Source organism: Tenrec ecaudatus, chromosome 16 (assembly GCF_050624435.1).
Source record: "Tenrec ecaudatus isolate mTenEca1 chromosome 16, mTenEca1.hap1, whole genome shotgun sequence".
NCBI lineage: Eukaryota > Metazoa > Chordata > Mammalia > Afrosoricida > Tenrecidae > Tenrec > Tenrec ecaudatus.
This window is the reverse complement of record NC_134545.1, coordinates 103,468,447-103,756,804: the sequence shown is the minus strand read 5'-3', so window position 1 is coordinate 103,756,804 and position 288,358 is coordinate 103,468,447. Positions and strand designations below refer to the sequence as shown.

At 49.2% G+C, this 288,358-nt stretch overlaps 1 protein-coding gene and 1 pseudogene across 1 annotated transcript; both read right to left on the bottom strand.

Moving 5' to 3' along the window:
• Positions 1–56,342: 56,342 nt before the first annotated feature.
• Positions 56,343–81,076, bottom strand: LOC142428687 (speedy protein A pseudogene; annotated as a pseudogene).
• Positions 81,077–82,418: 1,342 nt separating this feature from the next.
• Positions 82,419–190,911, bottom strand: PLPP4 (phospholipid phosphatase 4). The gene is made up of 8 exons (XM_075533473.1): positions 190,870–190,911; positions 189,311–189,768; positions 138,483–138,591; positions 127,238–127,328; positions 124,138–124,201; positions 122,298–122,422; positions 92,086–92,256; positions 82,419–82,618 (listed from the first exon to the last, which is right to left on the bottom strand). The coding sequence occupies exons 1-8, from the start codon at positions 190,909–190,911 to the stop codon at positions 82,419–82,421; spliced, it is 1,260 nt and encodes a 419-aa protein (XP_075389588.1).
• Positions 190,912–288,358: the final 97,447 nt, after the last annotated feature.

Here is a 288,358-nt window from a genome sequence, read left to right as displayed (position 1 = left end):
TTCAGTGTCAGAGACACACGGGGCCGGTCTACTCTGCTGGGCTCACTGAGTCTGAAGGGACTCAGCAGCAGGGAATCCAGTCTTCATGGGGCCGTGCCTCACTACCCCCTGCAGAGATTCAGCTTCACGGCACTTCACAAATGGAGCACGGTCACATAACGTGGGGCATCGTGGCCTCCCCAAATTGACACAGATTTTAGGGACACACCCTTAGATCCTTAGATCCAATCCGTGGTGCCAGGATGCCCAGGGCAGGGCTAGCGCTTCCCTGCAGGGCTTTTCCCAGGCCTGCAGGTGAGGCAGGATGCAGCGCTCAGATGACTTCTGGCTGCTGGCCCCAGAAGGCAAGGGATGCCGTAAACCACATGCTCAGTCACCATGCCACACCTCAGCTTTTAAAACTCACTTACTCACTCGGGAGCCCTCACGACTGAGGGAGGCGGCGCCCACTTCCTACCCACACCCCAGCTGGCCCTGTGTGCAAGGGAGATGGTGGTGGCAGGGAGAAGTTTTCCTAACCAAGCAGGGAGTGCTGGTGGTAGTGGTGGCCTTCCAGTTGATTCCAACTCATGGTGACCCACTGCTCCCAGGTGTTCAAGGTGGGACCTTTCAGAAGCAGATGCCCAAGAAGTGAGTCCCCTGAGGGTCCTCTGGGTAGGGTAGAACTGTCAACTTTTGAACTGATAGTTGATTACGTAAGTGTTTTCATCCCCAAGGGTCCAGGGGACCTTTCTCCATCAGCAGAGATGCAGGGGAGCAGGGGCACAGGATCCTGACCCACTGGGGGTGGACCCTCTGCAGGGCTTCGGCAGTCTCCGACCCTAGCCTGCCTCTTGCCTCTGCACTTCAAGTGCGGGCACTCTGGGCGTTTCTTAGTCTGGTTAAACAGATGTCTAAGAATACACTCTTCCTTTACCCCCAGAGGAAGGAATACATTCCAACACATTAGGCTTTGTGTTCCTAATAGCCACATGCTGGCACCTGGAAAGGCCATTCTCTGGGATATAGACAAGAAATAATTTTCCACCCCTGCGTCTCAGTGCAGCTCAGCAACAAAAGAAGACTAAAGGACTGACATACATGACAACCTGTCTGACTAAGGTCCTGACATACATGACAACCTGTCTGACTAAGGGCCTGACATATATGATAATCTGGGTGACTAAGGGCCTGACATACGTGACAATATGGGTGACTAAGGGACGGACATGTATGGCAACCTGGGTGACTAAGGGACTGACATACGTGACTACCTGGGTGAGTAAGGGACTGTCATACGTGACAACATGGGTGACTCCCTGAAGCATTACAGGTTGCAGGACAGAGGGGAGATAAGGAGACAATGCGCTCAGTGTGATTCCATTCCTAAGGCGGCCTGCACCAGTCAGAGTGAGTCGGTGGGGATACCAATCAGAAATTGGTTCCTCTTTGGGGGTGCAACTGACTGGAAAGGGGATTGGGGAGTGACATCATGGTGCAACCAATCACACTGCACCTCCTCTTGGGTGGTGCTTACACAGCTTCAGAAAAGTGTCAGCACTCACTGAACTGAAGCCCCGTGGCTGGTGCATCTTATTGTGTGTCTCCACTGACGGCCCCAGGGGTGCACGGGTTTAAGGCTTGTCTGCTAACCCCAAAGGTCAGTGGTTCAAACTCGCCGGCCAGTGACTGTTGGTGGCAATCCACTCCTATAACTATTGTAGCCACGGAATCCTCCTGGGGTGGCTCCGTGCTGGCCTTGAGGGTCCCTGTGAGCCGGGACGGATTTGACGACAATGGGTTTGGGGCTCGTTCTTAATCTCCATGGAAATGAATAAAGAAATAAAGTGATGTTGGGCCACACACTGCACGTGGGCGATTCAAACCCACCAGCTGCTCTGCCGGAGGACCTTGAGGCTGTCCATTCCCTTAAAGACTTGCAGCCTCAGAAACCCTCGAGAGCAGGAGTAGGGAGTCTTCTTTTCTGCCAAGAGCCATTGGGATATTCCCAACAGCCTGGCCATGTGAAATGATCAACTTAAAAATGAGCCTGCTCCCTTTGCTCAATCATGTCACTCACTCACCCCTAATGCAATGTCCAGATGGGCTTCTCTTTGAGGAGGTGTGCGGGTTAGCAGACAAGCCTTAAACCCCTGCCCCCCTGGGGCTCATCAGTGGAGACACACAGTAAGATGCACTAACCACGGGGCTTCAGTTCAGTGAGTGCTGACAGTTGTCTGAAGCTGTGTAAGCACCTCCCCAGAGGAGGTGCACTCTGCTTGTTTGCACCATGATGCCGCGGCCTCATAAGGCCTGCAGGGCCAGGTGTTCCCCAGCCCTGCTCGAGGGGTCGCTACAGGTCAGAGTCGACTCCATGGTATTGGGTTATTGGGTCACCTTTCCTAGGAACGATAGTACTCTCAATCAGCAGCTTTCTCAACAATGGCATTTGCAGCCTTTTAGGGTCACCAGGAACGTGGGAATGATAGGATGCTCTGTTTCCCCAGGTGGGATTCTGAAACTGCAGATGGGAGCTGCTGTGGGGAAGGCAGTGGACTCCCCAGGGGCACAGGCTGGGCTCACTTGAGGGCTGCTTTGCGTGTTGTGAGAAACACACGGGTGAGAGAAGGATCTCAAACACCATCTGTCTCTCACTATCCTGCAGACAAGCCCGGGAGAAGACCGCCTACCTCCTCACTGTCCCTGCCTGGCCCCTGCAGCTCAGAAGGGCTCTAGCCTAGTGGTCAGCCCAGGACTCCTGTCTGGGCCTATGTCCACAGCCCAGGCCCCTAATCACACCCAGGACTGTGACAGGAGGCTGCTGGAATGATAGCTGATACGTGAAGAAACTCAGCGAGTAACATTTGGTTTCCCCAAATACAACGGAACATGTTGTAATGTGATGAATCGGATGATCTGCTGTATAAATAGATATTCCCAGGTCCGTTGTCTTATGCCAGGTGTGCTGGTGTGGGCAAGGCTCGGGGAGAAAATGCCTCTGGCTCCCCATGTGTCTCCCCTTCGTGGGGCCAAGATGTAAATACATGTGTGAGCAGGGCAGCACAGCCACCTTGGCTGTGTCACCTTGTTTACAACTGTGACGAGGAGGAAGGGAGAGGGGGCCATTGTCACCTTTAAGGGTATCTTGTCACCCCCAGACCAGAGCTGTAAATGAGCAGGAAGATACTGAATGAGCTGGAAGTCCCTGCCAGAGAAAGCGACGTAACTGGGGGACCCTGGAGATCAGCTCCCCGGGTGAAGGAAGGAGAATGCCGTGACTGTCTCCCCTGAGGACAGGACAGTGGGGATGGGAAGGGGGGTGGGTGGGGGGTACACCCTGCCAGCTCTACCTGTCCTGTGATACTCAGCTCAAAAGGCACCCAAGTGGCTGATTCTGGGCAAGAAGTCAGCTCAGGTCTTGAGGATTCCCTGGGCATATGAACAGTGAACGTGCTTGACTGTGAGTCCAGAGGTTACGTGTTCGAGTCCATCCAGAGGCATCTCAGAAGAAAGACCAGGGGGGACTAATTCTGAAAACCAGACATTAAAAACCCTGTGGAGCACAGCGAGGTGTTGGCACACAGGGGAGGAGGCCATGCGTGGGCATCAACTTGGTGGTACCCGGGCTGATCTGCTCTTCGGGCCTGAGTAGCCAGCCTCTCACAGTGGCACCTACCGTGCAGCCCACGATACAGTTAGAGAGGGTGATGCCACACCCACTGAGCAGGCTGATCCTGAAGTGTCCACAAGGAGTGTGGCGATGTCATTTTTACCAGAGAACCAAGATTCAGGAAAGACATATTATCCTCACATGGGCAGGTGTGATTCTGTAATGCAAGATCCACTCTAACGAGCATATTTCCATTGCTGAAATGGCTTCACGTGTATGCATGCCTGATGTCAACAATCACACACGGCACAGAGAAACCCCCGTGTTCATTCCTAAGAGACTCGAGTCCCTCTGCATACAGGGTCTCAAGACTCCATCCATCATCCTTATTACGGACGGGAGCAGACACTGTAATTGGGAAGAAATCATGGAAGAATTTGTCAGAACAGAGAAGAGAAAGATGCGTTTCGAATGATCACATGCTAGAGATGAAGGATTTCTCTATAAGCAAAAGAGAGCCATTTGTGGTCATGTCTGTTTTCTGATAACTACATTTGCTTTTATAATATGCTTTGTTTATTCGCTTATAATGATAACATCAATTATGAAACAGGCATCAAAATGGATGAGCCATTCTAAAGCAGAATTGGTGAAAACGGATTTCTCTCTGTGGAGCAGGAGCAGAGTTTTACCTGGATGACTGAAACAGTGGAGCCGCTGATTCTCTGCTACCCGCGGACTGTTGCAGAACCCGGCAATGTCCTTTTTGTAGAAAACATGGCACATGGGAAAAACCTTTCTACCTCCCCATCCACTAACACGTGTCCCATCTGGTCAATCTCAATCTGACACAATGGCAGATGCCACTTTGGCTTTCCATCACTAATACCATCGCCACATTTTAAAAGAAGTTACACCGTGGTAGCTAGGACAGACACACATACACATACCAGGTGGCTTCAAAAAGTTTCTGGGAAGAAATCTATCTTTCAATCCCATTTTCCACACACTCCTTGAAGCCCCTTGTATATGTGAGCATGTATGTGCATATACATACATAGACACAGGCACATATATACCCATGGGCGCTCTCCTTGTTAGATGCTACTGAGTCCATTCCAGTTTATCCCAACCCTGTGTACCACGCAATAAACCCTGCCCAGTCCTGCAGCGTCCTCCCTGGCTTTCCTGTCTGAGCCCTCGGCTGCAGCCACTGTATCAATTCACAAGGACATGTATAGACAAACAACTACAAACCCATTGGCATGTGTGAGTGTATTCGTGGTGGGGGTGGCATCTGGCACAGGGAAGGAGAATCCAAGTCTTGGGCCAATGCCTACAGGCAGAGATCAGTTATAGTCCACTCTCCACCCTTCCTTACCACTGCCACCAGTCGTTCCTCCCATCACAATCCTTACTTCCCACAGAACACAGATGATACATTATGGGGTTTAATAGGAGCCCTGGTGGACCTAGTGGTTGCACATTGGGCTGCGATCTGAAAGGTCAACTGTTCAAAACCATCAGCCACTCCTTGGGAGAAAAAGGGACTTTCTGTGCCCATAAAGAGTCTCAGAAACTAACAGGGGGCAGTTCCATCCTGTCCCATTGGGTCACTATGAGTCGGCATCAACTCAATGGCCATGAGTTTAGGTTTTTGGAGATGGGGTGTCATAAAGAAGATAACCCACACACTGCTTTTGAATCATTTCTGACTCACAGTGACCCTGTACATGGCTTCTGAGGCTGCACACAGTGATGGGAGCAGACTCATCTTTCTACCATGCAGCTGCTGGTGGCTTTGAACTGTCAACCTTTCAGTTAGCAGTCTAACACTCACCTGGCAGCACCACCAGAGCACTGTGATGGAAGCTAACAAGGTTACATTTCAGAATCGGAAATTCTCAGGACACAGTTCTTAGGTCTGGACAGCCTCTTCCAAGCTTCTCTCTGGTCCTCAGCCTCTCAGCCACATGGCCCCTTGGCCACTGCCCTACTCAGGCAATGTTACAAAGTTTGCCGAGGGCTGCCAACAAGGCCCTAAAGGCATGCCACTCCAAAAGAAACCTTTTCCTGAAGGTGCTCAGCTCGCTCTCCGAAGTCCAGCAAACTTAGCTTCCCCATTTAAGTGCCTTAGCGCCGTGGTTCTCAACCTTCTAATGCCGTGACCCTTTCATACAGTGCCTCATGTGTGGTGACCCCAACCATAAAATTATTTTCATTGCTATTTCATAACTGTCATTTTGCTACTGTTAAGAATCATCATGTAACTATCTGATAGGCAGGATGTATTTTCATTGTTACAAATGGAACATCATTAAAGCACAGTGATTCATCACAAAACAATATGTAATTATATATTGTGAAAGATTTATTTCTAATGACAAATAAATGAAATTTTGTCTTGAAGCATGGTGTAGCATGGGTAATGGTCTTCATGCTGGGTACTCGTAGGTGGGTGTATCTGCATGTGGACAGACCCGCCTGGCGATGGATAGAGGAGTGGTGTCTCGGTTCCTAAGACCATTGGAAATACGTGTTTCTGATAGTCTTAGGTGACCCAGGTGAAAGGGCCCAAAGGGGTTGCGGCCCACAGGTTGAGAACTGCTGGCCTAGAGGCACCACTCTGAAGGTCAGCCTTCTGTCTAGAGGCTCTCAGCTTTACTGATGGACACTCTGGGCCTGGAAGCCACCACTGGGCCTTGCACTCTGACTCCTCCATCACTCCTCTGCTGCTTCTCTGGGGTCACAGCTTTCTGTCCCGCGTCAAGGAGATTCAGCTCCCAGGGATCTCAAGGCCCGGAGGAGGACAAATCTTTACTCCCAATTCTTCTTTCTTGAGGGTTGTGCTAATCGCCCTTCCGGTTCTGAGATGGCTCGCTTTAGACCTAGCAGGCTGGTGGCATGGCCGGAGTTCCAGGTTCTTCCAGCCACGATGAAACCTGCTAACCATCACTTCCAGAGGAATCAGATCCTCCCATCAGCACCTCCCCTGTCTTATTTTTCCCAGACCCATCAGACAAAGAGGAAATACACCTAACCTGCGTGGCCCCACCCAATCCTTTGGGGGCATTAGGAAGAGCGGCTAGAAGAGCCATCCAAGTCAACCGCTGCACTCGGCGGGGCAGGGAGGTGGGGCACCAAGATGCCCATGCTCAGTGTCCTCTCCTGCTATGTCTCGACTCTTCCTCAGTAGAAATATGCCAGGGTTGGGGCACTCTGGTTTTTAACCCCAGGCACTCTAGTTTTGTCTTTAAAATGAATCGTAAAAAAGGAAATGCAGGAAAAACGTAACACTTCCATATGAAAGAAGCATAAAATTCCCGACTACTCTATCACCCAACTGCATGGGTGTCTTAAGTATTTGAGAAGTGTTATTACCGCCTGAAGACAACCGATGATCACTTCGTGTGCGATGTCTCCCAGCAGTAATTGCAACCCCCCCAAAAAAAAGTCAAATAGTCTTTTATTATGACCCTGACTTGCAGGAGAGAGCGAATGTTGATGGCCAACTGCTTTCCTGAGCTGAAGTGGTGAAATCTAATTTTGCTGGTCTTAGGGGACAATTTACCAAGTGTGTGAGGACTGCAGAATGGAGAGTCTTTCGTGTTCCCCAAACTGATTAGTTTTGACTCTGCTCATGCTTCTGGCTCTAATGTCAAGGTTTGTACAGATAGACACACTCCGTGGGATTGCCCTTCCCTGGTAATGTTAAGAAAGGACACATTACATATTCGAGCCAACATTCCTTTGTGACTTTTTGGAGGGGCGTCCACAATCGGATAGAATATTAAGACAGATCTACAGGAGAAAGATTGTAGTGGGAAGCAGAGATCCATTAACTGGGAGATGGGGAATGAGCCGGAGCTAACTCCTTCTTCTGGCTGGCTTCCTATTCCGGCAGTCTGTCTCGATGCTTTGGCCTGAAGGAGCTTTCCTATCATTTAAACTCACCCTCGGTTCTCCGAACAGAGATAACCAATTTTACATCCTCTGTTTTGCAAGCACGGGGAAAGCGGCTCCGGATGGAAATGAAATGGATGTTTAGTCTAGGCAAACACATAATTACGCCGCTGGAAGCACCGCCATCCAGCAAGATCCGTTTGGGGAACTCGTGTTGGCAGCATCTCTTTTGAACCAAAGGCATTTCCAAGTGGAAGCAGGATGCAAGCTCAGAAATTTTAATGCAGGGATATATTTGGATTAAAATTATTTTCTCTCCAGCCTTTGAAAATAGGTCACTGCTGAGAACAGACCAGCAAACCCTCACCCCCGGAAAGTGATGCAAACAGACAGATTGGACACTTTGCCTTGATATTCTGTAGCCGGTTCCTTTGCTAAGAGCAGGAGAGGAAAAAGAAAACACATTCTACCCTGGATTTATCTGTAAGAAGACTGCTCCATTTGATTGTTACAGCCTTGGGGCCTTCAGGATCCTTTACATTTCTTCTGACCACCAGGAGAAACCCCTGCTCATGACAAGCCCTAATGGGCGGAAAGACAAGGCCTCGTGAAAGAGAAATAAAATTGGTTTCATCTGAAATTCATATGTGTTTGATGAAACCGACATTTGGATGAAAACCACAACCCAGACCATTATTTAGGGGACGGTGATTCTCTCTGAAAAACCAACTGAGCCTCTGACGGGCCAGAGGACTTTGCTGTCGACATTTCAGTGTTCTTATTTGACTCGGTGAAATACCAATGGTCACATTTTGTGCCTTTAACCGTCCTGCGTGCATTTTCAGGGGCAAAGGGCTTGTGTGTTCGTCTCTAGGTCATTAATGATACTGCTGCTGACTGGCTGGAGTTAGAAATCTCCCATTTTGCTAAATCTTGCTTTAGATTGTTGCTGATGAGAGTCTGGACGTTAAACCAGCATCAATGTTGAATGAAACCACCTCTCAGTATTTCAGCCGGGCACGTTTTTCTGGGATTCCTTCTCTGGAGACACCCCGCACCCAGCTCTTCATCTAGCATCCCATTTGACCTCTTTGGGTTAAACAAGGGGCCAGGGAGGGAAGATTGGCTCCATCCTGCTGCACTGACTCTAAGTTGGGCTCTGGTGCCCAAGCACAAAATACCAGGCGGTTGTCGGCTGGACTGAGGATGGAGAAGGGTGTGCAGTCTTCCCAGGACACCAGAAGGGGACACTGAGGATGGGGTTCTGGTACCTGCCTCCCAACAGCCCTCTGACCTGTGTTAAGGATGAAGCAAACAGTAGAGATTGAGGATGCCACCCACCCAGCCTTGTGGCCTGCCAGGAGCACTCTCTTGGTAGCTAGGGAGGCACAGACCAGGCTTGTCTCCGCCCTGTGTGGCCACTGCATCCCCCCAAAAGTGGCATCTCCTGGTGCTCTTTTGCTTGTCAGGGTGACAGGGAGGATGGCACCAGCACGGACCACAGAGGGTGCTGAAGAACCTAAGTGGTGGCAATCACATGTGCAAGAAGCGCTTTGGCACATAGCAACTTGTGTGTGTACATATGTGCATGTGCACATGTGAGTGCATGTGAGTGCACACTCATGTGGGTATGTGTGTGTGAAACATTCATCAACGTTTCAAGCAGCGGGCCAGCAAGTCATGGCTATTACGTACATTCTCTGCTCCTTTTTGGTGAACACGTAACAGGAACACAAAATACAGAATCAGACACAGCTGTCCCCTCAGGAGTCCGTGGTGACAGAGTGGCTGCCAACGCTATTCCAGTCTTCACACCATTTAGGGTAGGAGCCCTGGGGGCAGAGCGGGTTGCTAACCACAAGGCCGGCAGTTCAAAATCACAGCTGCTCCTCTGACACAGGATGAGGTTTCCTGATCCCATAAAGATGTGCAGTCTTGGAAACCCACGGGGGTTCCTGCCCGCCATTTAGGGCAGGGGTCCTCAAACTTTTTAAACAGGGGGTCAGGTCACTGTCCCTCAGACCCGTTGGAGGGCCAGACTATAGTTAAAAAAAAACTGTGAACAAATTCCTATGCACACTGCAAATATCTTATTTTGAAGTAAAAAAACAAATGGGGCAAAAACACCCAGCCGGCCGGATAAATGTCCTCGGTGGGCCGCATCAGGACGCCTGGTTGAGGGGCTAAGATTCAGACTCGCTTTCTGGTCTGTGTGTGACTTCTCTCACGTCTCCGCCCATTGTGTGTGTCCCCCCTGAAGACCTCGCCTGCCTTTCCCTCTATGTAACTCTGCTGCTGGCCTCAGCAGATCCACCCACGCCACCCTCACACCAGCTATCCACAGAGTCCTATAGGACTTAGGCTGCAGCCGCTGGCAGCACGTTGAGTAGGGGAGAGTCAACTTCACAGAGAGGCGGGCTGAGAGGCACAGAATAGCAGGGGTGCGGGGGGAAAGGGGCCTCCTTTGGGGTCGACAACCTGCTCTCACAGAGGAAGTCCAGTGTCAGATGGACTCTTTTTCTTTCAAAAATCATTTTATTGGGGGCTCTTATGACTTTTAGAATAACTCTTATCACAATCCACACATACATCAATTGTTATCAGTCACATTTGTACATGTGTTGCCATCATCATTTTCTTTTTTCCCTCCCTACCCCACCCTCAAACCCTTGTGAATCCTTGATACATTATAAATTATTGTTATTTGCTTCTCTTACATTGCCTGCTGTCTCCTTTCACTCACTTTTCTGTTCTTCATCCCCCTCATTGGGGGGAGGGGTATTTATAGGTTGATCATTGCGATCAGTTCCCTCTTTATCTCCCCCCACCCCCCCAACTCTGCCCTACCCTCATGGTATTGCTACTCCCAGTGGACATGCTCTGGTCTAGCCGGATTTGTAAGGTAGAACTGGGTCATGATAGTGGGGTGGAGGAAGCATTAAAGAACCAGACCAGTGTTATGTGTTTTGTCCGTGAGGTGGACTCTGTTCATCCCAGGCCAAAGTGACATACAGCAACCAAACAGCAAGTAGGCACCCAGGCCCTACCTCTTGTTATAAACAACCATTCCCCATGCTTGCTTTCTGCAGGACGGAAGCAGGCTGTAACCAGCCCATTTCCGGCCTGGTAACAAACCGGAATCATTCCCAACGTTTAGAGCTGGGGTCCCCGGAGTCCTCATTATTTCATACACAGAAACCTAAGCAGCCACCGAGCACGAACTGAGCAAAGAGGGGCGCGTAGGGAGTGAGGAGCTCTTATTAGGGGCCAAAGGCATTTGGAAGCTGGAACCCGCTATGTCCAGATCTCTTCTTGGGACTCAGGGACACGGCGGGTCCACAGACACTTCCTTTAGCCTCTGAGAAGCACTTGGGTCCAGGCGATAAGCCAGTAGTCCTCTCTCTACCGAGCTCCATCCTCAGTCACGTCACCGAGAGCCAGCCCAGGGAAAGGCGGTGATGAAGGCTTTCAACACGCCCCAGGGAGCCGGCTGCCCTGCCTGCCTGCTGAGATTTGCCTGATTAATTCCCTTTTTCTTTTCTTTTTAAATAAGTAAACCCAGTACATTAGCATCCCAGAGAGAAAGTGGACATCCCAGCTACAGAGGAATCTTAACGTTATGCAGAATAATTTTCTCAGCCTTATTTGAACAGAGAGCCTGGCGAGAGTTGCCTGCATGGAGAAAACACCCATTAGCACCCGGCTTCTAGAACATACAGAGGAGAAGGCCCAGCCTGAGGATGGGAGGGTTCAGTACATCTCTTATGTTTTGCTCAGGAGCTCCGGCCATGGATCCCTTTCCAGGCTGACCTACCGATCATTCACGCACAGGGACTCTGCGGACAACAGAATGAAATGCTGTCTGTGCAGATGACCAAGAGAAGGGGCCTGCCTTCATGAGGGTCAAAGGATTGTTTCATTGTGATGAGTGGGTTCGAACTCGCGGCAACTCCATGAGGGCTGAGTAGAATTGGGCCCTTTAGGGCTTTCTAGGCCTGACCTTTCAGAAGTAGATCACCAGGGCTGTCTTCAGAAATACCCCTGGGTGCGTCCGACCCAGTCTTGTGGCTGATCGTTAAGCATGTGACTGCTGGGCCCTCCAGGGACTCCTTGGTCAGCTGGCGAGGAACCCGAGCTCCATCTTCCACCTTTCTCTCCCTTTGCCATGTAACCGAATCAAGCCCCAGGTTCCCGGCATGAGGATAAGCACATCTTTGAGGGGAGGGGGAAGGGTCGTGGAGTAGGTGGGAGCGGGGGGATGAGTGGGCAGATGGAGGGAGAGTGGACAGCATGGGGAGATGCAGAATGGGGAGAAGTAAGGCTGGCTAACAGAACCAGTGTGTCTAATGACCCCAGCAGTGTTTGGTGGCTGCAAGGCAGCTTCGTGATGCTGCCAAGGCAAAGGCTTGAAAATGCTGCCAAAGGAAAGGAGCTCTGGTGGCAGAGTGGGTTACACCGTGAGCTACTAGCCACAAAGTCAGCAGTTCTCACCCACCATCTGCTCTGTAGGAGCACAGTGAGGCTGTCCACCCTGCTCAATTAGGTCTGTCATCTCAGAAACCCACCAGCAGCTCTGTTCTGTTCAGCAGGATCCTTATAAGTCAGCTTGCTAATACATCTCTCTGTAGCACATCTTCCTGTAGAGGGAGCGCAGAATTGCCTCGAGCGGAAAACCAGGTCATGGAAACACCTGCATGTCAAGTATGAGAGGCACGGGACATGAGATCCAGCATCCAGCCTGTTCCAAAGCCCAAAGGGAAGAAGGCCAGCAGGCATGCACTTGCAGCTTAGACGCCCCAAGTGACTCCCGGCTGGTGAGCAGAAGGAGCTCTGTCTTCAGGTGGAAAGAAGCCACAGCTATGAGATTATCAGGGGCTAACGGCTGGGCCCTCCTGTGTAAATCAGGCCCAGGGGTTTCTGTGGCTGATGAAGGAGGAAGAAGTAAAGGCAGTGAGGGGGGCGCACCAAAAACCCTAAGGGCACAGGGGCTGATGGAGACACAGGATACACTTGGTGCCCAGTGAGAGCCGAAAGTTAGCAGCTGACCAGCTAGCCAGGCCATCTGCTTGGTGCCTGTGCAGTAGTCAAGGGACCAGACCTGTTCTGTGAGCATCAACCGGGTCCTCTCATGTCTGTCCCCCACCCTCATCCCCTGTGATGAGTTATAAGAGAGCCACTTGGGTCCTCCACTGACCCATCACCACTTGTAGGGCCATCAACCAACCCAGCACTCTACCTGGGTCAGACCATCTTGTGCCTTGGGCTTGTGCTCTGACTCCAGAAGCTTTGCCTCTGCTCAAGCTGTTGCCAGCTGGCACAGTCCCACTTGTCCCATCTCTATCCTGCTCTGCTGAAACCCCAGCTCAGAGCGACCATCGAGCAGAGGAGAACTGCCCCCTCGGGTTTCCAAAGCTATAATCTTTGTGGAAGCCGACTGCTCCATCCCTCTCCCATGGCGAGTCCAAACTTGCTGACTTTGGGGTTGGCATCCAAACACTTAGCCAGCAGGGCTCCTAATGCATGACACGGCTGGGTACCAATTTCTAGAGTTTCTCTGCTCTCAAAGACCAGGCAAGGCTGAGACATTGGGGGGGGGGATGCTGCTGGAAGAGGAAGAGTCCTTGAGGAGAGCACAGGGTAAAAGCGTCTTGCATCCAGAATACCAGGGAGCTGAGGCCAATGCAAATGGTGCCAAGTTGAGATAGAATATGGGCAACTCCATGACATGCAGACAGTCCACCCAGAAGTCCTTACCTGCTGAAGGGACCACGAAGCAAATACTTCCTCCCCTAGTTAAATGGAGACACCCAAACTCTTCTGTGAATTTCCCCACGTGCCCAAGAACCAGCAGACACATTGCCAATGACATAATCTTAATTTCTAACATTCTGCTACTAGCATTTGATCTAAATGTATATATGCTACATGTCGCTGTAAGTACATGATGCAGCCTCTCCCAATGTCTCAGTAAAAGATGATGGGAAACACAGGAACAATCAGAACTCCTTATGCATACATCAAAAGCAAAAACAAAAGCCAGGCAGAGAATCTACCAAGCACCCAGGAGCATTATTCTGAGGCTGACAAGACTCAGACATTTTCTAAGACCGACAAGACTCCCAGATGTGAGTGGAGGCCACAGTCAGAGCCAGAACATGCTTGGCTGCATTCAATAGTGAAACCTGACAGTCTCAAAAAGAAAGAAACACACCCCTCTTCTCTCTTCTCTATGGTGTGTGCGCCCTGCTGCCCCACCCCTAGTCCAAGTTTCCTACAAGCACTGTCTGTGGGATGCTCCCTCGTGGTAGAAGTGTTGTGTGTGGTCTGTGCTGTCCAGTCTGGTAGCCACGTGTGGACATGGAGCTTTGGAAATGTCTGGGTATCGCATGTGAGCAACCCAAGTTTGAATTAAGTTTTAATTTGATTAATGTACATTTCATGTCTATCACCACACATGGCTCGTGGCTACTTACTGGTGTGTGCAAACTGATACCCACATCAGGATGCCCGTGTGCCTGATGACCATGGACATGAGGGGGAAAGTACAGCTAACGCATGGCGTCCTTCTGCTCAACAGAACAACTCTTGCCAAGTCCTGTGCCACCTCTCCCCTTATCCCGCTTCCTTCTTTGAACGGGATCCTTTTTGTTGGTCTACCCCAGGAGAATGTGATCTCTTTCCATACAGGGAATTGGTTTTATTCACTGCTCGCTTACCATTTCTATAGAAACAAACAGTAAATAAAGATCTATTTATTTACAAAGGAATCCCGAGGATGCTGCTAGGTAATTGTCTGCTAACCACCAGGTCGGCAGTTCAAATCCACCAGTCTCTTTTCAGGAGAAAGATGAGGTTATCTGCTCCCATGATGTCAGTGGGCTTGAGTTTGGTTTCTCTGTTCACATACAACTGACTCTTGAAGAGCTGGGGGGTGAGGATGGTGGGAGTTAGGGGAGCTGAGCTAAAAATGGTCTAAAAATTGGAGTATAATTTATAGTGAACTCTTCAATAACGTGAGTTTGAGCTGTGTGGGCCCACTTAGACTTTTTTTTTCCCCTGCTGTTAGGGTGAGCTCAAGTGTTACAAGTCTCTGCTGAAAATATCATGAGACCAATTGTCTCAGGGATCTTCCAGCTAAAGGGTGTCAGGGGGTGGAAGGGGAAGGGGCTAGCAGGGGCTATTGAGACAGACTGCCCACAGCCGATGGTTAGTGTCACAGGGTGGTCACTTGCTCCACTTGAGAATCAGGGAGAAACACCCACGTGTCTGAGGGTCTTCACCCACTCCATGACATGCTGTTCAAGGGTTAACTGTATATATTTGGTGGAGCGATGTGCTACTTAAGGTTTATTGTGCCAACCTGGCTGATAAACACATGCGGGATTAATTGAAGGGCAGTTTAATTGAAGGGCGGAGAGATAAATGGCTTGGCGAGCCTCACCCTTCCAGTTCTCTTGTCTCTTGCTCTCTGATGGCCAACCAGTGTGTGGCTGCCTTAGCTAGTTCTCTGCCTCAGCAGGCAAGGCTCACTTCCTGCAAGACATCCCTAAGGAGAAGCCGCATGAACTTACCCTGATGCAGCCCTGGGTGCTGGAGCAGCCATGTGGAGACCCCTGCCAGCCCTGAGATGCTTACACCGCCACTGGATTCAAAGAATTTCTACCCAGTGGCCTGTGATGCTCCTGCATTCAGCGTCATGTGTTTCGTGAGTCTGAAGAGGACTCTGTAGATCGGTGTTGGACATACAGGCTAAGTTGGACTTATGGGCTTGGGCTGAATGGTGGTGGGATGCTTTCTGAATGTACACTTACCCTTTTAAAAAAACAATTTTATTGGGGGCTCATATAACTCTTATCACAATCCATACATACATCCATTGTGTATACTTACCCTTAATATAAAACTCTCTCTTATACATATGAGTTCTGTGGATTTGTTTCCCTAGTCTACCCAGATGACTATAAGCAAAATGTTCCATTTCCCCATCACTCCTAATTTCTTCCAGAGCTTAAGTACTTAAGCCTTCTAAGCCTTTATAACAATTTAGTAGGCACTAAGATTTTATTCCTAGATAGTATGATTTCATTTCATTAACCCATGTGCAATTTCCTCTGCTGGTTCACTGAGGTCAGACTTTCCCATCAGTATGAGGTGGTGTGCTATCAAGTGGATTCAGGCTCACAGCATTCCCAGGCAACAGAGCTGAGCTGCCCCAACAGCCATCATTTTTATGGGGGCAGATCTTTCCCGGGGAGTCTCTGTCTGGGTTCACAACACCAGCACTCACTTAACAGCACTTAACCATATACACCACTGGGCTTCTTATTTTTCAACTCAAACTCACTGCCCTCAGTTGATTCTGACTCACAATGATCCTACAGGACCAAGTAGAAGCGCCCTCTGGGTTTCTGAAACAGGAACTCTTTATGGGGCTAGCAAGACTCATCTTTCTCCCAAGGAGCATCTGGTGGCATTGACCTGGAGGTTGGCAGCCCAACTTGAAACCCAGTATGCCACCTGGGCTCCTTCCTGTCTCACACTGCCTGCTAATAATCACTCCTTCTCCCTGCTATTTGTGATGCACCCTGTCATACCTTTGAAGAGCACATGGGAAAAATTCCATTTTTACACGAACATTTTTCAGTGCCCGCTGTGCCACGGGAGAAAGAGGAGGTGCCCTGCTCTCATAAAGATTTACAGCCTTGGAATCCCTCAGGGGCCATTCTATTCTGTCCTGTAGGGTCTCTATGAGTCAGAGCAACTGGATGGCAGTGAGCTAGTTGAGTTTGTATTTAAAGTCTTCCCCTTCCCTCCCCTCCCCGATGTCTTTTCCATTTCATTGCTCTGCTGGTTGATATCTTTACATCACAGCCACATTGTCTTCATTGTCATGCATTCCGAAGACATGCTACTAGCAGAGAGTGCGAGATGCAACCGCTTCATTTTACTTCTAAGAGTGAAACATAACAGTGTCTACTCAACGTGAAGAATCAAAAGGAGTCTGCATGATTCGCCATAGAGGGATGGAGAGCAAAGACACTCTCCTGCAGGGGGCTCATCCAAGGGCGCCACGCACGTCACAGGAGTGGCTAGAGCTCAAGGAACATCCACGACCGTGAACCACGAACACGCTGAAAACAAACACCACCTCCCAGGCTTGGATAGAACACTGCCTGAAAAATCATTCTCTCTTGGCCCACGCCCCTGCCGCCATGAGAGAGCCCTGAGATGTGCTAACACTTCATCTCTGAAGAATTTCTCATGGCTTGGACCAGTGGTTCTCAACCTGTGGGTCGCGACCCCTTTGGGGTCGAATGATTTCAACCCTTTCACAGGGGTCGCCCCATTCATAATAGTAGCAAAATGACAGTGATGAAGTAGCAACAAACATAATTTTATGGTTGGGGGGATGGTCAGCACAACATGAGGAACTGTATGAAAGAGTTGTGGCCTTTAGGAAGGCTGAGAACTGCTGACTTGGATGAATGTTTAAGACTGAATGCCAAGTGTGAAAATCCAGATCAAAAACTGAAAATGCAATACCAGGGTGGGGTTTCCAAGAGGCCTGTGGGAAAACTGCATGATCCCTTCATCCCCCACTTTCCACGAACTTTTTGAAGGCCCCTCATCTGAGTTCTGGTGTTTTTTAAAAAACTTGACCTGCTACAAAGGCTCACAGGGAAAGAGGACAAATCAGAAGGGTTTACAATGCAACCCAAATGTGTTTTTCCCTTCATTTTACTTTCCTGTTCTTTCCAAATATACTTCCATAAATCATCATATTTTCATAGTACTTGATTTACAACCACTTTGATTGGAACACTGCCCAGAAAACAATGATTGTTCTGAGATGTAGCATCGTCGTGGCCATGGCAGGAGAGTCACACTCCATGACATCAGCAGCCCGACTTCTCCTGACCATCAAATTCAAGGCAGCTTCCTCGGAAGAGTCAAAGCATGGAAGACTTACCCTGCTGATACCTTCAAGGGAAGAAGAGCTTCCCAGGCCAGTCCCAGACAGATGCCATTGGTCTCCGATGACTGGCAGCTGCCTGAGTCCTTTGACTTGCCCACAGACCTCTGCTTACCAAGTTCTTGCCTCCCAGCTTCCTTCAGAGGCAGACGCTCAGCCACACTCACCAGTCTTCTGTCTAACACGTGGCAAGTGGCTCCCAGGCAACTAGAGAGAGGGTTTAGAACTGCCCTGTCAGTGTTGCTGTCAGCCAATTCTGAGCCTTTGCCTAGCCCTCCACACAGAGGGTCCCTTGAAATGGTTAAGTTCTGGGCTGCCAATCGAATGGCTGGAGGTCCCAGGGTTCATTCTTTCATCTGCCTGGCACTGAACCCCGCAGACCTGGTGACCCACCACCCCTCCTGGGAACTTGCATGTTAGTGGGGGACTCAAATGGCAGCCAAGTAACAAGAAGAAAAGTTTAGGTTCAAAGTCATGGTTGGTGCTCCGAGGTCAAGTTCTTCTGAACTCTGAGCGTATGTGACGGTGGAAATCGATGGACAGTGGGGCGAGTGATCTGATCTAGAGTGGTGGGGAGACCATGACAGAGGGAAGAGGATCCAACTTAGAGTAGTCAGGAGGTCCCCTAGAGTGGGGAGGCATATCCAGCCAAGAGTGGACAGGATTCAATCAGGGTTGGGGGCTCTTACCTATGGCAGGGTTGGGGGAGGTCCAGTCTAGGAGGTCCAAGCTGAGAGTGGTGTCTGGTCTAGGGTGGGGGTTGGGAACAGGCTGAGGAAGGTTTCCCTGCAATCAGAGCTGAAGCAGGTGTCGAGGCACCTGATCAGGTGGGGAGGAAAGGATGCCCTGAAAGATGGAGCCCGTGGCCTGGGCTGAGGGAGGGGATGGTAATGGAGAAACAAGAAGTCCAACAATGTCGCTGGAAAGCAAATGGAGGTGTGGGGAGGGATGGGAGAAGTGGGCAGATAGGTGGGGGATGATTCAAGGGCACCATGCAGGGGTATAAGCCTTTGCATGACAGCAGTGGGTGTCAACCTCGATGTATACTGCAGCCACCTGGTAAGCTTGGAGAAATGCTTATTCCTGGGCACTTACCCCCAGACTCTCCAAACCCCCTGTCATCAAGGCATGCCGATTCACAGTGACCCTAAAGGACAGGATAGAATTGTCCCTGTGGGTTTCTGAGACTGTTTATGAGAGCAGAAAGTCCTGTGGTGGATTTGAACTGCTGACCTTGCAGTTAGCAGCCCAACGTGTAACCACTATGCCACCAGGGTTTCTTCACCAGTGATGCTGAGTTTAATGGGTACGGGGTGCTGCCTTGGCATAAGAATTTTCAAGAGTTCATGTGATTCTAATGTGAAGACAGGCATGAAAATGATGAACTCCATTTTCAGTGCATGTTTGGATCAGAGATCCATTTTTGAAAGGTCGGCTCAGTGGCTTTGTGGAGAATCGGGGAACAAGACAGGAGGGGAGCTCACGCAGGAGCCTGCAACAACCACCTCAGCTACTGCCATCATTCGCCATGGCGACTGGCACGGTTTTGTTTGCCTGTGACGGTTAGAAAATCTTGAAGGACACTTTTGTTTCTGTGTCTCGCCTTTTAGTTTTGAAACAATAAATCTAATCTTTTGATTTAAAACCTAAAGAAGTTGGTCTAGTGTCTGCTCAGTGGGACAAGGCAAAACAAGCTTTCTCTCTCCTACCTGACAACATGTCAGAAAAACAGAAGACAACGACATGGAGTGTGTCAGTCTGGGTAGACAAGAAAGAACTGTATACAAAAGAGTAATTGTATATTAAGAAAACATCCCAGCCCAGCCCAGATGAAGTCCATAAATCCAATATTAGCCCATACGTCTGATACCAGTCTGTAAATTCCTCTCTGGATTTTTACAACACATGCAATGATGCTGAGTACAGAAAGATCACAGGCCAGTGGGTGGAAAGTCTTATGGATCCAGTGGTGGTAGAAGCATCTGAGTGCTGGCATGGGTCTCCACATGGCTCCTCCAGCTCCAAGGCCCTGACTGCCATCAGCATAGCTCCATGTGGTGTGTCAGCAGGAATGTCTCACATGGAGAGAGTGTATCTGGCCTCCAGTGAGCTATTTATCTTCTTTGTCCTTGATGACCTCCAAATGAGGTCATTGAGCTGCGACCAGATTGACAGGCTTGACTCCACCCCTTCACTCTTAATATTCTCAAGTTGACACCAGATTATATAACTACCACACCTAATAAGGTCATCATTTTATACACTAAATTCCTAATAAACTATATCTCATACCATGGATCCTAGAGTATACTATAGAGTTTATTTCTTTTATAATTCACTGCTTTCTTGCTACATAGTGACTTTATTTCAATAAGTCACTTCAGCTGCCAAGAGAAAAATTGCTAAGAGAGAATATTATGCCAAATACAAAGTTCGGAATAAAAAAAAAAACTCCAATTGTTTCCCCAAATGACATTTAAATGATATGTATGAAAAGGCACTTAAACGTTTTTACTCTTGGCCTTGGGAAGAGGTGAGGTCAGCGTGTGAAATTCTGACTCTCAAATTGGTTCCTTGGGTCTTATTAATAGTGTTTCTTTTTAGAAAAAAAAAGTAAAGCTACAACAACTCTCCTCTATCACTTTCTTAAAGATTTCAAATTATTCCATTGGAAAATATGATTCAGCACAGAAACACAACACAGAAACACATGTTGTTGTGTGTGTCTTTTGTAAGTGTTGAAAAGTGATTGTCCTCTGCATCACCAGCGTCTGCTGAGCAGTTACTTCAGCCAGCAGGAAGGTAGTCAGTGTGTGTGTGTTCGTTGTTCTACTTAAACTCAGTGGAAGACAGGACTGAGAAGAGAGTGTATGTGCGCAAGATCTCAACATTCATACCTTAAGGAGTCTGGGAGGCCAGGGCTCCCAAGGAGGGAACCTTCATGTTCATGGGTTGGAGATGGGTCCCATTCACATTCTGCTGAGTAAAAATTATTCCCCTCATTGTCTCCCCGTAACAATGCCAAATTTAAGGTGCTGTTTGCAAACACATAGTTGCATACTATACTCTTGAAGGTCAACTGCTTGTAGGCTATCTGCCATCAAGAGCAATCAGACTCTATTGTTTGTCTGGCCCTAAGTAGGACCCGCTCCCTTCTGATAAGGATCATAGACAGTTCCCCTGGAGAAGAGCTCAAAGACACCTAAGCTCAAGCCAGCTCAGAGATGACCAAGGTTAGGCTGCTACCTTGACTCTAGAGTCTGCTCATCCTGTTACATATGTCTTCTGTCACATGTATCCCTCTAGATTCCTACTGCATGTATGCCCCTAGCTCATCCCTCTCGTTATGCATATGCTTATAATACAACCCCTTCCTGTTACGTATGAGCTTACCTTGGCTTGCTTGCCCGAGATTATATGAGTCAATAAAGGACAGTCTCATTCTGGTTCCAGCCATCATGGAAGAAGGTGATCCCTTGCATGCTTTATCTTGTCTGCTGTCTCTTTAATTACCCCTCAATTACACCACCACCCCTAGGACCTATTCTGTAGTGGGGAGGCTGGTCCCATACAAAACCCCATAACAACTCAAGAGAGGTATGAACGCTCTCTCTGTTTTATAAATGGAGGAGGAGGAGGAGTAAGCATTTACCCAAGATCACACCCATCAGAGTGGAGAAAACCCGGATTCCCATTCGGGAGGCCAGTCTCATTAGTCCAGGCTGCCTGGCTCCCAGTCATCTGTACCTTTGACTCCTACCCTCAAAAGTCAGTTGTTTATCTTAAAGAGTTTGGTGGTGCATTGGGTTAAGCATTGCACTGTTAGTCTCAGAGGTTCAGACCCATCAGGCACTCCTTGGAGGAAGCTGCTGCTGCCTGCTCCCGTCAAGACGTACAGTCTCAGAAACCCTAGAGAGGAGTTCTCCTCTGTCCCACACGGTCACCATGAGGTGGAACTGACTCCATGGCAGTGGGTTTGGTTTTCTGGTTTTGCTGTTGTTAGTTGTCTTTGAGTTAGCTCCAGCTCACGGCGACCTTATGTCGCACAACCAAGCAAAATGGTCCTGTGCCACCTTCATGATGTGTGGGGGTCGATTGTTCTGGCTACCGGGTCAATCCATTTCATGGAGGGGTTCCTTCGATGTTGATGGCTTCTCCTTGACTAACTACGATGTCCTTTTCCAGTGACTGAACTTTCTTGATGATGAGTCCAAAGGAAGCGAGACAAAGTTAAAGAGTGAGGGCCAACTTGCGTCAACATTCCTTTAATAAACGTTCATGTCTTAACACTTGTCTGTACCTGTGAGTTCCATCAGCACAGATGGTTAAGCACTCAATTTCAAGGGTAAGTAAAAAAAGTATTGCTACAGAGTCAAAGAAACGTCTATTGAGCAAAAATATCAAAATGTGAAGCCGTTGCTTCTTCACGTACCCTCCATCTATCGCGTATATTTCTGAGGTTGGTGTTCCATCTCTAGCTCCTCCACCAAAGAATTATGTGCTTTTCCAAAAGCATCACAATGGTAGTTTGGGTTTCCTTGAGGGACTCACAAGAAGTCTGAATGGGGAAAGATCGAGGCTGTAGGGTGAAGTTTTCCAAAGAAATTTTGTTCAACAGCCCTTGCTGATGTCAAGGAATGAGCAAGTATGTTGTTGAGATGGACAAACAAATCCCTGACACAACTTCCCTTGGCCTTTTCCTCATGAATGCAGGTTTCCCTTTTTCTTTTTGAAATTTTCTTCCTAATAAACCCCCATGATAGTCCTGTGTCCTTCAAGAAAAATCTATCAAGACAATTGTGGTAGTTACATAGTCTGGTGCCAACTCGAGACTATTAAGAGTGAAGGGATGGAGTTTAGTCTTTGGAGTTGATATGGAGATAAATAGCTCACTGGAGGCAGGACACACACACTTGGTTTTGTATTCCTGATGACAAGACACATGGAGCTACGTACGCCAGAGCCCGGAGCTGGAGAAGCCATGTGAAGACCCACGCCAGCGCTAAGATGCTTCTACTGACACTGGATCCACAAGACTTTCCACCCACTGGCCTGCAATCCTCCTGCGTTCACCGTCGTTGTATGTGCTGCATGAGTCTGAAGAAGAATTTATAGACTGGTATTGGACATATGGGTTAATATCAGACTTATGGGCTTGATCTGAACTGGGCTGGGATATTTTAATATATAATTATTCTTTGATATAACATTCTCTATTACACACATATGAGTGCCTCTGAATTTGTTTCTCTAGTTGACCAGGACTAACACAATGATCCCTTTGAAATACCCAAAACAAGACAAAACAAAAACAATTACCATGACTTTCTGAGCTGATTTTCCTGCCTTGCCTTGAATGGTTTTATAAAATCATTTTATTGGGGACTTGTACAGCTCTTATCACAATCCATGCATCCATCTATTGTGTCAAGGACATTTTTACATTTGTTCTTGTCTTGAATTTAACAGATCCAGCAGATCCCCTGAAAAGCCTGTTTTGATTGGACCTTTTTCGAAAACACTTTACTGAGTCTGAGACACGTACATGACTGAGAGAATTTGTCTGCAGTCACCCACTGATCACAGAGACAAGTTTAAACATATTTTGTTGGGAATAAGCTCATGCTTCATGTCTGCAGTGGAACTGAGGTAGCAATACTTTCTGAATTACCCTCCTATTATATAACTCCCTTTCTCTCCACGAGGACTGTCTTTGTTTGGTGGGAAAAACAGTGCTTTGTGCATCTTTGCTTTCTTATATCGCCTTGCACATTTTTTCTCTCCCCTTATGAGTCAATTAATGTTGTGATTCATTTAATTATATGTAAATCCAATATGCAACCAAACAATGAGAACATCAGCACATGGGTGAGTTAGTCAAGAAGACCAAAGACCATCCAGTGGCCAGTTCTTCTGGATCATGTTTGTGTAGATGGCGGGGCATCTCTGGAAAGTGAGGAACAGAGAGGCAGAGGGGTGAAGAGCAGAGACTTTGGGATCTAACTATATAATTCAAACTTAAATTTCAGCTTAGTCACTAACTCTGTGACCATGGGCCCCTGACAGACATCATAAAATATGTATGACAGTATAACCCCTAACTTGGGGGAGCATTGTGATTATTAAATGAGATGATATATGAAAACACCCTAGCATAATTCCTGGCTGAGTTATCTAAGTCACACGCACTTGAGTGGCAGTGATTGTTGTCATACCAAATAGCTGTATCACGCTTCATGGTTTGTCAAGAGCCTTCCTAAACAATTTCTCCTGAACACTGGGATATATGTGTATTGAACACGGCAACATGAGGGTCCAAGTCTGTTCCTGGACAGTATGTATGCATGATCCAAACCCCACAAAGCCTTCTCCGTGCACAAGGTAGGCTGAGAAAGCTCTCCTCTTTCGACAGATGCAAACAGGGAGGCAGAGGGGTACAATGAGGCCTGGCCATTTGTTTTGTCTGCTTTTCCTTTGACAGTTGAGTTATGTGCTGCTCCTGCCTCAGAAGACCCTCTCCTGGTGGTGAATTTGGGGGCCGTGTTATCTCCAAACCAGACACGCGGTGGCCTTCTTAAGTACATCCAGAGGCACGGCTCTTCATTCAGCTACATCCATCAGCTCTGATTTGTTTGATGTTAAATAAACCTGAAAAAATATTACCCAGTAGCAAACTAAGTGCTGCTTGATTCCCCAGTGCTTTTGCTATTAATGAGGAGATGTGAGTGCCAACTCGTAAAGACTGCCAATGTGTTATGTCGGTTTTTGTCAGGATTGGCACAAGAAAGAGAATGTGAAAGTTGATTGCTTAAGATCATCTATCCATTTCTTCTGGTGATTGGTTCTTAAGTCTCTTTTGGAAAAATACCCCCATCATCTTCTCCTCTCCACCGGCAGATGAATATTTATTTTATTTTCTTCCCTTCACAATCTTCTTTTGCATGATTTCTTTCATCGGTTTTGATTCTCAGAGCCCTTCCTTAGGTAGTAGATATTGTCCACAATTATATTCGATGTTAGCAAATGGTCCCTGGAGAGACTCAGAATTTACATTCATCTCTTTTAAAAAATATGTTGTCAATTAAAAATCAATAAAGGGGAGCAGTAGTGGTGCCGATGGATAAGCTAACCACAAAGTTGGGGGCTCATGCCGACAGCCGCTCTATCAGAGAAAGCTGGGCCTGTGTGCCCACTGCAAAGATTTACCCTCCCAAATCTCAAGGAGCTGTCCCACTCTATTGCTACGAATCAACAGAATCCACTTGACAGCAATGGGCGTACCAATCACCCCGCCACAAACCAATTGTAGTTGAATCCATCCCACTGTATAACAATCCCATGTCTTATGAGTACAATTATGCCATAGGATTTCTTGGCTTGGATGTTCTTCCCAGGAAAGCACTAGGTAGGTTCCATCAGCAGGTGAGATTGTTAGTCCAGGTAGACTAGAGAAACAAATCCATTGACATTCATATGTGTATAAGAGCTTTATATACAAGAGCAATTGAACATTGAAAAAACATCCCAGCCTGCTCCAGATCAAGTCCTTAAGTCTGATGTTAGCCCATATGTCTGATATCAATCTATGAAATCCTCTTCAGACTCATGAAACACATGCAATGATGCTGAATGCAGGAAGCTCATAGGCCAGTGGGTAGGAAGTCTTGTGGATCCAATGGTGTTATAAGCATCTCAGTGCTGGCAGAGGTCTCCACGTGGTTCCTTCAGCTCCCAGGGCTGCATTAGGGTAAATCCATGTGGCTACTCCTCAGAAATATCTGTCAGGGAGTGAGGGGAGGGGAGGGAGTGAGGGAGGGGGGGGAGAGAGAGAGAGAGAGAGAGAGAGAGAGAGAGAGAATGCCTATCCCCTTCAAGGAGGAATACAGGAATTCCCAGAATCCTCAGGAGAAGGCCATGCCTACACAGAGGCCTCGCTGGCTATGACAGATTAGATTCCACCCCTTTACTCTTAATCCCCTCAAGTGCCAATCTGACAGCAGATTATGTAAAGACCACAGTGAGTTCAAACAGCTGGAGTCCAAGTGGAGTTCAGACTCTCCGAGGCAGGGCTTTGCTCTTTTCTGAATACAGGTGATGACTCAGAGGCCTTGGTGAGGGTCAGATGAGGTCACATCTGTAGCCTTTTGGCATTGGCTGTCGGTGGGCAGATTCTTCACATCTTCAATCCCTTGCTTCTTTTGCTTCTGTAGAAATGAGTGGTGTCCCAGACGGCTGTACTCATTTGCCCACCAAATATACTCTTGTATAAGCCGAGTTTTACAGCACATTTTTAATGCAGTTTTTGTGGTAAAATCAGGTGCCTCGGCTAATATTCGGGTCAGCTTATACTCGAGTATATATGGTAATCTATGAACTACATCTCTGACATCCTTGAATCTGCCAAGAGCTGATGGAACTGGCAAGCCAAAGGCTCATTGAAACTCAACCGACCAACCAGCCACTCCCCAGGTCCTGGTCCTCTTAAACTCCACTGTTTGTTTTGTTTTGTTTGTGTGTGTAACTGTTGTGCCAGTATGGCCCCTTTGGCACACGCTCGGTATACAGTACGTAGTAATGTTCACATTGACGATAATAATTATTGCCATGTTATTTCCTCGCTCAGACTTCTTGAAACCCCTCCCTCAGCTCTGTGTGCCAGATTCAACCATAACACTTCAACTCAGCTGCCGGGCTTTCTATCCAGAGGCTCCCAAACTGATTTGGCCTGCTACCTCTGTCTAGAAAAAAAAAAAAATCCTCAGAGGTCCCTGGCAATGAAAAATGTTTGTACTGTGGCCCCCAGTCCAGGATAAAGTGTAGGTATCTGCTTTTGCATTCTCCGTGGGCTGTTCAGTGGCCCCAGGAGGGGGTAGAGTCCCCTTTGGGAAACCCTGTTCCAGTCCATCATCTCCACTGCTCCCCCTATCGTGCAGTTCACACAGAACACCCTGTGGCTGTCCCTTATCCACAGCCCCTTTCACCAACACTCCCTCGCTCTTTTAGCTCCTCTGTGAAGCATCCCCTTCTTCGGAATGGAGGCACGTGCCATTCCTAAGCAAAGCTCACATGGCATTACTCTTGTGTACTGCCGTCTGTCCATCCATAGGACTAGGCCGTCCCTGAGACCAAGGGCCATCTCTGTCCATCTTAGCACACCAGGTCCTGGACACATCTGTGCTGACGTCACTAACACCCCCGGTCGTCAGTGCCAGGATGTTATCACTGTCACCACCTGGAGCTCGGGCTCCCTGAAGCACGAGGTTCCTCTGACCCAGGTAAGTAGAGCAGGTCCTGGAGGACTTCGTGTCTCCAGGGCATCAGAGCAAAGCTCTCCAGCTCCTGAGGAAATCGCACGAGCCTGGGTCGTCCTGGGGCCCAGTCAACAAGCCGCATGAAGCCCTTGCTTGTGAGTCACGGAGGGCCCCAAAGCAAACCCAGAGGGCCTCACCCTATTTGCTCCTCAACAACCCTTCTTAAAGACACTTCCTTTTCAAACCAAACAGGATTGCCTGGTTGTAGAACCAGGTCTTCCAAAAGAAACGGTAAGAAAGGCAATTTCCAGATGTTTCCACTTGCCCATGGCTCAGTCACAGGCTGCAGAAAATCTGCCCCCACTTTTCAATGACAGCAGAAAGGACTGTCCTTCTGGAGACCCTGAGTCTGAGGGGTCTTCCCCTCACCCCCTCATGTCCCAGAGGGTCCCCCGCTGGAAAAGCTGAACTGGGCAGCGGTTCCTGTTTGTTGTTTTGTTATTCCTTGGTTGTTCTTAGAGAGTAATTTCCGCAACACATTCCATCTACATCTACATTTCAGCGATGTTGCCATTAAGCTTCATTAAGGTTCAGTAATGGAGGCAGTTTAGCGCTGAAACTAGGCCTGCTCTCCAGCAATCATCGTCATCTCCATGTATTACATTAGCAGGGTGGAGAGGACTCACCAGGCGGTCATTTGAGAAATGGCTCGTACATGCCTCTGGGAAGGCAAGCCTGAGTAAGTCTTCATAGGGATGAATTCATTCCAGGTCCTGGCCACACCTTTCTAGCACTTCCCAGAGACGCTGCCTTGTTAGCCCCACACGGGCCTGTGTGCGGAGCAAACCTGCCCCACTGGCTTTTTAACCAGCACTTAACCACTGCGTCACCCAGAGAGCCTGTTAATGATCTGACACATCTTTTTAATCTATTTTTTTATCACCATGTTATTACCATCTCTTTCTTTCTGGGGGGTTTGGTCCGTAGAGTGCTCCCCACCCCCACGCACGGGAGCTTGAGGGTTCCACTGCACAGTTTGGCCTGTTCCTCTATTCAAGGTAGTTCCTACAATTGGGCATTTGGGTCCAAAGATCAAATCCAGAGTCAGGAGCTTTCTTTGAGCCTCTTGGAGTATCCCTTCATCCGCTTACATTTGGGGACTGCTGGGGAGTACCTTATCCATGAGTATTTTTGTCAACACAGTCAGCTTTACAGTTAGTTCCCCCCCCCCCCGCCCCATCTATATGTGGCGAGTCAGGGAGATTGCAAGATTAGCCACCCTCTGCAGAGGGAGGGGCGGATCACAGGGTCCACACGTGTTCATGGCAAACTCATTGCTGGCCAACCGCGGAGGGAAGAATGGATGCTCTAGAGTAGCTCTGTGCAAGAGAACTTTCTGAGGAGGACGGGCGTGGCCTCATCTGCCCTGCCCAGTACTCACAAGCCATGTGTGGCGATTGAGCCCTTGAATGTGGTGAGTGAAAAAGAAAACAGAATTATCTCACCGCACTTAATTTGAGCTACATTTAAGGAGCCACGGGGAGTTGGCATTTCTTTATGGATGCCATCAAGTTCACTGGTCACATCATGTCCCCAGGTGACAGAGTAAGGCGCCCAGACGGGGTTTGGGCCGCAATCTTCCTGGGAGTCGACTGCCGCGTCTTTATCCCATGGAGTCCCTGGTGGATCCAAGCTGTCACTCTTCAGTTAGCAGCTGGCCCCTTCGTTGCTGAGCCACCGCTTTCTATGGCTTCCCTATTGGCTAATGCACATCGAAGGAGCTCTGAGCACTCTTATCCACCGAGCTGTCTCCCCGGGCTAAGCTGCGCTTATGAGTGGGACACATATCAAGCAGAATTCCTTACTTTCAGGAAGCTTACATTCTCTAGTAGGGACCGATTGGGAGAGAATTATAGTTGTAGATATAGTTATAGATAGAAACACAGTTGGTGTTTCTGTAGTACAGAGCTCCTGATGTCTTTGGCCGAATGCTCCCTGGTGCTCAGCGACACCTGGCAATAAGCAGGGAGAATTGCGACAACTAAGCCTTTTGAATCTCAGGATATGATTCAAAACAAGCTCTTACGGACCCCCAACTTAAAAATGGACATGCTGGGAAGTTTGCGAATCATTTTCACTCCTATAAGTCATATAAAAGCAGGCAATATGCCTGCTTTGTTCTCCCACATATAGTAGGTGCTCAATACATTTCTGTCACCTCAATGGATGGCTCCAGGAGTTAGAACTCATGAACCAAATCTAGCCTACCACCTTTTGTATGGCCTATGACCAAATAATGGCTGTTACATTTTTATATAGTTGAAAAATAAAGCAAAAGGATAATTCTTTATGATGTGTAAAAATTACACGAGATTCAATGTTCACTGTCCATAAATAAAGTGTTATGGAAATAAGGACTTTGAACCAGTTTGAATTGGCTTCATCCCGGGAGATGCAGCAAAATTAAAGCAGACTCCGCCACCCCTGTTTTAAAAAAATCTGAGTAAAGTGGAAGGATTACAGTCATGGGAAATTCATAGGTCCAAGCCTTGGAAAAGGAGCCTCGGCTGAGGGGTCAAGAGCCCTTTTAGGACCCTGATGCAGGAGATGAGACTTGGCCAAGATTGTGGCAAGCATTAGGCATTCAGAGTGGCGTGGTCAGCAGCCATCTTTGAGAACTCCATTGTTGTTTCTGACTCTGCCACTCCAGAGATGTGTTTGCTATGCAACACCCACGCTGCCTTTGCTAAGAGCAGGTGTCATTTCCCCCTTCCAGTTTGTGTTCTAGAACACCCACATTTCACAAATTTCAGTCTGTTCTGGTTTGGTTTCACTGGCTGCGATGAAACTAGGAGGAACCAATTCCAAGCCCTGGGTGGAACAGAAACCCTCCCGTTTACTTAGGGCTCTCCAGAGTTGTTTTCAGGAGCTCTGGTGACATAGTGGCTACTCGTTGGGACCCAAAAGGTCAGTAGTTCAAAACCACCAGCCGTTACTCGGGAGAAAGCCAGGGCTTTCTAGTCCTGTAAAGAGCTATAGCCTCAGATATCCTCAGGGGCAGTCCTGCTCTGCCTTTAGGGTTTCTAGGAGTTGGCATTGGCTTGATGACAATGAGTTTGGTTTGTTATTTATAGTTATTTCCATAGTTCACTGGATTGATGCTTACAACAGAGACTATTCTGCTTATAAAGCCTAAAGTATTGACTATTTGAACTTTTATAGAAAAAGTTTGCAGACCCCAGAAGTAGTCTGTAAGTGCCTGTTATACTTCAAGAAGAAGAAAGGGGGAAAAAAAACTTGTTTGTGTTTTACATTTTAGAAGTAATGGAACGCTTTAAGACATTCCCCCCTACCTATGGCCAGAGAAAATTGCATTCCACACCCAAATACACACAGTTGGGGCTCCAACAAACAAAGCACGGGCCTTAATGGAGTTATTAAAGATGCAGCAGAAGAAATAAAGTTCTCCACAGAAAGTCTTTTGAGCTCACAGGACGTAGAGGGAATGGATGCTGCGGCTCGTTATTCGGTTTTGCAACAATGCCTGGCGCGAAAGCCAGGATCCACGTCAAAGCCAGCAGCAGAGAAAAGGCCCACTTGTTGCTCCCAGGTTTGGGAAAGAGGAAGACAGTCAGCAGAAGACCGCCAGCTGGCCCGAGCATCTTCAGCAGACTCCAGAGAGTACCTTCTGATCGCTAGAGAATCTCCGCTGAAGAAAGGGAACGGGAGTCGTTTCATCGTCGGTAGCGCTCCGTTTCTATCTGGAGTCTTTCTTGCGGAGGGAAGGAAACCAGAACCCCATTCACAGCAGATGAACTCTTATCGAAAGTGTGAGCCCTTCCCAGCTGTTTCCTCACAGCAAAATCTAATGTGTTCAGTTTGGATACTGAGCGCCTTGTTAGGAAGGCTCTTTCACAAATAAAAGGAAGGGCTACATGAACACATCCCCGAGAATTACAGGCTGTCGTTGGAGCGAGAACAAGTCATCTCATAGCAAATGTCAAGTTGTGTCCTAAAATGGCACTAAAAGTTTCAAAGCTACATCAATAAAAATGATGGCAAATCATGAAATAGAGTCATTTACAACCCAAATCAAGACAGAAATGGGACCTTTGGCATTTGATTTTTTAAAAAAAACGATTACAGCATGGGGAGGGCCATATAATCTAATACTGCGAGTTGGCTGTACATCCAGAGACAGTACCAGGAGACTGCTTGAGACAAGATCTACAGCGGCACCACGTTTCCTGCCATAAAGTATGGTCAGGTGTCCCAGGAAGGCTGTTGACTTGCTCTTTTATTTTTATTTCCTTTGGACTTTAAGAACCCTGGCCCGATTCTGGGGTCGTCGAGTGGATTCCATATTACCGGGCTGTGACAGGACGGTGTGGAACTTCCCCTTGGGCTGTCCAAGACAGTCATCACCCCAGAGGCACCTCTGTCTCCCAAGGGGCAGCTTTCACCACTGTGGCCCCAGGGCCACTGCTCTGGACCGCAGCAGAGCTCTGTGAAGTGGCCCACAGTCTTCCCAGGAGAAGAATGGGGGTCTGGGCGCTAACAGGGCTTAAGCCAAAGGGGAGAGAAAAATAGAGAAGCCCGGTGAAGTCTCCCCCATGATGAATTTGCTGCAAACAATTGTCACAGTCAGATGGAGAAGGGTATTTGGCTTACTGAGAAGTGACACATCCACACAGGGATCATCGGGGACCTAGGAGAGGTAGCTGCCTGAGAGCAGTACTTCTGGCAGAGGTGTCCCTTATGAGAAAGCACATTTCATCCTCTGTGGGTTGGAGCTAGGTGGGGTTGGGGTAAATCTGGGATCTGCTTCTTACCAGCTATCCGATCCTGGGCAAGTAAAAAACCTCATCCATGACATTGGGATACTAATTGGATGTCTCTCTTGGTTTTTTTTTTTTAGCCCTGTGAGGAGTATGCTCCCAGATGCTTACCACTCTGTCTGTCACTCAACACACATGGGTGAGCCCCAACCGAGGTTGATGGCACAAGTCACCATCCTAACGAGGGTTGGACGCAATGTCGAGGATGAAGTTGTCCTGCCTGGAAAGTGGAGTCCCTGGGGTTGATATCCTCTCAGAGGTGTAGCGGATAAAACACCCGTTTTCATCAGGTTGATTTTGATTCATGGTGGCCCTCTGGGCTACAGAGACTAGAACTGCTCCGTCACTGAGGCAAGACACCTGGGTTTTCGTCTACGGAGCAAATGGGTGGACTCAAACCACCGATCTTTAGGTTAGTAGGTGAGGGCAAACTGGACTCTCTGTTTTCCATGTAATGAAACTGGTTTTCAGAGAAGAACAAAGCAGACTCTCATTCCCTGCTGAGAGTCTGGGCACATCCTCTTCAAGTAACAGCGATGTTTGGAGTGTCTGCTGCCATTTGCTCTCCTCTTTCTTCAAGGACCCGTAATGGGGGGGGGGGGTCCCTGTAGTCATGCTTGTGCCATCTCTCTCTGGCTACAGTCAACAAGAGCAGTGATGGCCCCCAACTCAATCTGGGCTGGCTGAACCTCTTCCAGGAGAAGCTGGACTTGTGCTTGGATGCCACCTGATAACTCATTTCACAACTTCCCAAACCAAATTACTTTATTTAAAAACAAATACTTATAGTAGACTATTTTCAGGGGTAAGAGGTTGGACAAGGGAATCTGCAATCAAGGGTTCTCTGCACCTCCTTGTGGGGTGCAGGGGAGTCAGTTCTGACTCACCACCACCCATAAGCACAGAATAAAGCACTACCTGGTTTAGCACCCAGCTTACACTCAGGGCTGAAGCTGAGCCCCACACTCTTGACGTAGGAAGCCCATAAGCTCAGTGCAGCCCGAGACTTTCTGTGGGGGATGAGAGGAAAGACGATGTGCTTGGTAAGAGTCATCAGAAAGCATCAAGTAATAGGCTGTGTAGAGCTAGACTGCCTAGTTCAGGGAAGGGGAGGAAGGAGTGCTCTCCGGAGAAGTGTTTTCTCTCGCTGGCACCAAGGTCCTTAGGGAGGGGGTTGGGAACAGCTCTTTGGAACAGCCGTGTCCCAGTTTTCCGCACACTCCCCTATGGGGCACTGGAAGATTATGAAATCATGGCTCCCTTTTTCATCTTCTTCTGGACACAAGTGGGGAAATCTTTTAAAGAAATGAGAAATAGAATGTTCATGTCAACCAAGAAATAGCATACTGTAATTATGAAGGTGACCTTGCTCCAAGAAGGCATGTGAGGAATTTGAATTGAAAACCTCAGAACAATTTCCAGGTTACATCCTCCAACCCAAACGCTGTGAAGAGAAGGGGAAGCAGGATAATCAGTGGGGTGGGGGGAAGGGTCACCTTTCTGTTACATTGTTGCTTCCACCCCCCCCCCCAAGGACCACCCATCCTCCTAAAGATCCCTAGTGGTACCGTGTGTTCAGTCCTGCAGGACCAGAGGGAGAAGGATGAGGCCGTCTGCGCTCAGAGAGATGTGCATGCTTGGAAACGCCGTGGAGCATTCTATGCTGTGTTTGGGGGTCACTTTGAGGTGGAATGGGCTCAAGAGCAGGGCGTGGAGGTATCCTTTCTCTTAATGAGTCACAGGACAGGTTCTGGATGTAGAGAAGTCTCTCTGTCTCTCAAACTTAGAGAACCAACCCTCTGATTTCTGTTCCCGCTTACAGACAAGCCAGACCCTACACCTCGATGGGCATGGGTGTTTTGCAATGCAGCATGACAGTCAAAGGTGCTGGGCCAGATGAGCCATCTCTGTGTCCCTTCTCTCTTCTCCTTGAGTTATGATGCAAGTTTCATATTTCTCACTCACCTTCAACTCTCTTGGGGGTGGGGTGACGTGTTGTTTGTTTGTACCAACACTATGACATAAAAGCACGATTTCATCACTGTCTTGATAGCTTAAGAGAAAGACCCCAAAGTGTCCCTTAGGAGAAAGCACATCATGTTCCCTGGTAAAGTTTGATACAAGTGGAACAGAAGGGTGGGGCCCAAGGCAGGCGAGCTCAGTCATCCACTGGATACCCATAAACCCCCTGAACTAGAAAGGACCCCATTCAGAGAAATATGCGGAATCCCCCATATCCAAGTGAAGACCATTCGAGTATAAAAGAGGCTGAGTGTAATTCAAGGTCAAATGACTCTCCATGAGCTGTTACATTCATCCCAAGGTTAAATCCACTTGGAAGATGTGTGTGGATTCAGGGAACTATAGGCTAATGAGATTTGCAGTGAAATGGTATTTAAATAGCTAAGAACTGTTCCCTACCTCACAACCTCATACCTCTTGTAATTGTCTCTGGAGACTCTTACAGCTACAATTAAGTGAGGATTGGGCTTAGTCATTACTGGAACAAATGCACATTAAAATCACAAAGAGGTACCACTACACAGCCATGTGAATGGCTAACATGACCAAGACTCATTATGTCACGTGTTGGTAAGGATACAGAGAGACCGGGAACCTTCCCTTCTGGTCTCAATTCAGCCACTATGTATTGAATGTCTCCTATGTGCAAGGTCCTTTGCCAGACACAACACAGAAGGCATGGCACGCTGAATGTGGATCTTTTCTTTAGCACAGATATGGAGCAAGAAGTAAGTGAAGGACAACCCTGGCTATGGGATAATGGAATGGAGAGCATCAACCAGATAGCTCCGATTCACTGGAGTCTCTGCTGAAAATACCCAGACACTCAGGCCCCTTCTCAGAGTTACCATTTGGGATATGGTGCACTGGTCAACTCTGAAAACAAAATGCAAACAAAAGCATGAGACATCAAAATTTAAAACCAATTGGATCATTGTTCCTCCTCAATACCCAATGTCATCATTTTACATGTTGTATTTCTCATGACTCGACTTTTCAGAGAGCCCCTTAAACAGCGGGACAGTCAATGTCTCCCTTGGGAAAACCACATACAGAAACTGGCAGGGTGAATGGTGAACAGGACCCTCCTCATATGCCACCATGCTAACCCCAGGACTCAGGTGGGCCTGACCCAATTCATGTTGTTTCAATCGCCTCAAGTGCATGTGAAATCCAGGCAAAGAACAAAGGACCCCATGAAGACCTGATGCCTTTGAGATATGACGCCATCGAAGAATCTTGAAAGTACCATGGACTGACAAGACGACAACAACACATGTGTCTTGGAAAAAGCGCAACCAGAAGGCTCCCTAGAAGCAAGGATGGCCAGACTTCACCTCATGTGCTTGGAACGTGTTATCAGGAGAGACCTGCCCCTGGAGAAGGAGGCCGCGAAAAGGGGGAAGACGGATTGACAGTGTGACTGCCACAACGGACTCAAACATACGAACAACTGTAAGGATGACAAGGACGGGGCAGTGTCCTATTGTGTTGTACTTAGGGTCACTCTGAGTCAGAGCCGACTCGATGGGACCTAAGACAACAGCAACATACCTCTGAGTCCCCGGGGCCAAGGAGCAAATGTCCATGGGGCCACTGCACCCAGATTCCGTTCCTCGGTGTCCAGGAACTTAAAGCAAAGCAGGGGATGCACTGTGGGAAATTCGGAGAAGCAGACACAGGTGCTACATTTTGTTTGACCTGCTGAAGGTACGTGGTGACCCTGCATGGAGTCTCTCAGCACCATTCTCCCAACAGCATGGGCTGCTTCTTGTCTCTGTGTCACGTGTAGGTCATTCTCCCACTATTTCAGACTAAACAAAAATAACGCTATTGCACATTCCACAGAGACTCCCCCAAACTCACTGCCATTGAGTTGATGCTGGCTCAGTAACCCTAATAGGATGGCCCCTGTGGAATTCTGAAGTTGTACATCTCTGTGGGAGCAGAAAGCCTCTTTTGTCTCCCACAAAGCATCTGGCAAGTTGGAAATGCTGCTCTTGGAGTTGGAGGCCCAACACGTGTAACCCCATACTCCACCCAGATTCCTTCTCATATACTACAGCGTAGAATAAACCCAACCTTCATACACACTGGGAAGCCAGGATGCTTTGTGTAACTCATATGAGCCTTATAGGACAGGGCAGAACGTCCCTGTAGGTTTCTGAGACTGTAGCTCTTTTTGTTTTGTTTTTCAAGTGTTTTTTAATCATTTTATTGGGGGCTCATACAACTCTTATCATAATCATTCATCCATCCATCCATCCATCCATTGTGTCAAGCACACTTGTACATGTGTTGCCCTCATCATTCTCAAAACATTTGCTTTCTAAGAAGAAAGCCTCATCTTTCTCCCTCAGAGTGGTTGGTCATTTCAAACTGCTGACCTTGCAGTTAGCAGCCCAGTTCATAATCACTATGGCTCCTTACGTTGTCTACCTGGCTTCAAATTGGATGTGCCACTTGGAATCGCTATAGAAAATGAAGGCACACAGGCCACCAGGAATATGCCAAGGAGAAGAGCAAGGAAGTCAACACCATCAGCATCCCCCTCCACCTAAACTCACGGCAGAATGAAGAGACCAAGAAGAGGTGACAGGGTTAGCACCAAAGAGTGACAATGACCTCCAAGAGTACAAACAGTTCCTCTTTGTGGATTTGAAACCACAATAAAATTGACAGGAAAGCGAGCTTGAGCCCAGATGTCCAACATCTCCCCCTCCATCTTTCCTCTTCCTCTCCGAGTGAAACGGCTGAAGACCAGGAAGAGGGGAGTCACTGGGGAAGATCTGGAGGGCCCAGAGGTCTCCCTCCTGCCACGGAGCATGCTGGGAAGCCCTCCGACGGCCCCACAATTCCTAGGTGGGGAAAAATAACTCCTCTGTGTAGCTCTCCTTCCTTGTAGCCTCTCATAAATTCTGGTAGTAAGTTCTGGTAGATGATGTATTGCTTGGGAGAACAAGAGGGGTGGAAATGCATGTACTTGCTTCATTCACAAGTTTTAGCCTTTGGTTTAGATGGAGAAACACAAGCTCCTGTCAATCCCAGGGAGAACTTCAGGTCATGTGAGCAACCCAGGGCCATCCAGGTGATTCCAACTCATAGCAACCACACAGTTGTTTCATTATGTTGTAGTAGGAGACACAAAGTCGGAACTGACACAACGGCGACTAAGCAACAACAACAACATCTTGACTCTACAGGACAGAGTAGAAATGAATAGAACCTTTTGGGCTTCCGAGAATGTAACTCTTTAAGGGAGCAGAAAGCCCCATCTATCTCCTGCCAAATCCCTGGTGCCCTAGAACTGCTCAGCTTGCAGTTAGTAGCTCCACAGGTGACCCGCTGGCCACCAAGGCTCCTGGGCCTGTGGACAAGGACCTTGTTCCTCAGGGGCAGGCTCAATACCTGCAGTCAACTCCAACCACCTACAGCCTGGCCTCAGGAGCCAGGACGCAGTCTTCACGTTCCTTAGATTCTGGGGCATCCAAGATGCATGGGGCCCGAAGCCCAAACCATTTTTAAACATTAAGAAAAAAGTACCAAAAAGTATGGCTCTCAAGTTTAAGCGGAACAGAGAAAGGAACAGCAGATTCCAAGGTTTATAGCTCTAGCAAATACCAAAAACGCTATCAACACCCAGAAAAATCGCACCATAATTTTATCAACAGACTGCTCGGTTTCTCTTAATTTTTTTCCTACCATTTTTTGGACTGTGTGCTCTCTGGTCTCCTCCTCCTCGGACACGATTTTGGACCTTTTCTGTAAAGCAAACAAAAAGTGCATTTGGCCTTGGCCCTCACATGATTGATCAACATTTGTCTTTGCAGTGATCGAGAATGGCGAGACCGTTCGACAGGCTATGGGCAAGGTCACAGGATTTGCAGGACGGAGGTTTGGCTCCCCTTCCTAGGGCTGCCCTAACACATTGCCGCAGACTCTGCTGACTAACAAAAGCAGACATGCGCGCTCTCGCTTCTAAAGCTCAGCATCAGAGTCTCATCCAGGCTGTGGTTTCCAGAGATATCTCTTTCTTCAGGGGCTGGAGGGCCCCCACCGCCACCCCCACCCTCACCCACGGGACCTCACTCACATGCTAGAGCCCAGGGGGTTGATTGGACCTTTTCTCTCTTTCAGGCTTTCAGCCTCCAAGGCAGAAGTCTACTGGTTCAAACCAGCTCCAGACTATTGGTGTAAATAAAGTTTTATTGGCACACAGTCGTCTGGTTGTTTTCACTACCAGGGCAGAGTTGAGTTGTCATTACTGAGACCATATGGTCTCCAAAGCCTAAGTGTTTACTCTCTAGCTCTTCAGGAGCACTGGTAAGTGCTCAGCTGTTCATCGAGAAGTCAGCGGTTCAAACCCTCTGGCTGCTCCCTGGGGAAAAGATGTGGCAGTCTGCTTCCATAAAGATTACAGTTTGGGAAACCCTCTAGGGTAGTTCTAGTCTGTCCTGCATTAGGCAGGGTTCTGTAGAGAACCGAGACCAGGACACCTATGATTTTATATATATAAGAGGATAAGTTTATACAGCAAGAAGGAATATAACCGCTAATTAACCCACAAAGTAATACAGAGGGTTCCGTTCAACTCACTTCTCTGGAAGTCCTTCAACTCTCCAGGGCTGCCCTATCCAAGGTCAAGGAAGCAGACAGCAGAGTCCTCCCTGGGGCAAGGCAAGCAGAGTCTGCCCACAGGCAACAAGCAGCAGGGAGTTTAGCGAAGAAGCGGATGGGATGTTGAATGCAAGGTGACAGAATCCATCCTCTCAAACTCAAGCGATATATGCGCCAGCAGCGTGGCCAAGCAGGTCTCAAAGGAGCCTCAAGCTCTAGCAATGAGTCACAGGCTGGCCTGGCCCACAGGTGATATAGCTCACAGGCTGAGGCCGAGAACTTAGTTACAGCAGCAGCAAAAACACTCCAGCATGCTCCGAACACCTGAGAGCAAGAGAGACAGAGGTGGGCCTTCAAGAGCCATTTATCTCTTTGCCCTCCAAACAAATTGCAACCTGATTAATCCCACATGTTCCTGTTGGCCAGGATGGCACAATAAACTTACCAATCACAGTCACTATGAGTTGGAATTGACTTGGCAGCAAGGGTTTTGCTTCATCTGGCCCTTCACAGGACAGTGTCGGCTGACCCCTGCTTACTCAAGTACAATCAAGATCTCCATCAACAATGTGTCCGGTGTTAACCCCACTATCTTGTTTGTCCTCATACCCTGCAAAAAGGAATCCTAGGTTCTGGGAGGTACCGTGACTCACCCAAGTTTCACAGGCCATGGATACACTCAAGTCCCTAGGACACAGTGATATATTTATTCATCACTCCACTGTGGCTGTGGGGTGGGAAAGGAGAAAGAATTCCTGGCCCATTCCACTCTGTCCCACAGGGTCACTATAAGTCTCAGTGGATTCGGTGGTCATGGGTTTGGGGGATGTAAGTCTCCGGTAGGAGAAGTCTCCTGTCTCCAGGCCTGGAGCATTCAAGGAAAGTTCCCTGCTGGCCACATGGACCTGCCCAGGGCTTGGTGCCTGCCTCCCTATGAGCAAGCATGATCGTTTGATTTAACAACTTTCAAGCTATTATCTAGCAGTGTTATTCAAGTGGCATGAGTTTGATCATAAGTGAAACTGAGCTGCTGGTGGGCTTGAACTACCAACCTTATAGTTAGAAGCCCAACGCCTTCAGAAGCTGAAGCAGAAAGCATTTTCACACCACTCCGCTGTCTGGGTGAGGGCTTTCCGACGGGAGCCTTTGTAATAGAGTGTGCCCCTGTCCTAATCTACAGTTCCCTTCTCAGCTCACAGTGCCATCTCCCTCCTTCCATTCTGCTCTTCCTCATCTCTGGCTGTTTGTCCCTCTTGGCTCTTGGGGTGACACCAGGGATCATCAAAGCATGTCCCTGCAGTCTTCCTTGCCAGCACAGCAGCAGAGGGTAGAGGAAACCAGAGAGTCGCCAGCAAGCCTGAATGCTGCATCCTAAGACCTGGAGCAAGTCACCTCACCTGTCCCTGTGAAGGAGGGGGGCAGTTAATGAAGGCTATCTCTATTACCCCTTTCAGCCTCTGACTCAAAGTAGAGAGATAGGAAAACATGGGGCTCCCCACACCTGTAAAGGGTTACAGCCTCAGAAACCCACAGGGGCAGTTCTACCCTGTCTTGCGGGGTTGTGACGAGTCAGAATCGACTAGCAAGTTGAGAGAGGGTCATAGGTAAATCCTTACCATGTAACAGTGCTTTGCCTTCATTCCCTAGCCTCTAGCAGCAATTCTCAACTTGTGGGTCATGACCCCTTTGGGGGTTGAGCGACCTTTTCACAGGAGTTGCCCGATCCATAGCAGTAGCAAAATGACAGTTGTGAAGTAGCGATGTAAATAAATTTATGGTTGGGGGGATCACCACAACATGAGGAACTGTATTAAAGGGTCACAGCATTAGGAAGGTTGAGAACCACTGGTCTGGAGCCTTCTGAATAACCTGGGGGTCCCCACCATAGAGCTCTAGGCAGACCCTCTCTCCCCCGCCCCCAGCTCCCACCCAACCTTCTGCTCCCTCTCCTGCTGCCCCCTAGCTTGGCCTGGGGCTCCAGCACTCTGTGTCCAGGAGCCAAGCTCGCGGCTTCGCTGTGACTGGGTGGGTGCCTGTGTACTAGCTGCTGGGCATCCATCACCCACCCTTCCTCAGAAAGGGGCGGCATGACAAGAGTCCCCGGGGAGTGCAGGGGAATGAGCCTGCTCTCATCACAGAGCCGATGAGACAAATCACAGGGCCCCACAAGGAAAGGCAGTGGAGAAGACCACACATGGAGGAACTAACTGTCCAATGGCTTCGTGCGTTCCCTTTGGATGCCTGAGGCTGACATGGCTGGTCACTCGGCACATGAGTTTTTGATAGGCAGTTCCTAATTCACAATCTAAAGTTGGAGCCTCCTATGGAAGCGAGTAAGGAGCCCACGTGGTCCAGTGGGGGAGGCGTTGGGCTGCTAACTACAAGGTTGGTAGTTCAAAGCCACCCACAGCTCCATGACAGAAAGATGAGGCACTCTGCTTCTGTAAAGGTTCACAGGCTTGGAAAACCTAAGGAGCAGGTCTGCCCTGTCCTAGAGGATCGCTGGGTGTCAGAATCGACTTGGCGGCGGTGGGTATGGGGTTTTATGGAAGTAAGTGGGCTGGCACCTGCCGGTGAGGTGGCACTCACTCACTGCCATTGAGCTGATGTTGACTCAGAGTGACCCAATGGGACAAGGTAGAACTGCCCCTGTGGGTTTCTGAGATTGTAGCTCATTACAGGAAGATGGCCCCATCCTCTATCTCAGAAGGGCTGGTAGTTTTGATCTCCTGACCTTGTGGTTAGCAGCTCAATGAGTAACTACTATGCTCCTTGTGAGGTTATACTATTCCTGCTAAGAACACAGGCACCATGGGATGTCTAGGCAGGGTCCCAGGCAGGCAATAGCAGTCAACTTCCCCTGACTCCCCTAGCAAGTGTGGGAAGTTCAGAGTGATCCAGGCCCCCACCTGATCCCCACGTTCTTCCCCCCCAAAAAAAATATGGGGTGATGGACAGTAGTGGTTCAGAGGTCGTGTTCTCCTTTCCATGCAGGAGATTCAGGTTGGATTCCCAACCAATGCACCCCCTGTGTAGCCATCATGGTCTGCGAGTGCAGGCTGGTGTATTACTATGATGCTGAATAGCTTTCAGGGGAGCTTACACACTATGAAGGACTAGGAAGTAGTCTATTAATGGAAATTATCCAATGTAATCCCTATGGGCCCCAATTGTTTGATCTGCACCACATCCTAGAGTTGCAAAGAGGGGTTCCCTCTGTTGCAGGTGGGACCTCATCAAAGGGGCTTCGACCCTCCAGCTCACTAACAGCTAAAAACCACAAATGGCATGTTCTCTCTTGCTTATTCCCCTTTCAGCTTCCTCCCTCCATCACTCACACTCACTCATAGGCATCGAGTCTGACTCGTGGCAACCCTACAGGAGAGAGTAGAATTGCCTCTGAGTTTCTCAGACTGTAAATTATCACAGGAGAAGAAAGCCTCATCTTTCTCCCACTCCCCCATACATAGCTTGGTTCCATCGCCTTCCTGAATGTCAGCTTCCCAAATAAAATACCAGCCCCAGAAGGAAATTATCTTCTGGTCCTCCAGTAACTCCTCAGCATCTCCCAGGGACTGTGGTCAGCATTAGAGACCGAGGTAAGAGTGGGGTGAATGAGTGGAGTGTCATTCATAAAGCACTGGTTTCTCCTCCCACTTTCATAAGGATGTCTCTGCCATCCCAAACTGTCGGCCACACAGCCTGCATCTCAGCTGCGTGGCCACATCTTCCTTTGCTTTAATTTCACATCCTTCCCAGCAGACATCCTTTCCTTGTTCCCCAAGCCAGCACACTCCTCGGACCTCCCTGGTTCACCCAGTGGCTACATCAAATGACTCTCATCCAAGATGGCATGAGGGACTGCCTCTCTGCTACTGACCACTGCCCCCCTGTTCTTGTGTCCTGGGCAATGTTTCCCTTTCTCAGCACCCCAAGAACACATGATCTAACTCAGAAACTCATCCCTTAGACTTGTCCACTCACAACTTGTTCCTAACCAGTCTGACTACTTCCCCACTCCAGTGGACGCATCTCCTCCAGATAAGCATCCTCAAAGTCTATGTCCAGTTGCTACTTCCCTAACCTAATGGAAAAAATCACCAGCCATTCACTTCCCTCTCTGAAACCTTGGCATTAAGGATCCTCCATGGTCCTCTCCATGCGGGATCAGGTTTAAAAGAAGGTTTATTAGCAACCTGTGGTATGCAGATGACACAACCTTGCTTCCTTGGGAGAAAGACTTGAATCACTTGCTGATGAAGATCAAAGATTGCATGTAGCCTTCAGTATGGATTACAACTCAATGTCAAGGAGACCAAAATCCTCACAACTGGACCAATAAGTAACATCCTGATAAATGTATAAAAGATTGATGTTGTCAAGGATTTTGTCTTGCTTGGATCCATAATCAATGCTCATGAAAGCAGTAGTCAAGAGGCCAAATGATGCATTCCATTGGGCAAATGTGCTGCACAAGACCTCTTTAGAGTGTTGTAAAGCCAGGAAGTTACTTTGAGGACTAAGTACACCTGATCCAAACCATGGTATTCTCAATGGCCTCATATGCATGGTAAAATTGGACATTGAATAAGGAAGACAAAGGAAGAATTGATGCATTTGAATTGCGGTGTTGGTGAGGAATATCGAAAGTGCCAGGAACTGACAAAAGGACAAACAAATCGGTCTTGGAAGAAGTGTGACCAGAGTGCTCCTTGGAGGCAAGGATGATGAGACGTTGTCTCACATATTTTGGACCTGTTGTCAGGGAGAGCCTTGCCTATGGAAAGACATCCTGCTTGGTAACGTGGAGGGGAAGTGATAAAGAGGAAGGTCCTGGATGAGATGCAGTGACATCCTGGCCACCACAATGGCCTCGCGTATAGGAACAATTGTGAGGATGGCACAGGACAGTCAGTGGTCCATAGGGTCACTGTGGGTTGGAAATGACTCAGAGGTATCTAACAACAACAGCGTGGTTCTTTCCAGAACATCTTGGCCAGTCTCACCTCCAATGATTCCCATGGAAGGACCTTCCATTAAGCTAGCCAGGTCTCCACAGAGTCTCACAGGGTCCCCTCTCTGGAGCCATGGCTGCCCCATACCCTGCCCCAAGGATCTCTCAACTCTGTACCTAACCTTCAAAGCCAGTCCAGACCCACCGTCTCCACAAAACACACCTTGACCAGCAGAACACATATTTCCCCCTCCTTCACCCGAATCCGACTCGCTTGTGCTGTTCACACCATTCACCTGCTCTTAGCACAGGTGCCCTTGGGTCACCAAGAATTTATTCACGTGTTTTGTCTTATCTTCCCAGCCAGCTTGTAAACTTCTTGGAGTAGAGTCCCTAGCTCGTGTGTTCTTCTGTTCCCTACAGCTGTGAAGCTCCCTGCTTCCCAAATTGGGACCTTGCACAGAGTAGCCACTCCATGAATACTGACAGGCTTTAAAGTCAGACACAATTGAGAGAAATGATAGTAATCAGAGGGTGCGTATTTGACGGATGGCATTTCCTTCAAAATAACAATGTTAAGCTGCTTGTCCTGCAATGAAACTGGAGATATTTGAACAGCACAATGATTACCTATTAGCTGTGACAAATCCAAGCTTATTCCACAGCTGCTAATTGACAAGAGAGAAAGAAGGAAAACCGTTAGAGAACCTATTAGATTCCAGCAATGAAAGTAGGTCATCTAGAAATCAATTTTAAGTCTCCATATTTTAATCATTTCTGCAATGACATGTTGGATTTGGACATAATGAAGTTCTCATATCATAACCACCATTGGAATTTTAAGTCAACACAAAGGTGAGATGCATTTTGTTATGATTCAAATGAACTGAAATGTACTCTCTCCAGAGTTCAAGAGAAGTCTCAAGTATTGTATTTGACCCTAAAAATCCTGATTTATCCCTCCCCTCAGTTTTTTTCCTGTTCCCAAACCAGGCTCATGCCTGATATCCTCATTCCTGGGGAAAGAGCAAGGATGTCACAACCAAACTATGGTGTGTTCAATATGCATGTGGAAACTGGACATTGAATAAAGATCAAAGAAGAATCAATGCAGTTGAATTGTGGTGCTGGTGAAGCATATTGAAAGTGCCATGGACTGCCAAAAGAATAAGTAAGTCTCTCCTTGAAAAAGTACAGCCAGAATGCTCCTTAGAGGCAAAGTTGGTGGGATTTCATCTCACATACTTTGGACGTGTGATCAGGAGAGACCAGTCCCTGGAGAAAGACATTATACTTAAAAAAAAAAAAGAAGAAGAAGAAGGCCCTTGACCAGATGGACGGACACAGTGGCTACAACAATAGGCTCCCTAAGAACAATCGTGACGATGGTGCAAGAGGAAGCAGTGTTTCCTTCTGTTGTCACCAGGTTGCTATGGGTCGGAACCGACTCGAAGTCACCCAAACATTTTAATCCAGACACACAGCACTACCATAACCTTTCAGTTAAGATCCAGGAAGATGTATGCTTAAAATACCAACCCCTCAATTGGGTGCTCAGTGATGCTCTTTGAAAGGAATTAGCTGTAATGGTCAGCATGACAAGGACCCATTTGTTCAAGGAGCAATAGGATGAATCGTACCAGACGCTGGCTTGCGCTGCCGAGTCTTCAAGCACACTGGAGCAGGGACCTCGCCAGCACGCTCATCCCTGTCGGAAACAAACGACTACATGCTGGTCTCTTCCATTGCCATTATTTACCGACAGACCCAATTAATGGCTCTAAAACCTTCATGAGAGAAGAATGACAAAAGGGGGCTATCCAATAATAAGAGGGGGCAGCAATTGTCTGATGTAACTATCCTGGGTTGGAGCAGGTATGAGTGAAGCTCATGAAGATTGTCGCTAGATCGGGTTTCTCAAGGCCCAAGTCACCGTTGACGCAGCCTCCTTTTCCTTGGCTTGCTTAGTGTCTCGAATGTGCATCCTGAAACTCACTGCTTCGTTGTTAGGTCTCCAGAAGGCAAACCCAGATGCCACGTTCTCTGGGATGAGCTGAGTGTGAATCAACATACAAGTCGATACATAACCTAACTGCCTCGGCTACCCTCAGTTCCCGCAACACTCTGGTCTCAGAGGAGATCTGTGGCGCTATGGATGATCCTGGGTCAAAAGTAATGGACTCACCTGTACAATAGAAATGATCAGATCCCACCGCAGGGCTATGTAATCAGAAAGACACTGGGGTAGTTAATTTATTGTGCCAACCTGGTCGATAAACACATGTGGGGCTAACTGAAGGGTAGAGGGATAAATGGCTCAGTGAACCTCACCTTTGTAGTTCTTGGGTCTTTTGCTTTGTGATGGTCAGACCAAGGTGCAGCTGCCTTAGCAGTTCCCAGCTTCAGCTTGAAACACTGACTTTCTGCAAGACATCCCCAAGGAGAAGTCACATGGACCTACCCCGATGCAACCCTGGGTGCTGGATCAGCTATGTGGAGACCCCTGCCAGCGCTGAGATGTTTACACACTCACTGACTCGGCTTTCCTCCTGCAGTCGGCGTCATTGCGTCTGTTTTGTGAGATGATGGAGGACTTTATGGATTGGTGTTGGACATATGGGTTAATGGGTTAATGTTGGACTTGTGGGCTTGAGCAGCACTGGGTTGGGATATTTTTCTTGATGCACACTTAACCTTTTATAAAACTCTCTCTTATACATGAGTTTCTGCAGATTTGTTTCTCCAAACTACCCAGACTCTTACAGACACCCAAGGTGCCGTGAAACCTACATGAAATTATTCACTGCCGATTACTTAGTAAGCATAGTTACGGCTGTGCTCACCTTGCTGACAGGCTCCTCTGCCCTGATCAGAGGGGCAAAGGGAAGTGGAGGAGGGAAATGTCAAGAAGAGACCTACCCTGTTAACATGGTCCCACAACACCTGCAGGTTTGGGGTTTGACCTTGCTAATAAAATATGACAACGGTGCTGTTGTTAGCTGCTCTGACTCCTAGGGGCGCTATTGACCACAGAGCCACGCTCCACCCGGTCCTGCGCCATCCTCCGATCCTTGTGTTTGAACCCATTGGTGCAGCCGGTGGGCCACCCCTTTCCTTTAGGGTCTTCCTCTTTTTTGATAGCCGTCCTGCTTTATGGAGCTCGATGTCCCTTTCAGGGACGGGCCTCTCCTGATAGCCTGGCCACAGCACAGGAGACAAAGCCCCACCATCCTCTCTTCCAAGGAGCATTCTGGATCTATTTCCTCCCAGAGATTTGTTCATTCCTTGACAGTCCAATGTACTTTCACGATTCTTCCCCACACTTCCAAGGCATCCATTTCCCCCTGACTTCCTTATTCATTGTGTAGCTTTCAGATGCAGATGAGACAATGGTAAATACCTGGGCTCAGGTCAGGTGCACCTTAGTCCTCAAAGTGACATCTTTGGTTTTTAACCCTTTAAGAGGTCGTGTGCAGCAGATTTGTCCAATGTCATTCATCACTTGATTTCTTGACTGCTGCTTCCACAAATCTTCTGCTTCCCGCCCATCACTTTGGGAGGAAAGAAAACTGCTCAATTGCTCTGGGAGAGGCGTGTGAAGAGGAGATGGCCTCCCATGCCTCGGGGCCTGGCCGTCCTGTGGGTCACACTGTTGACCGGATACCTCCAGGTTGTAGGTTGATGATACTGGTCTCTGGACCCACACATCCACACCGAAGGCCAAGCAGCACCCTGATCCATCACCGGCTGTCTCAAATACCCTTCAGCTGCCTGCAGGGCCATTTATCATGGACGGCCTTGGCAGGCACTTGGTGGAGCAGGTGAAGGATGAATGAGGAGGAAGACAAGCTCTCATAAAGGTGTCATCTTGCAGTCATGGTGTAATGAGATATAAGAACTGATGACTCACTACTGTAATGGTCAGGGGCTGTGTATCACTCAGCTCCTCCCTGGTCATCAGACACCCCGTCTTCAGGTTGGGGTGCACACCTCCTTGCTTCTTCGCTGTCCACAGGGAAAATTTGGCAGTTCAAGGTGTCCGGCTGCTAGCCAAAAGGTTGACTGTTCAAGTCCACCCAGAGACATCTCAGAGGACAGAACTGGGGGTCGACTTCTGAAAAAAATCAGTCACTGAAAAGTCAAGGGGGCACAGTTCTACTCTGACACCCACAGGGTTGCCAGCCGCTGGAGTCATCCAAAGGCCAGCTGGTTTGCTCCCAGCCCAGTGGATCTTTGCATAGGTCCTGGGGGGAATGGGTCAGCTGCCGCTCCCCCAGCAGATCCAGACTTTTGTTTCATAGGAGGGAAGGAGTGGGGCGGGGAGCTTGTGTTTTTTTTGAGCTTGGCCACCCATCACCCCCCCATACCTACCTTACCAAGAGGAAAGGGGGGTGGCTCTCTCCAGTCTCCTTCCCAGGTTTCTTTATCTATCTATCTATCTATCTATCTATCTATCTATCTATCTATCTATCTATCTATCTATCCCAAAACACTCTGGTTTGGGTGGACGTTGACAGAGAAAATTAGTTGCCATCTGGCAGTTGATAGGCACTTGGCTTTGTGTCATTGATCACCATCCCCACACATGGCAGCTTCTTGCCACACTGCTTGTCACTCCCTCTCCCATCCATCCTCCTTCCCCAACCCTTCCTGCCTTCTGAACTCTGTCCCTGGGCAAGTGCTGCCTTCCCGATCTGGTTGTTCTAAGGAGCGAGGTAACTCCTGGTGACTGCTCCGCCTATGGATCCGACTGTGCTTTGGCTGAAAGTTAAGCTGTGGGGGTGAGTTCAGCTCTACACTTAAATGCCGGTGGGGGAAGAGCTGGTCCAGTGAACATCCTCTGGAGCGAGGGTCCCCGATTACCCCCAGACAGATGCCTTAGCCCATGTTTGGCTTCTAATGATTCGTTCCCACAGTCCAGGCAGCTGCCTGTTTGTCTAGTGCCCTGACCTCTGTCTAAAGGACATGCCTGTGTGCTCTGTCTCCCTTGGCAGGCATGTCTCTTTAATTGGGTTTCCTTGGGTGCCCTGCAGGTTGTCCGCTGTTTTCTCATGTTAAGTGCCCCTTTCTATATTCCAACTGGAGACTGACTCTTGGGTTCCCAGGGTTAAAGGCATCTAAGGTTCAAAGTCTTGGGGTTCTGCCAGTCTCTAGCAGACTCGTAAGCCCTGTATTTCTGATGAATCTAATCTTGTTTTACAGTATTTTCCTCCTATCCTGCCCAGGACAGTCCATGCTGATCATGAGCAGAGTGGCCAGCTATGGTCTCAGGAGAGTGGGGGCTGGGATTCACATAGTCCATTCCAACTCACGACGACCCTGTGGGACAGGGTGGGCCTGGCCCTGTGGGTTTCTGAGAGTGGGACTCTTTACGGGAGTAGACAGCATCTTCTCTTTCCCAATGTCCCTTAGTGTTTGACCTCACTGCGTCCTTGAGTCTTTGACGTTCTTCACTCTGCCCTGCTCTGGACAGAGCCTCGGCTGTGAGCACTGTAAGAACAGAGGACCGGGTCATTTCTCCCTGGAACCTTGGCTGGTGGCTTCAAGTCACTGGCTGCTTAACAGCTGCACCTTCAGGCTTCCTGAAACAAGTGTGGAGACAACCTGATTTTCACATCACAATGAGAAGTTCCATTTAAGTAAAAATGTCGTCTTAATAATAAAGCACCAAATTGGCCCAAAGAAGGTCAACAACCCTTCAACTACCAATTAAATGTAAAGCCCAGACAAAGAGAGAGTAAAAATAACATTTTACCTAGTGCTCTTGGGGAGGGTGAGTATTCAAACATCAGGCTCATGTGTAGGTTAATTGATGGTTGCATTACAGCCTACAATCTAAGTAATAATTTTAAATTATTCTTGGGAAGCTGAACCTGCAATTTAGCAAGGGCTTCCCCTGAGCTTTCAAAGGAAATGGAGGGAAGGAACCATTGGCTGCAGGTTTTTTCTCGGGTTTCCCAAATGGGAACCCCACCTTCTTGCCAAAGAGGAAAGTCCTGCAGCAAACTGAGAGATGAAGTAAGAGACCAGGGCCTGAACACACTGTTCAGACCCATCTCACAACGTCACTAACCACTTGAACTTGGGCTGCCACTTCCTGGATCAGCACCGATTGTTATTGTCCTGAAGCCTACTCGTTATGGTGGCTAATATTCAGAATAGGGATCTCCAAACCTCAGAACCATGAATGTGTTCAGTCACAGTAGCTTTTGTCCTGTGTTTGATAGCAGCCCCGGCTTCTCCCTACTAGATGCCAGTGGCAGCCTTCCTCCATCCCATCTCCTGTGCCACCCAAAATGCCCTGGGGCAGAAACATCACCCTTGGTTGAGGACTGCCAAACCTAAACCAAGCTCACTGCTGTCAGGTCAATTCTGACTCATGGCAACCCTACAGGGCAGGGGAGAACTGCCCCTTCCAGTGGCCGAGGCTGTACATCTTTACTGGAGAAAATATCACCTTTCACCCAAGGAGTAGCTGGCGTCTTTGAACTGCTGACCTTGCTGTTAGGAACCCAATGGGTAATCCTCTACACCACCCATTTTGCACAACGGCGACCGATGAGTGTCCATTTGTTCTTGGAAGTTGCACACTATGCTGGCACTCGGAACACAAGGCTGCCGTGACTGGCTGGGCAGGTTGGTCATTGCACAAAGATGTCTGGCCAAAGCAGCAAGGTGTGGCTGCTTCCTGAACCAGGGTCCCAGAACAGGCGCTGCCTCTTTACGGCTCCCGTGAAAGTATCCTGCGGACCATGGAGTTCTGGAAGGGTTACCATGAGGCACTTAGGCTAGGAGGGGGACTACCAACAGGAAAGAATCCCTGGAACACCTTGGGGATGGGGACTGCCAGTGGGTGGAGAAAGGAAGCCCAGTACCGTTTTCAGGTATGTCTCCCTGGAGGCATAATGGTTATAAGTTGGGCTGCTAACTGAAAGGTCAGCAGCTCGAAACCACCAGTTGCTCCTCCGGAGAAAGACAGGACTTTCTACTCCTGTTTTTAGAGATGCCGTCTCGGAAACTCACAAGGGCGGTTTTACCCTGCCCTAAAGGGGTGCTATGAGTCAGCCAAGACTCCATGATGGTGAGTTTGGGTTCAGTTTGAACCCTGGTTATAAATGGAGCAGCTTAAAACCACCAATCGCTCCTGTCAAGATTTTCAGCCTTGGAAACCCACAGGGGCAGTTCTGTGTCCCATAGGGTCTCAACCCACAGGGGCAGTTCTTCTCTGTCCTCTAAGGTCACTATGGATGGAAATCAACTCGATGGCAGTGAGTTTTTGGAGGTGACAGAGGTAAACCCTCACAACAAGGAGGAATCGGGAGAAGGGATAGGACAGAACTCAGCAGACAGCACAGGAGATGTCTTCCCAGGGAGACTTCTTAAGAGGGTTTGAGCTCCAAAACCGCCATCTTTTCAGGGGCCATGGGGCCCAGCAACACCCCCACCCCACCCCCAGCAAGATTCCCTTCCTGCTCTCCTTCCCACTGAGCACTGGCTGGGAAGAAACTCACCGCACAGCCCAGGACTTACCCGCTGCCCTCTCCTGCTGCCAGCCTTAACAGAGGTCCCTGCAGGGTCTGACGCTGTACCAATCTCTAAGCCACCAACCACAGCTGAAATGAAATGGCATGCACTAATCCGTCAGCCGCACGTGGCTTGAGGGAGAATCATTCCACACACGTCCCCAGTGAGCCAGGGCACGTCCATCTGTGTAGAGATATCCCGGAGCACTACTCCGGCTGTGACTTCCACAGCGGGGACCTTGGGATTAGTCATTAGGAGCAGCCGTGACAATGGTGTGGAGACATAGTCGATAGGCTAAGCGTCACTAGCGCTGGACTGCTCAGACCTCTGCAGTGAGGCCATCTGTCGGGTGCTGGGCTAGGTGAGTGAAGGACAGAGATGGAAGGAGGCGGGGCAGGAAGCGGGTGCCCAGGCTAAAGCTGAGGATGAGCCCGCACCACCTCTGGCTTGGGTACCATCAACGCATGGGAAGGAAAAACGGGCAGAGATTGCTACCAAACTAATTAAACCCACACAGCGTTTCAAATGGGCTACATCTATGGCTACCTGAAGAGGGAGCCCCTCCATGCGATGGATTGACACCATAGCTGCAACAATGGGCTCAGCCATGGTAGCCATTGGGACGGTGCAGGCCAGGCCAGGTCTTGTCCTGTGGTGCATGTGGTGCTGTGGGTCAGAACCGACTCATTGTCATCCAACAGCAACTCACATGCCTGGCCTTGTACTAGCTGCCGACGAGCCAGTCTGCGTGCGTCAGAGTAGAACTGTGCTCTGTTGGGTTCCTAATGACAGGGTATCAGACAATCTCGGGGGTTCTCTGGGAGGGTTCAAGCCACCAATCCTTTCCGTGAGTGTTGAGCATCTTACTCAATTGCACTCTCCGAGCGCTCACATACTAACAGAGCTATGAGAAAAAGTTCATGCGCAACGATTCTTTGCGTTCACCTCACAAAACACTGACATTAAAAGTGCTCCCTCGCTCTGGATATTACTGATTCAAGCTGGGTTCTCAAGAGATGCAAACCCAGTGCTTAAATGCGTAGGTATTGAGAGAAGTATCTCAAAGAAATGGATAGTGAGTTTCAAGTGTGTGGGTCAGATGTGGGTCTGAAGGTTTCTCCTGACTCATGTGGTGATGGGGGCTGACAAACTCAAGATCATATAGGAAGATGGCAGGCTGCTGGCTCAAGCCCAAAGAACAGGGGTCAGATCCAGCAAAAGGCAAGAGAGCTTTGCCAGAGTAGTCCCCTATATTGGAAGCAGGCCACGCCTCCAAGGACACCTCCCTTTTAATGATAGGCTGCTCATAGCAGATCTCATCATAGAAGGGGTTACATTCCATCAGATCTCATCATGGTGGACAACTGCATCACAACAGCGACACCACCAAGAGCCACGGCCCAGCGAAGTTGACACACAGCCTAACCTGAACCTGAACCATGACTGAGGTGAAATGATAAACCAAGCCTTCCTCTGGTGCAAGTCCTTTAGTCCTCTTTGGCTTGAACTAGAGACCAGACCTGACACCAATTTCTCTTTCCATGGGAACTGGTGGCAAGGGCGGGGGAACAGTGTGCACTGCTGACTTCAGATTCGGAGTGACCTGGATTGGGGTTTGAATTGTGCCTCTGCCATTTTCTGTTTGTTGTACTTTACAGAGATCATTTCTCAGCATCTTCCTCTGGGCAGTTAGGGTGGGAATTGAAATCCATTCCATGGGGATGTGATCATTACACGGGATTGTTGTAGAGTCCCTGGCCTGTAAGGTTGGACGTACTTTAGGTTGTTCTCAGGAGCGGTTATTGGAAGCTCTTGACCACCCAAGTCAATGACTAGTCAAGGGGAAGGCAGCCACAGACACACTGCTTTTCCAGAAAGTACAATGTATCCTCTTCTAGAAGGAGTAGAAATCCAGGACTTGGCAATACAAATTAATGTCTAGAGCTCGTGGCTGTGTTGACGAGAGGGGAGGAGAAGGGAGAGAAGGCATGGGCCGGGGATATGGGGGAGGACAGCTTTTCACAAAACAACTTGCTGGCTATTTTGGAAGAGGAAGGGTGGGCGTTGCTCCATATTTTGGGGGAGGAGGGAAAGTGGGAGCCATGGTCTCAGAGATGAAGGGAGAGAGGCTATAATTATACTGGAGGGGAGCATCCCGCCCTGAAGAGTCATGAGCATACCTGGGGGAGGGGACACAGTGAGGACCTTCTAGTAGGGAGGTTCCCAACCAGTTAAGAGTGGGCACCTGACCTTGGGGTGACAGCCAGGCTGCAGTGGTTCCCAGGCAATGGCCCAGCATGGGGGATGGAGTACTGCGTGGGAGAGAGGCAGGCCTCTCCAACCACAGCCCCAGAAGTGGGTCCCGTCAGGACTCAGCCAGCCCAGGAGGGGTGAGGTGGATGGAGGGGAGGACAGAGGGTGCTCTGGGAGGAAAGCCAGCTTGGGCAGCTAGCGGAGTATCCTAACAGAAAGGCACACCGGGGCGAGTGGGAGGGTGCAGGGGTGCAGAGCAGGGCAGGAGAGGAAGCAGGGAGAAGGTGGGCGGGGGTTGTGCCTGCGATCGATCCTGGAGGCCAGGCGGGCAGCTCTGTTGAACTGAGCAGGTCCCTAGGTGGGGCAAACGGTTTGAGCACAAACACTGATCTCAAAGCTGGTGGTTCAATGTACCTATCCCCGGTAGCCTTGAAGATGACAGCCAATCAGACCCCACAGAGCAGGTCTACCTTGGAGCACAGAGGGCCGCCCCGAGCGGGCATCCTCCGGTCAACTCATGGACAACAGGATTGGGCTTTGGGGTTTGAGTTACATTGAATGAGAGTGGGAGACACCAGGCAGAGAGAACGTGAAACCTGCAAACGTGTGCTGTCAATTGGATTCTGATGCACAGACAAAACTGCCCCACAAGGCTGTCCTCTTCACAGAAGCAGCCTGCTTCATCTTCCTCTCGCAGAGTGGCCCTGGGGGATGGGGAGGGGGCTCGAACCAGGACTGAGCGCTTAACTATCACACCCCCAGGACCCCTAAAGAAACACACAACCCAAGCCAGGGTCACAAAATATCAGGGAGAGTGTCAGTGGACATCAGGGGCAGGGGAAGGTGGAGGTAGAATTGACACTGCTGGGTTTGGGTAACAGATTAAACATAGATATGTGTGTGTGTGTGTGTGTGTGTGTGTATGTGTGTGTGTGTTACAGAAAGGAGGGAGGAATGAGGAGGAGGAGAAGTACTTGTGAGTGTCTCTAATGCTCACATTCCACGTCAGCTGGTCTACTGAGACTGTGGTCCTGGGACCAGCAGCACCTGAGAGTGGAGAGAGAGGCACATGCCAGGCCCCCATCCCAGGTCCACTGAGTCAGAATCTGCATTTGAACCAGATTTCCAGGGGCTGTGTGCATCTGCTGGCTGAAGAGGCCTAGTCTGATTCTTCTTCAATCCTCCTCATTCAATGCACAATGGTCAGATTCCAGAGAGGCAACTGCGAATGCCAGGGCTGGGGTCAGGCGCATTTTCGTGACATCTTGCTCTTCAACGCTTTTAAGTGATCTTGTGGAGCTGATTTACCCAAGGCAATGCATCACCTGATTTCTTTCTTTTTATTAACCATGATTTTATTTTATTTTTCAACAGTTTTATGGGTATCTAATTCACACATCATACAATTCAATATACGTAGTTTGATTTCTTGATGGCTGCTTCTATGAGCATTGATTGTGGATCCAAGCAAGACGAATGTCAATTGACAATGTCAATTTTTCCACATGTGTCATGAAGCGACCTATTGGTTTAGCGGTGAGGGTTTAGGTTTTCTTGACATTGAGTTGTTATCCAGACTGAAGGCTGCCATCTTGGATTTTTGGCTTCAATTCCGTCTCTTTTAGGAAACAAGGTTGTATCACCTGCATATTGATGTTTGTTCATAAATCTTCCTCCAATCCTGGTGCTAATGAAGAACAGCGAAAGTATCACGGACTGCCAAAAGGACAAACAGATCTGTCTTGGAAGAAGTACACCCCGAATGTGCCTGAGAAATGAGGGTGGTAAGACTTTGTCTCGTGTTCTCAGGAGAGACCAGTCCCTGTAGAAGGGCATCATGCTTGGTAACATAGACAGTCAGTGAAAAAAAGGCAGGTTCCTGACAAGATGGACTGACACAGTGGCTGCCGCCATGGACCGAAGCATGAGAACAGTTGTGAAGGTGGTGCAGGGGCAGGTAGTGTCTGGGTCAGATGCACATATGGGCCAGTATGCATCAGAACCAACTTGAAATGCCTCCGGCCCTTGGGAGCCACCAATATATTTTGGCTTCTGTCCATTTGCCGAAGCTAGATATTTGGTATCAATGGCTCCACACAATAACTGTCCTTCTGTATCTGACTTATTTCACTCGGCGTGTTTTCGAGGTTGGTTCATGTCGTAGTATGCATTGGAATTTCATTTATCATTATGACTGAATTATATTCCCTTGTCTGGTTAGACCCATTTTGTTTATCTATTCTTATAGTGATGGACACTTGAACTATCCCCACCTTGTGTGGACTGCGAATAATGCTGCAGTGAGCATCGGTGTCCGACCATCTCTCCAAGCCCCTGCTTCCCCGTCTGTGGGGTATAAAGCTGGGGTGACAGCTCTGGGTCACAATGTAATTCCAGGTGCAGCTTTTGGAGGGAGCACCGCACTGCTTTTGTCAACAGCTTCAACGTTTCACATGTCCACCAGCAGAGGTTCCAGTTTCAGCACCTCCTCACCAGCACTTATTTGTCATTTTTCTAAGAATAGAAATCCTAACCAAACTGAAGGCAATCCCATTACCATCAAGTCCATTCAACCTGTTACGGCCACTTATAGGGCTTCCGAGGCTGTAAATCTTTACAAGAACAAATAATATCATCTTTCTCTCCCAGAGAGAGGCTGAAAGGGCTTGGACTGCCGACTTTGTGGTTAGTAGCTCAATGCTTACCCAACATTGCCACCAGGGCTCATAGTGAGGGGCAAGGTGAGGTCTCATTATGGTAATGGACTCGTTGGCCATGAGTTTGGTAGTTTGTTTTTTACCATATTGGCTAATGAAGTTGAGCATCTTTTCACCTGCTGATTTGTCATTAGCATGTCATCTTGGAGAAATACCTCGTTGAGTTCTATGCCCCCCTTTAATTAATTAATTTATTTGCGCTAGAACAATTTATATGAACAAATTATAAAGAGTATATGTAGAATGTAGTTTATATTTTGGTTTATTCCAGAAGAACCACATTCCGTTTTTCCCCAAACTGGATCATTTCTCTCTCGTTAGACCTTCTACACTGGCAAACTGGTTGGTCACACAGGTGAGTGCTCAGACATCGTTGTAATAACCTCACTTTCCCCCTTCTCACATGAGCTTTGCGGTCACATTGAGGAAGTTCAAACCACACCCAGGCGAGACTTCCCCAGGTGAGAGCCCTGCACTGAAGACTGGAAAGGACCAAGCGAAATGTATGGCCCAGATCACGCCTTTCCCAAATAGATATTCTCAGTTATTACTAATATTTGTAGAAGTTGTGCATATAAATTTGAAAATAACTAAAGCTACAGAAAGCGATACGCCATTGAAAACCCACTTGGATGTCCCCTGGTGACGCCCGTCTTACAGGTTGACATTTTGCAGTGAACTCCACACGTAGTTGAGCCATCTCATGCGTCTCTTCCTGGAAACGGCTCCATGGATTTGTCTTACTCCCAGAAAGTAGCTTCCTTTCCTTTGCTTGATGGATGATCGCCGGCTACTGGAGCACAGTTAACAGCTCGAGAAGGATCCATCGGTCCATTGAGAATAAGTTGTGTGGTTCCCAGGCTTGGTTTTCTGTCGCTTCTACTGCACTGCAGGATGAAGGTGATGGAGACAACCCCAATCTAACCTACCTTTTTTTTCTTTCTTTTCACCACAGTGAACAATCTACCCCGGTGTGGCACAAGGTCCCCGGGGCAGGTGAACTTCATCTCTGCTGAAGTTTCTCACAGCTCCACTGTGAAGCCCAGAGCCTTCTCGTTGCCAAAGACAATGGGTCAGCGCAATGGCCGTAACCTCCTGCCAGCACTGTCTGCTTACCAGGGCCCGATAATCAATTCTATCCCAGAGTTGGTCCCTTCACTTTAAGATACCAAGGCACAATTTTCTCCTCAAGCCCACCGGGGGTGGGGATTCATACTTGGATTCTTCTTCAACTGTCTCAGCCAGATGGAGAGCAATAAAGAATTGTAGCTGGTGTGCTCATTGACAGCAAATCCAGCCTTCCTGAAATAAACAAAGGTCACAGCCGAGAGGTACTTGTCTGAGACTTTACAGCAGTAGCCCATCCATAAGAAAATTTGAATTAAACTGTCATCCAATAATTTAAAGAAAGCAGTCCTTCCTGGCGCTGTATGCCTAGACCAGGTCCTTTGGGGTGTTTAGATGGGTTACTGTTATGTAGGTGGTTTTCAGATGCTTGCCAATTATCTTTACACATAGGACACTTCTGATCCGTGGGTTTTCTGGGGTGATGTGATCTATTTGACCCCAACTTTCTGTGAAGAGTAACAGTCAGCGGTGTCTCACCACACATCTGATTGTGCCTCACTTTGGTTTCCCAAGATTCCCATGAAGACCTGGGTCTGGGTGCACGGCGGGCAACAGCCTTGATCGGAGCACTCCCATCCTCCCAGATGGTTCTGTGCCACCCCTCCCCCTTTCGATTGAGTTATCTTTTTGTTGTTGAGTTGTAGGGATTCTTTATCTATTCCGAATATAAGCCCTTAGCCAATATATAGTGGTGCACTCTATAGTGCAGTGGCTAAAACATGACTTGGCTAACCCAAAGGTCTTTGGTTCCAACCCACCAGCTGCACACTGGGAGAAAGACAAGCCAGCCCGCCTCTGCAAAGATTGACAGCCTTGGGAGCCGTGTGGGGCAGTTCCAGTCTCTCCTAGACGGTGGCTGCGAGTTGGAATCAACTCAACCGCAGTGGATTTCTTGGGGCTTGGCCCCTCATAGATGATTCCCAAATGGTTTCTCTCATTCCGTAGCTTGCCCTTCTACTTTCCTGATGCGGCCCTGGAGCCACAGAGTTTTCCGTTGTAGTGCAGCCTTCCTTTCCTCAGTGTTCCTTTGTTGCTCATGCATCTCATGTTTTGTTCTTGCTTTTAAACAAAAAAGAGCACTTCACCCAGCAATGAGTCACCACGCCCAACTCAGTGCCATCAAGTTGATTCCGATTCATACTGACTCTGTATGACAGGGTAGAACTGCCCCTGTGGGTTTCCCAGGCTGTCGTTTTATGGGAGGAGAAAGCCCCGTCTTTTCCCCATGGAGCGGCTGGTAACTTTGAACTACTGACTTTGTGGTCAGCAACTCAACACATAACCACTGTGCCATCAGGGCTCCTGCTCAAATAGGCTTCCTGGCACCATTGGATGCTTCTCTCTGTAGAATATCAGGCCGGGTGGATCTGGACTGTGACTTGAGTTGTTAGCTGTGGTCATCCATCGACTAATCTGCATTCTCCTCTTGTCAGGGAGAGGACGGCCGCGCCATCTCTGCCCCTGCAGGGGAGCCCGATGAAGGCAGTGTTCAGTGTGGATGGATGGGGCTTTTCTGGCAGTCTGGAATCAGCACTTGGCAAGGCTTCCATCCAAGGCACTCTCTCCCAGACATGCTCATGGGTCTTTTTGTTTCAATAAACACTAATAAGATGAATCACCTTGCCTTCTGTTTTGGACTCTTTTAAGAGAGAGGAGGGAGGGAGAGGAAAGAAAACCATTTCTGTTTCCATTCCAAAATAAATATTACTTCCAGACCATGGCTGTCTCTACAGTACAGGGGACTCATGACTCAAAGGCACTTGGAAGGAACACACGTTTGTTCTGATGATTGGAATGTCTTTGCAAAATACATTGGATCTCGGACCAGGGACTGGCCGCTAGCCCACTCAGCCATAACTGACTTTCTCTGAGTCCACTCTGACTCATAGCAATCCCACAGGACAGACGAGAACTACCCACCGTGGGTTTCTGAGACGGTCCCTCTTTGTGAGAGTTGAGGGCCTCATCTTTTACCCTCAGAGCGGCTGGTGGCTTTGAACTGCTGACCTTGCAGTTAGCAGCACAACTCGTAACCCCCTACGCCACCAGGGCTCTAGAAGCCTGTTCACAGATAAGCTTTATTCAGCCTCGAATCTATTTCTTCTAAATGTTGAAAATAGTGTCAGCATGTGAGAGTGGAGAGTTTTATCTAAAAGCTAGAACATGAGCGCTTCTTGAAAACTCTGATCTGGAGAGGCGAGGCGCACCGTCTTGCAGAGGTGCAGGGGGTTCGAGACCTAGGCTCTGCCACAGCTCCAGCTCACCCACGCTACACCTGCCTTTACACACCTGCCTGGCACCTCCGACCAGACCAAGCCAGGGTAGTGTACCCCACTGAGGGCCAGGGTATCACACGCCCTCCCACTTTCTGTAATCCCCAGCTAGCTAGCATGTGGGAACTACAGAACCAACCCTGCTGACCAGCTCTCAGAGTCGGTCCTCCCTGTTCCCTCTAGCCATGCCCCTGCAGTAGACGTGGCCAGGAGCCAGGCTGGTGTTTGGTGATCAGTATTGCGTCCATTATGTTTGCTAAAGGGGAGGGAGCACAAAGGAGAAGGGCCCTCAAGGAGATGGATTGATGGCATGGCTGCAACACTGGGCTCGAGCGCAGGGATCATTGGGAGCCCAGCACAGGGCCCTTCTGTTGTGAAGAAGGTTGCCGTGGGTTGGAACCGACTTGCTGGCACCTATCAATGGCAACAACAACAATCTCAACGGGTTTCTGTAAGAGTTGGCAGAGACAATCCACACGGAGCACCTCAGTGAGCACTCAGTAACGTGTAGCTGTTGTGATAGCTCTGTGCAGTCCAGTGTCCTGTCCAAGGCCACAGTTACCAAGGCACAGAGACCTTCTAAAGAGGTGTGTTCTCCAACTCCCCTGGCTTTCTGCCTGGAGGCAAATCCGAGGCCTGTGGTAAGATGGGGGTCTCACATGGCCACCTTGCTTGGTAGAGGGGGTTAGAGATTGGAGTTCAGAGAGTGTGGCAGTGGCGCAGGGCAGGGTCCTGGGGAGGAAGGAGCTGTATTAGGACAGAGCTCCAGACATGTGCACAGACATCCCTTTGAGTCTTTGGCTAAATGTAAAGATACAGGCGTTGAGGGTGAAACTCCGAGGCCTGCTTGAAGAACAGCTACCTTGAAGGTGTGAGCTGCCAAGTTCCATGGGTTCACACAGAGCTGAGGCAAAGTTTAGCCACCCAGAGTAGAAAGACCCCATTGGATACCCAGGAGATTTCATGGAGAGCTCACAGGAGGGTCACATCTTGGTAGTTCAACACTGCTGAACTAGCCCACGACAAGGTGATTTTAGGGCCAGAAGAACAACGCCTTTTTAAACCTTTCCCAACAGACCAAATTGACGTCCAAATAACTGCCCACCAGAGTCAAGTTCAACTCTCTTTAGAGGAAGGTAACAAGGTAACCTTTACAGTATCCAGCATCCCCTGCCCTCCCCCGAAAAAAAGCAAGAAAAGAGGGGCCAGAAATAGAAATAGGAAAAGTCATTCTAGACACAGAGCCCAGGAGGCTAGATCCTCAAGAGGGTTTTTTTTTGTCTCCAACTAGCCTCTTCATCTCGTATTCAGGGATCGCTTTCGCTCCCGTCAAGTCTCTTGACGATGAAGCTGAGATGCCAGACGTCTCATGAGTTAAACATTCCCCAAAGGCCTCAGCAGTCAGCTGACAGCCCGTGCTGCAGAAGAGCCACAGGCAGAAGGCGTTTGAGTGAGAGAAGGAAATGTGGTCTATGCAGTGCCGGCCAGACTAATAACAAACAGAGGAACTCCACCCAGGCCATAGGGATGCCCCTTTCCTGCTCTCTGGGTCTTGTCTCGGATCAAAGTTGAACCAGCATCCTCCTTTGGACTGAGGCTCATGTGACTTCATCTGACAGACTGTGGGGAAGGGGACAGGAGGGACCAGTCCCTGGAGAAGGACATCCTGCTTGGTATAATAGAGAGCAAGCACCAAAAGAAAAAGAGCAAGGACCTCCTAGGACAGATGGACACAGTGAATGTGACCAGAGAGCCAGCACAGCAAAGATGGCGAAGATGGCGCAGGACCAGGCAACAGAAGGTCCTGATAGGCTGGAAGTGACCCAATAGCATCTCGCAATAACAGGTTTGGTAAGAGTATCTCTCACCTCCACCTCCCCACTCTCCCACACCAGCTCCCATGGAGATTTCTTTGCCTAAAGAGGAAGCCCACATCTCATTAAACAGGCTCACAGAGGCGAGTGGAGGAAAACGCATGCATGAGATTCTCTTTGGCTGGGACCTTGGGTTTCTCTTTTCGTGGGGAGTTATGACAAATTATTTTCTTCCCTTTCAACGTCCACATTTTACAAAACGACCCAGCCTTCATAACTATGATTTTACAATGAGCTACTGAGCACAGTCTGCAGGACGTGGCTGGCACCGCGTGCAAGAGCGTGAGCCAAGAAGGAGTGGGAAGTGGAGGATTTTTCCATTTGGACTTCCAAGTGGTAGCTTTGGGAACTCAGAATTTGCTGAGTGACATTAAAAAACAAAAATGATCAATTCCTATTTAAGCTCCTAAATATCACTCGCCCCCACCACACACCCTTCAGACCTCGGAGTTTTTCTGTTCTTTGGTTGGAGGCCAACGCAGGCTTTGGGTCAGAAGGCCGTGTGTCCAATGCCCAGATTCTGCTGAGCGCACAGGATCGCAGGGTCGCGCAATAACCTCAAATGTCATTAAGCTGCAGGTCCTGCTTTCGGTCTCTTGCTTGGGAGCTTGCGTGGGTGGGAGGCAGTGTTCCGGCCGACAAGGAGTGTGCACCATCTGGGCCTGGGCCACTTTATAACCATCTCATGAAGCTCTGACAGTGTTCCCGGGCGGACAGCAACGGGCCTGAGCCCTGACGCTCCTGAGAGAGGCAGCTCAAGTTACTTACAAGAGGATTCGGGGAAATGTCTCATCCCACCTCTTTGCCTCCGGTTGGGCTTTGGAAAAGAAGTAACAGCCTATTCACGACTGTAAGTGGGTGCATTAGGTTGCTAACCACCAGCAGCCCCCCAGGAAAAGGACATGGCTCTTGGAAAGACTTACAGCTTCTGATAGCATCGTCGGGAGCTGAAACTGAGTCGATGGCAGTAAGTTTGGTTTGGAGCCTTACTTCTGCAAAGCATTGCTTGGCGGGTGGTTTGTCTCCTCCTCTGAACTCTTCATAAGTCAACACGTCTTTCTGTTCTTTGTGTTTTTCCTTCAAATGGCTTGAGCTGCTGTTAGGTGTCATATTAAGAGGTTCTCTTGAAGGCCAAGAGGCAGAAACAAAACCTCAGTAGTTCACGGATCTAGCATTTTCCCCACGGCAGGAATCCCTTTGCCAGCTCACTCCCGATGTCAGTGTCTGACCTCTGCTCTGAACTTGCAGACAGACAAGTTGCCACCCACCCCCGGAAGTCCTCTTTTCTCTGAAGAAAGTTCTTACAATTGAACTGAAGACTCGCTCCTATGACCTAGTTCCAGTTTTCTTCTTCCACGCAAGGAAACAGATCTGCCTCTGATTTCCACATGGTGGCTCTTGATCCTACCCCTTCAGGCACTGCCCATGATTGGCCCACCCCAAGTCGTCCTTCCTCTAGCCAAGGTTGTTGCTTTTGTTGCATGCTATTGAGTCATAGTGAGCCCTGCGGCACAGCAGGAACGTGCTCCACAGGGTTCCCAAGGATATAATCCTGATGGAGACACACTGCCCGAGTCTTTTCGCTGACTGACTGGCTAGTGGGTTTGAACTGCTGACCTTGTTGGTTCATGCTCTATCATTTACTGTGTAGAATCCTGGCCCTCTCTCGTCCTTGTCTCTCCTTTTGTCCCTCTCCTTTCCTTTTCGGTGTAGTTCTCCCCCGTTGTTTTCCTCCTCTTGTTATTATCTGTAAAAATATCCAATTTGGAAATTTTGCTTAGCAATACCATTCTGTGTCAAACGGTACATAGCAAGCGTTTTCCTGCCTCTCTGCTCCCAGCGCTCTCTCTGAAAGTATGGGAAAGATTGCTTCCTTGTCCATTAAAAGGAGAATCTTGGGTCCTATTTATTCAAAGATTCTGGTGAAAAGTTTTACATCATGGTCTTTTTCGTTTTCCAGAATGTGGCTGTCAAACAGACCCAAAGGCTGTCAACTTTCCGTTTCAGGACACATTGACACTCTGCCAAGCACACAATGGAGCTGTGAGCCAGGACACTGAAGTTGGTTCAAGTTGACAAATGATTTGGCCTAATGTACCAGCTCTCACTGCCACCAACTCAATGCTCACTCATAGCTACCCCTGTGGGTTTCTGAGCCTGTAACTGTTTCCTGGAGGAAAAAGTCCAGTCTTTCTCCTGCGGAGGTGCTGGTGGTTTCGAACTGCTGACCATGTGGATTCTCAGTGGGTTGGCATGGAATCCTCCATGATCTTAATTAACACAATAAAATCAGTGTCATAATGAGATCTGCTATGAGTAGCTAAACAGTTGTTAAGAAAACTAAGGTGAGATGTAACACCTTTCCCCAGGTCCGAGCTCTGATATAACTGAGAGGTGGTTTCTGAGGGGTGGAGGTTAGGGTGTCCTTCCTTCCTATATGAGCAGGCACTGCTTGTGTTTTATTGGGTGTGGGTCCTGCATCTGGCTTACTGAACTCTGATTCTTTGGACTGGAGCCAATAGCCTGCCATATTGTGCTGCTGGCTCTAGGACACTTTAGTGGCCTGCCATCTGATATGCCACCTGACCTGTTGACCCTGGATTCATCCACCTCAGCATCCACCAACCTGCTGGTCTTCCTGCTGATTTGGGGGTTTATCATAGCTAAGAGTGCCAAGAGAAGCCTCCGTCAGAACGCCTGACCCACCTGCCTGGACTTGGACTTTTCCACATCTACAAAACTGTTCGAGTGATTTTCTTGATATAAAAGCAGGTTTTACTTCTCTAGACTGTAAGACCATTGTGTGCTCACCTTCCTCATAGGATCGCTGAAGACATATGGGTGCATAAGCAATTATGGTGAAGAAAGCTGATGGTGCCCAGCTATCAAAAGATATAGCATCTGGGGTCTTAGAGGCTTGCAGGTAAACAAGTGGCCATCTAGCTCAGAAGCAACAAAGCCCACATGGAAGAAGCACACCAGCCTGTGTCACCATGAGGTGTCAAAGGGATCAAGTATCAGGCATCAAAGAACTAAAAATCAAATTATTGTGAATGAGGGGGAGTGCAGATTGGGGACCCAAAACCCATCTGTAGGAAACTGGATATCCACTTACAGAAGGATCTCGGGGAGGAGACAAGCCAGTCAGGGTGCAGTATAGCAATGATGAAACATACAATTTTCCTCTAGTTCCTAAATGCTTCCTCCCAACTCACTCCCCCCTCATTATCATGATCCCAATTCTACCTTACAAATCCAGCTAGACCAAGGGATGTACACTGGTACAGATAGGAAATGGAAACATAGGGAATCTAGGACAGATGATCCCTTCAGGACCAGTGGTATGAGTGGCAATACTGGGAGGGTGGAGGGAAGGAGGGGTGGAAAGGGGGAGCCAATTACAAGGAATCTACATGTAACTTCCTCCCTGGGGGATGGACAACAGAAAAGTAGGTGAAGGGAGACGTCGGACAGTGTAAGATATGACAAAACAATAACAATAATTTATAAATTATCAAGGGTTCATGAGGGAGGAGAGAGCGGGAGGGAGGGGAAAAATAAGGAACTGACACCAAAGGCTCAAGTAGAAAGCAAATGTTTTGAGCATGATGATGGCAACAAATGTAAAAATGTGCATGACACAATGGATGTATGTATGGATTGTGGTAAGAGTTGTATGAGCCCCCAATAAAATGAATTAAAAAAAATTGAACATAATTCCATAGATTGTATCCTACCTCATTAACATCTCAAATGCCAGGAGTTACCGCACACGGGACAATCCCATTAGGACCCACAATAATCACACAATCCTAAGGATCATGGACTAGCCAAGTTGACACAAGCTTTGGGGGAACACAATTCCATTCAGACTGAATTCCAAAAGGAAATTCATTGGCTCCAGTAACTGAAAAGCCAGTGGCAGGGCTGGTTAAAGGAACCTCGTGTTCAGAGACACAAATGGAACAGTTCATTTCCCTCTGCATCTTTTGGCTTTTGTGGCCTCTGTGTGGGCTCGAGCACCAAGCACATGCCTTTTCTGAGGATGCCCACCGATGTTCCAGGTTTCTGCTCTGTCCTCATGGCAACCCAGACAAAGATAAATCACTTGACAATGATTCCAACAGAAGTCCTAGAGTTGACGCTCACTAGTCTAATTGGCCTGCTGTGGGTCACATGTTCATCTTTCAACCAATCACAAAGGTCAAAGGTACTTGTAGTCTCACTGGCCAGGTGAGACCACACCTCTGAAGCTGAGGAGTTAACAGTCCCACACCCACTGGGCCCAGGGGAGAATGAGTCATTCCCAAAGGAAAGGTGCATGCTAGCCAGGGGAAAGGGGCACTGACAGAAATCAAAGTCGTTAATCACAAGTTAACAAAACTAACCAGAGCGGGCAACGTTTGGGGATGTCAAAGGATTCCTAAATCTAATACTAGATCGTGACTACTATTGTTCTCATCCTGAAGCCTCCAAGCCCCTGCCTTTGTGGATCCTGTAAAGTTCAGGGTAAATAATTCCAGTCATGATTTTGACCATGGCCTTTCATTATTAAGAAACGATGGCTCCCAAGTTGGTCTTAAACCATGAGATGATCAAGAATAATGAGAAAGAAGTAAGTCCTCATCATCACTCAGCCCATCCTGAGAATGGAGATTGTATAGTGATTGCCTGTGGTTACTCTTGACAGTGTGAAAGTATTCATAGTTTCCTTACTGACTCTTAACTATGAGCCCACTGTAACAACTCATTGTTTAGCTGGTAAGCTTCTGATGTGAACTTCGAGTGTTGTAGTCATTGCTCTCGCGTGTTCTGTATTAGTGGGAGTGTTGATGGCCATCATTTCTACCCTTTAAGCATGTCGATGCCTGTTCCGAGCGTGCTATGCCTGGTGTGGTGAAGCAGCCGGGAGAGAGCATTCAGACAGTCACAGATCACATAGGTAGTTGATGATGCAATGTGGACCGTCTGTGCACGTCACTCTTCTGACATAGAACTTCCCCTCTGAGCAGACATGTCTATGAGGCAAACTTCCATCCTATGGTAATTTCAACTGATGGAACACTTCGAGGTAATATCTACAAAGCAAAGAGGTCTTGTGACTTCCAGGCAGCATTCCAGTTTCAAGTGGAAGGCACCAGACCTACCAGTTATGTATAGGCCTGGCTGGCCTTGTTTGTGAGAACCGGATGCTAAGAAAACCAATTTAAAAAAACAAACCAAATTCACTGCCATTGAGTCAATTCTGACTCATAGTAACCCTATAGTGCAGGGCAGGACTGTCCCTGTGGGTTTCTGAGACTGTAACTCTTTACAGGATTAGCAAATCTCATCATTCTCCTGTGGAGCAGCTAGTGGTTTCAAACTGCCAACCTTGTGGTTAGCAGCCCAGTGAGTGAACATCATGCCACCAGAGTGCTATTTAAATCTCCATTATCTGCTTCATGGCTAGGGCGTCTCTCTCTTAACCCAGCCACTCATCCCACAAGCTCCTGGCTGCAGATGCTGTAGCATAAATGCGCGAGAGCACACGCGCAAGGAATATATTCAATTAGTGCAATAACAACCAGTTAGATCTCATTCTCATTGTCTCTGATAAGCTCTACAACTGCCCTGCGAGTTAGGTAGATCATGTATCATTACCATCATGTTACAGAGGAAAGGATTGTGACTAAGGCAAGTCTCAGGTCACAAAGCTGTCTTGGATCCAGTACCTGCTACCACATGTGGAATCCAATTCAAAGAGAATGAAGCAACTGAAGGACCTTGGGCCTCTACTCAAGCACTCCCTCAATGCATGAATACTTTCTTTCTATTAAATTGGCACTCTACGATGCTCAGCCTCCCGACACAACTGCTGAAGCCAAAGCGGGTGAACAAGTAAATGTGGTGAAGAAAGCTGATGGTGCCCGGCTATCAAAAGAGATAGTGTCTGGTGTCTTAAAGGCTTGAAGATAAACAAGCGACCATCTAGCTCAGAAGCAAAAAAGCCCACATGGAAGAAGCACACCAGCCTGTGAGATCACGAGGTGCTAAAGGGACCAGGTATAAGGCATCATGCAAATATATATATATTCCATAGTGAATGAAGGGGGAAGTGCAGAATGGAGACCCAAAGCCCATTTGTCGGCCACTGGAGATCTCCTCACAGAGGGGTTTAGGAGAGGAGATGGGTCAGTCAGGGTGCGATGTAGTACCGATGAAGAACACAGCCTTCCCCGAGTTCCTGGATGCTTCCTCCTCCCAACTACCATGATCTGAATTCTACCTTGCAGGGCTGGATAGGGCAGAGGTTGCACACTGGTGCATATGGGAGCTGGAGGCACAGGGAATCCAGGGTGTTTGATACCTTCAGGACCAGGGGTGTGAGGGGCGATGCTGGGAGAGTAGAGGGTGAGTGAGTTGGAAAGGGGGAACTGAGTACAAGGATCCACACGTAACCTCCTCCCTGGGAGACGGACGGCAGAGAAGGGGGTGAAGGGAGACTCCGGATAGGGCAAGATATGACACAATAACAATCTATAAATTATCAAGGGCTCATGAGGGAGGGGGCAGTGGGAGGGAGGGGAAAAAAAGGACCTGATGCAAAGGGCTTAAGTGGAGAGCAAATGCTTTGAAAATGATTAGGGCAAAGAATGTATGTATGTTCTTTATACAATTGATGTATATGTATGTATGGATTGTGATAAGAGTTGTATGAGCCCCTAATAAAATGTAAAAAAAAAAAGATCAAACCAATAAAACCTCTTGTGGGCAAAAAAAAAGAAGAAGAAGAAGAAAAATTAACAATCAAAAAAAAAAAAAAGAAACTGAAGGTCCACCGTGAAAATGGCAGTCAGACAAAACGTGTGTGTCATGGACAGCTCCCCAGCCACCCTCCCACCATAGAGTCCAGTCCCTGGCTCTAGGCCTATTGGACAACATTGTCTTTATTCCTTCCCAGAAAGCAAAACCTAAGGTAACCAAAGGGCCCTCAAATATGCCCATCCCAATACAACCCAGAGTTTAGGCATCTTCAGGAGAATCCAGTTCTTCAGAGTTAGATGAAACAACACATTCCTTTCTATCAATTTCTTCTCCTCCTCCTCCTCCTCCTCCCCCTCCTCCTCCTTCTTCTTCTTCTTCCTTCTTCTCTCTCTCTCTCTTCTCTTTTCCCAATGTAGAAATCCCAAGAATGGATTCCTGGACAGCTCCCTGTCCCCAAATAGGAAGATGTGTTCATGAACTATGCCAAGGATTCTGCAGTATACACAATGGCAGAAAACAGACAAAAATCCCTGTGCTCACAGAACCCATGTTGTCTTATCTCTGATAGATCTTTGGTAAACCTCTGCTTTTCTTTTTAAGGTGTTAAGGCACTGTTTGGTCAATCCACTTTACAACCATAGTTCTTACCCACTGCTGGGAAAAGGCAGATCAGAAAGAAGATTGAGATCGTACGAGAGACCCATGTCCATGGGATTTGGAAGAGGACAGAACTCCAGAAGTCATCTCGTTCACAGCGCCCTGGTGGGTGGTCGGTATTAGTTTCTTTCTCTGATATTAGCCAGCACTATTTCTCATTTCTGTCCGGTGCCAGACACTTTTCCTAGTTTCTTCTCATGGCTGGATTTATTCCATCCTTGAAATAACCCTTGGAGGTGAGTGCTATCATGATCCCAAATTTACAGGTGAACCACCGGGGTCAGAGAATCCAGTAACTTTCTCAAAGTTACACTTCTGGTTAGTGGCAGCACCAGAATATCAATCTATGGTGACAAACCTGTATTTGAGCTAATATCTGAAAACTTCTAGTATTTCTAGAGATGTTCCTCTTACTCATTCAGTTATATTTTCAATGAAGCATGGAATAGAACCACCAATATATTTGCCAAGGGCAGGACAATAGTCTGAAGACCAGTAGAAAGTCCCCTGGACAATACCATTGAACATGCACATCCCACCACATCTGGGCGAGTCTTGGCCAAGACTTGGCCAAGAGCTTGAACAAGACATGGCAAGCTATTTTGTTTTCTTTAAATCAGATAATTTTGACTCTGAGTTCCCACTGCCACCTCAATGGAATGGCAAGAAATGGAAGCTACATGAATCTAGGGCTCTCCATACCCAGATCCATGGAAAGGTGCTGGAGTCTTAGGCAGAAGAGACCATTCCAAGAAGCCCCATGATTTTCAGTCTTCACCCATCTACTCACCACCCAACCCATGTGTCATGACAGAACCCAACAAGACTGCTGTACTCTTGGGTCTATCTAGCTTTGCTTAAGTTGGGGGGGGGCATGTTTGGGGTTCCACTTCTCTAGACAGATCATATCCCCTCCCCCAATCTCCTAATATCCTCCTCCCTTCCCACAGGATCATAAAACTTTTCCTATGAGTTCTCGGTACCTTCCAATGGATGTTTGTCTATTTGCTTCCCTAATGTCTCCCAAGGCTGAAACCAGAGCTTGACACACGGGCTTGTGCTATTTCTGCTTCCCTCACCCTAAAAATTCTCCAGCCTTTATGCCCTCTGGTGCCCCAATCTCATCCCCTCTCAGGCCCCGACATCATTCTTTCTGCAAGTCCTGCATCATTCCTCATATTCTATCACCTCCTCTAGAACTCTGACATCATCCCTCAGGTTCCACCATCCCCTCTGGACTCCAATATTATCCCCTCAGCTGCCATCACCTGGAACTCCCAACAGCGTCTCCCCAGGACCACAGTCTCAAGAAAGCAGGGTCAGCCGGCACCGTCCCCCCCCCCCCCGCCCTCCAGTGCTGCAAAAGCTCAGGGCCTGGGGGAGGGAGGCCCCAGAACAGCAGAGAGAGGAGAGATCCTCACTCCCGTTGATCCTCCATCCACAGCAGACAGGCACAGGATGCTTTCTCAGTCAGTTCCCTTCCTTGCGCTCCAAGACACAACGAATGAGCATTCAGCGCTTTTCCCTGGGATGGGACGTGGGGGTGGGGTGGAGGGGAGAGGCAGGACACAAACAGGAAGATCATCTTGAAAGATTTCAAAGGTTTTTTTCTTACTCCAGCTCAGGATAATGAGATAGCGTTTGCACACTTGAGGGGATTTTTCTCCCTGCAATGCTCTTTTGTGCCAGAAAAGAGCCAGCTAAGCTTCCAGCGTGGGGAAGGCGGATGAAGTGGTGCCGCACTCAGCACCCGGAAGTCTAGGCACCCAGTGAATATGACGGCAATTCAGAGAGAGAGAGAAACACACAGGAGAGAAACAAGAGATGGCACAGCCACATCGCGAGGCAACGGGGCCCCAGAAAGGCCTGACAAATGATATAGAGACAGACTACTCAGAAGAAGACAGCAGAGTTAGAACACCCCAGTGCTGAACAGTGCGGGGAAACGTTCAATCCATCATTCCCCAAGCTTAACTCAATTTGCATTAAAGTAGCAGCTCTCCGGTTTAGGCCCCTGGAGGGAAATCATTCCACTTAATGTGCTATTTTTTGGCAACCCTGCTCGAAGGCCTAATCACTCCAAGAGAAAACATCTTTGCTGTCCACTGCCTGTCCTCGATCTGTCCACACTCCTCCCCTTGGACTGGGTATTGTGAATTTGCCCTCTTACAGCCCTTCTGAGCTTGATTTAGAAGCTCCCCTGGACGCTCCTTTCCTGCCCCTTCTCTCAAAGGCCTCGCGGTTTTGTTTTAGGGATTAGATTATGATTACGCTGTTTGCAGATGACTGGATAACAGTGAAAACCCACAGCTCATTTGCAGAGTCCCCGTGGATCAAGCCTCCACTGAATTTCTTTTGACTATTAACCATGGATGCGAGCCACCTTAGCCTCAGGCAGAGTACACTGGAGAGTGGATTACCCCAACCACTCAACAGCCAGCCCAGGGAGGGGCAGTCTCACTTAAAAGCTTACCTCGGTATATCCTTGAAGGACAGCACTGGAGGTCACAGGACCATGACCTCCACCAGCTATGGCCTGATTCCCTTGGTCAGAAGGCCGGGTCAATCCTATAAGCTCCTGTAACATATGTATATGTCCCAATCATGAGCCTGTTCCCAATTCCTTAGTCCCACCGGTCACTGTGGTGTAGAGTGATAGCTTTCCAATCATGGACTTGCGGCTATTTCCTTTGGTCCATGTCTTATTGAACTAGCTGCTTCTTTAAAAAAAAAAAATCATTTCATTGGGGGCTCTTACAGCTCTTATCACAATCCATCCATCCATCCATTGCATCCATTGTGTCAAGCACTTCTGTACATATTTTAACTAGCTTCTTGATTGTAAACTCTTGGACTAATAATCTCCCTCATCCAGCTGATGTGCCATTGTCTTTGCCCAGATTAGGACTTAATAAATTGTTCTCATTAAACTATAGTTGAGATGCAGGTCTCTTTTACCCCCAGTTTGCAGGTTTATTTTAATGCATAAGTTTGTCGCTGCAAGTGTGCAGTAGATAACTTCTTGAGATCTTTGTGGATCCGATTGGAATGAATGGTATCACACACAAACAGATTAGAAAATCCAGTTTATAAATTAGTGTTATGGTCAAAGGAGCCTTGGTGGCATAGTGAGTTATGTGTTGGGCTCCCGACCACAAGGTGAGCAGTTTGAAACCACCAGCTGCACCTTGAGAGAAAGATGAGGTTTTCTACTCCCTTTAAGAGTTACCGTCTCAGAATCCCACAGGAGCAGTTCTATTGTGCCGAAAGGGTCGCTATGAGTCAGAATTGACTCGATGGCAGCGAGTTGATTTTTGTTTGTTTGATTGTTTGGTTATAGTCAACCCCTAAGTTAAGAAAAGAGCATTTTACTTAGTTGGCTGGTTTGCTTTGCTTAATGTAAACAACTACCTTCCAGGTAGTGGGACTGGGTGGATTGTTTTGTTATTGTCTTGTGTTTCTCCTGACAGCTCTCGTGAAAGAGCTTTGTGCCTTCTAAAAAACTCTCAAGGAGAACATTCCGTCATAAATGAAGGAGAGGAAAGTAGATGTTCTTTTCACATTCGGACCTCATGCTTGCGAAAGTAGAGGGGCGCCGCAGAAGAGGAAGGCCCTTGATGAGATGATGGGCATGTGCCTGTAGCCATGGGCGCAAGCACAGCAACAATTGTGAGGACGGCACAGGACCTGGCAGGGTTTTGTTGTGTTGTGCCCGGGGTCACTGTGGCTCAGGACGGACTCGATTGCACCTGAAAACAACAACATTTTATCTAAAGACGCTCTCAGAAATGCTGGTGACTGGAATGACACTGGACTGGGACTTGGGCATTGATGATGTGTTGGTGATGGTGAAAGTGTGTGTCCCCAGGGCTGGGCCATGATCCCCAGTGACCGGGCAGCAATGATGTGGTCACCCCTGAGATCTGCTATGAGCAGCCAGTCAGTGGAAAGGAAGTTGCCTTGGGGGGTTGGCCTGCATCTAATAGATTCAAGAACATTCCGGCAAAACTTCCTGCTCTTTTGTTCATCGTGGTCTCTACATCCGGCAGCTTCATCCTCGTGGCACTTGAACCAGTAGCCTGCCATACTACCAGCCAATCGAGACTCACCATCCTCCATAGGCCTGAATTAGTATTCTGTCCTCTTACCTGCTGCTCTTATGTTCAGCAACCCCTGGGCCCCTGTAGCTACGGGGTCAAGAGAAGCCTCCAGCCTGATATCCAACCCATGCCCTTGGGACTTGCCTGATTTTGCAGCTGTGTGAACCATTTCCTTAATATGCACACACACACACACACACACACACACACACACACACACGTTACAGGTTTTTCTTCTCTAGGAAACCCAGCCTAAGACAGTAGGCAAACTAGACTTGATTAGCCACCCATTCCCACCTACAAAACGGAACACCTTCCTGCCTCAGTAGGAAGAATGGCGATGATAAAACAAGGTGATGTGCCCATCCGTTCATCCGTTCATTTAGCAAGCATAGCAAGCACCAGCCTGCGGCAAGTTCTGTGGCAGGCTCTGGGGACTGGTCACCAATGAGACACGAATGATACCTGAGGCTCTAAGAGACATGCACTCTGGTAAGAGCAGAGAAGAATGGGGGAGAGGGGCCCCAAACGTGGGGGACATAATTGTTCTCAGTGCCACCAAGTTGATTCTGAATAATAGCAATCCTTTAGGACAGAACAGAAGCGTCCCTGGGGGGGGTGGGGTGTTCCAAGACTAGAACTCTTTTTGGGAATAGAAAGCCTCATCTTTCTTTCAGGAGCACCTGGTGGTTTCAAACTGCTGACCTGTGGTGAACAACCAAACAAGAGTAATCACAACCCTACCAGGGCTCTCTTTGATCTAATTATCACATGAAGGAAATTAAAAGAAAAAAGGTGGTAGTAAAATAACTGTGGTGGGGGAGGGTGTAGGTGTGGTGGAAGGTGGAGGAGGAGCCACCTGAGAGGGAGGTGACTGTGAGGTTGAAAGGGAGAGAGGGAAAGAGCCAGCCTGGAAGAGCTCTGAGAGAGGTGTCCAGGCAAGGGCACATGTTTGCCAAGGCGGGAAACAGCTTGGCTAGTTTAAGGAGCACCCAGGAGGCCAGTGTGAGCCAGAGGGAGAGGAAGGCCAGATGAGGTTGGAGAGAGAGAATGAAACAAGTCATGAATGGCCATTCGTGTGGGGGTAAAGGTTTTGTTTTTGTTTTTTTAAGTGTGCTAAGAAGCCTCTGAAGCAGTGACATATTATGTTTAAAATACGTAACTTTGGTCAACACGCACCTAGAAGGATGCTCAGAATCATGAGTCATCAGAGAAACATGAACCAGAACCATAGTGCAGTATCACTGCACATCTGCAATCATTGCTAAAGACATAAAGCCTGACCACGCCAAGGGTTGACCAGGATATGAAGCAGCTAGAACGCTCACGCAGCACAGCACTATAGCAATACCTGATAGAGTTCAACCGACATTGACCCTACAGTCCATCCATTCTACTCCTAGTATTTCTATCCCAAATAAAGACAAACACCCACCCGCGCAAAACATCGATGCAAATGCTCATAGCTGCTAGCAGCATCATTCCTAACAACCCCAAACTAGGGGCCACACAAACATCTGTCCTTATGGGAATGATTAGATAACCAATGCATGGTACGTCCACGTCATGAAACACCTTTCCGCAGTAAAGACGTGCACAGCACAAATACAGGCAACAACACGGGTGGGTCTCAGACACAGAAAGAAGTCAAACACAGCATACCACATATGAAGGGATTTTAAATGTTCGTGAAAAAATAATGAAGAGCAAGTGGGATTTTAGGAACCCTAGCAACAGAGAGCCCATCGCGGTTGCTTGCGGCCAGGTAGGGATGGAGAGGATGGCGAGGAACACTAGGAGGCGGAGATGTATGACCGCTTGTACACAGTTAGCAAACCTCAAAAATGGCACACTTAAAATCTCACTCACTGCCGTCGAGTTGATTCCAACTCACAGCAGCCCTGTTGGACAGAGTCGAACTGCCCCGGCGGGGGAAGATCTGTATGGGAGCAGAAAGCCTCAGATTTCTTCCTCGTGGAAGCTGGTGGGTTTTAATTACCTGCCGTGTTTACCAACCCAATTTATCGCCACTGCACCTCACACTTAACACAGCTGCATTTGCTCTACGTAAATAGTACCTGAAACAAAAAAAGAGGCACACCTTCTTTGGCTCTTGAATACAGGAAGGATTGTAGGGACACACATGGATGTGGGGAGGGCAGGCAACACCATGACAGTTGTTCATGCTGAACAAGATGGTGGCTTGGACAAAGGAGCCACTGGCGGAGGAGATGAGTGGACAGGTTTGAGGTGGGCACTGAAGGTAAGGTAAGATGGATTCCATGGTGGGAATCGAGGGAAAGGAACGAGCAGGGAGATTCCTAGGGTGTGAGTTGAAGAGGGTGCGGCAGTGGGGCTCCACAGTGGATGGCATGCTGAGTGTGAAATATTGCTATTATTATCCACCACCCCACCAACCCCCCCGACCCAGAGGAGAGTTTTTCCCATGGACACCCTGATAAGACAGTTTCATCTCCCTGATTTATGTCAGGGAGCAAGAGAAGCAGAAGCGAGGTCATCCCAACCCAGGGCTAGGCTGACTCAGCAGCTGCAGGTTAACAAGTTCCCCGGGGTGATTCTTGTGTGTGCATAAGAATCCCTTGGGGATCTGTAAGAATCACCTGGGGAGCACGTTCACCCATAGGTGCTGAGTCGGTCTATCTAGGGCGGAAAAGAACTGCTCCAGGAGGATCGACCCCGCATGAACCAATTGGAAGACCAGCCCCAAACGTAGGGTCCTGAGACTCACTTGTGATCATGGTTAATTACACTAACCCCCCAGCCTTTGTTCCCCAGATTTTAGCTCATAGGTCTCAGGTAGTACCTAGAGATTGGAGAAACGCCCCCTATAGGTGTACAGGTCAACTGAGGGCTCTGCTTTGAGAAATGCCGCACTTGGAAGGAAGATGAAATATGGTATTCTCTGTCACATCAGAATCAAGCGTGCAGTCTGGGCTAAGATGCAGGCTCTGTCTTCACCTGAAGCCCCATGTTGGGTGAGCCTTGTGTCACTGCCTTCCAATATGTCCTCAGTCACCTGCAGAGGACACACAGGTCAGCTGTGGTGCCCAGGATCCATCGGGGAGGCCGCAGCCCAGGAAGGGCCTTAGGAAGCCCTCCCTCCAGCTGGGAGTGCACGGTGGTTGGGACTAGGAGGATGGGAGCCCAGCTGAGGAGCCCTGTGCCAGGCAAGGAAGGAGCGCCACGGGGAGCCCCTGGCCAAAGACTTCGGCCTCTTGGGGGGAAGAGGAGCCACAGAGTGAGACCAGTGAGCGTGCACACAGGAGTGTCCCTAAGGAAAGCCCTGTGTGACTACTGGGGTGCAGAGTTCCCCATCCCACACAAAGTTACCTACTCACCAGGGCCACCCAGCCTCTGACCCCAGGTCCTGGAGCAGGAGGCAGAGGAGGTGGACACAAGCGGAATTCCTAGCACCTCTTTCCACATGGAGTCATGTGCACCAGAGCAGGGACTAGAACTTGGACTACCAGGTGCCTTTTTTTGTGGGAGACACAAAATTCCATCCCTACAACCCCTCAAGGAGATGAGACACATAGGACATACGTTGCTGGCGAAGAATCCTGAAAGTACTAGGGATGCGAGCAAAAGAACAAATGGACCTGTCCTGGGAGAAGTATAGCTAGAATTCTCCATAGGGCAAGGAGGCAGTGGCTTTGTCTCACTTACTTTGGTCATGTTGTCAGGAGAGACCAATCCCTGGAGGAGGACATCCTGCTTGGTACCATAACTGGGCAGTGGAAAGGGGCAGACCTCCAATGATGGACACAGTGGCTGCCTCAATGGACTCAAGCTCAAGAAAAATGGTGAAGAAGGCGCAGGACTGGCCAGTGTTCCGGTCTGTTGTACAAAGGCTCGCTGTGAGTCGGAAGGGACCAGACGGCACCTAACAAACAACAGCCGCTCGAGGTGCACACCGTGAAGGGCGGGTGCTCAAGTCCACACGACGGTAGCAGGAACACACGGCAGGCGGGGGCAGACATGTGTATCTTCACCTCTGCTCCCACACCTCCACTAACAGTGTTTGGCTCCTCCCTCAGGGACAGGGACACTGAGAAGGAAGCGACAGCAGAAGAGGGAGGTCGGCAGGATTTAGGAAGCAAGCATTTAGATGGACAAGAACTCTGGTCTTCCTTTTCTGCTCTGACAAGGCCCCACATAAGGAGCCACTTCCAGGAAAGCCACGGCTTTGGACCATAGAATTCAGCAGAGACTGGGGACAGACTACCCTAGACGGGGGAAGGACCAGGAATCTCACTGCCCCCCAGAACTGTATGGGGTGGCTGACAGCTTGGGGGAGACTAAACCCAAACCTGCAACCTTTGAATCCATTTCAACCCAGAGTGGCTCTCTATAGGGTTTCTGAGATGGCAAGTCTTTCTCCTGGGGTGCTCTGAACGGTCAGCTTCGAGGATGGAAGCCCAGTGGGCTTATTGGGCTGAGCTCCTGAGTAGAGAGAATTTTGGTCATCAGTCAACATTTGTGCCTGAGAGAGAGGTCCACAAAGCTCATGAGCTCTAGCTCCATGACCATCTCCCACGGGGCTTCCTGCCTTTGAGCAGAGTTGGATGAAGATGTGATTTGGGTGGTGCTGCAGCTGTCCTGTGACCATGAGATGAGCGTCACTGATATGCTCAAGGTCAAGAGGAGGGTGGACTAAGTGTAGCATCCTTGAGGCCACCGACCTTTAGATTTGCTTTCTTTTATAATGATAACCCCCCTCTTGGTTAAGCTGCTTCTAGCTGGGTCCTTTATTATTTACAGCCTACAGCATCTCAGTGGAAGCAGACACCAAAGGAATAGCCAAGTGATTTACAGAAAATGCAGATCTTGTGCTTCTCTTCAGAAAATAGAAGATTTCACCAAACTGGGCTTGCCTTCCTGTAGGGCAACAGCTAGCTAGTGCTGAGAAGGCTTGAGGCATTTCCCCTGGGGCATGGGCCCTTCGGTTCCTCCGGGTCCCTCCCGTTCCTCAGCAGCACTGTCTCCAACCTGGTGTGGTCACTACAATTCTCTTCTCCTTCCAGGTATTTGACTTTTTGACTGCCGATCTCCGATGTGGAACCTGGGCAGGGTTGCCCAACCAAGGAAGTGAGTCCTGCCAACCAAAGCCTCTAGGCTGGGCTCTATGTATTGGTGGGAAGCCCATCCTGAAGACATTCCAGTGGGTAAGTCCCATCGCCACCAGAAGGGCCATCACTGACTCTCCACGTCTGCAGAGCTGAAAGGCAGGCTGTGTCACTGTAACCTGCCAGCCCATGCCACGTGGCCATGCACAGTGTGATAAGTTTGCAGTCTACTTGGGTGGACCAACATCCTTAGTAATGTCTCCCGCGGAAGGTGCAGGGGCTGCCTGATGATGTGTCCTAGGATTGAGTGGCCTAGTTCACATCTATAAACAGACTGTGGAGAACTGGGTCGCTCTCTTCTCTCCTGCCGGCCTGGATCCTGCATCTCGTTCTTTAGGACTCGGGCTGGCAGCTCACCATACAGCCTATAGGTCTTAGCTGTTGGCAGCCTACCATGTTGCTTGCCTTGGATCCACTCGACTCTGCTGCCACCGGCCTGCGATCTTCCTGCCTACTGCTTCACCTTCCTGCTTCCTAATTCCTTGGTCAGGGAGCTGCAGGAGTCAGGAACAGCTTCCAAGTCAGGGTCAGACCACGGACTGGAACCGGACTGGCTCTTCTGCTCTGTAGCAGAATATATATATTTTGTTTTCTTGATGTGAATGTCTGTCTTAAACATCGATGAGTGTGGTTGGTTTTGTTTCTCTGGAAAACCCAGCTAGCACAGCCATAAACCATCACCAACCCTGCCCATTCCATTCTGCAGGGTTTAGGCTTTTCAAGACTGGCTTTGCGAAAGTCTGACCTTGTAACCTCTCCCATTCCGAACAGACCAGGGGCTGCAGAAGAAACCCCCTCATTTCTGGGCATCTTATTGCTGCACCACGATGTGAAAATTGCTTTTACCTTAATTGAGCGTGAAATTAAAATATGCAGATCTGCATGCCATGTAACGCCTGCCTTTTCTGAACTGGCTTCCATGGATAATTACGACTCCTAAGCATCCCGACAGACGCTTGCTGCTAGGACATCCTCTGCCATCGTAATAATGTCTTCATCAAGGCTTTTACGTGGCTTGTCTTAGGACTTTCCATTCAATTATCTGCACTCACAGTCCTCTGCTCCTTGTAACTCTGAACCGTCCTTTCTGGCCATTTGTCTTTAAATAGTGAATTTCCATTTCATGGTCCAAGATTTCAAGCCATCATCAAGCGAGGCTCATCCGTTTCGCTCTCTTTACAAACCAAAGCGCAGTTGCCACGGTGGCATCGGCTCTGATGCCCAGAGCGTGGGCCAGAGGGGAAGCAAGCCGTGGCCTGTCCCCAGCCATCCCCTTTCCGAAACAGACCGCCAGGCCCTCGTTCTGGAGGGTTTCTGGGTGGCTCGGAACCACCAGCGGTGCCGTTGACTGTGGAGTGCCTAATCGCCTGCACCACGCAGGCATTCACGGTGTTACTCCTTGCTATGGCATAGATTTGGCAAAACTTGAATAGAAGAGGTGTGTGGTTGTCAGTCCTGACTCATAGCAACGCGACGCACAACAGAAAGAAACACTGGCGGGTCCTGCCCGCTCCTCACCCTTGTTCCTATGTGGGAGCCCGTCGATGAAGCCACCCAGTGAGGGGCCTGCCAAACGTTCACGGAGACGATTCAGCGAGCCTTTCTCTCCATTTCCCAGGAACTCTTCAAAGCCTCCGTGTCTAAGATCTGTAACAGAATGTTCTCGACCGTGAGCAAGTCCTTCATTTGACTTTCATTTGGGGCCCTGTTTTTGCAAGGGATGAGCTCTTCGTTAAGTCCAAGTGCACTGGAGTCTCCTGACTTTGTATGACCTTGAAATTCCGGATTGAGGAATATGTTCTGGGTCTTGTGGTGGCTTAGCTTTTGCAGTGGAGTCCCTGGCTGCTGCAAATGGTTACACATTGAGAAATTGGCTGTTCAAACCCACCCGGAGGGAATACAGATGCCAGGCCAGGTGGTCTTCCAAACCCTGTGGAGCAATTCCACTCGGCACACAGGGGCTGATGGGTTCTCATTCAACTTATTGGCAACTAACAGCAAGCCCTGAAAGCAATGCACCCCAAGTGATTTGATTCACTGGAGTGAAGAAACCCTGCCCCTACAAAATACAGTTAGCCAGCGGTACCTTAGTGAATGCAGTCTCTGTGGAATTTTTGTGACTTGCTACAAAAAGAGGACAGGTTAGATGTGGGTGTCACCTAAAAGGGTCAGGTAGCGCTGAGAGTCTTCTCGGTGGACCTGTTAGTAATAAAAAGGCAGGTCCTGCTACTTACTGAGGCAACAAAGACATCCTGGGACTGGCTTCTGTCTTAATGAACCTTATTGTTCCATTTGCTTGACCATGGCCAACAGGTGTTTCCCCTGGTTACCCTGAAACTTGAATTTAATATTCCACACCCACACGTGCCTCCCTCAGGTGTACATTCCAAAGCCAGTGATCTATATTCTCTATGTGTTCTGACTTCCAACAGGACGCCACAATGACAGCCAGGGGTGCCCCACTGTGGTTTCCTCGCCGGGAGACCTTCAAGATCAGCACTTCCCTTCTTTTGATTTGGATTATGGAAACTGGCTGTATCACTTCAGGGTAAAGTACCTGCATTTCAGGTGACAGCAACTCACATTTGTTTTCAAAGTCGTTTGCTCACGTACCTGCTATCATTGAAAAAGAGATATACATTGGACGGGAGTCAATTCAAACCTTCTGCTTCCCACCTCCCATACACAGCATGATCACCCTTGTGGCTCCGGGCCCTGAAGGACCAAGTGGGAAGGTCCACGGTGTCCAGGGCTGCCCAGGTTCCCTGAGCAAGGTCTGCACCAGGAGGCCCATGCGCTCCAGGGCCGGGTCCCCTCAATGCTAGGCTGAGGGGTCTGACCAGCAGGCCCAGGCCAGAGCTGCCCACCACATGAATGACATGGTTACTTGGCTCTTTCCAAAAGCAATCTGTTAAGCTCCCTGCTGGGGAGTCACACTCAAGGGTACATGGAAGCTGCATCACCCGACTGCGGGCCCAGCAGTCTGGAGAGCCCACAGTGCAGCCATTCAGAGTGGACAGCAGAGGATGCTCACTGCTTTGAAAAGAGCAAGCCAGCCAAGGGGCAGTGGGAGCTTTCCAAAGAACCTATACAGTGGTTCTCAACCTTCTTAATGCCGTGACCCTTTCATACAGTTCCTCACGTGGTGGTGACTTCCCAACCATAAAATTATTTTCCTTGCTACTTCATCACTGTCATTTTGCTACTTTGATGAATCTGGCAACCCTGGTGAAAGGGTCATTCAACCCCCGAAGGGGTTGCGACCCACAGGTTGAGAACCGCTGCTCTAGAAGTTTTCCAAAGCTGGAATACTGCCCCTGGGGCTGCTGGCACGAGCCAGGGGGCTTCCATAGCAGACACCTGTACTTCATCCTGAATGATGGGCTACAGCACAAATGTTTGCAATTGCTGGGTGCCCAATAATTTTTTAAGGGGCAATAGGCCACGTACATTTGGGTACCAATGCTGTAGAAGGAGGTCCAGCAAACTTCTGACATGGACGAGCCCATCGCGTTCCTCACAACAATATCCATAAAAACGTTTCTGCAAACACATGAAATCACTATTATCTGTAGAATATCCCTTCACAATGGTCTAAAGGGAGTGATGATGGTTTTGCTTTTTCCAGTTTACCGCGGAGCCACGTGCGCGTACGGAGAGAGCCGCATATGGCCTCGGGAGCCGCCGTTCGCTGGCCCCTGCTCTCGCCAGGGCACCGATCCCCACGCTTAAACATTGCAAAGAGCTGAACGGGAGACGTGATGTGTTTCCTGGGCATTTGTGCCTACCCTCGCTTGACGGAGCACTTTCTGCAGGCCAGGGGTGGGATCCGGGTGACCAGCGGAGGAACCCACGGGTAGCGCCGAGCCCAGCAAAACTCAGCTCCTGACAGGAATAAACTCTAACCTGAAGCGGAATCCTTGGACCCTGGGCTCATCACCCAGCACCGCACGTGTGTTTTCACAGGTGTAAACTGCTGGAAGGACTGGAGGTTTGCTAATGGTCTGATTTGGAGAGATGTTAAGTCAAGCCTTCCCATGCCTGCTCCCTTGAGATGAGGCCCACGACACTGGACCCCTAGTCTGTGAGATCAGGCACCATTTCCCGTAGAGGGAATGCAGAATTCACTGGGACCAGCTCTCAAGCCTGCACGGGGAGTATGGGGAGAAGGATACCTGCAGCCCCCTCCTCCCCTCCCCCTCCCCACACCACAGCTTCCCTGTCCTTGTACCCAGCCCGTTCCCTTACCAGTGAATGATCACAAAGCCCCGGACATGCAGCAGCTGCTGCTCCCAGTTTCCACGCCACTGGAGGAACATAAATGTTTATTATAATAAGCTCCGAGTCAGAAAGCTTTCAAGCCCTGGTTTCACTGCCCAGCCCGTGGCATGACCGACACACAGAGCTCGCTCGGGCCTGGTTCCCACCCGTCTCACCTGTGACCTTCAACTGCATCCCCGAAGGACTTTGACTGCGCTGGACGGCCAGCACCGGGTCTTCCAGGTGGGAGGTTTTATTATGTTTTACAACCATGAAAGCACAGGGAGGAAGGTGGCTGGTACAGCAAACGTGTCAGCTGTGTCGGCTGAGTGGCCCTCCACCCCCCACTGGCAACCTCCTTCCACAGTCTCCCAGAGACGGCGCCTCATGTCCTTCCCTTGCCAACTCAAGAAAGTTGAAACGTAGACATTTAAAGTAGCGAGGGACACCTTCGTCAGCAGAATGGAAGCGGAAGAATAGCGTTGAGAAACAACAGATGAGCAACACACTACAGAAAACCTTTTCTATGGTGCTATGGTGTCGGGGCGGCAGGCGCACCCGGGGCTGAGTGTCCGTCCTCCCCAACACCAGTCATACGGGGCCTTCGGTGATGCCCTCCAGAGGCAGGCTGGGCGCGCTGTCCGCCGTGGGCCTCTCGTCCTTCTTCAGCGAGGTGGGGACGCGGAGGCTGACGTAGGGTTTATGACAGGCGGTGTTGGCCAGGGGGGGGTAGTGCTGTCTGTAGCACAGGTAGGCAAAAATGAGGCCAATAACACCGCCAACCAAAGAATCTGCCAGGAGAGAGCAGAAGAGAAGAAGCTGTCAAGAGGCATTCCAACGGAGCCCGCTAGACTTCTCCGAAATCTCTGTGCCCACCTCCTCCACTCACGCCTTCACTTATTGCTGTTGCAGTTAGCTGCCACGGAGCTGGGTCCCGGATCACGGTCAGCCCGTAAACAGTGGAAGTCAGCGCTGCCCGATCCTTCGCCCTCTCCCTGCCTACCATGACTAGTTGAAGCTTGGCCCATTGGGATCTCGAGGGTCTTGACTGGCCTCCTTCCGCATGGAAAGCGAGACTTCTGCCCTTGAGCTAGCATGGCCCCTCAGTTTGATGATGGGACACCCCCACCCCCACTCTGGGACCAAACGAGAAAGCGTGCTAGAGAAGTAAGCCGGCAGCCCCTGCAAGTTGCCATGTTCTTGGCGTGTGTACGTCCCTTTAAACACACATGGATTCTCTCTTCCCACCTGAACATGGTGGCATGGACCCGGACTCGTGCTCCTGCCTCTGAAAGTCAAGTCTAAATTCTGGACGAAGAGTTCAAGCCATGGCCACAGAGTCGAAGCACACACGTGGGTAGGGATATCTTGCTCTTGAGCGGGTTCCCCCAGGAGTCCAGTGACATCATCAGTGAGCCTGAGAAACCAGTGATTAAATCCAGCCTTTGGGGGGTGTGATTTCCCAGGGATGCAATGAACCTCCGGAGTCATAGACAAGTAGACCCAACTTCTGATGAGTGAAACCCACTGCCCCCTGGGGTTGGCAGAGGACCCAATCTCCCCAGGGGGCTGATCTTAGCAGTGGGGGTGGTGGATGGGGCAAAAGATGAAATGAGTTGAGATAAAATGGACCCTCCCCATTAAAGTGCCTTGAATGCCAATAACAAGCACATCACGTGGCTCCTGCCAATGGTGGGGCCTCAGGTTGGTCTCTATGGGAGTTGTGTGCACTACACGCATAAGGGTGCTGTATGGGAACACACAGTAGTGTCTATCACTATTTTCACAGTCTGTTCCTCGTATGGCACTCCAGAACTACCCTTTACTATCTTTTTCCTCAGATAGCAACTCAGAAGGTACATTGGAGTTCTAACCTTCCTACCACGGCCACATAACTGTTACTGTTTTTCACAGCATTTTAACTAAACGTCTAATGAACTTGAAAGCATTTGTCACTCCAGAAATGGGGAGGCGATCTGTGCCATAAATTCTTGAGCAGGGTCGTACGGCATCATTGCTGTGATTGAACGATGTTGTTCAAATAGGAAAGAAGTGTACGAGGCCTGTGGCCACCAGCCTATAAAATCTGCCTCTTCAAGTTCAAGGCCTTAGAGTTGCCTTCCTGTTTTGTTTTCCTCTAACCCCAGGCAACAGCTCCACAGGATATTATTTTATTAGCATCTAATATGATCTACCGCATCTGCTTTTGAGTCAATGATCATGGAAGAGCCCCAACAGCAAAACCTACAAATAATGTCATTTGACTTTCTATTTCCTGTAACACGGCATTTCATTAGGTGGATCATTGGCCAAGAGACATCAAAGCATTCCAAGTATTTGTTTGCTAGGCTTACTGATTTCGCAGCCTGAAAGCAAATTAAGGTTCCTGCTGATGCTTTTCCCATTTAGTGGAATGAGTGAGAAGTCATATCCTGGAGTGTGTGGTGTTATCAGAAGTAACAAGCTCAAGGCTAAACCTATTCAAGCCACTCTGAGCAAAGTCACGGCGAACAGTGTTCAGTACAAATAACCGGGGGAATGGAGTCCCATGGTGATTGACTTGACGAGGGTGCCTGTCATCAAGTGCCTCCGGGGGGCTATTGCTATCTGGATGCAAACACGCTGGAGCTCGGCAGGGCTGGTGTGGACATAAATGCAGGAGGGATCAAGTTTATTGGGCAGAAGCCATTTGGGCTGACGTCCTTCCAAATATGGTGGCACGCAACTGGAAGGCTCCAAAGGAAAATGCATGGCTTTCTGAGGGCCAAGAATGCAAAATACTGTTGTCTCCTTACTTAGTACTTGTCTTATTCTTCATAGAAGCCATTCATGCAGTGAGCCGACAAATATTTCAAGAGTATCTACTAGGTTTCACAAGAACAAAAGATACTATCCATGTGGAGACCATATTCAAATGCACAAGCCAGCAAACTTTGTAAAACCATCCATTTGCACATTGTTTGTAGCTTTTTCACGTGGCAACAGCAAGTTGTGTACTTAGGATGGAGACCTTAATGAGGTCCACAGATAATAACTTTTATTATCTGGCCCTTTACTGAAAAAGGTTGCCGACCTCTGACTGGTGGATGATGACAGATAACACCACATTCAACAAATTAGCCTGTTATTGTTTTGATGGGTGCTATTCAGTTGGTTCTATCTCATAGCAACCCTAAGCACAACAGAATGAAACCCTGCCCAACCTTGCATCAGTCTCACGTCCATTACTATCTTTGGACCCATTGTTACAGCCACTGTGTTAACCCATCTCATTGAGGAGCTTCCACTTTTTTGCTCACTCTCTACTTTACCAAGAACCATTTCTTTTTCCAGGGACTGATCCATCCTGATGACATGCTCAGAGAACATGAGATGACGCCTGGCCATGCTTGCTTCAAAGGATCATTCTGGCTGTACTTCTTGCTAGATAGATTTATTCATTCTCCTGGAAATCCACGGTGTATTTAAGATTGTTCACCAACACCATAATTCAAGTATATCGATTCCTCTCAGGTGTCCCTTATTCATTGTGCAGGTTGCATGTGCATGGCAGAGGACTGAAAACACCCTGACTAGGAGTGGGTGCCCCTTAGACCTCAAAACGATAGCTTTGCTCGTTACCACTGTGAAGATAACCTGCGTGGCAGATTTGCCCGAGGCAATGAGTCCTTTGATTTTTTTGACGAATGCTTTCATAAGCATTCATTACAGATCTAAGAAAAAGGATGTCTTTAATGACTTCAAGCTGTTCTCTATTTATCATGATTTTGTTGATTAGCCTAGATTGAGGATTTTTATTTGTACACATTTTTTTCAAATCTCTACTGTAGTCCTTGACCTTCATCAGTGAGTGTTGCAAGTCCACTGGGCTTTCAGCAAGCACGGCTATATCGTCTGCATATCACACATTGTTAATGAACCTTCCTCCAAATGGGAGACCCTGTGCTTCTCTGTACAGCCTAGCTTCTCAGATTATTGGTCAGCATACATATTGAATAAGTGTGATGAAAGGGTACAACCTGACTCACAACTCCTGATTTCAATACAGCCACCATCCCTTTGGATAGGTTCCTCATGAGCACAGTTAATTGCTCTGGAATTCCTCTTCTTCACAATGTTATCCACAGTTTATTATGACGCACACAGTTGAATGTGCACACAGTGGATTGCACAGGCAACAACGCAAGTGGAAATCCTTCTGGTACTCGTTGCTTTTGATCAAGATCCATTTGACATCAGCAACCATAGTCTTTATTCCAGATCCTCTTCCGAATCCAGCTTGAATTCTGGCAGCTTCCTGTCAGCGGATTGTTGCAACCATTTTAGGAAGGTCTTTAGCAGAATGTTACTTGCATGTGATTTTAATGATATTTTTGCATATTATAATAGTTTCCATATTCTGTTGGGTCACCTGTTTTGTGCGTAAAATGGGCACAAATATGGGTTTCTTCCAGTTGGTTGGCCAGGTAGCTGTCTTCCAAATTTCTTGGCAGAGATGAAAGAGTGCCTCCAACACTGTATCTATTTGTTGAGACATTTCAATTGGCATGCCATCAATTCCTGGAGTCGTGGTTTTCACCAACACCTTGGAGTTCTTCCTTGAGTACCATCAGTGCTTGATCATATTCTACCCCTTGAAAGGGTTGGCTCTTAACCACTTCTTTCTGGTACGGCGAGCCTGTGGATTCCTTCCGTCATCTTTGGATGCTTCCTGCATCATTCAGTGTGTTTCCCATAGAGCCCTCACGACTGCAGCTTACGGTCTCACCTTTTCTTCAGTTCTTTCAGCGTGAGAAATGATGAGTACGTTCTTCCCTTCAGGCTTTCTAATTCCAGGTCTTGGCACTTTATTTACTTATTATTTATTTTACAATATTTTGTCTTCTTGGGTTTCCCTTTGAAATATTCTGCTCAGCTCTTCTATTTCATTTGTTTCTCCAATTCGTTTTAGTTTTTTGATGTTCAAGAGCAAGTTTCAAATGTCACAGACCCACCAGGAGACATCAGAGAAAACCACATAAAGCTGAGGGGAGACAGTACCTGGAATAAAATGAAGCAACTGTGTCAGGGAGACTTGGGAATGAGCTTCCATCTTCCCTGGGAACTAAGCAATGGGGCAGACCAGGACTAATTAGAAAGCAGAGAGAAGATGACCCTGACTGAGAGAGCCTCTCTTGGGGACCAAAGATTTCCATCCAGCACATCCTAACCTAAGAGCTCCAGACTGCTGTGCCCTCCTGACCGGGGTGCGTGGGTACGGATGCAGAGACAAGTGAGCTCTCAGGACCGTCCAGCTCAGAAGTTCCCTCAGGGAGGAGACAGCATTTTATAGCTCATGCTAACATGAGAGTGGGCCCTGCAATTTGTTCGGGGCAGCTGACTGAGGAGAAAACCTGAAGAGAGATCAGTCCACTGGTGCCAAGTAGTGTCCAAAGGAGACACTGATGGGGTTGCTTCCTATGAGGCTGGTGTGAGGTTTGGTGAGAAAATCACAGCGTTCCAAGAGCTCTTTTACCAATCATTTCATTTTGAAGATCTGAAGACTATTTCTGACAGCCCAGGGGAAGCTTGGCTAGCAGCAGTGTGTGTTCCTCACCCACTGGTGTGTGTATGGGGGCGGGAAATGGGAGAGAAGGAGGGCGGGAGGGAGAATGAGATTAAGAGTGAGTTGACCTTTAAAAATGCCATCAGCCTCCGTGGAAGGGTTTCTCCACAGAGAGCAGCCTCTGTCAGCCCAGAAGTCTTGCGTGGCAGAGCCAATGGTCTACTGAAGATTCATCTCAAATTACAAACCCGTCAGGTACATGTGCCAAGGGCAAGGGCAGCCATCTTGAAGATTTCCCATAGGTCACATGATCATGCACTTGCATGACAAGGACATACTCTCGAAAGCTGTTTCTCTGGATTACGTTCTGAGGGAGACACTAATAATGATAATAATAATAATAAACAACAACAACACCACACAGGCACCCAGGGCTGTGTAACATCACCTACAATGAGAGAAACCCGTGTTTGTTAAAAGCTACCCCCAGACAAATGGAGTCACAGGAGGAAAGACTAGCTCTAGATACATAGACTGGACTTGTTATTCTGCCCAGAGCTGAAGCAAACACCTTCCTGCCCCTGTCCCTGTCCCTGTCTCACACAGGACTCTCAGTAGAGGCAGATATGCTCAGAATTCTCTCTTCTTGGGTTTTCCCAGTAGGGCGTGGTGCAGTAAACAAGGGGAGGTGGCTCTTCTAGCCCTGGTCTTTGAAATTCCCACCAAATGGCTGAGTGGGAGCATGCAAATAGAGGGGATGAAACTTTAACATGGAGGCTGGTCAGTTTGGTCATCTTAGGGTACAAACTGAGCCATCTCAGGAGCAGGAAAGATGGATCTCACTGCCATCAAGAGAGAAGAGTCAGGAGTGGAGGGAGCATGACCTCTGAACCCCAAGATTCCTGTGTGCGGAAATGCCCTGATCCAAGAGCTGAGCCTGCAGAGGAGTGGTGACAGCAGAGGCAGCAGAACCCAAAGCCAGAGCCAGAGCAGTGGGCTTTCCAGACCACAGATCAAGGAAAACGGAGTGCCTTCAGGCAGGAGACTCACTTTCAGAGTAGAGTACCTCCAGGGCCTTAACTAGAGAGCTAGGTTTGCTGACCCCTGGTGGTGGAGTTGGGGACCTTCAGCCTGCAGCTTATGGAGGAGTAGAATGCCCTTTGGGCATTTATTGGCAGCACTAAAAAAAGAGCTTTGTAATGTCGCAGGGCAGAGACCAAGGGCCTGTGTGACTGAGAAGCCAAGGACAAGAGAGAGGTGTGCCTCAGGCACAGCTGAGAAGAGGTGCTCCTGACGGGAAGAACTGCATCCTGAACATTTCTGATCTGGGATTGTAGCCTGTGACTGTCCCTGCTAAACCTCATAATCGTATTACCGGTGCTTTCTGTGTGGCCATAGTAATACATTTCACTCACCTGAGAGAAGCAGAGAAGGTTTTGGGAGGGACAACTGGTATCCGAATGGATGGAGATGGTTGACAGGTGAGGCAAGTACCAGAGAAACTGGCCTTGGGCTGATGCTGCTTTTGATTCCTTTGCCCCCTTGTGGAGTCAGAGGAAGTTAGATGCCACCACCCTACCATTTTCTATTCCCTTTGTTTCAGTGCTTGAAAACACACAGCTAGTCACAAATACCAGGACCTTTGTGAGCACAGAATTTGGTTAGCATCACATATGATGTTCTCTGGTATCCAGTGGACCTGAACGCCAGCATGGCACAAGCCTGTCAGGTACCTGTGGCAAGATGTAGGGACACAAGCCCTGGATAGATTCAGAATTGATTCTGGCTATCTTATTTCTGGAGCAAGCCTGTTAAGTGTTTTGAGTGCCTCTTTCTTGGGCCTGCTCTGCGCCTCCACACTTTCCTCGCTTACTAGAGCAATATCTTTGTGATTCCAGCATGCGGCTGGGAAGGCAGAAAAGCCTAAAGCAATGCTGATCACAGAAAAGAGGCATGATAATGCACCGATCCAAGTATTTAAGATCATGGCCCATGTATTGGCTATAACCATGTCATTTAGTAATCAAATAGATGTTCACATTAGGCACAGTTACTTAAGTCATGATTGAAATGGAGTCATAGAAATCTAGTAATAATGTGGCTAACTAACGCCTACAGCAATAAGGGACTTATCTTTGAGGACGCCACAGGGCACCTATGAACACTCTCGTGATGGGTGGCCCCACCCTTGGTCACTGGGTAGTTCAGTCCGCCAGATGGGCTCCTGCCCATCTACGCACCAGTCACTGACGTGGTTACCCTTGCTTACAAGGAGCATTCTGGTGGCACTTCTTCCAAGACAGATTTGATTTTGCCGGCCACTCTTCTTTGACAACACCGTAACTCAAAGGCGTGGGTTCTTCTTTGGTCTTATTCGATGTCCTGCTTTCACATGCATATGCAATGACTGGAAATGCCATGGCTTGCGTCAGGAGCACCTCGGCCTTCAAAGTGACATCCTTGCTTTTCAACACTTCAAACAGGTTGTGTGCAGCAGACTTGCCCACCAAAATCCCTTGTTTGGTATCTTGACTGCTGCTTCCATGAATATTGATTATGGATCTAAGCAAGAGGGAAACCTTGACAAGCAGAGGATCACAGGGAAGGCAAGTACATCTCCGAGCTGACCAGGAAAGACACTGAACAGGTAATGGCACAGCTCAGCCTGTCCTGAGAACGAATCACTGATCCGTGCCAACCAATGCACACCACACTTTTTCAGATGTCTGCCATGACCCAGTTTGGGTTTGACCCCATGCATGACCCTAACATCACTGGGCCTAAGGTTACTTGCTAGCTTTGTGTTCCTATCAACCTTCAGAGCAGCCGTCTCCACCCCAGCCCCCTTCTGCTCAAAGCTTCTGTCACAGGATGGGACTGAAGTGGGAGTCAACAGAGGTCTCAGATGCACCAGATGCCCATCGCCCTGTCACTTTGCTCCAGCAGGAGCTGTGATCCGGCATTCTGTCACCAGTGGCAGCCAGGGGTGGAGAACCACACGGTTCAAGGTGGGTGCATGCATCAGTGCCAACCTCACCTCTGGAAGTGCCCAGGACAAGCTGCGGCATAAAGGTTCTCCCCACTTTCTGACGGAAATCAGGAATTGATTAAACCCTGTGACCCTCAACCCTTCCCAAATCCAAAATGCTTGAGGAGAAGTGGCCTCTGGGGCTTCCCAACTTCCACCCGGACTGTGCTCCCCCAATCCGTCTGCCTCGCTGTCGGTCATGGGGAAGCAGACCCAGCGTGTGAAGCAGAAGTGAAGGCGATTTGCATGTGTGCAGGGTGGGCCAAGCCATTCAACCTGTGAAGAGATCTGGGTGGGGGCGGGGTGTCCCATTGGGGAGTTTTGAGCCCGTGTCCAGAGGAAGGGCCAGATGAGGGGCAGTCCAAAACAGGCGACTTGGCCCATCATGCTCTTCGTGGGAAATGTTCTAAGCGTATGTGTTACCAGTTCCAGTGGGGCGGGGGCCTGCCTGTTGATGCTGGCTCCTTCCTCCTCATGATGTAGTTTCACCGGGTACAGACCTTCCTCCAAGCCACTGATCACACGGCCTAGTGGAGGGCCTTGTGGTTCTTTATTGGCCACTGCCGAGGGATAGGTTCAAGCCCTTAGTGGGCACTGGATGCAGCTACACATCTAAACCAGGCATCTGCCTCTCTCCCAGTGCTCAATGCCCAGCTGCTGGGGCTCATGACACCCGGAGGGGGGGATGTCTAGCTGAGCCTGCCGATGCCAAAGGAGGGAGCTGGGGAAAAGACAAGGATCCTGGGAAGATGGGGACACAGGCAGCCCAGCTGGGAGCCCCCTGACCTCTGACCTTACTATTACAGGGAGGACTCAGAAGAAGAGGGCCGATAAATAAAGCACCTGTTACAGAGGCAGACAGGAAGGACTGCCCATGCCCACAGGATGGCGGAAGGCGAAGAGGGCGGGGCCGTGCATGGTGAGGAAGCAGGACATCTCGGTGGCTTTGCTTTTTAAGAGTGACACACACCGTGGCATTGTCCCTCTGCTTCTCAGATGCAACTGAAAGAGATCAGCTTGCTGGCTGTGAATGCAAATTCCTGGGGGCCACGCGGACTCAGCCCAGAGAGCCCCATCCTGAGGTCCAGGAGCCTGATGGAGGTGCCCTGCGGAGGCCATGGGCACCACCTGCCGCTGTTCCCTGTCCACCGTCTGTGTCTCCAGGTGGTGTGTAGGCTGCAGTGCGTCTGCAGGGGGCTGGCACGGTCCATTACAGTGTCAGGGACGAGCCACTCACTCAATGGCATTGTGGGCTTTCGTTTGCGCTTATACAGATGCCGACACAGAGCCGTCTGGGGCCGCCACTCGGAGGAGAGCTGGATACATCCAGCTGTGAGTTGGGCACATCCCCCGAAGAGAATCGTGGGGAGACATGCCAGACTGAATGTGCAGAAGGAGCCAACACCACTTGGCATGTAGTCTGAGGACACAAGCAGGTCACCCATTTGGGAAAGCCGAGCTACGGCCCAGGCCAGGGAGGCTCTAAGCCCAGAAGTCTGGTGCCCAGAAGGACACAGCAGTCTCCTTGAGCTAGCAGGGCAGGAGGCCATTGTTCCTGCCCCAATGTGGTCAGCAGAGGGTGGAGGCCCTGGGCCTGAGAAGTGTGGATTCCCTTTGGAATGGTGTCTGCTCTGCCTGCTGCGGCTGCACCTGGAGAAACAGGGAGGGCCCCGGCAAGCACTCACCTTGCCAGTGGTGTTTGTAGTCGCACATGCGGGACAGGGCGATCATCATGGCGCAGTACAGGGGCAGGATGGCCGCGCACAGCCGCCAGCTCTTGCCGCGGCCGCTCTCCGTGAAGCAGTGCAGCTTGCCCGCCAAGTAGAACGTCGTGAAGCCGAGGCCGGAAAAGGCAACTGGCACAGGGAGAGAGCAGGGTTACTCGGGCAGGGGGTGGCTGGGAGGTGCGGTCACAGGCCGTCCCGCAGCCCCTAAGGACCTGCTAGCCAATCTGTGCTCTTGATGAGCACTTCTTCACTCTACGCATGACCTTCCAAGCTGCCAGGTGAATGGAGCCCACCCTCCCTCCCTCATTCACACATTCAACCATGATGTCATGAGCACCTACTGTGTGCCAGGATGACCACCAACCGTGTCGTCTCCAGGGGCACACAGTCCGGCGGCAGAAGGGCCTGCCTTTAATACAACGCATTAAGTTTCAGAAGAGGAGAGAAGCGGGGGCACCTGCTGTGGCTTTTCTGGGGGAGGTGGTCAGCAAGCACCAGACTGACAATGAGGAGGGGGATGTGACAGGACTGAAGGCTCAGCAGCAGGGGAGCTGGTCCCATGGGCAGAGAAATGGCAGGGGTGCAGGTCAGCATGGGCTGAATCACGAAGCTGGATTTCTTCAGTGGGTAGTGGGGAGCCGTAGAAGGCTCTTGAGCAGGAGAGTAACACAATTAGATCGTCACCATCAAACTATTCAGAAGACCTTTCTTCTGAGGTGCCCAGGGATCTGGACCCAGGGGGTGCTACCCACCTCTATGTCACGACCAGGGTGGGCTATGGGGAAGGGGCTTGAGATGTGGTAAGAGCCTTGCTTAGCTAGCATCACGCGATTGCTCCTGGATCCCAGGCTGGGAGTTCACTCTGAAGTGGTTCGGAGTTGATGCTGAAGGAACATTGTTGGAAAATGGAGCCACCTTCAATTTGCTGGGGAAGCAGCAGTACACTAGCTGCACGAACCCTGTCGCTGTCCTACAGATAAGAGGCAAGCGGAGACTGCCAGCAAGCGAGGGAACAGACTGGGTTAAGAACAGGGACATGCGGTCATTGGAGAGTCCCCCACAGAGGGGTTTAGGAGAGGAGATGGGTCAGTCAGGGTGCGATGTAGTACCGATGAAGAACACAGCTTTCCCCCAGATCCTGGATGCTTCCTCCCCCCAACTACCATGATCCGAATTCTACCTTGCAGGACTGGATAGGGCAGAGGTTGTACACTGGTGCATATGGGAGCTGGAGGCACAGGGAATCCAGGGTGGATGATACCTTCAGGACCAGGGGTGTGAGGGGCGATACTTGGAGAGTAGAGGGTAAGTGGGTTTGAAAGGGGGAATTGATTACAAGGATCCACATGTGACCTCCTCCCTGGGAGACGGATGGCAGAGAAGGGGGGGAAGGGAGACTCCGGATAGGGCAAGATATGACAAAGTAACAATATATAAATTATCAAGGGCTCATGAGGGATGGGGTGGCAGGGAGGGAGGGGGAAAAAAAGAGGACCTGATGCAAAGAGCTTAAGTGGCAAGCAAATGCTTTGAAAATGATTAGGGCAAAGAATGTACAGATGTGCTTTATACAATTGATGTATGTATATGTATGGATTGTGATAAGAGTTGTATGAGTCCCTAATAAAATGTTAAAAAATTAAATTAAAATGTTAAAAATAAAGAACAGGGACATGCTAGGAAAGGGCAAAAGCAGGTCATGTGTACGGAGCAGGGCGTGGGCCACCAGGTGATGGCCAGTGAATGAGAAGAACCAGCCCCCCAATGAGCCACAGGTAGAACTGGAAAGTGAACATGGCGTTTTAGACCTTCCACTTCGGCCTGATCAAAGGAGGGAAATGCATTCACCAACCCGTCTGAACAAGTGGGGTCATGTGTTTGGGTACATCATCTACGCCCGACTCAGACAAAGGCGGTGACAAAGAGTGAGCATGTGTGTGTGAGACAGACAGACAGCTGGGACTCATTGCATATTGAATTCTGAGCTTTTCATTCACTTAGGTGGAAGCCATGGTTGGGGCTTGTGTGTGGTGTAAAATATGTGTGTGTTGTGTGTATATGTGTGTGGGGGGGGCGATTCTGTGTGGGAGCAGTAGTCCTTATCCATGGAGTCACCTTTAAAACTTAGGGAGTTTTTAGAAACGCTGATAGACAGACCCCTGCCAGGGGTTCTGTTTGCACGGCCCAGAGGGCTCCTGGCATTTGTGCTTGTTTTCTGAAGCAGGCCCGTTGGTGCCAGTGGCAGCCCGGAGCGAGAACTGCAGGCCGGGAGGATCTGTTGAAAGCAGGTGCTGCTTCTCAACCCTCTGCCCGCAGCCTGATCCAAACTTCCCTCAAGTTTAGAAATGGTCCTGGATCGGGCAGAGCTCCTAGGTAACCAGCCCACAGAGCAGCTTGGTAAATGGGCCTTGCAAATCCTTGCAAGATGCGGACAGCGACACCATGAGTTTATGGATTCATCTCGCACCAGTGAGCTCCAGTGGGGTTTGTAAGAAATGCTGACCATCCAGGCACTCACTCACTCACTCACTCACTCACTCCCTGTCATTGAGTCGACTTTAATTCACAGTGACCCTATAGGAAAGGGCAGAACTGCCCCCGACCCATAGTGACCTCATGCACAATAGAACAAAGCACCGCCCAGCCCTGTGCCATCCTCACAATTGTTCCGATGCCTGTGCCCATTGATGCAGCCAGCTCGTCGAGGGCCTTCTTCTTTGTCGCTGCCCCTCCACTTCACCAAACATGATGTCCTTCTCCAGAGTCTGGTCTCTCTTGACAATATGTCCAAAGTACTTAAGATGAAGTCTTGCCATCCTTGCCACTAAGAAACCCTCTGGCTACAGACCAATCAGTTTGTCCTTTTAGCAACCCATAATACTTTCAATAGTCTTCTCCAGCACCGTGATTCAAATGCATCGATTTTTATTCCATCTTCCTTATTTACTGTCCAACGTTCACATGCATACAATGCAACGGAGAACACCATGGCTTGGGTGAGGCGCACCTTAGTCCTCAATGTAACATCCTTGCTCTTCTATACTCTAAAGAAGTCTTGTGCAGATTTACCTAATGCAATATGTCTTTTATTATTATTGTTATCAAATCATTGTATTGGGAGCTCTTACAGCTCTTTTTTCAATCCATACATCCATCCATTGTGTCAAGCACATTTGTGCATATGGAATGCAACACATTTGTGCATATGCAATGCATATGTAACGATCTCTTGACTGCTACTTCCATGAGCATTGGTGGTGGATCCAAGTAAGACAAAATCCTTGACAACTTGAACCTCTTCTCCAGTTATCATGATGTGACCTATTGGTCCATTTGTGAGGATCTGGGTCTTCCTTACATTGAATTGTGATCCAAACTGAAGGCTACAATCCTGGATCTTCACTTTAAGCAAGTGCTTAAACTCCTTCTCGCTTTTAGCAAGCAAGGTTGTGTCATTTGCATTCTGCAGGCTGTTCATAAGCCTTCCTCCAATCCTGATGTCACCCTCTTCTTCATATAATCCAGCTTCTCTGATGATCTGCTCAGCATATAGATCAATATGAGTACTTAGGATATAATATCCAGAGACAGTTCTGCAGTCAATATATTGTTGTGTGTCTGTCAGACCCCCACTCACAGAGACCCCACAATAGCTATGGTGTGTGAAACCAATAACCTGCAGCTTTTCCAACTCACATCTGCTAATAATGAATTAATGCTTTCAGAGAACACTAACATGAATCATGTGTGCAGGGGTGGATTACCCAGTAAACCAGGTAAACACAGGCTGATTTGTGCTGATTTGCTCATCTGTCATGAACCATTTCAGATGGTCTTCACCAGTCCCAAGACATCATCAGACCCATGTGAAATCATTCACTGCAGTGCATAAGCACAAAGCAGCCTGTGCTTACCTGTTTTACTGGGTTCTCCTTCCCTCTCAGGGATGAGAAGTTGGAAAAGGTTCTGATTCTGTAGGAAGCAGTTATAGGACTGGACAAAAGAAAGATGCCAACCAGATCTCAAAATAGAATCCTCACACCTGGACTAGTAGGTAACCTCATGATAAATGGAGAAAAGACTGAAGGTGTCAAAGATTTCTTCTTGCTTGGGTCCATCAAATTTAAGCTGCCATGGCTAGAAGCAGACATGGATAAGACTCAGGGAGCTTTATGTGGAGACCAGGTCCCACTGTCCGCTCAACTGAAGAGTGTGCTTTAGGTAGGAAAACCAAATCGAATCGGGGTCTTCTTTCGATTTTCCCCCAGGTCTTCTATGTTTGAGCTCCTGCCTTGCAGGATGAGCAGAAAGGCGGGCAGAGCAAGGTGAATGAGCTCCTGTTTCCTGGGACAACTGGGGTCCCACATCAGCCCTGTAATAGGAAACAGCCTGCTTGGTAGTCGTGGGGGTCAGGAAGGTGGGAACTGGGATCCACTTTGCTGGTTGCCCCCACCTACCATGACTAGGTTTGAAATTTTCCAAATTTCAGAGTATTTCTTGTCATTTTTTCCCCAATCTAACAGCAGTAATAGAGAGACCTTCCCAGTTTACTCTGAGATCCATTCGCGATCATCGCTGTCAAAGTAGCCCATCCTGTTACCTATATCGGTCCATCGCTTGAGCGATCTGTGGGATCTAAAGGGTGAACGGAGTAGGCAGGTAGGGCGTCTAATGTCTCTGCTCATCGGGACCTTCAGCCTCATTCCAATAGCTGCTCTGTGGCCTCAGCCGGTCCTGTGGCTCTCTCTTGCCTTTAGCATTTAGACACCTTCTCTAGTCCGCTCCATCACGTCAACAATTTCTAGGTGATGGGAATGGCTTTGAGAGTCGCCATTTATATGGAAAATCGTTAGATTTTTAAGTAATTTTTTTCAAATAAGAAGATCGTTAAGCCAAAAAAAAAAAGAGTATGGTGCTGGAAAGGATTGTCCAGCCCATCACTCCCTCGGTTCTTCTTTGGGAAAGAAGTGCATCAAGGTTGTATCCTCTCATCCCACTTGTTCAATCTGTGCACTGAACAAATCATCGAAGAAGCTGGGTTACACGAGGAAGAACGTGACGTCAGAAGTGGAGGAAGGCTTATGAACAAGTGTGCTATGCAGATGACACAGCCTTGCAGGTGACACAGCCTTGCAGGTGACACAGCCTTGCAGGTGACACAGCCTTGCTTGCTGATGACGAGGAGGCCCTGAAGCACTTGCTGGTGAAGAAGAGGATCGCCACCTTCTTCTTCTTCCCTATTTTGATCGTGGAATCCTCAAAGACGGTGCTCAAGGCTGGATTTTCTTCCGTTCTTTCAGACTGAAGTATGCTGAGCAAGGTCTCCCCTTTGGGCTTCGTAACTTGGGGCCTTGACGTACGTCGTTACAATGCTTTACTCTGTCTTCTTGTGCTGCCCTTTGGGGTTTTCTGTTCAGCTCTTTTACATCGCTTCTTCTGTTCCTTTCAGCTTTTCTTCGTTCGAGAGCAAGTTTCCGTCTCTTCTCATGCCCACGTAGGTCTTTTCTTTTTTTCCTGTGTCTTTAACCACCTTGTGCTCTCTTCCTGTATGATGTACTTGATGTCATCCCACAGCTCGCCACGTCTTCTGTCACTGGTGGTCAGTGTATCCACTCTGTTTTTGAGATCATGCCTATATTCCTTTGGGATGTACTCATGCTCCTACTTTGGTTTTCATGGAGCTGTTTTAATTTTCTTCAGCTTCACCTGAACTTGCACCTGAACGATTGATGGTCTGTTCCACAGATGACCCCTGACCTGGTTTGGGCTGCTGACATTGAGCGTCGCCATAATCTCTTCCCACAAATATATTCTATGTGGATCTTGCAGAATTCAATTATGCCTTAATTCCAACCCCCAGTAATTGTCAATGCATCTTGATTGCATTTTGGGAAAATTGCAGACTGAACATGTTATGATTCTTCAGTTTCTTTATCGCGGGCGTTAGTGCTTGGGTTGGTGTAATAGTGGGAATTGGAATAACAGTTGTAATAGCAGGCATATAGGCATTATCCTATTACAGACAGCACTGTACCTGAAGTTAGATCTTGAAATGCTTTTTCAGATGATGAACGTGACACCATTTTTCCTGACACCATTGTTCATTCCCAGCACAGTCAAGCATGTGATTTGTGTGATTCAAAATGGCCAATAACAAGACACGTTAGCTCACAGATGACAAGGACATTCTGTCTCTGCGTTCTCTTTCATTCTCGGCGACTTCCCATATTCCTAGCTTCATTGTTTGCACACGGAGCCCACTGTTCATCAACCATTGCTTCCCATCAGCTCAGGATGCCAGGAAAATGACATGAACCAGGAGAAACGCAGAATTAGAACCAGTTCCCCAATTGTTTGTGCAACAGGGACACGTCACTCACTCACTGGATCACTCAGCAAGTCAGATCAATGCAAAGAATGATCAATGTGCTCTAGTCCTCTAACCCCAGTGTTGTCCGGGGCCGTCCAGTCAGATCTGCCTCACAGGAACTCCACAAACAACAGAACAAAGCAGAGCCCGGCCACCACCACCCTCACCATCATGGCTCGGTTTGAGCCCAGGGTTGCAGCCACCATGTGCACCCATCCTATGAAGGGTCCTCCTCTTTGTCACGGACCCTCAACTTTACCCAACCTGGTGGCCTTCTCAAGGTACGGGCCCCTTCTGTTCACACGCTACCTCAAACACATCGATTCTTTGTCAGTCTCCCCTCTTCACTGTTCAGCTCTCAGCTCACTGCCGTGGAGTTTGTCTGACTCAGAGAGACCCAACAGGGCAGAGTAGAACTCCCTGGTGGCTTTCTGAGACCATAAATCTTTAGGGAGAAAAGAAAGCCTCATCTTTCTCCTGTGGAGTGGCTGGTGGTTTCGAATGGCTAACCTTGTGGTTAACAGCCTGACGAATAACTCACTATGTCACCAGGGCTCCACTGTCCAGCACTAGGCTCCTTCATTGTAAGCATCTACCTAAAAAAGTTCTATCCATAAAACACCATCCCAGGGCATCTGCATCTGCTGGCGGGAGCGACCCACAGGGTGCTGGCTTGCATTTTCAGAGATCCAGAGTGCTTTACTTACAGAGACATCAAAAGGCATTTTATGACAATAGTGATTTTGTTCCTCAGAAACTAGAAATAACACTTCTCCAGAAAAAAAAAAACCAACAACAAAGGGAGCCTGTCCACCCATCAACTCATTATTCAAGTGCAATGAACTCCAACTAACACTTAATTACAAGAGGCGTTAGGAGGCTCCGGGTAGAATAAGGCTTGGCATTCTCTTGAGGCACTTGATTGATTTCTCAGATTGCAAATACAAGCCACTGAGGATTCTGAAAATATTGATTGAGCAGGAGCGAGCCCAGGGAGCATTCATGGCTGGTAATGGGAATGGATACAGAAGATACGACCTGGCCAGGTTGTCTGTACCCGTCTTCTACCAGGATGGATTTCAAGCTTCAGTGGGATTTCATTTTTCTAACGCAGCCATTCCTTAAGGGTGAAAAGAGGCTTCAGCCCCTTTCCCGCCTGTTCATTACCAAAGGCACCTGGGACTCGGTGCCATTTGTTCCGGTGTGTTGCATGATTGGCACAGGGGCCAACCCAACTGCTAAGCCAGGGCCTGGGTTGATTATTTTCTTATTCAGAATTATGAGCCACAAAACCCACTCCACAAAGGAGAGACCCAAGTGGTTTCGTCACCAATTTTTCGAGGAAGGAAGCAGCTACTTGGTGCATGAATCATCAAGAGGAGAGCGTTCCCAGAGAACAGCATCATGAATGTCAATACACACCCACTGCCACTGCGTCAGTCCCAACTCTCAGCCACCCTGTGGGACAGACAGACTAGAAATGCCCCCACGGGGCTGCCAAGGTGACAATCTCTTCTTTTTAATAGTTTTGTTGCCACTTCCCCATATGTCATATAAGTCAATGATTTGGTCACATCAAGTTGTCCAATGATCACCACAATCAGTTCTATGACAGTTTCTTGTCCCTTGTATGCCTAGTTATTCATGTAATTATCTTGTTAGTTGTGGCAAAAATACACACAGCGCAACATCCAACAACTTCAGCAGGTATAATTCAGTGCTGTGCCACCAGTATTGGTACTTTTTCCCAAACTACTCCACCAAAGTGGTGGCCATCTTCATGGCACCAGGTCAGCAGGTGTTTTCTCCTGAGGAGGGGTTGGCCGGTTGGAACCATGGACCCTTCTGGAAGCAGCTGAATGCTTAACCCCTGTGCCACCAGGGCTCCTCAATCTAAAGAGAAGACGGGCAAATATGTCTGCAACATCGCATCAGCTGGTGGCTGGGCTGGATCCTAGTTTCACTACTTGCTTACTCTGTGACCTTGGGGCAAGATCTTTAACCCTCTGATTGACTGGAGTGTCTAACTCGCTGGGTTTTCCCAAGGGTTGAGTGAAACAATACTTTGCAGCGCAGCTGGTCCCTTCCCAGCACACAGTAAATGCTCAGCAAATTTTAGTTGATTTTGAGTGCCAATAGTCAGTAGAAAAAGGATCCCTGGGGGCGTAGTCGTTACACATTGGGCTGCTGACCATAAGGTCAGCAGTTTGAAACCACAGTCACTCTGAGGGAGAAAGACAAGGCTTTCTACTCCTAAAAAGAGTTACCACTTCGGAAACTCATCTGGAAGTTCCTACCCTGTCCCACAAGGTCGCTATGAGTCGACATCCACTTGATAGCAGGGAGAGCGAGAACAGTCAGTGGAAGCTTCCATACCAAAATTCAAGCCAAACCCATCCACTGCCCTTGAGCTGATTCCAGCTCGCAGTGACCCTTTAAGACAAAGTAGAACCACCCCAAAGAGGCTCCAAGGCTGTAAATCTTTATGGATATGGAAGTAGACAGCCTCATCTTTCTCCCACAGAGTGGCTGGTGGGTTTGAACCACTGATCTTTCAGTTAGTAGTCAAACGCTTAAGTTGCAGCGCCACCAGGGCTCCTAGAAGCCTCTCTGCTTAGCTCTAAATACTCAACAGGAGGTTTAACTTTCTCTGTCTTCCTTCCACTGGAAATGGGAAGCTTAGCTTTTCCATGCACGTCCACACTCTTGGGAGTCCCACCCATGATCTGTGCACTGATACTGCCCCATGTCACCCAGACATGGGAGAAAAAGCATCCTCCAACATGCACAAGCAGGCATGTGCTCAGAAATCAGCTTAGGTCGACATACTGCCACATTGCCCAGTTATGTCCAACATGAGAAAGAGGAGAGAACACACCAGAAAAACCATGGACGGCACTGGCCACCTGTTCACATTGAGACTGCCAACATCGCCAGGACTGGGATGAGTCCTGCAGACTTGGCGGTTAGCAGCCAGTGTGTAACCCAGGAGTCAGAACTGACTCAGCAACTGTGGGTTTTCGCTAAGGGGGGGGTGGGGGGAGAGAACTACAATTGGAGTTCTTTATACATTCGGTACCAGTCTCTGGAAGAGTCACAGCATACCACTTACCAGTGGCTGCTGAACCAATTAGTGCTTGCAATGACTGACTTCTTGGAAGAAGATTGCCAGGCCTTTCTTATGTGGCATGCCCGGGTGGTCTCAGTCACCAACCTTTCCATTAGCGGTGAGTGTATTAACAGCTTGGACCACTCAGGGACTCCATGGGGAGAGCTCCATGGAGGAGAAGGAGATAATGGCCGTGGGAGCTACTGCCTGCGAGAGCCCATGCTCAGGAGTGGTTTCTACCACAAGCCAGCCCCCAGTGGGTGTGCATTTGCTCTCCTGCAAGCAGCCCACCCTTGTCGCCCTCTCTCTTGAAGACAGCCCAGAAACCAAACTCACTGCTATCGCGTCGATGCTGACTGACTGCACGCTAGCGGAGAGTGTAGAACTGCCTCGTGGGCTTCTGAGACGGTGACTCTTTATGGAAGTAAGAAGACTCATCTTCCTCCCTCAGAGCCCCTAGTGGTTTCAAACTACAAACCTTGTGTGTAACCCACTATGCCACAGGGCTCCTTGCCTGAAGGCAGGCGCTGTTTTATCCACTTTGGGCACCTGGAAGTGCCTTGTGGCCAGGAGGCAGCCCATAAACGTCGGTTGAGTGGTGAATGAGACATCCACTAACCTGCTCAAGATCACAGCTGATAGGTGATAGACAACTGAAGAATGATGATGATGATGATGATGAAATTCCAACCTGTTGCCTCGGATTCCAACTCAAGGAGCGCCTCGGGGACAAAGCAGATGCCCCATGGGGATTCTCAAGCTATACAACTGACAGTGTCTGTCATCAATGGAAGCAGACCCACTTCTGCGGTGAGTTTGAACTACTGACCTTTTAGTTCACAGTAGAGCACTTAACCACTGTGCCATCAGGGCTCTCTGTGTGATAGATACAGGACTCAAATTTACATGCATTCAAACAAACAGGCACGAAGGTAGGCAGAGCCCGACTCCTGTGCCCTTTGTTTCGGCAGGGCTGGTCCCTCCTCCCTGCGTGTGCTGATTTCCTACGGTGTTTGCTACAGTGACACTTGGTGACCTTATGGGCAAAGCAACAAAGGATCTTTTGGAGTTTGGGAATCCCTGTGTGAACAATGAAATTTAAAAGTATTGATGCCAACCTGACAGGGACTCTGGTTTTACTTCTGTTGCAAGTCTTAACCGTTGACTTAGATGTGAGAAATTGAAAAGGGAGATGCCGAATAAAGTCCTTCTGCCTCTGCTGGGAAGCCAGGGCCCCTTTCATTGGAGTAACGCTCCCCCCCCGCCCCCACTACACATACACACAATGCATGATGCAAGGAAATGGTCAGACGTGACTGAAGGCCAGAGAAAGAGGCAAGCTGGGGACAGCCCGCTATCTAGACCTGCCTGCATTTTGAAGCTCAATCCTGTACAAAGACTAGGCGCCCCGGAGGTCCTATTGGACAAGCATTCGATTGCTAACCTCAAGGTCGTTGGTTCCAACCCACTAGCCACTCTTCAGGAGAAAGATGAGGCTGTGTGCTCCAAAGACAGTGCTCATTGTTTACCTGTGTGTCAACACCTGGAACAAACATAATTTTCTTCTTGAGCTCAAGATGTTGTTGTTGTTGTTCTTGTTAGATATCCATTGAGTTGGTTCCAATTCATAGTGACTGGTCTCTCAAAATAGATAGTTACATTTTGTCATACATCTGCAATGTGTATCCACTGAACTGTCCTAGAGCCCTCGTCGTTGCATAGTGGTTAAGCATTGGGCTGTTAACTGCAAGGTCAGCTGTTCAAAACTGCCCACTGCTCTTTGGGAGAAAGATAAGGCTTTCTATTCTCATCAAGACGTAGTCTTGGAAGACCACAGAAGTAGTTCTACTGTGCCCTCTAGGATTTGCTATGAGTCAGAATTGACTCAATGGCAGTGAGTTCGGTTTGGTCTGGTGCACAGTGGGTTAGGTGTTAGGTGAGAGATGAGGCTGTCTGCTCCCATGAATATTTGTTGATAGTTTGTGTTCGGTGCCATATATTTCGTTCTGGCTCATAGCGACCCTACAATGTCTACTCAAAAAATTCACTGCCATCGAGTTAATTCTGACTCACAGAAACCCTGTAGCTCAGGACAGAACCGTTTCTGAGACCATCACTGTAGCAGGAGAGAGCCCCGTCTTTCTCCCTCAAAGCTAGAGAAGATGTACAGCCTTGGAAACCCGCTGGCAGGTCTCGCCTGTCCGGTGGGTTAGCGATGAGTTGGGACTGAGGCAATGGCAGTGGCTTTGTGTTTTCTGACGGGAATATCCCAGAATCGGCGAGAGGATGAGAAGGAACAGGCAACTTCTGCCAAGGTTTGTCAGGAAGAGAGTTTTGAGAGGAGGTTCGTTTTAGACCAGGACAGTTCGTGGCTGCGTATTTTCTTCCGTAGCATGTTGAATTTGGTTTCCCCGAACAATCCCGTGACAGCACAGGATCAGGAAATGACTGCCATGAGACCGCGAGCCCCACTGCCCGGGTGCCTTTCCCATACAGAGCGAGCTCTATCTGCACGGCACCCAGCCGCCAAAGGGCGGAGCCTGGGGCATCTGCACTGCAGCCTCAAAGACCTCGTCCTGCATCATTCCATCAGCTCCAGTCCTTTCTGCTTACTTCTCTGGGGAGAGTTGGGGTGGGGGTGGGCAGCACAACCCCCACGGCACTGATCCCTGCCGCCAGAGGCTGGGGGTGAGCACAGCTCTGTGTCCCACTGTGCCAAACCAGGTCATGCATTCCCATAGTCAATTCAGTCTTGCCGCACACCCCCACACCCTACAGCAAGCCAGACTGGCTCCTTTCCTGGGAAAAAGCGCAAAAGCAGGTGCATATGAAATGCAGGGCAAACTCCCGATGGGCTGAAACAATGACATTACAGAAGCCTCCCAAGACAGTCTGGTTGACGGCCAACTCTGATATCACAGGGATGGGGACCATCTAAGCCTTGGAAGCAGTTCACATCTTTCCACCCAGAGAAAGGGGTGACTGACGATGGTTCACCCTGCTTCAGCTTCAGCTCCATCAGGTAGAGGAGATTCAGGGAAAGGTCACGTAAGAGTGGGCTGCCAAGGGCCTGCGGGTAAAGAGAGATTCCACAGTCCCCATGATGAGAACAGCTTGTCAAACTAAGTATCTCACCGGCCACACTCAGAAAAACACTGTTTGCAACTCCACCGGAAACATGGGCACCCCCATTTTGATGCAGCATACCCCCCCCACCACCACCACCCAGCTAGGGCTGTAGGTTGAACCTTCTGCTGTCAAGGCGTCGATGTCGCAGATGCTTCGTGAGCTCCTACTAGTGCGAGGCCAAGGGTGGTGCTCGGCTCTGATGGGGGAGGTGGCGAACGAGAGACAGACGATGCGGGGCCTTATGGACTCCAGAGCTATTGACAAGCCAATGATTCCACAATCATTGGAAACCATCACAAGCCATGACAACATGCAAGGAAAGAAAAGTTGTAGGAAGTGGTGGGAAGAAGCTGAGCTTTGGAAGAGAGAATGGCTGGTGGGGCAAGGAGATGCCAGGCGTCTCAGTCTCGGTCTAGGATGGTGCCCTGCGGTGGTGGGTTGCTGCAAACGCAGGTGCCCACGCTTTCTCCTGCCACTGTGGGCTATTGCACAAGAGATGTTCATTGCCAGGGGTGCTGACTAAACATTTTCTTAACAGGGAGTGGTAAGTCAAATCAGTTTGGGAGCCTCTTCTGGAGAAGACGGATCATCACGAAGCCTATTCCAGGTAGGGAGCATTAAAGACCTTCAAGGGGGTCAGTGCATGCGGTCAAGGGTTGTGGGAAGGTGCCCAAGTGGTTGGTGGGGAGCGTGGCATGAGAAGAAGCTGGAGGGCGAGGCAGGCGCACGATTTTGCTAGGGCCTTTGGGGCGCTGGTGGGGCACCATGTCAAGCACTGGACTGCTCACCACAAGGTCGGCAGTTTGTACACACACGCTGCTCTGAGGAAGAAAGGTACCTCTCCCCGTCATGATTTACAGCCCTCTACAGCAGCAGCTCTCTGCCTTCCTCAGGCCGCTACCCTTTCATGCAGTTCCTCATGGGGTGGTGACCCCAACCATCACATTATTTTCATTGTCACTTCATCACTGTCATTTTGCTACTGTTATGAATCAGGTGACCCCTGTGAAAGGGTCATTCGGTCTCCAAAGGGGTCTCAATCCACCGGTTGAGAACCACTGCTCTACAGGGTTGCTGTGAGTTGGGATTGGCTCTGAGTTTTGGGTTTTCTGAAGCCCGGTAAGGCATTCCACCTTTACTCTGGGAGATTGAATTATATTCTTATTCTATTGGAGAGATCAGTAGCTAAAACATCCATTGGTTGCCACGTGGCTGGTCCGGAGACGGGAAGGACCTACTAAGATTAGTCTATGGGTGTGAGTGACTCTTTCAGGCCAGTGGCTGATCTCAGGTGACCCAGTTATCTCACCATGTGACTTCAAGTAACACTTCAATGGAATCCTGATTTATAACTCACTTGTTTTCGAGTTAAAACCACCCCCACATGAAAGCCTTTGTCCATTATCACCCGCCTCCACGCAGCCTGAGATCCCCAACATGTGAACAGGACCTTGGAAGGTCCTGAAATGCTCACTTTGGATCTAGTTTTGCTGCCTCAGCTAAGACGCATGCAGCCAATAAATGCTGGAAAACAGACACCTGGGGATGGGCGACCCCAGTCAAGAGACAGAGTTCCACCTTTCCAGAATGTTCTGCTACTTTGCAGTCCGCCCCTTCCCCACACCACCACACTCAGGACAAGCATTTTGTGGTTCCCAGCTGGACCTTCTGGGAACTTCATATGAACAGACGCACACAGAGTGTTCTCCAGAGCCTGCCTTCTTGTGCTCCATATTCTGGCTCTGAGATGTGTTCACGTTGCTCCAGGCACCCATCCTTTGTGTCTTTTCATTGTCATCCTCCTTTCTCTGGAGAGACATTCCGGTTCCCTTCTGAATGGATCTAGAAGGCCTGGGTGTCCCAGGACCACCTGGCTTCTGGATGGCCCTCATGCCATTCACTCACCTGTGACAGGTGGGTACTCAGATGCTCTTGGGTCCTAGTGGGATCTCCCTCAGAGCTCACACCCACCAAGCTGGCCCAGCGTTGCCACCCCTACCTGGCTTCCATCATTCTTCCTACCCTCCATCGACCGTGCAGTGGCCCCGATGACTGGTGCTTCCAGGAGGGCCATCTGGAAGAAGAACCCATATGAAGAAAAGCCCCACGGATAGTTACGTCACGGAAGCCTAGAAGACTCTTCGAGGACTTTGAAAACATAGTCGATTGCTCTCCCTCTGAGAGGACTGAGTTGTTCCTGATGCCCGGGACTAGAGGGAGACCAGGTCTACTGGTCTGACAGGTGAAGTGAGTTACCCACTGGGTGGCTGTGACTCAAAGCCACCAGCTACTGCTTGGGAGAAAGATGAGGCGATCCATCTCCTTCTCTAAAGACTGACAGCCATGGAACCTCCAAGGAGCTGTTCTTGTGTGTGCCACAGGGTCGCCATGAGACAGGAGGGCCGTGATGGCCATGGGTTTGGGTGTGGTGTCCATGCAGCGCTACTTCTTGGCAGCTGAAAGCCCAGGCAGGCCGCACGTGGGCCTGGCAGGATTGTGATTGTACCCAGCCCTGCTTGCTGAGGTGCGCAGAGTTGCACAGTTTGGGGCGGGCCCTTCAGCAGCCCCGTTGCTGCTCCTTCGGGAGGAGGTTGTCAGTCATCTCCTTTCACCACGAGCTTGGGTGGCCACGTGGTGCCATTCCACGAGCTTGGGGGGCCATGTGATGCCATTCCACGAGCTTTGGGGGGCCACGTGGTACTCGTCTCTCACAAGGGGCCCAGAGGAAGCCCAGCGAACAGCGAGGCCACCCATGGGTTAGAGGCTTCCTTTCTGGCTCTCATTGTCTGCGTGACTGATGCTATCCACACAGAGAACTGATGGCTGAGTCTGTACTGCAGTGGCAGCAGGCATCATTCCACAGCAACGCAATGGAGGAAGCAGTGGATCGAGACCAACTCCAGCTGTCCACGGCAGAGAAACCTGGGTGCAGGAGCAGCCCACACGACAGACTCCTAACCGAAAGGCCAGGCTCCAGAGACACCCAGAGGGAGGGGTTGCCTCCAAAGGCAGCGACCAGCCATCTGCTCACGAAAGCAAACATCGATAAACTAACACATGTTGCCACGGAGTCGATTCTGAACCATGGGGACCCGGCATGCTGTGAAGTAGACCTGCCCACCACAGGGCGTTCTTGGCTGTGACCCGTTGGGAACCAATCCTTAGGCCTTTCTTTCAAGGGGGGTGGATTCGAGCTGCTAACCTGTGGGCTAGCAGCCAAGGGTTTAACCATGTGCACGCCCAGGGACTCCATACTGAAAGGTCACAGCCATAAAGAGAAACGTGAGCTCTGATCCAAAAGACCACCTTGATGAACCTTCATGCCGTATCTGGCACATGAAACCAGGCCCCCAGAGAAAGAACAAACATCGTCTGATTGCACTTGGGTAACGCTGTAGAACAGGCAGAGAGAGAGCCAAGTTGTTGGTGGCTACCAGCGGCCTTGGAGGATCACAGGATGAGAAGCAGAATCTAGAAGCCAGATGTATCTGCTTATGGTGATGGGACATTTGGCAGACGTTATTGGCGGTGAACAGAATTGTTGTTGGTGGGGGTGGTGGTAGGTGCCATCTAGTTAGTTCCCGACTCCTAGAGACCTGATGTATAACACAAGGAAACACCGCCTGCTCCTGCGCCATCCACCACTGTCCCTACATTGGATCACAGAGATGCAGCGCCATGCCCAGCCATCTGATAGGGGACCTGCTTTTCTGTTGCTGGTCCTCTGCTGGACTGAGCATGATGCTCTTCCCCAGGGATCGGTCTCTCCCGATAACTTATCCAAAGGATGGTGGTGGTGGGGGGGGAATGAAGCCTCCGCAGCTTGGCCTCTCAGGAGCACTCTGGCTGCACTTCCTCCAAGACAGATTTCCTTGTTCACCTGGTCTGTCCCAGTACCTTCACCTGTGTTTCTCCTCCTGCCTTGCATCAGGTTTATAATGACATAGGTGTGGGTGGTTTTATCTGTTTAACGTCCATTTCTGTCCACCAGGATGGTCCAGGACGGTTGTTCTGGCTGTCCACTGCCCTGGGGTTGCCCAGCCACAGGAAGAAGGGGCACTGGCACACAGAAGAACCTACCACACTAACCTCATGGCCAATCTTCTCTTCCTCCAAGGAGGAAGGTATGGGGTGTTCTAATGAATCGGGGTCATTAATAAATATGGGGTCCTGAACCGATATTTATAAATGGAACTTCAGTTCTTATTCAATTAAGCCAACAAGTCAAGTTGTACAATAAACATTCCAGGGCACCTGTGATGAGCAATTAAGGAGTCCTGGTGGCATAGTGATTTGGAACAGATTCGATGGCAGTGAGTTTGGGTTTATTTTTGTTTGTTTTGTTTATATGTGGCGTAGTGGTTATGCATTGGGCTGCTAGCTGCAAGGTCAGCAGTTTGAAACCACCAAAGGCTCTGAGGAAGAAGTATGAGGTTTTCTACTCCTGGAGAATTACAGTCTAGGGCACCCACCTGGGCAGTTCTACCCTGGTCTGTAGGGTTGCTATGAATCGGGTCTACTCATTGACAGTGAGTTTGGTTTGGGGGTTTGGTGGCACAATGGCCACATCCTTGACTGCTGAGGGAAAGGTTCTTGGTTCAAATCCACCAGGTACTCCACGGGAGAAAGATGAGGCAGTCTGCTTCTGTAAATATTTACGGCCTCAAGCAGGGGAAGACTCTGGAAGGAGGGCAAAAGATAAAGGCCATGGAGGTGAGTGCTGTTTGCTTCACACTCCTAGGTGAAGGAGGGAGAGTATGCCTCTACCCACATGTTGACTTGACAGAAGGGTTTCCTACACGTGTATTCACCTGTGCCGCAAACAACCATGAATGTGGTCGAGCATGAAGGGGAACGGTATGGAAACGTCTCAGACACAACCAAACACATTGAGGGAATGAGTCACAAGGCTTGAGGAGTCAGGATCATGGTCTAAAGGTTATCAAGGTCAAGTGCTAGAACATATTCCACCAAGACAATGTTGTACATCCTATGTTGGCGAGCAGCAACTGGGATCTTGAATAGCTTGTGAGCACCTATCTAACATGCAACTATTATTCTCTTTCTGTCCGGAGGAAAGAGGAATGAAGAACACAATGAGTCCAACAGCATAACGGGCCATATGAATATCAGCCCCCATGGCCCTGAGACAGGAAGAACCAGATGGTGCCCAGCCAACACCAACAACTGCTCTGGAAGGGATCACATCAGAAGGTCCTACATAGAATGGGAGAAAAATGTAGAATAAAACTCAGAATCAGAAATAAAAATCTAACATCAGGCTTACTGGTCAGATAATGACTGATGGGACCCCCAAGACTATGATGGGCTATGGTCCTTAGCCATCCTTCGGGTCTGACTCAATTTTCAGCCAAATAATATAAGGGAACCAGTTACACAATGGAAGTTCATGTTCCTTGGAAAAATAAATCAGTCAATCAATCATTTGAGATCACAGGGAGGCCATCCCAAGGGCAGGGTTCAGAAGAGTTAGGAAAGAAAGAGGAATGGAAACGAGAAACACCAGGGAAACGTGGGGTAGATGTTGTCACCTTGTGGAGACACAACTGATGAGATGACACAATGGTGTCTGAATTGTTGAATGGAAAACTGATGTGCTCTGTAAACTTTCACTCAACTCACAATTTAAAAAATTAAGATTTTCCACCTTGGAAATGCTATGGGGCTGTTCTGCTGTCCTCTACAGTTGCTGTGCATCACACTCGTGGAACCGGGTATGAGAAATTAGCCCTGATGGCCAAAGCACTCAGCTGCTAACTGAAAAACTGGCAACTAGAACCAACTTCTCAGGAGAAAGATGTGTTAGTCTGCTTCCATGAGGATTTGTAGCCTTGGGAATCCTCTAGGGCAACTCTGTTCTGTCCTCTCAGGGGGTCAGGATTGGTGCGATGGCCGTGGACTTTGTACTGTTTTTGTGCTTTAGGCCCTGGAGGTAGCCAGGGTCCCTGTCCTGGTGGAGCTGAGGTCGAACAGTGGGCGCACACAAAAGAACAGATGAGAAACCAGGAAGATGACAGGCTCGACTCAGTGTAACAATGAAGAAAAACGAGCGAGGTCTTTAGGGGCTGAATCGTGTCACATTGGAGAGGAAGCCCAAGAAATAAGTGGCTGGTCACAACAACATCTGTGTCCAGCTCCCTCCGAATGCAATGCTAAAGTCAACTCAAGGCCATGGACTGATGGAGAGCATGAGCCCAAGCACATCAATGGGAGGTGAGACGGAGCTGGAAGGGAGGAGAGCGAAGGGTGTGGTGTAAAGCAAGCTACCGCCCGGGGCAGCTGGAGCTCCTCCCTGCTGAGGAACTCTGGGAGAGGATGTCTGACACACACCTCAGAGATGTCCTGCCCAAGAGAGGCAAGGGACTGGGGTAACAGACCCCTGGGAGTGCTGTGGGTGAGGCACTGACTTGCTCACTACAAGGGAGCTGGGATCTGGGCTTCCATTGGAAGCTGAGGGCTGATCAGGGAGATGGGGTGGGTGACCCTTCTCCACAGGACCAGTCTGCTCTGAGCACAAGCACGGTGCATTCTGAGAGCCGGCAGACACTCTCAGAGAGAGACGTGCTGGCAGCAGGAAATGGAACTGGCAGGCGTGCACACAGTAAGGGTGGAAGTGAGTGTGGGGTTCTGACAGCATATGGGAAGTAGGAGAGATGGGCAAGGGCCAAGGTAAAGAGAGGAAAGACAATCTCATCTGGAAGGAGAGCCTTCAAGAGCTGGACTCTGAAACCGGGGCTCCGGGTTCTGAAGTTAGGCCACGTGGGTACAAAAGTCCGCAGTGTGACTGTGAGCAGAGGCTTGTCATCTCTGGGCTTCCTTGACTGTAGAACAGGGCACATGAGAGCGCTGATCGCCCAGACACGCGGTGAGGATGACGTGGCATCAGGCATGGAATCACTCAGCCCAGTGCCTGACTCAGTTTTCATTATCACTAAAAGGGAAGTGTGACTGGAAGGTAACAAGTGAGGGTGAGTAAGCCTGGTGCGACGAGGCTGCAGAGGCTGCAGGGTCCAGACCACCGAGGGCCTGAGGCGTCTGAGAGAAGAAGACTGAGTTTTCTCCTAGATGCGCCAGCAGCCACCGAAGAGTGGAAAGCTTTGAAGGGACCTGGCCTGGATCTTTCTAGAATGGCATACTCTTCAAAGACACGCAATGCCTTTTCTCCTTCTAGCTCCCAGCGGGCTGAATCCCCTGCTGGCAGAGAAGGAAGTGCCATTGAGCACTAATGAACAGACTCCAGAGGCTGGTGGAGGAGAGAGGTGAGTTGGTTTGACTCATCCAAAGACTGCACAGACTCGGCTGTGGGATGCTCTGCTTCATTTTCCTTCGGCAGACTTCACTCCCTAATCATGTTGGCTCAGGATAACATGCAAATGAGTATGCCTTTTCCAAGTAGATGCCAGCAAAGGCGGGAGACGTGGTCCCCAGGCCCACAGGGAGGCATAAGGAAGTGAGCCTGGAATGAAATGTTGACTATGGAGGACCCCCGGGGGGAATAACTTACAGATGCTTGCGAGTTCTAGCCAAAAGGCAAAAAGAAAACACACTGGTGCTAAGAATATGCAGGCTAGACACGAATCTAGGAAAACAGAAAGGAACGGCCCGCTGGTTCTTCACCCAGAAGATAACATTTCTGTGGCTGGGCTCCAAGAGACAGGACTCCTCCTCTGTGCACGGAAACAGAGTTGGCTCGTGCTATGAATCCGCCCGCCATCTGTATCCTATATCCCAAAAGATGCACATCACAGCGGTGACAGGGCCCTTCTAAATTTTTTAAAATTTGGAATATGTCTAGCCTCTTCAATGACCTCTGGGCTCAAATCTGGAGAGAGTTCAACATCAGTGGTTTAAACAGTAATACAAGAAGGCTACACCAAGAGGAGTCCACCCAACAATTATTTTCTGATTCAAGTCCGTCCCGACACCAAGGGCCAGGCAAGGACTCCATGATTTTAAAATGGTCGCAACTGATGATCCCAGGAGCGTCCCGTGCACATCAAGTGATGTCAGAAACCAAGAAGAGAGAGAGAGCGAAGACATGTCGTCATGATAAAAAGAATCAAAATAGCGAGGAAACACAACCATGCGTGTGTGCGTTCCAATAACCAGAGTCTCAAAGCACGGACAGCAAAACACGTGGGACAGATAAATCTGTGTTTGAGCATTGGAAGCCTACTGTCGTAATCAGTCCCTGAATGACACCACGAAGCGACCTGATTGGCACACTTATAAAGCTACAAACCCAAGATGACGGCTACCTTCTCAGTGCACAAGGAACACCCACCCGAAGAGCCCTACACCGGGCAGCATGCTAACACTCAGCAACTTGTAGGGAGGGACATTTATGGAATAGGTTCTCTATTCACAGAAAATTGAATTGTAAATCCATAACACGAAAAGAAGCTAGCTAGAAAAGCTTCACGTGTCTGGGAAATAAACACGTCACATCTCAATTATCCACAGATAACAGACAGACTCCCAGGGAAGTTAGGAAACGTTTTGAAGGGAATAATCGTGAATGAACATCGTAGTTTATGGAGCATGGCTAGTGTGGACTTATGGGGGGACGGGCTACAGCTTTACATGTTTATGTTAGAAAGTAAGACCGACTTAGAAACTATGATCTGAACCTCTTGCTTCAGAAGAAAATAGAAAATGATGAGCAAATCATAAAAATATAAACCTAAGAAAAGAGTAATGGCAAGAGCCAGAATCAATAAAGTAGAAAAGAGAAGAGTGAAACAGAGAAAATGAAGACAACAGCTATTTGTTTTATTTAAAAAGATAAAACTATCAAGATCTTAGAAGCACAGGCATAAAGCTTTGTGACCTGCCTGCAGGAAAGCAAATACACAATCCACATAGTGGGAGAAATGGGGGCAAATTACCTATCTGGTAAAGAATTTATATCTAGGTTATATATATAGAACCACTAAAACTCACGAAGAAGAATATAAGGAGCTCAATTAAAATGGGCAAAGGATCAGAATAGCTAGCTCCTCGAAGAAGACACACCAATGACCCACAAGCACACGAAGAGATGATCCATGCCATTCTCAAGTCTCTCACTGTCGAGTCCATGCTGACTCACAGGGTGGAACTGCCCCCATGAGCGTCTGCGAGTGTAAATGTTTAAAAAACCCATCTTTCTCCCGAGAGTGGCTGGGGACCTTGTGGCTCACAGCCCAAAGTGTAACCGCTATGCCACTAAGGCTTCCTACTCATTAATCATTAGGGAAATGCAAATGAAAACCCAAATGAGATACCACTTCAGCCCCTGTAGGAGAATTCAACTCACTGCCATCGAGTCAAGGCCACCTCCCAGCGGCCCCTGGTGGGTTTCAGAAATGGTACCTGTTTAGGGCACACAGATTGACAGGAGACAAAGAGTCCAGAAACAGTCCCACGCTTACCCGGCATGTTAATTTATTTACAAAAGCGCCAAAGCACTCTGCTGGGGAAAGGAGAGGCTTTTCGATGAACAATGCTCAAAAACGGCTAGCAACAAGGAAAGAATGCCGGAGTTCAAATGACCCCCGCGACCCACAATAAGGCCAAACCGGTGCATTCCTAAAGGAACTGTAGGAGTATGTCTTTGCACCTTAAAGATAGGAAGTGCTTCCTTAGGCAAGACTCAGAAAGAAATCGCCATAAGAGAAAAGAAGTGATCGATCGGATATCATGAGAAGTTTGAAACGATTGCTCATCCAAAGACATTCATCAGAAATGAACAGGCAAGCCACCGATGGGAGGAAACTTTCATCAGGCATGCGTCTGGCGATCTTTCTCCCACCAGTTGGACATCCTGAAAGGAAGTCTGTCCCTCCCCCACCCCTTGTTCAGTGGGGTCTTCACCTAGATGAGACAGCTACACAGTTATTTTCCAAACCTCTTAACTGTCAAGGAAGCCTGAGATGCAACATTAAAAAAATGGGAGGGGGGTGGTATTAGGGTCTCTTGTCAAGTTTATTGATGGCCCTTGTGATGGACTTGAACCTGGGAACTTCCTGTTTCCATTGTAAGAGGAACTTTAGAGGTTGAACTGACCTCAGACCAATGTCTACCCGGTTGTCCTGGTTAAACCAATGACCCAAGGAGCCCATGTTAGGTTAGACAATTTTTAAATGAAGATTGAGAAGATTGTATTTTCCAAACTTCCCATCTATAAGCAAAACCCCTTGGTAGCAATTTCATTTCATTATAGGATGAAAAATAAATGAACCGTGTTACTTCCTCCTGTTTCCTGTTTCTTTATGTAAAAGTCTGCCTAACCACGCTAAGAACCAGCTGGTTTATAATACTGCATATCCACACTTGACGGATAAGCATAGATGGTATCTTGTGACAATTTCTTGAATCTTAGTTAAACCCAGTTAAATTAAGCAGAAACAAACGCCCCAGGCGCTCAGCCTGCAATAAGCTTTTAGACTGTATGTCCCAGCCCCAAGGGCTCCCATCAAAGTGACCTTGAGGCTGAATAGGAGTCGTCTAACAATGGTAGCTCCTCCACGAAGGCAGGAGGGCCTCGGGGTGGCTATGACTGCTTTTGGGGCGGAGACATGACCAACAGGAGCACAAATTCCATCTTACGTGAAACTAGAAGCACCCCGTCTCCGTATCTCACTACGTGGACCTGACCAACAGGTGGTGGAGATACACTGCATGCCCGCTGAGGGCAGTGCTGAAGAGAAGTTAGAGGAGTCACCAGGCAGGGTCCCAACACGCTCCAGGGCCGGTGAGGTGAGACCTGGGGCTGAGAAAGGTCCATCTACAGAGTGGACTGCCCAGGTCCTCGAGTCATCCTGCAAAGCCAACAAACAGCTCCCTCCTGAACTCTGGAAAATGACAGTCTACTCACCTCGCACTCTGGACATGGGTAAAGCAGACAAGCAGAGGGCAGAGCCGAGTAGGGAGACTACACAAAGGCCTGTACACTGACCTATAAGAACCCATGAGTCCTTTGGCATAGCTTTCAGAAGGCCCAGTAGACACCATAGACACCAGGCAGGATCCCGGAGGAGCCTTCTGCAGGGACTCAAGCAGCCTCAAAGGAAAGGCCAGATGCTGACACCCAGGGGCAATCCCTGAGGAACCCAACTCTCTTTCCAATCATTCCCTATCAAAGCTGGAAGGTGCTCCACCCTTTTAGCTTTGGTGCTCTCACCAGACACAAGATCGTCAGACACTGGGGGCCAGGTTTACTAGTCAGAGAGAGCCAGGTGGAACCCCAAAGAGTAGGTCCCTAGTTATCATCCAGGCTGGAACTGAGCTAGCCTCCAGGGCTCAATTTTCAGCCAAATGACAGACAGGACTATCAGGGTTACGGTAACTGTAGTGAGGGACACGCACTTGAGACTATTCAACCATTTGAGATCAAAAGGGCAATATTTACCCATAGGCAAAGTTCAGAAGGCTTAAGAAAGAAGGAGCTACATTAAGTAAAAAAGAAAATCAGAGTTTAAGAAAGAAATCTTGGAAATGAAAATTCAACAGAAGGATAGGTAGGCTAAATTAAGAAAATCTTTCATCGAGATGAAAAATAAAAGACAAAGAGACTGTAGGAAAGAAAACATGATCTAAAGGTAAGACCAATCCTCTAGATTTGATATTTGCCTAAGATAAGTTCTCAAGAGAAAGACCAGAGAATAGAGAGGGATATGCGTGATGTTCCAGATGAAAAGGACCTACTGGCAGAACAATAAATACACACACACACACACACACGCACAAAGAACCCCAGTATGAAACTTCAGATGAAAGGGTTCTAAATGGTTCTAGAAAGAGAAAAGGGGGGGGGGGGGAAAATGCACCAGGGCAAGTGAGAATTCTACATGGATGTGATTTTTCAACCTAGAATTCCACATTCGGCTATTGAAAGGAATAAAGACATTGTCAAACACAGAGTCTCAAATCGTGTAACCCCTAAATATTTGTGCAAGAGACGTTCTGAGAAGATAGTTTTTGAGAAGCTATAGAGCCTTGTCCCACCCCTTAATTAGTAATCCCAATGCTTTTCTCCCAGAACACTGGTATTTATTTACCCTTGTCTTCAAAGAGTAGATATAGGCCAAGTTTTGGTGTCCCTGTACCCTCCCCAACTCCTATTAAACAGTAAGGTCTCGATAGGAGTCTATGGAATCATCACCAGTCAGATATGTCATCTCAACCTTCTCTAGCTTTGTTGGGCAGAGAATTAAGCATTGGCTTCAAACCCACCAGGCAACCAGTGGGCGAAAGATGAGGCTATTTCCTCCTGTGAAGGTTTACAATCTCAGAAACCCTAAGGAGTAGCTCTATTCCTCTCATCCGGAACAATCACGATCAGTTGGACTTGTCTCAATGGCAGTGGATTTGGTCCAAGTTTGGCCATGAAACAAGGCACCCTACAGGCAGTAATTGTCCCACAAAGGTCCTCTTTTTATGCTGAAATGGAGTGGTTGCCAAAGAAAACATCAACACACAATCTGAGTGCTTGGGTCTTAGCTTGGAACAGCTTTTTACTTATTTAATTTCAATCACTTTATTGGGAGCTCTTACAGATGTTGTAACAATTCGTAATTCAGTTAGATCATGCATGATTCTACAATGGCTGCTACCATCAGTTTCAAAACATTTTCATTCTTCACGAACTCCTTGATATCTGCTCCCCTTTATTGCCTCCCCCCTGACCCTACACCCCAGTAGCCCTTATTATTATGTTATATATGTTATACAATATTATTATTATTCTCCATGTTTTACACCGTCCAATATATCCACTCACCTACAATTCTATTATTCGTTCCCCTCTAGTGGGATTGTTACTATCAGCTCCCCCTTTCCCCCTCCGCCCCCTTCCTGTACCCTCAGGGAATCATTACTCTCGTTACTGATACTAATTGTTTGGAATATGAGCAACAGGAGGGTTGGGCAGACTTCCCCGGGAAATCTCTTCTGCTTTGTAGGCCATGTGTCTCTTTCACAACTACTCAACTCTGTCATCGTAGAGCAAAAAGTACCATAGACTGGACGTCCCAACTGGTAGCCACCAGGTGTGGCTCTTGGACAGTATTTGCCAGCCCCCAGACAAGGTGTCACTTTATGCCCCCAATTTTACAGGTAAGAAATATTCTACTCCAGCTGATCCCAACATGCCCCACTCACGGCCACCGAGCTCATTCCACCTCACAGAGACCCTTAGAGGACAGGGCAGAGAGGCCTCTGTGGGTTTCCAGGACTGTCACTTTTTACGGAAACCCAGAGCCTCGTCTTTCGCCTGCGGTGTGGCTGGGAGTTTCTGACTCTTGGCCTTTCAGTTAGCAGCCCAAGGCATAACCCACTAAGCCACCAGGGCTCCCTCAGCTGACTGGGCCTTCATAGCTGTGTTCTCTATTTCTGTCTGAGATCTTGTTCTAGTTCTGGAGATGGAACCAATACTCTCTCTGAGGCAGAGTCTGGAGTGGCTGCTATAAGAGGTCCCTCCCTTTCCAGAAACCCCTGGCTTCCTGCTCTCTGAGGAAGCTACCTAGTCGGTCTCCACTTGAAATCCAAGCGTCTTCTAACGCTGAAGAATGTCACTCACTCTTGGAAAGTGTGCTCTCTGTCCTTCCAGTCGAGAGTAAGTCGGCGGGGGCCTCCTTACACCGCAAGTCCTTTAAGGACGTAGCCATGGGGCCATGCTGCTCGCCAACCGTCTGCTACCCGAGCGCTTCGGGTGAATTCAAGTCTTCTTCGGCTCTTCCCTGGCTGTTTCTAGTAGATTAGGAGGAGGATGCTTTGTTTCCAGAAGAAGTCAGTGTTTGTTCCTAGTTCTCAGAAGTCCACTACTGTGCAGGCTGCCGCAAGCACGGCCACCGCATCCCAGGTGTCAATTATCTGTCATCACGGCGAAGCAACTACCGTGTTTCCTTCACCTGGGGGACCCCGTCTTGGGAGAGTTCTTGGTCCAGAAAGGTTCTGTCCAATTTCTCAAACCCTGCCTACAAAACGGACTTTGTTTCTTAAAGAGAGAAAGACTATATTCACATGGGGATCTGCCGAGATCACCCCCTCTGAGGAGTAACGGGTCAGGCCACCTACAGTGTGCCATCCAGGAAACAGCCCCAACTGGTTAGTCTAAGCGGGCCTGCAGCATCCTTCAAGCCCATTGCTGGCCTTCCAGAACGAAGGGAAAGAGAGGAGATGGAAACATCCTCCTCATAGGCCAGAGGCTGGCAGGATTCTGGTCCATAGGTAAGAGCCGTTATCATTTTAAGCAGCATTGGAAGCTGCTGTTAGGGGCTGTCAAGTGAGATTCAACTACCCCCCCCCCCCATGTACAGCAGAAGGTAACGCCGCCCTTCGATGGCCTCACCATCAGCGCCGAGCACGAGTCCGTCATCATGCCATCTTAGGAGGGTCTCTTCCTCTCTGCAATGGCCCTCCTGTTCCAGCTGCCAAAAAGTTGGGTCTAGCACAAATCACACGTCCGTTGTGCATTCGATGAAGCCACGGAGGGCAGCCCTACCAGCAACGTACCGACATGACAGTCCACAGAAAACAAGTATTCCTGTGGTGTCCGTCCTCTGATCTCTCCGAGCTGCAGCCTGCGATTTCCTCCCCAGGCTCCACTGTGACAGCAGAGGCTAACCTGGGCGACAGTCACTCCCAGGGAAGACCGTCCAGTTATTCTGATCACATCACTCTTACGACCAAGAGGAAGGTTTTCCAAAAGAGCGACAGCCACAACCCACACCCACCTCACTGCCATGGAGGCAGAATCCCCCCACGGGACAGACGGGAAGTGCCCCCATGGGGTTTCCAAGGCTGTACATCTGTATGGAAGCAGATTGTCACGTCTTTCTCCCATGGGGTGGCCGGTCAGTTCAAGGCACTGACCTTTTGGCTAGCAGTCAAGTGCTTAACCATCCTGCCACCAGGCTCCATAAGGTGGTCCTTTAGGGTGCGATGCTTGGTGTTTGAATCTCCTTAACACTCAGCATCGAGTCTCTGGGTGGGCAAAACAGATACTAAAATCTCATGAACATGATTAAGCCTAAGAGCTGGAAGGAGAGCAGATGGGGGGGCAGGGGCAGGGGGACAGATCCCAGACGGTTACAACTCCAGGTATCTCTTGATATTGTCACCCTGGGAACCTCTGACAATAGGCAACAGAAACTCAATCCAACAGGGCTTCCTTCAGCCAGGAACTTCCAGCACCTCCAGAACACACTTCAAACGAGTCTTTAGAGAGAAACCTGCCATTCCAACTGGAGGTTGTGTTGGAAGTGCCTGGAGGGATGGAAGTTCCCCAAGGATTCTCAAATGATGTGCCTTCGTGCACTGCTGAGCTCCTGGCCGCTCTGAGCCTCCATGGGGCTTTTAATAAAGCATGCATGATAACTCGCTTCCTCTCAGGCTCCCTCCCGACTCTGAAGCCAAGTCTTTGCCACTGAACATGAAGAATTCCCTCTGCATCCCCAGCAGCCCAGAGGAGCACCTGAGTCATTTGTTTCCACGGACGTGGCCTCTGTGTCGAATCACCAGAAGTCCTGAGACACAAAGATGAGCTCCCGAGCCTGCGGGCATCTCCGTGTCCTCGGGTGTGAAATGGGAACAACCTCATGGATGCTGGACTGCTGTGTGGGCTAGCTGTGGTTCCCTTTACGCGCTTGCACCCCAACACCTCCGAACAAAATGTCCCAACCACCACTCTTAGGAAAGAGCACCCCCTTATTCCTTGATCAAGTCACGTAAAGTGCGCCTCTGGCATTTACTAAAAATATAAATACGGAGTTTTAACAGGCTATCCAAAGGTACATAACAATCCAATCTGTGGGGTCATGAGGGCAGCCTGCCCTCTCCTAAGCAGAGATGCCATTGGCCATGGTTCTTGCACAAGTATCCCATGAACAGCCGACCAAGAACTGCCCCTCATAGCTCGGACTACTTAACTGCATGTTCCTTCACCTGGCAGAGGGCCTGACATTGAAGTCACTCGATAAACAGTTATGGATCAAATGAGATCTCAGAACCCAAACTCCCTGCCATCAAGTGGATTCTGACTCAGGGCGACTCTATACAGACAGAGCAAAACTTTCCATGCAGGTTTCTGAGACTGTAACTCTTTACAGGAATAGAAAGCCTCGTCTTTTTCCCCACATGGGGGTTGATGGTTTCAAACTGCTGACCTTGTGGTTAGCAGCCCAATATGTAACCACTATGCCACCAGCACACCAGGGTTCTTGGATTGAATGAAGAACCAGGATATTCTGACAGTATCATCTCTGTTAGTAAATCTCAATAGGCATAGCTACGTTTATAAATACTGTTTATGAGCAGATATAGTGGGAGGACCGCACAGGATAATGCACCTAAATGGGAACGCATCTGGGCATGATTGGTGATGCAGAACGTTAGGAACAAGCATCATGTCTTCGAATCACCACCCTCGACTATGGTGGAGGCATAAGGATCTCCATGTTGGCAGGTGCTGCCGCCAAGTCTCTTCCAACTCACAGCGACCCTATGAATACCAGAACAAGCCCCCCCAGCCCCTCCTCGTCTCTCAGTCTTCCTGTTGGAACCCATGTTTGCAGCCACTGAGTCAATCCATCTCGCTGAGGCTCTTCCTCTTGTTTGCTGACTCTCTACCTCAGTAAGAACGATGGCCCTCCTCAGGGTCCCTCCAGACAAAAAGTCGAAAGTACGCAAGACAGTCTCACTTCTAAAGAGCACACTCGTGGTACTTCCAAGACAGATTTGTCTGTCCTTCTGGCAGTCCGTGTCATATTCAATATTCTCCACAAACAGCATAATTCGAAGGCACCAGTCCTCTCATTCACTGTCTAGTTTACGTCTGCAAAGGAGACCATTGGAAATGCCATGGTTGGGGCCAGACCCACCTCAGTCCTCTGTTTTACACAGGAGAGCCACAGAGTCAAGTCACAGAGCCTGTTGGTGGCAGAGTCAGATGGGAGCCCATGTTTATAACACTGAGACTTCTTTCCACTCTGCCACCACACCGTTCCTCCTTCACACCATCCAGTCTCTGTTTTAAGGCTAATGCCAACTCCCATGCACGTAATCGAGAACCCCCTCCACTTCTCTCTCTCTATCTCTCTCTCTCTCACACACACACACATACACACACACACACACACATTCTCTCTCTCTCTCTCTCTCTCTCTCTCTCTCTCTCTCTCTCTCTCTCTCTCTCTGACAAAAACACCTTAATTGAAGGAATAAGCTTGAGAAAACACTACGCTGGAAAACACACCAGGCCCCCAAGGAATAGGGGCAAATTCCCTTGGGCTGCTGACTTCCTCAATCACACGCTCAAGGGTGATGTACTGCACACCACACTCTGCCGAGCCCATGAAAGCAACAGGGCCAGTGTTCTGCAAACTCCAGAGCCTCTTCTCTGGGTTATTCCCACCTGACCAATATCTTGTTTTTAAGCCAATCCGTCTACACCGAAGACGGATTCAGCATTCATAGACCAGCGCCTCCCTCTCCACCTCAGCTCCCAAAGAGCGTGCTCAGAATGCAGGGCCCTGGGCATGGACGAGCCAGGGAACTTACAGGAGGAATGGATGCTGGGGAAGCTTTTGCGGCCCTCGGACACCAGGTCAGGGTCCCCCGTGCAGTGCATTTCCGAGTTCATCACCCCATCTGGAAAGCAGCGGTAAAAGAAATCGGGACGAGGTCTACAAAAGACACCATGGACATTTTTCACTATACAATGCTTCTATCAGACACGAACACCCCCCCCCATGCTCCTCCCCTCCCTGCTGTCCCGACTACTTCTTTCAACCCCCTCTGCCCTCAAAAGAGGTGGGGCAGTCCACAGGGAATACTCTAGATGTGGTAGGGCTTCGCAGTCAGAAATATCTGTCCTGGAACTCTGGCTGTGCCATTAACTAGTCTGTGACCTTGGGAAGGACATCCCCCCAAGCCTCCGTTGCCACACCTGCTAAAGGGGGCGATTGACACCTACCCCTGGGTTGAAGTCCCAAGGATTCAATGAGCTGCTTCCAGGCAGCACCTCAACACAGGGCTGCTTTCAGTAGTCAAGCCTCCAGCTCCCTCATGGCCCCGAGTAAGGAATTTGGCTGGCCAACTGCCCTGGGTCAAACAGCAGGTCTCACGAAAGCACGTGGTGAGGACCTGTGAGTTCAGCTCTGGGAGAGAGAAGCTGCCCCCAGGTTGGGCCCTTCTGGTCTGGTAGCTGGAGAGGTCTCCAGAGGAAGTGAGCTGGTCCTGAAGCCAAGGCTTGTACAGTACCACACTCCATCTCTGGGAGGTTCTCTGGGTATCAGCTCCAGTGCTGAGCATCCTGCACAGACTCACCTGAGCTCTCCTCCTCTGACAGGTGTGAAAGGAAAGGCTTAGAAAGGTCACGTTCCTGCCCAAGGTCACACAGAACCAGCAAGGAGCAAGGATGAGCTCTGAGCCCCAGTGATCAGGGCCCACACACGTCACTCCACACTTCACTGCCACACCTAACTGAGGACACTAGCACAGCTGTCAGTGTGCCAAAGGCCCCCCTGGGGTGAGGCTGGGCTGATGGGAAGCATTCTGAGATCTAGGTGGGGAGGGCCCTGCTGGTCCATCACACACTTGTGTCCTGTCTCTCCCAAGTAGTCAGTGCGTCTCCATCTGTCCACCAGCATCTCACAGAGCCAAAGCATGAGAGTCAGCATTGTTTTGGGGTAACTCTTAACACGCCCAGTTGGAGGAGCACAGAGTACTGGGTCATGCATTCCCCAACTCCTGTCCATCTTTTACCCTTCAGCCGTCACCCTACACCAAGCAGATCTTCAATCCTTGTTGAACTTCTGAGAGGGGATCTAAGTAGGGAACCACTAGGCAGAGCCAACGTCAGCATGTAAGTGGGGCCACTGACTGCTGATCTCTACCGAGCCTGCTGCCCTGCCAGCAGCAAGCAGAGGCGGCGAGATCAATGCCCAATAGAAACGGGTCATGGGTTGAGGTTCGGATGCCAGCCCGGCACCTCCTCACCCCAAACAGAACATTAAATGCATTGTCTTATTTGCTAAAAGTCTAAACTGACACGAGCGAGTGTCTGCTGAGGCCCCGGGCAGCAGAGGACAAGCCTAGCACATCAATGGTTGCCAGGTGACCAACAGGCCCACAAGAGGTATGGTCAGTGGCTGCTCTCTGACTATTGATCTCCAGCTTTCTAGAAAGAAGCTTCATAATTCATAGGGGAGGGACCAGCTGTGCTGAGGTCATCCATGCCAGCAGGACAGCAGCTGAAGGGAAGCGATACATGCTCCAGTCTGTCCCAACCTGTGTCCTCATCCTTGGGCCCAAAGCTCAGCAACCATTCACTCTGCGAGCTACCCACCCTGAGGACCTTGATCATCTACGTCGCCACTGGCTCCTCTTGGGAACTTACCTGCCCACGATCAGTTTAATGGTGTTGGTGCAAACTCCATTCAATGCAAGAGCCAAGGACACGGCTGGAAAACAAAACCAACAGGCAGAGGGGTCATCGTTGACTCACCATTCAAGACCATCATTGCCATCGCCGTTAGGCTCCAAGGCCATGTAATTCATGGCCTCAGACACTAAGGGCAAGACTGCAGAAAACCTGGAGGCAGTCTGCGTTGCTCGAGTAAAAATGTAATTAGGACAAGACTTTGGAGAGTGACTCATAAAATTCCAGGCCCCTCTAATATGAAATTGATCTCTCCTCCTGACTCAAATTCCCACAACAAAGAGAGGGCATTCATCATGCCCCGGCCCGGCAGGAAGGGATTTAATACTATAGTGTGTAATTCTTCTTTCTGGTAGCAAAAGCATGACTTGTGCATCCCCTTCTCAGACACCAGTGGAATCAGACCGGGGCTGGAATCCCCCCCAGCACACGACACCGGACTCAGAGCCCAGGCCCAGGCTTACCCACCCCCACCCACAGCTGCCTACTTGTGTTCAGATGAGCCCCACTGTCCAGAACCGCTGGGCAACCACTGGGCAAGCGCCGCCTCACCGGGTTTCCCGAAGGTGTCTGGAGTTGGCTGTGGCTTGATCACATGGGCATCCTCCACAGGGTGCAGATGGCACAGGTCACTGAGGAACCTCTGTCCCTTAGAGGGCACCTCCCCCGTGGCTCATCGAGAACGTGCCAAGGCCAGGCCACTGCCGGCAATGTGACGGCAGGGTGAGCCGCCCTGTCCCCTGCTCTGATGGCTAATAAAGCAGGCAGGCCACCCGTGCAGGCTGGACGCAGAGACTGATGCGCGGGCAGTGCAGTGGAGGGGCTCTGTCGGGAAAGCCCTGCTGGCCATCGAGGGAGACAGATAGGTTGTTGTACGCGCGGAAATGGCCAAGACACAGCCCTGAGATGGGACGAAATCGGGGGTGGGAGTGGGGACTCTGGCGGCAGCTGCAGAAGGAGAGGGAGAAGGGGAGGGCCCCTCTCTAGAGAAATGAATCACCTCCATGTGGGGTGGGGCACAGGTGGCCACATGGGGAGGGCGGGCTGCGCCTGGTGCAGCGGCCTGCCAAACCAAGCCCGGGGGCATGCCGCTCCACCCTGTGCACACACAGAGCCTCCCTCCTCTCGCCTGGAGCTCCTGGGGGCAGGGGGGCGGTCTCCACTGCAGAGAGGGGTTGTGACTCCAGAGACCCTTTGCTCTTCATTGCCCACCAGGGCCTGGTGGAGTACCACGACCTCTACCGGCTGGGCCACGGCTTTCTATCCAGGCTGCGCTCTCCTCCCCACCACTGCAGGTACAGCTGGGGCCGTGCTGTGCTTTCCCGGATGGACTGGACTCGGAGGTCTCCTTCCGGTCCTCACACCCCCTCAGCCTCTGGGAACAGGCTTCACTAGTGCAGCTCCCTCTGTGGGCCCTAAATCTCGGGGAACTTCAGAGACAGCAGTTTGGGGGCAGACACCCCCCCCTTCCGCGGCCTCCTGAAGCTGGCTGGCACACCACAGCACAGAGAACAGCTCCTCAGGAGACCCAAGAGCTGAGCTAGAACATATGTGGCTGCTGGGGTGGGGACAACGGCCTTCTAGAAGTCAGCTGAACGGATCACTTTGCTCTGCTGAGTAGCACAGCCCCTAGGGGACCAGGCCAAGGGCCTCCCCTGGACACAGAGAGAAGGCTGGGCGGAGAGCAGAGATGGGGAGGGCTGGCAAGCAGGGCATGAGTGAGTTCCCAACAGAAGCTCATGCTGATTAACAAGAGTCTAACAGAGCCCAGAGGGCTGGGTTCTTAAGGGCCAGGCTTCTAGCATCCCCCCCCCCATCTCCCCACACACACCCTGCCCCCCTCCCCACACTGAAGGCTTGGAGAAGAGTCCACAAGACAGACCAGCCAGTGGACAGAGTGTGTCAGAATCAGAACTTGGCGCTGGCTGACAATGACTGTGTTGCGGGGACACTGACAAGAAGCATGGCAGGGCCCATTGCAGCCATGCCCTGCACTGGACGGGCCTGGCTGGTCTGCAGCGTCAATCTCTCAAAATCGGATGGCATCCGGCATACACGTCCATCCTCCAGGTCAACACCAGGTACCAGAGGTGGCCCAGTGCCGGGTTCGTGCAGGTAGGGGGATCCTCGGGGACGCCTTAGTTAAAATTTGCTGAAGATACCTGAGTCAAGAAGGGAGCTGGGAATTGCACCGCCTGGCTGAGGCCATGATGGGCTCCAAAGAAGGTCAGGATTGTCCCCATGGGTTTCTGGGGCTGTGAATCTTTACAGGACCAGACAGCCTTATCTTTATCCCTCAAAGTGGCTGGTGAGTTTGAACCCCTGACCTTGTGGTTAGCAGCTCAACGCCTGACCCACTGCACCTCCAGGTCTGAGCTCAGCGAGAAATTACAATGGTGCTGTAATCAATGGCAAACGCCGTGCCACTCTGTACTTAGAAACCAGCCCTCTTCCGCTAATGTTTTCCCCAAACTGAAGTATGGGGCTGGCTCCCAATTTCTAGTATATTTTACACCCACCTTTGCTCATTCGAGCCTCGGGACAATGGGATTTCTCAAAGTGCCTGTGGCTGATGCCTGGGATGCCCATCACGGGATGAAGAGCAAAACTGGTGGTGACAGTTTCAGATCTCAACTGGTCTCGACACCAAGAGCTATGGCATCTCTCGGTGCCTGATCAGCAAGATAGTCAGCACAATGGACAGTGACCGCTGGCGGCTACTGGAAACTCCATTGTTAACAGATTGGAAACTCCATTGTTAACAGCCGCACATCAGCCCCTTGGACTTCCAGTTCCTCTTGCCTCGCTTCTGCCAAGCTTCATCTGACTCAGAGGAAAACCACTGGGGTGCATCTGAGTTTTGATTGTGTCTGTTATTTTAAATCTGATGGTCTATTCCACGCCATCCCCTAAAGCAGGAACTGGGAATACTCTACCTGCTTCATCTGACTCAGAGGAAAACCACTGGGGTGCAGCTGAGTTTTGATTGTGTCTGTTATTTTAAATCTGATGGTCTATTCCACCCCATCCCCTAAAGCAGGAACTGGGAATACTCTACCTAAGAAGGCTTCCTTAATTTCAGTCTTGTCTGTTCGCCGGATAATTTTCACCACGCAAATAACAGCCAGGGGTGTGAGGAAAGAAATGGCCTGGAAGAAATAACAAATAATCCCTCATGAGGGCCGGAGTTTGCCGTTAGAAAGGTGGACCGATCTTGAGTCTCAGTTAGCTTTGTGTAAAGCCACCAATGGAATGATCTTCCTGAACTCCCAAACTCAAGAAAGGAGGGTGATTTCTATGTATACTTAGAGATGACCTAGACTCGAGAAACCAGAGGTCTGATTGTGGGTTCTCATTGATTTGTAATTCCTGGGAGCCTCGTGTAAAGTGGCAGCCTTTTAAGCAAAAAAGAGGAGTCTGTAATTACGATGACTCATCTTGGCCAGACACCCCCACCCCATTCTCCTGGGCAGACGGCTGAAGGAACCCTTGGCTCCCCAGCCCCATCTCTCTGGCAACATGGAAGCATGTGGAGCTTGCTCAGACTGGATCAGCTCATTTCCCTGTGGCGTTCTTTTGTTGAAGATGTATTTCTTTCACAAGGCTGGGGTTAACCCTTTCTCTTCATAGAATTTATCCTCTCCCCTTCCTCCATTCTCCTTTTCCTCTCCAAAACACCCAGATGCCCATCAAGTGTTTGATGGGTTGATCTCGTGGAATTCGGATACACCGACAAATATCAAAACCTACTAGGTGGAAGGGACTGAGCACTAAAAGCCCCAGATTCCCTGCCATCACGTTGATTCTGACTCATAACAAGCTAGAAAACAGAGTAGAGTTGCCCCCGTGGGTTTCCCAGGCTGTAAATCTTTACGGGAGTAGAAAGCCTCATTTTTCTCCCAGAGAGGGTGTTGGTGGTTTCAAACTGCTGACCTTGAGATTATCAGACCAATGAGTAGCCCACTCAACCACCAGGGCTTGAAACCAACAAATAGAGGAGTCTGTGGCTCTGTGTGTTCCGCACAATGGTTCTCTGTTTCCTTGGGTTTGGGGATGCAATCATGTGCCCAAGCTGGTGAGTAGTGAAAAGCCAAGGATGGGATTTAGACACCAGCTGGTCTGCCTCACACATCCACACTTTATTCCAGCATTTTCTAATTACATAATTAGGAAGTTGCTTTAAATAGTCCAAACTTTTTTTCTTAAAATAAAAGCATTTACATGACTTCCTTCTAACTATAACTTCTTGGGCTAACCATTATCAGCTACAATGGGATAGTTCACACATTCACAATCGGCCTGGCAGTTGGGGTAAAGGGCTGGTATGGGTCACATCTTGGAACTCTTCATTTCCCATGTTATTTCACATTTTGAAGAGGAGCTTCCTAGTAGAACTTGACCCACTGGGGCTCCTAAGCATGGCTAGAAGATTATTTTGAGTGCTAATGAGCTCCTGGCCCAGCCATGGCCTTTCCAGTGACCTCAAACAAATGCAGGTGAAGGCTGGAGGCTGTGCAGGAAGATCAGAGAAGAATCAGAGTGTCGACAAAGAATATTGAACATGCCGTGGATTGCCAGAAAGGGGTGGGGTGGGGTCTGTCTTGGAAGAAGTATACCCAGAACGCTCCTTAGAAGTGAGGACGCTGAGACTCCTGACATTTTGAACGTGTTATCAGGCGAGCTCAGTCTCTGAGGAAGGGACTCCACACTTGAGGAAGGGTCAGTGGAAACGAGGAAGACGCTCAACAAGGTGGATTGGCACAGTGGCTGCAACCACAGGCTCCAAGATCGCAACAAGTGTGAGAATGGGGCTGGCCAGGCAGCTGTCATGGGCCGTGTGCAGGGTCACCATGCGTTGGAAGTGACATGACAGTACCTAATAGCCACAACAAAAGATAACTGGATGCTTTTCTTTGATACAATCTGAATGTGTCCAAATGAGTTTGGGCTTTCAAACTATGTGAGATGATATGTACCGCCAGTGGCCAGAGCTCCAGAGATCCTGGAAATTCTCTTGGGGAATTGTCTTCAGAGACTCTGGACGAAATACAAGAAAGCCTTTCTTCCTACATCTTCTTTCTGGTCACGTCTGGTGGTAACCAGGGTGGTGATCCTTTATCAGGTGTGGTCCTGAATGACTCACACCGTTTAAGGCAAGTAGCGAGTCCTGTCACCAAGGAAGGCACAGGTCCTACAGGCAGCTGAGGCAAGACTCTGAGAAAGAGGGAAGGTGGGATTTTCCTGCAGGCCACAATGAAAGACCATATTCCCCGGTGAGTAAGCCTGCAGCTCTCACCCTGAGAAACCACAGGACTTGTTAAGACATCGATTCCCTGGAAGCAGCTGATGTGACAGGTGTGTGAATCTACACACTTTAACAAGCATCACAAATGTTTCCAATGCTGGTGACTAGCAATGCTGATGCCAAGCTGCAACTCACACACCCCATGTTTAGGGGGCGGGGAGGGGCTGAACCACCTGCTCACTGAGGCAGAAGCAGAACTCCTTGCAGACCCCAAAGCAAGCACCATGCCTACCATATTCCTCTCGATTTAAGACTGGTGACAACTCCCCCAGAGTGTGATAATAATGGGCACTCAATAGTCAATGTCCAGCCTTACAAACAAGAGAAACAAGAGTGAGTATGACATTCCAAGAGCACCACAGCTGTGTGCAGTAAAGGTAGAGGGAGATGGATGGATGCATGCATGCATGCATGGATGGATGGATGCATGCATGCATGCATGCATGCATGGATGGATGGATGGATGGATGCATGGATGGATGGATGGATGCATGCATGCATTCCTGGATGCATGAATAGGTGCCATCCAACAGAACAATACAGAACATATCAAAATCATGTCCGTTCCTGCATCGCCCTCATGACTGCCAGCATGTATGAGTGCATCTCATCGAATGTTTCCTTGACTCTCACTGGCCTTCGCACCATTTCTGCAGACACAACATCCTCCTCCGGTAACTGATTCCTCCGGATTAAGGGACCAAAGACATTAGCCAAGTCACACAAGGCTTTATTGGGATGCATAAAGTTTTCCTTGAGTAATTTTCAGACGGACATCTGCAAGCATTTCTTCCCACTGTGTCTTAATCTGGAAACGTGCCGAAGCGTGTTGATCACGAGTATGCTGGCATTTGAGATACTAGAGGCGTCGCTTCCAGCATCACTGTGAGATGCAATCCCCACACAGCACAACGAACAGACAACCGGGTGGTGGCAGAAAGCAGACCCCAGGAGAAGGGAAACAACACAACATGGGTTGGAAAGCTCTTCCACGAGGCTCCCAGAGACTCTGAGGGAAATTCCCCAGCAGGAGGCCCCACTGGGAGAGCCCCGAACCACAAGCTCTCTGGTCTCCATGGGAATCCATGAGCCCTGGCCAGCTGACTCCCACTCATCGTTTACTGTCCAGGGGTCCCTTCAGCACTGCTCCCTGGCTCAGCTTCCTGTTCCTAATTGAACCCCTATCTCCCAACCAGAATGGATGTAATTTATCCAGGTGCACAACTCTCCTGGCAAGGTGCCTAACAGTGTCTTCTAGAACCAGTGAGACACCAGGAAAGAGCTAGAATAAGATGCCCTGGAGGGACCTGATGCCCCACCTCACACAGGCAGAGGAGCGAGTGTCCCCCTCCCCACGCCCCTTCCTCCAGGGAAGCTGCAGCCAGAATGTCCTCCCAGTGAGTGTCCGGTCTCATTTCCTCTTTTTGGAACCCACGGTGCCAGTGACCTGGAGCAGCACCGCTCTTAACACAGGACAGGCGGACACACCGGAGGGGTCTCCAACACGACGTGTGTGGGAAAACAGAACGCAAAAGTAAGAGGATTTTCCCACAAACGTTTTGAAGCTTTCTGAAACGTACTCTTCCTGCCCCTCTTTCTGACTCAAATGTTTTTCTACTCAACCCTGGACTCCAGGGAGGACCTCCCTCGTGAAGTCAGGCCACGTGGGACTGAATGTCCTCTCGGGGCAGATGGGTCTCTAAGTGGGATGGAATGTGACCAAGCCCCACTCCACCCCACCCCCGACCCCGCTTCCTCCTCGGCTCCCCGGGGTTGAATCCCGCACAGTTGGTTCAACACACTCTGTTGTCCAGCAGAGGAAACAGGATAGCAGAGGCTCCGAGGTGGCGAGCGGCCATTGTTCCTCCAAACAGATGGGGGCGGAAGCCGAAGCACACAGACGGACCTTCCTCTGGTGTTCCTGCTCCTTGACCTCAGGCCTCCTGGGCACACAGCAGACAAGACAGCGGGCGGCGGGCGCTTAGTGACGGGATGGGAGAGAGCACGAAACGCGGTCTCCATACCTCCACTGCTCGGAGATGCCGGGAACCTTGAAGGGCCTTGTCTGCTTTCCCTTCCCATTTTCCTTGCTAGTTGAGAGCAGAGGGCTGCTGAGGACACAACACCGGGTCCAACCGGCAGAGGGGGCAGGTCCTGAGGCTGCTGCTAGTTCCACACTCGCCTGTAGGCACTTCAGTCCATGAATCCATTCCAACCTCACAAGGACCCTCGGACATCGCTGGTGCTGGTGCTGGTGCTGGGTACCCTCCGACTGGTCCTCACTCGTAGTGACCTGATGTGCAACAGAACAAAGCCCTGCCTGGCTCCGCACCATCCTCACAATCGTTGTTATGTTTGAGGCCATTGTTGTAGCCGCTGTGTCCATCCATCTTGTTGCGGGCCTTCCTCTTCTTCCCCGACCCCCTACTTTCCCAACCATGATGCCTTCTCCAGGGACTGGTCCCTATGGAAAACTTTTCTAAAGTACATGAGACCACATTTCGACACCTTCACCTCTAAAGAGCATTCTAGCTGGGCTTCGTCCAGGACGAGCTTGTCTGTTCTTGTGTAAGTTTCATCCAGAGGCATCAGTTCTTCTTCCATCTTCCTAAGTCATTGTCCCCCAGTCTCCAACTCGCTGCCACATCGAGCCAGTTCTGACTCATTGCCAAATTTCCCAAGCTGAAACTCTTTATGGGAGTAGAAAGCCTCGCCTTTCTCCTGTGGAGTGGCTGCTGGTTCCACACTGCTCAACCACATCACCCACCATGGCTCCGAGTTCTATGGTGACCCTTATTTAATGAGTATGGAGCTAAGGAACACAGCAGTGAGGTAACCTGTTGAAGGTCACACAAGAGTTAAAAAGAGTTTCCTACCCAGATGGCTCAAATCGGACTGCCCTCTTAACCAGTGTTACAGCGATTCTCACCTTAGGAAGTAGGAGGTGTTAGATAACATACAGCGATTGATCTCCAGACTTAGAAGTCAAAGGTATAGAGTTAAATGGGTACTCACTGCCATTGAATCAATTTCAATTCACAGTGATACTTTAGGGCTGAGTAGATAGGTCCCTAAGGGCTTCCCATGCTGGGAACTTGATGGAAGCAGATGGCCATGGTTCTGTTGATGAGTGACTGGTGGGCTCAAACCTCTGACTTTTTGATGACGCAGCTAAGCGCTTCATCACGGAGTCACCAGGACTCCTTGACAATGTGACGCAGATGTTACCAGGTGATACAAATGTTACTGTGTTACACAGATGTTACAATGTTATCCAGTTACACAGACGTTTATTTAACATGAGTCACCTGCATTTGATTTCCTGACCACTCTATGGTGGCACATTTTCCCTGGTTGTCCAGATGAGAATGCTAAACCTCCAAGAGGTACATGAACCTCACAAGGCACACAGTAGGGCCAGATGTCTCCATGCTGGGCTGCCATGCTGCCGGGGAGGGGCGGGGGTCATGACTCTCAGCCATTGCTGCAGTCCCAGAGCCTCGTCTTACTGACAAGGAAGCTGAGGCTGAGAAAGATTGCTCTAGACGGCATCTAGTAAACTACTAACTAATTGTACTGCGCAACACCCACACAATGAGATAACACGATCGTTGTAATTTTATGTAACACAATTAATGTGTACCTATTTATTATACGTAGCTATGCTAGCGCTCTGGTGGCGTAGTGAGTCACAGTGGGGTTGGCTGAGTGACAGGCCAGCAGCTTGAACCCCCGGCCACTTCTCGGGAGAAAGAGGAGGCTGTCTGCTCCTGTCAATTCCTACAATCTTAGAAGCTCAGAGGAGCAGTGTGGTCATCTTGAACTGGAATCAACCTGATAGCAGTGAGGTTTTTCTGTGCTTTTATCATATCTACAAGAGGCTTTAAGAAAATAGTGAAACTATGGAATGAAAAGATGATTAAATGTTTCCGTGAACCACACACACACACACACACACACACACACACACACACACACATTGTTATAAACCTGAAGTGCTGGCTGCAATCCGGCTGGTTCTGCATGATGTTCATTCCACTAAGAATCCAGATTTCCACAGAGGAAAGTGTGAGGCACAGACGCCAAGGAAGGAGAGCTGCATTCAAGCCCCAACTCTGACACTTCTCTGCTCTGTGGCCTTGAGCAAGCCCCTTGACTTCTTCACCTCAGTTTCCCTGTCCAGCAAATGGGCACAATAGAAACCAAGGCCACCCAAGAACGGTTGCGAGGATCTACAGCCCTCGGCAGTTCTCGGGTGCTGTCTGCGGAGCACCACGAGGCAAACGGCGGTGTGTCTGTCACCCATTTGATGTTTTCAACATTGGGGGAGGACATGCTGGCACTGTCCCCTTTACAGATGGGGGAGCTGCGGCGCTGGGAAGTTAGGCAATGTCACATCCCCGGTGCTATTGTTAGGCACCATCAAGTCAGCGCTGACTCAGGGTGACCCTGTGTACAGCCAAACAAAACGCTGGGCTGTCATCCTCCCCACTACGCTGACACTGAGTCCTTCGTTGCAGCCGCTGTTGTCAGCCCCACAGGTCCAAGGTCTTCCTCTTGCTCACTGCCCTGCCACCTGACCAAGCATGGTGTCCTTCTCCAGCAACGGCTGGTCTTGCCTGACCCGGTATGACAATACACCCGTGAGATGACATTTCACCACGCTTGTCTCTATGGAGCATCCAGCGGTGCTTCTTCCACGAGAGATGTGCGGGTTCTGTGGTCGTCCATGGCAACTGCACTGCTCTCCACCAGCCCCACAATTCAGATGCACCGACGCTTCCTCCGTCTCCCTTATGCACACACATGGGCGGGGCGAACGGAAATACCACCAATTGGGTCAGGCGCACCTTGGTCCTCCAAGTAGCCTCCTTGCTGGTTAGTGGCAAACCTGGGCTCTGACACCAGACAGGCCCCTTAAGGACCCATGCCAATGATCCATACCACCTGCCCAGCCACAAAGCCCACGGAACGTCAGCATCCAGTTCATGGTGGGCAGAGTCCACCCTGGCCCTAGTTTCTAGGGAAAACTCTTGAGAGGGTCCCTGTACACTATCACCAGGCCAATGAGGATGAAGCCTCACAAGCTGAATCGCCCCTGTGTGCTGGGTCAGAGAAATGGACACCTGGCTGTGCAGGGAAGAGAACTGGGTCAGGGAAGGACGTGGTTTCAAGCAGTGTCTCCAACAAGGGCCCTGCCCTGAGTACCTGTCGGTGAAGCCAGCACGGAAGGGCGGTGACGTGGACAGTAGGGCTCTCAGGCGTCTGTGCTCTGCACTCTGGGATGTCTCCTGCTAACTGCAGAACGAACGAGGCGCAGGGTGTCTGTGTCTGCGGCGGGGGCAGGGAGGCCAGGGACTTTAACCAGCCGGTGGTAGAAGGAGCGGAGGGAGGCAGAGCAGAGCTTGCCACGGTACCTAATCCACTTTCCATGACACAAGGAGCCCAAACGGCCTGAATTTCCGGCGTTTGACAGGAAGGTGTGCTGCCGAGTGATGAAGCAGACAACTTCAGGGCATGCAGATACCCAGAAAAGGCCCTTCAATGTCTACACAATGGCATCTGTCACCAAAGAAGAGCTGCCTAGGACTTTCCTAAGAGCCTAAAAATTAAACTGTCCGTCATGAGCCAACGCTGCCTCTCCCCTCTCGCTCCTTCCCACGCTGACTCGATTCCGTCTTCCCACGGGGCATTCTGCTCCGGCACCGAAGCCCCTGCTTCCAAATCATCACAGGATCACGGGACTAGCCCATCTGGAGGCACCGTGGCCAGAGAAAGAAAACGAGGGCCACGTCTGCGTCCATGCTGAGTCCCGGCACCTCTTGCTTTGCTGTTGTAGTGCCCCCACCCCTGCTTGTCTGTGGGTGCCAATCCATGTCATCAGAGTGCCCGACTTCCTGTGAGTTTGGGAGAGTCCTTCCAGAAAGGCAGTGGAGGTCTGGGAATCTTCAGGAAGGGTTTAGTTCCAGCGTGGGGATGAAGAAAATCACCTTCAGCCTGTCCCCCTGGTCAACAGGAACACTGAGTCACCAAAAGGGGAAGAAGCTTTCAGATTCCAAAGGCCCAGCAACATCCAATGCCGACGCTGTCAAAGACACGGTCACATGGCCGGCCAGCGCCACGGGCACAGGAGATGCTAGGCAGGAGCCTCCAGGCGACAGTTACCATCAAGTCTGCAATTGACGCTCCCCTCTCCTCGGATGGCCTGATTTCATTCCCGGGTCATTTGCCAGTTAGTTTAACATGCGCATGCTCGCGCACACATATACACACACAGAGACAGACACACCTGCCAGGGTTGCTAATTGCCCAATAAAGAAACATCTGGGGCCTACCAGCTGCCCTTTAAATGCATTTTGTTAGAAAATAGGCAAGTTTATCTTTACATGAAAACATTCCAGCCAAACACTAAACAACCTCAAGCTTCTGCCGGTGCCTTATACAGTGAAGCTGGAATCTTTTAGGGTGCCCAGTTATTTGAAAGGTCAGTGAAATGTGTCAACTCGTGGCCCTGACGTTGATACCCTATGGCTCAGCGTCCTCTGGGATAGAGGGCATGCTCAGTGGATTTCTGAGGTGGTATATTTTTAAGGGAGCAGACAGGTGGTTTCAAACTACTGATCTTTTGGTAAAAAGCCCGATGGGTAAGCCACTCTGCCACCAGTGCTCCTTAGTGAAATATGTGACTCTCACTACCATCAAGTTGGTGCCTGTAGGGCCGAGTAGAACTGCCCCTGTGGGTGTCTGAGATGGTAACTCTTTAGGGGCGTAGAAAGCCCTGTCTTTCCCTCTCGGAGCGGCTAGTGGTTTTGAACCACTCTGCCACCAGGGCTCCTTCATGAAATATGTAAGTCCTATTAATTACAAATCCTCCTACAAACCTCTGAAGGCTCTGAAAAATCAAAAGCAGACAAACGGCATTTTCTATTGGGATTTTTTATATAGCTCAGGAGAACAGATCTAATTTACATGGCAACAAAATATCTTCCATCTTCATGTTAAAAGAATTATAAATGTATCTCCTGCTTCCCTGATAGGATTATGTAATCCCTATAAATTGTTGGAGCAAATGAATGAAATCCATCAAGAACTATTAACAAAATAAAAGGCTGAGCTTATTTCATTAGGAGATCGGAGGGCACAAATCAGGATCCGCGGATGAAGAACCCAAACACTAGCTAACCCCTCCGATGCCTCTTCCCTGCTGCTGCCAACATGCACAGAGCCCCGTCCTGTGTGTCTGCAGCCCGGAGAGGAGTGGTAAGTGCATCCTGACTTCAAAGGAAAATCCCCTCCTCACGCGCCGAGGACACATCACAAATCACTCACAGGTCACACATGCACACTGGACTCCAAATTGCATTTTATGGAGCATGAAATGTGAAGCCTTTGAAGACTGGGGGCCAGTGATCAATAGAGATATCCCCCAATTAAAGCCATGAGAGGAAACTGCCTACACACACACACACACACACACACACACACACACACACACACGGGGTTCCGATAGGTCCCAGCTAGAGCTGGGATAGAAAGGCCTGGCTTTCATTCGCAGGTGTTCAGAGGTGGCCTCTCCCAACCACTCTAGTTTCTCAGGCCCCGAATCTCCAGTTCATGCTCCTGAAGAAAAGTAACGATGGAAAGGCAATGACCCCATCCTGAATCGCTGGGATCACAGACTCTAGAGAAGAACCTGATCTCTGGATCAAAGGGGGACAGGATGCAAGGCAGATCTTTGAATTCGCATGGCATTCAGACTCTCGGGAGCCATTAAGGCTGTGTGAACCTTCCAAACCACTGCCCCGTGTCAAGGAGTGAGTGGTGTCAGCTGGCTCGGCTATGATTCCCAGTCTTCCATGGTTGGTCCCCATGCTGTGATCTGATGTAATCATCCTCCATCTGACAATACGTTGCAAATTCTAGTTTCTGTCTGTTAATGAGGCAGGGGCAGTGTATCAGGGCGCATTGTGAGTCATAGTGCAACTCAAATCACACTATTAGCTCACGTCACACACAGACACACACACACACACACACACACACACACACACCACCCCCTTTGCTTGAGTAACACCTCTGGCTTCCAGAAGCTAGAAGCACAAGTGGGCAGAGAGGAGGGACCCACTATGGCACGAAAGAGAAGCCATCTGAGATGCCATTCTGCAGCTGCAAAGTGTGGACAGGGATGCCACCTTCTTCCCCAGGATGCTCAGCAGAACCAAAGGAAGTCATTTTCCTAAGGCTCAGCCACATGCCTGGCACTGAGGAAATGAAGCGTCAAGTGTCACCACTGTTACGCGGCTATGGGATTCGGTTGTTTACTCTAGAAGAAGCAAGAAGCAGACATGACAGCACGGCTTCAGGGGGAGTCGGGCCGTCTGCAATGGACCAGCTAAAAGCAGAAAGTGTCCTGAGCTCCAGCCCCCTGAGTGACCCAGGCAGAGCAGAGCCACACACTGCCAGTCCTGCAACAACCCCATGCTTGGGTGTGGCCCCACCACGTGCTCCCCAGTGATTCTACTGTGATTCGGGGGAGCAGATTGCCGCCCCTCTCTTTCTTTTTAGTCAGGGAGCCCTGCTGAAACCTGTTCATCATCACAGCCATGCCCAGGACTCCAGCCAATGAGCAGCAAGGACTGTGTGGGATTCAGACTCGCAGGTCTCCCGCCCGGAAGTCAAGGGTTCCAACAGGGAACTGCCAAGAGACGTGGCTGCCTGCACTCCCATGGTTTGGCAATGTGGGGGCTTATTCTAATGGGATGGGGGAGGGGAAAGTAGGTCCTCTTCCTTCCTTGTCAAGATTTGGAAACCGACCCACAGCATCCAGGTGAACTGGCCTCATCTCGTTCCAATGCGGTGGGCAATCATGGCTTTGCACCTGCCGAAGCAGACTCACTCCTGGTTTGAAAGTGAAGTTTCATCCGCTAGGCTGCTCGGCTGCTCGCCCTCCAAGCTGCCCCGCATCCTTGGCCAGGGCCCATGCAATCACGGTACTTACGAACATGAGGCGGGTCGGGATGTTGTCTGACTGCACCAGGGGGTTCTTATAGAGCCAGATCTCTTCGGGCTGGATGACTCTCTGGAAGGGATCCAAAAACTCTGTAAACCTGGAACAACACAGAGAGACGAGTGGGGTCAGAGTGCTCAGACCCACTCCTGCCCGCCCGCGGGGGGAGGGGGAAGACAGGCTGTCCCCGTGAATGGTCGTCAGCCCTGTCAAACTGGGAGTGGGCCGGCGGCGAGGGAAACAACTGCAAAGATTCAGGGGCTTCTCGGAGGCCATCTACAGCACATCCATCTGGGCACAAGGGAATAGTTGGTAATGTACAATGAATCTGATCATCAGCGGCTCTCCGTCAGTCTGTCATGCTGCAGTAGCTTGCATGTTGGGACACTGGACGTTAGGCCATTGGTATTTCAAATACCAGTAAGATTATCTACCGTGGACAGGTTTCAGTGGAAAAGAGACTAGGGAGAAAGACTTAGCAAGCTGCTTCTACATATGGGCTGATGAAAATCGTGTGGATCACAGAGGATCAGCCTGCCTACTCTGGATGGATTGAGGACACTTCCTACCAGACAAGGACATGGTACTTGGCAAAGAGCAGGGCCAGTAACGGTGTCGAAGTCTCAGTGAGGTGGACTGACACTACAGCCCGAACAACAGGCTCAAACACCCCAGTGTTCATGAAGATGGCTGCGTCCCACTCCTTACACGTGAGAGGGCCACAGCTGGCTGACTCAATGAAAGCCAGTGAGGCTGCAGTGTGGGCGGGAGGCTCTGCCTGGGACCAGGCAATGGCTGGCAGCTCAGTCTGGGAACCAACTGCCCTGGAATTGGAACAGGGTGGCTGGGCCCTCTGGGGCCTGGTCTTTCTCTCCCACCAGGATGTCACCTTCAGCCCCACCACTAGGCGGCAGAGAGTGGATGAAAGGCTTCCAGGAGAAGGTGGCCGGGTTTGCACGGGAGAGAAATGTACTGAACTGGAGGACCCCTGGGAGCCTGAGCATGCTGGGCTGGGTACACCTCGGGCAACTTTGTGGGAAGCTGGCAGTTGGAAAGCACCAGCCAGGTCAAGCTACTCTCCAAGGGGACTCTTCCTTGTCTCTTGGCTGGTGACAGTGCTCCTTGGCTGGTGACAGCATCACTCCCACCTCTGCCTGCCACCTTCTCTGAGAGTCTCTGTGTGCCCGTCTCTTCTCTTGTATAAGAACACCCATCAGTGCCTGAGGGCCACCCTCTCCAGCATGACCTCCAGGCAATGTAACCAATCTGACCTGCAGACACTACTTCCAAACAAGATCACATCCACAGGTATGGGGGTAGAGCTTCAACATATCTTTTGGGGGGCCATAAATCAATCTGAAACAGCCAGGCTGACCATGGATGCTGGCTGTCAGTTGGGCACCCCGCTGGGCTGTGGACAGGGACTGTCACACATGGACTCCCCAGCGCCATGGCCTCAGGTCAGTGAGACTTCCTGCACAACAGCTGGCTTCCCCCAGGTGGTGTTGCCGAAGCAGCGGGCACACGCTTACATCAGCCAGACCCCATTTCCCCTCTGACACCCCCAGCCACAGGGCCAGGGAACTGTGCACCCTCCAAACACCATCTTTCTAACCTGCCCAGTCTCCCGGCCTCTATTCTTCTTCTTTGCATAACCCAGACCCACAGCAAACCCAATACCTGCAGCCAGAACCCATCTATCAAGCAAACCATTTCCCAAGGGAGCCTCTGTGCCGGGAAAAACAGCCGTGACCTCCCTCCTCCAGCCACAGTCCAGCCACAAGCAACTGCCTCGGAGAAGTATGATCCATTTTTCTCTCTTTCCTTCCTTGCACTTGAGTGACAGTGCTGGCGACAAACATGGAAAGCACCACGGCTGCCCAAAGAACAAGCAAATCTGCCTGGGACGAAGGATGGCCAGGGTGCTCGGTACAGGTAAGAATGGCGAGACTTTGTCACTTGCCCTTTGGGCATGTTGTCACCACAGAACAATCCTGGAGAAGGACATCCTACTTGGAAAAGTGGAGGGGCCGAGAAAAGGAGGAAGGCCTTCATCGGGCCGGATCGTACAGTGGCTGTAACAATGGGCTCAAACCTAAGAACAACAGAGAAGAAACACGGGCCAGGCAGTGTTTTGTTTTGCTGTACACGGGGTGGCTGTAAACCTGAGCCTAGCAACATAGCACCTAGCGACAACAGGAGGCCGATTCAAAGATGTGGGTCCAACGTTCTACAAGCCATTCCCATGAGCTTTAAGAGAAGCTTAGACCCTTCCCTGGGTTAGGGTTTTAATCTACATAGCTCAATGGCTCTTGCTTGCTCTTGCGCTCTCTCTCTCTCTCTCTCTCTCTCTCTCTCTATATATATATATATATATATACACACACACACACACACACACACACATCAGAATGTAAGTGAGCAGGAGAGAGCAATTTTCTATACACACACACACACACACACATCAGAATGTAAGTGAGCAGGAGAGAGCAATTTATATATATATATATATATATATATATATATATATATATATATATATATATATATATATATATATACACACACACATATATCTCACACACACACATCAGAATGTAAGTGAGCAGGAGAGAGCAATTTTCTATATATATATATATACACACACACATACACACACATCAGAATGTAAGTGAGCAGGAGAGAGCAATTTTATATATATATACACACACACACACATATATCTCACACACACACATCAGAATGTAAGTGAGCAGGAGAGAGCAATTTTCTAAGCTGCAGAGGGAGAGAATCCACTAGAATGAGGTGGAGGAGGGCCTGGCACAGACCTGGGGGAAAGCCCAGCAGAAAACTAAAGCAGGGTGAAGTCGAGTGAAACATCACAGAAAACCCGACCCCTGGGTGGACTTAGTCCCGGTACGGTCCCCCCACAGGCAGTGGGAGCTAGTCCAAGACACACACACCCCTCATGGGCACCCTTAGTCTTTTACTAAGTCAACATTGTCTCAGATCAGAAGACACGAGCTGTCCTCAGGTGGGCTCAGGAGGGCTAGCAGCTAGACCAGTGGAGGATGTGCCCACTCTCACTCTCAATCATGTTCCTTCCTGCTGGTGGCTGCTCCTGTTCTTATTACTCAGGTGCCTGTTCCATTAGGTATACAGAGGAGTTGGGGGAGATGTTGGGGGACTGTCACCTTGACTGGCTGTTTATTCATTCAGCAGGGGATTATTCAGTGCCTACTCTGTACCAGGCATCACACTGGGATGGTGGGGACCCTCAATCACAGCTGATAAGGCATTAAAATCACTACCAGACACTGACTTCTCCATCCTCCCCATCATAGAAGACAGGAGACCATCCTGAGAGAGAGCCAAGGCTATTAGACTTGCCTGGGAGTCCACTTTGGGGCTTCCCAACCAGGTAGCCCGAGAAAGGTCGCGTAACCTCTCGGACACTGCAGCCCCCAGCTGCCCGGCCACATACCCCAGGGGTGTTGTGAATACCCTCTACCCACTGCCATCGAGTTGATTCCAACTCCTAGTGCCCATCCCTCTAGCACAGAATAGAACTGCCCCTGTGAGTTTCCAAAGCTGTCAGTCTTTATGAGAACAGAAAGCCTCGTCTCTCTTCAATGGAGCCGCTGGTGGGGTTGAACTACCAACCTTGGGGTTAGCAGTCCAGTACTCACCCAGCCGTGCTAAGCAAGTATCAGGATTTGACACAGCCCGGGGCTGCTGGTCTGGTCAATGTGGGTATTAATGACACTGATGACAGACGGACTGGATGGGAGAAGCCATGCCCGCCTTCCCTGTGTCCTGCCTGGAGACAGTAAGCCTGGGGAGTGGTGGGGGCGGGGAGTCAGACAGGAGGACCCTGACCATCACCACTTGAGCAAACCCTGGTCCACAAAGGCCCTCTGGAATCTGAAGGAGGCAAATCGAGACGTGATAAAGCAGTATGCCGGGCCAGTGCCAGGGGTGAGGCATGTGACCTAACTGGACTAGTGATTCTGCTTCTCCAGGGGCTCCCTCCTGTGCTAGAAGAAACACTTCCAAATGGGTACCAGGTATGATCAGAGCAGCCAGCCAGCACCCAGCTTCTGGGCTTAGAGCAGGAGTCTACCACAGTTTTCATTAGGCCTGGGTATGGCAGGTAGGAGAAGGTGATCAGAGACCGTCCTGATGAATTATCTCTGCCAGTTTGCTACCTGCCGCCTAGAGAGTGGGGCTGGGAGCTCCCTCCTAGTACCTACAGCAAGTCCGATACTGAGTTCTCGCCTACGGGGTGTGTGTGCCAAGCCCCCGACTCCCCTGCAGTTAGTCTCCTGAGAGGCATCACTGTCCTCCCTGATTAGAGACTCACCCCTACTCTTGGGAAATGCTGCCTCTCCTGCAGGGACCCACTGAGAGCAAACTGGCAGGGTGATGGGTTTGATGTCTGGGGAAAGGATGGCAGAGAGGAAATGAGTGGGTTAAGGGGGAATGGGGCGCGGGGGGCGGGAGGAAGAGATGGAAAGAGAAATGAAGTCCCAGCAGCTTCAGATTAAGACCTTGCTCCCACCAACTCCTCCCATCATGCAGAGAAGCAGCTTCCTCTGCCAGTGCTGTGGAGTAAGTCACTCACAGCGAGGATAAATGTGCCACAGGTGTCTCCTGTCCCCTTTCCTCGGGGGCCACTGGCCTCCCGCCACCACAGCGGGTTCAGAGATGCTTCTGAAAATGCCCTCGGGTAAACATATTTCGACTCCCCTGTCGTGCAGTATATTGTGTAGACACGAGGTTCAGAGACGGTATGCAGCCCCCAGCAGGCCAACCGTCTAGACTCTAGTGGATCCAAGTCCAGACATTCCTGCAGAGGGCTCCTTCCTGTAGGAAGCAGACAATAGAAGACAGGGACCTGTCTGTCGCCAGGCCTACTTTCCAGAAGCCTGGACTTGGGAGTCTGGCTTTCCTGGACACGGGGCACCCACCACTGAAAGGGTCCAGGAGCAGTGGGGGGCGAGGGCAAGTTCCTAACATGTTTGTTCACCAAATAGAATGTGGGGATCTGGTTCTAAGAAATTATTGTTCCGAATCTCAGTGGGAGTCATCGATGGAAGGAACTGTGGTCAGGGGAAGGCCCGTGAAGTATTTATCTAGGAAGTGACATGTCTGAGATTTGCTTTAAAACACTGTACCAGAAAATATAACACAACACAATAGGGGCGGAGTATATGGGACAAAGGAGTAAAAACTCTCTCCCAGGGGATCCACAGCCCAAACCAAACTCACAGCCATTGAGGCCATTCCGACTGCTAGCGCCCCTCTGGAGCAGAGTAGAGCTGCCCCTGGGGGTTGTTGAGAGAATAAACCTGTACAGGAGTACAGAGCCCCTGCTCTCTGTCTGAGAAGAAGCTGGTGGCCTTGTGGTCAGCGGCGCAGGACACGTAAGGCGCTACACACAAGGGCTCCCCTAACTGGGGAAGGGTATTTGAAAACGCCCGCCACAAAAGGTTTTCTGAAAAGACTGGGTCTCATTAGAAGGTCCTGAATAGAGTGGGAGGAAAACATGGAAAACGTTGACGAGGAAAAACTCCAAATCATAGATGAGCCCAGGCATCCTGGTCAGATGGAGATGGGTGGGTCCCCCTGCCCCCTCCCCACCAAGATTATGGCCCTTAGCTGCTCTGGAACTGAACTCACCCCATGATAGAAAAACCCTGACCCGTTAGGATGAGCACAGCAGCCCCGACCCAAGGACGGAGTCCATAAGGGTAGGAAAGGGGGGGGAAGAAAGGGAATCGCAGACCCAGGGAGGCGGAGCTGAGTGATGGGGCGCAGAGCGCAGTGCAATGGAGGAGTCCAATCGGAACGCGTATGCATTGAATGGGCAGTCTGATTTGCTCCGTAAATCCCCACCCCCCCCCAAATCTCTAATAAATCATTTTTAGGTATTTTTCAAAAGTGAGTGTATCCCTTGGCCATTAAAATCCTACACAATTAAGTTTTTTATCAAGAGTCTATGCTTGAAACTCGAGAGTATATGGAAAAGTGCTATGAACTTCGAATGCATTTCAGTAAGTGGGACAGCAACAGATGTGGGAAGAGACAGAAAAGATCAGGGAAAAGCCTGGATGGTCGGTAAAGAAACTCCCAAGACGGAGCGAGGGGAACAGGGAAGAGGTTAAGGTCGCTGCAGACTTGAGCGTTCTCAGCCTGCTCTGCACACCGGGGCCACTGCAGACCACAAGGAGAGTTTGCTCCGGGCTCAGCTGATGAGCAGCCTGGGCTGGAGAGTGAGCTCCCAGGGACAGGTGACAGGGAGGAGGCTCCCTCAGATCAGGACTCTGCCCGGTGTCAGCTGCGTCTGCTCCCATAGGACAAGCCAGGGACACAGAGGCAGGCAGAACTGGCCGCCTCCAAACCAAGGAAGCTGACCAGAACTGGCCGCCTCCAAACCAAGGAAGCTGTCCCTGGGCAGTGGGCACTCTAAGGGGACTTCAAATACAAACACGTAGGTCTTATTCCCTGAGCGACGTATGTACACCTCTGATGAGAACTCAGTCTCCTGCCGCACAGCCTCTTCAGTGCCCAGTGAACTGACCGCCCATCCCCTGATGGGACAGGAGTAACCCAAGGTTGGCATACTCTCTGCTAATCAGAAGGCTAGAGGTTATCAAGGAAATGTCCTCCTATTAGGTAAATCTGCTGTTGGTACATCTGCTACACAAGACCTCTTCAGAGTATTGGAGGGCAGGGATGTTAATTTGAGGATGAAGGAGGACCTGGCCAAGCCGGGGTATTTTCCATGGCCTCACAGGCATGTGAAAGTTGGGGCACTGAATAAGGAACACTGAAAAAGAGTTGATACATTTGATGTGTGGTGCTGGAGAAGAATATTGAAAGTTACCCCGGGCTGCTAAAACGACAAACTGGTCCATATAAGAGGCAAGAATGGCAAGACTTCATCTTACAAACTTTGTCTATTGTCAAGAGAGGCCAGTCGCTGGAGAAGGACATCATGCTTGGTAAATGGATGGGGCAGCGGAAAGGAGGAAGGCCCTCAGGGAGATGGACTGGCACCGTGGCTGTGACAATGGGCTCAGGCGTAGGAACAGTTTCAAGGGTGGCACGGACCAGGCAGGGAATCGCTCTGTTGCGCATAGGGTCGCCACCGACTTGTTGGCTCCTAACGAAATCAAGTTCCCCTGTGGTTCTCCCTAGACCATCTCCCAGATCCATTTATGTCTGGGAGCCCCCCCCATCCTGAAAGGGGACATTTGTGCTCCCCTCTCAGTTGCCTGGTTGGACTCATTACCGGGGGACACATTTCGTAGCCTCCAGGACCACTCGGGTGGCGTACCTGGTGAATATGCTGCTAACGAAAAGGGTGAAAGTCCAAGTCCACCCAGAGGTGACTCAGAAGAAAGGTCTGGAGATCTACTTTTTAAAAAAAAATGAGTCACTGGAAATCCTGTGGAGCACAGTTCTGCTCTGATAGACTTAAGGTTGGAATCAACTCACAGGCCACCCCTAGGACATAGGCCCTCTGGGGCTCACTGTGTAAGCCAGCCCCTCCTGGGGCAAGAGCACTGCCATTCCTCGGGAACCTGGCTCCACGGGGGCTCGCTTCATTGACTCAGACTCATCACCTACCCCCAGGTGTTTATTTCACTGTCCTCTCCCTTTATCACCATCACCACAGTTTCCCTACAGAGCGCTCACGCTGCACACAGTGTTGTCTGCCCCTTGCAGTGGAAAACCTCCGGCCCTAATCCTCCCTGAGAGCCCTGCATTTGCTTCACAGGCTGCCTGCTTGGCTCCTGTTCACAGTAGGTGCAACATCCTCTTCTAGGGCGCCCAGAGGGAGGGCCACCGGGCACTGAGTGCTTCTGACATGCCAGCAACCTGCAAGGTGCTGAGTCCAAACACAGCTCAGCCCTGAAAAGGAGGTGCTGTCACCCTCCATTTTCCAAACAGAGACTGAGGTCCAGAGAGGTGTTGTCCCTTGCCCAAGGTCACTCAGCTAGCAAACAGCAACAGTCAAGCTCCCACTTGGGTCTTCTGATTCTAATCCCGGCCTATCTTGCTGCCCCCTTCCCATTTTTTAATGTAAGGGGAAGAACACAGTAAGGTATGAGCGAGGCTGAAGACAACCTGTCTCAGTGGAGCGGTGAGTGGGAGGACCCAGGGCCAACCAGACAGTATGGCGGGTGCGATGGTACTCAGCACCTAGTTTGGCTCGGTTTTTAAAAGAAGCCCTGAATGTTTCTGATAGGCCCATTCGTTTGACTTTGTAATTGCAGGATAGTCCCTCACACTTCAATGTGGCTACTTCCTTCTCTGTAGAATGGCCATCCACCCACCTGCCCATCCATCCATTGGCAGTACCATGAGGCAGTTCAATGAGAAGCACAGATTCTGAAATCTGCTTCTTGAGAGTCACTCCTAGCCAGGTTATTCATTTCCCTGCACCTCTTTCCTTGTCTGTAACATGATTGCTGTAGATGGGGCGGCCGGCACAGGCCAAGGAGACTCAACAAGCAGCCCCCTTCACTCCTCACTCGTCCACTCATTCCTTCTGAAGGCAAGAGCAGTCGCTCACCTGAAAAAGTCACCATGACAGTAGTTTGTAAAGTGTGACTCCACCCAACCAGGGCTGGGGTTGGTCCTGAGCCCCAAGAAGCTTTCCTCCTGTTTTCTGATCCCCCTTTCTCATCCTCCAGGTCTTTCAAGAATAAGATAGTGTCTATGAAGCCATCTAGTGATTCAGTGAGAACCACACATGCCCAGGACAACTCCAATAATGAGTTTAGAGGCCTTTCTGTAGGCTCATCTGCAGCCCTGCATTCCCACCGCCCTTCCTGCCCATGCCCAGCTGCCTCTGGGTTCCTGGTGGGTCACTGGAGTCAAAGCAAGTCCCCAGTGGCCCCCACCAACACTAAGAGCCAGGACACCTTGACGTCACAGCTAAATCAGCTCTATGACTTTGAGTAGGTCATGAAACTCTTTGCCATCCCTCATTTTTCCTCATTAAGGAGCTGGACTGGGAGACTTGCGTTTTCTCCCTGTCTTGGTGCTGAAAATATCTCCTCCCAAACAATGGGGACTCTAACGGCGACAGAGCCCCTCCCACGTGCCAACTGCCAACCGATGACAAATGTCGCCCTCCTCAGGCAGCAGCACAGCCCACAGGTTATCCTACCAACTAGAAAACTGGCTTAAAGAAGGCCAAGTCACACTGGTAAGACGGGGCTAGTGACATGCTGCGGAGGAAGTCGATGGTGGCCCCTATGCCTGCAGTGGTCCCCACTGTCAAAGACTCCTTACTCTCCCAGTGTGCCAATGTGTCCTGAAGGAGTAAGTGCCCAGTGCTACTGGAGAAGCTACCATCAGAATGATCACACCGGTGGTGCTTGGATGAGTTTATGTCAACTCGACACTCCTGGTTAGGGGTGGAGTCAGACCCGTCAATCAAGTAGTGTCTTGCTGACACCTCCTGGTGGTTGTGGTCTTTTGTAGGAGAATGAAGGACTCTGGGAAGTGGCTTTCTCTCTCTTTCTCTCTCTCTGTCATTTCGCTTTCCTTCTTGCTAGGGCCTCTCTGGAACACTGCGTGGTCCACGTGGGCCACCCATCCCTGAGAGCTCCTGGCACCCCGCCATGTTCCCACTGACTGTGGGTCCCAGCAACTGCACCCACCAGCCTGTGATCTTCCTGCTTCCTGGCTCACCTTTCGGCATTGCTGGCATATGGCTCCATGAGTCTGAAGAGGGACTTCTGGACTAGCATCTGATGTAGGGACTTGCATTGGCTTGGGCTGCGACACCTTCATTATATCATTTATTACTTCTTGATATAAAGCTTCTTCTTATACATCAGCTGAGTGTTACTGGATTTTTTTCACTAGACAACTTAGTCTAATACAATACCCGAAAATAACCCAAGCCCAAAAATGAGACCCGCTGCCATTCCACCCCTAGTGACTCCGTAAAGGGTTCCAGAGCTTGTACATTTTGACAATAGCAAACCGTCTTATCCTACATCCACAGAGCAGATGGCGGGTTTGATATCAACCTTGCGGGTAGCAGACCAGTGCCCAACCCAGAGCACCACAAGGGTTCCGGAGCATCTTAATCACTGTGAGTCAAATCAGAGGTACAGTGCTATGGTGCCACCGGTGCATGTAATTGCTTTGTTTGAAAACAGCGGTGGAAGTCGCCAGCTCTCTGAACTCGGGGCAATCAGAAAAGCAACTCCTGCCACACGCCGCCTGCTGGCGGGCCTCGCAACCTTCGGTGCGTGGCATCCCCCAAATCGGCAGGCTTTGTTGTAAGGCCTTAATTGGCTTTGGAGATTTTGCACGGTGCTGCGAATTTGGATAATCAAGTTTGGAAAAGAGTGTAATCAAGCTGATTTATCCACAATTATCTCCCCTATTATCCTCCTTGTTACCCCATTCCGCAATTACTTGCTTGGAAAACTTTTATGTAATGGAGACAGTGGAAAAGACAGCCTGGGATCCTTTCTGAATTCCACAGTGAGCCATGAGGGAGTCTGACTCAGCTGAGGACAGGAGATAGCCCCAGGGAGGCGGAGACAGACGAGCTCATGGCTAAGGAGCCTGAGAGGATAAGCTCCCATCGGAAGCTCACTCACAGCCACTGATCAGTAAGACCCAGCTCCTGCCTTCTGTTCACTGCAGCCCGCGGCGGCCCGTTCCAGGGGAAGCCCAAAAGCATCCGTGTAAAAGGCATCCCTCCATTTGGGATTGGCTCTGACTCACCCCCCTCTGTCCACAGGGCTTTCCAACAATGATCTGATCTACAACCGAGTATAGCTCCAAATGAGCCCCATACTTCTCTAAGGACATTCGCTCTGCCCATGAATCCCTCAACTCAGTGGGAAGGAAGTCAGCTGCACCCCCTGTCTAGGATCTGATGGGCTTGGAGCCACCCCAAAGGGCAACATCAAAACAGGTGGGGTGGGCTGAGACTAGTGGGTGCTGTGCTTGACTTCACTCAGTTGTGCCTAGAACCTGGACCCAGAGGTGGACAGGGCAGAGGTACTACCCTTAGGAGGATGCTCACAACCCAGCCTAAAGGATTCTGAATTCTGTATTCATGCCCCCAACAAATTCATACACACTTAAAACCAAGGGCCCAGCCATCGAGGCAATTCCTACTCATGCTCGCCACAGTCAAATCCGTTCCAATTCCTAAGGAGCCTAGTGGACAGAGTAGAATTGCCCCAAGGACAAGACCCCTAGAGGGATTTCCCAGTTTGAATCTTAACAAAAGCAGACAGCCTCGTCTTTCTCTTGCAGGTAGATTTGACCTTGCAGTTAGTAGTGTACCATTTCCCCTAACAGGGCCACCAGAACCACTTGCTTAAAACAACACAGAGGTCCTCTCCTCTCGGAGGGAGGGCAATGAGGCTGTCTGCGTCTCTAAAGACATCCAGTCTCAGGAGCCCGACTTAGGGCAATGATGAGTTTGCATTGACTTGATGGCAATGGTTTGGGGTTTATTGGTACAGTTCTGGAGGCCTGAAGTCTGTCACATCACCCACTGAGCTAAAATACAGATTCCAGGAGGACCCGGTTCCTTTAAACAGGTTCGAGGGGGAAGTCCACTGCCTTCCTCCTCTAGCTCCTGGGAGTCACATGCTCTCAATCCAAGACTCCTGGTCCCTTTCTTCATCTTCAACGTCAACAGCATCACAGCTTGCTCTTTTTTCAATGCCATCTCTCTTCTTCTGCATCCTTCTTCCACTTATAAGAACCCTTGGGATTTCACTGGGTCCACTTGGTAATCTTTCTATCTCAGGGAATTAAATAACATTCATACACACTCACACACACAGCTTTGAATTGATTCCATCACCAAATCAGGCAACATCGTCAGGCCTAGCTTTCAACAAGAGATATTACCTAGTATCACAATGAAACCACAAACAGCAAAAGACAAAATAAGTTAATAGCCCTCAAAGAAATGTTAAAGTTTTGCTCATCAAAAGCCCTTACCAGCCCCAGCCCAACAAATGAAAGAATAAGCTACCAACTTGGTGACTATCTTTGGAAAACGTGTATTTGAAAGAATCTAATAACTAATTCATATATATCCATCAACTTCACAATGAGAAGATAAATAATCAATCACAAAGATGGGTACTCGACTTGACTAGACGATGCACCAAAGAGGACCTCCCAACAGCCACCAAACCCAGCAAAGCATGCTCAGCTTCATCTGCTGTCAGAGACACAGCCAAAGGCCACAATGAGATAGCATTTCACGCTCACTAGGGTGGTATTCATGAAGATTTTAGATGACCTGTCATGATCTGCCTGGATAATGAACTAATCTGCCTTGGGAGAAGTTCAGCCGGAATGCTCTTAGCCAGGGACAAGGGAACAACAAGTGATCCAAAATCGGTGGTGAGGAGGGTGTAGGAGGCCTGGTAGGGCGTGATCAAGCACAATGTAACCAAGAGGAATTACTGAAACCTAAATGAAGGCTGAGCATGAGAGTAGGGCAAAAGGAAAATAAAAGGAAATAGAGGAAAGAACTAGGAGGCAAAGGGAATTTATAGAGGTCTAAATACAGGCATGTACATGTGTAAGTATATTTATATATTATGATTGGGAAATAGCTCTATGTGCATATATTTATAGGTTTAGTATTAAGGTAGCAGATGGACATTGGGCCTCCACTCAAGTACTCCCTCAATGCAAGATCACTTTGTTCTATTAAACTGGCATTCCATGATGCTCACCTTCCCGACACAATCGCTGAAGAAAAAGTGGGTGCATAAGCAAATGTGGTGAAGAAAGCTGATAGTGCCCGATTATCAAAAGATAAATAGCAATATGAGGACTTAAAGGCTTGAAGGTAAACACGTGGCCATCTGGCTGAGAAGCAACAAAGCCCACATGGAAGAAGCACACCAGCCTGTGTGATCATGAGGTGTCGAAGGGATCAGGTATCAGGCACCAAAGAACAAAAAAAATCATATTCTGAATGAGAGGGAGTGCGGAGTGGGGACCCAAAGCCCATCTGTAGGCAACTGGACATCCCCTTACAGAAGGGTCCCAGGGAGGCGACAAGCCAGTCAGGGTGCAGTGTATCAACCATGAAACACAACTTTAGTTCTTAAATGTTTCCTCCCCCCTAATGTCATGATCCCAGTTCTACCTTACAAATCCAGCTAGACCAAAGGAGGTACACTATTAAAGATAGGAACTGGAAACACAGGGAATCCAGGACAGTGGTGAGAGTGGCAATACTGTAAGGTGGGGTAGAAAGGGGGAACCAATTACAAGGATCTACATATAACCCCCTCCCTTGGGGACAGACAACAGAAAAGTGGGTGAAGGGAGATGTCAGACAGTGTAAGACATGACAAAATAATGATAATTTATAAATCATCAAGGGTTCATGAGGGAGGAGGGGCAGGGTGGGGGAAAGAAATGAGGAGCTGATACCAAGGGCTCAGGTAGAAAGCAAATGTTTTGAGAATGATGGTGGCAACAAATGGACAAGTGTGCTTGACAAGATGAATGGATACATGGATTGTGATAAGAGTTGTCTGAGTCCCCAATAAAATGATTAAAAAAATAAAGGAATGCTCCTTGGAATTAAGAATGGCAAGAATGTGCCTCATGTACTTTGGACATATTATCAGGAGGACCAGTCCCTGTAGAAGGACATCGTGCTTAGTAAAGTCCAGGGTCTGCGAAAAAGACAAAGACTCTCAATGATCCAGATTCACACAGCGGCAACGATTGTGAGGAGGTGTGGCACCAAGTCATTCTCCATCCTACTCCATAGAGAGCCTCCATGTGTCAGAATCGGCTCCACAGCACCCAACAACAGGGTGGCTAAGATTACAGTAAAAATAATCAATGGACGAATGCTGGCAGAGACGTGGAAAACGGGGGACCCTTACCTGCTGATGGTGGGGAATGCAGAATGGTACGACCCTGGTGGAACAACCCTCGGTAGTTCCTCAAAAAACCGAAAATGGACCGATTGGGCGACCCAGCAATTCCGCTCAGAGGTAGACACTCAACAGACTTGCAAGCAGACACTCACGCGGAGATGTGCACTACAGTGCTCATGGGAGCAACCTGGGAACAACGTGAATGTCTGTGCACCGGTGAATGGGGTCACACATATGGCACATACATCTAAGGGAATATGACTCCGCCAGTAGGAAGGACGAAGTCTTATCTCAGGTTCTGGTGTGGACAGAGCTGCAAGCCATCGTGGCGATTGAAACAAAGTGAATCTCTCCAAAACCCAGTCAAATGCACGGCCACGGAATCGATGCCCACTCCTGGGACCCTTAGGACAGGGCAGAACTGCCCCTGTGAGTATCTGAGACAGTCACCTTTATGGGAGCCGAAAGCCTCATCTTTCTTCTGAGGGGTGGTTGGTGGTTTTAAACCGCTGACTTTGGGGTTATCAACCCAATGTATAACCACTATGCCATCAGGTCCCTCTAGGGAATCACTAGAGGGCAGCCATACAACCTCTCTTACATACAACGATTTAAAAAAGGCAAAGATATAGAGAACAAAGTGTAACAGTGGCTACTTGGGCAGTGGGGAGGAGGAAGGGGGGGTGAATGGAAATTACCATATTGATCAGGTGAGAATCACACAGTCGATCACGGTTCTTTCATTTGTAGACCTGAGAAAAAGTTTAATGGGCAAATGCTGTGTGATATTTACAATTCCCTAAAGAATACCTATTGAGGTTGTTTGTGTAGGTCTCACCAAAAGCCTCATGAGATTTGGCTCCTTGGTTTGGAGCTCTAGGCCCTGGTCTCATGGGTTAGCCCAGGCAGTTGACTCAAACCATGCCTGGTGCTTCCAGTCCACCTCCTACACCATGGTGTAGTGCCTGGAGTCCTAGAAGCTTGCAACCGGCCATTCAAGGCCAAATTCCTCTGGAGCCAAGGGAAAGATGAAGAGTCTGGAGAATAGGGAATGGCTGGCTAACTGCTCCCTGAACGACTGCCTGCTTTGCCATGAGAGAAGGACTGGAGAGTGTCCAGCCACCGTTACTGGCCATTCTGATCAAAGAACAGAGCCCGTGCTGTGTGAGCCACGCTGTGCCGCTGCTGGGGTGCAGAGCAACAGGACACCGCCCCTGCCTTCCAGGAGCTCCCGGCCCACGGGGAAGATACGGGGCCACACTGCTCAGCGAACACCATGATGGGGAATTGGAGGCCATGCAGGGATGCAGGGTGGAGGTCTGGGCCAGATTCCTGGCCTATGTACCCCCTTCCGAAGCACCACCTCTCTGTCTGTGGAGGCGTGGATTGCTGTGGTGCTCAGCAGGCTTCAGCAAAACTTCCAGACAGACTGGCCAGGAAGAAAGTCCTGGAAATCCATTTCCCAAATGTGGCCACTGAAAGTAAATCCTGTGGCTCACAATGGTCTGGTCTGCCGGTGATCACAGGGGCAGGGCGGGGCCAGGCACCACCTCATTGCATTGCGCATGGTGGTCAGCAAGGGTCAGAGACCAAGGGGCTGGCAGCGAACAACCTATCAGCCAGGGGAACAGGGTGGAGTCTGAGCTCCTGGGGGCAGGGGTGGGGAGTGGGGGAGCACAACTCGCTCCACCAGTGGAGGACTCCTGGAGACAGCCAGGGCTGAGTAGGGTCGGAAAGGCAGCAGGAGCTGGGTTGGGGGTTGGGGGTTGGAGGTTGAAGAGCACCTGGAGGCAGTGCCCCCAGCAGAAGGAAGACAGCTGGGGCAGGAGTGAAGCTGTGAGGCCAATGGGCAGCCTTGAGATCTGGTCCCTAGTCTCACCGCCTTTGATGGGACCCTTGACTTCATTGCTTTGGGCAAGTTCACAGGAGGGGCCAGTCCCTGGAGAAGGACATCACGCTTGGTAAAGTAAGAGGGTCGGTGGAAAAGAGGAAGCCCCTCCAGGAGATGGATGGACACGGTGGCTGCAACTCTGGGCTCAGACACAGTTGTGGGGATGGCGCAGGGCCTGCCCTACACCACGGGGTTGGTCTGATTGGGAAGGGACTCAAGAGCACCTAGCAACAAGGTGCAATTAGCATGCACATCAGCATCTGGAAAGCCTGCAGGCTGGTCCCAGAGCTCCAACCAGGCTTCCCTGTGGAGGGTGGGCCCTGGCTCAACCGCGTGAGCTGCAGGACCCACGTGGGTAATCCCGTTACAGCTTACCTTGTTAGTTACAGACTCATCATTCCTGCCAAGAGTTTTATGAATCTTGATTCTATTATCCTACATATCAGCAACCACCCGGGTTTTGTGTCATTCGCAAATTGGATCAGCCTGCCTTCGAGGCCTTTCTCTACATTGCTGGTAAAAACCCTGGAGGGAGGGGGTCAGGTATCCAGCCCCAGGATCTGGCCAAGAAATGCATCGTGCAGTTGGCTGGACACGCTCCCCACCCACCTCTGCGTGTGCCCTAACCAAGGACGCTTGCCCAAGATGCACCAACAGGCTCGGGAACAAGAACCCGATTCTTCACTCACCCAGAACCCAGCATCCCCGCCAGGACCCCAGAGCCACCAGACGCCTCTGGGCTTGCAGCTGTTGGAAGACTGAAACTCAGGACTTCAGACCAATACAATGTTAATGAGGTGACTCTTGATTAACTCCCTTTAAGTGAGCCCTGGTGGTTCTGTGTGCTAAGCATTGGGCTGCTAAATTCCAGGCTAGTGGTCCAAGCCCACCAGCTGCTCCCTGGGAGGATGATGAAGCTGGCTGCTCCCCTGGAGAGTTGCAGCCTAAGGAGCAATTCTGCCCTGTCCTACAGGGCCCCTGGAGTTAGAATCAACTTGCTGGCAGTGAGCTCGAATTCCTTACAAGGCCTCCACAGATTAAACCAGTTGGTGCCAATTGTGACTCAAGACGGCCTCTGTGTGCCAGAGGAGAGCTGTGCCATTGACTGACTGGCTGATTTTTAAGAAGTAGACCTCCAGGCCTTTCTTCAGAGGCACTGCTGGGTCTAGCTGAACCTACAACCTTTCCATCAACAACCAATCACCGACACAGTTTACAGCTGAAAATTGGAAATGGTTAAGTAACTAGCTGCAGGCAAGCATGCTACCTCTAGGCGCTCGAGAAGAGAGAGGAAAGGAAGAAGAGCCATTCACTGACAGCAAGAGGTTTATGTTTATAATCCTTATGGAAGTTGGGCATTGAATAAGGCAGTCTGAAGAAGAATGGGTGCCTTTGGGTTATGATGCTGGTGACAAATATTGAGAGGACCGTGGACTTCCAGAAGAACAAACAGTTCTGTGTTGAAAGAAGCGCAACCAGATGCTCCTGAGAAGCAAGGACAGTGAGATCTTCGTGTCACACGCTATCGACATGCTGTCAGGAGAGACCAGTCCCTGGAGAAGGACAGCAGGCCTGCTAGAGGGTTAGTGACCTCAACAAGATGGACTGACACAGTGGCTGCAACAATGGCGTGTCCGTCTGGGTAGACTAGAGAAACCAATTCAGAGACACTCATGTGTACAAGAGGGGACTTTATATACAAGAGTAATTGTCCATTCAGAAAGTATCCCAGCCCAGTCCAGATCAAGTCCAATATTAACCCATATGCCCGATACCAATCTATAAAGATCTCTTCAGACTCACGCAACACATGCAATGATGCCGAATGCAGGGAGATCACAGGCCAGTGGGTAGAAAGTCTTGTGGATTCAGTGGCAGTGGAAGCACATCAGTGATGGTGTGGGTCTCCACGTGATTCCTCCTCCAGCTCCAGGGCTCCAGGGTGTCTCCATCTGTCTTCTCAGCAGGAATGTCTCCCAGGGAGTGTATGTGTGTCCTGCCTCCAGCGAGCTCTTTTAGTCCTTAGCACCTCTAAATGAGGTCATCGAGCTGCGACCTGATTGACGGGCTAGACTCGACCCCTTCACTCATCAGTCTGAAATTGACAACCACATAGGTGATCGCATAGGAACAATTGTCAGGATGGCACAGGACATGGCGATGCTTCGTTCTGCTGTGAATCAGAAGCAACTCGACAGCACCTCACAATGACATGCAGCTCACAGGTGAGAGTGCTGTTGGATCCTGTGGAGCTGACACCTCCTCATGGTGACCCCACATGTGTCGGAGTAGAACTGTACCCTATGGGTGTTATGGATTGAATCGTATTCCCTCCCCCTACCCACCCAAATAAGTGTCAACTTGACTAGTCCATGATTCTTGGCATTATTCAATTGTCCTCCATTTTGTCATGTGATGCAGTTAGCAATGTGCTGTAAATCCTATCCTCTGTGATATTGATGATGCAGAATTATCAGCAGTATATGAATGAGAAACCAGATTGCGTTTATGTTGAGTCCATCTCTTTTGAGATAAAAGTGGTTAAACAAGTGAGCAGAGCTCAGAGCGACTTCCCTACCACCAAGAAGAAGAGGCGGGAGTTGAGGGTATCCTTTGGACCCAGGGTCCCTGTGCTACGAACCTCCTAGACTCATTGGAAGATTGATGCCAAGACACATGGAGATCTCCAAGGGAAGCCAAGCTAACCAAGGTTACAAGGAGACAAGGATTCCCCTTCCCCCTGAACCAAAGGAGAGTACGTAGAATTTGTATGATAGTTTCCTAAACCACAAGAGAATAAACTTCTGTTTGCTAAACCAGCCCCTTGTGGCATTTCTGTTACAGCAGGACCAACTAACTGTGTGCCCTTTTAGAAGGAGATCACCAGGTCTTTCTTCCACTGCACCTCTGGGTGGAATCACACCGCCTACTGCTCAAAAAGGAGTTGAGCATCAAGCCTTGGCAGCGCCAGGACCTCCCAGAATAACGGTATGTGTACCTAGAGTAGCCTGAACTCAGAGCCCGATCTCCATCTCAAGGCTCAGCATGAGTCTGAAACCCATTACATTTCAAAGTTACCTTCTCTCACAACAGTCTGTTTGTTTCTTTACTATAAAAGAAGTGGTTTTCCTCTGAAGCAAGACTTCCACAGCCTGCTCCCAGAGGGTCTTTCCCACATGGTCACCCAGATGCAGGGCGCGAGGGCCTATGCCTGAAGGGTGACACCGAGCATTAGGAACAGCTCTTCTTGACAAGAGACCCCCAGGAAAAGATGCTTACCGACGCAGTTTTAATAACAGGTGCCCAGAAAAGCTTGTCTTGCAACTGTCTTGGGATGTCCCATCTGCAATCATCTGAAGAAAGGTATGCTTTCAATAATGTCCGCTTCCCCAACACGCAATCCCACGTAAGTTATCCACCAGCCCCACTCTGAGCCCCCCACCCCAGTCCACAGTATCCTGCCTCCAGTTCCTCTGACTGCTTTTTCAGCCAATCATAATACTGGATGCAGTCGTTCCCGCGCCACCAGGTTAAGAACGGCTGCTTCCTGACAGCTCTTTGCAGAGGCCTTTGACATTTTGAGCCTTGGACGCCTTCCCCACTTTGGACTGCCTCTGAACTTCTCATAAATCCCTTTAGTTTTCATTATCACACCGTGTGAGATTTCACTACAGGGCAAGAGCAACTTTCTTTTCTTTTTTGAAATGCACGACGATGCCAGGCATCGCTGAGAATGTAAGTGGACAGTCACGATTCATCCAACACATCCTGCACGTGAGAGGTGCCGGGCTCTACCTGGACAGGCCGGGGCCCTCTGCTCACTGCGCTCACAACCTTGCTAGCTGGGAGAGGCGATAAACAAGTGCCCCACATAGGTCACAGGCAGCATTGTTTCAGATGATAATAAATTTTCCAAAGGAAACCAAGGAGGGCAATGCACTAGAATGAGCCGGGGATCAGATGTCGAAGAGGAGACTGATGCTGACGGTTTGGTTTCTCAAACAAAGAACACTGGAGCCGGGATCAGTGACGGGAACCTGCCAGAGCACTTTCAGCCAGGAGGGAACGACATCGATACATTACTGGAGGACCAAGGGGCAAAAAGTTGGGGGGTGGGGGGAGGGTTACCCTTTGACTCAGAAATCCCACTAGAAATGAAGCTCGAGGAAATCATCAGAGATGAACACCTCGATGGACGTATCAGAATGTTCATCTCTATCTGCTAAACACTGGAGACAGCCTAAGTCCAGCACTCACAGGCTATCTATATTACCTGTCTCCATTCAGTAGACTGAAGCACTGCCCCCATAGAAGCCCCTCTGTTGCGATCTTTTGGGAGTAGATTACTAAATCTTTTCCCGTGGGGTCTCTGTTGATGAGTAGGTTTGAACCTCCCACCTTTACATCAGCATGTAACCATTATATCACCAGGGCTTGGTCGTATATGATCGCTATGAGTCAGGATCGACTCACCGGCATACAACAATAAGAAGTAGACCACGTTGCGATTTTTAAAACAGATTTGGGCGAGATATTTATTGGCTCAGGAAAGTGTGGGAGATAGAATGTCAAGTGAAAAAGAAGGCAGGTTACAAAAGTCAGACAGGGCATTGTGTGTGTGTGTGTGTGTGTGTGTGTGTGTGCGTGCACGTGCATGTGAGAAACAAGAAGGGAGGGAAATGAGGGAGAAGAAGGATCCAGGGGAGAAGATGGAAGGAAGGAAGGAAGGAAGGAAGGAAGGAAGGAAGGAAGGAAGGAAGGAAGGAAGGAAGGAAGGAAAGAGGGAGGGAGGGAGGCCGGCAGGCAGGCAAGCAGGCTGGGTAGGGAGTGTGAGAGATTAAAAGCTCACAAGCCAAAATGTTCATTGTGGTTTTCTCTGGGTAGTAGGATAGTAAATAACTTCATTTTGTCTCGATGTTGTATCTTTTTCCTGCCTTAAGTCTATATGTGTTTTATACTTTTGGAAAGATTTTTTTTAATAAGAAGAAAGAATTTGAGCAAAGGTAACCTGTTTTTAAAATTGTGGTTCTGGAAGAGTTGGCACCAGCTCCAGGGGAGATACAGGCACAGGGTCCTGTCCATTCCTGGGGAAGAGGGTGGGGTTTGATGCCGGGAGACGGGCTGCCTCTATGCAAAGCCCCCATGATAAGGTCAGGCTGTCAGCCCAGGGCACAGACCCTGGACCCAGAGTGTGTTTGTGGACATTTCATCCAACACACACACACACACCACCACCACCACCACCACCACCACCACCACCACCACCACCACCTTCACCTCTCCTCTGCCTGCTCAGGCCTCCTCGCACAGCCTAGAACCCACACAGCACACTGCGGGGCAAAGAGCATGATCCCATGTCCCCCATCAGGCTTATAGACCCATGCCGTGAGTCGACCTCAGAAACCAGCTGCCACCCAGGTGACTCTGACTGCGGGTGACTCAGAACTGTGCTCTGTGGGGTGTTCAGGGCTCATGTTTTCAGGTAAGAACTGCCACTCCTTTCTTCCGAGGCACCTCTGGGTGAGCAGAATCCCGCTCTCTCCGGTTAGCCGTTTGGCCCGTGAACCCTTCCTCTGTACCGCCTAGGGTGGTATCTGTACCATCTTCCCTGTGGCCTGGACTCTTCTTTTTGTGTGTGTGTGAATGTATATATTGATTGGGTCATATTTTTTCCCTTTTTTTAATTAGGGGCTCATACAACTCTTATCACAATCCATACATACATCAATTGTGTAAAGCACATTTGTACATTCATTGCCCTCATCACTCTCAAAACATTTGCTCTCCACTTAAGCCCCTGGCATCAGCTCCTCATTTGGGCTAGACTGTTCCTCTTTCTCATTTCTCCTGGTGTGGGAAGAGTTGCATCTCCGGTGAGCCATGTCCTCTTCTGAAAGGATGCCTGCTTCTCCGGGCCAGGCATTAACTGCTTCCCATGCGCAGTCACAGGCAATCCCGAGGACGGACACCTGCCTCTAAGAGGTGAACCCAGCTTCTGAGATCCCCTCCCAGCAGCCCCCTGCCATTCCCAGAACCCCCAACTGGGTGTCAGGCCTACGGTGCGGAGAGAGGAGGGCTGCAGGGGAGACCAGGGGGGAGGGAATGGCTAGCCATACCACACAGGACAGCGCCAAAGCTTCGTCACCCAAGGCCACGTGGGTCCGTTGTGCCTGGACTTATTTATATCTGGCATTGATTGGTACTCAGGACTTGAATCCACTTGTTGTGGAATCAAACCCTGCTAGCCCTGGTGCAGCCTGCTGATGCCCCTGCTCCTGGCCAGCTGGTGATCCACAGCAGAGCCCACACTGTCAGGGGGGGTTACTTGAAGGCCACCAATGCCACCCCACCACTGACAACTGCCACATCTTCCCCCCAAGCCCTTCTCTTCCTGGTGTTTTCTTGATTATAAAATCGTCCCCTTGAATCCACAACGTCACAGGGAGCCCCCCCCCCCCCACCACACACACACACCAGGCAGTGGCTCTGAGTGCTGACCCAGCAGCAGGGAGACTCTGAAACCTCGGCTCCCGCGGCGTCATGCCAAGCAGGCGGCTCGCATTCTTGAGAGGAAAATGAAAACCATGATTCACGCCCTCGGCACACAGTACACAGGTAATTAGCTGAGCCCAGCGGAGGCCCTTGGTCCTTTCCACGCTGGCTCTTCTGAGGCAGAGGGTCCTGGCGGCGTGATGGAGGATGCCTGTGGGCTGGCAACCACAAGATCGGCAATCTGAAACCACCAGCCACTCCCCGGGGGAAAGACGGGGCTCTCTGCTCCTGTAAAGGTTTACGGTCTCAGTCACCCAGAGAGGCAGATCCACCCTCTCCTGTGGGGTCACTATCCATTAGAAATGACTCAATGGCAGTGGGTTTTGTTCTTTGGGTTTGTTTGGGTTTTTTGGTTACTCGAAGGCAGACACTGTTCTCCAGCAATGCCCGCTGACAGCCAGGGAGAGGTTGCATTCGCTCAAGAAAGGAACCTCCCTACACAGCTTCCGCTCTTGAGGTCCAGGTCTGGGGGCAGTAGCCCACGTGGGGACAGGACAGAGAAACAGATCTTTGGCTCTAAGGTTGCAGGGTGGGGGACAGAAGGGTAGGGGCTCAGAAATGGCAGTGCACCTGCTCTCTGCCACCAGCATTGAATCCCATGAACAAGCCCAATGGCAAGGTTCCATGAACAGCCCCACTCTGCAGACCAGCAAACTGAGGACGGGAGGTTACAGGAACCCAGGCAGCTGCGGTGGTGGCAGATTTGCAGCCCAGCTCATATTTGAAGGTCTTTGAAGGTCGGTCCTGCTCTGCTAGCCAGCATGTGGACAGGAGCTTGTTATGCCCAGGAGGCATGCCAGGGGGCAGTGGGCAGGAGGCCAGGGGTGGATGGTTCAAGACAAAGCCATCTCCCAATGCAGCCTCAGTGCAATGGCAACAAAGAGGTGTTAGGCTCAGCCGACTTGGGTGCCGAGTCTCCCTCTGCCACTGATGGGCCACAAGCAAAGCAGGACTAACAACAGACTATCGCCAGGTGCCGGGGAATGGATGGCACTGATGCAGAGCCGAGCTGCCCGTCCGTCGCAGGGTGGGTGGTCTTTCAGAAGTTGACTGCCTGCAGGCTTTCTGCCAAAGCACCTTTGAGAAAGTTAGAGCCAAACACCTTCCCTCACTGTAGCTGAGCACTGAACTGGGTGCCCCGCAGGGATGCCCGTTTAAAGACTGGCTGAGTGAGCTGCACAGAAAGCATTACAATGGTACCTGGAAACCCATTCTCCCACCTGTTCTGAGCCCACTGCCTCAGATGCTATCAGTCCATCACCTTGAGGGCCATCTTCCTTGTATGTGGACTTTCTGCTCTCCCAAACAGGACGTCTTTGTCCAAAGGCTGCTCTCCCTGATACCATAATCCGAAGTACGTCTAGCCATTCTTGCTTCTAAGGCAGTGGTTCTCAACCTTCCTAATGCCGTGACCCTTTAATACAGTTCCTCATGTGGTGATGACCATAAAATTATTTCCATAACTGTCATTTTGCTACTGTAATTAATTGGGCAACCCCTGTAAAAAGGTCATTCAACCCCCCAAAAAAGGGGGCCGTGACCCACAGGTTGAGAACCAGTGTTCTAAGGATTCTCCTGGCTCTACCTCTTCCCAAACAGAATCGTTTGTTCTCCTGGCAGCCTGGGGTCCTGTCAACATTCTTTGCCAATCAATGATTCACATGCATGCATTCTTTTCCAGTCTTCTTGATTCATTGTCCAACTTTCACATGCACATGAGGCGACTGAAATAGCAGGACTTGGGTCAGGTGCACATTGGTCCTTACAGTGACTTCCTGCACTTGACACTTGACAGAGGTCTAGTGCAGCAGATTTGCCCGAGGCAACACAATGTCTGATCTTTGCTGCTTCTATGACTGTTGATTGTGGATCCAAGCAAAATGAAGTCATCGGCCACTTCAGGCTTTTCTGAGGATTTTGGTTTTCTTGACAGTGACCTGTGATCCATCCTGAAATGGATGACATACCAAAGGCTGCCGCCTTGGATTTCTGGACACAGAGGAATCCAATGGAAGGTTTCCAAGGCTGACCATCTTTCCAGGAGCAGAGAGCCTCATCTTTACCCCACAGCGTGGCTGGTGGATTTGAACCACTGGCCTGGTGGCAAGCAGCCCACTGCCTAACCTACACTGCCACCAGATCTCCTTGGGCACAGAGTCAGCTCTAAACAAACAAACAGCAATAAGGAAACAGAAGTTCTTATCCCTCCTGTCAATGCTGGCCAAGGGCTGGCCCTGGGGCTGGGAGCCTGCAGTGGTGTCAGTAAAGAGGTGGCAACCGTGGTCTCAGGGAAAGTCTACCAGCGATGCTGTCCACTCCTCCCTCCCTCCCCGCTCTGAGGACCACTATTCTTCTCGCCCAAGCACAACCCACATTTTCCTGACCAGTCTTTATGCACTGGCCATTTTCACACCAGCAAGATCGACCTGTGGTAATGGGCAAAGGAGGCAGATGCCGGGCATCCTCCCTCTCTGCTCTGGGCCTTGCACAGTGGCTGGCACAAGGGCACAATCAGTGTGTGCCCCAGGCGGAGTGAATAACAGATGTGTGAGCAACACTGCCTTACGTGAGAGGAGGGGCAGTCTGGCCCCCACAAAGCACCCACAAAGCTCCCCGCACAGGCAATGAATCCAAAGAAAGCCTCCTGTCAGCATCTGCAGACACCCCGCCCACACCAGTGTTCTCACTGTGACAGGTGGTTGGTGCCTGTCCTCACTCTGCATGCCCCTTCAGGTCCCACCAAGTCCCTGGGAAAGCTAAGAGCCCCTTCCTGCTCAGTCACTCAGCCTCCCTTGCGCTGGGTCTGGTGAGCACGACTCTCCTGGGCATTCCCCGGCAGTGTGGCCTTCCCTCTGAACAAGGGGTTGTTTTAGTAGGAAGTAGCTCCCCCCCCCCCCCCGCCAACGGGCTGCCTGTACACAAGGGCTATGTGGAAACACAGCTGTATTCAAATGATCCAAATAGAATGGGACGAGGGGCAGCCTCAAAGTGCTAGGAGGCCTGGGGAGGAGACTACACCCTGATGGTATGCCCCCCATGCTGAAAGTCAGCAGACTGAACTTCCAGATCCAGTTCTGCTGCTGGCCTGGGGCCTGAGTACAGTCCTCTGTCGTCCAATTCACTGTTCTAAAGTGAAAAGACGGTGGGCAAAACCATGCCTGAGCTCCCCCCACTCACCTAGCTCCACCCCTACCCCCAGGCCAGACATGGGACACTAGAATTTCCTCTGCAGTGCCTCCTGGTCACCTGTCAGGAGCGGGTTCCAGCAGCTATGACACACCGATCCCCTCTGCGTGCGTGGTTTTACTGCGGGTATAGGGTCATATTTAATGCTCAGAAACCCTTTCTGCCAGCCCCCGCCCTACCCCACCCCCCACGATCAGTGTCTATATGGTCCCTACACTGGAAACACACCATTGAAATGTTTTGGCAAGTCACCATCATCTCGCTCATGAACAAGATGATGTCGGGTAAGTGCTTTAACCTCCCGAATCCTTGGCTTTCTCATGCCCAAGATGAGATGATGAAATTCCTGCTACCTCGGATGTCTGCAGACTGAATGAATAAATGAATGGAAGCCCCTTCCTACACTCTCGGGGCTGTTATTGTAAGTGCTCGATACGTATTAGCTCTTCTTATCCTTTCATCATCATCCAGACCATGAGCAATTGCCGTCCACCCCTAAACCGAGCAACTCCAGCCTGCTGCTGTCAGCAAGCTGTGAAAGGAATATTGGGGTCAGGAGAAAGGCCAAGCAAAGCACCTCTGTTTCAAAGGTGGGGTTTTTTGTTGTTTGGGGGTTTGGGGGGCTGGTTGGTTGGTTTTTCATAAATAAAGTACTCATATTTATCTGTGTTTTTGATAGTTCATCCACAAAAAATGTATTCCTATAGATTAAAAATTGAGACTCTTGTTGCTTATTTTAGCAATTTATTATCATTATCCTTTTGTTTCTGAAGGATACTTTTATTTGGGGCTCCTACAGCTCTTATAACAATCCATGCATCAATTTTATCAAGCGTATTTATACACATGTTGCCATCATTATTCTCTAAACATCTACTTTCTAATTGAGCCCCTGATATCAGTTTCTCTTTTTCCCCTCCCTCCCTCACTCCCACCTCATGATCTTTTAATAAATTATAAATTATTATTATTTTTATATCTTAACACTGACCGCTGTCTCCCTTCCCCCCACAGTTTCTGTTGTTCGTCCCTCTGGGGGGTGGGGTGGGGTTATGTGCTGATTGTGGCAATTGGTTCCCCTTCCTCCTACACTCCTGGTATTGCTATTCCCATTTCTGTTCCTGAAGGGTTTCATCTGACCTGGATTCCATGTGTCGTGAGCTCTTATCTGTACCAGTACACATGCTCCGGTCTAGCCAGAACTGAAAGGCAGGGCTGGGGTCATGATGGTGGGGGGGGGTGGGGCACTGAGGAAGCCTCAAGGAACCAGAGAAATATTGTGTTTCATCAGCGCTATACTGCACCGTGGTTGGCTCATCCCTTCCTTGTGACCCTTCTGTCACAAGGGGGTGTCCCATCACCTACAGGTGAGTTTTGGGTCTCTGTGCTGACACCCCTCATTCTCAGCAATATGTTTTTGTTTGTTTGTTTTGGGTCTTCTGACTCCTGTTACCTGAGATCCTGTCAACACCTCATGATGACACAGGCTGGTGTGGTTCTTCCATGTGGGCTTGTTGTTTCTCTGCTAGATGGTCACTTGTTTAACTTCAAACCTTTAAGACTCCAGATGTTATATCTTTTGATAGCCAGGCACCATCACCTTTCTTCACCACATTTGCTTGTGCACCCACTTTGTCTTCAGCAATCATGCCAGGAGGGTGAGCATCACAGAATGCCAGGTTGTTAGAACAAAGTGTTCTTGCATTGAGGGAGGACTTGAGCAGAGGCCCAAAGTCCGTCCACTAACTCAATGTATTAATGTATAAATATATGTATAAACATAGATCAAGACCTCTATATTTATGAACTAACATATTTACATTTGTACACACCTATGTTTAGTATTCATATTTTTAAATGTCCAACTTAATATGTTCTCAGTACACCACTGGTGATCTTTCCATTGGCCCACCAGATTGAACTAAACTTTCATACATCCTGGAACTGACAATTTCATTCATTAAAAAAAGAGAAAGATTCGTGTGGGTCTTCTATACAATCCTCCCATTTTACACATCTCCTCAAGGCTGACAGTGCCCAACGAGACATCACAGAGGAAGGCCACTCACTGCACCCTTAAATTGTAGCCCCCATAAAACCACAAGTTACTAGACATGCACAAGAAGCAGGCAATGGGTAAGCCTCTAGACAGACAAAGGGGGCCATTTGAGTGCTGAGTCTGAAAACTGCCAACATGTGCATGAGTGAAAAAGTTCACAGAATTTTAAAAACCTGTTTTTGTATGTCCTTAATGTCAATGCTGTGGCAAAGAGCCATGAGTGAGTCTTTGAAAAGAGGTTGACAGTTCAAGATGGCTAACTGACCCCATTCCCTTCACCTCCTGCCCTCTCAAGGCACACTGGAAAGAATGCAGATACACATAGAAACTCATAGCCAGGCTGAAGAACCTAACGGGTACTAGCGCCCCCCCCCCACCCAAATAAAAAACACAACACAGACTTGTGGGTGAAAAAAATCATTGGGGTAAAAATGAGCAGATAGGAATAAACAAATGAATAATACAATTAAAAAACATATTAAGGAAGGGTCAACAGAGGGGAAATCTTCAAATCTATGTGCCAATTTCCTTAAAAATCACTGGCCTATTCAGAAATTGTGAATGCATAGGGCAAGACTCTAAGACCCCAGTAAGAGCCAAAGTCTAAAGAGTGAGGTGGAGAATTATGCAGCTAGCCAGTGACCGCAGATAGTATTGAGGTTAAAATTCCCCAAGTTGTAAGAACTCAGTAAGTAAGTCAGCCTTGCCAGGGAAACCGCAGAAAGGCCAAATCATAGGGATAAGAACTCTATCCCAGAAGGAAGGGCTACGCCCCAGGGCCAAAGGCAAAATGGAAACAGACTTCCTCCAACAGAGCCTAGAGCCAAGGCTCCAAGGGTTAAGGTACTGCGACCCAAATGGACTGTCCCCCGGAGTCAAGGCAACACCAGACTGTAACGACTCAGAAACGCTACAACGTGGAATCCATGATGGCCGACACACGACACAGAATGACTGGGCGTGCAAAAGAGGCAGGAACGTATGACCCATTCGCAAGAGAAAAAAGATCCTTCTGGTTTTGAAGTTAGCACGAAAGGTCTTCCTGCAATACCTTATTACCTTTTAACATTATAAACAGATTTTAAAATACTATAGGCGATGATGAACAAAATGCACATAAATGGAATGATGGGAAACGTCAACTGAGAAGCTGAAACTCTAAGAAAGAGTCAAATGGAAGATCTAACAGTTCAAATAAAATGTCTACTTGCAGACGGGTCACAGCAGTAGAAAAAACGAGTGAATTCAAAGAAAACTCAACAGCAATTTACGTCTATTGAACCACAGGGAGGAAAAAGATGGAGGACTCAGTAGAACAAAGCATCTATGTCGCATACCAGACTATCTAATGTGCATATAATTGAAGAATCAGATGGAGAAAAGAGAAAAAACGAGACAGAAGAGATATTTTTCAAATAACATCTGAGAAACATTTGATTGACGAAAGACAGCAAACTACTGTTCCATGAATCTCAATGAACCCAATCAGGAAAATTACAAAGAAAACTAACTTAGGTATATCTGAATCAACCTACTAAAACACAAAATAAAGAGGAAAATTTTTAAAAAGAGGAAAAATTTAAAGTACCAAAGGGGAACAACAAATTGCATTGAGAATAGTAAAAGCTGAAATGGACTTGGAGTCTAGTGACATTCAAGTTCATTTAAAACCCATGGGGGAAATGACAGAGAGAAAGAAAGAACACAGTAGTAATCCTGACAACTGACTTCTCACCAGAACAATGGCAACACCAAGTCAATGTGCCGAGGATGTCTCCAATGGAATCCGATCGTCAACCAAGAATTCTTGATCCACCCAAAACCAAAAACAAGCATTCCAAAATGATGGCGACGTTACACCACGAGAATGGCTATTCTCAGAAAATAACCAAGCTTGGCAAAGATGTGAAGAAATGGACCCACTGTGCATTTCTAGTGGGGATGCAAAGTGGCAGACTATGAAAATGTTCAGCAAAGGATTGCCATATCAGTAATTCCACTCCAAGTACACAAAAGCAAAGACCCAAACAGATCTAAGTACATCGATGTCCAACGACATGTATGGGAGCCTCATTCACAATGGCCAAACGAGGGCTCAGCCACAGATGAATGGGTCAGCAAAAGTGACATCACAATATTAATGGTCCATATAGGCTAGTGCATGGGTAAATTTAAAACCATTAGGCTACTTGAAATAAATCAGAGCCAAAGGGCCCAGGATTGTATGATCCCAAACAAAAAAACACAAACTAAGCTCAATGCCATTGAGTTGATACCAACTCATATCCTATAGGGCAGGGTGACACTGTCCCTGCACGTTTCCAAAATTGTAACTCGTGATGGGAATAGAGTCTCAACCTTCTCCCTGTATGGGCCCATTTATATGAAATATGAAGAAGAGGCAAATCCATAGAAAGAAATGTTTACTAGTGGTTACCAGGGGCTAGAAGGAGGGAGGAATGGAAAGGCATTGCTAAAGAAATACTGAATTTCTGCTTGAAGGTGGTGGGAAGCATAGTGGTGATACTTGTACAATATCAGGGATGTCATTAATGTCACTGAATTGTGCACTTAGAAATGGATGGCAGTGACAACATTTTGTTACATATATATAAATTTCTCCTCAATAAAATTGGAAAATTCACAAAAAGATTTTACTCAAGTATATCACAGATAAAGGGGGAAAAATTAGAGGCAATATGAAGCACAATATCAGACAAACACGACTTAGGCTGATTCATTTCCAGCAGATCTGCACTATGAGAAATGCTCCCAGAAGTTGCTCGGGCTGCAGGAAATCATCCCCAATGAAAACAAACCCACAAAGAAGTCATAAAAAGCACTGGAAATGGCAACGCTGTGGATGAATCTGAAAAGATGGCTTAATTCCTGTAAAAGAATACTGTTTGTTTAAAGCAAAGATAATGTGAAAGATTTTATGGTTCTTGTAACATATGCAGCCGGGAAAGATGTGACAAAGCACCACAGGAGTGAGAGGAGAAATGAAAACACCCTGTTGGCAGATATAAAAGTTCTATGGGAAATAGTAGAGCAGCCGCTTAAGGGAGACCGAGATAAAAGTGCATAAGAAGTCCTGCAGCACCCACTGAAAACCACGCTTAAGGGGGTAACTAAAACCCCAATAAGGGGAAAACTCAGAATTATAAGAATAATTTTACTGATTTAAAATAAAACAGAGGTCTCTCAAGAGGGTGCGGGACAAAGTGCTGATGGGACAAAAAGAGTAACAACAAAAGGCAGGATTTTGATCAAGAATCGCATCAACTGTAAATGGCGTGATCACTCCCATTGAAAGGCAGAAACTGACCAGATTGGAATGAAAGTAAAAGGTAAAGCTCAATATCGCTGACCAGAGACATTCTTAAATGACAAGGACATCGACAGGTTGAACACAGATGCGTGGAAGAAAAAGATGTCCTGTACAGACATGAATCTCCAGGAAGACATGGCGCTATAAATATTAGATAGAGCAAGCACACTTGAAGACAAGCAGCAGTGGCCCAAAGTCTAGCTGGAGCATTCGCAGTGATCAAAACAGCCCATTCATCAGCAGGGCATAACCATTTTAAAACATTAGCTATGAATACAGACAGAAATGATCATTTCCAAAACACGAAAAAGAAAAGAAAACTTGATTTGTTTTGCTAAAGAGAAACAAGAAGAAAAGCTTTTTTTTCTTTTACAAAATAGGACCAAAATACAAAAACCCAGAATACATAGACAGAAATAAGTGAAATCACTAGTTATCTCGACAGAAATAAAAATATAGGAATGTTGTAAATAGAATATTAAATTAAAATGTTATAAAATATGGGATGTTTACACAGTTCTACTCAGCAGTGGGTAGAACTGTCATATCCTCAAACTAAAAGACCAACCGAGTGAAAATCCATCTGTTTTGAAGAGCACGGCTCAGTTGTTTTAATAATTTTAGATCTCTGTACCTCACAAACAGAAACTACGTTTACAAAATTACCTGTGCACGTGAACACACACACACACACACTGTAAACGATGATAAAATAGAGAAATCTCCCAAGCCATCACTGCTGATCTCAATAGAATAAAACTGTATCCACGTGGCTTGTTATTTTGCCGACCTTTAAGAGGCGTAGAGGAACACAGATACCTGCCCAGGTTCACATGCTAGTGTGCTTCAGATTCATGCTCTGAGCCCAGCATCCTGGCTCTAGATCTGCTGCCTTAACTGATCCTTGCTAGTAAAAATGTTTCTGTGTGGTGCAGTTAACATGATCAGCTGCTAACCAAGCCTTGGAGCTTCAAGTCCACCCAGAGGGACCTTGGAGAAAAGGTCAAGCAATGAGCTCCCAAAAGTCAGCCACGGGAAAGACCACGGAGCCCAGTTCTGCTCTACCACGCATGAATTATCATGGAGCAGGGTCAACTCCACAGACCCTAATGTTATATGCCAACCCAGGGATGGGAGGAAACGGATGGGAAAATTCCCTAACAAAATACCTAAGCACACTACCAAATTACAGCAATTAAACTGTTGTACTGAGTCACAACCAGGCACAGAAATAATAAGAATAAGATCCAGAAGCAAGTCCACGGGTATGTGGAAACTTGGACCTAAAAAAGAAATCGTGGGGGAACAACGATCTATTTCACAGCTGTCAAACAATTTCAGGGGGAAATAAAGCCAAATTCCTTATCCCACATCTACATAAGAAATACGTTTCTAGGATATAGAAGAATTAAAATGTAAGTACAAGAGAGTAAAATGGCATGGAATGCGGAAGAATGTTCCTTCCAGTGTAGAGGAGTAAGCCTTCCCCTCTCACTTACTTACTGCTATTGTGTAGATGCCGACTTGGTGTGACCCGCAGGGCAGAGTGAACTGCCCCTGGGGGTTCCGAGACTGTAACTCTTGATGGGAGCAGAAAGCCGCCTCTTCCTCCCGAGGAGCAGCTGGTGGTTTCTGACTGCTGACCTTGTGGTTATCAAACCAGTACTCTACCACGGCTTGGATGAAGACTTTCTAGAGATAACAGAAACTCTGAAACCATATAGCGGTGGAATGTGAGTCCCACCCATGAACTCAAACAGACTGACCATCATGAAGACGGCAGCATTTCATTCTATTGTCTCTAACGTTACCACAAGCTAACCAATTGTGTTCGTCTGGGTAGACTAGAGAAACAAATTCATAGACACTCGGTATGTGAATAAGAAAGAGCTTTATACACAAGAGCAATTGAATATTGAGAAAAACATCCAGCCCAGTCAGATCAAGTCCGTAAGTCCAATAATAGTCGATATGTCCAATACCAATCTATAAATTACTCTTCAAGACTCACGAAACACATGCATTAACGCCGAATGCAGGAAGATCGCAGGCCAGTGGATGGAAAGTCTGGTGGACTCTGTGGGAGTGGAAGCATCTCAGTGCTGGCGTGGGTCTCCATGTGGCTCCTCCAGCTCCAGGGCTCTGGCTGTATCAACGTAGCTCCATCAGGCTCACTGTCAGTAATGTCTCACAGGGAGTGAGTGTGTTACCCTGCCTCCAGAGATCTATTTATCTCCTTAGAGCCTCCAAGTGAGGTCATCAAGCTGCGACCTGATTGACAGACTAAACTCCACCCCTTCACCCTTAAGTCTCAAAGTGACAACAGATTATGTAAGTATCACAGCAACTAAACGGCAACACACACCACCACAATGGAATACTACACAGCCAGATAAAAGAACGAAGGAGCTATAGAGAGACGGAAAATATCTCCAAGACATATTTACACAAAAATAAACCTAAAACACAAATGTTTCCAGTGTTTTTTCATAGTTATTTGAAAAGTGTTAAAAGAATGGACATAGCAGAAAGGGGGGAATGGGGGTTTTATATGGTTTGCATTTTCCCAATATTCTATAATCTTTTGAGATGAAGGGAAAAATGTAAGTGAGAAGGCTACACATTCATTGCCATCAGATTCCCTTTTGTGTAACTCTTTCTAATTACACAACCAGGACTGTTTGCCCCACCCAGGACTCTCTCAGACATGGGGACGCATCAGTTGCTGGATATCTCCGAGCTTGAAATTTCCACCACTCAAACAGTGACGTTTGCAAAAGAAATCTGCTCGGTCTTCCTAACTTTGCTCAGGAGTCACACTGAAAATCTGACGTGAAAACATGATACGGGCAGTGAATGAATCACGAGTTGAGCCTCATCTCGGCCACAGAGAGGGGACGCTTCAGTGGGAGTGCCTTCCTTGCTCAGACAATGTCCAGTGCTGGGGTTAGTGTGTGAGAACGTTCGCTATTGTGCTTTCTTTGTGTACCTTATCTGGGTGAAATATTAAAACCATGGCTCCAAAGAAAGTTTGTGATACCAGCAACAAAGATAAGAGGGGACTGTGAGAACCAACAGAGCCAAGAAAGAAACGCAGGATTGATGAACTTACAGGGACAGCATGTGGAATAGGGGTTTCGGGCAGGGGGGGGTTGTACAGTGGTGGGAGCTGAGGTCAAGTCAAGGAGGTCAAGAAGGAAAAGAAATTTTGAAACTGGTTGTGGTAGTAGCAATTGTACAGTACCGCTTGGGGTGACTGAACGAGGGGATGCTGCGATATCTGTATGAACCCCTAATCAAATTGTTTTGGGGAAAAAGGAAGCAATAAATCATTGCCAAATGTGAATCAGGTCACGGCTTGCCTGATTTGATGGCTGAATCCAACATGACTCAGTCGACATTGTCAACCTCTTGGGAGGGAAATGTGATTAAATGGCTAATGTAGTCAAAGATATGAAATTGGAAGCAAAGATCCCAGACCATCCATCAAAGAGGTTGAAAAGTTACCGTTAATTTGGATAAATCAGAAACAATTTGATGGCGACAGGGTATCCTAGACAGTGATATGCAAGAACGCTAAAAGCCTCTACAGTGATTTAAAGTCCTGGACAAATGAATTTGTAAGGGTAATTTCGGGGCCTCAAAACCAGTTAGCTGGTTTTCCATTACTTCTTATGGGGAAAAGGTATTCAATTCTTGAACTTTTAGGTGTCTGAACATGAACTTGGAACAAATTGAGTTCAACGACAACAGTGTCGCTGTAGTTGCGATTCTAACCTATATTTTTGGAGTGAGCTCCGTTTTTTCCCCTTCTCTATCACATCATCGTTTCACTGTTTCCTCATGATTTTCAAAATGATGATTCTCGTACTCTTTTGTTGCTGTGAAAATGTGCATCGCACAACATTTGCCAATTTGTTATATGTAGGCATACAGCTGAGTGGCAGCCACTGCACTGGTTACGCACTGATTACCTCTATGCCCTGTCAAATCCCCCCTCACCACACAGATGCACTGCTTCTCAAGTAAGGGGAGCCCCTCCGCCCTTCCTGCCCCACGTAACCACTAATAGGAACTTTCCCATTCCATTCAGTGCATGTAAGCCCAGTCTGACAAGACTGGTCCCTTTGTGACTGGCTTATGCCACTCAGCATGACGTCTGCAGGGTCTCCCTCTATAGGAAGCCACCTGTTAGGACGTCATTCCTTTATGTGGCTCAGTAACATCCCTTTGAAGGAGCTTGGTCTGGCCAGTGCTAAAACGCTCAGCAGGTCAGTGGTTCGAACCCAGCACCCACTCCTCGGGTGAAAGATGTGGCAGTCTTCTTCCTTAAAGATCTACAACCTCAGAAATCTAGGAGGCAGGTCGACTTCAGCCTGTAGGGTCACTAAAAATCAACATCAGCCAGAGGAGAAAGGGTTTGGGATCGATGTGGTGTTGTTATTGTTTGGTCAGTATTCTGGCGCATTGTGTACCATAGCTATGTATTACCTTGAAGGAGCCCTGGTGGACAAGTGGTGATGCTGTCGGCCGCCAATCGCAATGTCAGCAGTTCAAAACCACCAGCTACTCCTCAGGAGAAAGTCTGCTGCACAAGGCAGCCCCACGTGTGCTGCTGACCCCAGAGCTAATCTCCAAGCTGTCGGGGCTCTGCCATGTCCCCAGTGACCCTGGAGCCATGAAACTCTGCACCCACTGGTCTGGGAGCCCCCCTGCTTCCAGCTTTCCCTTTCTGCATCATCGACCTGACATGAGGTTAAATGGGGGGGCTCCAGCTAGCCTCAGACCCATGCACTGGCATTGGATTGGGCAGGGATGATTTCTTTATATAAAGTTATTTCTTACACATATGACTGTCACTGATTTTGTTTCCCTAGACAACCCAGCCAAATAAATCTATGGACAGTCCCTTAGCTGTATTTGCTGTTAGTTTTTCCTTAACAGGAAATAATCGATATTGATTTTCTGAGTGTGTGAAAGTAATAAATGCTTACTGTAAAATAAGATAGACCACACATAGTCTATGTAGGGGAAAGGACAGGGCGGGGGGAAGCAACCATTATATAACAGATTCCCATCAGACAGACACAGCCAGCAGTGAGTATTCTTTAGAGAAGCCCTGGTCCTGCCGTGGGTTAAGCATTTGGGCTGCTAACCAAAAGGCCAGCATGATACCCACCAGCAGTGCTGAGGGAGGAGGGTGGACTCTCCACTACCACAAACAGTTGCAGACTCGGAAACCCACAGGGAGTTCAAGTCTGTCCTATTGGATCCCTCTGACTTGGAATCAATTCCCTGGTAGTGAGTTTGTCTTTTTCCTTTTGTCCCCTATCAATAAATAATCACCTACGTAAGTGATTTCAGGGGTTGCATATGCTTGTATTATAACATAAAAAGCTTATGCTGTAAAAAATAAACACAATGTTGCTACTAATTCCAGCCATGGCCCACATGGCTCAGTTGAACTGAGCTGGGTGCTTTTGCAGGAGCTAAGCAGCCTGTTCTCCGAGGGACTGCTGGGTGCACTTGAACCCACAACCTTTCACTTAGCAGCTGAGTGTGATGACCATTTACACTCCCAGGGACTCCTGTACCAATTGTGTGTGTGTGTGTGTGTGTGTGTGTGTGTCCTCAGAAGAGATCTTACACTTATGCCAGGTAAGGGTTGGAATCCTAACCACAAGTTCACTGGTTCAAACCTACCAACTGCTCCAGGGGAGGAAGTGAGGTTATGTGCTCCCAGAAAGACTGACCAACTTAGAAGCCCTATATAGGGTCACTGTGAGTCAGTCAACTTAATGGCAGTGGGTTTGGGGAATCTTGCATTTCCATTGAAATCACACATTTAAGGTGAATTAGTGGTCTGTGTCTCTCCTCCTGGGGTTCCTGTCCCTTATTCTCTGATTTGGATTTGTTTTTTGTTTTCACTGTAGAGTCCCTTTTTTCTCTTGGTTCGGAGGAACCCTCTGCTCATGAAGCCTACCGTCGCTGGTGATGCAGTGGGTAAGGTACTGGGCTGCTAACCACAAGGTCAGTGGTCGAACCCCACCAGCCACTCTGCTGGAGAAAGAGGGGCTTCCTGCTCCTGTAAGAGAGCCACAGGGGCAGTTCTAGTCTGCCCTGTGGGGGGACTGAGTCAGGCCCTTCTGCCCCTTGACGGTGAGCAGACTTCACAGAGGAATGACGGCATCAGCTCTCAGGGAGTTTGCAGAGATCAAGTGGTGCCAGGTGTGGCGGGTGCCTGTCACAGAGCAGCACGCAGAGGACAGTTTTGGTGAGTGTCCTTCCCCTTCGCCACTGCTCATCCTCACTGGACCCAAGGTACGGGTGTCAAACCATTTGAGTCCATTCCAATGCACAGCAACCTATACAGCAGAGGAGAACAGCCCCTGGTGGTGGGGGGTGTCTCTGACACTGTAAATATTTATGGGAGAAGAAAGCCTCGTTTTTCTCCCATGGAATGGCTGATGGTTTTGAACTGCTGACTTTCCATGTAGCGAGCCAGCACATAACCCAGGGCACCACCGACGTCAGTGGCCTTCACCTGCAGGGCTAAGAGGACCTACAGGAACAAAACCAAGCCCACTGCTATGGAGCCAATTCCAACTCAAAGCCCTGCCCCCCAGTGTCCAAGGCTGTAATCAGGGCTGGTCTCTCCCGACAACCTGTCCAAAGTATGTAAGACGACGCTTCACCCTCCTTGCCTCGAAGGAGCATTCTGACTGCACTTCTCCCGAGACAGGTTTGTTTGATCTTTCAGCAGTCATATGGTACGATCAATATACGTCACCAGAGGCACACTTCCCATGCATCCATTCTTCTTCCGTCTGCCTTACGCAATGTCCATGCACATGAGGGTCCTGAAAATACCAGGGCTGTGCCAGGCCCACCTGAGTCCTCAATCTAGTCCTTCAGTGGAAATGTTGGGAAACCCACCCACCCCCACCCCCGCCTCGCTCTGCTTTGGAAAAAGCATCAGGTGCCTCTCGTGTTGACTGGCAGAGCCCTGCCTTTCTGATTGCAAGTCAAACTGCACCTGCCTCACCTGTCTCTCTTCTTCCTCCTTCGTCTTTGGCGGAGACAGCGTACCCACCGCCCCTCTGCTCTGTGGGACAATTGCTCACAGTCACATACTGCAAGACTGTGATTAAGCTGTCCCTGGGCTCTGCATCTCTCGCAGTTTCCAGCCTGCACATCTTGGGCAAGGACGCTGGGAGCACCTTGGTAGTTTTTGATTGAACAATGAGGGCACACACCGGCAGACAGCCGTCCCTCCTGAAGGAGCTTCCTCAGAGTCAGCCAGTGTAGCCAAGTCATCCACGGGCCAGCAAGATGAGCCCCCACTCCCCCACCCCCACCCCCCACCCCCGCCACCCCGCCTTCCTCACCCAGCAACATGGGGGCACTTGCTACACGCAAAGAACGACCGCTTTTACGAGCCTTATGCGGGTCATAAAAAGCAGCATCTTTATACCTAATTGAGAAAACTTTATCGAGGCGCGCGGAAACGATCGCCTTCCGCGTTGCTGGAAACATTTATCTCCGAGCGGAAACAGCCTCGTCAATTCGACGTCTGAGCCCACTGTACCCGGGTCCATAAGGGTTCCGGCCGGAGGATGCTGCGTGTATCAGACCGCAAGGCAGAAGTTTGCCCGTGAGTGGGGGTCGGGGAGGCACCAGGATCTGCCTGATCCAGAGGAACCCTGGTGCCACGGTGGTTAGGCCACTCGGCTGCTAGCCGAAAGCTTGGTGATTTGAACCCACCCGCCACCGCATGGGAGGAAGGTGCTGGCAGTCTGCTCCTGGAGAGATCCCAGCCTGGGAAAGCCCACAGGGCAGTCTGCTCGGTCCTTGAAGGGAGCAATGAGTTGGGAACAAGTAGGGTTAAGGTTAGGGTCTGCCTGTCCCACCCAGCACACACGATGATGTGGCCGGAGGGAGTGTCTGGTAGGAAGACGTCTCCAGGGTTGACTTCTCACCGAATGGAGTAGGAGGAAACAGAGGGGGGTGGGGGGACGGGGGGGTTGGCATTTCTCTTACACATGACCTCATGTTACCATTGGGATCGTGGCTAGCCCATTTGAACCCAGATTCTCAAGTCATTGCAGAAAAGGGGTTACATGGTCATTGGGAAATGACAAGACTGAGACCACCCACCCTCACTATACCAGCGGGCAGCAAGCAGCTCCTAGTGCCCCGGGCCCCACAGTGACCCCGGGTACAGCAGAATGCAGCTCCGCCCGGCTCTGCGCCGTCCTCACAATCATTGCTGTGTGTGAGTCTGTGGTTCCAGGAATGGGGCCCACTCATTAAATAAGCTCAGGACAACTTGCAGACGTCACCGTGGGAGGTAAAGGAATTATATGAACTATACGCCACGGCGTTTGCAATTTTCTAGACCCCTATCCTAAAGCCGTCGTCCTAAGGAACCACGCACTCTCTGTGGTGCCCGGCTTCCATGTGTACCGCACCCACCCATCATGAAGATCGCTCTGGGTGCTGAGTGCCTCCAACGAGCTGAGTTTGCTGCTGACCAGCCTTCCTTTCACAGGGATAACCGACATTCCTGAGGATGAAACAAATGCCTGAATGGATGAGCACTCGGCCCGCTGGTTCCCATGGCTAAGAAGTGGCAAAACACGCATTCCAATCCAGGCAGCCAACCCTAACCCTGACGTGCCAATGGCATGAGGGCACCTCCTGATTAAAGTCCAATGGAGGCCATGCCTGTCAGGATGGCTGAATCGCTGTGTGCTTGCTGTTTATAGTCACAAGAGAAACAACAAAAATCATTGCTTCTTTTTTTTTTTTTATCCAGTGAAGTATTATCCCCATTTTCCACATGAAGAAACTGAGGCCCAGAGAGTTTTTTAGCAACTTTCTGGTTCTTGGCAGAGCGGAAATCCAGGAGGAAACCTGCCTGGATCCAAAACCCACGGTCTGTCGTGGTCGCTCTTTGCCTTGAGCTGCCCTCTTTGTTTCTAGATTAACCCAAAAATTCCCTCTGCTGTGAGCATTGGAGGGACCCTGGTGGCATTGTGGGTTAAGTTTTGTGTTGCTCCACCTGAGGTCATCAGTTCAAATGGACCAGATACTCTTTGAGAGAAAGATGAGGCTGTCTGTTCTCAAAAAGATTTAGTCTTGGAAATCCGATAGAGCATTTCCACTGTCCTACCAGGTCCCAATGAGTCAGAATCGTCTCCACAGTAGTGAGCTGGGTCTGGTGTTTTCGTGGACATTAGATAAAATAGACCTATGATATGGTAGCTTATTGACCATTTCTGCTAATAGAGCTTTCTTCTCACACAAAGTTACTTCTGAGACCGGATTAACCAGGGCAGGCTCCTGGCGGCTCCAGGCTGGCAGCTCTCCCACCTCAAACATGCCATCCGTACGCATCTCCAAGGAGAAGGGAGACGGGCAGCCATGGAGACAGCTGATGCTGCCACAACGTTGAAGTAATCCCTGGCCTCTCACCCATGTTGTGTTGTTCAGAGCTTGGCACATGGCCCCCCCTGCCGACAAGGATTTGGGAAGTGGAGTCTCCTGTGTGGCTGGATAGACAGATCAGAGAGAGGAGACTGTCAACAATCGGAGGGTCCCCAATGACAGTCAACGGTGCCTCAGAAAGTGCAAATGGAGGATACTCTCAGCTGTCAAATGAAGAAATGGAGGTTCAAGTCCACCCTGGGGCATCTCAGAAGATAAGCCTTCTGAGACCTCCTTCTGAGAACACAGCCACTGAAAACGAAGTTCCACTCTGACACACATGGGGTCCCCATGATAGCCTGGAGGTGGCATATCAATAGTTCCCAAGCCTGGTGGGCATAAGGAGCACCTATAAAAAATGTAGATTCCCAGGGCTCCAGTGGTACTTAGCTTTCTTGTGCCAACATGGCTCCCATAGGAACATGTGCACTGAGTTCAGCCTGTCAATCAGGTTGTAGCTTGCTAGGAGGGCTACCGAGATAAATGGCTCTCCCTAGCCAGCCCCTTCTTCTTTCTCCCTGGTGACTGGACCAGTTTGCTGCTGCCTGAGTTAGGTGCCTGTGCTACCTGTGGGTCCTGCCAACCTGTGGATCATGGTGAATCATGTCACCGAGCTGTGCAATGCTATACCTTGAGGCTCCATCATATATGTATGTATGTGTGTGTATATATATGTATATATGTATGTATACATATATATTCATAAGTGTCCTGGCTTTGTTTCTCTATAGAACCTTGCCTAACACAGCGCCCTTCCAGATATTGAGTCTGCCAAGTATGAGCCCAGGTCCCAGGCACGGTTGGTAGAGGTGGTCAGCAAGCCACTCTTTCCAACACCCTGCTCTGGATGGATGTCCAGCACTCAGAGGTCTATAAAAACCATCATGGGACCCCCTCTATCTGAAGAGCCCTCACGCAGCACCAACCAAGCCATGCCAAGGGCTGGGGGAGCACCACAACCAGAGGTGCAGTCCCAGTCCCCACAGCCCAACCCAACAAGTTACCAAGCTGCATGGAAGCTCATGGTCACAGGGTCATGTGAACTCACAGAAGCACTCCCTCTGCCGCAGTCACACTTCAGGACCCCATCCCCAACTCACAGTATTCCTCCAAGCCTCTGCTCCAAGATGCCCCCACTGAAGGAATCTCCATGGCCAGGCCCTCGAGGCTCAGGGAGGGGACAGCACTGGCAACCTTCCAGGGCCCTGTCTCCTCCCCTCTCCCTCTCAAGGTAAAACAGAGCACTCTGCTCCAGCTCCCAAAACTGGCCCCATCTGGACACCAAGACTGCACATCCTCGGATAGCCAATGAAGGGTTATTGTTGAGGACACCCCCCCCCCATAGCGTAGAGGTTATAATTTTGGTTGTGAACCACAAGGTTAGCAATTTGAAACCACCAGCTATTTACTGGGAGAACGATGAGGCTTTCTACTCCCTTAAAGAGTTACAGTGGGGACCCCCAGTGGGCAGTTCTACCCTGTCCTATAGGGTCACTATGAGTCATCATCAGCTCAATGGCAGTGACTTCGGTTTGGTCTTTTGAGTTCTTGTCAACATTTCAAAAACCCTCTCTGACCCCCAACCCCCCTCAAGTAGCCCACCAAGCCCACTAAAGCTCCAGAATAGAAGGACACCAACCAGAGCTGGTCAACAAGGAGGAAGAGCCAGTCCAGGGGACTCTTGGCAAGTCCATGTGCATCAGAGTAGAACTGTGCTCCATCAGCTTTCCAAGGGCTGAGGTTCTAGAAGTTGGAGGCCAGGTCATTCTTCTGAGGCACCTCAGGGTGGACTGACTGTAACCACCAGGCTCACAGTGAGTTACCATTAACCATTTGTCCTAGCCAGAGTCTCTCCACCTACACGGAGGGAGCCAGGAGTTGCCCAGTCTATTCTGTCTCAGTGTCCCCACGTGGTACAAAGTAGTGATGCTCCTCAAGGGGGTCCTTAGCTGTTATCTTTTCATCCGCACATGCGCGCATGTATGAATTAGGTGAAATTCAATGACAGTGAATTTGGTTTTCTATTCTCTAGCCTGTGCCTTCCCTGCCCTCCGATCCCCTCCCACCTCTGATTACCATCAAAGTCTGTTCCTTTTAGAATGGAAATTTTTCTTGTTTTTTAAATATAAGCAGGGATACCAAAAAGAAAAGGAAAAAAGCTCTACTAGGCAGAGCGTTAATAGTATGCAATTTTCCCGCTAGGCCACCGTCAAGTCTGAGTTAGTGCGCCCAGTGGCATTGCCTGGAAAGGTTCTCCCTTGTCACAGTGTATTTTTTTTGTAAAAAGCAGTTTTGCTCAAACCTTGTTTTTGTGATGGCCAATTAAGTGAACAGCATGAGGCTGTGGAATTCTGTGTCCTGCTCAGGAAAAAATGCTGCAGAAACTGTTGTGATGTTGAATACAGCTTACAAGGACCTCACTATAGGAAAAACTCAACTGTACGCATGGTTTTCTTGTTTTAAAAAAGGTGAAATGTCAATTGATGACCAATCTCATTCTGGACATCTGTCAACTTCCTAGACAGAAGAAAATGTTGACAAAATTCATGCACTTGTCCATGAAGACCACCGACGGACCATTGAAGAGGTGGGGAAGTTACCTGGACTATTCTGGAGCTGGGTTCAGCAAATTTTAATGGAAGATTTGGGAATGAAAAGGGTTACTGAGAAATTTGTGCCTCGGGTTCTGACTGACCAGAAAAAAGAGTGTCGAGTGGAAACCACACTTATTTGATTTTTATGCAGCCTTCAGTATGGATCACTACAAATAACTGCCAAAAAGAAATTGTCAAGAACTCTGTCTTTCATTGGGCCTCCACTCAAGTACTCCCTCAATGCAAGAACACTTTGTTCTATTAAAATGGCATTCCATGATGCTCACCTTCCCAACACCATTGCTGAGGACAAAGCAGGTGCATAAGCAAATGTGGTGAAGAAATCCGACGGTGCCCAGCTACCAAAAGATACAGTGTCTGGGGTCTTAAAAGCTTGAAGATAAGTGGCCATCTAGCTGAGAAGCAACAAAGCCCACATGGAAGAAGTAAACCAGCTTGTGTGATCATGAGGTGACAATGGGATCAGGTATCAGGCATAAAAGAACAAAAATCATGTCCTTGTGAATGAGGGGGAATGCGGAGTGGGGACCCAAAGGCCATCTGTAGGCAACTGGATATGCCCTTACAGAGGGGCCGCAGGGAGGAGACAAGCCAGTTTGAGTGCAGGTTAGCAACGGTGAAACATACAACTTTCCTCTAGTTCTTAAATGCTTCCTCCCCCCCACTATCATGATCCTAATTCTACCTTACAAATCTGACTAGACCTGAGGATGTACACTGGTACAGATAGGAACTGGAAACACAGGGAATCCAGGACAGATGAACCCCTCAGGACCAGTGGTGAGAGTGGCAATACCAGGAGGGTGGAGGGAAAGTAGGGTAGAAAGGGGGAACCAATTACAAGGATCTACATATAACCCCCTCCCTGGAAGATGGACAACAGAAAAGTGGGTGAGGGGAGATGTCAGACAGTGTAAGACATGACAAAGTAACAATAATTAATAAATTATTAAGGGTTCATGGGGGGGCGGGGAAGAAGGGGAAAAATGAGGAGCTGATACCAAGGGCTCAAGTAGAAAGCAAATGTTTTGAGAATGATGATGGCAACAAATATACAAATATGCTTGACACACTGGATGGATGTATGGATTGTGATAAGAGTTGTATGAGCCCCAATAAAATGATTTTTTAAAAAGAATTTTGTCTTCTTCAGTCTTCCTTATTCAATGGCTAACTTTCACATGCATATGAGGCAATTGAAAATGCCATGGCTTGGGTCAGGTGCACCTTAGTCCTCAAAGTAACCTCCTTGCTATTCAACACTTGAAAGAGGTCTTCTTCAGCAGACTTACCCAGTGCAATGCATCCTTTGCTTCAGTGAGCACTGATTGTGAATACACGCAAGACAAAATTCTTGCCAATGTCAATCTTTTCTCTAATGAGCATGATGTTACCTACTGGTCCGGTTGTGAGGATCTGGGTCTTCTTTACAGTGTTTTATAGTAATCCATCCTGAAGGCGGCAATCCTGGATCTTCCTCAGCAAGCACATCGAGTCTTCACCACTGTCAGGGAGCAAGGTTGAGTTATCTGCATATCGCAGGTTATTAATAAGACTTCTGCAGGTCCTGGTGCCACACTCTTCTTCATTTAAACCGCTTTCCTGATTATTTGTTCAGCATACAGATCAAATACGTATGGTGAGAAGATTCAACACTGGTGCACTCGGTTCCTGATTTTAAACCATGCACTATTTCTTTGTTCTCTTATCACAACTGCCTATTGATCCAAGTAAAAGATGTTCTGGAATTCCCATTCTTCTCAAACCTAGTCACAGTTTGTTCTGATCTACACAGTCAAATGTCTTTGCATCGTCAATGAAAGACCAGTAAGCATCTTCCTGGTCTTCTCTGCTTTCAGTCAAGATGCCCCTGACATTAGCGATGATATCCTTTGTTCCACGTCCTCTTCTGAATCCTACCTGAACCTCTGGCAGTCCCCGTCCATGCACTGCTGCAATCATTGTTGGATGATCTTCAGCAAAATTTTACTTGCGTGGTTTATTAATAATATTGTTCTATATTTTGATCATTCTGTTGGGTCACGTTTCTTTGCAATGGGTCGAAATCGGAATCTCTTCTAGTCAGTTGGCCAAGTAGCTCTCTTCCAAATTTCTTGGCATAGAATAGTACTTCCAATGTTTCACTGGCTTGTTGAAACATTTCAGTTGGTATTCCATAAATCCCTGTAGCCTTGCTTTTGGCTAATGATTTTAGGGCAGTTGAAATTCTTCCTTCACTGCCACTGGGTCCTGTTCACATGCTCCCTCCTAAAAGGATGACCAGTCCTCTGTTTACTTACAGGGACTATGTTCCCTTTCCATCTTCTATTGATGCTCCAGTCGTTCAGTAGTGTGGCCATAGAATCTTTCATTATTGTAACTTGAGGCTTGATTTTTTTCATTAGTTCTTTCAGTTTAAGATAGGCTGGGCATGTTCTTCTTTTTGGTTTTCTAACTCTGGGTCTTTGCACATTTAATTATAATAATTAACAGTCTCCGTTCTTTCACCACTTTCAAGCAATTGTACCTCTGAGACCTCTAGGGATAGAGCCCAAGACCCAGTACAGCACCAAGAAAACGTCTTCATAGTAAATGAGCATCTCTCCTGAAGAGTGGAATGAACTGCCCCTTTCGTACCCATGGGCATTATTATCCAGTCCACAGAGAAAATAATGGGTTAAGGAAATCTTCAGGGAAGGATGATAATCCATTTCTTAGATATTTGCACGCTAGGAACTTTCTTCCTTAGGAGGACTTTCCTATAATTTTTTCAAATTGGGCTCCTAATCATAAGGTCAGCAGTTTGAAACCACCTGCTGCTCTGTGAGAGAAAGATGAGGCTTTCTAGTCCCAGAAAGAGTTACCGTCTCAGAAACCCACAGGAGCAGTTCTACCCGGCTCTACAGAATCCCTGTGACTCAATGGCAGTGAGGCAACTCCAGCTCATAGTGACCCACGCAGTTGACCGGTCCTGCACCATGCTCCTACTGGCCCAGCCACTGTGTCAACCCTTCCTGTTGAGCGTCTTCCTCTTGATCCCTGATCTTCTACTTTACTGGGCATGCTGCTTTCCTCCAGGGATTGGTCCCACCTGAAAATGTGTCCAAAGTCACCAAGACTAAGTATCCTGGAGAGGAATGGACAAAACTGCAGGAAAGTCGGCATCGACCTGGTGGCAGTGAGTTTGGGTGTTTGGGGTCACTTCTTTCATACCACCCTGTGGGTTCTCTCTGGCCACGGATGCATACATCTTTCCCTCTGGACTCCAAAGAGCCGAGAAAGACCCTTCAACAACTGCATCAGACCCACGGACCATCTTGTTGGGGTGGTGGGTAGCAGTTTTATTGGCACATATTAAGGTACCTTATAATTCCATGGTTTGAATACATTAAAAATAATTGTGCATGATGATGCCAACCTATGCACAAATGTGCTTGATACCATTGATGTACGGATTGTTATAAGGGCTGTCAGAGCCCCTAATAAAATAATTTATTTAAAAGTTTTAAAAGAGTTGTGCAATCATCACCGCAATCAATTTGAGAGCATTTTCTTCATTCCTGTAGCTCCATTACCCTCCCACCTCCCCTGCCATAACTCTGAGGAACCAAGTATCCAGTTGCTGTCTGTATAGATTTACCTATCCTGAATTTCATATACAGAAAATTATACAAGAACCCAACAATGACAAGAAAATAAAACACATAAAAACCTCATTCCCATTGAAAGCAGAAGATACTAGAAACTAGAACAAATAAAAAATGGGTCAAAAGGAAAAATAAATGATAGTGTTAAATTTTGAGCTAACTATATATTTGCAGTGGAGCCCTGGTGGCATAGTGGGTAATGTGTTGGGCTGCTAACCACAAGGTCAGCAGTTCAAAACCACCAGCTGCTTCTTGGGGAAAAGATAAGGTTGTCTATTCTTTTAAAGATTTACATTCTCAGAGACAGAGGCAGTTCTATCCTATAGAGTCTTTATGGGTCAGAATTCTATGCCAGTGTGTTTTTGTTTCAGGGTGGGTAATTTTGTTTGTGTTTTTAGTTTCTATATACAGTAAACTACTGTCCAGCGCATGCTGTCTGAGGACAAGACTGTTCACATCCCTGGTCAATGGCCTGAGATAGTCCACTGAGGGTTTCATCCTCAGCCCATATTCCATCTTTAAGGGATTAGGAACCAGCACTACCATACCTGTGCACCATCAGGGTGCCATCCTACGGTAGTCTGATCCGAGAGTGGCGTTACTCCACACAATGGGCATCTGCTTCTCTGAGTGACAACAGGCCAGACTCGCAGGAAGGGATGGCTGATAGGATGTGGTCACTTCCACTCCGGGCTGGGAGCCCAGGTGGGAAGCGCTGTTCCAGTGGCTGACGGCTCTGGGGCATGAGGTCCACCTACACTGGGCTGAGTCTGAAGGCAAGCTATACAACCTTCCTTGCACAGGCAATGGGGATGGTTTGCAGTAAGGTGAGGCTTCCGGAGTAATCACACAGTCAGCGCTTGGCACCTGGTAGGTTGTGAGCCCTGGGCAATGGAGCATCTCATCTTGCTTCTTATGCGTTCTGTGACCTAGCTGGTCCTTAACCTGCCTGCCTCCACTTGCTCCTCCCAGACACAGAGACAGTAACGCACCCTTCATCAGATTAGAATCAGGCGTAAGATGGCCTATGTGGGGTTTGTTAGTACCTGGACTGAGAAAGTGATAGCTATTGTTAGTGATGGAGATGGTGGTGGTGGTGGCTGCCTCCCACATGCCATTTCCTCAGTGTGTGGCCAAGCAAAGTCCTGGGGCACCTTGGTAGCTGCACAACCCCACCCCCACATCTCTGCTGGAGTCCTGAGTGGTGCCACCCCCAACCCCCTTTCCCCAACCGCAAGCTGCAGGTCATATTTTCACTGGTATTAAACTCTCTGTTCCTGTAGTGCACTGCTCTCCCGGTGCGCTACTCTGTGACCAGCATGACTCTGCCCTCATCCCACGCAGTGCTTGGAGGCCGGCTTACCCAGGAGAGCCTCAAGGTCCGGAGCACCCAGTGGATGATGGATGGGCACTGCTTGAGAGCATCCTCTCGCCATCCTGACTTACAAACCTCAGCACCCACCCTGCTCTGCAAACAGAAAACAGGGTCCCCAAGAAGCAGCTTCAGGAAGCTTCTTTTCCTAACACCCAGGGGCACAAAAGGCCTTGCTTGAGTTCTGACTTACACAACAGGTCCCCGGGCTGGGGCAGAGCGAATGTGGCCAGACAACAGGTTTGTGTCCAGGTGGCACGTCTCCGAAGCCACATGTTGTCAGGGCAGTAAGATCTCCCCAAAACGATGACTGTATGGTGTTGCAGAGGCGGGAGACAGACCTAGCACAACTGCGCAAGGGACCTCACTGGCTAAGCTGGAGCCTGCAGCCGAGAAATCAGATACAGCCCCAATCAGGCAGAGCGAGGCTCTGCTGCCTTGACTGCCATCGGCACGGTCACAGGTGGGGACAGCCCACTGCCTTCTCACCAGACCACTGCTGGCAAGGAGCGAATACCACCACCCCCAGTTAGCCGCCCCCCACTCTCCCCAAGTCAAATCAGCATCCATCCTGGAGCCAGAGGCTCATCAGAGAAAACAAAGGGCCATCTGTGTAGTGTGCTGGGAGATGGGTCCTTCTGGAAGCTGCGTGTGCTGGACAACAGCACTGGAACATACAAAATCCCATATCTCACTTCCTGGGGAAAAGAGCAAGAATGGGCACACGCTGAACACGTCCCAGTGTGACACAAGACCAGGGAATCATCCTCAGTTCCCATGAATGGTCCCATGTTTCTCTCAAGAAGCAGTGAGAGTGGTTAAGTAAAAGCAATGAGCAAGGAGAGGGAGGAGGAGGAGGAGGAGGAGGAGGAGGAGGAGAGGGAGAAGGAGGAGGGGGAGGAGGAGGAGGAGGAGAAGGAGGAGAGGGAGAAGGAGGAGGGGGAGGAGGAGGAGGAGGAGAAGGAGAAGGAGGAGAGGGAGAAGGAGGAGGGGGAGAAGGAGGAGGGGGAGGAGGAGGAGGGGGAGGAGGAGAAGTTAGGAGGAGGAAGAGGAGGAGGAGGGGAAGAAGAAGAATAGGGAGAGGAGATGGGGGAGAAAGAGGAGGGGGTGGTGAAAGGTAGAAGAAAAAGAGAATGAGAGGGAGAGAGTAATAGATACACAAACTCTCCCCCTGGGTTCTACACACCATCCTTGCAGAAAACAAGCAGCACGGAAAAGGAGACTCCCCGTGTCTTCCCGCACAGACTGTTATGTATTCCAGAGCATCTCTTGGAAATGTTTAGAGAAAATTTGGAGGGAAACCTGAAAACAATACAAATGTCTCAACACAGGGCCCTTTTGTCCTCTGACAATTCGCAGCAAGGATGGAAGCAAGTGGCGTGGAGCCCATCCCTTCTGCCTCCTCACTGGTCCAACATTTCTGACCGCTAAAGGTTTAGCCTACTGTGCGGCGTGCGGCGCAGAACGCTCTCACATCCCTCACATCGCAGTGCAAAGGGGAGCTGTCCCCTGAGATCACGCAGCCACGCTGGCTGCAACGCGCATTTCAAAGGTGGGAAGCTGGGAACAGAGGGAAGAGTTGGCTGCTTTCGCAGATGCAAGGAGAAGGAACTTCTCTGGAGCCCACCCCGCCCCCTCTCCCTGAATGTCACCAGTGTTCCTAGGCGGCATGGGGAGGGGGGGTTTGCCCGCGTCTGGAGGCGCGCAGGGCCCTTCCTGGGCGCGTGAACAAGTCCTCGGGGTGAGTAATACCCCAGTAAAGGAAGCCAGCCACAAAGCTCCGTCTGTCCCCTGGGCTCCTCCTGGGGCTGCCGGAGCAGAAGGCGATTTGAGCAGACACAGCCTTCTGACCTGCCGCCCACTAGCCCGTTTACAGGGCAGGGTCCCACAGGGGCCACGGACGCTTAGAAATGGCTCCCTCGGGGTTTTCCCAATAAAATCAAAGCCGGATAGATGCAGGAAGTTCTCGCCACGTTCATCTTTAGAATGGTCTAGCAGCAGGGCAGCAGAGCAGGGACCCTTGCAGGTGCGAGGCGCCCTGGGGCAGATCCTAGCAAGGAGCAGCTCCTGGCCTGGAAGACAGATGCGCCCGCTCCCTGAAGCTGGAGCCAAAGAGGCTGCTGAGCAGTGGGGTCCCGGGCGCCCCAGGCTGGGACACCTGGGGGATGGGGGCTGTGCAGCGCACCGACCCCGCCTCTCCTGGTGGCTGTACCCAGGGACCTGAGGGTCCCCAGGGGTTCCCAGGCAGATCCGAACCCAGTCGGGGCAGCAACAGTTCTCCAATCCGAGAAGTGCCGCAGCCACTTCCCGGGGAAACGCTATCACGACCAGGAGAGGGACGCCAGGGCTCTGGAGAGGGGCCGAGCCCCGCACAGCGCAGGGACGGCGGGGAGACGGAGCCACCAGTGAGCACTGCAGCCCAGGGTCCCAGCCACCAACACTGGGGGCAAACTTCCCCAGGGCGCGGGGCCAGGGCGCGCATCCGAGTCCCTCGGGCAGGGGCCCCAGAGCCCATCCACGGCTGGCCCTCCCAGCGCGGGAGCCGGTCCCCACCGCCCGCCCGCTCCTCCGCGCCCAGGGCCCCAATGGGGGAGGGGACAGTCCCTCCCGGCTCCCAAAGATGCACTCGGAGCCCAGCGGGGAGGGGGGTCTCGAACCCGGACCCCGCGGGACACGGCGTCGGCGGCACCAACAAAAGTTGGGGCGCCCAGAGGCTCGCTAGTCGCGGGTCCCCGCGCCGTGGCGCGCCGCTACTTACACGAAGACCCCGAAGAGCAGGGCTCGGACCCCGATCTCCAGGGCCAGCTCCCGCATGGTGCGGCCGGAGTGGCTCCCGCAGCGGCAGCGGCGGCGGTGGTGGCGGCTGCTGCTCTCGCGGCTCGGCGCGCGGCGCGGTGGCTCCCAGACCCCGGGCGGCGGGAGGCACTCCAGGCCGCGGGCGGGGGCGGCGCGGGGAGGGCTCAGCCCGACCTCCGCCTCGGGCCGCTGTCGCGTCCCCGGCGCAGCCCGGAGCCTCCGGGACTCCCGCCCCCCCTCCCGGGCGCCGCCTGCGCGCCCGGGGCCACCGTGCGGCGGCGGGGGAGGGGAGGGGAGGGGAGCTGGGGAAGCCCCGCCGCGCCCGCGCCCGTGCCCGCACCCCGCGCTGGGCGGGCGCCCTGGTCCCCGCCGCCGCCCCTCCGCGTCGCCGCGCCCTGCCGCTAGCTGGCCGGGCTCGGTCTGCAGGCACACGCACGCACGTGGGCCGAGTACTTGAGCACGGTGGGGATTCTCCCCGCGGGCGCGGGCCAGCTGACACCCTCGGGCCCCGCCCAGGAGAGCTCCCTCCTGCCCAGCCTCTGCCCTCAGGACACCTTTCTAGTTTCAAGGCTTGTCTTATTCTAGGAAGTTACCCTGAGATCCCTCTCCTGTTCCCTTTGCCTCCAGTAGGCACCAATCGGGCTCCAGAGCCCTGGCACAGACTGGGGTAAAGAAGAGGGGTTGGCTCCTCCCCCAGATAGCACCCCCAGGTGGCCCCTGGGGACCAGGAACCCCAGAAGCAGAAGTGAGTCCCTGCAGAACAGCTGGGCCCCTAAGCCAGGAGGAAAGCGCCTAGGGCAGGCCCCTCTCCAGTGTTCCTCTTGCTGCAGGTGCTCCGAATCACTGCCCAGAACCAGGTAGGACCAGCAGGAAGCTCCTTCTCAGGGTTCAGATCCAAAGGTCTCAACCCCCACCCAGGCAGGATCTGAGGGTCTAGACACCCCCAACCCTTCCATCCCCCTAGTGGAGCTGGCCTTTGGGCATCTCTCAGGATGGGAGGTTAGAAGAGCTCTGTAATTACCGCCGTGAATTCTAATGACCTAGTTCTGAAACTGCCAGGTGGCCACAGCCGGTAGGGAATACTAACCATGGTCTCTGCTGCGGAAACATCCCTGGCCTCTAGGTAGCAACGGAGAGCAGCCTGGTGTTAAGCTGTGCGCTGGCCGCCAGGATTCTTCCTCTAGCTCTGCCCTGGAGAAGCTAGGGAGCCGAAGAATCACCATGACCCATGACAGACCTAGGCAAAGCAGTAGATAACCCCGGAGAGAGTGGTTCTGCAAATTGGGCCACTCCAGGGGATTGGAGTTTCTGCCCTGGGATGGTGTCCGGCCCCCTAGAGGTGACACTTGAGTAGACAATCAGGAAGGGAAGAGATGCTTGGTGCAAGTGAGTGCAGGTGGGACAGGAGATGGGCAGAGTTTGGAGGTCGTAGAGGGTGGATCTTGCCTGGCAGAACAGAGGGACAAATCAAGCTGGGGGGGGGGGACAAGTTGTGGTTCCGTGAGCTCCATGGTCTGTTACCTGCATCACAAAATTAGCATCTTCGTGCAACCTCTTTAACATGTCTTGTTTCAGGGAGTGAGCCAGAAAGAGAGTTTAGAAGGGCATGTGACCACATTGTTGTTAGGTGTCCTCTAGTCCATTCCAGTGACCCGGTCCTGCACCCTCCTCAGTGTTGTTAGGCCCATTGTTGCAATCACGCTGTCAATCCATCTCATTGAGGGTCTTCCTCTTTTAGGGTACTTCTTCCAACACACATGTGTTTGTTCTTCTGGCAGTCCACAGAACTTTCAATGTTCTTTAGCAACATCATAATTCCAACGTTTCAATTCTTCTCTTGACTCGCTGTCATTAACCAGTAAAAAAAAACAAAACAGGCAAACCAACTGCCATTGAGTTGACGCTTAGTGATGGTTGTCCCCTGTGTATCACAGAAGAACCATGGGCAATGTCGTCAGACCTTGGTCCCTTCCAATTCTTCCCTCCTGCACTGCTCTCAATCTCCAGTTGGTTCCAAGTAGTTGCAAGATGGTAGCAGGAATTCCAGTTTTCCATCCTCTCGGAATCAATATAGCAGGAGAGAACCCTGATTTGGTCCCACCACTCTCAGCCAAAGTCTAATTAAATGCCACTGACCCTGTCCAGTCTGAAGGAACCACTGTTGCCAAGGAAGCATGATGGTTTGATGGTCTCAGGCTTGGGTCACAACCTTCGTCCCACATTCGGAGGACAGCCCGCACCCAAAGCCCGAGGCTTGAGAGTGGAGCAGAGGCGAACCCGCGAACAAGGGACTGATGTGTTGAAGGCAGGGAGAGGGTCAATGTGGAATCACACAACCATGGGTCAGGGCAGTCCTTCCATGACACAACCATGCCAAATGAAGATAGCTAGCATGCCTCTCTGAGTTCAAGTCCAACCTCAGGCTCTTCAACTGTAAAAGAGAGTGTGTTTCTAGGAGTTCCCTGGTAAGGCTGCTCACTTGGTCAACACAGACGAGCAAAACTACCTCTAAACAAATCAACAATGGCATCTCTGATGCTTGTGTTCACCTGCCTGGTCTTGTCCTCTGCACCCCCTTCTGCCACCCTGCCACATGTCTGCTTTAGCGGTTTCTTTCCACTGATCAAAACCTGATTTCAAGAGAAGGTCAAGGTCTCGCTGATTGCATAAGCCTGGATCGGGAGTTCTCACAGAATTTATCCTTTAATGTAGGTTCCTCTTACAGGGCACACAGGGTCTATTCTCCATGAATGGGACTTCTCAGCATCCTGGGTGCCACAAGTTCTGTTTGGACGTGGCTGGCACCAGGAGCAGTGCCCCAACAGCTGCCCAGCTATTGGAGTGTGCCAAGCCGGGGGAGCCCTCCAGAAGTGCCAGCTATTGTGTCCATAAGGAAGCGAAGAAATAAGGTTAGGTATTATTAGCAAGGTAGCCCCTTGATCAGTCGGTCTTTATAAGACTCCAGTGGAATACAAGGGGGTATCCCCCAAAAAACAGATTTAATTTTTTTTAACAAAACAACCTTATCACCTTAAAAGTACTTTCCATTACACGTAATGCGCTTGTCAAATCTGTGATTCCATTCTTGGAAACATTTTTCAAACTCATCTGTTTGGATGGTTGACAGCACCTCCCTTGTTTTTTTTCTTCACCTCTTCAATGTCATCAAATTGCTGTCATTTCATATCCCTCTGGATTTCTCAGAAACAAAAAGATATCACACTGAGTGAGGTCAGGTGAGTAAGATGCATGGGGCAAGAGAGGCTGCTGTTTTTTGCCAAAAACTGGTGTATTGAGATGGCTGTGTAAGCAGGTGCATTGTCATGATGGCAAAACCAGTCCCTGTCTGCCACAAATCAGGCCTTTCTTTCCCTTTTAATTAAAAGATCATTTTACTGGGGACTCTTACAGCTCTTACAATAATCCATGCATCAATTGCATCAGCATATTTGTACATGTTGCAATCATTGTTTTCTAACCATTGTTTTCTATTTGAGCCCTTGCTAACAGTTCCTCTTTTTTGCCTTCCTCTCCCCGCTCCCATCCTCGTGACCCCTTAATAAATTATAAATTATTATTATTTTCATATCTTATGCTGTCCACTATTCTCCCTTCCCCCCACAGTTTCTGTTGTCTGCCCCCCTCATGGGAGGAGGGGCATTGTTATGTGTCAATCATTGTAATCGGTTCCCCCTTCCTCCCTCCTGTCCCCACTGTCCCCCTACCCTCCTGGTATCACTACTCCTGTTCCTGTTCTTGGATTTCATGTGTCCTGAGCTCTCTTCTCTTACCTACACCTGTGTACATGCTCTGGTCTAGTCTGCAGCAGAAGGCTGGGGTCATGATCGTTGGGGTAGGGTGGGGTGAGGAAGCCTCAAGGAACCAGAGGAATACTGTGTGTTTCATCGCTGTTATACTGCACCCTGGCTGACTCATCCCTTCCTTGTGATCCGTCTGTGAGGGTCTTTCCCATTATCTACAGATGGGTTTTGAGTTTCTGCTTCAACACCCTCATTATCAACAATATGTGTTTTGTTTGTTTGTTTTTGTTTGTTTGTTTTAGGTCTTCTGATACCTGTTACCCAATCTTGTTGACACCTCACGATTACACAGGCAGGTGTACTTCTTCCATGTGGACTTGTGGCTTCTCTGCTAGATGGCCACTTGTTTAACTTCAAGCCTCTAAGACTCCAGATGCTCTATCTTTTGACATAGAAAGTGGTCACCATCTGCTTTCTTCACCACATTTGCTTGTGCGCCCATTTTGTCTTCAGTGATCTTGTAGGGAGGGGGGGCATCACAGAATGCCAGGTTGTATGAACAAAGTGTTCTTTCATTGAGACGGGGCTTGAGCAGAAGCCCAAAATCTGTCCACTCCCTCAGTGTATTGCCATATAAATATATGAAAACAGGCCAATTGTGTTGGGGTTTTTTTCCTAGTTATTATCTTCTTTTCCTGTTATTCAATCTTTTGTTTACTTTTTGCTTTGCTTTGTTATTGTTGGTTTTGCCTACCCATATAAGATAGGCATGGGAAATCCTTTTTTTGTTGCACTCTATTACACAATCTGTTCAGAACCTCTAAATAGAGAGCTTGATTAACAGTCTGACCTCGTGGAACAAACTCCAAATGCACAAGTTGACATTTTCATCTGTTTGGGAAGTTGATGGGTGTCCAGAATGAGGTTTGTCATCAACCGACATTTCACCTTTTTTGAAATGAGAAAATCACTCGTACCCTTGAGCTCTTCCCACAGCGCTGTCCCTGTAATCTGGTAAGCATCACAATAGTGTCTGCGGCATGTTCCCCACGCAGGAAATAACATTTCACAGCCACACACTGTTATTTTTAATTGGCCGTCACAAAAATGAGGTTCGAGCGAAATTGCTTGTGTGAGAAAATTCACTGTGACCAGAGAGAACCTTGCAAGGTTACCCCATTGGGTACATTGACTCAGAGCGTGTTGCCCCTTTCTACCCCTCCTTCCCTCTCCCCTCCCAGTTTTACCACTCTCACCACTGGTCCTCAGAGGTTCATCTGTCCTGGATTCCTGTGTTTTCAGCTCTTATCTGTACCAGTGTACGTCCTCTGATCTAGCGAGATTTGTAAGGTAGAATTGGGATCATGATGGGGGGTGGGGCATTAAAAAGCTAGAAGAAAGCTATATGTTTCATTGTTGCTACACTGTGCCCTCGCTGGCTCATCTCCTTCCTATGACCCTTCTGTGAGGGGATGTCCAGTTGCCTACAGATGGGCTATGGGTCCCCACTCTGCCCTCCCCCTCATTCACAATGATATGATTTTTTGTTCTTTGATGCCTGACACCTGCTCCTCTTGGCACCTCATGATCACACAGGCTGGTGTGCCTCCTCCTTGTGGGTTTTGTTGCTTCTCAGCTAGATGACCGCTTGTTTGTCTTCAAGCCTTTAAGACCCCAGATGCTTTATCTTTTGATAGCTGGGCACCATCAGCTTTCTTTACCACATTTGCTTATGCACCCACTTTGTCTTTAGCAATTGTGTTGGGATTTGTTTAATAGAACAAAGTGTTCTTGCATTGAGGGAGTACTTGAGTGGAGGCCCAATGTCCTTCTGCTACCTTAATACTAAACCTATAAATATATGCACCCAGATCCATTCCTCCATCATTATATATAAATATGCTTACATATGTACGTGCCTGTATTTATACCTCTATATATGCCCCTTTCCTCCTAGCTCTTTCCTTTTACTTTCCTCTTGTCCCACTATCATGCTCAGCCTTCAATTGGGTTTCAGTAATTCCTCTCGGTTACATTGCCCTTGATCGTGCCCAGCAGGCCTCCAAACTCTCCTCGCCACCGATTTTGGATCACTTGTTGTTCCCTTGTCCTTGAGTTTGTTAACACCACTTCCTTTCTCCCACCTTTCCCTTTCCCATACCCCCCTCCCCCAACCATCAGTCCTGTTGTTTTCTCCTCCAGGTTGTTTATCCAGCCTATCTACTCTAGATAGACCTGCAGAGATAATATGCATAAACGCAAGACAGAGCAAAACAAAGCAACAAAAGAAAAGAAAATGACAACAAAAAACCAATGACAAAAAAAGGAAAGTCTATAAATAGTTCAAAATCTTTTCATGGGAGCCACCAATCAGCTTGTGATGTCCATAGGCAGACTCAGTGTCACAAATTAGAATCCTGGGCCATTAGTGAATGAAACGAGACCTTCATAGTGTTCATACATCTCATTATTTTGCTCACTCCTCGGTTAGATACATTGACTCAACAGCCCAAATGACGGGCTGAAACACAGTCATGAAGTTGGCCAAGGATGGGACAATGTTCCATTCTGATGTTCATGAAGGTGCTAACAGCTAGACTTGACCGGAAAGCACATCTCTACAACAACACCAACAACGTCCTGCTCCTTCAATTTTCTAAAGTTCAGAGCCTTACCAAGCATCCACAGGGATTCAGGGCCAGAGCCCAGCTCTCCTCAGTCTCAGACAATGCCTCACTCACCAGGTCCCTTGGTGTCCACTAGCACAGAGCAGGACCACGAGCAGGGGGTAGACATTTTAAAGGAGCATCATGGGTGCACACAATGTGCAATTTGTTTTACATAAAAGTGTCAAGGCACTTTGGGGTGAAGGCTGTCTTTTTGGGAATCATTATTTGAAAAAAAAATGCAAAACTCTTGTCTCTGCCCTATGCCACATATGAAAATTTACTTAAGATATAACATAAGTAAAGATAAAGGCTAGTACCAAGAAGCTCCCAGCAGGTGTTGAGGGAAATCTCCACAGTCAGCGTAAGCAAAGATCTAAGATTCACAGGACAATCGCCATGGTTGAGGAAACTGATCAATTGAACTTCATCAGAATCTTTAAAAAGCTTGTGTTAGTCTGGGTTGACCAGAGAAACAAATTCATAGATGCTCATATGTATATAAAAGAGAACTTTATATCAAAGAGTGATTGTATATTAAGAAAAAGGAACTGACACACACTCTGCATCGTCTTCCTGCTGACAAGATACATCGAGCTAAGCTGATGGAACCAGAGCCCTGGAGCTAGAAGAACCACGTGGAGACCCATGCCAGCACTGAGATGTTTCCACTGCCACTGGATCCACAGGACTTTTCATTGACTGATCTGTGAGCTTCCTGCATTCGGTGCCATTGCATGTGTTGTGTGAGTCTGAAGATGATTTTATAGACTGGTTTCAGAAATATGGGCTAATATCAGACTTATGGACTTGATCTAGACTGGGCTAGTAGTTTTTTTTAAATATATAATTACTCTTTGATATAAAGTTCTCTCTTATATACATATGAGTGTCTATGAATTTGCTTCTCTGGTCAACCCGGACTAACACAAAGCTCCTCTTGGTAAACTCAAAGTCACTGCCTTCGAGTCAATACCTATTCACAGCGACCCTATAGGACAGGATAGAATTGCCCCCTGTGAGTTTCCGACACCAGAATTCTTTATAAGAATAGAAAGCCCTGTCTTTCTCCCTCAGAACAGCTGGTGACTTCGAACTGCAGATGAGGCAGTGAGCAGTCCAGTGTGTGTCCACTAAGCCACCTGGGTTCAGTTACTCTTGGAGAGGCACTCTGAACCGTCAAGGCACGGATGAGGAGACAATCCTGTAACACAGAGAACTATCAAAGGACTAATGTGCAGAAAATACGTTATGAATTCTTGCAAGAAACAACCACTCACTTTGAAAAATAGACAAAGGATATGACAGGCATTTCACAAAAATGCAAATGTGTGGCAAAAAATAAAATAAAAAATAACCCAGACCAGAAAAGATGATCAGCATGGAAATCTTCACAACTGGACCAATAAGCAACAGCCTAGTACGGGGAAAGACTGAAATTGTCAAAGGCTTTATCTTACGTGGATCCACAATTAATGTGCTGGAAGCAGTATTCATGAAATCAAACACTATATTACACTCCAAAGTATTAAATAAGTCTGTGGTTCTCAACCTTCCTAATGCTGCGACTCTTTAATGTAGTTCGTGTTATGGTGACCCCCAACCATAAAATCATTTTCATTGCTACTTCATAACTGTAATTTTGCTACTGTTATGAATTGGGCAACCCTTGTGAAAAAGTCATCCGACCCCCAAAGGGGTCACTGAAATAAGCAAAAATGTTACTTTGAGGGCTAAGGTGCACCTGATCCAAATCATGACATTTTCAATCCCCTCATGTGCATGGGAAAGCCGGACAATGAGTACAGAAGACTGGAAAAAATGAATACCTTTGAATTATGGAATCAGCAAAGAATAACGACTGTACCATGGACTGCCAGAAGAACAAACAAATCTGTGTTGGATGAAATATGACCAGGATGTTCTTTAGAAGTGAGGATAGTAAGACATCATCTCACACACCTGGAACATGTTTTCAGGAAGAACCAATCCATGGAGACATTATCCTTGTTAATGGAGAGGGCCAGCCAGCGGGGTGGAAGAGGCGCAACAAGATGGATTGACATGGCGGCAACAACAGACCGAAACATTGCAACAATTGTGAAGTTGGTGCAGGACCAAGCCAATGTTTCATTCTATTGCACATAGAGTCTCTATGAATTAGAACTTACTTGATGGCATCTAACAACCTAATTAGTTATCAGGGAAATGCAAATTGAAATCACAATGAAATCTCATCACACCAAGCAGATTGGCTAAAAACTAAAAAGACTGATAACACAAAGTGGTGGCAAGGATATGGCACAACTGAAACTCTTACCACGAGTTCCAAGACAAAGGAAAACATAGAAACCAGGGACCTTCAAGAAGTTCATGGAAAATGGAATGAAAAAAATAATGGATTTTTTGATCCATCTCATTCATAAAAAGATTGTATAAATCTAGCTAGACCAGAGGATGTACACTGGTACAGACAGGAAGTGGAAACGCAGGGAATCCAGGACAGGTGAACCCTTCAGGACCAGTGGTGTGAGGGCGGCAATATTGGGAGGGAGTGGGAAGGTGGGGTAGAAAGGGGGACCGATTACAAGGATCTACATATAACCCCCTCCCTGGGGAATAGAAAACAGAAAAGTGAGTGAAGGGAGAGGTTGGACAGTGTAAGACATGACAAAATAATAATAATTTATAAACTATCAAGGGTTTGTGAGAGGGGGGGAGCAGGGAGGGAGGGGGAAAAATGAGGAGTTGATACCAAGGGTTCAAGTAGAAAGCAAATGTTTTGAGAATGATGAGGATAACAAATGTACAAATGTGCTTGACATAATGGATGGATGGATGGATGGATGGATGGATGGATGGATGGATGGATGGATGGATTGTGACAAGAGTTGGACGAACCCCCAATAAAATGATAAAAAAAAAGACTGTACAAAGTGCTCAGAGCTTTATTTGTAATAACCAAAATCCTGGGAAAAATTCAGATGCCCATTAACAAAAGAATTGACAAACAGTGGCACAGAGGTTCAGTCATAGAATGGAATAATATTCAAAATTTAAAAGATGAATCTATATGTGTGAATCTATGCATGTGTGAGTCATATATACATATATGATTCATATGTGTATATACATATATATATTCTATTTCCAATTGCTTCTATACAAATCCTGGGATTTGCTTTGTTTGGGCCTGCCTAGACTACAAGTTCATTGTGACTGGGTTTTAGGTAATTAAGCTGTTTGAGTATGGGGTAATTACACCAACTGGGTTAACTTAACCTCATAGACACATTCTTCAAAGCAAGGAAACAGAGTGAGAGAGTGGTAGCTCCTTAAACCATCCTTAAAATGGTCAGGTGCTATTTTCATAGGAAGGATGAACTGAGGACGCATTTCAAAGGCCCTCCACATGGACAGACCTCACTAGAAGATACTAGAGCAGGGGCTTCATCTTCTAGGGTCACTGCTATGATCCCAGCATCCATCAGAGCTGTTTCCAGTGAAGCTGAGCAGACTTCTGGGCCCATATTTAACTCAGGCCTAATCAACTGGGGTACACACTCTCCTGACCATCAAAACCAGACATGTGACCCAGCTCAAATCAACGAAGATGGAATGCCACTTCTTCCCAGACTGTAGGAAAGACCTCCTTCTTTCTATTTCAGACCTAGACGTTGGAGGATGCAGGCCTGCCTTCACATCCATCCTGAGCATGAAGCTCTGCAGGAGAGCGGATCTCAACTTTATGAAACCCCACGGTCTGATAGACATGGGGGATAATTAAAGCTCTTTGGGTTGATCACTTACAAGCTCTGATGGCAAGGAAAAGGATGGTCCCCAGGAAACCAGAAAGGATCTTTCATATTTCAGCAAAATAAGGGACAATGGATGCTGGGCAGAAAGACCAGTAGATGTTCACGGCCCGTGGGCCAAGGGACCTCAAGAAAGTAGCCATTGGGCAGTTGGCCATCAAATGCCAATACTATGTTTTTTTTGTGGGGCTGGACATCTTTATGCATTTGAAACTTGGATTTGCTTCTTCCTTGATTGAATCCTTAAAAAGCTATCATATTCATTACCTTGTTTGCTGAATATCTCACTTTGAGTCAAGATGGAGGGATGGATGGATGATAGACAGATAGATGGGTAGACAGAAAGGCAGACCGATAAAGAAATATATTTGGGTATCAGCACCAAGGGAGATGTGAGGGATGCAGGGGGATCGAGGACGCACGGGTTTATAGGAGAACAAGATCAGTACCCAGAAAGCAAGTACTCATGAGTAAACACAACAATGACTCAGACAACAGCAAGGGCAATCCAAGAGTGGTTATTGTGTCCGACTGCGCGATAGAAGTCCACTCTGGAGTCACCAGCCCCCTCTTTTCCTGCCGCGAATCCTGGTGACCAGGACCTGTCAGTGGAGTGCCGTAGGAGAAAATGGTGTCACCAGAACAACAGGAAAGCGAGCGCCTTCCCTCTTTACCTGAAGCTCATCTCCTTATTCAATTCACAGGTGCATTTTATAACTTTCTAGGACGCAAGCTGTTCTGACACTTAAGTAATAAGTGATATTCACAAGATGTTTTCCCGAGCTCCATGCAAACGGTGCTAATGAGAATGGGTGTCGTGCCTTCCCGTCCCCAGCCTTTGTCAAAGTAGTCAGGTACCAGCCTCTCCAACTGCCCCCCAACCCCGATCAAGCTCCATGATTATTTGGTCTAAACGCCAACAACCTTCTCCCCACAGAAAAAGGGGAAATGGAGCTGAAATAATGCCAGTCCAGGCAAACGACACAGATGATTTTCTTTGGAGGTAAGGCAGGTGAGTTGACACAGGGGTTAATACATAAGCCAGGGTCTCGGCTGACCTGCCAGTTAGGGAAGCTACCTTCCCTTCAATGACAATGATCTCAACATCAGGAGTCCTTGGAGAAAGCAGGTGACTGGACCTGTGCCTAGTCACTGTCAGGAACACAGGCATGAGGATGGGCAGAGACTAGCAACTATGTGAATCCAAGTCGCCTAGGTCTGGATTTTTGCCCAACATTTTATTGTGAAATATTTTAAATCTGCAGACTAGCACAATGAACCTCCCTGCATCTTGACATTGCCAAGGATTTCATTGTGCTTGGATCCACTGTCAAAGCTCATGGACTCACGAGTCAGGAAATCAAATGACATACTGCCCTAAGCAAAGCCTCTGAACAAGACCTCCCAAAGATGTTGAAAAGCAAGGACATTGCTAAGGTGCATCGGTCCCAAGCCATGGCACATCCAATGGCCTCCTATGCGTGTGAAAGCTGGGTCATGTTAATAAGGAAGGCCGCAGAAGAATCGATGGCACATTGGAATTGTGGTGCTGGTGACGACTGTTTAAAGTAGCCTGCACTGCCAGAGGACAATCACGTCTGTCTTGGAAGAAGTATAGCCAGAAGGTTCCTTAGAGGGGAGGATGATGAGACTTGGTCTCCCATACTTTGGCCCCATCATCAGGAGAGAGCCATCCCTGGGAAAGGACATCATGATTGGTAAAAGTCGTCAACAAGGAGGAAGACGTCAACAAGATGGACGAGACCATGGCTGCCACCATGGGCCCAGACACAATTGTGAGGACGGCACAGGGCTGCACAGTGTTTTCATTCTGTTCCATGTTGGGTTGCTATGAGTTAGAACTGACTCGATGGCACCTAACCACCTTAACATCATCACCTAGATCCAGCAGGTATGACAGTTTGCCACCGTTGTTTGGCGTTTCATCTTGTGGGGGTGTGGGTGTGGGTACTATGTATGTAGATGATTATTGTTGCTAGGTGTCGTCAAGTTGGTTCCAGCTCATAGAGGCTCTATGGACAGGAGAGCAAAACTCTCCCACGTCCTGAATCATCTCCACAATCATTCCTGTGTTTGAGCCCATTGCTGCAGCCACTGGATCAATCCATCTTGTTGAGAGTTTTCCACCTTTTAACGGACTCTACAAAGAGGTCTTCCAAAACACCTGTCATTGCAATGGCCGCTCCCGCCCAGGGGGGGTGAACAACAGAAACATGGGCAAAGGGAGACAGCAGTCGGTGTAAGATATGAAACTAATAATAATTTATCAAGGGGTCAAGAGGGTGGGTGGGGAAAAAGAGCTGATATCAAGGGTTCAAATAGAAAGTAAATGTTTAGAAAATAATGATATCAACATATGCACAAAGATGCTTGATACAATTGATGCATGGGTTGTTATAAAGGCTGTAAGAGCCCCCAATAAAATAATCTTTAAAAGTAGTCCCTCAACACAAGAACACTTTGTTCTAATAACCCGGCATTCTGTGATGCTCACCTTCCCGACACAATTGCTGAGGACAAAGTGGGTGCATAAGCAAATGTGGCAAAGAAAGCTGATGGTGCATGGCTATCAAAAGATATAACATCTGGGGTCTAAAAGGCTTGAAGATAAACAAGCGGCCATCTAGCTCAGAAGCAACAAAGTCCACGTGGAAGAAATACACCAGCCTGTGTGATCATGAGGTGTCAATAGGGTCAGGTATCAGGAATCTAAGACCCAGAACAAAATCATACCAATGTGAATGGGGGAGAGGCATAGAGTGGAGATCCAAAGTCCATCTATTGACAATTGGCCATCCCCTCACAGAAGGTTCACAAGGAAGAGGTGAGCCAGTTCAGGACACAGTCAGGACATAGGACAAAGCACAGATGAAACATACAACTTTCGTCTTGTTCTTTAATGCTTCCTCCCCCCACTATCATGACCTCAATTCTCCCTTACAAATCTGACTAGACCAGAACATATACACTGCTCCAGATAAGAGCCCAAAACCTAGGGAATTCAGGACAGACAAACCCCTTGGGACCAATAATGAGAGTAGAGATTCCAGAGGGTAAGGGGAAGGTAGGGGGAGAAAAGGGAAATTGATCATAATGATCTACATATTACTCCCTCCCAGGGGGGTGAACAACAGAAAAGTGGGTGAAAGGAGACAGAGGATGATGTAAGATATGAAAATAATAATCTATAATTTATCAAGGGTTCATGAGGGTGGAAGAGAAAGGGAAAAATGAGGAGCTGATATCAAGGGCTCAAGTAAGAAGAAAATGCTTTGAAAATGATGATGGCAACAAATGTACAAATGTGCTGAGACAATGGATGAATATATGGACTATAAAAGAGCTGTAAGAGCCCCCAATGAAAGTATTTAATAAAAAGTAATTAAATAATAATCTTTAAAAAAACCTTTGTCATTAGATCTCCCTATGACTCATTTTGAATTTATTCTGTATTTTATTAAAAAAACATTGTGTATTTTATGATTGAGGTCATACCCTTATTTGGTCAGTGTGGCTGGGTCCTTTTTGGTTGTTGTGTCTTTGTTTGGTATGCTTTTCTGTACAGGGAAGTCAGGGTGGGTGGGTCTATGAAGACAGCCACTGGATCAGTCACTGCCTGGGGGCACAGACAAGGAGGTTGGGGTGGTGAGATGGGGGGTTACCAGCAATGAGAACAAGAAGGAAGAACATGTTCCAAGTTGATTGTGGTGATGATTGCCCAACCCTTCTTAGTATGATCGAACTCTTCAATCGGATGCTATGTTAACAATATCTCAATAACACTATTTTTTCCAAAAGTTCATAAAAATTTAAATGAAAAGATGGTGGAATTTTTCCATGAGCATTTTGAAGGCCTCTCATGCTTTACCAAGCGTGGTATCCTCAGAAATTGGTCCTTCCTGATCACGTGCCCAAAGTGTGTGAGATGAAGTCTCTCCATCCTCACTTCCAAGGAGCATCCTGGCTGTCCTCTGCCCAACACAGGTTTGTTCATGTTGTGGCAGTTTGGGCATATTTCATACTCTTCGTCAATGCCATAATTCAAAGGCAGCAGTCGTCCTTATGCATTTATCGTCCAGTTTTCAATGTATATGATACAATTGGAAAATACCAAGGTTTAGGTCAGGTGCACCCTAGTCCTAAACGTGATACCTTTGCCTTTTGACCTGTGCAGGGTTCTTGTTCAGTCGCTCTGCTCAAGGCAATATTTCATTTGGTTTCCTGACTGCTGCTTCCACTGGAAGCATGAGCGCCCTTGCCCCTCTACCCATTTCCTTCTTGAGTCATTGGTCAGCATATGATGACGTCATGACACAGCAGCCCTCGTGACTTCAGCGTGGCTCCCCTAAGACTATTTTTCCTAAAGAACCACAACCTGTGTTATGTATTATGCATACTGTATCATGGCCTACATAAGCACATTTCCTGTGAAAGCCCAGTGCCACTTCTCCTACGAAAAATTAATAGTCCTCAACGTTACCTAACATTTAGTCCATATTCAAATGTCCTCAGATGCCTCCCAAATATACTTTAGAAAAAAGTCTGATTAAATACAGTATAACCTATGAGCACTGGGCCAGTGGAAGGTGGAAACCTGCCTAAGAAGGAAAACTCAAGGGGCCCTGGTGGCATAGTGGGCTACACACGGAGCTGCTAACTATGAGGTGGGTGGGTTGAACCCACCATTCACTTCAAGGGAGAAGGATGAGGCTGTCTGCACCAGTAACGATGGAAAAGTCTTGGACACGCACAAGGGCAATTCTACCCCACCCTCAAGAGTTGCTATGAGTCAGAATCGACTCAATGGCAGTGAGTTTGGTTGCGGAGATTTTCCACTCAGAGAGAGGAGTAAAGGGAGGCACCTTGCACCTGGTCAAAGGTGGGGAATCTGTGAGTCCCAGCACAAAGCTGCTGCATCAAGTTCCAGCTGCTGAAGGTTCCAGTGCACCTGCATTTAGATACCAGGACTTTTCAGTCCCTCCGAGTCGCCCCTTCCTTCTTTCAGTGACATTGAAAATATTGGAAGTCGGTGGCATTTGTCTTATGGGATGTCAAGAGTACAAAGTCAACGTTCTTGGTTTCTGTTTCCTCTTGGTGCTTTTGAAACTTGTCCCTCTAATGCCCCCCACCAAAAAAAGCCCCCCAAACCACTCACGCCCAGTCATTTCTGACTCACGAAGATCCTACAGGACAGGTTAGGACTCACCATTGGGTTTTTGAGGCTGTAGGCTTTATGAAAGCAGACTACCTCCTCTTTCTCCCACAGAGTGACTGGTGGGTTCAAACCACTCACCTTCTGGTGAGCAGCCCAACATTTAACCCACTGCACCACCAGGGCTCCTTCCCTGACATCCAAAACCTACAGACTCACCACCATCGAGTCGATGCCAACTCATCACGAGGCTGTGCATCAGGGTAGAACTACCCCCTCCCCCGGGGGGGCGGGGTTCTGATCCGGTAGCTCTTTCCAGGAGTAGAAAGCCAGGTCTTTCTCCCTCTGAACAGCTGGTGGTTCAAAACGGCTGGCTTTTGGGTAGCAGGTCTGTGTGTAACCACTATGTCACCCCCTGGCCGTTCCTGTGAAGGGAGTTACTTTTTAGAGACTTGACTTGATTCTTACACAACTGAATTTAGCTCCGTTCTGGCAGAATGACACTGATCTTTCTACCTGTCTGCCTGGTTTCAATCTGGTGATTCGGGCCTTTCACGGGCCCTGACGCTGAGCTCCTTCATTGCTGGCAGCTGTGAGAATTGAGGGGCGTTTCTCTTCGTGGTCAAGTCAGGGGGTGAAGGAAATGCTCTCTAAGAAAAGTGACCTTCATGGGTGAGTTTTATGATAAGTGGGCCTGAGAATATTTTACTCGAGAGTCCTGAAGTACCCTGGACAACTCAAGAGTCTTATTACTAGGAAGTTTGATGATACTGGCACCAGAATAACCACACAAGCAAACAAACTAACAAACACTGAGGCTCCCTGTTATTCCAGTCAATGCCAACGCATAGCCACCCTACAGGACAGGGTAGAACTGCCTCTGTGGGTTTCCAAGGAGCAGCTGGTGGTTTTGAACTGTTGGTCTTGTGGTTGGTAGCCCACCAAGTACCCACTACACCATCAAGGCTACTGGTACCAGAATGGTTATCATAAACTCCTAATGTTTATGATAGCTAAAGCTGTTTCACATCAACCACTGGTATTTTACGACCCTCTTGATGGTTATGGGCCTGTGCTTGAGAACTTCTGGAAGTCGTCGTTGGTGACCATCAGTGTCTGTCTCAGGATCCAATCATCCAATAGGAGCCCAACACCTGCCTCCTGGGACTAACCAATCAAAACTCAAAAACCAAACCTGCTGCCATCGAGTGAATGCTGACTCAAAATGCCCCTACCACCCACCGCCCCCATGGGCTTCTGAGAGTGTAACAGTTTGTGGGTGTAGAAAGCCCAGCCTTTCTCCCAAGGCGCTGCTGCTGGTTTCAAACTGCTGACCACACAGATGAAAGCCCAATGTGTGATCACTTCACCACCAGAACTCCTTACCCAGTCAAAGTCTCATTGCAGTTTCCTTGTTCCTTTGACTCTTTCTGTTCTGGTTGGAAGCATCCTTGCTGGAGACACCAGATCTCACCAAGTCCCATTAGTATTGCGAAAACCATCTCTCTCTCTCTCTCTCTCTCTCTCTCTCACACACACACACACACACACACACACACACACACACACACCATAGCTAGTGAAAACAAACAACCCTGTTCCTAGTCTTTCCCCATAGCAGTGGGGTCAGAAGGCAGCCTTTTCTTTAAAGCCTGTGATACTTCATTCTCTCACTCTCACTTTAACTACTCTTGTTGTTGTTTTTTTAAAAATATATATATTCTATGTAGTTCCACAGAAAATCATATCAAATCATATCAGTAATAGTATCCCATTAACCGCAAAATAAATGTGAGTTTCCCCCACTTCCCACCCTCTGTCTCTTCATAATTTCCTGTCCCTTCGCAATCCCTGCCTCCACCTTCAACCTCCTCCTGGTTTTCAAAGTTTTATCCTTTGCTGTAACACCCATTTTCCTTTTCTTTGTTTTTCCCTTTAATAATGATGTCATTAAATATTTATCTTTCTAAAGTTGATTAAGTTTGCTGAGCATAATAGTCCCTAGTTTGGGGAGGGGTGGTGTTCCCCATGTCGTATGGTGTTTAACGGAGTTGTCATCAGTTTTTATTGATGCATAATATTCCATGGTGTGCATGTACCAGAGTCTGTTTATCCGTTCCTCTGTCACTAGAGTTATGGTGTTATAAAAACTGTCTGGGATATTATGGAAATTGCCGCAATAAACATACATCTGCTCGTGTCGTGTTCTTCATTTCTGTGGGGTATGCCCTCAGGAGAGAGGTGGCAGGATCATCAGGTAATTGTGTTTGCACGTGTTTAAGTAAGGCCATACTGATTTCCATCATGTTTGTCCAGATCTACACAGATATACAGTCCTCTTGGCCGTAGGAGAGTGTTCCAATCTCTCCAGCACTTTTTTCCAGTTTGTTGTTGTTGTTGTTATTTGCTTGTTTGTTTTAATTTTGCTGAGAGCGTTGATGTGTGGTGATATCTCATTGGTGGTGTAGCCTTTACTTTTGAACCTCAGCTCTACCCCCTCTTTCCCTGTGTGACCTTGGGCAGGTGTCCTAACCTCTCTGTTGCTATGTGGAGTGTTTAGGGACACCTGGTGACATGAAGCAGACATGTATGTAGAATAGCGGTTGGCCTGTGGCATTCTGTTGGGCAGTGGTGTTGCAGCAGTGCGTCCATTCCACCAAGCCACCTCGGTGACAAGTAGCTAGGCCCCCTTGTAGGCCCGCTTTGTCTCTGTGTCCTCCCAAATGGGCAGAGTCAAAAAGAAGAGCTCACAGCGTTTCTGCAGTGTTGTGCATTGGGCTGCTAACTGCAAGGTCAGCGGTTCGAAACCACCAGCTACTCAGGGGGAGAATGACATGGCAGCCTGCTTCCATCAGGATGAGAGTCTTGGAACCCCAGGGAAGCCCTACTCTGTCCTACGGGGTCACTAGGCAGAGAGTCAGCTCAGTGGCAGTGAGTTTGTTTTATTTGGAGACTGCAGGGGCTGCAAATTGACTCCTGCTTCCGGGCCTGTAATCAAATGGCTGTTGTTTTCAAGTACATGTTAGCCACTTGCTAAACCCACAGGACACCACCTCCATCTGCCACCCCTGCAGCCTCGCCCTCGGCACCTCCAAGACCGCCAGAGCAGGAACAGGGGCAGGCACTCAGCTTGTCTTTGTGCAGACTCTATGGAAAAACAAAACCAAACCTGCTTGCTTCTCCGCGTGGGTCTGACCTGTGGGTCCAGGTGGCAGCGAGTCAGGGCCTCGCTCTGCCCTCTGCCTAGCACCTGGCATCCAACGCATGCTGGAGGACCCCCACTGAGCTGGGAGCGCCTGCCTCATGTCCACCCTTGTCACATTGGACCAGTCCAGGGAGCAGGTGAGGGGACAGTCATTCACGCACGCAAACTGTGCAACCTCCCCCCACATTGGGACGACACCGCCAGGGTGCTCCCCAGGTCCTGCCGCTGTCTGCGCGGCTCAGCTCCCCGTGGGACAGAGATGGATGGTTAGCCCATGCTGTCCATCCCTGCATTCTGAATGCAACCACCACCAGGGGGCTGTGGCTGCAGAGCCGATCTCTGCTCCTGGCGACCCCACGTGCGCTGGAGCGGAGCTGTCCCCCTCGCGTTCTCAATGGCTGAGACGTTGAGAAGTAGGTCGCCAGGTTTTTCTTCTGATGGGCCTCTGGGTGGATTTAAACCTCCGGGCTTCTGATCTTCATAGCTGAACACTGAACCATGCTCACCGTCCAGGGACCTTCAAGGACTATTTATTGAAGCCTGTCTCCTGAGATTGCCAGGCAGAATCGGAAAACAGACACATTGTTTGGTGTGTGTAATTACTTATCGCTGTGAAAGGAACCGCGCTGGTATTGTGGGCTAGGCATCGGGCTGCCGGCAACAAGGTTAGAGATCCAAACCTACCACCTGCACCTGGGAAGAGAGCGGAGGCTGCCTGCTCCTGGTCTAGAGCAGTGGGTCTCAACCTTCCTCAGGCCGCCACCCTTCAAGACAGTTCCTCATGTTGGGGTGAGCCCCCCAACCATAAAATTATTTTCATTGCTATCTCATCACTGTAATTTTGCTACTGTTATGAATCTGGGAGCCCTATGAAAGGGTCGATCGACTCAAGGGGGTCGCAACCCACAGGTTGAGAACCACTGGTTCAGCATATAGCTTCTCAAATGTATGTGTCCCATTGTCCCCCTTTCAGAAAATTACTCAGCGTCTCCCTGGCAATTAAAATCTTTCGTACTATGACCCACAACCCAGGATAAAGTGTTGTTTGGTGGTGGTGGTAGATGTCATCAAGTCAGTTCCGACCCATAGCAACCCCATGCACATCAGAACCAAGCACTGCCTGCTCCTGCGCCCTCCTCACATTGTTCCCGTGCCTGAGTCCATGTGGCAGCCACTGCGTCCCTGCATCTCCTTGAGGGCCTCCCTCTGTTTTGCTGCCCCTCTGTTTACCCTGAAATAAGGATGGTTGAAAAAGAATCGCTGCCTTGGACGTGAGGAGCTAGGAAAGTCTCTGGAAAGTGCTGTGGACAAACCAATCTGTCTTGGAAGATGGACGGCCAGAGTGCTCCTCAGGGGAAGGATGGCGAGACTTGGACATGTTGTCAGCAGAGACCAGTCTCTGGAGAAGAACACCATCTTTCAGCAGAGGGCAAAGTGCAGGTACCTGCGTTTGCAGCCCCCTTGAGTGGCCCCAACCCCCCTCAGGGGACAGTTTCACCTGCTTTGGGAACTCCTGGTTGACAGTGTTGGAATCCCTAAGCGCAATGCGATCCTGTCTTACAGACTCGCTCTGAGTCAGTGGTTTGAGCCCACAGGTCCCCCAAGGAAGGGAAGACCTGCCATCACGAAGATGAGGGCCTAGCAGACACGGTGGGACATCTTGGGCGCAGGGTGTCGCCATGAGTTGGAAGGGCTGATGACGGTGGCAGGTTTGGGTTGGGCTGTATCTGGGTGGAGATGGGGTCTCCTGCATCACACCGTCCCAGCAGTGGAAGCAGAGCACTGAGAGGAGAGTAAGGCAGTGATGCTGGAGTTTGGGGTCTGTTTGAGTCTGACCTTGAGGGGGTGGCCTGAGTGATTGTGGTTTATTTGGGAGGTAACCCAGGAAACCCAAGAGGAAAGCCAATACAAGATGCATTGTCAAGGAGGTGACCACAGTGGGACAGCTGGGGATCCCTCCCAAGTGCCCACTGAAGACGGTGTGAACACATCTCAACAGAGCCTAGCTAGCCTTCACCCTGCCCCACCACCTCCCCAGAGCAGGGACTCCAGCCCCAACTCGTGTCGGACAGTGGGGAAGAACTACACCTAGGGGCCCAAGGATCACTCCTGGGCACCTCTGGCCTCCTGGCATGTTGGTCAAGCAGGTGAGAGTAGACAGAGACATCATGTTTCAGCAGACAGAAATGGTGAAGACCCCAGGGCATGGGGCGGGGGGGGGGGCATCCTCATGGGCAGAGCCTCCAGTGTCCGTCCTCCTCCACGCCCTCCACCACCGTTAATGACGACCAAAGTCAACGTGACTCCTGAGACCCTCACCGCACCCGTCTGAGTGAGGGACTGTGGCCATCCCCGCTTTACAGATGAGCAAACTGAGGCTTGGGGCGATCATCCAACACCCTGTCAATTCAGTGCTCACCCCCCCACCCCCTGCAGTGGTCTGATTATCCCCAGAGTCTAGTCTCACTCAGTCTTATGTATGACATCAGCACGTCCATGATTCAGTTCTCTATCCCACGGCTGGTGAGCGGGAGGTAGTGCCAGCCAGAAGGGTGGAGCGCCACACAACCAAGTTAAAGGTACCCCTGCCAGGGCATCGGGAAAGGCTGAGTTCCATTCAGCACTTCTTCTGAAAGGCTCAGGCGGTGTCAGCGTGGTTCCAGAAAGCTTTCCAGCAAGCCGCTGTGAGGTCTGTTCAGACCAGTGATCTGATCAGGGTGGCCCTGGCAGGGCTGGCGAGAGGAGGCATCAAAGCCAGCTAGTCTGGGTGCAGAGCCAAAGAAGAGAAATAGGTGGGGGGGCAGGGGGTGGGGCAGGTGCTGAGGACCATTTTGCAAAGTGGGGACGGTCTGTGGGTGGACTCACAGAGCCACAGTCCTGTAAGAGGGGGTCTCTGGCTCAGGAGCCAGAGGGAGGGTCACCTTGGAGGGATGGGACTTCAAGTGCGAATGAAATTGGGGGGAGGAGACGGACCTGCAGCATGAAGGCAGGTGCTGCCTTTCATCTTGAAAGCCCTTTTTAGAAACGGGGCTGGAAAGCAGGTCAGGCTCCTGGCAGGCCTGCAGAAGGCAGGAGGGAGGGCTTCTGTGAAGCCATTTTAAGTGAGGAGTAAGGCGGAGACACCCTCCCCCAGGGGCCGCACCAGCAGGTACCCAGGCCTGAGCAGCCCCTCTGCAGAACGCCAAGTGCCTTTGAAGCACACCCCTCCCAGCAAACCAGGGACCAGAGTTCTCTTTAGATGCAGCCTTGAAAATGCAAGGTAGATGACGTGAACATTCTCCCCTCTGAGCCTGTCCCTAGAGATGTTAGCGGCATTTGGGAGCCACGCCGGAACTGTGGGTCCTACGAGTTGCCCGGATCGAGCCTCGGGCCACATCCCCACAGCAGGAATCACGTGTTTCTCGTCGTGCCATCAATCAGAGTTCACCAGGCGGCCTGGTCCACAATGGCGCTGCGGGTTGGTGACAGCACACTGCAGAAGGAAGGTGCCACGGACCGAATGCCAGCGCTTCAGAGGCCGTCAGGTCGCCCCCACCCTCCTCTCCTCCACGGCAGCGTCATCCCTATCCTCTGAGGTTCGCATCATCTTGATGCTGTATGTGAGCCGCAGTCTGTTTTATAAAACAGCCCAAATAAACACCTCTCCGAAGGGGGCCGCTCTGTCCACATGCGAGGAGGAGACACTACCACGTGCAGATGTTCCGCCTCAGTGCCGTCCAGCTCACCCCGAGTGATGCTCAAGCAAGAAGACAGCGCCCGCCCCTTCCCCGTGACAGCTCTTCAGGATGAGACCAGACATTATGGAGGGGACAACGGAAAGGGGGGCATCGCTTTGTGTTTAGGGACGCCACAGCTGGGAGAGCTGTCCATCCTGCTGTCTTTCCAACAACCCAAGATTGAACCAGGGGCAGCCAACCTTCACCCACTCGATGTTCCTCATTTGTGTTTGTCAATTTCACCTCATCTTTCATTCCTTGGCAACCGCTTCTTCTTAGGAATGGTTTTCACACAGGGGAGATCGGCTGCCATGGGCAAGAAATTGGGTGGGGAAGGCACAGCTGGAGGGAATCTAAAACAGATACTGGGTTAGACTATGGAAACATCTTCCACATCAGAAGTTCAAACTCATGGCCATCTAGTCGATGCTGACTCCTGGGGGCCAATAGGACAGGGTAGAACTGCCCCTGTGAGTTTCCAAGACTAAGTCTTAGGCTTCCTATTTGCAAAAATTGACAAGGAGGCTCCTATAGGCTTGAACTTTTTAATATAAACAAGTTAAACGTTCTGGGTTGGGAAGGCTTTTTTTAGCTAAAGATTTTAGGCACAATGAACTTTCTGCTAATAATCTAACAGCAGTTTGTAATTAAAATAATAATAATAGGCAAAAATATGCAAACAGGTTGAGTATCTTCATGTGTTTGAAACACTCAAGCCATTTTTAAAAAGAGCCTTAGTTGGCTCTGTGGGGTCAGCGTTGTGCTGCTCACCACAAGGCCGCCGGTTCAAATCCACCAGCCTCAGAGATGAAGCGACCTTCTCCATGGAGAGTCATCATCTTGGAAACATTCATATACAGTCACGATGAGTTGGAATTGACTTATGGCAATGGAGTTTGGGGGATACATGATAAAAGAGCCCTGGTGTTGCACTTGGCTGTTAATGGAAAAGTTAGAGATTTAACCCACAGACCAGTGATGATCAGATTTGTGATCCTTCACTCGGTTCGCAATACAAAGTTGGGTGGGGGGATCATTTACAGTCTTGGTAATCGCCGGGGCGGGGGGGTGCTATTCTACTCTATCTTATGGGGTCCTTGTGAGTGTGAATGAACCCAGTCTTCACAGGGCGGAATAAACTCAGTCTCCATATCAATATTATCGCCTTGATGCCTTCCAATGGTAACGTTTGTGCCAGCAAAGAGATACAAAGATGATTCAAAGGATTCAAAGCCACGGCCACGGAGACAAGGGAGCAGGATGGGTCAAAGCGTGGTACGCATACATTCTGGCTTGTATTGATTGTGTTAAAACACAGCTTTTCTGTGGACTCTGGATCTCGGGGTTTGCTTTTGAAATAAGGTCCCTTGGAGAGTACTGCTGTGCTCCCTTTATCAGGGTGTTCTCTGTGGGCCCAGGTGCGAGGACCTGGGTTCTCGGTACGCCGAGTTGCCTTTCCTAGGGAAAGCACCAGTCCTTGATCTTCATCAGCACGTGCTTCAAGTCTGCTTGGCCTTCAGCAAGCAAGGTCGTGCCGTCTGCACATAGGAAGGCAGCTCCGGTGATCTGCTGCTGGGAGGTCACAGCCTTGGAAACCCCATGGAGCAGTCCCGCTTTGCATGCATGCCCTCACCCAAGGTCAGAATCAATGGGCTCAACTGGAATTGTAGTGAGAGTAAATTTCTTGTCTGGTGGGTCAGTGTCATTTCCCACCACAATGGTATACCCTTTAAGGTGCCTCTAGGACACAACTTGCTAGTCAATCATTGCTTAGAACTTAGCATGCACACCTATGAGAGGTGAGAAAACTGTTGAGGTAATTTGTGTATTTTGATTTATTGCTTCCTTATTGCAACTTTCTGAGCTCTATATGGTTACATACCATTTTTTCACACAAAGACCTTGAGATGTAAAGAAATTGAGAATTGAGTGGTCGACACAAATAGCAGAGCATGGAGTAAAATCCAGGGACTTTGACTTGAGAAGCTGCTCTCCCAAGCCGCCTATGTCCAGAAGCAGGAATCAGCAGTGGGCCTGAGGATTACCAAGGAGAATCAGGAAAGGGGTCTTGGCTGGGAGGTTCACTAAATGCTGGTGAAATGTTGGAGCTGCCCCCATGGTTCATCGCAGATGCTCCAAAGACAAGTTCAATCTCAGACAGGATAAAGAATTGCGAGGTCAAGAAGGTGAGCTACATCTGGGATCCTGACTACAAAGAGCAGAGGCCAGTCTGGTCCATTTGGGTCATCCTTCAGCTGAACTTCACAGACTGACCCAGGAAAAGACCTATCACCAGCCTCAAGAGACAAAAAACGGGCAACAGCAAGTGAGGCCCAACCAGCAGAAAATACACCACGGTCACATCAGAAGAATCTGCTTGAACATTGCCACTGAACACTCAACTGCGTTGTGTCTCTGGACTCGGTCACCATGGCTCTGAGGACCCCTGTGTTCCAATGTCTGCAGGTGAGAATGTCAGACTGGTTGCCTCTGGGCCAGAAATAAAGGTCCATTGGCTTCTAGGACCACTGCCAGAATCCTTTCTTCCCTGTGTCAGGTGGACAGAGATCCCAAAGACTGGCTAGCCTGGACGCTGCGGGAGGAAAGGGTTCACAGAGAATCCAGGATGGAAGGACTCTTCCCATTCAATAGACATTGTCATCTCTCCCCAAAGATGTCTCTTCTTATCTTGGGTGTCAGTGTCACCAGCCTTGTGCAGAGACCCCCTCACTCTGCAGGACTCTGTGAGGATGGGATCCTTTAGGTCCTGAGAGCACCCAGTTGACATGGTCCTGCTGATAAGTAGGTGGATGGTCATGGCCCATGATGATGGCAAAACACTCCCAAAGTCAGCGGGCTGGAAACCCTCTGTGCCCGGTGGCTACCTGAGTGCTGCCCTTAGTTTGACTTCCTCTGAGCATAAGGAGCCCAAGCTCCCTGCTGACCTCACCTGAGCCTGAGAAGTCCCCACAATCCTTCCATCTTCTAAGCCAGCGGTTCTCAACCTTCCTCACGCCGCGACCCTTTCATACAGTTCTTCATGTGGTGGGGACCCCCAACCATAAAATTATTTTTGTTGCTACTTCATCACTGTGATTTTCCTACTGTTATGAATCAGGTGATCCCCGTGAAAGGGTCGTTCAACCCCCAAAGGGGCTGCAACCCACAGGACGAGAACTGCTGTAAGGTAGCCCCACACTCAAAGCCCCTCACCTTCAACTGCATTGGCCTGAAGATCTATCTCTGTGTGAGCCCTTCTGCCCAGGGACAGGCTTTGCCAAACCCCCAAAGCTGCTCCATCACTGTGGGCTCAGCTTTTTGCTTAGTTCCCAATTGGCCCAGAGGGTCAGGCGCTGGCACTCCGAGAAGCCCGCTTCGCCCATATTGGGTGCATTTGGCAGGCCAAACCCAGGCAGGAACATGCCCATTTCAGAGGGTCCACAATGAGCACCGCGCGCACGAGCCTCTGCAGATTGAGGGTGGCAGCAAAGGAGGACTCTGACCGGGGAGATGTTATTTCAACGAAAAAACCTACAGAAAAGAAGAAAGTCCACCACGAGACCAACTCACCTGCCTATGAACAGCTCTGCACACTCATGCCACGCATCGCCGCATTTATAAAACGAAGGTGCTGAAATTAATGTTTACCAACTACAGAAGTGCTTCTCAGGGCGGGCCATCGTGCATCATTGAAGAGCAATGTCCAACAGGACTAGGATTGGACCCCATTCCGCAAAACCAAATCAGGAGCAAACACGGAAAATTTATTGGTGGCCAGGACTGTGAGCTGTGAGCCCTCTAGTGTCCACAATGTGCAGTGCAGTCGAGGCCGACCTCCAGCCCTCAGCCCCGGAGGAGTTGAGAGTTGGGAAGTCCAGAGTCTGAGGTCAAGGGATGACCCCTTTCCCAGACTGAGTCTAAGAAGTCTGCTGCACCAACACCCTCTTCTCCTTCTGACAACATCAGTAACACCAGGTGTGATCGTTAGGTTTCATGTCAATTTGGGTGGGCCAGGATTCTCCCATGATACGACCTTAATGTGATCACAGCCTTGATACATTTGAGGGGGTATCATTTGGGCAGTATCCTACCCAGGATAGACGGAAAACATGCCGAAGCTAGCTCACTCCGACGGCTGGATCTGGATCCTGCCTCTGCTGTTATATTATCTGCCGATCCCAGGAGCCATTTGACTGACCCTCGGATCCATTCAGCCCTGTATCCACCAGTCTGTTGCCTTCCTGCTTCATCTCCCTGCTTCCTGTTCATCAGCCCCTGCAGCTCCATGAGTCAGGAGACGCTCCCAACTTTCATCTGACCCTTCCACCACAGTGTGAACCATTGCTTGGTATAAATCAATCTCTCTCTCTCTCTCTCTCTCCTCTACAGACCCTGTCTCACAGCCCAGGACAGAGCATGCCTTCTCACTCCTCCAGAGAAACCTTGTCTGATAGCAGTTCTCATGTATAACCAGCTTAGCTTTGCCTTCATGAATCCCTGGGTGGTGCTGACAAGTCAGTGCAGGGTGACCAGCCAAAATGTTGATGGTTTGAACCCACCAGAGGCACCTTGGAAGAGAGACCTGGTGATCATATGAATATTCAGTCTTTTAAAAATCATTTTATTGGGGCTCATACAGCTCTCATCCCAATCCACACATACATCCATTGTGTCAAGCACATTTGTACATATGTTGCCATCATCATTTTCAAAACATTTTCTTTCTACTTAAGCCCTTGTTATCAGTGCCTCAATTTTTCCCTCCTTCTCCCACCCTCCCTTCTTCATGAACCCTTGATAATTTATAAAATTTTTTTCATGTCTTACACCGACTGCTGTCTTCCTTCACCCACTTTTCTGTTGTCCCTTCCCCTGGGAGGGGATTATATGTAAATTATTGTGATTGGTTCCTCCTTACCCCCACCCCCTTACCTTACTCTCCTAGTATCACTACTCTCATTATTGTTCCTGAGGGTTTTATTTGTCCTGGATTCCCTGTGTTGTGAGTTCTTATCTGTACCAGTGTATATGCTCTGGGCCAGCTGGATTGGTAAGATAAAATTGGAGTCAAGATAGTGGGGGGGAGGGGAGGGCAGAAAGCATTAAAGAACTACAGGAAAGTTGTATGTTTCATCAGTGCTGTATTGCACCCTGACTGGCTCATCTCTTCCTTGTGACCCCTCTTTAAGGGGATATCCAGTTGTCTACAGATGGGCTTTGGGTCTCCTCTCCACCCTCTCCTTCATTCACATTGATATGATTTTTTGCTCTGGGTCTTTGATGCCTGGTACCTGATCCCATTGACACCTCATGATCACACAGGCTGGTGTGCTTCTCCCAAGTGAGCTTTGTTGATTCTCAGCTAGGTGGCCACTTGTTTATCTTCAAGCCTTAAGATCCCAGACACTATATCTTTTGATAGCCAGGCACTATCAGCTTTCTTCACATTTGTTTATGCACCCATTTTGTCTTCAGTAATCGTGTCAGGAAGGTGAGCATCACAGAGTGCTGGGTTAGTAGACCAAAGTGTTCTGGCGTTGAGGGAGGACTTGAGTGGAGGCTTAATACTTAATAAATAAATATGTGTGCATAGATCTATTCCCTATTGTTATATATAAATGTATTTGCATCTGTACATGCCTGCATTGAGACCTCGATAAATGTCCTTTGCCTCCTAGTTCTTTCCTCATTTCCTTTTACTTTCTTCTTGTCCTACTATCGTGTTGGGCCTTCATTTGGGTTTTGGTAATTCCTCTTACTTACATTGCCCTGATCAAGCCCCTCTAGGCATCCTATGCCCTCCTCGCCATCAGTTTTAAATCACTTATTCTTCCCTTATCTGGGTTTGTTGGCACCCTTTCTTTCCTTTCTCCCACCTTCCCCTCTCCCATGTCCCCGCAGAACCGCTGGTCCTGTTGTTTTCTCCTCCAGATTATTTGTCCCACCTATCTTGTCTAGATAGATATGCAGAGGCAATAATAAGCACAAAAACAAAGCAAAATGAAACATAACAAAAGAAAACAAAAAGCAAAACAACAACAGCAAAAGAAAAGCCTATAAGTAATTCCAGGTCTGTCTGTTGACCGTTAGGAGTGTTTTCCAGTGGAGTCTGATGGGGTGCCACACCCTGGCCCCAAAGTCTATTTTTGGTATTCCTCAGGGACTTCGTTGCTCTGCTCTCCCTGATGCTCAGCTGCACGCCCTTAGTGTTTCACCCTGGTGTGGTGGGGTCAGATCGGGCACGACTCCGGCACCGTGTCTCCAGTATTGTCCCCTGTAGCGCTATGGGTCAGCGAGGGACATCGTGTCTCATGGTGAGGCCGGCCCTATAGTCCTCTCTGTGCATTGGCTGCTCTGAGCCAGAATATTGTCCTCCACGGTGTCTTGGCAACAGTGTAGTTGCTCAGTCCATGTTTGAGGACTCAGTGAGCAGGCAGGTGGTGAGGCTGATGCTGGGTGGACTCCGGAGACGTGCTTGCAGAAGCAGACTCTCCCTTGGGGTGTGTCGGGTCGGTGGGAGCATGCGTACATCTCCTCTAAGTCAGCCCATAGGTCCCTCATCCCTTTTGTCCGAAGTTCCATTCCATGTCTTCTCCGATGAATGGCTCTTCAACATCTCAACCGGAGCCATCATGCTCCACCCAGCTGCTGAAACAGGACATCCGGGTGTGGTCTCCCTCATCCCTCATGCAAATGTAGCCAACACCGAGTCTTGCGCCTCCTGCCTCCCAGGAGCCCCTGATCCCCCCACTGCTCTCCACCGCACCAGCTCCTTTCTCTGCAGGCCATCTACGTCACTCCCTGGATTGTGCTGAAAGTCTGCCAGCTGTCCAGTCCTCCAGCTCCTGGCTGCTCTGCAGGCTACAGCCAGAGGGTGCTTCCCCCAACGGCAGAGCACTCCAGAGTCCCCAACTGCTTTTAGGAGAAAGCCACAAATGGCTCAGTGGACTCACGTGGCTTATATGATCCGACCACAGTTGACTTCTCCCTCCCCACCGTCCACGATCTCAACTCGATCTACAGACGCTCCCCAGAGCCCCCTTTGTACCAGGCTCTACAATAGAGCATGCGGGGACATTGTCTTACTCCATTTCACAGCAGCTCTGCCACAGAGTAATTACTACTCCCTTTTTAAAATGAAGAAATGGGCTCAGAGGGGCAACAGCACAGACCTCAGGCTTGGAATCCATTCATGGGTCTGTCTCAGCCTGTTCCCCTCCTCCATGGTTGTCACTGAGTGTCTGCTAAGCACCTACTGAGTACAGGCTAGACAGACACAAGGCACACTCTCTCCCTTCATGGAACACACCACTGGGCAAGGGATAAAACACCCTTGTTCATACACAGTTATCAAGGCAAGAGGTTGAGACCAGCCACCCCTGCACCTGGAATGCCCGGCGTCTAGGATGCAGAAGATGTTTATCTTGATGATCCAGGGCCCCTGGAACATGAACACCACACATGAGTGCCTCTGAAGAGTGGGGATTTCTGGTCTGGCCCCTTTGACGCCTAGAAGACCAAGGTAGGCCACGAGCTGTCTACAGGAGTCCCTCCTGTGAGTAGCTCTGAGCATTTATTGATGTTCCCTGGCTGGTAGAGGGTTCCTCACAGGGCCTCGTGTGTGTGTGTGTGTGTGTGTGTGTGTGTGTGTCCACATTTGGTGTCCCTTCTTATGAAACCCCACTGGGAAAGGATTAGGTTTAGACTCACCTACCCAGAGTATGAAATACAAGTATTTCTCATATCTAAAAATATTTGTGACATCAAAAATATTTTAAATGTATGAAATAAAGAGTTTACATAGAAATAATGGTTTTTAGGAACCCTGGTGGCCTTGTAGGTTAAGCATTGAGCTTAAAAACCACAAGGTGGAAGGTTCAAATATACCAGATGCTCCTCCAGAGAAAGGTGAGGCCGTCTGCTCTCAATGAGAAATACTGTCCCATACATAATCCTGCAATAACAAGCCAGAGCTACAAATGGATGCATAGCTTTAGATGTAAACTGAGTGGGTATGGGGTATGATATGAGACCATATCCGTGAGCATTTACAAGCTTGGCAGAAGCTATTTCAGCAAACATATTTGTATGCATGTTTGTGACACTTGTCTGCCAGTTTGCCATACCACGGTGGCTGGTGTGTTGCTGGAAGCTATGTCACTGGTATTTCAAATGCCAGCAGGGCCACCCAGAGTGAAGAGATGTCAGCAGAGTTTTTAGACAAAGAACAGAGTACGAAGGAATCGGCTGTCCACTTCGAAGGAATTAGCCACTGAAAACCTATCGCCAGCAGCGGAGCTCTGTCAGAGACAGGCCAAGGAGACGAACCTCTCGAGCTGGAAGGCACTCAAGATGGGCCTGAGTCAGAACAAACTTCGGATCGGCTGGAGAAGAACAGGAACTGCAGAGCGCCTCGGTGTCGTGCTGATGCCGAACACGGATGTGGGCGTCGAGGCCGTCATTTGAACAGAACAAGGGAATCCTACATGGTTTAGAACCAAGAAAGGCGTGTGCCGGAGTCATATTCTCTCACCGTACGTGTCCAAAGATGACACCACCTTGCTTGCTGAAAGGGCGTGAAGGACTTGCTGGTGACGATCAAGGATGGCCGCCTTCAGTGTGGATTGCAGCCTACTGTAAAGAAAGCCAAAATCCTCACAAGAGGACCAGGAGGTAAAACCATGATAAAGGGGGGAAAGATCCGAGTGGTCAAGGATCTCATCTTGCTTGGACCCACAATCAACCTTCATGGAAGCAGCAGTCAAGAGACCAATGATGCACCAGGTGCTGAAAAGCCAGGCTGTCACCGTGAGGACTGGGCGGTCTTTTCCATGGCTTCCTAGGCAACGCGAAAGTTGGACCTTGAATAAGGAAGACCTAAAAGTGAATGGATGCACCTGAAGGAGGGTGCTGGTGGAGACTGGCGGAGGGACCGTGTACTGTCCAAAGGACAAACAGACCGGTCCTGAATGAATGCGGCCAGAATGCTCCTTAGATCGAAGAGTGGCAAAACTTCATCCCATGCGTGTAGGATATGTTGTCAGCAGAGAGCAGTCCCTGCAGAAGGACGTCATCCTGGGTAAAGCAGAGGCGCCGCACAAAGGAGGAAGACCCTCGACACGATGGACTGACGTAGCAGCTACACCGGTGGGCTTGAACCTAACAGAGGTGATGGTGACACAGAACCATGCAGTGCTGTGTTCTGTTGAGCAGAGGGTGGCTGTAAGCCAGAACCAACTGGCAGCAAACCCATCGAGGGTTGCTGAGACTGTCAGCCTTTGCAGGCGCAAACAACCTCATCTCCCCCCACCCACAAGCCCCCACCCCGTGGAGTGGCTATATGGCTCTGTTCATAATCTTCCTTGGCTCTGCATGCTCCCGTGGGTCTAAACCAGCAGTTCTCAACCTGTGGGTCACGACCTCTCTGAGGTCAAACAACCTTTTCACAGGGGTTGCCTAAGACCATGAGAAAACACACAACTATTTCACAATTTATCATAACATATTGTTTCATGATTAATCACTGTGCTTTAACTATGTTCAATTTGTAACAAAAATACATCCTGCCTATCAGATATTTACATGATGATTTACATGATTATTCATAACAGGAGCAAAATGACAGTGAAGTAGCAATGAAAATAATTTTATGGTTGGCAGGGTCCTCACAACATGAGGAACTGTACGAAAGGGTGGAGGCATGAGGAAGGTTGAGAACCACTGGTCTAAACAAAGGTTTCAAAGAGAGAACGTACATCTATCGTCACACGGGCATCTTGCCCCACCTGCGACGTCTGTGCTGGTGCAGGTAAAGAGTTGTGTGAGGATAAAAAAGGACTTGCAGGTGTTAGCCATGTCCTGACGTGGCCCTGCGTGTGCACCGAGGTGCAGGCTCCAGGGGTGAGGTCTCTGGGTTGGGCTCCAGTCTTCAGCTCCTGGACAGCCAGCCCCCCCCCGCCTGCCTCCTTGGCTGCAGAGATGTGGAGCCGTGAGGGGAATGGTCAAGGCAGCTGCTCGTCTGTCCACATTGTCTGTTTACATTCATTGTCACGGCAATTTTATCGTTCACATTTGGAAAATTTCAGGAATGAAATTACCGTGCTGTTAAAGATTTCATTAGAAATCATGAACTTCATGAGCCCCCCTGAGGGGGTGTGTGCTTTTCTGAAGGGGTTCTATGACCGCAGCCCCAGGAGGAAGGCTCAGAGTGTTGGTGGCAAGAACAGGACAGAAAACAGTGAGAAAACTGCCTTCAGCTTTCACCCCCCTGGAGGAGTTAAGGTTAGGCGCTAGGCTGCTAACCTCTATATTAGCAGTTCAAATCCACCAGCCGCTTGGAAACCCACAGGGACAGTTCTGCCCTGTCCTGTAGGGTCACTATGAGCCAGGACCTCTCCACATCACCTAATGACCACTCAGAACATGTGAAAATGAAAACCGCTTTGTTTTCTTAACCCTTGCCCTGGAAGGTAGTTGGTGCCTAAGGCATCTTTTAATTGACAAGTGGGAAATGCATGTACCTATAGAAATCTACGTATCAATAGGAGACCTGATGGCTCAGTGGTGAGCGCTCAGCTGTCTAACAAAAAGTAGGCTGGCAGCACCTGTGAGCCGCTCCCCAGGCGATGGGCCTGTGGTCTGTTGCCGTAAGCCTGTAGGCCAGGAAGCCCCAGAGTCCCCTGGGTCATGATGCGATGAAATCAATTTCATGCTCCTAACAACAACATCAGGAGGGACCAGTCCCTGGGAAAGGACATCCTGCTTGGTCAAATAGAGGGTGTCTGAGAAAGAGGAGGGCCCTGGGTGAGATGGACAGACACGTGGCTGCAACAAGGAGCCCGAATGCAGTGCCCACAGTGACGATGCTGCGGGAGCTGGCCGTCCCCATGATTCGGAACCCACTGTCTGGCCCCTAACAATATCAGCGACCGTATCAACAGCAGCCCAGGCTCCTCACCACCACCACAGTTCAAGTGCACCGATTCCTCTTCCGTCTTCCGTACGCTTTGTCCAGCTTCCCATGCACGGAAAAACCCCAGCTTGGGTCCGGGGCACTTTAGCCCCCAGAGTGGTGGTGTTGCTTTTTGTCACTTTAAAGGGGTCTTTCTTGTGCAGCAGATTCACCCCATGCAACGCATCCTTTGATTTCTTGACTGCTGGTTCCATGAGCTTATTGATCCAGCTCTGAGGATGTAGATGTAGAAACATTTAATTGTCCCCCCCCCCCCGCCCCCCCAAAAAAACTGCCTGGAAAACAGAAGTGACTGTAGGCTGGTTCTTCTGGGTCTTTGTAATTTAGAATTACATCGACTTGTGACTAAAGTTGGTGATTTTTCCTAGTAAGCGACTTTTCTAACTGGTTCAACAGCCTCATGCACACCGGGTGGCTGTGATAATAAATTCAGAATGGTCTGCTTTATATATTAAAACAAAACAGAGATACCAAGGCTGCGTGCACATATCCACAAACAACAACAAAAATCCCTTCACTGCCATCGAGTCAATTCGCTGCAACCCTAACTTGGGTTTCTGAGGCGGTCAGTCTTTATGGCAGAGGACAGCCTCATCATTGTGCCCAGGAGCGACGGGTGGATTTGAACCGCTGATCTTGCAGGTAGCAGCCGAACATTTACTCATAAACATTGACTGGTGAATTGCCTTGTCATAAACAAATAATTTGGGACATGTACTGGGCTCCACCCACTCCTTGGATTCTTTTTATGATGCACTGTGGGTCCCTGTAGAAGGTCACAGGCCTCCAGTATCTAGCTGGCAGTTTACAGACTCAACCCCATTTCGAGTCTGCAAGCTAGGAGACTTTTCTCCGGAGAAGAAGACCAAGGATCTACCCACCGGTGCGTTTGTCATCCTATGGCATCTTGCCTGTGGCTGGGATGCTGGGAATTGTGCCACCAGTATTTCCAGTACCAGCAGGGTCCCCGGTAGTGGACAGAGCCTCCAGACTGAGACAGACTAGGAAGAAATCAATGGATTTCTATTTCTGGAAATTGGCTAATGCAAACCTTAGAAGGCACAGCAGTGTATTTGCCCACTGGACTTTCTACTCCGTGAACAGTTCCAGTCTCGGAAACCCACAGGGACAGTTCTCCCTGTCCTGTAGGGTGGCTGTGACTCGGCCCCGGCTCGACGACAGTGACTGGTTGTGCAGAGTGCCGGCAGATGAGCCCCAGGGAATATGAAGGGATTCCGATAACTCAGCACTTGACACACAGAGGGATGGATTGTGATAAGAGTTGTATGAGCCCCCCATAAAATGATTTTTTAAATGTTTTTAAAGACAACCAAGCACTGTGAAGATGGGCTCAGGTGGGGGACTCTTTTCCATTGGGCATGAGGTCCCCGTGAATCAGAACCAACCCCTGGAAACTGACAACCATTCGCTCCTCCTTCTTGGCTCTAGCCCCATTCCCGGGCCCGAGTTTGCCTCTCAGTCCAGCAAGACAACATTTTCACTTCTCTACAAAAAGGAGTACAGTGTTCCCAAGATTCACAGCGCTGCCATCTCACAGCCTTTGACTCGGTGACTTTCCTGAGAAACTCGGCAACAAGCATTTTAAAGAGATTTGGCACCCGCTCCCACACAAGGATACATAAAGTGAATTAATTATTTAGCTATTTTCTGTAGAGCAGCCCAGAAATACCTTGGGGGTATTTGTGTCTAATTCTGCTAAAGGATTAGCATGCAGCCTAATTTCTCTCCTTCATATTTTACTAACTTTCCCCCTCCTCTGCTTACTTCATTAAAGCCTGTAATCACATACAAGATGAAAGGATGCCTTCAGTAGTTTGAAAACGCTCGTTTCGCCCGGCGCGTGGTAAGTTGTTCAAGGTGATTTCTCCTGTAATGAGAGTGGCTCGGTAGGTCTCTAATTCCCAATGTAAACTGTTCACTGTTCAGTTCACAGCCCAGCTAATGCAGCTGTTAATTTGATCAAGAATAGTTTACCCTGCAAGCCTGCGGACCTCACGGGCTTGTGCTGTCGGCAAAACAAGAAACCATCTTGAAAACCAAATGAGAAAGAAAGAAAGAAAGAAAGAAAGAAAGAAAGAAAGAAAGAAAGAAAGAAAGAAAGAAAGAAACCATCCTGCCACAGGGAAATCAAGGAGATTCTTACTCCTTATGCAAGGCAGCAAGCAGGAATCAAAAGGTGGTGGAAACCATGATTTCGTAGCAATGCCAAGTGCACCGAAGCCATTAGCAAGGACAGGTCACAACGTAGAAAGGAATTCGTGGTTTGGATGAAACTAGGCAGTAACCATGGGTGACAAGAACGCTGACCGCCAGCAGGGTCTGAGAATGGCCTCCACACCAATAGGGGGCGACCTGAAGTAAAAGACCTCAATTTAAAAAGTAAAAGACCTCAATGTCTTTGCAGGCCTCCTATGATCCTGGCTAGACCAGTCATCTCTGTCTTCCTATCGGGATACACTATCAAGGTTGATTGGCGGGTGTGTGTTTCTTATTGAGCGTGTCAGTCTATAGCATTCAACGCTTAGGTCATGCTCAGAAGGACAATATGTACATATGTACATATGCATAGTATTTGTAAATATATGTATGTATATGTATATTAGCTGTTGTTTTGGAGCTCAAATGTAGCTGTGCGTCCAAGCTAGAAAGTGGGCGAGGGACTTGAATAGATATTTCATCAAAGAAGGACTCACGAGAGCCCAAGGAACACATAAAAAGATGCTGGGTATCATTAGTCATTAGGGAAATGCAATCAGAACCACAATGACATACTACTTCACACCCACTGCAATGGCAATTATTACAAGCGAGAGAGAAAATGAGAGTGACGAGACTGTGGAGAGATAGGAACCCTTAGCCCATACTGCTAGGGATGCTGAATGGAGGGGGGGGGGCACTGCAGGCGGTAGGGGAGGGGAAGGCTGGTGATTCCTCCATTAGTCAAACATAGAACTGCCAAAGATCCAGTAAGTCCACTCCTGTGTTAACCCAACCGGAGCAGTGCTCTCCCAAGGAAGGTGGGTGCTCCAGGGTACGCACAGCCTCCACTTTAGATCCTTGAGTCACGTGTGGGCATCTACTGGGCCATATCCCACCCAGGAGAGTTGAGCTCCAGATGGAGGGAATGCCAAAAAGTCTAGTGATCTCTGTGTTTTCAGTCATCTACCCACCTACCTAGCTCTCTGTCCACCTATCCCACCCGTCCATGCATCCCTCTACCATTCAACATCGCCATCACGTTGTCTCCAACCTAGCAATCTGATAGGGCCCCCTAGTCTTTCCAAGACTATCACCCTTCTGGAAGCAGCCTGCCCTCTCGCTCTCCCAAGGAGTGACAGGTGGGTTTGAACTTCCAGCCTTTCGGTTCACTGCCAAGCATGTAACCAAGGTGCCACCGAGACTCTTTCCCAACTTTCTAAAACACAAAATAAAGTAAAACAAACAAACTCATCTCCATCAAGTTGGTTCGGACTCACAGCCTCCCTGTAGGGCAGCGTAGAACGGTCCCGTTGGGTTGCCCAGATGGTCAGTCTTTACAGGAGCAGAAATCTCGTCTCTCTCCCCCAGAGCAGCTGATGACTTCCATCTGCTGACCTTGCAGTTAGCCGCCCGACTTGTAATGCACTATGCTATCAAGGCACCTTGTCCCATTCATCTCTCACTTGCCCATCCATCCACTGACCTAAGCATCCAATTCTCCATCTTTCCACCTGTCCACCTTCTCATCCATCCACCCACCTGCTCATCCATCCACCCACCTGCTCATCCATCCACTCACCTGCTACCGACCCACCCAGTCATACATTTAACCCCCGTGAAGCATCCGATAAGCCCACAACACAGCGCTGAATGGTTCCTGTCGACAGGCATTCCATTTTCTCCATTTCCCCTTATTAGGATGGATGTTACGTGTGAAAATCCTTTGTCTCATTTATAATTTCATCTTCACGGCCACACTTCAAGCAACCTCCCTCCCCGTGGAGGTTCCCTCTTTTAGATACTGTCGGCATTGCTTGTGCATCAGCAATTAGCTCCTCGAATCATAAGCAGCCTCTTCCCCATGCTGGCAGTGCAGGGCAGGAGCATCCCAAGCACAGCAGATTCGTTTCCTCCAATGTAATAAGACACAACAGTGCAGGCTTGATCACTTTACCAGGAGTAGCAGCGTTTGCCCCGAGAGAGATGGATCAACAGACTGTTTCCAGGAGAAAACAGGGAAGGCCAGATGCAGGTGTACAGGGAAGCCTGGAGGGAGGGGGTCCAAGCTGTGCTGCCTGCTTCCAGGGTCGTTTTGAAGACAGATAACAATCGAGCACCTGATGTTCAGGGCGCTCTGCTACAAGCCCGATTCTTTGCACGTTATCTTGTTGAATTATCACACCATTAAATGGCAAGTGCTTGATACAATTGATGTATGGATTGTTATAAGAGCTGTAAGAGATCCCCCAAAAATTATTTTTTTTTAAAAAAGGCAAGTGTAGCTATTCTCCAACTTTGTGGCTAGGAGAGTAGAGGCACGGAGAAGCCACTGGTTCACCGCAGGTCCCAGCCAATGATGGTGGCGAGGCTGGACTCTGGCCGCCTGGCAGCCTGACTCCCACGCCTGAGCTCTAACCCTGACTCTCTTACCCCCATGCACTGGAGCAAAGACTGAAGAGGGAGGCTCAGGGGCAGGGCACGTAGGCATTGGAAGCAGCCAGGCCAAGAGCCCCAGGTGCTATCTCAGTCCCACGGCCTCCCTCTGTGGCCCTGGATAAGGCCCCCCCACCCACCCTCTGGGCTCCAGCATCCTACACAAAAAGTGAAGGTCAGCCGAAAGAGTACCTGATCCTGGTGCTGCTGCCAAGCCGAGAGTGTCTACATGATTGCATGGCTGCCTCCACGCTGCCTCCACGCTGCCGTCCCACAGTGCCTGGCATGTTGCTGCGTTGCTCGAAGGCTTGCCACTGGTGTGTCAGTTCCTGGCAGCATCACTGGGTCTGCCTCAGTCACCGTGCGCTCTCCCTTGGGCCAGCAAGACCTGCCACTCACTCCAAATGTTTGCTGAATGGATAGGGGTCCACTTGGCAGAGGTCAGGAAGGTGCAGGCAGACACGTCCTGAAGGCAGAGCAGACCTCCCTGGGTGTGCCACTAGGGGCAGGAGGAGATCCAGGCAGAGCCAGGTCGGGAAGCCTAGCGGGTGACCTCAGAGATGCCCAGTGGGCATGAGGGGCGTGTGCCCCCTGGAGGCCTGTGAACCTAAACCAGCCTGTCATTCTCTGGGCAAAGGTTGAGCTGTTCAGTCTAAAATAAAACCAGGTGAATACAAATGAGGACAACAATGCAAATTACAGCTCATCAGATGGAGGGGGGAGGGAGGGGAGAAAACCTCACAGTTGGCTAGACTGCACCTGAAAACGAATCATGGTTTGCCCACAGATTGTCCTACTAAACAGCACACCTGTGTTTGTCTTGCTAATGTTCCTGAAAGGACTGGCAGACAGTCGGCATCACGTTTGTCTCAGATGGGCTAAAAGGACCACAGCGTTGTCTCATCCCCAGTAAGATCGACTCCAGAGAGCGAGGCTCTGAGAGGTGCCGCCATTCGCCATCACTCAGCCCAGGTGACCGGTGCCTTCTTCCTGAGGTCCCTCATCCCTCACCTGCCTGGAGAGGAGGCTAATTTTACACAGGACGACCTTTGAGGCACAGCACAGTAACTGGGGTGCGTGGCATCTGACAGCTTCCATCGGAACAGATGTCCAGTGTGCCCTCCGTATAAAGCATGTGCACAGCAAGTGGACCCGGGCATCTGGTTTGCAGAGAAGAAATGAGCCGGTGCTATGTGGCAAGGATGGCACGCGCCGTGCTGATTCATTCCAAACATGCCCATCATCACCGTGCTGGTGCCACCATGCCTGCACACCAAAGGAATGAGATGGCGAGACACCCTCCGTGCTGAGTGGTGTCAGGGAGGTGGAGTCCCGTCTCCTCCCACAACCAAAGGAACACGTCCTTCCTCGTAGAAGGAGCCCGCCAGGGAGGCACTGGCTGAGCCCTGGAGTGGGCTGTTTCTCAGGAAGGATCTCATGGAGTTCAAGCTGGAGACTCCAAGGGCATCTTGTTAGAAGACATAACTGTCTTCGGCGCTCGTGTCGGGATGGTGAGCATCATGGAATGCCAGTTTAATAGAACAAAGTATTATTGCATTGAGGGAGTACTTGAGTGGAGATTCAATGTCCATCTGCTACCTTAATACTACACCTATACATATATGCAATAGTGGGGGGGGGCATGGAAGAGGAGCTGATCCCAAGGGCGCAATAGAAAGTAAATGTCTAGAAAAGAACAATGGCAACATCTGTGCAAATATGCCTGATACGACTGATGTATGGATTGTAATAAGAGTTGTAAGAGCCCTCAATAAAGTGATCATTTCTTAATAATAATAATTTTTAAAAGAAATAACTTTATGATGGGATCACTCGACAAAGCCCTGCCTTGCATCCCATGGACTCACCGTTGTTACAGAAGAGGCAGGAGTGAAACGCACTTGACCGGGTGCAAGGAAGTGGTCGTGCATAAGCAATGTGTTCTTGCCTTTGCCCAGCTCACCTATAAAATCTATTTAAAATTTTATTTTCTTCTACCATGCCACAACATTTCATGTTTCAGATTACCATTGCTCGATGAGGTACCACCTCACACCGACACTCTTAGCAAAATTCACAATTACAAAAAATAGCACAAGCTGGAGAGGCTGTGGCAAGACCGGGACACTCATACACTGCTGGTGGGGCTGCAGAACTGTAAAGCCACTAAGGAAAACAGCATGGCGATTCCGGAAGCGAATGTGAAATCAAATCCCTTAGGAGCCTGCCCTGAATAGACCCCAGTGAAATAAAGCCCAATGCACGGCCATGCTTGTCACAGCAATTGCTAGAATAGCCCAAAGGTAGAAACCATCAAAAACCATCCATGGAGAAATGGATGGACACACCCTAGTTCATAGAATGGAATGGAATGGAATGGAATGGAATGGAATGGAGGGAATGTGATGCAGCCTTCTTCAATCACAAGGACCGGTCTGTCAAATACCCAATGACAAGGACAAAACTGGAGGACATGATGCTCCGCAAAGTTAGCCAATCCCATAAAGATCACTATTTCATGACACCTGTGATAGGTTTATTGTGCCAACCTGGCCAATAGGAACATGTGGGATTAATCAGATTGCAGTTTGATTGGGGGGCAAAGAGATAAATGGCTCGGCAAGGCCCACCCCCCTCGCTCTTGCTCTCTGGTGATCGGAGCGTGCTGGAGTGTGCAGCTGCTGTAGCTAGTTCTCTGCCTCAACCTGTGAGCTTCACTATCCATGGGCCAAGCCAACCTATGGAGCATGTTGCTAGAGCTTGAAGCTCCTTCCAGACCTGCTTCACCATGCTGCTGGTACGTAACATTGCTTGAGCTTGAGGCTGGTGAATCCTGTCGCTTGTGTTAGATATCCCATCCGGGCTTGCTTTGCTGAGCTCCTGAGCTACTGACTGTTGGTGACTCACCCTGCTGCTTGCTGCCTGCAGGCAGACTCTGCTTACCTTGCCCCAGGGAGGACTCTGCTGTCTGCTTCCTTGACCTTGGACCAAGCAGCAGCCCCTCTCCCCCTCCCCCCATGAGTTGAAGGACTTCCAGTATATCAAGTGTTCTACGGAAGTGAGTTGAACGGAACCCTCTGTACTTCTGGGTGAACTAAGTATCTGCTATATCCCTTCTCGCTGTATAAATATAGATATAAAATCATAAGTGCCCTGGTTTTGTTTCTAGAGAACCCTGCCTAACACAACACCATTATCATAAAGGAAAACATATTCCAATGGCTTTTGCACCAACAGAAAAGGCTTTGAAGACTGTGACAAGGCCAGGGGCATAGAAGACAGGGGGACAGGGAGGGAAGCAGGGGTGGTGGGCGGGAAAAGGAAAAGGAGGAGGAGGAGAAGGAAGAAAAGAAGAAGAAACAGCAGCAGCCGCTGCGGCACACGAAACAAGTGACGGGGACGGGGGCTTTCCTTGGGCACGGTCCTGGTTTTGAGGGCATGGCGTCGTCTGCAACTACGCATAGTATGTTTTTCTCTTTGGGTGCGATAGTCCACTAATAAACCATCATAAATGAATTTTAATTTTTTAGAAAGATAAAAGGGTCACCACTTAAAACCCCTTCCCTGACCATCAGACCCAAACGCTGGCCTGAGCGGTTATGCGATCAGGAAAGGTGCCTCTGAAATGCACTGGAACCCATCTGTGACACACAAGCCAGTTTCAAACAAACCAAATAAATGACGGAAGCTGCTCCCGAGGGACAGGGCACTTTGGGATCAGGGGGCCGACTTGTCAGTCACCTGGCATTTCAGGGACATCCTTCCTTGGCGTTTGAAGTCTTGTCTGTCTCACTTCCTGTGGAGCCAATGAACAAGCTCTTGGGGACAGGGTCACTAGGGTCCCTTCACACACGTGACAACCACGCTCCAGGGATTTCCAGGAATGGGCTCTGTTTCACTTCGTTTTGTTTCCCGTTGGGGTTAGATTCTTTTAGCAAACTACTTCCTGGACCAAGTAGCTCAGTTCTAAGACATGTCTTGTCTCCTACCAGGAAGACAGGAGAGGATAGGGAGGCCGGCTCTCAATTACATTTGTCAGGGGCTACACAGAAGCTTCCCTGTTCTCACCAAGATGTTGAAGCAGACACCTGCCCTGAGTAATAAAAGGCTAAGGATGACCTTGGGGGCTGGATTGTCTCCCCCTGGAAGCTTCACTCTGAGAACACTACTTGGGCACAAACACTCAAATACTTGCCAAGGAGCTCTGGTAGTACAATGGTTAAGAGCTTCCCTGATAATGGAAAGGTTAGTGGTTCAAGGCCACCCGGCAGATCTGCAGGGGAAAGACATGTCCATCTGCTCCTGTAAAGATTCCCACCACCATCGAGTTGAACTTGACCCCGACCCACCCTGGACGACAGAGTAGAAGGGTTTCCCCGGCTGTCATCTTGACAGAAGCAGATGACCTTGAAGCATCTGTGGGTTTGAAACCACCAACAACCATTTGGTTTGCAGTTGAGCACCTCACTTCTGAGTCACCACGGCTCCTTCTGCAAGATCACAGCCTAGAAATCCTATGTGGCCACAGGGGGCCACTGTGAGTCCAAAATGGACTGAACAACACCTAACAACAACTAGTGTTGTACGTCCAGTGGGTTCCAGTTCACAGGGACTCTATGGACAACAGACAACAGAGCCCAGTCCCGCGCCATCCTCAAAATCACTGTTATGATTGGGCCCAGTGTTGAGGGCCTTCCTCTTTTTCTCTGACCCTCTACTTTGCCAAGACCGGTCTCTCCTGACAGCATGTATGAAGCACATCTGATGATGCACAATGTACATCTGATGGAGCACAATGTATTCCAGATGATTGCTCAAGGACATCACGGGTTCTTGCTCTTCCATTCACCCAGGCAAAGAACCTCAGTAAGTGGACAGTAGCCTTTTCTTTCCACTACTGAAATCGCTGCATACAACAAGGGGGAATCATGCCACAAGTTGGCCTACAGAAGTGAAACGGAGGGCTCCCCATAAACTGGAGACCAGGCCAGTGTGCTTTTGCTGGTACCAAGCTGTGACCACCACAGCACTCACCCTGTCAGGCGGTGGAGTGGCTTCCACTTGGAAGGTCAGAGGTGTCCTAGCTGGGGCTCTGCAAGGCTTGTTTCCTTCCACCCCGGGGTCTTGACCTGCAAGTGAAGAGACAGTGGATGCAAGGGACTGTCCACCAAATGCCCGCCCACCTCCAGTTGGGCCTTCCACATTGCTTGATTATTAATATTAAGACGATCATTATTTAAAAAGGTGATGTGCTTCCTGACACGATTGCTGAAGACGAGGCGGGTGCGTAGCAAATGTGGTGAAGAAAGCTGATGGTGCCTGACTATCAAAAGATATCGCATCTGAGGTCTTAAAGGCTTGAAGGTAAACAAGTGGCCATCTAGCTAAGAAGCAACAAAGCCCACATGGAAGAAACACACCAGCCTGTGTGGTCATGAAGTGTTGATAGGATTAGGTATCAGGCATCAAAGAACAAAAAATCATATCATTGTGAATGCGGAGGAGATTGTAGTGGGGACCTGAAGCCCATCTGTAGGCAACTGGACATCCCCTTACTGAAGGATCAGGGGGAGGAGACGAGCCAGTTAAGGTGCAGTGTAGCAACAATGAAACAAACAACTTTCCTCTAGTTCTTAAATGCTTCCTCCCCCATCCACTCTCATGATCCCAATTCTACCTTACAAATCTGGCTAAAGCAGAGGGTGTACACTGGTACAGATAGGAACTGGAAACACAGGGAATCCAGGAAAGATGAACCCCTCAGGACCAGTGGTGAGAGTGGCGATACCAGGAGGGTGGAGTTAGAGTGGGGTAGAAAGGAGGAACCGATTACAAGGATCTACATATAACCTCCTTCCTGTAGGATAGACAACAGAAAAGTAGGTGAAGGGAGACATCGGACAGTGTAAGATAAGACAAAATAATAATAATAATTTATAAATTATCAAGGGTTTTGGAGCGGGGACCAGGGAGGGAGAGGAAAAATGAGAAGCTGATACTCAAGTAGAAAGCAAATGTTTTGAGCATGATGAGGGTAATAAATGTACAAATGTGCGTGACACAATGGATATGCGTATGGATTGATTGTGATAAGAGTTGTACAAGGCCCCAATAAAAGTATTTTAAAAATAAAAGAAAAAGGTGATCTGTATTCATGGGGTGGGGAGGACCTCAGTCAACACAGGGGAAGGCTTACAATTAAAAAATCAAATTTTAAAAGAAAAGCAGAAACACAGCCCCTCTCTTCCAATTGTTGCCGAGAGAACCTCCATCGGCATGCCTTTTGCAGCCTACCAGTCAAATACTGATGCGTGGGGTACATGCATCTGCATGTACTGTGGAGGAGCTCCGTTGGGACTGTGTGATACACGCTGCGCTCTGTGTTTTTCCTTTATGTGTGTAGTGGACCATTTCATGTCACATAACTCTCAATTTGTTTTCCAAGTGAAATATCCTATTGAAGCATCACATTCTCGAGGAAATGTGCCAACACTCTGAGAGACAGATTTATCCTTCAGAATAAATACACTGGTGTCATCATCACTGCCATCAAAGGACAAGCCAGCACTTGCATCGCAGAAGGCTTCCTCGAACCCTGCCCCGACCATTTCTCTCCTAGGAGCTATTGTCAGCGATTATCCAGGCTGCCCCAAATTCACAGGGAGGGCCCCTGCACACATGGAGACAAAATGCCACCTGGTCTGTCCCATTCTCATGGCCACACCCCAAAGCAATTCCTAGAACAGAATAGAACTACCCAATGTCCAAGCAGAGCGGACAAATATCCAATAGGATTGTGGGGAGATCAAAAGTCAGGGAGAGAATGCTACCTCGGAGCTGAAGCGGCCAAGGAGGGTGGGCTTCATGGCCCGACTCGCATAAGTACATCACCAGCCTTTCTCTCTCATCTTAGCATGGAAGCTCTGCTGAGGCTCTTTCAGCATTGTAGCCACACCCACCCCTGCAGGGGACAGGGTGGCAGCTATGCATGAGGTGTGTTGGCTGGGTCTGCTGCTGCAGGGAGAACTCCATGCACATGAGAACCACCCCTGCCCCCATCCATTCCTTGTTGTGGCTGTTAGGTGCCAACATGGTCCTGCTCCATCCTTACCATTGTTCCTATGCCTACACCCATTGTTGCAGCCACTGTGTCAATCCATCTTCTTCAGGGTCTTCCTCTTTTTGACCCCCACAAGTAACCGCTGCACAGATGCTCGTCGCCATCAGGGAATTTGACGTGCTTCGGCACTGCAGACATCTGGGATGATCTAGTGTGTACCGTGTCTCAACCTCGGTCTCTGAGACTTCTCCGTGCTGAGCAGCTGTGGGTTTCCATTGTGCTTTATTGTTCTAACAGTGTGACTCTTTCCTCAAGTATTGAGCCAATCTACATGGCCAGGTAGTTCTATTGCTTCGTTTGGGTTCCCATCACTAGAGCTGCAAGGAACATTCTAGTATGTCTTTGGGTGCTTGTATGTGTGTGTGTCTGTGGAGCATACACCCGATGGACCTGCTGGATGACGATGTGAAAGTACGTGGCTGGTTTCAGCATGGTTGTTGTGAGTTGCCGCTGAACCAGCTCAGTTCAAGGCAGCCTAAGGCATAACAGAACAAGAATGAAGCATTATCCGACCCTGCCCCATATTCATGGCCGCTGGCGTGTTTGAGTCCCTTGTTGCAGCAAGTGTGTCAGTGTGTCCTGGAGGTCCCCTCATGAGTGCTGGCCCTCTCCTCTACCAACCACGATGGCCTCTTTTCACGAATAGTCTTTCCTGATGACCTGTCCCAAGGGAGTTGGCCGAAGTCTCACCACCATCACTTCTAGGGACCACTCTGATTGTGTTTCGTCCAAGACTGATTTGTTCATTATTTTGGCAGCTGGAGGGGAAGGGGGCTTCAAACGGGTCAAAAGGTCATGGGAGAAAGGGAATTACGACATAGTGGAATTTGCTCACGAGCTTTTGAAATCCCTTTGTCTATGAAATATTCTTCACCCACACCACAGTCTGAAGACCTCAGTCCTTCCTCTCTCTTCTTTCCCCCTCTCCAGCCTGTACACACAGATAAGGGGAGTGAAAGACCTGCAGGTCTTCTAGAAAATGCCAACTAACAGTTCCAAAGTGAATGAACCCAATGACCCTCTCACCAGCAGCGTGGTTACCCCCAGAATAAAAACCCCAATCCATGTGGTCATGTTGTTATTGTTAAGTGTTGTCAGGTCAGTTCTGACTCAGAACGAAACACTGCCCAGTCCTGTGCCACCCTCACAACCAGGGTCATGTCTGAGCTGTTGGTGCAGCCACTGGGTCAGTCCACGTCCCTAAAGGCCTTCCTCTCTTTCACTGACCTTCCACTCCACCCAGCATGATGTCCTTCTCCAGGGACTGGGGTGCATGTGATTAAATTATCCGGTCTCCAACTCAAAAATATTTAGAGTGTTTCCACCAAACTCCCCTCCTCCCCCCGCCGCCCTATTACCCATATGGAGCCCTGGTGATTAGTTTCTCCAACAGCTGTAGTTGGGCCTTACCCATTTGGCAGCCCATTTCAAGGTCAGCAGTTCGACTCTCCCAGTTACTCCTTGGAAGAAAGATGAGACTTTTTGCTCCTGGAAAGATCTCCAGGAAACACAAAGGGGCAGTTCAATTCTATCGTACAAGGTTGCTCTGAATCGGGGTTCACGCCATAGTGGGTGGTTGCTACCAATAGAGTAGAAATTAGCCCTTCTTGACAAGCATAATCACAAGGCCAGCTTCCAACAGAATAGTTCCTGGGTCAACACGCATGTGGATGAAACCTGTTGACAGAAATTGCCAAACTGTCCTCCTAAGAGGCAATTCTTTCCCCTCCTGCCAGCAACCGCCTGGGAGTGATGCTCCCACTCCACCAGCCCAGCAGCTCTTAACTGCATTATTCAGGAGTTTCCAGACTCATGTTGAACCCGTCCCTGCTGTCAGTGGCAGGGGGAGGAAGCAGCTTAGATCCACAGGTAGGAGGGGACCCCACCAGCAGCTGCCCCCACAAGAGGCAAGTGGCAATTCCAACCTAAATGAAGTTCTCAGAGGGACAAAACCACAAGCTTTGAAGTTCTTGGCAGCCTCTGGAGTGTGCCATAGCTCCGGCAGCTTCCATTACACAAGCATAAGTCAGATGGCATTGCTCCCAGAGTCCCCCACGGCACGCCAAACTCACTGCCATCGAGCTGATGCGGACTCAGTGACCCTGGAAGAGAGCACAGACCTGCCTCTGGGAGTTCCCAAGATTGCCAATCTTTATGACAGCAGACAGCCTCAAACCAAAGACCCAAAGTCACTGCCACTGAGTCCATTCCAAGTCAGGGTGACCCTACGGGACAGGGTAGAATTGTCCCTGGGGAGTTCCAAGGCTGTAATCCCTTTTTTTAGTTGTTCATTTTGTAATCATTATTTTTGACAGTTTTATTGACATTTTATCTATGCATCACCCAATTCAACAGCTCAATCATATCAAGAAGAGTTCTACGATCACTACCACAATCAATTTTAGGACACTTTCTCTCCCCCGCCTAAATCACCTTTAAAATGAGTCGTGTAATCACCATCAGTTCTAGCGCTCCCTCCACCATCCACCCTCCACCCTTGCACATACATTGCTTGTTCCCTCGCCCATTCACCCTCCCCATCTCCCACCCCCCATGCCTACCCCCTTACAAGCCCGTTCACCCTGCCCATCTCCCACCCCCCACGCCTACCCCTCCTATAAGCCCGTTCACTCTCCCACCCCCATGCCTACCCCCCTATAAGCCCTTGCAGAAGTTCTTCTCTCTGTGCTTCTACCCCTGTGCTTCACAAACTGGAACCCCAATAGAAGCAATAAAATATAGAAACAGAATTAAGTGGTAAGGATAAAATAATAATACAAAAATAAAAATACAAACGGTGTATTTGTATTTCATACAAAAAGAAAGAAAAGGCCACCGTGAATATTTCAAAGAGCAGGGGACAAATTTTTGTCATGAAACTAGCAAGAAATACTTGCACCTAGAACAATTTCAGGTTGGGTCAAGAGGGAGATCAAGTGACCAAGTATCAACTTTGATGCAGAATAATAACAATTACAGTTATCTCTAAAAACTGTTCAAAACCCTTGCCTATAGCTAGTGTGGATCTACGAGCCATGTAATCTGACTAGATGCCTGCAGATGGGTTTGGGCCTCAGGGTCCTCCATTGCCTTCTACGAATTGAGTGTTTGCGATTTCGGCTCTGATACTTTTTCCCTTTGTCAGATTTGGATTTTGTTATTGTCATCTTCGAATCACACAAGCTGGTGAGCTTCTTCCATGTGGACTCAACTGACTCCTCATGTAGATGGCTGCTTGCTTGAATGCAAGCCTTTAAGTCCCCAGACACTATTCCAATTGATAGCCGGGCACCATCTGCTTTCTTCATCACACTTTGCTGTAGCGCCCTTATCTCCAGTTATCATTTCATGAAGGTGCGTATCGAGCAGGACTATGTAATCAGAACTAACTGTGCTTGGATTGTGCCTAGAGGTCAGTGGAAGCCCAGAATCCCTCGGCTTGTCCCAGGGATATGCAGGACTCAGGTTGACTTTGACAGTCCTGTGATGACAAGTTCAAAATGCCATAAACCAACCAGCCCAACAACAACAAACCCACTAGCAGAAACCAAGAGACAAAACAAGCACTGTCAATGTGGAGTCTCTGCCAGTGCAGTTCCACCACGAGCCTCCACTCATGAGATATCCCTCCTCCACACAGTTCAATCTCCTATTCGATTGGGCTCTGTTTACCTTAAGCATGGAGGTTGATGCCAGCGGAAACCTTCCTGGATCAGTTCTTCTAAATTCAAATCCCTACCAGACAGATCAAAATTTGTCATGATGCTGCAAGGGGGTATCAAGGAACCAAATATATGGCAATTCTGGGTCCCTTTCCGTTGGACACCACCAAACCAGGGGGCCCCCCCAAGGTCCAATGACTGCCACCTCTACAGTCCTGGGGTAGCCCCACTCTGCTTCCTCTCCCATCTGAGTACCCCAGTCCTCAGTCTAAGGGGGCAGGCACTTTTGAGGCAGGGCTCAGTTCATCCTGCCGGCTGTATTTCTTTATGGGAGAGGAAAGCCTCGTCGTTCTCCCTCAGAGCAGCTGGTGGTTTCAAATTGCCACCATTGTGGTTAGCAGCCAAACGCATCACCGGTATGCCACCAGGGTTCCGGTTCATACGTACACAGGTTTATTCCAAACCAAACACGTTTACACATGGCTCTGCAAGCAGGGACTGGCTGCAGGGACATTCTCTCAGTAATAAATACACGCATTTAGTCTCTTTGGGGAGCCCTAGGGGTCTCCAGTTGGGCTGCAATCCACATGGTCGGCAGTTCAAAACCACCAGCTGCTCTTCCTCAGCATGAAGAAGGGACTTTCTACTCCTGTACACAGTTACAGTGTGGGAAACCCACAAGGGGGTCACTGAGTCAGCATCAACTTAATGGCAGTCAGTTGCGTTTTGGTTTGGTGGCATAGCGGGTTATGCGTTGGGCTGCTAACCACAAGGTCAGCAGTTCATACTCATTAGCTAGCTCCTAGGAGAAAGCGGAGGCCACACAGAGTTTCAGTCTTGGAAACTCACAGGGGCTTGCTTTGCCCTATCGGGTTTCTGTGAGTCGGAACTGACTCAATGTCCATGAGTTTTGTTTTTGTTTTTAGTGTTTTTAGGTTGCCCTCCAAAAAACGGGTCCAATCAAACTAGCGGCTTTCAAGGGGGTACTGCTGGGCCGGTGGTAGTCAAGGCAGAGCGGTCAGCGGAGAAGCTTCTGGCAGCTGGTTTCTGCAAGTCCAAAGGGGTCATCCTGACGCATTTTCCTCAGAGGAGACAGAATGACAAGCGGGGGCTTTGTGAGAGAACGGAACTGCGTAGGTGGGAAAAGCCAGGGAAAGGAAAGCTTTTTCCATCTGGATGGTGCCCCTGCTCATCCTTCCAGGAGCAGGGCTGTTCTGCCGAAACATCATTGGGAAACTGGAACCCACGCTGCCTCATGGCAACTGGACAGTCCCTGTGCATCCCTCAGGCCTGGTCTTGCCGCCGGCTTCTTGTTATTCCCCAAAACTCCATGAAATTTGCAGAGGAACAAACACAGGTTGAATGCCCAGGGGATGCCCAAACTGCCCTTTCATCGGGTGTCAGTGAAAGGGTGCAGGACTCTTCTGAAAAGGTCTAGAGAGATGGAAACCTGCCTGCAGATGTCTACAGACCTGGATGGAGGAAATGGGCCTCCTCGTTTGACATTCTTGGTTAATAATGGTTTCTGGGATTTGTGACAATACTTTTTGACTTAGCCTCGTGTCCTCTGGGAGTTGGACTGTCAGTGAAGTGGCTATCTTATGCCTGGCACTCCCTGCTCCCCAGTCCTCTCCTGGGAGAGGCGTCATGGGTCTGTGGAGGGAGGCAGTGGCTTTGCACCGCCCCTGCCCACAGAAGCTCGTCTGTGAAGACAGCTCAGCCTGAGGATCAAGTCTGGACTCTTGGGCATGGTGTTCAAAGCCCTCCAAGTTCTAGTGGCCCTGGGCAGCCTGTCCTTCTCCGTGGACCTCCTGAACTGTGACTTTCCCTTTCTCATTCTCTTCTCACCCTTCTCTTTCTGCTTCAGCATCACTCCCCCTTTCTGCAGTGCTTTTCCTTCCCCCCCTCCCCGACCCCACCCCGAATAGGTCAGGCGCCCTGCTCACTGCCTGGCCTCCTTGTCGCATACTGTCATTCCCACCTTCAAGTTTCTCTGCATAGCAATTGGGTGACTGCTCTTCCCTGAGCTCCTTCCTCTCCTGGAGGAGTGGCATTAATTCAGTGGGTAATGGAGTTAGCCTGCTGGCGCTCAGACCTGGGCAGGTGGCAGAATTAAGATCTGCTCTGTTTAAGAATTGGTGTGCCAAAAAATCATATCGATGTAAATGAGAGGGAGGGTGGAGTGGAGACCCAAAGCCCAGTTGGATGTCCCCTTACAGAAGGGTCACAAGGAAGAAATGAGCCAGTCAGGGTGCAAGATAGCACCGGTGAAACACACAACTTTCTTCTAGTTCTTCAATGCTTCCTGTCCCCCACTCCCCACTATCATGACCCCAGTTCTACCTTACAAATCCGGCTAGACCAGAGCATGTGCACTGGTACAGATAAGAGCTCTCAACACATGGAATCCAGGACAGATAAACCCCCCCAGGACCAATAATGAGAGTAGCGATACCAGGAGGGGAAGGGGAAGGTGGGGGTAGGAAGGGGGAACCGATCACAATGATCTATATATAACCCTCTCTCAGGGGGACAGACAACAGAAAAGTGGGTGAGGGGAGACAGTGGTCAGTGTAAGACATAAAAATTTTTAAAATAAATTATCAAGGGTTCAATGAGGGAGGAAGGGAGGGAGGGAGGGAGGGTAGGGAGAGGGGAAAAATGAGCTGATACCAAGGGCTCAAGTAGAAAGAAAATATTTTTTAAATGATGATGGCCGTATCTGTACAAATGCGTTTGACACAGTGGATGGATGGATTGTGATGAGAGCTATACGAACCTTCAAGAAAAATGATTTTTTTAAAAGGTGGTGGTGGTTAAAGGTTAATGTTAGGGTTCAGTATTAGTGATTACCAAAAAAAAAGACTTTTTTTGGAGAAAAACCCATAAGGTAAGCCCCCTCTGCCTTTTCAGTAAAAGTCCCTTTGGAATTTAAGAATGTTCTAGCTCAACCAGCTTGGACAGCAAGCCCATCTGGACAAGCATTTAGCTCAGGGATGGAGTCTGACACCTGGAGGGAGTGGGAGCCCGGTGCCTCCTTTCATGAGCCACACCTCCTTGGTCCCATCATCAGGGATGCCCTCTCGTTGCAGCAAGCTTGGTAAGCATTCCCTCCATTTGTCACCCAGGTGAGGCCGAGGACTCGCCAGCCTGTCAGCGCCTTTCAGAGCAGTTTGGGGAGATTTCAAGGCCACTGTTAATGAGTGCCAAAGTGCTTGCAGAAAGAAACTTAGAATTCCTTCAATCAACCTGGTCTCTGTCTTTGGCTAAACGGCGCAGGCATCTCGGATCTTATAAATTGGCACCAACATGACAGGTGCCCGGAGCAGCATAGGTCACCTGACTATCTGAGGGGATGCCAGTACCCTCTGCGCACTGGATTGGAATCTGACATCGAGCCCCAAAGATCAAGGGGTGCCCACCTGTTAATGGTCACCTGAGGTGGCAGAAACGATCCCGGGAGAACCTCCCCGGCAGCACCAACAGTGAGGGAAGGACTGCGCGGACCTGCCCCGGTGGACGCTGCTGGACTCAGCGAGCGGTCAGTGAGGTAGGCTCCGGTCCTGATTTGGAGCTTGGGAGGACAGAGCGTGGGAGGATGGGTGCCAAGAAGCAGGCTTTAATTTCAGTGCCCCTGGTGTCTTTTTGAGGAAAGCAAGCCAACAGGTTTGGCTGCTTTTCAAGGCACCTGGTTGAGGATCGAGGAATGATGTCAACGAAGAGAACGGAGTCCTTCTGCCCCCTCGTTCAGTCAACTAGAACCCAACTCAAGGAACCCGGGCAGAAAAGGGGCGGGTGTGGCAGCAGCTGTGCAGGGTAAGCCGCCATTCATGGGGCTCTGTCTGTGCACCAGGTACAGGGCAAACGCTTCCTTTGATTCTCCCAAATATCTTCAAACATGGCTACCATCATGGCCTCCTTTTAATGGACTCGGGAAAGAGTTGAAGTTGAAGGACTGGGCCAAAGCCCTCATTGACTAGGCCACAGAGTCAAGAGCTTCTGGCCTGAGTCTGCAAGACCCCTACGAGAAGGGTGATTGAGGATTATGTCACTCCCCCACTCTCCTCACCTTTCCCACTGGGTGGCCCAGGCAGCTTCTTCCTGCAGCTAAACACGAAAGCGGCCCATATCTGAATGCAAAGGCTCCACTAGAAATGTGGATAGCCCTCAAAACAGTACTGCGGGGTCCAGTGTGGGTAGCCAATTTTACAAATGAGGAAACTGAGGCCCTAAGGGGTGAACGACAGGCTTACTGTCCCCCAGGGCATGTTCGTCGTGGTACTGGACCCTCTCTGAATAACTTCTCCCCAGGGGCCCTCTCCCCCCTAACAAAGAGTAACTAGCACTGGAGAACTCAGACCCAGATCCATCTGGGACCTGGCTGGTTATTTCTTTTCCTCCAAATAGTCTTCGGGTTCTTGGCATTCAAGGCAGGTGCTGATTGCAACAATTACTGGTCCATCTCCAGAGCTACGGACAGCACCGCAACATTATAGCAGAAATAAACGGGTCTGGATGAGATGGATGCTCTATATGTCAGCTACCCATGTGGGAGGGACCAGAGACCCTAGCAGAGTCTCCCTCCAAAGCCACTCTCCCCAGGGCCTCCTTGTCCCCTGACCTGGGAAAGTCAGCTGGGATTGATTGATCAGCGCTGCGAGGCTGAAAGGCAGGCTCCGGACGGCTTACTACGATGCCAGCTTCCCCTGTAGGCTGACTGTGGACATTTCAGAGCTGAGGGGAACCTCAGAACGTTGGTTATATCACATCTACCGACAGAAAGCAACCAAAACACAAGTGAGCAATTCCACCCGTGTTTCTTTGACAGGAGATCTCTTCCATTAGGACTCCAATTATGCTTTCAGTAGTTCCGATTAAAACGCAACCGTGTTCACGCTGGTCCCCAGGAGACAGGACTCTGGAAAGGAAAGCACTTTCTTTCTTTGTACAAAGAAAGAAAACCAGAAGACAGAGCTGGGGTTTGGTGCACGGACATCCTTTCAGAACATTACCGCTGAGGCCTGTGGGCTGCTGGGCGAGGGAAGATGGCCGGAGCCCCGGTGGCACAGCGATTAAGCACTCTGAAAGCCCAGCCATGGGACCCCTGTCCCTAGTGGCTCCACGGGAGAAAGACCTGGCCACTGCAAAGATTCCCGCCAGGACACTGAGCCATTTACTGTGTCATGAGGTCCGTATGAGCCCAAGTGAACTCAATGGCACCCGGCAACAATCCCATCGAGAGGCCAGGCAGCCACCCCTGTGGGGTGGCAGTTCCCTGGGCACCATGCCCCATAACATGCCCAGAGGGTCGAGGAGGAGGGCACAAGGGTAGCTGTTTATATTAGAACAGAAATTTTGGCCCAGAATAAAGCCTTGAAACCCAAACTCACCACCATGGAGTCAATGCCAACTCATCGCATCCCCATAGGGAAGTAGACTTGCCCCCTGAGAATATGTCTCTGTACAGGAATAGAAAGTCTCATTTTTCAACTAAGGTGGTTTCAAACTGCTGACCTTGCAGATCACAGCCCAACACGTAACCACTATGCTACCATGGATCCCGGAACAAAGCCTAAAATGTAATAAATATGTATCGCCTAATCAAATGACAAAAACGTGGAAACTATCCAAGTATCAATCAATGGGGACCAGTTAAATTAACGACTGCATAGTAAGATGGTGGGGAAAAGGTTCCCTGGTCTGGAGGGGCTGACCTGCTGGGCTGCTAACCACCAGGTCAGTGGTTCAAACCCACTAGCCGCTCCTCAGGAGAAAGACGTACCTTTCCGCTAAAGGGGTACAGCCTCGGGAACCTCCAGGGCAGCTCTACTTCAGCTTGGTTTGGGTAAGACGAGGGAATGATGGATGGTCGAAGCAAAACATGTAGGCTACAGCCACAGGCCCCTGCACGTGTCCGATCTCAGCCGATCCTGGAACCAAACCTGGTTAGTACTTGGAAGGAAGAAGCCACACATGGAGGGCATCCGTGGTACACCACTAATGCCTCCTCCTCCTCTTCCCTGAAATAGAAGTCCTGGAGAGAGAGAGAGAGAGAGAGAGAGTGCACGCGCCTACATGGATGCTTCGTCATCAGTAAGCATCTGGAGGAATACAGTGTGTGATGTGGGGTGGGGGGAGGGGGCTGGACCAGGAGAGGAGCTTTGGGGGATGAGAAATGCCAACTTTTCACTTCTCGGATGAGTGTGGATTTTTTATCCATCAATGTGGATTAATTTTGTAATAAAGGAGAAAGATAAAGCAATGACACAGAAATAATACCAAATTGGTTGCTTTATAAATTGAGATGTGGCTCTCCAGTAACAATGAGTACAAGACTGAAGAAAATGCTCTACAATTGATTGTGGCGATGATGGTACAACTCCCCTGGGGGTCATTGAACTATTGAATAGTATGATATGTGAACTAAATGCCAATAAAACTATTGGGGAAAATTTTCTAATTAAAAACTAGTAGATAAAAATAAATAACATTAAATTAAATAGTAAAATAAATAACTATGTAAGTGGGTCACCTGGACACTGGGGTTCCCAGCTCCCTGAAGCAGTGGCATTCTGTGGCATTCATTGATCTCTGGGTCTCCTCTGGTTCCGGGTTTGAATCCAGTTGAGCTCAGCTGCTTTCCACAGCACAGTGACTGGGGCCAGGGATGGTGTTGGAGGTTTGTTTACTAAACCCAGGGCTGAACATGACGAATTAGAAATCAAATTCTCCACCTGAAATACCTGGGAAAGCCACCAGGGTCACCTGTCGTGGGAGCTTTAAGGTAAGCTACACCCTCAACAATCCCACAGTACGGGACAATACTGAGTTACAGACGAGACCAGTTCCTGCATAGGTCAGCCAGAGCAGGCGTACACAGTTCCTATCTAGCCCCGTGTGAGCACAAGGAGTACATTCCTGCTGGTGTCGTGAATTACACGCTGGGCTGCTAATCACAGAGTCAGCAGTTTGACCCCATCAACCACTCTGAAGGGGAAAAATGAGGCTTTGTGACCTCATTTAGATTTCAGGCCTTGGACACCCAGAGGGGCAGTTCTACCCTGTCCATCAGGGTGCTATCAATCAGAAGTGGCTTGATGGCGGTGAGTTTGTTTTTGCTTTGGCTTAAGACTCAAAGCATTTTTAAATATTTAAAAGCTGCACAGTCAGCAAGTGAAGGTGACCGTGATGAAGCGTGTGCTGAACTGACCATTCAAATCATCTCAAACAAACACAAAGACACCTCACGGCCGCCTCATAGTGACCCACGGTGGGCTTCCAAGATTGTGACGATGGACAGGAGAGGACAGCCCAGGCTTTCTCCCGAGGAGCTACTGGTGGTTTCAAACTGCCAACCATGGGGATCGCAGCCCCACGGGTCACCACGGCACCACCAGGCCTCCTTCATCCATTCAGCCCTCGCAAGGCGAGGGCAAATTGATAGAGCATGAAATCAGGGCTTCCAAGATGGCAGTAGATCCGCTCAGAGATGGTCGCAGGCCACTCAAAGAGGGCAGCTAATCACACTGCTTGATATGCGTGTGGACCTCCATCATCCAGTCGTATGCACTGTCTGGAAAGGGTTCCCCGTAGCTCTATGAGTCTCCCATTGCACAACCTCAACCCATAAGCTTTCCCATCCTGGTTACTATGAGAAATCACCCAAATTGCCAACCTTTCAGGCGGTTCCTGTTGTACCTATTGCCCATGACAGAACCAGTTGGAAGTGCTAGGTGGAAGGGCCAGGGAGTTGTCTGGAAGCCAGAGGTTGATACCGGAGGCGGGCTATACCACCAGGTGCTGCTGTTGAGTGCCAGTGAGTGAGCTCTGATTCATAGGCATCCTGTGTCCCACAGAACCAAACACTGCCATCCTCACAATTGTTCTTCCGGTTGAGCCCACCCAGGGAGCCGCTGTGTCAATCCATCTTACGGACGGTCTTCCTCTTCGTCACTGCCTCGCTGCTTCACTAAGCGTGATGCCCTTCTCCAGGGACTGGTCTCGACTGACACCATGGCCACAGCACATGAGACGAAGTCACATCCTCCTTGCCTCGAAGGAGCATTCCGGCTGCACTTCCTCCGAGACACGTTTATTTCTCCTTTGGCAGTACACGTACTGTCTGCATTCTTCCCCAGGGTGGACTTAGAATAATAAATGCCATATCTTATTCAGCTAGGTAGTTTCAAGCTTAAAAGGGCATCAGAGGCAGTAACAGTTGGTAGCTCCACGGCTCACCCTTCCTCCTCTCCTCTCTAGTTCATCACCTCTAACCTCGTAAGGACCGTTCTCCCTTCACCCCCACTCCCTGGGCCCCTAGAGGTTAGTATTTCCCTTTTCTCTGACTCTGTTTCTTCAGGTTCTTCTCCTCAGGCCTGGCTTTGGGGGAGAAACAACGCAAGTTCGCTATATCCTATGGGGGCAGCGGTGGGTCAATGATAGGAATCTCACCTTCCAGGCAAGAGACCAGGGTTTCCGTTCTAACCAATGCACTTGGTGTAGGCGCCACCCATCTGGCCATGGAGGATTGAGTGTTACAAAGTTGCTGATGGGTTTTCAGCAGAGCTTCTAGACTAAGATGGACTAGGAGCAAATGCCTGCTGACCTGTTTCTGAAAACCAGCCAATGGAAAGGATATTGGTATCAATGGTCTGATGAGAAACAGATTGATCAGGGCTTCTTTCTTTTGAGCATGGAGTCACCCTGAGCAGGGGATCAGCTCAACAGCAGCTGACAACACCATTTCATGGCTTTTATTGTTGCTCTTCATCAGGATCCACTCACTGCCTAAGGTCCAGCAACTGGGCTCTCCCCATCCATGGGAAGTAAGAGTGATAACAATGGAAAAACATAGGGAACAATTAGTGCAAGGGAACAACAGACCACACAAACATCAGACTTTGTATCCATGAGACCAGAAGAACTAGATGGTGTCCAGCCACCACCGCCAACGGCTCTGAAAAGGGTCACGTTCAAAGGTGTTGGATAGCGTAGGAGGAAAATGTGGAACGGGACCCCCAAATCATAGAAGAGACCAGCTTACTGGTCAGGTAGAGAGAGCGAGGACTCCCAAGAAGATGGCCCTTACCCACAATTCAGGTCTAGAACTGGCCATTCCCTCGTTAGAATAATCAATCATTTAAGATAAAAAAAGACATCATTTGTCCAAAAATAGTTCAGAGGGTACGGAAAGGAGGGAGAATAGAAACAGCAAACACGGGGTGGGGGGGGCGGGGAAGTGGGATAGGTGATGATACCTTGAAGGGATTATACTGCATGACTTGAAACAAAGTATGTGTGTTAGGCGAGAGCTTTATATCAAGAAGCTTTATATATCAGGGAAACAGCCCAGGCCAGTCTAACTCAAGTCTGTAAGTCTGATACTAATCCATGAGTCCCTCTCAGACTCATGCAGTCACAAGCAATGATGCAGAATGCAGGAATTTCACAGGCCGGTGGGGGCACAGTCTTGTGGATCCAATGGTGGTGGACGCATCTCCAGGGCTCTGGTGAAGGCAGAAAGAGAGCACCAGCCTCAAGAGAGCCATTTATCTCGCTCACATCTCCAAAGCAGGTCATCAAGCTGTGAGCTGATTGACAGGCTAAACTCCAGCTGTATCTTCTTACAGGTGCCAAGCAGGTGTACAAACTATCTATCACAGTGTGTCTAAGTTGTTGAATGTGAACTGATCATCTGTTCTGTAAACCTTCACCTAATTCACAGTAAAAAGTTGTCTTTAAACAAAAACCTCAATAAGTTAAGTCGGCACCTCAGGCTTCCATTGTGTTTACTGGAGGTGGTGTAGTGTCACCCATGAGGGACAGCTCAGGAACGAATCACAAAGCCGTTGTATGTCGGAGCTGCTGGTAAGGTGATTTTACCTTCCGTCCTCAGTGGAAGCAGGAGCAGCTTACAAAAGGCCTCATCCCTAAAGACTCCTAGGGTCAAGGGGATTGGTACACTGGGCAACGCCAGGTCATTTGTCACTGTGCATTTGTTCAATGTGATTATAGAAATTGTTGAAAGATTGCCTGGACTCACCCAAATAGAAAGCTGACAGTCCAGCTGATCACATCCAGTCGCGGTGGGAACTGGAAGCGAATAGGAAATAATTGGGAGCCACAAGGAAAAAAGTAATTGTACATTTCTATGCCTAAAATTAAGCTAAAATGTTTTAGAAATGAGTCCAGAAAATACTCTAATTAAATATTCATTGTGGAGTCCATTACTATATATTGGAGATATAGATCATTGGCTTCTCCTTAGAAATGCATAATTCAGTCTTTAATATTTGGAAACTGAAGAGAGAAGGAGACAATAAAATGATTCTATTCTGCCATTACATAGAATTAAAACATGAAAGACATTAACCCACAGGCAAGATGTAGCCAAATGGAAAATGCTATTGATGGTGGATAGGAAAAGAAACAAAAACAATCCCCTTCAAAGCCAACTCCAACTCCTGATGCCCTTTATGTGTAGGGTAGAAGTGCATCCCAGGGGGCTTTCAGGGACTGGCATCTCAGCGATCACCAGACCTTTCTTCTGAGGTGTCTTTTGGTTAGTGGTTGAGGATATTAATCATTTACACATTCCAGACAGAAAACCAAAAGAAAACTGATCCTTAGGCTTTCTGAGGTTATCTTTAGAGAAGCAGACTGCCTCATCTGTCTCCCACAGAGCAGCCAATGGGTTAAGACCAACAACCTTGCTACTAGCCAACCACTGCTTAACCCCCTGTGCCACTAGGGCTCCTACCTAAAGAAAACCGAACCAAGTCCACTGTCACTGAGTCAATTCCAACTCATAGCAACCCTACAGAATGAAACAGAAGCGCTCCTTTGGGCTTCTGAGACTGTAAATTGTGACAAGGCCACCCAGCCTCATCTTTCTCCATGGATGCGACTTGTAGATTTGAACCACTAACCTTGAAGTGAGCAACTCTAGACAGAAGGAAGCCTAACATGACAGCAGCCTGGCACTGTCTCTAGGCATCACACTTGGAGCAGCTGTCTGGGCCCTTCTTGTCCACATTTCCTGGGAGCATCTGCTTCCTCAAATACAAGTACAGAGTACAGTTGGCCAGGAGAGGAAGCAGAGGGCTCAGCTCCCAGAACCGTGCTTGGGGTAAAGAAGGCAAGATAAGATGTGATCAGTTCAGAGGCCACAATCTGCCCACAAGATTACTTCCATAGATTGGGGGACCAGGAGCATTTCGGACTTACAAAGATCCCAACCCTGAGAGGAAACTGCAGGTTCTGGTTCCAATGCTCCCTGCCGAATTTCCATCTGATAAGTGGAGTTCCTTTAATTTGTAAGTGATAGAGCAACTCTGGCCCGAGGGAGGGGTGAAGAGAGAGAAGGATAAGAGGAAGTTCTTGGAAGGGCCGGGGGGGGGGGGGCTCCTGGAGAAGAAGGAACCAAGGCAGTTAGAGAGCGGAGACGTGGAGACCTACTCTCTAAATTTCCACCATTAATACCAGCTAGTCCCCCCACCCCCCTTATTCTGATTCTGTCGTTGTTGTTCCAAGAGAAGGAATCTTTGATAGTTGGATTTAGTGTCAACTTGACTGGACCAGGATTCTCAGTGATTCGGCAATAAAGACCTAGTAATCCTCCATGACCAAATCCACCACAATGTAACCAACTCCATATTCCAGTCACAGCCCAGACGCAATTGCAAGACGTCTCCTTTGAAGTGTGGCTTGCTTCTTCTATAAGTGGACGTTATGGGAAAGCTTGCTAGAGTGCGGTTGGGTCTGGATCTTGCATGGGTTCTCTGATTCTTGGCACTTGAGTCAACAGCCATCAGAGGCCAGTCATGGATTCATTTGCCTCTCGAGTCACAAGCCTGGCTGGACGACCTTGGAATCATCTGTCTCTGCAGCCACCAGGCTGTGATCTTCCTGCCAATCTTGGTTTATCAGTTTCCATGGCTACTTGAGTCAGGAGAAGCCTCCAGCTTACCCTCTGACTGAGAGGCTGGAAACCTTCCTGAACTCAGACTAACCCACTTCTGCAGCGGTGTAAGCCACTGCTTTGTATTAATTTCTCTCCAGTTATACATATACAAATGACCCTGGTCTTGCTTCTCTAGAGAACTGAGCCTAAGACAGAATTTGATGGGTCCAGTTTGAGTCCAGGGTCTGTCCTGGTTTAATCAAACACAGACCAAGCGCCGAACTCAAGCTGCTAGAGAAAGATGTATGGGGCCTTCTCTAAGGAGGGGCAAACAGATGCCTCTTCACCAAAGGTGTTGAGTTGGTTTGGGTGCATCATGACCCCCATGTACAGTAAACCTCAGAAGCCAGAGCCTGTGTAAGGTGGAAACGTGTCAGAGAAACACAGATATTTTCCAATAAAACACGTGAGAGAAAAATGACAGCCCTGTACCCTATCAAAGATGGGGAAACTTGCAGGACCCAGAAAAACAAGGCAGATCCTTGGTGCTCCAGCACTCCCAAATTTCACTGCGCAATAGACCGTTAATCTGGTCCTGCCCCATTTTTCCACCCAGGGACATGGCCCAGTCATCACTGCGGGCAGTCGTGTTTTGTGAACCTTCCAACCAGGAGCTCAACTGGGAGAGGAGATCTTCCCTGTCTTAGTCTAGAACAGCGATTCCAAACCTGTGGGTCACGACCCTTTTGGGGGTTAAAGGACCCTTTCACAGGTGTCACCTAAGACCATCAGAAAGCACATATTTCCAATGGCCTTAGGAACCGAGACACCGCTCCTCTATCAGTCTCCAGGCAGGTCCGCCCACATGCAGATATGCCCACTGATGAGTACCTGGCATGAAGACAGTTACCCATGGTACACCATGCTTCAAGACAAAATTTCATTTATTTGTCATTAGAAATAAATATTTCACAAAATATAATTACATGCTGTTTTGTGATGAATCACTATGCTTTAATTATGTTCAATTTGTAACAATTAAAATACATCCTGCATATCAGATATTTACATGACGATTCATAACAGTAGCAAAATGACAGTGATGAAGTAGCAAGGAAAATCATTTTATGGTTGGGAATCACCACAACATGAGGAGCAGTATTAAAGGGTTGCAGCATCAGGCAAGTTGAGAACCACTGCTCTAGAAGCTCTGCTGAAACCTGTCCACCATGGACGACCCCGCTGGTGTTCCAAATACCAGCTGCATGGTAGCACATAAGCGCCACTGTACAATAAGCGGACAGACCAGCGGTGACCGCATGTGGCCACTACCTCCTAATCAGGAACATCAAGTGAACAGGCCAGCATCTTGGAGTCAGAATACCTGGGCTCTTGCCCCGGTCCTACCGTTTGGTGATCTTGAACATGGTTTGTCCTGCAGAAGGTCCCCAGCTTGCTCATCTCAGGGATGAGGGGACCAGACTTCATGCAGGTCACAGACCTCACAAATTGTTTTCGCGACCAAATGAAAAAGGAGTAATTTATAGATCAAAGAAGAATCAAGTGCCCTTGCTGTACTGGCAGAGTTGAAATACGCATTACAAAATCTGTCAGCGGTGTGATGGAGCACCTGTGCGGTGGGTCTGCAACCGAGACAAGATATTCCCTCAAAATAATATGATTTTCTCCAAGTGATTGAAACCTTCTTCCATCTTGTTAGAGCACTTGTCAAAAAGATTTTATTTATTTTTTTTTTTGTAATTCACCTCAAAAAACTCCATGAGGCAGTCAATTCCATAAAATAGTTTAGGAAAGTTTCAATTAAGGACATGCCCATCACTCAGAAGAGTCTACATTTTAAAACAGCCAAGGATGAAAGGGGGAAAGGTTGAGTATCTTTGAAATATTGAAGGCAGGGTGGGGGTGGGGGCTAAAGTATGTGACTTCATTAAAAAACAAGAGAGAAAACTGAAATGATGAAATGGCATTGTTCTGCCAAGATCCACAGAGGCAAGTTAATATGATACAAGACTGGATAAATCCCACCAAAGGGCTAATGGCACCAGACAGAGCATGCTTTCTGTTGCTGAGTCTCGTTATGCATTGATCTCGCAGCAGTAACTGCTATGCATGGTCAGTTCATAAAGCAAGTTGATAGGAAGCACTGTTTTCCTTCTGGAAACAATTGAATAAAAACACTGGTGTGCCCAGAGTCCAATTACGTTAATAGCATGTTGTACTTTTGCCAACTTGTCAAGTTCAACTGGAAAGACGAGGCTGATCCCCCTACAGTGCCCCCTGAGAGACACCTCCGCCTTCCCCAATGGTCACCTGCCCAACCCCCATCTGATTTGCTAAAACCAACGGGCTTTGGGCAGCTTCTGCTTCATATTTACCCACAGAGGCAGTAGTGGGTCCATGGTGGAAGTCTCTCCAGGTCTGTCACTTGCAACTCTGGTGTCACATAGTACCCTCCCTCAGTCCATCTGTGTATTTGTGCTTGTGTAAGGACATCTCTCAGGTGGAATTTAGACTCTGTTAGCACCTCGTATTAACGGAAAACATTAACAACCCTGTTTCCAAGCATGATCACGTTCCCAGGTGCCAGCACTTCAACATATCCTTTCCAGAGGGACGCAATTCAACCCATAAACGACTGTGACAAGTCATCAGCGCGTCCACAAGTGCTCATAGCAGTTCTCATCCTCTGGCATCAAGAGAGTAGTCCCGTGCCTTCCCTGCCAATATGGGCTTCTCTGCCTGCTTTGAAGCCACACGCATGGTGCCCCACGCATAGGGGGGAGTATTCTCTCATCCGCCCATGTTGTCCTACTCCCACAAATGTCCCAAAGCCACATGGTCTCACTCCCTCTCGGTAGAACTTGGCCACAATCCATTGAAGTGGGTCAGTACCACCCATGTCTGATACTCACCCTGCCCACCTCAACCCAGTTCCCTCCATACAAAACCTCCCCCCTTAGCTAAATATACTCAGGCAAACGGCCTCCTGGGTAGTTCGTTGGAAGGTGAATTATTGAGGAATGACTTGGGCTTTTGAATGGAGAAGGATATCGTGCTTGGTGAAATACAAGGGCAGCGAAGAAGAGGAAGATCCTCAGGATGGATGGGTGCACCAGTAAGCTCAAACCTAGCAATCATGGGGAGGATGGCGGAGGACCAGACGGAGTTTCACTCTGTTGTACTTCTAACACGACAGGACCTAGCAACAACAGCGAGGCTCGATAGAAAGGGTGGGAGACACTCCACTAGCTCTTCCTGGGTCAGTTAGCCTTGGTCCTGAGAAATTCTCATTTAAGGTTTGGGCAGATGGTTGAGCATGGATAACCCAACATCCCAGATGATGCTCAGGAGCACTGAAGCCAAGGGCCTCAGGTCCGGATGCTCCTTTCTGCCAAAAAGCATCAACACGCTGTATCATCTCAAGCCTTGTAGAAATGAGTTCAGACCCAGCAGAGTTGGGTCCCGGTAACTCTAACCTTGGGCTGGTTTGGAACCAGGCACAGTGAGTAGAGGAACCTGTAACTATCCCGGGGTGCTGGACTGGGCTTCAACCATGTTATTAAAAAATAAAAATAAAACTTGTCATCGAGTGGACTGCCTCTCACAGTGACCGCATGGCTATCAGGGTAGAGTTTGTGCCCTATAGTGTGGTTCGTGTTGATATTTCAGAGGTAGATCCAACAAGCCCCTGTTCCAAGGCACCGCTGGGTAGACTAGAACCTTCAATCTTTGAGGTAGCAGCCAAGCGTGTGAACCGTTGAACCACTCAGGGACTCTGCTGCCAGCTTTACCCAAATTAAATTGATAACAGGGATTTTGGAAAAGCAGACACATCCCAAGAGCCCTCCGCTGTGGGGAAGAAGGCTAACATGCCCCACGTGATGAAGATGAGCCAACACTGAGAGCCAACAGACTGTTAGCGCTTTAGTACACCCTCGGGGGAAGTTGCTCTCCACGCTGCCCACAGTCCAGCGAGTGAGCGTCTCTGCACCATCCTTTCCCACACAGCCCTGGGACGCCCCGTTGACAATTTCCTAGTAGCCTCGTCCATCCGTCTCAAAACAGACACAATGGATATTCCTTGACATGTTCTACCACGGACCCCAAAGAGGTATCGTTAACATTTACATGTCACAGATTCCTAGCTGTCTTCAAAATAGAAGAGAGGGGGACATAGCCCCGTCCAGCTGTTTCGAATGCTCACACACATTTTAAAATAATATTTTACAGGAACTGGTATGATAAAATAGCGCCCAGGAATCGATGATGTTAAATTCTCATCATACATATAAATCTTATCGCCTCATTCTTCAGATAGTTAAAACTGTGCCAATGAAGCACTGTCTTGCTCTAAGTGGTTCAAGGAGCCATTAGAAGCAACTCGTGTTCTTTTAACTTTCCTGTAAGTGTGGTTCTACTGCTGCTCGAGTCTACGTTAATACCATAAAGGCTCCATGCCACCAGCTAATGTGATGCACTATGAAGTATGAAGAACTGAGTCATTTCCAGATTATAGGACTCAAATCTATTTTTAATAGGTGCCTAAATTTGTATTTATAGAATAGTGCCTCTCAATAAATCACAGAAATGACCCAGACGTCTTCCAATACATATTTGAAAACCTCTCACAGCTCCGGAAACCCGAATAAATCTGATTGCACATATTAATATGTAATGACTCATTTGGCTAAGAGAGGAAAATAGTTCTCAGGAGCCTCTGAGCAAAAGGTGCCTCTCTGGATGTTACCTTTGAGTCCACCTGTCAAAAAGGGGGCGGGGCCAACCCAATGGGCAGTATTACCGAGAAGTCTACCAATTTAATTCCATTTCTCATAAATGAGATATCTTATGCAAAAGAAAAATCATCTAATACATTGAGGAGAAAATCTAAGCTGCTGTCCAGAGAATTTAAACTAAATTAATCTGCATTGGACATATTTCGATTACTATATCCAGCCTCAGGTGGGAGTACCTGGGATTACTTATGTGGCATAATTACATCAGCTGTTTTTCTAGCTTGTTTTGTTCTGTTTTTGTCATTGTCTGTTTCTCAGGAGCCCTGGTGGCAAAGTGGGCTACAAGTTGGACTGCCAACTGCAAGGCCAGCGGATTGAACCCATGAGCTGCTCCTTGGGAGAAAGATGAGGCTGGCTCCACCAGAAAGATTGACAGCCTCGGAAAACCACAGGGGCGTTCTACTGTCCTGCAGGGTCACTAGGAGGCAGGATCACTTGATGGAAATGAGTTTGGTTTGTAGCTTTGTTGTTGTTGTTTTTAGTTTTTCTTTTTTTTTTCCTCCTGACTTTTCTCGGTGTTTTGTGGTCCCACAGTGAATCCCGGCTAGAAGATTGGGGATGCTTCCTTGACTCTCTGTCCCAAATGGTCTAGACAGCTTTGCTTCCTTCGCATCGATCCTACTGGTTGCAGGAGGCAGACTTACCAGTGGCTTGAACTCCTCCCTGCCATTTGGGGGCCTTGTTCTTCTTCCTCAGCCCAGGACATGGCAGGGGAGCCCTGATGATCTCACCCTCACGCCAGGAGAGGAGCCTCAGCCTGGTCTGGGCAGCACTGGAGACTCCTCCCATCGACTCTCCACCCTCTGCCCCGTCCTCACAGGCATCTCCGTGGGCAGCATGGGCTGGATTTCCATCGGGTTTCTACCCGGCGAGGCTCCAGCAGGAGGTCAGAGGTCAGGGTTTCCATCAGAAGGCAGGCAGGCGCCCAAGCCGACAGTGGCCCAGGTCTCTGTGTGTCTGCAGTGTGCGGGGGCAGAGACAAGCTCCCCTTCATCACTCTGTCAGTTGGCCGCCATTGTAGCATATGTTCCCGTACTGACAACTGAGAATCTCTCGGGGTCTACATCTTCCCCCATGTCTCCTTCATCCTCTTTCTCTCATGCCTCCCTCCTCTTTACTTTCCTTGAGCCCCGGGAGGGGGCAAGCCGGAGTCAGAAGAGTCCCATAAAGGAGGGTCTGCCAGGCCCAGGAGAAGAAGCTGCCACTGAGAGCAGTGTACATCACGGGTCACCACGCCTATGCCAATGGACGCCACCCTTCCCAACATGTTGCTGTGGGAAACAGAAAGATTTCTCCCAAGTCGTCTCCCCCAAATATGTTAGACTTAGGACACTGCTTGCAGCTAATGGTGACAGTTACTTCCCTGCCAGACTGCTGTCTCCTCCCACCACAAGTGGGCCTGCTCCCTGCTGCTGGGGACAATGGGCTAAGCCTTGCGACCATAACTTGGTTCCAGTAGGTGGAGGTTACACCCTACTGATAATGGTGCCAGAGACAGGTCACATGTAAACCCCCAATCACTCCTCTTCCTGTTGCATGTATGTCCCTAGATGCCCCCCTCTCATTGCTGTATAACCCATAGTGCAACCCTTCCTATGACATATGTCTTTACCTGTAATTAGTGGGCTTTCATGACCCCAAAGATATATAGGCTTGGGTTAGCAATAGAGCTCTCTCTCTCTGCTCCTCCCTTAGCCTCTCCTCTGCTCCCCCTCTCCTTTCCTGTCCTCGCTCCCCTGTTCCCTTCCCCCTTGTCCTCCTTCCCTTCCCCCTCTCTCCACGTGGACCACCAAGTGGGGCTGAGGTGAGCATGCTACCATGAAATGTGTCTGACTCCATTATATCAATTTATCTCTCATGCTCTCTATGACTTTAATATAATATTTATATATCTCAATCGTACAATTGTGCCTATGGAAACTGTGATTAGTGGAGGCGGGGGCTGGCACCCCTTCCAACCACAGTTGACCAAGCACTTCATTGCTTTGGGGGAGTAATACGCCAGGGAGAATGTAACCGGCTGTAAGACTTCTTGGTGTTGGTTTTCCCAAATCTTGCGGTGACAGAGCTTGAGGAAGAAGTGGGGGCGGGTGGTGGTGGTGGTGGGTGGTGGTTGGTGGGGGGTGGGGGGAGCACAGAGAAGCCAGACAATGCCACGAAGTTCTTCCTGTTGGCAAAGGATTGTCCCAGCTCCCTCAGAGTGACAGCCAAACCAAGAGAGGCCTCAGCAGGACTGCACCCGGGGTCCCAGCCTCCCCACCATTCCAATGCTCCAAACATAGCACCAAACAGCCCTTTAAGCTGGGACAGCAGCCTCCTCATCAGCAAAGAGAGACGCAGAAACTAAAGCCCATTCGCACCCGACCCCCTTTCCTGATCCCCTCATGTGGGAAATTGGAGGGAATCCAAAAATGACTGAGATGAGGGTTCGCTGGCAGCTTCTCAGCACCTGTAGCCCAGGTGAAACTCTTCACCCCAGATTGGTAAGGAAGCCCTGCTGACCTGGCAAGCACAAACACGCTCCTGTCAACCTGCTTATTGTGAAATCTGACCCAGTTACATATACCGTATATACTCGGGGATAAGCTGACCCGAATATCAGCCGAGGCACCTAATTTTACCACAAAACCTGCATTAAAATGTGCTGAAAAACTCAGCGTATACATGAGTATGTAGGGCATATGAGTTCAAAGGAGAGCGTTTTAGGCAAGTGTGAAGATGATGGAGATGGAGACGGAGACGGAGACAGTTAAAGGATGCGGGGAACAACCTGAGGCAGAGGCAGACGCAGACCAGCACCATCTTCCTTGGCTTCAGCGCGCATGGTGGACGTCACTAGTGTCGGGTGCACTGACAGTGTTTCCCACTATTGGGTCTGGGTTGATGTTCTGCTATGTCAGGCTGAAATCTTTATCTCCAGAGAAACAAACCCAGCAGCAATCATGTGTAGAAGAAAGAACTTTATACCAAGAAACTATTGTCTATCAAGAAAGCCCCCGCAGACCAGTCCACCTCCAGCCTATGGATCAGATGCTAGCTGGAGGCCTCTCCAGACTCAGCCACCGGCCAGGGGATGAAGCAGGCAGGTGAAGTGGGAAGCTGGGAAATCACAAGAGTCGTCAGAGGCTGAGTCCTGTGGGTCCAAGACCCAGAACAGAGACAGCAGTGTGACCAGAGCACCCAGAGACAGCAGGCCACATTGGCCAATGTCAGAACCAGACCCAGAATCTAAACAAACAGCAAGGTGAAGAGGGGCAAGGGAGCAGGACGTCCTCCTCAGCATCTCTCAGAAAAAGGCCATACCCCCGGGCATCTTCAGACTGTGATCTGATTGACTGGTTGGATCCCACCTGACCTTCAACCAGGTACATCAAGCTGGTACAGAACCTAACCATCTCGTGCTGTTTCTATGGGAAAGTGGGCTGCCTAGCCGGCACCCCCCTCCTGCTGCTCCCTGCCACCCCTCACTCAAAAGTCCCGAATGTTCCAGTAAGTGAAGGTGGGGGAATTCACCCAAACACCCGCTTTTGCACCCAGAGAAAGCACGCCTACAGTCAAGGCTCAGCACTGATACTGGTTTGTCCCCAAGTGTGGGAACAGAAGGAGCTTGCAGTGCCTCTAGGGAGGAAGGAAGTTCACTCCTGTCACTGCAAATTAATGACTTTTTTAAGTTGCTAGGCCATCTTTTCTCAGATGCCATAATACTGCCAGGGTTGTGTAGAGGCCCATGTGACTGTCGTCGGGTCATTCCTGCCTCCCTCTCCTGATGACCAAATAGCATTCCACCCATCCTGGCCTGTGGGGCCCACCCCCTTCGGACTTCTCCACTAAGTCTCGTGGTGAGATTTCCTTCCCCTGGTCCCAAGGAATGTTCCAAAGCAGGACTGGGCCATGAATTATTGATGGCTGGTGTTAATCTAGACCAAAGCCAGTGGATATTGGGCTTGACCCTCATTACTTCTGCAGCATACTTCCACTTGATTTATGATTCTCTGCTACACAAACGCGCGTTCATAATCTGCATTACCGGCTCTCTAATGATGCCATGTCAGATCCAAATGTCACCTCATTATTTCTGACACTCACGGAACCCACAACAGTGAAAGCCAATTACAGACCAGTGAAGTCCCAGCAGACTCTGTCCGCGACAATAGCTAATAAGCTGCAGAGTCGTTATTCTCAGAGAGGCTGGTCCTGCTCAGCTGGCACTGGTGCATACCCATCCTGGGCGGGGATGACAAGCTCAAGGGATAGGAGGCTGTTGGAAACCATTCCGAATGCCCCGGCAAAAAGTCACGTGAGATTCACTAGTAGCTTGGTGACGCGTATGCTGTGAGCATCTTATTCCCACACGTACAACAGAGCAGTTTCCAAAAGTGGGTCCATTGACTGGGATCAGCTTGACCACATTTCCTAGAATGAATGCCTTCTGAGTGTGGGGCCAGCAGTGATTTGGTCAAAGGAAGAGTTTATATGCACACACAACCACACACACAACAGTGGACATCCAGTCAACTCCATGTGTGTCAGCGTGGTAGCATTGTGTCCAATGGCTAGTTATTGCTTTTTAATTTTTTTAATTCATAGATCATATCATTGGGGGGCTTTTACAACTTTTATAATAATCCATAAGTCAATTGTATTAAGAAATTTCCATGGCTAGTTTCTTTGGAAGCATATCATCAGACCTTTCTCTGAAGGTACCTCTGAGCAGACTTGAACCTCCAACCCTTTGGTTGCACCCCCTGGGACTCCAGCATAGGAACATCGCAGGAAAAAAAGAGAGCCTGTGGGAAACAGAAAGATTTCTCCCAAGTTGTCTCCCCCAGATATATACCAAACTTAGCAGCTTGCTACACATGGTAAATGACTATATACTTGGAGGTCAACAGAAGTAAGTCAGGGGTTATTCTCCCTAAGGGTTATCTGCCATCTAGTGTAATCAAAGAGTATAATCTGTCCCACCCTAAGAAGGGCCCACTCTCTTCTGATAATGATAGTAGTAAATTATGAGAGCCCAGGGAGGTCAAGCCCACTCAAGGGACCAAGGTTGGCCGCCATCATGAATCTAGGGTCCACCCTTCTTGTCACATGTATACTCCTAGTTCCTCCCCTTCCTATCATGCATACACCTCTATTCTCCCCCTTCTGTTTTAACAATGTAGACCTGGTCTTTGTGGGCTCAAGTTAAGATGGTCTTCAAACCTTTGCAGGAGGAAGAGAATGAGGATTTTCAGTCTAGTGAGAAGTCTTGTGTGAGCTTTCCAGATCTAGAAAAGCAAGCCAAAGTCTCTGTGAATGAGTAGGAACTAGGTGATGAAACTTTAGGAAAAACTGAAGAGGTAGGGATTCACTTGTGATCTAACGCCTCTGATTCTAAAAACCTCATGGCCAAAGCCTCTATGCCCTCAGGGGACTGCAGCCTGGGAGGGTCTAAAGGTGATAAAGCACTAGAGGAAGTGGAGTTTCAAGAAGCAAAGAGGCCAAGTATAGGAAAGGGCCTTTACTTTCAGGGTCGAAAGAGGATTGCAGAAGGAGATTTAGAATTTAGAATGTCTTAGCCCGTTAGGGTTATTAACAGACAGCCTGATGTGAAACACTCACAAGGAATTCACAGTGTCTTCCCCTTGAGTAGCTAAAAGATCTCAAGCAGGAGGTCAATGACTATTGCCCAGACTCTCAATTTATAATTAGCACGCAGAGTCTGAGTGCTGGATCCCTGCTGCCTGGAGAACTTTGACCAAAGTATGACTTTCTCCTGCAGAATGTTCACGATCTAGAATCTGGTAGACTGAAGGAAAATGCTTTAGTTGTGGAAAGAGATGTCATCTTGAAAGAGAGGCCAATCTGCCCAGCCGCAAAGAGCGAGCTGCGGCCTGCGCAGGAGCACGGGCCAGGACCACCGAGTTTCGGGTTAAAAAGAACCTGGAGCTTGCTCCCGCTGCAGGAAAGGAACTCACTGGGCAAGTCATTGCTCAAGCTTCAACAGTAAGAGATTTCCATTAGCAAATGCTTCCCAGCAAGGCAAATAGAGAAAGGAGCTTGATCTAAGGCCCGCCCAACAAGGCAGGGAGCGCAAAGCCTGGCCTCCTAAGAGAATCTTAGCAATTGCAGGTGTCCCCCAGCCTCGCAGCAGGAGACCACACCTGGCCAACCTTGGAAAGCCCAGCCTCTGTTCTGGCTGCAGTCAGTTTGACTAACCAAAGAAAGGCTCAGAAGCCCTCACAACCGTTGGTTGGTTCTAAAAAGCAGGAGCCTCTTATTGAAAGAGTAATACCATTTTTTTATCAGGAAGATTTAACCTAATTACTCAAGGAATTCAAATTGCTACTGGAGTTATTCAGAGGTATGAAGAAAAGTCAGAAATGGTAATGAAATCAGACGTTATTAAGAGTGGTAATTGGGGTCGGCTACCTAAAAGAACAATGGGATGTTTATTAGGAAAGTCCAAGCTAAATTATCAGTGTTCAGATTGTTGCTGGAATTACTAATCAGGATTATAAAGAAGAAATTAAGGCAGTGATAAAATCTGATATGCCATGGTTTATAAAGAAGGAAGATTGCTTAAGCCAATTTTTGCTTCCTTGTATTTCGAGAGCTAAAATTTATACCTAAAGGAAAGAGTACTTCAGAAGTCTGGCCATCCTATATTAAATCAAGGGGTCTTTTGGAATGCTGTTGTGGGGAAACAACAGCGCCCCCACATGGAATTAGAAACTGTAGGGAAAAGGTTTTGCAATTCTGGACATGGGATCATTTCCTTAGGGCACTGAGGAGGGCCTACGACCCACCCATTAATGTCCTCTCAATCTAGCATGGAAGGAATGAGATAAGTTAACCAGAAGCAGAATTTTGCAAGATGGTAAAATCCAACAGTGTCAAAAGCCTGAAAGGCAATATGGCTTAATTGAACCTGTAACTTTATTGATAGACTTAAAGAAAAAATGGCCGTTTGGTAAGTTAGTTCAAAACCAGCTGAACAAATTTATTAAGAATTTTGTCAGTCCTTCAAATCATCCTGAGTGTGGCAAGACGTTATCACAATTAGTCAGCTCTCTTGATTCTCTGAGAGCTGGGAGCCTACTGTTACATAACAATGAAGTCTATCTAACTAGTTTTACTGGTTCAAAATCTAGCAAGTTAACTGAGATTGCCAGGAGTGCTTTAAAATCTCCACTGTTATAGCAGAGGGGGGAGAAGAGTGATCCTATGTGTAACAAACTTCATTTAGTCATTTTAACCAAAAAAATTTTCTCCTTGCTAAAAGCTTGGAACAAATTAGGGCAGGTAAACACATTTTCACTTCTAAAGAGAAAGCTGATGGATCCCAGGTCCGTTTGTCACCTGGAGAAAGGTCCATACATTTGTGTTTTTGCAGAATAAAGCTGATCGACTCCCCTTAGAAGGACACTACCACAGTTGGAGAAAGAAGAACAAGAAAGAGATGGAGAAACCAACCAGTCTTAACCATGATTCTGTTTCCAGGTTGCTGACATCCGAAGGGAGGGTCTGTTTATTTATATTTTCACAGGCAAAGGAGATAGGTGGATTCCTCTTCAGCCAGCAAGGCACAGAAGAAAGGAGGGAAGCTGGTGTGTGACCTGACCCTGTCCTGCTACTGAAGTTATTCAAAATGTCAAGAAGACTTCACAGGTTCCTGAGAATGGCGATCACTGCCTGCTGAGCTACTTCTCCCATAGCTGATGCTGTCTAAGGGACACGCTGGGACTCTATCAAAATTGAACATTTTATACAATAGTGACTGGACTATGATTACAGACTGTTGTTTTGCTAAAAGATCAAGATATTGGACTTATAAATTAGTGCAAAAATGTGATTAGAATGTAACTGAGTTTTGTATAACCCCTTACCCATATAATAAGACATTGCATGATTGGGATTTGATTAGGAAACATTTGCAAGGGTTTAAGAGGAACATTTCATTAGATGTTGCCCAGCTGAAAAAGGATATTTTCTATACATTCAAAGACAGACTCTACGCGTCTCCGGCGCTCTCTCCGGCTCACTCCTGTTTACCCATCTCCCACCTCCATCTGGACAACCAAGTGGGGCTGAGGTGAGCATGCTACCATGAAATGTGTCTGACTCCATTGTGTCACTCTCTTCTATCTCTCCTTATTCTCTATGACTTTATCATCATCTTTACTTATTATCGCTGTACAGTTGCATCTACCAAATCTGTGATGATATGTTAGGGGCAGGTTGTCCTGACAAGAGCCCATTTCCTGGCCTCTAGGAGCCCACACATCAAGTAAGAGGCTAAATCAGACATTGACTGGGAGTTCACAGTACCCCCACTAGAGGGTCAGGGGGATCTTCAAAATGGTTTTATCTGCTCCTCCTAAGTGGGATGTTATAGCAGAGTTGCTATTATTACCCCCCATTGAGAGACTAAGAAACTGTTAGGCAGCTTAGCCTAGGGAATTGGGAAGTCCATTTACGCATGCCCAGGAGAGCCCGCATAGGACAAAGCTGGATTTTCCCACCGGTGGGCTCGGATGGGCGTTACACCTGGAGCAGCCCACCTGGGCCAGGTGACTGCAATTCAGCCAATGGGATCAACCTGGGGTTGTTCACCACGCCTCCCCCGGGAACCCTTGAAAAGGCAGGGACCGAGAGGGAGAGGGGTCTTGCTTGGCTTGTCTGGTCGTCTTCGTGGGAGGAGAGAGATCCTTGCGGGACCCTGAGCAGTCTTCTGCCAGGCCGCATGGTCAAAGGAATCCTATGGGTGCTGCGTAAAATCTGAAGCTTCTTTTAACTCTCATTAAATTCACTTGGATCAAAAGTCCGGCTTCGGCGTGAAATCTTTCTCGCGTGGAGCCAAGGACCGAGGCTGAAATCTAGTCCCGGAGAGAGAGACCTAACAAAACCAGGTTTCATGAGGTTAGGTAACTTGGGTGCTGGCCCAGGCTTCAGAATGCAAATTCAGGTTCTTTGCACTGGTCTGTCTCTGTGAGCAGGAAGACAGAGGAGCATGCAGGTGAGGGCACCGCAGTAAGCATGGGCCTGCCTTGGAGCAAGCAGATTTCCACTGACACCCTCAGGGGAAAGTCTAATCCTTAAATAATGCTGCAGCAGCATCCGAGAGAGGCCTGGCCACAGGGTTGAGCCTGTAGGGGTACCAGTTCCCTGCTGCCATTAGGGAGGCCCAATCCATATAGAATGTTTTCTTGGGGCCATATTTATAAATGTATGGCTGGGTTCTATCACAAATCAAGCTCAGCTGTATAATTTGATCTTTCCTCTGCTGGTAATTCCACAAGCAGCCACCTAAACACAGACAAGAGCCCTGCCTGATGCTGCCGCGTGTTCAGACTTGGGCGATTCACTGGCAGGTCTGCGGTTGGAACCTACCAGCCGCGTGGGGAGAGAGACGTGGCTGTCTGCTTGCATACAAAGGTAGCCTGGGAACCCCCCGGAGCAGTTCTACTCTGGCAGATCACGATGAGCTGGAATCAACTCCAGGGCAACTTGAAGGCTTGTTTTTGGTTGATGCCCAGAACCCAATTGCAAAAAGAATGCCCAAGTGTGGATGGCACGTTCCCCCGAAATTCGATTACATAGAATGTGGACTTTGATCATCTGAAAAATAAACAACTGGAGCTGCTTAGGTGACCAGGCATATCTGCTCTAGTACCCTCTCAATTAAACACTTGTCACAGCGCCATCAGTGCCCAGGTAGGCGGGTCGCCCTAATGAAATCCAAGTTTCCCCATCATTGATCTTGCCTTACACCTCTTTCACAATTCAAATCAAAGTCAAATCATTCATCATTCCTACGGAGCCCAGAAAAAAAAATTGCACGCACCAATCCTTTGAATTTTATCACCTGGTGCTTAGGAAGTATTGAACCAAAAGAACTTCATGGTGATTTCATTACAACTGAAAAATGTCATTTACAACTTTCTCCTGGTCCTGCCACAAAACAGTCAGTAAACACCCATTACTCACACCGACATGCTAATGAAAAGGGCACATTGGAGTTTGCCAATATTCTTCTGGGATTGATTTTACCTTCTCGTGTAAAAAAAAAAAGCATGCACACCAGAGCTGAAGCTGAACACAGAAATCCATTCCCCTCGCTGGCGGCCTCAGAGGGAGCCAGGGGGCAAACCATGAGGTTTGGCCCGCAGGAAGGACCCTTCCTGACTCCATAAAGACCACTCGCTGCTGGGAAATTGATTCCAGTACGCATCTGAAGCAGCAAGAGGAGAGAAGCAGATTTCTATGATGATTCCATCTTGGGGGGTTGGGGAACAAAAGTGCTCAAAGGCACAGAGCTGTGGGCTCAGGGCCACACTGGATTGTTCAATTATAAGGGGGTATTTGTATCCAAGGTCAATGGTTCAAACCCACCAACCACTCTGTGGGAGAATGAGGAGATTGTCTGCTCTGGTAAAGCTGTACAGTCTCAGAAATCCTCTATAGATAGGGCTGTACTCATGAGTTGGACTCCGTTCCATGGTAGCGGTGTGGTGGCAATGGTTTGTGTTCCCTGACTAACAAAAAGGTTGGCGGTTCAAACTCATGCAAGAAAGGCCTGGTGATCTATTTCGGTAAAGCTTGTGATAGCCAGGAAACCTAGACCCAGCTCAAGTCTACTCTGTAGCCCATGGGCCCCCAGGAGTCTAAATAAACTCTACAGCAATGGAGTTGGTTATTTCCGTTTTACTCTCTGTCCTCCAAACTTCTGAACCCCACAAACTCACCCAGCTCATTAATCCCCACTCACCTTCACAGATCACTCTGGGGCACAGGATAGGGTCTTCTATGGCTGCGGGACAGAATTCATCTGAAAGCCCTCCAAACATCCGTAGTTTGATGTGGTTTGTGAACTTTGACCTTTCCCTCTCCTTGGGAGCCACTTGGGACCAGACATCAGCTCTGATGCCTTTGACCCCGTGCTCAAAGCCAGCACCCAGCCCAAAGGATGGACTCTCTCACTGCCGGTGAGTCCATGGGGACTCCCACAGACCCCGTGGGGCAGAAACTCTGTCGGACAGAGCATAGCAGTCCCTGTGGGGTTCGGTGACCGTAACTCTCTATGGGAGTTGCTGTTATTGTTGTCGGTGCTCTTGAGTCAGTTCCAATTCGTAGGGATCTTAGCACAACAGAACAAAGACCTCTCAGCGCGGCACCCTCCCCACAACTCTTCCGATGTCCCAGCCCATTGTGGTAGCTGCTGTGTCCAGCCATCTCGTTGAGGGCCTTCCTCTCTTTCTCTGTCCCTCTACTTGACCAAGCATGTCCGTCACCAGGGCCTGGTCTTCTGAAAACCTGCCCCACGCACTTTATGGGAGTAGAAAGCTTTATCGTTCTCCCTCTGAGCTGCTGGCGGTTTCAAACTGCTGATCCTGGGGAGAGCAGCCCAACGGGTAACCCACTGTGCTGCCAGGGCTCCTGGCGGAGCATGGACTAATATTCATTCTTGACAAAGAAGTGCGGTGAGGATCTGAATTCCATTTCCATCCTGGCCCTTACTGGCTACAGAATAGAGAAATACTTCTTTAAGAGATAGAGAATAGGTTCTCATCTGTAAAATACAGAGAGAGAGAGAGAAACACCACTGCATTACAGGAGTCTGAATGCTGAAAAGATCCAAAGAATAAGAAAGCCTTTTGAAAGCCTTTCAATGAAAGGTATAAATGAATTCACATATATGAAGCAATTTGATGGTTGATTCAGAGCAAGTCTGACTTCGATCTAAAGGGAAAAAGAACACATTGGTTTTCCATCTTGATTGTGAGTTCTATTCAATGAATTCAAGTCTAGATAAAGAGTCCATTTATATTTATTAATACATGGCTGCTCTGTGTGAATCTACAATATTCACAGACTACCTATAAGGTCTTTACTGCCTTACCCTGAGGGTTTTCCCCAGTGATCCTTTCATACATATATAAATATTGAAAAGACAATTTATTGGAAAGATAAGAATAAGCAAATAAAGTAAGAAATTGTTTTCTTCCACATGAGATTTGTTTTTCAATTTTTCTGTTGCCGTTATTTTGTTTCGTTCAGGAGTTGCCTTGGGGAACTCTCCTTAATGTCTTGTCTTAGGCTGGACTCTCTAAAGGAGTAAAACCAGAAAGGAGAGAGAGAGAGAGAGAGAGAGAGAGAGAGAGAGAGAGAGAGAGAGAGAGAGAGAGAGATCAGGAAAATGGCCCACACACTTGTGGAAGTAGGCAAGTTCAGTCTGTGTCCAGGCTCTGTGTCCAAATCTGTGCATCAGAGGTTAAGTTGGAGACTTTTCCTGACTTGCACAGCTTTGCAGGGTAATAAACTTAAGATCAGCAGGAACACCACAGTCTGGGGCTGCAGAAGTAGATAAATTCAAAGTCACCAGGCCAAATGGCAAGTCACATGGCCAGTTGCAGTCTCCAGATTCAGAAACAAGCTTTTCCACGGTGTCCACTTATCTAGGAAGTAGGTCACACCCCTAAGGAAACTTCCTTTCAATTGCATCAGGTAGGGCTGTGACCTTAGTAAGGCGGTTCATCCCACCTTAACCATTTTTATAACTGGTTGCTCGCTGTAAATTCCATTATGAGTCAATTACATGTGTTAGGTCACATCTTAGGGAATTACTAGGTCTTAACTGCCAAACCACTGAGAATCCTGGCCCTGTCAAATCGACACAAAACCTATCTCATATCCCTACAAACTTTTAACAAAACTGTAATTGTTGTTGTTGGTTTCAAGAGCTGCCAAGCTGGCTTCAACTGACCGTGACCTTATTTATGGACATTAGAACCAGGTACTACCTGGTCCTACACCATCCTCACAATTGTCGCTAGGTCTGAGACCTCTGTTCCAGCCACGAGGTCAATCCATCTCCTGGAAGGTCTTCCTTTTGTTCTGCTGATCCTCTGCATTAGTGAGTATAATGTCCTTCTCCAGGGACTGATCCCGCCTCCTTAACATGTCCAAGGTACACGAGACAAAGTCTTACATCCTCACTCCTCAGGAATATTCTGGCTGTACTTCTTTCAAGAAATATTTTCTTACTCTTCTAGAAGTCCATGGTTAATTTTCTAGGACATTTCCACCCCATTTTCCAGTTGTCTCCTCTCTTTTCTACTTTCAAAGGAAAAACAACACACCTGCTTCGTGTAGACTTAATTACCCCTGAAATTCAAATTAACCCAAGCATTTGCCCAAAGCAAAGGCTAAAATTCCAAAAGCAACTATGAGTAAGCAGATGGCTTGCTTGTGGGTAAATACAAATGAAAATTACACGGCCTACTTTATACACCTTCTCTGGGCGAAATAACACCAGGTTCTTTACCACATTATTAAAGTTAAAAATGAATCCAGCTTGAGGGTTTGGCAAAGAAATAGCAACTACAAAGAAAGGGGAGCAGGCTCTGATGGGAACGGAAGGCTGGTCTCAGACATGCAGCATGTCTTCCCAGCATGACCTCCTGCTGCTTCCAGTGGAAAGACCCTCCACTTCCTTGGATCTAAATTCTTCCTTCTGATGTCTACTCATGAGCAGGGGCCACTGCAGCAGTCAGTGCAAGAACCCGGAACCCACAGGACTTTATAAAGAATGAGAAGTCTTGGTGCAGGTGTCTAACGTCTCCGTTGGACTTGGTCATTGCGCCATCTTGGATGTGACACTGCATCCTTGTTGGTTAACAGTGGTAACAAATACAGCTCCCCTTGATGAGAACTGTGGGTCCAGTGGGAATAAGAACAAGGGGCCTTGCTCTGGTCCAGTGGTAGAATAGTTGCCTTCTATGCAGGAGACCCAGGCCCAGCCAACAGAATGAGTGGGCAGCCACCTCTCCTCTGCCAGCGGAGGCCAGCATGTTTAACTGGGGAGATTCCAGATTGAGACAGATTTGGAAGAAAGACCTGGCAATCTACTTCTAAAACTCAGCCAATGGAAACCCTACGATCACAATCGTCCAACCCCCAACTGCTCACGGAGATGGGGATAGAATAAGCAGCATTGTATTCTGTTGGGGTCAACTTCTGCGACAGCTAAAACCAACAATGGTAGCACATCAAACCGGATGGGAGATGAAAGTCCAACACAGGGAGCCAGGCTGTGTTGTTGTTGTTGTTGTGTGCCCTTCAGTCCATTCCCAGACATAGTGACATAGTGACCCTAGGCAGAGTAGAACTGCCCCGTGGGTTTCCTAGTCTTTAATCTGTGGAAGCAGATGGCCAGGGCTCTTTCCCCACTGGGAAGCAGCTGATGGCTTCAAACCAATGACCTTTCAGTGAGCAGCCAACCACATACCATGGCGCCACCAGGGCTCCTTCCGTGATGCATGCCCCATGGCTCTTCTTGGCAAAAGCCAGGTCCTGGGAATTTGCAAGATCATCTCTCTTGTTCCTTTTCCTTTGGTGAAATTAATGAACCACTGGTTACCTCCCAAAGACAGAGCAGAATTTACTAATCTCCTAAATGTTCTGGATAGTCAGAAGGCTTTCATATTTTAGATCTATCGCTTGGCAAAGAGTAATGACCATTTCCCTAGTCGATGCTTTACAATTCTGCCAGTACTTAGGACATTTCAAGGCACACGAGGTGGAGAAAGAGTACATTCCATAAAGTTTATATCTTAGCTCTTAGAATTTATGCTCCAATTCCAAGCGTTATGGAAAATATCCATAAAAGTAGACAATGTACTAGGATCAGAAACAAAATCTCAGGCTTAGAGCCAGGAAGAAGAATGTGGGAAGCCCAGATCCAGCTCTTGACCTGAGCAAGGGGCTTCTCTGGCCTTCCGTGAGAATGAACTGAAGCTCAGCTAGCTCGAGAGCAGAAGTAAACCCTCCAGAGCAACCACGACTCAGCTGCTTCAGCAGCGAAAGGACCGTGGGGCTGCAGGCCTAGCCTTGTGGGGAAGAGGTGCAGTGAGCAGCTGCATTTACCATGACAGCAGCCCCTCGTCCAGTTGGAGGATTTGGGTTAGAAACCAGCCTCCAACAACTGAAGGGGCCAGAAGGCACAAACGTATGGCACTAATATAGAAAGATTATAGTCAAGTCATAGGGGATAAGAAAGATAGGAGAGAACGTAAAATAAAGGAGTCAGACACATTTTATGGTAGCAGGCTCACCTCAGCTCCTCTGGATGGACCACGTGGAACTGCGAGAAGTGAGAGCAATGTTTACTATCTTGGGGCATCTATAGGTAGCAGTAAGGCATGCAAATGCAGTAGTCACACGTGTCACAGGGTGGGTGGCATCTGCATTAAGGTCCCTGAGCTCACAGATGGGGATCCTAACACTTGCATGGGGGAAGGGACCAGGGGGGGGGGGGTGATGTCACCGCGGGAAGAGAGAAAAGGATCATGTCTGCTTCTATAGGGGGATAGAATCCACCATGTGCTCACTTTGAGGCAGCATGGCTGTTGACGGGGGAATCTGTGGGAACGATACTGAAAGCAGGGTGATGTCTTTGGACTTTACCTCTAGCTTACCCAAGTGGAAGCTTTCCTACCGTGGAACACCAGCTTTCCAGATTCCCTCCGATATAAGTTAGGGAATATAGTCCTCACCATATTTCCTTCAGTGTTAGTTCCCACAGAGACATCCATTTGGACCAAGTTGTTAGTGTTGTTAGGTGCACTGACTCCACTCATATACGTTCAAGAGAATGAAATGCTGCCCAGTCCTTTGCCACCTTCACAACTGTCCCATTTTGTGCCCACTGAGGCAGCCACCACGTCCACCGAACTCACTGAGGGCCTCCTCCCTTTCACTGCCCTTCTACTTTATCAAGCACGATTTCCCGCTCCAGGGATGGGTCTCTCCTGATAGCGTGTTCCAGATACATGAGATAGAGACCCACCATCCTCGATTCTCATCCGCATTCTTGGCTGTTCTTCCGAGGAAGCTGTGCTCATTCTCGCCCTTATATTCCGTATTCCCTTAATCACAAATGGCATCGTCAATCCACATCAATCCACCATTGTCCTTCAGGCAACCAAGCCCAGGGGTTGGAAATAGGCCCACATTTCTGACACGGTGGTTGAGGCAAGCCGCTGTAGATATTGAAGCACAGCCGCAGACACAAAGCAGGAAAAGGTGGGATAACCTTGCTGACGCCCAGGTGAATTCCAGAGGAATGTAGACATGTGGATGCATAGGCTGACCTCCCCTAGAGGTTGACTGATCCTCTCCTACCTCCCTACTGGGAAGGTGGTCAGTGCCACCCAGAGGCCTTTCCTTAAAACCCAGTCGCTGTAGAGTTGACAAGGAACCCCGGTGACCCTTTGAGTTACTAACCGCAAAGTCGGTGGTTCAAACCCACCATCTACCCCACGGGGGGGGGGGGGGGGGCGGAATGAAGCTATCTGCTCCCATAAAGACTCACAGTAGAAATCCACAGGGGCAGTTCTGCTCTGTTCCATTGAGTAGTTACGAATCAGGTCAGCTCGATGTTCAGTGGACTCAGACTCAGCAAGCTGATGACCTGTTGCCCGTGTTCCCAGCGGTCATTTTTCACTTGGAAGTCGCTAGCCAAGCCATGCTTCTGAGGTGCCCGCCCCAGCCCATCCCCTAACAGTTTTATAGGCATAGAATTTATATAGTGAAATCACAACATAAAGAGTTGTACAATCATCACCACAACCAATCTTTGAACATTTTCTTCCCCAGGTGCCTTCGCGTGGGCCCCACCCACCAATCTCTCTGTTAGCATCCACACAGGTGAACCACCTGCCCCACGTAGGGCCTCAAGGAGCTTTTTGGAAATGTAAACACATAGACCACACACTCAACCTCCTGAATCAAGCTCTTGGGGGTGGACCCGGGAGTGAGGGGTGCAACAAGCTCTCCAGATGACACCACACATGACAAAGTGGGCACACTGGGCTCTGGTTGACTGAGGATGTTCTGGCCCTGCCCCCTTGAACTGATTGGAGGATCCTGCAATCCCGGAAGGTCCAAGCCTTTGGTTTCCCAACAGCTGCAGAGCTAACAGAGGATCAATGTTGGCCCAATCCTGTCTGCTTGGGCAAGCACTTTCCCCACCCTTCCCATTCTGTGATTTGATGGTGGCTGAGCCAAGCTCCCCAGCAGAACCACTTCTCGCCTCTGAGTGACCAGAAAGTCTTTGCTTGCCTTTTGTCGCCCTCTGGAACAGGCACAGAGCAGTGTGCGGAGAACCCTCCAACTTCACCGTGCAGGAAGAACACTCCGGAGCCTGCTTAAGTACAGAATCCTGGGGCCCACCCCCAGAGAGTTTAATTCATTTGATGTGGGGGAGCCCCGAGAGTCTGCCTTTTAAACACGTCCCTCAGGGAAAGGGGAGCAGGTGGCATAGAGACCACACTTGGAGAAGCATGTCACCCAGTGATTCATCCCGGGGGAATGCTTGGAGCAACCTGTCCCCATGCTCCCTGAGATGAGCGGCTGGCTCTTCCTGGTTTTCATTTGACGGCCGTTATCAAACAACGGTGCACCAATCACAAACGAATGACTTTAAAGCAATTTGGGTAGGTGGCCACCTGTGTAATCAGTCTTAATTCACAAACACTGCTGGGATCCCCACGTGGGTAGTAATGTGCCAACACCCATAAATCTCTCAAATGGAAATTAAGCAGGTAGAGGTTACCACCCTGGAAAGCATCAGTCACTGTCTTGAGGGCTAGCATTTGCACACAGGATTCAAGGTGAAATTCTGGATGATCAGGAAGGATGCTTGCCCTGCCCTGCCCCGCACTATCTGGAGCTTTGGCAGAGTTCAACACCAGGACAGGGTCCTTGGGTAGAAACCCTTAACCTCTGTGGGTGAGTCAGGTGGGCCAAGAACCTGGAGTCCCTCTGGAGGGCTAAAGTCACTTGGAAGAGGAGACCACAGAGTCAGAAAGATGCTAGTCACATACATCGAGCACCCACCCAAATGATGGCGGTAGCTGTTTACGAAGGAGCCAGAATGAGGACTTTAGTGAGGACTTGGGCAGTCTGTCTACCCATTCTCCCTTCCTCCCTGCAGGATTCTAGTGGCCCTGTGGCCGGCACTGCTTCCCCTAGCCTTCAGTGGCAGCCATGGCCCCAAGTGACTTTCTCCATCTACAGTGTGGGCCACAAGAAGGTTGTGAAGTCTCTGAAATGGCTGTGGGGCAGCCAGGATCGGGACTGCTCAACGGAGACCAATAGAGCTCTCCTGAAAGTCCTGCACCTCTGTGGTGGGCTCAACCCAAACCAAACTCACTGCCATCAAGTCATAGTGAAGTAGAAAGCCCCATCTTTCTCCCATGGAGCAGCTGGTGGTTTCAAACTGCTTCCCTTGCGATTAGAAGCCCATCGTGTAGGCACTATTACCTTCTGTGACCCACCACACTTGCCTATTACAGTCCCTTGTCTTCTGGCCACGTGGTCTGTTCTCTGCAGATGCTCCTGCCCATCCGGCTCAAGGCGAGAATGGGCAGCTGACTTCGAGATAATCACACAAACTCACATCATTACATTGGCTCTGAGAAATTGGGTTGCAAGTGTTTAGAGGGAATCATTAAGCATTAATATCCTAGGAAATTTAACCCAAAAAAAAGATCTTTCAGCCCAGCCCGAGAGAGATTTGCTGGACAGAAAAAAACAACACACTTTGCTGAAAGCAGGAATGAAAGAAACTCGCAGCCGTGACCATGACCGGTGGCAGAGCCACGCGGCAGCTTCTTAAAATGCAGAGGCTGATGCCTCTGGTGGGCCTGGGAGGCTGCATTTTACTGTGGGCACCATTAAATTGGGGGACTCAGGCAGTCCCTCCTGAAGAGGTGACATTTAGGGGCCACACAGGATCTGGAAAGAGGACTAGCAGAAGAGACCATGCCAAAGCTAGATACCTTTGAAGCACAGGAAAAGCTGGCCTAGCGAGGGCCCGAGGAGCCTGCTGGCATAGTGGGTAATAAATGGGGTAGCTGTGGTGGTTCCATAATCTGGTGTCAATTTGAGAATTAAGAGTGAAGGGGTGGAGTGTAGTCTGTCAGTTGAATCATAGCCAATGAGGCCTCTGTGTGGGCATGGCCTTCTCCTGAGGATTCTGGGAGCTCCAGTATTTCCTCCCTGGAAGGGGGAGACACTCTTACTCTGCTCACTCCCTGAGATGCTCTACTGACAAGACACACGGTGCTACGCTCATATAGCCCGTGACCCCTGGAGCTGGAGAAGCCACGTGGAGACCCCTGCCAGCACTGCTTACAGTGCCGCTGGATCCAAAAACCTTCCCACCCTGTGGGAAGTGATCTTCCTGAATTCAGCATTAATGCATGTTTTGCGTGAGTCTGAGCAGGACTTTATAGATTGGCATCAGACATATGGGTTGGTATTGGACTTACGGACTTTACGTGGACTGGGCTGAGGTGTTCAACTGCTCTTGTACATAAAGCTCTTTCTTATACACATCTGAGTGTCTATGAATTTGTTTCTCTAGTCAGCCTGGACTAGCACAGTTACTACCTGTAAAGTCAGCAGTTCAAATCTACTAGCCATGCCACAGGAGGCCTTTCTACTCCTGTCAAGATCGACAATGTCGGAAACCCACAGGAGCAGTGCGACTTGTCCTGTAGAGTTGTTATGAGACAGAAAGCAACTCGATGGCAGGGAGTTTGGTTTGGGACGCTAAGTAGAGCAGGACAGAAGGTACAGGAACCTGGGTCCCTAATGACTGTTAGGCTCGCTACTCCAGCCTTGAACTTCCCACCTGTACATGTTGCCTTAGTTGCATGCTGGCATCACCTGCACCCCGCTTGCTTGAGCCACTATTTTGTGAGTGCACATGACTCACAGATAAAGGAACATCTCCCTCACCTTCTATCACAGTTTCCAAGCTTGAAACTGTTGCAATGTTCAGTTTGAGAAGCATACTTGTTGGCGTGAGAGTGGGGTCCCCAACACTCAAACAGGTCCTCGGGAGCAACTGTGCGATTGTGGAAAATGATAGAGACAGTCAGACAGTGGGGCCCAGGGGCCCCTCGTCCCATGTCAGGTCTGAGAGAGTGACTGTGTTTTTCCAGTGGGTATATGTAACGGGGCTTACAGATCTTTCATAAGGCGTGCACGTCACACCGCTAACATATGGCATAGTTAAGAGGTAATGTCATAAGTGAGTAACATCATAAACAAGCAATGAGTGAGTCAGTGTCTTGACCTAGTGCTAGCTGACCCCGACACCCCCTGAGCCCTCCTCAGGGGGTTGCTGCATCTTATGGAGTTTCGGCTATCGAACCGGATTGCTCTAATCTACAGAGAACCTCCAGGCACAGGGAATATTCAGACACAAGAATGAGACATCCTTTATGACAGTTCCTTTCCAGGGGGTGGAGTGGGGGGTGTCACTGGAGGGGCTGTGTACAGTCATGAGAATGTGGATTAAGACTTATTTCTATCTCATAACCGTGAGGGGTTTCCCCCACCGGGTTGGCATTCCAGACCCATCATGATGAGAACAGAGGATTTAGCTGTAGTACATTCACATCCAGGCCCTCAGTTTATCACACAGATTGCCCGGTTCCACATGGCAGGGACCTGCTGTCACACCTGCTCGGCCATTCCTGCTTCCTGGAGTGGCAGGTGCTTGCTTCCAACACCTGCAGGCAGAGCACAGGGTGGCCTGCTTTGGGGAGCTGTGGCCAAGGCCCCTCCAGGAAATGGCACTTGCCATCTGGGAGGGCCGGTGTCGTTGGGCTTCGGGGAGTAGGACTGAGAGGTCAGGGGACCACGAGGCCTTCTCAGAGGGTAACCCTGTCCTTTGTGGCAGAGATGCCTCTCGCGTGGGCATTTCTGGATCAGACCCAGTTCCAAAGCCATAGCAGGTTGCCGATGGAAGGCAAAGTCACACAGGAGGTGAATGCAGAATAGGTTTTAAAACCAACACTATTTTTCAATATCAAGGGAATTCATCAAGATGTAACTGCGTCCACCGACTAGATTTCTGGACACGTTCAAGAGAGGGCGTTCTTACTGACCATGTACCAGATGCATCACATAGCCACAGTGGGAGAAGCTAGGAAATCTAAGGTGGCAGAGCTCAGCGGGAGGCATTTCTGTGGTGATTAGATTTCCTGAGGCGTGTGGTTTGACTTTGATTTATAGACTACAATCTCCCACCTCAAGCATTCAATGACTAGCCCTTAGTATCAGGTGAACATCGAAGAGAAGACCAAGGAATAGAGAGGAGGGGGGAATGTTTTTGATCCATAAACATGAAATAAAGAGAGTATTTTTAAATAACAACAGCAAACATTTTTATAATTTTTTAAAAGAAGAAGAAAGATATATGAAGGTAAGTCAGAAAATTATTGCTAGTAGGGTTCAGGTTCATTCCTGCATGGGTTTATTCCAAAGAAAACGTGCCCCATTATGCGTCTATGAGCAAAGGAAGCCTGCAGACACGTTCTTTGGAAAGCACGTTGTCTTTGGCTCATTGGGACGCCTTACAAAAACTACTCCCCATCAAAGGCATGGCTTCCAAAGGAATGTACTGGCCACCTCAACTCAAGGTGCAGAGGTTGGCTCAGAAAGCTACAGCAGCTGGTTTGGGGGATCCCAAAGGGGTGAGCGTGGTAGATTTTTTTTCTCAAAAAGTTGATCATTGGGGCTTGTTAGAAAGACGTTTTAAGAAAAACATGAGAACTGCACTGGTGAGAAAAGGGCTGGAAAGTTCCACCGTGGATTTCCCACCATGATGAAGTGCCTGCTAACAAGGACGGTCCTGCCAGAATTTCATTAAGGACCCTTAGTCCGTCCAGCCTACAGACCCAAGCCTGCCCCTTCAGACAGCTCTTAGTTCCCCAAACCCGGAGAGCCGTGAAAAGAACACAATTGGAGTCCCTCCAGGTGCCCAAACGAGCATCCATAAGCAGTGCGTGTGCTTCAGGGCAGGATTGGCGAGCTGGAGACACGGCCTTCAGAAGGGTGCAGACTTAGAGGGAGGCTGTCTTCTGAAACATGAACTTTATCCACACCTTGTTTTGCTTTGTTTTGAATAAAGGCTTCTCTGGTTTGGCAGCAACAGTTTCCCGGACCCTCCCTCCTCAACACACATACCCTCAGCTTGAAAAGACGTCTCAAACCATCTGGTGGCCAAGGGCTGCTACCACACACACCAGGTTGGCAGGCGCTGCATAGGGCAGCCATTGTTTTGCAGGAGCCACGAGACTGGATACATGTTGAGCCTACACTAAAGGGTCTCCCTAAAGTACGGAATGAACATCAGGTTGTAGGGCCAGGTGATGGGATGACAGCGCTTGGGCTGGCCCCCTATCCATCTCTTCCTACAGGTCCCGCCGTCAAGTTAACCCCAAACCTGACTCTCACAGACATCACTGGTCAAGTTGCATGGTTCCTAAACGAATAATTTGAGCAACTATGTCCTCCATGTCCCTCATTTAGCTAGTGGCTCTGTGTTATTGTTACGTGCTGTTGAATTGGCTTCTACAGACTGTGGCCCCAGAATGAGGCACTGCCCGGTCCAGCACCAGCTGTTACTATGTTTGAGTCCATTGAGGCAGCCACTGTGCCTTCCTCCCTTGAGGCTCTTCCTCATTTCCACGGACCACCTACGTGACCACGCGTGATGTCCTTGGCCTGGGATTGGTCCATCCTGACCATGTGTCCAGAGTGCATGAGACAGAGACTCGCCTTTCTCACCTCTCAAAAATATTCTGCCCGCCCTTCCTCCCAGGCAGATTCACTTGTTCTTCCGGAAGTCCTCAGAATATTCCGTATTCTTCACCGACACCTTTTGTCAGATGCGTCAGCTTCCGTGTTGGCTGTCCAGCTTTCAGGAGCATCTGAAGCATGTCGTGGCTTGGGCCGGCTCACCGTCATCCTTTCACAGAGGCTTGGCACTGCCTGGGACGTGGGCTGTGTCTCCACGTCAAATCTCGTAGTGCACGTTTATCGGCTGCAGCCTGAAGAAGTTGGTAGACGTGGTTGGTGCATAAACGTGAGGAAAGGCTGTATTAGCTGGACTTCCGGGTGGGTGTAGCGTATCCCAGGAGAGGCAACATTGTACTTGAAGATCCATCTTGACATGTTCTTTTGGACAATAAATGAAATGGCATTTCTCTTCCATTTGGTAATCTGCGCAGAGAAACCTTGGCCATATGGCCACCTGACTCAAAATGGTCACTAATGCCCCAGGTATTCTGTTTTTTAATTGGGGCTCTTACAGCTCTTATCACAATCCATGCATGTATAGATTTTGTCAAACACATCTGTACATATGTTGCCATCATCCTTTTCAAAATTTTTTCTTTCTACTTGAGCCCCTGGCATCAGCTCATCATTTCCCCCCCCCCTCCCCATTCCTCCTTCCCCCGTGTCCCCTTGATAATTTATAAATTCTTCTTCTTCCCCCTTCTCCCCCATGTCTTACACCGACTGCTATCTCATTACATGCACTTTTCTGCTGTCCGTGCCCCTGGGATGGGGGCCATATGTCAATCATTGTGATCGCTTCCCCCTTCCTGCCCCCCACTGCCTTTACCCTCCTAGTATTGCTGCTCCCCTTACTGGTTCCGAGGGCTCTACCTGTTCCGGATTCCCTATGTTGCAAGCATTTATCTGGACCAGTGTACATGCTCTGGTCTAGCCAGATTTCCCAGGTATTAATCTTAATGGGTTTCATTTTTGACAACGTCCAACTTTCCTAAATTCATACTTCATACCTTCCATGTTCTGATTATTGATGGCTGTTGGCTGCTGTCTCTTCTCCTTTCTAGGCATGCCCTATCAGCACAGGAAGGCCCTGAGAGCTTTGCTGTCCCCATGCCCTCGAGGTCGACTCTGAGTGTGGCAGCTCGTCCTCAGTCAGATGCTTCTCCGTTGTGATTCACAGGTCTTCCGTGGGTACGTTTTCAGAAGCGGACCACTGCTACCTTCTTCCTAGTCTGTTCATAGTCTGGAAGAGTGGGAGGTAGATCTAGAAAGATATGTGTATGTAGCTGTGCATATAGGTGAGTGTGTGTGTGTGTGTGTGTGTGTGTGTTTTCTGGTAGTGCAAAGGTTACCCACTGAGTGAGATGCTAATGGTTCAAACCTACCTACCGACCCCACAGGAGAAAGACCTAGCAAGGTGGCTGCTTCCAGAAAGATTGCAGCCAAGCAAACCCTCTGGGGCAGTTCTTCTCTGACATGTGTGGTCTCTTGAGTTCGAAATGGACTCCACAGCACCAAATAACAACAATACCACATGTGCACACACACACGCCTGATAGAATATCACCTCTCAGTGTGTTTATTCCCAAATCCTTTGCCTGCTCATTTCCCCCCAAAACTGTCTGTATTTTTTTAAATTACTTTTTCTCTGAAGGATGCTTTCAGGTTCATTACATCTCCCATTTCTTGTGAGAATAATGATATTTAACTTGCATTTTCATCTCCAGCTATCATGTAGTTATTGGGTATGGCCAAGAAACTAATCTGTTTACTGCCTGTCCCTAAGACATCAACAGTTAGGGCCACGTGGGATGCAAAAAGGAGAAAGACAATGGGATTCCATCTCTCAGCTGGGACTATACTGCAGACAGCATGTCGGTTGTCCATTAACCTCTGGTTTAATTACTTTAGCAAGTGCTGTTTTTTAAAAAAAAAAAACTAAGGAAGAAAATTAGCTACTATATATCCAACATGAACACTAGTTGGGCCAGAATGCTGTTCTATAGAACTACTCAAAGATGAAATGCTAGCGGGACTTCATAAGTTCTGGTATTAAAAGGGGAGGGGGAGCCAGTGGGGTGGCTTACCTAAACAACTGGCATCTATTTGTCGTCTCTAGACATTCTGATGACCACTTGCCGGTTGAGATAATGCCCTGGGAATGCTAAAATGTAAGTGACTAGATTCGCTTCACTACTAGCACTCACCAATGCTTACACCTTCACGAAATGTATCCACACCGAGGACATCGATTGGCAAGTGCCTATAACAGGGAATGCCTGGTTCCCACTCTCACCGGTGGATGCTCAGAACATCAAAGAAACAACACTGGCCCCTTTCATCTTCAATTTCCAAGCGGTTCTCCTTTGCCCACCCCCTGCTAAGTGATGAAGGACGCCCTCCTTCGATCTCGCCGATAGTGCTACACATTGGCTTGGTCTCTGAAACAAACTGACTTCTCTGCTTCTCTCTTGGAAACATCCCTCTCTCCTTTGAATTAGTCAGACAAACCTTTTCATCTACATAGAAACACAGTTTAAATCTATGTTCACCTGTGTGATCCATCTTCAAGGAAGACATAGCTCACCTGCCTCTGCTTTCCAGAAGGAGTTTAAAACTTTTTGGTCTGATCAGGACAGGTTTCGGAAATTGCAGGATTATTATATTTGTTTGGTTGTTTCAATGATTTGACGTTATTTTTATTTAATGATGTCCGCTTAACCTGAAAAAAAACTAATAAAAATCTTTGTACCCACTGCCATCGAGTTGCTTCTGACTCATAGTGACCCTACGTGGGGTTTCCAAGGCTATAAATCTTGATGGAAGCGGGCAGCCTCATCATTCTGAGGGGCAGCGGGTGGGTTTGAACCACTGATCTTGAGGCGAGCAGTCCAGCAGTTATCAGGCAGCACCCGCGCACCTTGAAAAGTGCAGCAGGGTGATATTTAGAAAGATGGACCAGTTTGAGGTTTTTTCTACATTTTCAGGAAACGGAAGACGGGTCCCCAGAATGACCTCTGAGACGCTTCCCATCAGGAGGCCACCACCCCAAAGAGGACAAGCTGCTCCCCTGGCTTCAAAGATGGGCTGCTTGCACCTTGGGCGGGGCTCCTGCAGCCCCAAAGATGCAGCTGCATCCATAATAAGCAGAACGCCAGGTAAGTTTTATTGAGTGACTCAATACCAACAACACTTCCAAATAGTCTTAAATGATAACCTTCTCCCAGGTGGATGAGAGTTTACATTTAAACCCAATTTTTTAAAAAAATTCATTTTATCGGCTGATGAGAAACTTTAGAAAAGCTATAAAATGTTCTTCGTTTGTAATCTTCAACATGAAGGCATTTCAAAATATTCATGGACAAAAGTCCATCAACTTTCTTTCCATTTTCCCATGAACTCTTTGAAGCAACCCACCCCACCCCCATGCCCACCAGGGCAAGAATCATCTGGACAATGATGCTCATGGTCTAGAGCAGACTACTGAGAGACAACCACAAAAATGCTGTTGTAAGCAGTCTTTGAAAATAATAAACTATTGATTTTTAGGAGTCAAATGAACAGAAGCAACCCTAAAAGACAAACCAGCTGACATCTGGTCGATCCTAACTCGTGGGCACGCCCTGTACATCAGAGCAGAACGGGGCCCTGCAGGTCTGGTGTTCTCTCCTAAGAAGCAGATTGCCAGGCCTTGCTTCCCAGGCACTGGGAATGCGGGATGTCCTGGAACTGCTAAGCTTTCCCCCCAGAGCCGGGCACTTCAATGTTTGCACCACCAATCCGATGAACGGGTCTGGTGAAATGAAAACATCGGCATCACGGCAGTGCTGCCTAACGGAGCCCAGAAAAATTAGGCTGGCAAAGGACAAGGACACAGAAGGCTACACAGATGAGATCAGCCCAGCCCTGGTGGCGCTGTTGGTCAGGCGTGGGACTGTTAACTGTAAGGGTGGCAGTTCAAACCCACCAAAGGCGCTGAGGGAGAAAGTCTGCTCCTGCAGAGATGTGCCGCCTTGGAGGCTCGATAAAGGGTCCCCGGGAGTCTGAATTGACTTAGTGGCAGTGGTTTGGGAATTATTTTGTTTTTTGGGGTGCTCTTCAAAATGTCAATGGCCCATCTCACTCCTATGAAAAAGGGAAAGAAAGCATTGGTGGCTACGTAGGTGGTGCTGGGTGGCTGGATGGGTGGTAGCTGGGTGGATGGGTGGTGGGTGGATGGGTGGTAGCTGGGGGATGGGTGGTGGATGGATGGGTGGTAGCTGGGGGATGGGTGGTGGATGGATGGGTGGTAGCTGGGGGATGGGTGGTGGATGGATGGGTGGTAGCTGGGGGATGGGTGGTGGATGGATGGGTGGTAGCTGGGGGATGGGTGGTGGATGGATGGGTGGTAGCTGGATGGATGGCTGGTGGCTAGATGGATGGTAGCTGGGTGGATGGGTGGTGGATGGATGGGTGGATGGGTGGTGGATGGATGGGTGGTAACTGGGTGGATGGGTGGTGGGTGAATGAGGAGATGGGTGGCTGGATGGGTGGTGGATGGATGGATGGGTGGTGGGTGGATGGGTGGTAGCTGGGTGGATGGGTGGTAGATGGATGGGTGGTAACTGGGTAGATGGGTGGTGCGTGGATGAGGAGATGGGTGGCTGGATGGGTGGTAGCTGGGTGGATGGGTGGTGGATGGATGGGTGGTAACTGGGTGGGTGGGTGGGTGGTGGATGGATCGGTGGTAGCTGGGTGGATGGGTGGTGGATGGATGGATGGGTGGCGGGTGGATGAGGACATGGATGGATGGGTGGGTGGTAGCTGGGTGGATGGATGGATGGGTGGCGGGTGGATGAGGACATGGATGGATGGGTGGGTGGTAGCTGGGTGGATGGGTGGTGGGTGGAGGAGTAGATAGGTGGGTGGGTAGGTGGAAAGAAAGAAGAGCAAAGGAAGAATGTTCACTGGAATGAAATCCAATTAAGATTCTGTAATTTGGAAAAAGAATATCAAGGCTAACGATGACAACCAGGAGAAAGTTTTCAGTAGAAGGAAATAACGAATGAAATCCACTGACTGCCTCAGGACAAACAGCTGCATCCCCTGTGCCAAGCCTCAAGCAGTCCAGCGTCAGGCAGAGCCTGGTTCTCTATAACCAAGAAGAGAAAATAGCAAGAGGGTGATGAAAAAGAGCCGTGCAGACGGGGCTGCCCCACAGGAATCAAACCAAAGGAAAGGAAACCTGAAAGGTGCCACCTCGAAGCGGCTAGTGCAGCGAAGCTAAGGACTCAGCTCCGTTAAGGACTCAGCTCATCTAAGGACCCGAATCCACTCATTCAATGCCAACGCATCTAAAGAAGCGTCAGTCATTAGGAAACGGACTCTGGCCCTGGCTAGTAGGGAAGGGAGGAAGAAAGAGGGGCTTGGCTGAATCAGGCTGTAAGCACCTAAATTCTTTACAAAGTTTCCTCTTGAGAGTCAGGTCAGTCATTCATTTCCCAATAGGCCTCCCAGTCGTGAGGCCTGGCTGTAACCCAAACACTCCGGCTTTTCTAGACTCAGCTCCGTGTGACCGTGGAGGAAGGACTTGCCTAGACCGAGAGCCAGGCTGTATGTTTTTATCAATTTATTCATTACCTTCCGACTGGGCACAGCCTTGTACAAAAGAACATCAAAGTCACCCTCCCGAAAGAGAACAGCAAAAACAGCAAAAAGTTAAAACAAAAGCCCATTCCTATTGAGATGATGTCAATCCATTAGCAGCCCAGTTTAACAGAGCAGAACTGCCCCATAGGGTTTCCAAGGCTGTAAATCTTTGCAGCAAGAAGCCCTGGTAGCAGCTTGGAACCACGAGGTCAGCAGTTTGGACCCACCAGCCACTCATCAGAAGGAAGATGAGACTTTCTACTCCTGTAAAGACTTATAGTCCTGGAGACCCACAGGGGCAATTCTCTCTCCATGGAGTGAATATCAGTCAGAATCAGTTTGTTAGTAGTGAGTTTGGTGGGGTTTTATTGCTTGAAGGGGGTGTGGGGGAGGATGGCTGGAATCTTTATAGAAGCAGACTGCCACATCTTTCTCCCAAGGAGCAGCTGGTGGTTAGAACTGCTGACCTTTTGGCTAGCAGTTGTGTGTTTTAACCACAGTAACAAGTAATATAACAAGTAATATAAATACTATTAAAAACAAAACATAAACTCACTGCCATCAAGTCAATATCAACTATAGAACTGCCCCTGTGGTTTCTGAGACTGTAACTGCTTATGGGAGTAGAAAGCCCTATCTTTAGCCTAAGGAGTGGCTGGTAGTTTTGAACAGCTGACCTTGCAGATCACAGTCCAACTCATAACCACTATGTCACCAGGGCTCCTTACAGACACTATCATTGACCATTAAGTTATCTGGGAGCTCCGCGGTGGTCAGAGGAAACCAGGAAAGATGAGAGTGTGTGTTCCACTTGATCATTTTGGCAGGTTTCATAGGAAGCATCCACAGACTCCTGGATTCCCCACTCTACAGGTTCTTCACAGCCAAACAGCAAGCGAAGCCTGTCAGGCTTGCCTCCCCCTTCTCTCCCCCCACCCCCATCATGCCACCTCAGCCTCAGCCCAGCACCCTGAACCCTCACAGGGGCCTACTCACCAAGACTCCTAGCTAACCCCTCACAGGACCAATTGCCGCAGCTCCTGAGATCTGCTGGAATTTCACGCAAAGGGGATTTTAAAGGAAGAAGTTCGTCTCCTCGTCGTTCCAGAGGGTAGAGTCCAAAGGAAGGTTCTCTCTCTGTCCACTCGGGATAACCCTGACCTCCGTCCTGTAACCCCAAAGTGCCGCAGATCTCCGGGTGGCATACATCTTCGCCCAGGTGTGCCTGCTTCTGTGTCCACCCTCTCTTTGTACCTCGTCACTAGATTTAAGATACCCTACACTGACAGTGCCGCATTCATGTGACAAGGAAGAGCCTTTGTTTGATGGGATTACACCCCAGGTACGGGGCTTCGGGGTCCCACATGTAATTTAGAGGAAGGAGGCATTGGCCACAGCTCAGTCCACACCATCCTGTGGTCGTGCCATTGCTCAGTGGACTCAGGAGTCCATTCTGCTAAGGTCCTGGGGCAGATTTCCTCAGCAAGATGCCCCTGTGACCAGGTCGTGTCAGAGGAAACAGGAGCGCCTTCTTGACGCCACCGTTTCCCTCAAACTCTCAGAAGGGGCAGCACTTCTTTGTGCAGAGTGGAATCATTTGCAAAAGTCATAGTGAGCTCCATGTTGAAGTCTGAACCTAAAACGCAATTATTGCTGCGGGGCTGCTGTGGATTGTTCTCAGAGTGCCGACTTCTGCCCCGCCAGGCTGTTTCAGAGGACGCATTCCAGAAGGCCTGCCTAAAATCCAAAGCAAAACACAAGACCTGACATTTCATTCATGTCCTTTGGCCGAGCAATCTCACTTATGAAAATGATTTCCTAGGGAAATCAGTGAGGCATGTGCTAAAGAGATCCATGAAAGGTTATTCACCACAGCGTCATTTCTAATGGGGGAAGTCCTGTAAGACCTGACCAGGGCTCATTTGGGTCAGTTCATGCAATGGAATGTCTTTATACGATTTTGAGATGCTCCAGAAATGTTTACATTGGCATCAGAATATGTTTGGAATATATAATTCGGTGCAAAGGTTAAATCAGACAATATTTTATCATTTGTACACAGAAAAACAAGCATTAATGAGCAAGATTGGCTGTATTGGGGTGGAAGCAATGGTTGGTGATGTATTGACCGGTTTTCCTTGCCGGCATTTTCTCGGGAGCCCTGCTGGGATCGTGGACATGAGTTAGGCTGCTCAGAGCAACGTCAGCAGTTCGGATCCACCAGGAGAAAGATGAGGTTTTCTGTTCCCGTCAAGGTTTACAGCTTTGTATGGTGGACAGAGAGCCCAAAGTCCATCTGCAGGGTGCCCACCCTTGAGCACTGACTGTGGGTGAGGCAGTGTGTGTGTTAACTGTGTGTGTGTTATGTGTGATTTGTGTGTGCTGTGTGTGGATCAATGTGTTTGCATTGGGTGTCTATGTGCTGTGTGGAGGTGATGTGTGTGAGAAAATGCTGATGTGTGTTGTGTGTGATGTAGTGTGTGAGGCAGGATGTGTTAGATGTGTACATATGTATGTGAGGCAGGGCATGTGTCTGTCAGGTGTGTCTGTGTTGCCTGTGGAAGGCAGTATGTCTGGATGTGGATGCATGGCTTGGGTGTGAGTTGGGTGTATGTACTATGTTAAGTGTGTATGTGTTGTCTGTGAGGCAGGGTGAGTGTATAGTGTGTTGTCTGTGTGCATGTGTGGATGTGTTGTCTGTGAGGCAGTGTGTTTCTGTGTATGTGTTGTCTGTGAGGAAGTGGGTGTGCATATGTGTTTCATGGGTGTGAGGCAGTGCATGTGTGTCTGTGTTGTTGGTGAGGCAGTGCATGTGTGTGTATTGCGTGGCTGCGTGGGGGGGGGGGCGTGTCGCACCCAAATAAAGACAGCACATGTGTGGCTTCACTGTGGCTGATTCTGGCCGACCCCTCGGCCTCTTCATGGAAGACCCACATTTCTCAGCTGAGTCCTTATTCACCATGTCACCTCTAATTGCAATACAAATGGAAGCAGGGTGGGTGGACCATAACAAAACAGGAGCAGCCAGTGAGCAAGAATCCTGACAACCCCTAGGTGCAAGGAGCAGACAGAAATAACCTTCACCTCCGGCTCCACTTATCCCGGTCAGAACGATGCTCGCTAACGCTTGCTCACTCTCACTTGGGGCGCTGGAGGCTCCGAGGGCTCCAAAGGGCTGCCTGGACCAATTCTCTTCCACTGGACAAGCACCGGCCCCGCTGCGCTTCATTTCATGAAAGCGCGCAGTCTGGGGACGCCTATTGTGTCCAGGACGTGTGTTTAATGCCTCTTGCATGGGCACCGTGTCCACTTTTAAGCGCTCTGTAGAGAAGAAATGGCCACCATGGAAGCCTAGGTCTCCAGCCACAGAGGTGCGAGCTACGACTCAGGGGGAGCTCCGGCTTCTTGCTCCGTGACCCTTTCCCAGGCGCACAGCTGCCAACAGCCTCGGTCACGGAGCCCGTTCTCGCCCACGCCAGCCGGAGCCACGAGTGCGGAGGATGTGGCCACGCTGCGCCCATGGCTCCGTCTCCTGCTGGCGCGGGCACATGGGCCTCCCCAAGAACGGCCATGAAAACGCCTTCGATCTCCCTAGTAATCACGGAGATGCAAATGAACGCAGAGCGAGAGCATTTTTCACCCGTCAGATTGGCACGGGTTGTAGCACACTGTTACCTAGTGCTGACACACATGGAGGGGAGCTGGCACTGGTTCCCAGTCGGAAGGAGTGAAAATTGGCAGTGTGCTGGATGACAATGTGTCCACATGTATGAAAAGGTTGAAGATGTGATATGATGACTCGCCATGGGGTTTTTATTGATTGTGTGGTGTGGTGTGGTGTGGTGTGGCATTATGTGGTGTGGTATGGTATGGTACGATTTGGTGGGCTCGGCTTTTTTGTGGGGTGGCTTGGGGATGGCCTTGCTTGGTGACAAGAAAAGAGAAAATCAAACTCAAAGTGTGGCAGGAGAAGCTTCCAGGTCAAATGATTCAAAAAGTCGGCGATACGGGCAAACACCAGGTTCTGGCCCCCTTCCTGCTCGGCTCGGCAACCCCACGTCTCGCCCGTGGTCTCACCAGCCTCACGGTCACGGGATGGCTCCCGCAGATCAGTTTCACACACTAACGCCCAAAGGCAGAGAAGCCACAGCAGAAGGCCTCTTTTTAGGGTGTTACCTTAAATGTAGGAAGTCTTGGCCCAGCAGTCTACCATTTTACTGGCCTCCATCGATAATTATCAGAGTATGATTCTTGGACCTTCACCAGGGAACTTGCCAAAACCAGAAAGCCTCAGCCTCACCCAGACCTACTGAAGCAGAAACTGGAGCAGGGCTGATTCGGATGCTCAAGTTGAGAACCACCGGCCTGAGCCCACCAATGGACAAGAGTTATCTGATACCAGTGTGGTGAAATGACTATCCAGTTACTCTTGTTGTTGTTGTTAGGTGCCATCGTGTCAGTTCCGACCCATAGCATCCCTGTGCACAACAGAACAAAACACTGCCCTGTCCTATACCAGCCTCACGATTGTTCCCATGCCTGAGCCCATTGGTGCAGCCACTGTGTCCATCCATCTCCTGGAGGGCCTTCCTCTATGTCACTGCCCTCCACTTTACCAACCCTGATGCCCTTCTCCAGGGACTGGCCTCTCCGCACAGCACATCCAAAGTGTGTAAGGTAAAGCCCTGTCATCCTTGCCTCTCTGAGGAGCACTCTGGTCTGACTTCTTCCACACGAGAGGAGTTTGTCTTTTCCACAGTCTGTGGCACTTTCAGTATTCTTCTCCGGCATCACCATGCATCATTTCTGCTTCAGTCTTCCTTAGTCCATGTCCAACTTTCACACGTATATGAAGCAGTGAAAAATACCATGCCGTGGCTCAGGCACATCTTCGTCCTCAAAGTAACATCCTTGCTTTTCAATACTTTAAAGAGGTCTTGTGCAGTGGATTTACCCAATCCAACACATCTTTTGATTTCTTGACTGCTGCTGCCATGAGCATTGATTCTGGATCCCAGCAAGACAAAATCCTTGACAATTTGGATCTTTTCTCCATTGATCATGATGTTAGCTATTGGTCCAGTTATGGGATTTTGGTCTTCTTTACATTGAGTTGTAATCCATTCCGAAGGCTGCAATCCTTGACCTTCATCTGCAAGGGCTTCAAGTTCTCCTCACTTTCAGCAAGCAAGGTTGTGTTATTTGAATTATGCAGATTGTAAATAAGCTTTCCCCCAATCCTGATGGTGCATTTTTCTTCATAAAATCCAGCATCT

What these genes read in the sequence shown, in the direction of transcription:
- PLPP4 (XM_075533473.1), bottom strand. Translation starts at nt 190,911, where the DNA reads ATGTTAAAGAGGTTGCACGAAGATGCTAATTTTGTGATGCAG. An exon ending in TCCCGACCCGCCTCATGTTC is followed by an intron (nt 127,329 to 138,482) that starts GTAAGTACCGTG and finishes TATTTCTTCCAG; the next exon opens with GCCATTTCTTTCCTCACACC. An exon ending in CTACAAACACCACTGGCAAG is followed by an intron (nt 82,619 to 92,085) that starts GTGAGTGCTTGC and finishes CTCTCCTGGCAG; the next exon opens with ATTCTTTGGTTGGCGGTGTT.